Source organism: Podarcis raffonei, chromosome 14, assembly GCF_027172205.1.
Source record: "Podarcis raffonei isolate rPodRaf1 chromosome 14, rPodRaf1.pri, whole genome shotgun sequence".
Taxonomy (NCBI): domain Eukaryota; kingdom Metazoa; phylum Chordata; class Lepidosauria; order Squamata; family Lacertidae; genus Podarcis; species Podarcis raffonei.
Window position 1 is genome coordinate 31,590,755 of NC_070615.1, and position 272,842 is coordinate 31,863,596.

Here is a 272,842-nt window from a genome sequence, read left to right on the forward strand (position 1 = left end):
TATGACCACTGTTCCCAATTGGCTTACCCACACTTACATCTCGCACCAAGTCTTGGGTGCCTCTCAAGATTAGGTCTAGGGTGCCACCCCTCTGGTCAGTTCAAGCACTAACTGTTAGCTCACGCTAATAGCCTTGGAAGTTGATGGATCAACACGTGGTCAATATAAATAACTAAAATGTGCATAGATACAGAGGTTATCCCCATTTACTGCCCCTGAATTCTTTGCAGCTGTAGCATTCTTCCTTCCATGTCTACATTCTTCCTTCAGTGGTGTAGCATTTTATGTCTCCTGGGAGAAGGACTGTAGATCAGATGCATGCAGAAGGGCCCATATTCAACCCCCAACATCTCTAGATAGGGCTGGGAGAGACCCCTGCCTGAAACCCCAGAGAGATGCTTCCAGTCAGCATAGACAATACGAAGATGGACCATTGCTCTGACTTGGTATAAGGCAGCTTCCTATGTTCCAAACCCTGAGGGTGAAGACTGGGATCAGGTCTGGTGAGTTGCTGGAACAGGAAGCTGCCTGAGTCTGGTACTGAGCTGGATAGACCAAGGTTCTGACTCAGTTTCCTGTGGGGGAAGGGGGCACAGCTCAGGGGTAGAGCACCTGCTTTGCATGCAGAAGGTCCCAGGTTCAGTCCTTGGCATCTCCAGGTAAGGCTGGGAGAGACCCTTGTCTGAAATCCTGAAGAGCCACTGCCAGCCAGTGTGGACAATACTGAGCTCAATGGCTTGACACGGCATGAGGCAGCCTTCTCTTTTCCTTTGAGAGAATGATCCAGTAACATCCAAGACTATTATGGTGAGCTCATTTTGTTCACAGCTCCCATATTCATTTTTATTTGCAGGAGAAGGTTGATGGGAGAAAACAAAACATCTGCTTAATTCCTAAATAATTGCCAGCCAGGGTAGCTAATTATTTTGGTGCATTACAGCAGAATGTGCAAGGCAGCTGTTTCATACATTTTAAACAGGAGAGATTTCTGAACATGCCCACCAATAATCTTTTCTTTTCGTGTTTCTTTCGTTTTTCTCTCCCCCAGGATGAAAATGCTGCGGGACACTAGGCTTCGTCATTCTTAAGAAACCACACTGAGACAAGGAGCATGGATCCTTTGTACTTCTCCACCGCTTTCCTCAAAGAAGCCATTCCTCCAGATGATAACTTCTCCTTTTTGGCTAACACAACAAGCAACACGACTGTCGGAGGGTTTTCCATTCCTACCAGCATCCGGTCTGTGCTCATTCCAATCATTTACCTCATGGTTTGTGCCGTTGGGCTGAGCGGGAACACCTTGGTCATTTACGTGGTCCTGCGTTATGCCAAGATGAAGACCGTCACCAACATTTACATTTTAAACTTGGCAATCGCTGACGTACTCTTCATGCTTGGCTTGCCATTCCTGGCTACCCAGAATGCCATCTCCTACTGGCCATTTGGGACTTTCATGTGCAGGCTAGTGACAGCTTTTGATGGCATTAACCAATTCACCAGTATCTTCTGCTTGACAGTCATGAGTCTGGACCGCTACCTTGCCGTGGTTCACCCCATCAAGTCTACCAAGTGGCGTCACCCAAGGTTCGCCAGACTGATCAGCCTGGCAGTCTGGAGTTTCTCCTTCCTAGTGGTGCTCCCAATGATCATATTCGCTGATGTCCAGGAAACCTTTGACACCTGCAACATGAGCTGGCCTGACCCGGTGCAGATCTGGTCTGCGGTGTTCATCATTTACACCTCCGTCTTGGGGTTCTTTGGACCTCTGCTGGTGATCTGCCTCTGCTACCTGCTGATCATCATCAAAGTCAAGTCCTCAGGAATCCGAGTGGGCTCTACAAGGCGCCGAAGGTCGGAGAGGAAAGTGACCAAGATGGTGGTCATCATTGTGGTTGTTTTTGTTTTCTGTTGGCTTCCCTTCTATATTGTCAACATCATCAACCTGATCTTCATCTTGCCGGAGGAGCCTGTCTTGGTTGGCATCTTCTGTTTCGTGGTGGTTCTCTCCTACGCCAACAGCTGTGCCAACCCCATCCTGTATGGATTTCTTTCCGAAAACTTCAAGCAGAGCTTTCAGAAGGTCCTGTGCCTCCGCAAAGGAAATGGCATTGAAGACGGCGACCCAACCGAACATCGGCAAGAGAAGAGCAGCCGCCTGCAGGAGGCGATGCTACTCCAGAGAAGTGTGGAGTCCAATGGGCACATGCAGACTAGCAAGCTGTAGAAGGGACCTCCATTGCCTTCAAGAGAACTGGAACTTGCTTGGAGCACATTGTGGTGGCAAATGCCATGGGCATGATAAGAATGGACTTTGCCAAATCCTGTTTCCAGGGTGTACAAATATTTGCTTTCTTTCCGCCTTGCACAGAAATGCTCTCCTCTTCAACATTACACCACACAAGCAAGACCAGGAAACAGGGGTGGGGCTATGCAGATCAAGGGGGTGGGGCATGCAGATAGCAGGAGGCTTGATTCTCAATGGGGAACACTGTTGCTCCACCTCAACCATTGGCTTCATAAATAGGTGGAAGGGTAAGAAGACCTGGATCTCTCTACCTCACCCCAGCCCATCCAACATGGTAGATCTATCTCCATCATGCTTCATGGGCAAGGGAGACATATGCCAGTTCCCAATGTTCTACACTGTGGGCTGATGGGAGTTGTAGTCCAAGAAGCTGGAGGACACCAGGTTGACAATGGATACGCTAGTGCAATCCATAAACGGAAACCATAACAGGATTGGACAGACTTGATTCTCCGTGGCTAAGTTAAGCTGGTATAAAAGGGATGGAAATTTGTAGTATTGATACATAGAATGCATTGTAAATCCTGCCAACCCTAACACACCATGCGACACTGTCCCCAGATATTTTTCCATCTCTGTTGAGCATGCTACAATCCACCTAGCCATTCCTGGTAAAGCAAAGCATTCTCACATCTTACTTACATGCTTCTAGTGGCCTGCTGTTTTGCAGATTGCTCCCACAGGGGCAGAAGCAACACCACCCACCTCAGCAGCAAACCTGAGCAAAGCCAATATGAAGAAAAATGTTCCATTTTGTGCCCTGCTTTCCCAAGGGTTTTTGCCCTGCCATTTCCCCTAAATCTAGCAACACCCTTTATCAGCACCACTAGAAAACCATTTGAATTAGGAAGCAGACTTTAAGTGTTGCACACCAATGCTAATTGGGATAATTTGGGTGGTGATTTGGGGAGAGGAGTAAATTAATTAAAGCCAAACCAGAAATATAGAGTTGGAAGGGACCCAAGGGTCATCTAGCCTAACCCCCTGCAATGCAGGAACCTCAGCTAAAACATCTGTGATAGATGGCCACCCAACCTCTGCTTCAAAACCTATAAGGAAGGAGAGTCCAAAACCTCCCGAGGAAGTCCGTTCCACTGTTAAACAGTTCTTACTGTCAGACAGTTTTTCGGAATGCTTAGTCAGAATCTCCTTTCTTGTAACTTGAAACCATTAGTTCAAGTCCTACCCTCCAGAGCAAGAGAAAACAAGCATGCTCCCTTCTCTATGTGGCAGCCCTTAAGTTATTTGAAGATGGCTATCATAACTTCTCTCAAGTCTCCACTTTTCCAGGGTAAACATACCCAGCTCCTTCAAGGCTTAGTTTCCACAACCTTGATCATCTTGGTTGCCTCCTCTGCACACGTTCCAGCTTGTCAACATCTTTCTTAAATTGTGGTGCTCAGAATTGGACACAGTATTCCAGGTGGGGTCTGACCAAGTCTGCAGACCCATGAGTGACAGTGGGGTGCACGGAATCCGAATCAACAAGTATTGCACCAGCTCCTGCAAGTGGCAGTTAAAGCATGGACCAGCAGGGGTGCTGTCCAATAGCGTCAGCAAGTCAGCGTGGTGTAGTGGTTAAGGGCGGTAGATTCATAATCTGGTGAACCGGGTTCGCGTCTCTGCTCCTCCACATGCAGCTGCTGGGTGACCTTGGGCTAGTCACACTTCTCTGAAGTCTCTCGGCCCCACTCACCTCACAGAGTGTTTATTGTGGGGGAGGAAGGGAAAGGAGAATGTTAGCCGCTTTGAGACTCCTTCGGGTAGTGATAAAGCAGGATATCAAATCCAAGCTGTACTAATGAAGAGCCATAAACCCTACTTCTGAGCAGGAAGAAGCTGCCCTGCAGGCTGCTGGAACTGGGACCTGGTCCTTGGAGCAGGTTCCCCAGCAGCATCCTGGCCACAACTGCCTCACCTTTCCTAGCGCACGTATCAGGGACCTGATTCAGACCATAGTTGGGGTACCGATACTGAGTAAAGCTCTGACCATCGGACTGGTGCATCAATTCAAGCTTGCTGCTGCCTCTGCTTGTGAGGGCTGAGGGGTTAGCGTGGTGAGTCCATCGCTGGAAAATGTGAGTCCCTTCAATTCTGCAGGGTGGCACAAATTCCTTGCAGTATAGCCTCCGGGGTTCTGTCAGGGTGCCCAGTTTCCCACGATCCTGACTTTGTGACAGAGTTCTCTAAAGAGAATGTTTCATCTGAATCTCACTCTGGGAACTGGCAGATTCCCCTTCCCATCCTCAAAAGCACAAGAACAGGTGTAGGGAGAAGGTCTGGCAGTGGTCACATGTAAGCCATACACTTAAAATGCTATTATGCCACTTTTAACAGTCTCAGCTTCCCCCAAATAATACTGGGAGCTGTCAATCATCAAAAGTTGTTAGGTTGTTGAGAGTTGTTAGGAGACACTTATATTCCCTTCCCAGAACTACAGTTCCCAGAGTTATCTGGGCAGGGGGGTTGTTAAAACACTCTGGGAATTGTAGTTCTAGGAGGAGGAAAGGGGTCACCTAACAACTCTCTGCACCCTGAACAAACAACAATTCTGGGGGTTCTTTGGGGAAAGGCACAGCTGCTTAAAGTAATATCAAAGCACTTTAAACGTAAGGTGTGGATGTAGTCAGTGTGGCAATTTGCTCCTTTTTTACAGCTAATTCTGCATCTGCTAAGGTCTGTCCTTAACAACTTGGTACTCCGAAGCACCGAACTTTTTCTCGCTCGTGCCCAGAGTGCACAGCTAGATGTGGTCCAATGCAATCTTGCCTTGTTGACAAGAGGATTTTTAAATGCACACACCTATAATGTGTTCCTTTGCAGTGTTATCTTTTTTTAAAAAGTCATGTCATCTCTCAGCACTTGTTTTCTTGCTTCTGAAAGTGTGTGTCGTCTGCTGCTGTTTTGAAATGCCAGGAACCAGATTTGCTGTAAATAAGGGTCAGGCTGTAGCATCCCGATGTCCTTCAAAATGCTTTAAGAATAAATATACAAGGTGGTTCCAAATGAGGTGTGATGGGGGCGGGCGGCCGTGTTGTGCCACCAACCTCCATCTCTGTTCTATGTCTCCCTGGTAACATCTAGCAAAAGAAGATGGGAGATGAGATCCTCATTGCATCGAACATTTCGCTGCTTCAACTTCTCTCACTGTCTGCTGCTCTTGGAGGGGGAAGAAATGTCAAGTGTGATGGAAGTGTGTCATGCATTATATTTTTATGGAGAGTTGCGGGTAAGAGAAAGGTGACAACCACATTCCCCCCCCCCCGGCATTTTTTCCTAGGGCTGCAGTTTATATTAGGGTAATCTAATTTTTCTTTAGACTTGATTGTGTTATATATAACCCATTAAAATGAATGCATCTAAATTAGTCGTGCCCATCAATTTCAAAAGGTCTGTGCTTAAGACAAACATTGAACACTACCTATCAAAATGTAAAAGCCTTGGATCTATTCCAAAGGCACTGCACAACTGGGAAGCGCTGTGTGTGTGTGTGTGTGTGTGTGTTTCTACTGTCACCCTGAGGGCCACATTAGTTCACAAGGAACCCTCCAGGGGCCATATACTAACCTAGGCAAATGAACCATCTCCAAATTTCCCACGTCACACCTTATTTGTGAGGATCTAACTTTGCGCAGAAGTAGCCCAGGAAATCCTCTGGGCTCTTGGTTCACTCTGTACATTTCACCTTTCATATGAAGCTGTTTGTTGAATGTAACCTCACTGTTTTTACATCTGAGAATGATTGTGTTGTCCTGGCAAGGTTTTGTGAATTCATGTGCTGGTTTGCTGTCCAAAATATGGCTGAAAATTTAAATACTATTTTCAGATATTAAAATGTGAGCTAAATGATGTTCTTGCAAAGTGGTTGTGGAGTTATTTATTTTCTTCCTTCCCCCACCTTTGTACGCTTCCTTCGGTCACAGAAACCCTGCAAAATCAACATGGTATCTCTGGGCTTGTTATCCCAAAGGGAGCGGTGGGAGGACTAACAGGCATTAAGGTTGTAGCAGTGTGCAAGGGGGAAACAATGTCTAGTTACTCCATTCATTTTTGTCATTGAAACTTCCATTCATTTCCGGTGCAATTCCATGCAAACCTACTCAGAAATAAGTCCCCTTAAGTTCAATAGGACCTACACCCAGATAAGTGAGCATAGGATCACAGCCTTTGTGGTTTATTAGTTAGAACTGCATTAATCTCATTCCTGAAAGCTAGTTCATTTCATCCCATCCATTTGTGTTTGCCGTCAATTTCAATGGGAGTACCTGACAGCCTTCTACTGCCCATAACTTTGGTGTTATCTATCCTATCATACAATTTTCAAGTGTCCTCCTCCTCCTCAAAGGTATCAGACCTGCAAAAAGCATGCAATGTTTATCTATCTATATCATCTATCTATCTATCTATCTATCTATCTATCTATCTATCTATCATCTATCATCTATCATCTATCATCTATCATCTATCTATCTATCTATCATCTATCTATCATCTATCTATCTCCCTCCCTCCCTGTTGGACCAGTAACATACTGATGGGAAACAATCCTACATATTTTATTGCAAAGAAAAGATCACCAGAGACTATCCTCACCCATATTTAAACAGTCTGCTTCATTACTTATACAAATATCACACTGGCATTTACTTGTTGAATAAGGATTTAACCAATTTCCCCGTAAGGAAATACAGAAAAACCCAAGGTGGGGGAGGGAGAGTTGCAGAAGTCCTAGGCAACAAATGGTCAGAAAGAGAGAGTTATATGAGTTGTCTTCACCAAATGAGTCCGAAGGAAGCGGAGGGTGTTCTGTATCACATTTTAAGTAGAGGATGTCTTCAAATCCTGCCATACCAGAGGGGCAGGATTCGGAACTGGGGAGAGCAGGAATAGAACCTATATTTTCATATCGCTCAATTGACACTAGTTCCTTTCCCAGCATTTTGATCCTACTTATCCTTACTGAGGAGGAATCCCCCACTGACTTCATGCAGAATCAATTCACAATGAGCCTTGATTTGCAGAACGAAACCAGTTTTGCAAAAAGCACTTTTCAGGGGCAAAAAATATGTAATAGTAGATCCAGCCTGTGTGTGTGGACTACATAGAAAAAAACAAGCACACGGTCTCCGTTAACGCTAGAATAAAATGTCCTGGGTAGACAGCCTTGATAATAATAATAATAAATAGCACTTCAAAAAACAAAACAAACAAATTCACCTCCTGAACTGTTTGTGGTAAGGAAAGTGATGGGAAATGTACGGAAAGTGTGAGATAATGGTTATTCCCTGGAACCTCTGCAGAAACAATCAGAATGAATGCTCAGTAAACATAACAACCATGGAAAGTCTGTGCAAACAAATCAGGAGGAATGCTCTGGAAACAGGTTGCCTGGAGGAGCCTGGAGTCATGGTTATGGCCTCATCCGTTGATGTTGGGCGGGTTTTTTGGTTTTGCAAAATTGCTCCTCCTAGTTGGTTCTGTTAAAACAGGAGTGCGGAAGCTTTTTCAGCCCAGGGGCCACATTCCCTCCTGGAAAACCTTATGAAAACCTTATGAAAAGGAGATTAGATAATTGATGGATGAAAATTCCATCCTTAGACCTGGCATGGTTCAGGAATTCTAAAAAACAAAAAAACCCAGTGTCATTTAGAAATCAGTGGTTAAAATTAGAGCAGTTTTGAAGGGTTCAGTCTGCAATCTTGCTTCAAGATGATGTACCATGGCATCCAAACATAGGCAAATACCTGATCTCAGGAACCATTATGCAAAATTTGGTGGTGATAGCTTAAGAGGTGTCAAAATGCAGACTGAGCAAACAACTTTCTAAAATATATAGTGGAGTCTCCAGCTACAAAAACACCACCACTCCAAATAGTAGATATTGGAGACCAACAAAAAGGATTAAAAGCAGGAGGAGATTCATAGCTCAGTGGCAGAACATCTTCTTTGCATGCAGAAGGTCCACAGTTCATTCTCCTGCATCTCTAGGTAGGGCTGGTAGAGACTTCTGTCTGGAGCCCTGAAGAACCACTGCCAATCAGTGCAGAGAACACTAAGTCGGTTGGGCCAATGTTCTGCTTGTTAGATATTCCCTGTAATGAGGAGCCAGAGATGCAAAGGTGGGATGGAGGTCTAATAAGCAAACAGCTCCTGTAGGACTCAAAACATTTGGCACAAGCTCTCTATGGATTTCCCAAACAGCTTGTTAAATAGACCTAGAGCAAATCAGGTTGCAGCTCCAACAGCTGGGAGGTCTAAGACCTCAAAACAAACGGAGCCAGAAAGATCCCCAATAGACTATTCATCCTGTTATGAGAATTATAAGGCCTAAGATATAAAATAAATGTTCATAAATGTACCAGGCAAACACATACATAAATATATAAACCACATGTCTGAAACAATACAGGAAAACAGTCCTAAAGCCATTTTGACTCTTTCAGTGACCTCAAATATTCCTCTGGAGTTTGGATGGAAATCGGAAAAACCTCCCCATTCTCTCTGTGCTCAAAAATGTGCCTTAAGGGCACGTTTGTGTATGAATAGGGTGAGCCTGTGAAATAGGGTAATCCTGTAAACCCGTTAACGGGTCTCCTGCTAGACAGGATTCTGCTGTAGACCACCCCTTCTGTGATGTATGTATGATGTATTGGGGGGTGGTCTTGAGCTACAGGGCTCTATATAAGAGCTTGCACACCATTGTTCTGGGTTCCTCCTCCCTCCTGCATGTGGTGAGTGAGGACCCTGTTGCAACAGTTTAATGAAGATCATGCTTACTAGCTGCTTTGCTTCTCAATATTCTCTGGTTGGCCTCTGTTATTTTCTCCTACCGGTGAAGAACCTACAGAAGGACTCCATGCGGGCTCTTGGGTACCCCTTAAGGGAAAAGGAGCAGTTTTTTCTTATAACAATTCTGACAAGTCCCTGCTCCTTCGGCCAAGCTCAGGCCCTGCTCCTTGTCCCTCTCAGCCCTCCCAGGGTTTCAAAACGGGAGCACATCGGACACTGCACATTTAGAGCACCCCGCTGCTACCATATGATTAGCAGGCATCCTCCCACCAGCTGTTTAATTAAGAATGAAAATGACACCAACAAATAAGCAGGGAAGGAACTGTGCAAATAATTAATTGCCTAATAAAAGAATGCCCTTTGGGTAAGCAAATGTTTGTGCACTGCATTGCAAATATACACTACCTGACCTTGCAATTCAATGTCATGTGTGCCACTGGGATGAAATACCAACTTCTCCTAGACCAAAGGTGATGAACCTTTGGCCCTCCAGATGCTGTTGGACTGTTGGCCAAGCTGGATGGAGATGATGGGAGTTGGTTGGATACCATTTTGAATCAAGATGGAGGATTGCACCTTTCCAAAATTGCCCTGATTTTAACTACTGGTTTTAAAACCACACCAGTTTTGTTTGTTTGTTTCTTAGAATTCCTGAGCCACTCTGCATACGAGGATAATATTACATTAGTAAACCTGTGGAGGTAAATTACAGTTCTTTGGGATGGAGAATAATGTGCTTTAAAGGTATGGTTGCTAAACTGTTTTAATTATTTACTTATTTTTTATCCTGTATTTTATTCTGTAAACTGACCTGAGATCTTATAATGAAGGGCATATTATTATTATTATTATTATTATTATTATTATTATTATTATTATTATTATTATTTTACATGATCCAGCATCTTGATCATTTGGAAAATGGGCCTTGTATTTTCCCCCTATTGATGCTTCATCTTCTCTTTGCCCAATCCATTTTGTTGTCCAGAGACAACTCTCTGGCGCAACAGCTCTCACAATGCACAAAATCAATACACAAAATGCAGGTTGTGCGGGGTGGAGTCAGCTTATGAAAACAGCATCTGTTGTGGTTATCTTGATGGCTAAGCTTGGAGCCAAGAAGAGTCAAGTAACACAGACTCCATCAATGGCTTTTAGATAGTTGGTTTCTTATCAGATCCCATGGGCTGATTTTATTGGTTGCAGCCTGGTAATGATTAGCGAATAAATGACACAAAGAGGGAACTTTTAATGCAACAATCTGGTCTGTGAGACATAAAGATAGCCATTTTATAAAATTATGCAAGGAAAGAGGAATCATCTGAGACAGGCATTTATTCAATGCTGCTTGCAAAGATGTATGTGTGCAAACATATACAAACAGTTCATAGCATTAAAGAACCGGGAGAAATTAGGCAGCGTAGCTACAAAAGATGCATAAATTGGATCTGCTGATAGAGGCACTGACTCATGACTGAAACCATGACCTGGATCCTCATGGTACCTACCCATGTGGTGCTGACACAAAAGCCATGCTCATATATTACAGGGGGGAAATAAAAAAAAATGTTCCCCACCATGGCTGTTTCCTCCCCTCTGTCTACCCACTTCCCTTCCCCTCCACTCCCAAACTGCACATAACAAAAATGTCTCAAACTGAATGTAACTGACCTGCATGAAGGACTCTATGATTTCAAAACAGAGATACTGAATGTACTAAACTGTTACTCATGAAAATCTTTTTTAAAAAACATTTTTTTAAAAAAACTAGGAGAAGGGGTAAAACACAACTGAAAAGAGGAAAACAGTAGGAGGGAACCACATAATGTGCATAAATTAAATATATGAGGCGGAAATTAATGGAAGCCAATTGAAACAACTGCAGGCTTCTTGTTTTGCCTGGAGGCAGTTTATAGCTTCCTTTCTCCCAGACTGCTAAATGTTGGGGAAAGCTTCATTGGGTTCATCTAGGCTGATATTGTGTGTTCTGATTCACAACAGCTCCCCAGTGGTGCTGTGGCTTAGAAGCAGTGAAGAGCTTCTGTTTGACATCAACTTCAATTTGTCTCAGCCACAGGGCAGGCCTGCCCATGAGGCAGGCTGAGGCAGCTGCCTTGGGTGCAGAAGTCCAACAGGCAGCCCCCCGTGGATGAACTGAAGAAGGAGCAGGAAGGAAATAATATACGAAGAAGCACACTCTGCATGACAACAAGTATTTACTGAAGAAGGAATCTGCAAAGGAAGAACAGTTTGCCTTCCTATTGCCCCTCGCACTGGTTCAAGTAACTTATTACAAGCATTGCTGCTTGACTCCCAATAATCCTTGCTAGGCCTTTAAGAAAATAAAGTTGGTCAAGAGGCTGTGCTTACACTTAAATGGGGGCAGTGGGTCATTGTAAGAGCTGGGTAACACAATCAGATGTAAAGACAATTGGCCATTACGCAAAATGCAGCCTGTAAAGTAGTATGTAACATTACAGCTTCAGTAGGAACCATTATTCAATGTGACAAGCTAGCATCTAATAATCCTAGCAGGTCTCAGAGATGTTACAGCATCCAGATATATCGCCACCTGTTCAGTAATAGATTTATTAGACTCCTCAAGGAAGATACTCAAAAGGAGCCTCTAAGGATAGACCAAGAAACCTTCTCATAAGAGGATAAATTATGTGTTCTCTAACCCCTTTGATGAAAAGGAGAAGAAAACTTGACAGACTCTTTCAAGCTCTAAGTGGTTGCAAGGACAGCACATCTCCTTGAAGGGAACGATGTCAATTCTGCACCGAGGATCTCAGAGGGCAAACTGTTAAAAACTGCTCTTACATACTGATACGGAAGGGGGGGCATGTCTTCTTCACCTTCTTCTTCGCTACAATATATCCATTTATTTCCAATTGTCAATGTGAAAAGGGACTAGAATCTATAAAATTCATAGAAAATCAACGTGCCAATTTGCTCAATTTCTCTAGGACTCCATGACACCTTCCCTGTCCTCCATAATCCCTCAAGCAAGGTGTCAAGACCCTAATCCTGTCAAATCACTCTGCCAAGCCTTTCCTCCGGGCAATGCCAGGTGGCAGACTTTACATACTTGGACTATTGTCTTCTCATCACCGGTACTCAGGAAGTGCTTATCTGCGCATATCTCCAGCTCTGCATATTCCCCCTCCCTCCTCTGTATGTTAATCCGGTGTAACCCAACCTCTCTTTAATGTATTCATGATGTAACTGGGATGCATTTTGCACTGTATTCTGGGACATGGAGGGAAGTTTCAAAAGTTCATGTCACCCCTTTCTCGCTGTTCAATCTCGCCTTGAACCTGTTGCGCAATAAACTAGGATCTTCTGCAGCTTGCTCCTGTCTCCGGCTGAGCTTATTTTCCTCCGCAGGGACCCGCGGACTTAGTCCGACGAGCTGGGTGGCAGAGCAGCCTCGCACCCAGATTTTACCGTAACAGTACTTAGGGTAATGTTAGAAAATTTAGATATGACATATATTTGTCAGGCCCAGTGAGCTTGATAAACATGGCCCATTAGCTGAGGCATGTAACCCTTGTACATCGATATATTTTATTCTCTGTCTAACCACATATTCAGCTTGCATGAGGTAACAAAGTAGTTTCTCCCTTCTATCTCGTTTCTCCATTGCTCGGCAACATGGAGGTCTCTCTGCAAGTAGGGTGTCAGAGGGGGAGGAGAGCCAGCAGGACTGGGACTGTCCTGCTGTGTAGCAGGGGCAACCTCTGACTTCTCTCTGTCTGAGTCTGTGCTCACACTGTGACTCTCAGCCTCTAACCCTGTCCTGGAAGCTCTTCCTTCTCCTAACCCTTCTTGATCGCTCAACCCCCCCTGCTTCTAGCACCTCCCAGCTCATCCCATCCCCAGACTGCTCTTCAGTGTCATCTTCTCTGTCCTCCCTGGGTGGGCTCTTAGGTGGGCGGCTCCCACCACTCCTCCTCATCCAGCCACTCCCTGACAAACAATATACAGCTGGTCCTTATGGGGATCGAACCTGCAACCTTGGCATTGTCAGCACCATGCTCTAACCAACTGAACTATCCTATGTGCAAGGAGGGAAGAACCCTTTCTTTTCTTTTGGGAGGGTGGGAGACCACTTAGAGATGCCACCACACCTTACACCTGAAATGAAAAGGAAAAGCATTACCAATGGATTCTGCCACTCATACAGAAAATTGCCTTGTACTGAGTCATCATCATCATCATTTATGATTCGTACCCCACCCACATGACTGGGTTTCCCCAGACCATTGGTCCATCTATGTCAGGTGTGCATGTAGGAGCCAGGCCCTGTGACCAATAGGACTTTGCAGGACTGGGGCCTTCCTAAGTTTGTTCTGAAGAGGCAAGGCGTGGCCCCACAGGTGAGGCCGATTGGTAACTCACAGCACCTGGTGGCAAGAGCTGGGAAGGGCTATAAGGTCAGCATTTCCCTTTGGCTCTTTGCCACAGCAGCACGCTTCCTGAACCTTGGCTTCTTGACTCCTTGCTTCTTGATCCTCAGACTCTTAGCTTTATGACTCCTTGCTTCTTGATCCTTGGACCCTTGACTTTGTGACTCCTTGCTTCCTGACCGTTGGACCCTTGGCTTCTTGACTCTTGGCTCTCTGACCCTCAGACTCTTGGCTTCCTGACTTCTGGCTTCTGGACCCCTGTTCCTGCTCCCACCCTGCCATCTTACCCCCAGTCCTGATGTCCCCTGCCGGGACTTCAATCGCCCATGAACTGGACCATGACAATCTAGTCCAGTTTTGTCTACAAGGACTGGCAGTGTCTCTTCAGGGTTTCAGGCAGGGGATATTCCCAGCACTGCCTGGGAGTGTTGGGGATTGAACCTGGAGCCTTCTACATGCAAAGCAGGTGTCCTGCCACCAGGCTATGATCTTTGCCACCAAACTACAGGATTTCATCTTGCTGGGTCCTTCAAAGACTTCTTGGTCTGTTTGAGTACACACTTTGGATTCTCCTGCAGCTAATTGTCTGTCATCTTCAACCCCGGCACTGAAGGTGAACTGATCTTCTTGGCTGATCCATTAGTGCTCATTCAGCAGCAGATGGATTGTACTGCGTAAAAAGCATCACATTGAGGGAGGGGAGGCGTGAACACAAAGATGACTTGCGTCAACGGCATCTCCAGTCCTGGATGGCAACGTGTGCAGCATCCCTCTGAAATAACCTCCCTTGAATGATTCCTTTAATGTTGCATGCTGTAATGCTATGATCTTTACTGGGTCTGTGCCGCATAATAAAATCCATATTGCATTGTATTGTAATTCTATGCTGCTATTGTATCAGTTCATCAGCATTTCTCCTCTCCGTGTGGCACTAGCACATCCAGAGGGAGGAGACATCTTCCATCATGCCCAACACCTGCACATCTGGCAAAAAGACAGAGATGGCAAGTGATCCGTTATCGGGATGGCAGGAAGAAAAATAAAAGATTTGTCCAAAAAAGAGAGGATTAATCATATTCTTGGAGGAGAAGGTTATTAGGGACGACTAGCCACAATAGCTATGTTTTGCCTCATTGGTCAGAGGTAGCAATGCTTCTGAATACTAGTTATTGAATGCCACTTGGTGAGAGAGGGCTCTTGTGCTCAGGTGCTGCTTGCAGATTTCTCAGAGACAGCTGGTTGACCACTGTGAGGATGCAGAGCTAGATGGGCCACTGGCCTGATCAACAGCCTCTTTTTCTGTTTTTAAGTATATCCAATACTTTAAAGGTAAAGGGACCCCTGTCCATTAGGTCCAGTCGTGGCCGACTCTGGGGTTGCGGCGCTCATCTCACTTTATTGGCCGAGGGAGCCAGCTTACAGCTTCCGGGTTATGTGACCAGCATGACTAAGCCGCTTCTGACCAACCAGCGCAGCGCATGGAAACACCATTTACCTTCCCGCCAGAGCGGTACCTATTTATCTACTTGCACTTGACGTGCTTTTGAACTGCTAGGTTGGCAGGAGCAGGGACCGAGCAACAGGAGCTGACCCCGTCACGGGGATTCAAACTGCCGATCTTCTGATCAGCAAGTCCTAGGCTCTGTGGTTTAACCCACAGTGCCACCCACGTCCCTATCCAATACTTTAGGTCCACCCTAAAGCCCCACATCAAACAAAACAAGGAATGTGGGAAAGAGAGACCGGTTGAAAAATATCTCCCTTTCTTAATCTATTTGCTCATTGCTAAACTGATTTTCTTAGCCATAAGGACTAGACACTTGGAGTTTGAAAGAAAGAAAGAAAGATGATACTGAATTATGTGCTAACACTATGCCAGCAGTGGGGAACCTGTGGCCCTCCAGATGTTGCAGAACTCCAAGTCCCATCATCCCTAAGCATTGGTCATGCTGGCAGGGGCTGATGGAAGCTGGAGTCCAACAACATCTGAGAGCCACAGGTTCCCCATCTCTGTACTATGTGTTTTTGGGAAGAGGAAAAATAGAGCTGTGCCAAAAGGGATTTTAAAATAAAAAATCATCCATTCAGTGGGTGGGTAGGTGCAAAACAAGCCCCTCCCTGGTAAAAAGAAGAATATACCCCCCCAAAGGATATAATTGTTGTGTTCCTATTCAGGTGGCCAAAGTTTTGCACATATGCTCCTTGATTTAAAAAATTTTAATTTCAGAGAAATATTTGCCCCTGCCCAAGATAACAACAGAAAATTGGTCCCCATTTTTGTTAGGGAGCTAATATTTTGGGGAAAACTGTGAAGTGGGAAGGCAATGAATTTTGGTCCAGCCTTTTGGCAGAACCCTAAGAATGATGTCTCCACTGGGTGGAAGAATCCTTGATGGGCTCCCACCTGGTCATTATTCCCATATTTACTCCTGGTGTTTATTTAGAGGTCTTTATACAGCAATAAACTCTTTACTGAGCCTACTGACTCTCTGACTTCTGCATATGATGCATTTCCTTAAGGGCTGAAATATTTACACAGATCACACCTTAATAGCTCCCTACAGATTAGATACCTCCCCACCTCACCCCTAATCGACACTAATTGGCCCCGCAAGAATACATTTATGACCCTTTTCCATTTCTACCTTTTGCCAGACGCAGATGTCTCTCATCCGCCTAGACAGTATGTTCCACATACATATTGGACATGATAATCTTTATTCCAGTGTGATCAGATTCTCCCTTTTACTCTACAGTGGAAACAGGCTGGTGCATTTTATCTCAAACACTGACGCCTCCTAGTCAATATTAAATTGCCCTCACATTGCCTGAGAAGCACTGGTGTGTTTATTATGATAAAGAGAACCCCACACTTCAGTTGAAAAACACTTCATGCTCCTTCTCAATTCTTCACCTGCATACTCCTTTTTTATTCTTAAATATATATGAGGAATGGATAAGCAGACAAGGGACTGGCTTCAGGATGATAACCAAAACAGCAGGAGAGAAAAATCGTGTGAAATGCAGCCACCACAATTTGAATGGAGAACTTGCTTTATACCAAGTCAGACCACTGGTGCTTCTAGCTCTGGCTGGGTACATGCCATACATTTAAAGCACATTTAAAGCCCCCAACTTTCCCCAGAGAATCTTGAGAACTGCCATTTCTTAAGGGTATTGGGAACTGTAGCTCTGTGGTTGGTAAACTACAGTTCCCAGTATTCTTGTGGGGAGGCCATGTATGGTGTTTACATAGCCTCGGTATTATCTACATAATGTGGTGTAGTGGTTAAGACCAGTGGACTCGTAATCTGGTGAACCAGGTTTGATTCCCTGCTCCTCCACATGCGGCTGCTGGGTGACCTTGGGCTAGTCACACTTCTCTGAAGTCTCTCAGCCCCACTCACCTCACAGAGTGTTTGTTGTGGGGGAGGAAGGGAGATTGTTAGCCGCTTTGAGACTCCTTAGGGTAGTGATAAAGTCGGATATTGAATCCAAATTCTTCTTCTTCTACATCAGCTTACACAACCTTGAGCCATCCTGATGTTACTGAACTACAGTTCCCATCACCCCCGGCTATTGGCCGTGCTGCCTAGGGCTGACGGGGCTTGGAGTTTGGCAAAATCTGGAAGGCCAAAAGCCCTGCATCCTGTGTCTTACTTCCTGTGCTTTGCACAAATGCACCAAAGTTGCTGGCAGACATTGCAAATGGACCATTTTTACTTCCAAGGCCTGCCTTGTTCACATTACCGTGGTGATTATTGTGACGCACCAAATTTAATTAGGAATTTACGGAAAGCTTTCGATGCCTCAATTATGACCATAGACAAGCAGCAACCTTTTGAGAGGTTTGCTGTCTGGAGTGTATATATAAATATCTTTTTCTAACAGAAATTAGTAGGGGAGGCTGTGGGAGCTGTGGGTGTCTGTGCATGCATTCATGTGTTTTGAAATCTGAATGTTTGAGTCATAGCTCGGTTATGTATTTTTAAAAAATCCCTCTTTTTATAAGACATGGGGGGGGGCAACCCCAACTAGGCACAGAGGCCAGGATCCAGTTACTTAATCTGCCCACACAATTTTTCTCCTTTTCTTCCTTTGACCTGGAAGACCTAATGTTGTAACACAAACTGCCTTTGGAACTCTCTGAAGCATGGAAGAGGAACCTTTGTTCAGCCATGATCACAGGCCATGCTGTTTGGGGCCAGTGGGAGTTGGAGTGTGACCTATACCTAATAGTAGGACTGGCCCTGCTGGTATTCTGAAATGGTACAGTCCAGCATACCATGGCAAGACTCCAATATTTCTATCTATTGTATGTGTAGACCAGGGCAGGCAAATCTGACAATTTTTGTTTCTTTCTATTAATTGTTTTTCAACACTTGAGTTCGGTTCTCCATCAGTTTGCAAATTTTCATTTTAGAAAAACTCTGCGAAAATTCACCAACATTTTGCTACAATTTTCTCCTTAATATACACATTCCAACGTGCACATTTTTGCAAAGCAGTTTCCTCTAATGCAATACTTTTTGTATTCTTCCACCCCACAATATATTCATGCTAATGTACGCTTTGGCCGAGTATATGCATTTTTGTACACATTGCTTGTGCACAGCACTGCAAAATTCAGAGAAGTGCAAATTTTGAAGGGTGGCTGTGACGCAGGTGATGTACTGTTTTGGAAAGGGCAACTTAGACAGCATTGCCTTTACATGTGAACTGAACTGAATTTCTCCATTGTTCTGAGAACAGACGTGGACCTTGTGAAAGACCCTCTTCCTGTTCTAGGGGAGTCTGAATGACCAGGCACCATTAAGAGAGGCACAGGAGAAAGAAGAGTCACAGGCTCACATTCACCTCAACAGCCTTGGAAAGAGCTCTGCATATTAATTTGTTCTCCCTCCAGTTCTCGGTGTCATGACATCTGTGTAGTATATCCTGTTAGCATTTGCATCAAAAATCAGCCCTGTTGCTATGAGATGGGTCCTGCTTTGAACCATTCAGCCTTGTCTCCCACTCCTTCCCCCACCCTGCTTTCTCCACTCCATAAACTCAGAGCTTGATGCCACCGCCACCCACTCCCAAGCAAGCATTTAAGCCAGAAGTCCAACCTTTCGATCTAGATTTAGATAACACCCATACTTTCTTCTGCTAAACACTGTTCGTCGTCCAGATATTTGCAAGGCCGAATATTACCATTTTGCTTAAATTTGAAATCTGGTTCAACCACTGTGCCTGGCAGCTGTTTGATGAGCAATGTATTCAGGGCAAAGCGAACCATTGGTACAAAACAAAACAACAGAACAGAACAGGTCAGTCCATCACATTTGTTTTAGTTTGTTATGAGATGCAAGGCTATTCCGGGACAAGGTTGCTCTTTCTTTCGAAAGAGTCCCAAGAAAGCTAGGAGCTGGGGAGCAGGATCACAGTTTACATATAATAATGTGGTTTATGCGCAGTTCACCAATCCAGGTTGCATTTGAACATCACCACCTGCAGGAGAGGCAATTTATGCACAATTGAAGGAATTGCTCTACCCCCAAATTTCTATGGTGGGGTGGAGGGAACCTCAGGTCTGGGGAGGGGGGCATATATGGCTTCCAAGGCCTCTCTGTGTGACCCTCAGAACTCTCCCCAAGCCTGACCTTGTTTTACATAGTTAAACTATGGAACAAGATTTTTGCAATGCAGTTTCCCAAACAACCCATGTTTAGAAAAATGCATATAGGAAGGGAAAGTGTGACGATAACCTACAAAAGAAGCATTATTTTAGGGAAAACATAAATATTAGGAGAAAATCATTGTCAACGTTTGTATATTAGGTGGGGGGGAATCTGCATATTAGGAGAAATTTGCACTAAGAGGCTGATGAATTTTCACGAGGACTTAAAAAAATGGAAAGCTGTGTGCAAATGTGAAGAACAGAATTTATGATTGTGAAAATGAAACACTGAGAGAACTGAAATTGACAGATCCATCCCTACTGATGCCTTCCTAGGCCCATCACTTGACTAAGTCTGCTAAATAGTAAGGACATCAGAAGAGCCTGTTGGATGAAGCCAAAGGCCCGTCTAGTCCAGCCTCCTGTTGTCACAGGGGCCTGTGGAGGGAAGCCTGCAGGACCGAAGCACAAGAACACTCTCTTCTCCCATAGTCTCCCACATTTGGTATTCAGAAGCATGACTGCCTCCAACCATGCACATAGTGCTGGATATTAACAGAGGTTCATGGTGCATGTTGGCACTAATGACGTGGAGGGATGGAACGATGCGGTCTGTGTTGTGCATAAAGCTTAGTGGCAAGTTTCCTTCCTCTCTCTCTCTCTCTCTCTCTCTCTCTCTCTCTCTCTCTCTCTTTCCGGGCATCTCTGCCCTTTTCCTGCATCCCACTCTGTGCCACCTCTCACACCACCAGCCTCCTCCTCACACATACAGCCAGAAATACCACCTGCCAATGCGTGGATGGCTCCTGATCAAAATTAGAGCCTGTGACTCATCCCGCCCTCCTGCCTTCGGCGTCACAAACCTGGGGGGAATTCTCCCTCCACCTGTCCTCCCTGCCCAGTCCCCCTCCAATGTCCTCCAGGGGCGTGGATGCCGAATTCCTTGGCATTGGATCCAGAGGCCACTGCCAACTGCCAAAGGGAGAAAGACCAGGGTTTGGCATTAATCAAATTAACCGTCAGATTTATACCGCAGGGTTGTCTAGTCTTAAATAGGCACTTAGCAATTCAGCACAGCAGTGGATCCATAAGTGCCTGCCAGGAGGCAGAAAGCAGAATAGTAAGCGCAGGTTCTCTACAAACAACCCCAAAAAGATGGTGGCTACAGCCTGGGGAAATAAGGGATTTCCCCAAAGCTTCCCCCCCCCAAAGGGCATTGTAGAGTTAGAAAAAGTTCCGGGGGGAAACACAACAAAATAATCACAGGGACAGAGGGAAGAAAAATTGCAGAGCTTGGGACTTTTTAGTTTAGAGAACAGGCAGGTAAGAGGGGACATGAGAGAAGTGTATACATTTATTCATGGCATGGAGAAAATGGATAGAGAAAAGTTTTTCTCCCTCTCTCATAACACAAGAACTCATGGACAACCAGAGAAGCTGAATGTTGGAATGTTCAGGACAGACAAAAGAAAGTCCCTCCTCAGACACTGCGTAGTTGTGGAACTCGCCCCTGCAGGAGGCAGCTGACTTGGGTGGCTTGGTGTGATGGCCTGGGAATCTAATTCAGAGGCTGAACAGGAGGAGTCCCAGCCTGCACAGGCGTCCCCGCCTCCAGGGCCGGCTGAGCCGGGGCAGGGGCTTGAATCTGAAGGGCCCGCACCTGTGCCGGATCCTCAGGAGCAGACACCAGATGAATCCACTCTGGCTCCGGGGGTGATTGAGGACCCATTGCCTGCAGGTGCGCCTCTCTCAGCCCTGTCAGGGGAAGGTGAAGCTGCCCCTGGGTCCAGTAACCCAACAGCCTCTCCTGAGCTGCAGAGGCTCAGGGCAGAGAGGCAGAGGGAACTAAGTTCTCTCAGGAGGAGTGCTCGCCTTAAGGCCAGGAGAGGCGAGTCACCTGTGGGCCGGGACCGCCCTAGGCCTCAGAGGAGATAAAGGCCAGTCAGCCCAGTCCCAGGTTGCGGGAGCAACATCGCTGGAAACCTGTTTCTGCCAGCACCCAGATCTGTTTTTCCGGAGTTCCCGACCACGCCCGGCTTCTTGCTTTGGACCCCGCTTCGCCCTTGGTGGACAGTCTCCAGACCCTCGACCCAGGACCGGACTCTGACCATGCCTCACAGTAACCCCTCCCGGGACCAGCACACTTTAAAAGAGGATTGGGCAAATTCATGGAGGAGATTAAGGTTGTCAGTGGTTACTCACCATGATGGCTCCACAGCAGCCTCTAGGCTGTAAAATTCTCTCCCATAGAGGTGTGTCATGGAATAACAGGGATGAGAAACTGCAGGTCCAGGGGCCACATGTAGTCCTCACAAGCCTCTCCACCTGGCCCTCAGGAATCTCCCCAGGTCACACACCCTTTCCAGGCCACACACTGGTTCTGCTTCATTCTCTCCTTGAATGCTTTGGTCCAGCTAGAAGGTATACCTGAACTCTGATAATGCATCCTGTTCACCTGGATGGAGGATTGAGAGGGGGTGGGTGAGGGGGTGTTGAAACCAGGAACTGGGCTCACTTCATTGCTCTGTACATTTTCTAGACAGACTCAAAGACCCCTCTATCCTCCTGACAGACAAGCAAGAGGCATTATGGGAGTTCAAGGACACATCCCAGCCGGGCAAAAACAATCAGGGTTTGAAGTAGGTCCAGTGAGGGATGTGACATGGGAGAAGAGGACTGGCCAGAGGTGAGTTCTGAGGGCCAGATAGAGAGGATTTGGCGACCAGGAATGAGGGTTCCCACCCCTGCTCTTGAAAATCTGGCAATTTGGCTATTTATCATTTGGAGCTGTGACCACTGGCAGAGGAAGAGGAGTGAGGGGGGAGCGCACCGCCCCTGGCAGCACGATCCCAGTAGGATGCCATTGCGGCTGCCCCCCACCAGCACTGGGTGCCACGCCCCTGCAGGCGGAGTGCCCTGCCCCAGCACATGCATCACACCCCTGCAGGCAGCTCACCACGCCCGCAAGACATGTGCCACACCCCTGTGGGTGGCATGCCATGCCCCCGGGACATGTGCCAGCCCCGCCCCCACCTGCAGGGGTTAGGCGCTGCCCTGGGAACCATGTTGCAAGATTCAATCTGTTCAATTTTGCCTTGTTGACGAGATCCAAAGCAAGCCGACACAGCCTCGGCCTTACCTATGAACATAAAAGTGATGTTCCGCCATTCAGCCAAGTCTTAGGGAGATAAAAGACCCCGGCATGTGATCTTTTTCAAAAGCACACCTGCGAATTCTTCGGCAGATTCCATTTCCCAAATGCCACCTCTCAATAACAGCAACAGTAGCAGCAGCAACAAAGAAGCCCTGAACAATCCTCCTGCTCCCCAGCTCCACTTCAGTCCAATCCCAGGAACCAGACACTTTATAATATGACAATCCCTCAGCTGAAAGTGCCTTGTCAAAAGGGTTCTTGAGCACTGATTCAAAACAGGGAGAAATCAACCACAAAACCGAGAGCTGCTTCTGAAGTGATCCTGCTTTCTTTGCCCTGGTAATTGACAGAAGATGGAACAGGAGAAGAGGAACGTGTTAGAGGTTTCATATCTTAATAGGGAAACCTGCTGCAACAAAAAGAGCTTCTTCTCTTACTCTGGTGGAATAAAATGGCCAGCTGGGGGCAGAGAATAAAGCCAAACTCCTGGTGAAGGAGTTGAGGCAGCCCCACACTGGAAACCAGGGTCCATAGCCTTCAGCATATTGAGGGCAAAAGCCAGGATGCCATCTTCTGCGACACCAGCTTCCTCTTTCTTTCTCATGAGAAGACAGCAGCCATTTTGGGTGCTGCGATCTCACACAATTTCATGTCACAAACCCTCCCCCGCAAAAAAAACCACACTGTTGGGGGAACAGAAAACAAAAATGCACATTTGGGGGTGCATTGTGAAATCGCAGCCCCAGAAAAGGCACTTAAGAGGGGGGAATTGCAGGGCAAAATCATGTGAGATAATGGCACCCAAAATGGTCACTGACCTCTTGTGAGGGGGGAAAACGATGTCCCTTTTTTATGGGACACTTGTGGGGTATATGGGTCAGAACCATGAGGTGCAGCCAAAGAACAATCCAAGAATGAGAAGTGACATAGGGAGTTGCCGTATACTGAGTCAGAGCACTAGTCCATCTAGCTCAGCATTGTCAACATTATGCTGAGTCAGACCGACGTTCTATCTAGCTCAGTATTGTCTGCAATGACTGAGAGCAACTCTCCAGGGTTTTGGACAGGGAGTCTTTCCCAGCCCTCCCTAGAGATGCCAGGGGTTGAAGCTGGGATCTTGCAAAACAGATGCTGTACCCCTGAGCTACAGTTCTGCAAGGAACATGACCATTGTTTGAGCAATATCCCAGCCTTAGCAATACGTTTTCTGGCCAGGGAGAGACCTTGGCCACCTGGCCTGGAAGGGTGGAGGAAACCTTTCATTATCCAGGAAGGCAAGCACATAAGAGCCTGCTGGATCAAGCCAATGGCCCATCTGGTCCAACATCCTGGTCTCACATTTGTCAAGCAGATGCCAATATGTGAAGCAAGGCTTGAGTGCAGTGGAGGTAGAACCTGGCCATTGTGATGAGCAGGGCTGTCTTCAGCAGATGTGGCACCAGGGTGCAAATATTTGCCCAGCGCCCCCAAATTACCATGGATAGTGTTGGGGTGGCCATAGCTGTGCACTGCCAGCCATGGGGGGGGGGTGCAACTCTCCCCCATGCGGCAGAGCAATCCCTGCAGAGGCTTGGGAGTGAAGTTGTGCCCCTCCCAAGCCTCCTAGGGAGGAGAGCAATCCCTGCAGAGGCTTGGGAGGGAAGCTGTGCTCCCACCAGCCTTATGGCATAAAGCGTTTAAAAACCATATTGTCAGAAAAGCACTGTTTAATGTTTGGATAAGATATAAGGATTTGCTTGAGAATAAAACCCCAAGGTGGCTGTCACCAATGGAAGCGAAGGCTCAGAAAAAGCTCAATATGGAGGCTAAATGGCCGAAATATTGGGAAATTTTGGAACAAGAGGGAGACAGATTAAAACTGCAGAGTTTTGAAAAATTAAAAAATAGAGTGCGAGATTGGCTTCACTATTATCAGGTAATGGAGGCATATAATTTGGATAAAAAAATTGGCTTCCAGGTAGAAAAATCAAAATTGGAAACAGAACTGTTAAGACTCCAAAACTAAGAACTTGTCAAGAATGTATAACTTGCTGTTGAAATGGAATACTCAGGATGAAACGGTGAAATCTGTTATGGTTAAATGGGCACAAGATGTTGGACAGAACATTATGATGGCTGACTGGGAACAGTTATGGACCACAGGTATGAAGTTCACGGCACGTAATGCCTTAAGAGAGAATATAATGAAAATGATATACAGGTGGTACATGACACCAGTCAAGCTTGCGAAAATTTATCACTTGCCCGATAATAAATGTTGGAAATGTAAAGAGACTGAAGATACATTCTTTCACCTTTGGTGGACATGCCCAAGGATTAAGGCTTTCTGGGAGATGATCTATAACGAAATGAAAAAGGTATTTAAATATACCTTTCTGAAGAAACCAGAGGCCTTTCTCCTGGGCATGGTCGGCCAATTGGTGCCAAAGAAGGACAGAACTTTCTTTATGTATGCTACAACAGCAGCAAGAATACTTATTGCAAAGCATTGGAAGACACAAGATCTACCCACCCTGGAAGAATGGCAGATGAAGGTGATAGACTATATGGAACTGGCGGAAATGACGGGCAGAATCCGAGACCAGGGAGAAGAGTCGGTGGAGGAAGATTGGAAGAAATTTAAAGACTATTTACAGAAGTATTGTAAGATTAATGAATGTTAGAATGATGTTGGAATGAATTTATGTGATTTTAGCAAAAATGTAACAAAGATTTAAGAAAAATAGACTGTTAATTGGTGAAAGGAGGGAAAGTAAACTTATATTAATATCAAGATAAATTTTCAGGACAAAAATTTGAAGAGAGGGAAAGGATTTGCTGAAATGGATAATTGACTTAGAATACAAAAAAGGGAGGTGTGAGGAGGTCAGGGACACAAGCAAATGAAAGACAAGTTATGGGAAGGTTCGATTTGTTTTTGTTTTTAATTTTTTCTATTTTTCTGTTTTTTATTGTGATGTGTTGTCTTGTTTTTGTTTAATTTGGTGTTTTTTTCTTTTTGTAACCTTAAAACTTCAATAAATATTACTTTAAAAAATATATATGGTTGGCGGGGCACAGCTGGCAGGTGTCCAGGGAAAAGGGAGGCCGCCAGCAAAGCTGTGCAGATCCGCCACTTGCTGGGGCAACCCTAAGAGGCTGGTGCCCTGGCGCAACGCACCACTAAGCCCTATGGGAAAGACGGCTCTGGTGGTGAGTAGCCACTGACAGCCTCATTGTCAATGAATTTATTTAACCACCGATCTACAATTTCCAGAATGGTATAACCACCAATTCCCTCTTCCCAAGGAACCCTGGAAATTGTAGATCTGTTTGGGGTCTCCTAATAACTCTCAGGACCCTTAACAAACCACAGTTCCCCGGGGGGGGGGGAGCTGTGACTATTAAAGTGGTACAGGAGTGCTTTAAATGCATGGCCCCATATGTGATCAAAGTGACAGCAATGGATTTAAGAGATTGTCTATATATCCATGAACTCTTAAGAATTTTTTATTGCAACAGTGGAGGGATATATATCTTTCCATAAACGGATAAAAAGCCATATATATTAACCCATGTGATTCAGCAGCAGAATATCTGTCAGGAACTCTTAAGATGTTTTATTGCAAGGGTTGTGGAATATAAATCTTTTACTAAATAAATAAATAAATACCTTAACCCAGTGATTTAGCAGCAGTAGATACATACCAAAAACTCTCAAGTCACGAAGACACTTGCCCTGAAAGGCGGGATATAAATCTTTTAATAAAGAAATAAAAGAAATACCTTAAGCCTTGTGATTCAGCAGCCAGCCAGTTGGGAATATATCAATGGTTCCCACACTTGACTAACAGTGATTGCTCAGGCGAATCACTCCCTAGCTTGATATTTAAAAGTTTACTCATTTCTGCTGGCAACCAGTTTTTTAATTACTCATGTTGTCTATAAAGGCAATGTGATAAATTTTTGGCAAGATTTAATACCGGCAGTAATTAATATCTTTCCCGGGAGATTATAAAAGTTTCTTGGAAATGTCCCTTCTGTGTATACAAACTAGGCTAGTAATGGGCATAGATATTTCAGTGTCTCCTAACTGTTGACTTTATTACAATATTAACTTCTGTCCAGGTGGTTAGACAGGATCAACAGATTGAAATGACATCTCATCTCCCATCACTTCACAGTGGAGCCAGTTCCCACTCTGAGTCATCGGGTGCTGAGAAATCAAGAGGAATTTTGTGGCAGGATGAGCAGTCCGTCAATGGAACCTGTTGTCAGAGGAGATGTCGATTCCCCCTTGCTAAGAACATAAGAAGAGCCTCCTTGACCAAGCCAAATGTCCATCTAGTCAAGCATTCAGTGGAAAACCAGATGCTCCAATGGGAAGGCCAAAGCTGGTGGCCATCACTATCTCCTATGGGAGAAAATTCCACAGTTTTGACAAAGTACTTCCCTTTATCTCTCCCAAATCTTAAGAACATAGGAAGAGTCTGGCTGTTGGAATAGGCCCAGCATAGTCCAGCCTCCTGTTCTCACAGTGGCCATGCAGATACCACCAGGAAGCCTACCAGTAGGGCTGGGGGATATCAGGTTTTCAATATAATGATATATCACCAGCTAAATATTGTGATATACTGATATATCACACTGTCTGAAATAAGGATGGAGCTATGTCGAGACACTGGCTGGCTTCACAGTTTTTCCTGCATCATGATTTTTGCATAGGACACACACACACACATCATGATTCACAATATATTGCCAGGTCAAAAATTATGAAGCCGATATCACAGTATGGACTTCAAACCAATTTTGGACGATTTATCACCCAGCCATACCTACCAGCAGGACCTGAGTGCAGCAGAACTTTCCCCGCTTGTAATTCTCAGTGTGTGGTCTTCAGAGGCATACCATCTCCAGTGTTGGAGGTAGAGCATATTCATCATGGCTAGTGGTCTTTGTTGACCATCTTCTCCATAAGCTATGGAATTAGCTCCCACAAAAGGCAGTGATGGCCACCAGCTTGGACATCTTTCAAAACATTGGACAAATTCATGGAGGATAGGACTATCAAGAGCTGCTCCCCATGGTTGTTATGGTCTGCCTCCATGGTGGGGCACATTATGCTTCTGAATACCAGTTTCTGGAAACCACAGGAGATGAGAGTGCTGTTGCACTTGAGTCCTGCTTGTTGACTTCCCACTGGGCCATCTAGTTGACCACTGTTAGGAGAGGGTGCTGGACTAGATAGGATATTGGCCTGATCCAGCAGGTTCTTCTTGTGTTTCTGTTACCAGGGCTCAAAGAGTCAACTATTCAACCTCTGCTCTTGAAGTCCCTTGAAAATGACATTGTTCCAGTTAAGATGAGTCAAGAACACAGCCGGCTCCATCTGCAGCCACTGCTTTCATTGTTCATGTTACAAAGCCAATTGAGAGAAAAAGAGACTTGGTGAGATGAAGTCACAATGGGAAATAATTGATATTTGCCACACTTCACTGGGAAAATGAGTGGGGGAAATCTTTGAAAAGAGATATCCTCTCCAAGCTGTTAAGAAACGCTCTACCTTCATACATACTCAAGGCAAATTCCCATCTGAACAGTAAATGTGTGATTTTTGAGTCTACAAGTGAAGAGGACATTCTTCCAGCACTTTCAAAAGAATAGAACCACAAGACTGAGGGGGGCGAGAAAAAAGAGAATGGGAAACTGTGGCCCTCCCAGCAGACCCAACAAGAAGGTTATATAACACCAATCCTGTCCCAACTGCATTGGCTGACAATTTAGTTTCCAGGCCCAATTCAAAGTGCTGGTTTTGAGCCATAAAGCCTTAAACAGCTCAGGACCACAGTATCTCAAAGACCACCTCTCCTCTTATGAACCAACTTGGGCACTGCAATCATCATGTGAAGCCCTTCTTCATGTGGCAGCACAAGAACGGGCCTTTTCTGTGGTGGCTCACCGTTTGTGGAAAGCTCTCCTCAGGGAGGCTTGCCTGGCACCTTCATTACATATCTATAGGTGCCAGACCTAAACATTCCTCTTCTCCAAGGCCTTTGGCTGATTTAATAATCTATGAGCTTTGAAACTGGGGGATATTTTTCTGCTACTATGTTATGCATTTTTGTGTTTTTGTAAACCACCCTATGATCCTTGGATAAAGGGCTGTGTGTGTGTGTGTGTGTGTGTGGACAGTCCCTGTCTGCAGGCTTACAAGATAAAAGGCATGGCACAGAAGAAAATGGAATAGGGAGGGTAGAGGATGAATGCAGACTGAGGCAATAATGGAGATGGTCACAGGTCATCAACTCCCTGGGCCAGGCAGATTTGATTGCCAAAAAATTGATGCTTTTGAATTATGGTGCTGGAGGAGACTCTTGAGAGTCCCATGGACTGCAAGAAGATCAAACCTATCCATTCTGAAGGAAATCAGCCCTGAGTGCTCACCAGAAGGACAGATCCTGAAGCTGAGGCTCCAATACTTTGGCCACCTCATGAGAAGAGAAGACTCCCTGGAAAAGACCCTGATGTTGGGAAAGATTGAGGGGATGACAGAGGACAAGATGGTTGGACAGTGTTCTTGAAGCTACCCGCATGAGTTTGACCAAACTGCGGGAGGCAGTAGAAGACAGGAGTGCCTGGTGTGCTCTGGTCCATAGGGTCATGAAGAGTCGGACACGACTAAACGACTAACAGCAACAACAAGCACACTCCCAGTAAGACACAGCAAGACACAGCAACAGCCCATGAGGCAGTGAGTCACTGCTATTCTTCACCACTGTCACCATGCATGGGGAAGAGGGGGAGTGCAGGAACATAAGCTTGGAGAAACACCCTATAGCAGGGGTCCGCAAACTTTTTCAGCAGGGGGCCAGTCCACTGTCCCTCAGACCTTGTGGGGGGCTGGACTATATTTTGGGGAGAGAGAGAAAATGAACAAATTCCTATGCCCCACAAATAACCCAGAGAGGCATTTTAAATAAAAGGGCACATTCTGCTCATGTAAAAACACGCTGATTCCTGGACTGTCCACAGGCTGGATTTAGAAGGCGATTGGGCTGGATCCGGCCCCCGGGCCTTAGTTAGCCCACCCATGCCCTATAGAGCTGCAAAGCCAGTGAGAACATGAAGAGAAGCTTGGACGGAGGAGCAGAAAGAGTCATTGTTTCTAAAGTTACGTTGATACATATGAATTAACATATTTACATTTCATGCCTGTAATGGCTTTAGGGGTTGCTTGTGCATAAGTTACCGCCGCTCTGGGCTAGGTTGGCTGGTTAAACCGTTTCTCGCTGGACAGCCATCCACTCCGTGGCTGTTCAGTCGCTGGCAGAATCCGTCAGTGGGCGTTTCTTAAACCTCTTCCAGCAAAGAAGCTCTTTGACGCCAAGTCGCCGCCTACTTTCCCTGCGCGGAAGTCTTCTGCGCAGGGTGGGTGTGGGCAGCGGAGGACCTGTGCTCTCCTCACTGATCTCCTGCGAAGAGTCCTGGAGCCCCCTCTCTGCTTCCCCCATCGGCCCCCCTCTATCCCTGGTGTTGCGCTGATTTTCTTCCCCAGCCGGAGACCTGCCTCTCTCCCTGCTTGGCCCCTCTCCAGCATCGCTGTGGAGCCTCGCCTCCTCCGCTAGTTCCGATGGCAGTTCCCTGACAATGCCCATCTGCATCTCCCTTTCTCCATTTTCTGTGATGTGGAAGGAGCCACCTTAAAGGTTAATCTGCCCAGGCATAGCAACACTGAAACAAGCAGGCAGAGTTTTTCTATTGTTACTCATTCCACAAATATTGTGGAGCGAGAGACCTCAGAGTGAGAAAGAGCCTCTTTTCATGCCCAGAGAGGACGGAATCTCACCAGGGGTGCATTTGTGGCAATCTGTTCACGATAACATCAAAGATTAAGTGTGCCTTTTTACTTATCTCATGTTTCCCATGCTACTGGTTCATTAGTGTCTTGGCATCCAGCCACCTCCGCTAGGACATTTCCATGCTTCTACAGCGTGAATGGAAAGGGAGAGAATTTGTGCGCAGTGAGACACCGAAACCTGGAAACAGGAGGCACAGCTAACGTTGACATTTCTCAATAAGCAATAGATTCACTTGTTCATTCGGAGAGTGGTCTTCAATATGAGCAAGGTAACTCGCAAATAATAGTCATAATAATCCAATTTATTATCTCATTATTTATTTACTGCATTTATATCTCACTTTCTCTCCAAGAAGAAGAAGAAGTTTGGATTTGATATCCTGCTTTATCACTACCCTAAGGAGTCCCAAAGCGGCTAACATTCTCCTTTCCCTTCCTCCCCCACAACAAACACTCTGTGAGGTGAGCGGGGCTGAGAGACTTCAGAGAAGCGTGACTAGCCCAAGGTCACCCAGCAGCTGCATGTGGAGGAGCGGAGACGCGAACCCAGGTCACCAGACTACAAGACTACCGCCAAGGAGCTTAAGGTGGCATATGTAGTTCTCCCCCCGCCACTTTGTCCTCACAACAACCCTGTGAGGTAGCTTAGGGTGAGAGTAAGTGACTGGCCCAAGGTCACCCGGTGAGCTACCTTTGTTATCTTGGAGAACAAAGAATGAGAATGGTCATTCAGATCAAAGACAGAAGGTGGGCTTAATCAAAGTAAGTCTCCGAAAGCCTAGGAATGAATGGAGGCAAGAGTTGCCAACTATTCCATTAGCCCTGCTCCTCTGCCTTTGGAAACAGCTGAGCCTATCTCAATGAGGAAGAGCTCTGACTTTTATCTACCTGCTGAGGGCAGCTTTGCTTGCCTTATTTTTGCGAATCAAGCACGCAGTTCAAGGCATATCAAACTAGGCTGGGCCACAGCCTCAAACTCAAGCCCAGAGTCCTTGTCAGAAGCCAACGGTAGAAAGGATACACATTTTTTCCAACACTTAGTTGGACAGGTGTGGGCGGTTACAAAGGCTGCCAGGGAAAGTCTCCTGCTGACTTTCTAAAAGAGGTAAAGGCTGGCATCTGTCTATAGGGGAGGCGCTGGCCACTCTGCAGGCTCCCTGGCAAAAACGGACTGCCAATCTGGTAGATGCCAATAGGTAGCACGATTGTTCTCCTGCCATCCCTTCCCACTCGCTCATGGTGGGAAGAGCAGCCAAATGGTGCCAGGCAGGGCAGCTGCTCCAAAGTTGCAGATGACATTGACTCAAGATGCTGAAAGCATCTCATTCTGGCAGAATCAGTGGTGAGGATGTTGGAAGCTGCTTTCTACTGAGGTGAGATTTTCTGTCCATTTCGGACAGTTTTGTTTGCTCCAGGAGCAAACCAACATGGCACAACTTCAGATGTTGTTTGACCCTTGCCCAGGCTGGCTGGAGTTGATGTGAGTTGGGGAGTCCAACAACATCTGGAGGGCCCTATGCCCTCCCTGGAGGTGCCCAGGACTGAACAGTGGTGTTCCACCACAGAAGTATGGTTCTTCCCTTGGATCTAATGGAGCAAAGCGTCCACTTCAAGAGAATCTCTTCAGTCATGGCATCCCACAATTGCCATTCAAAATTGCAATGCAATTCTCTAGCCAGCGCCTCCCCTATGGACAGCCATTTTTAAAAGGCATATACTGTGCACAGAAATGCTTTGTGAAAAACATACATTATATCAGGCTTTGCAAGCGTGTATATTAGGCAAAATGGCATACAAACTTTTTATATTAGGAGAAATTTGCACTAAAATGCTGATGAATTTTCATCAGGATTCTTTATCTAAAATCTGTAAATTCTGGACAGCTCATTTGCCTGGACCTGTTTGACTGGGCTAATTGATTTCATTTTGTTCACAGAGGCAGATCCTTTAGTTGTTATATTTTAATAAATATAAGCTATTACCCATAATTCTGTTTCTCTCCAGTCTTCTGGTGTGATGGCTGTAAGTGACAGGTAATTACTAGGGTTCTTTCATATTAAGCTCACCGAAAGGACTGAGGTGTGAGTACATTCCTCATTTTATTCCTGGCTATACTCCATGGGAAGGTTGACACTGGTCAGAATAAAATAAAAGCTGACCTGACTTAATGGCTTTTGCTCTGTTTGCTTTTTGGACAGATGCCAAAGAAGCAGAGAGGCTAATGGCTGTTCCCCTCCCCTCAACTCACTCACTCTGCTGGGCTTATTATTTAGCTGAATGCCTTACACCAGGAGTAGGCAGAAGAAGGTATATTGGGGTCTAATGATAAATGTCTGGCTGATTTGCAGCAGATTAGCAAGTGTCTCTGACTGCCAATGGATTTCCTCCCCCACCAAAGAAAAAAATATTTATCATCTTATCATCAACAGGCACACCACATTTCTCGTAGAATTTGCAATCAGCAGCTAGTCTGACAAAGGGCAAAGTGGGAACAAATATGGGGATCTGTAATTAAGCTGTTAAAATCACAACGATAAATCATGATGCTGCTTTATAGTCAGTTTGCAGTCTCGGGAGAATCAAATTTATGATTTTTGAATGGAACTCCTTCCTTCAAGATGTAATGATGGCCGCCAACTTGGAGGGTTTTAAAAGAGGATTAGACAAATTCATAAAGGAGCATAAAGCTATTGATGACTGGTTGTAGTCACTGGGAATCACAAGTGGGGAGAATATTGTTGCACTCAAGTCTTGCTGACTGGCTTCCCACTGGGGCACCTAGTTGACGCTTGTGAGAATAGGACGTATTACTTGATGGGCCTGAGTTTGGAAGACTCTTGGGAAACTGCAGCTGGCAATGGCCAACCAATTGTTGAGAGGCTTGAAGTGAGCTTATCATATGATGTCTCTTCCTAGCACAACTACCGTTTTTTTGCTCTATAAGACTCACTTTTTCCCTCCTAAAAAGTAAGGGGAAATGTGTGTGCGTCTTATGGAGTGAATGCAGGCTGTGCAGCTATCCCAGAAGCCAGAACAGCAAGAGGGATTGCTGCTTTCACTGCGCAGCAATCACTCTTGCTGTTCTGGCTTCTGAGATTCAGAATATTTTTTTTCTTTTCCTCCTCCAAAAACTAGGTGTGTCTTGTGGTCTGGTGCGTCTTATAGAGTGAAAAACACAGTATTTGCATGCTTCTGAGTCATTTAAAAGGGCATGTTCCAAAACAATATGGCAGTCAAAACCACAAACACCATTCAAAATTTGCACATCTTCAAATTTATGATGTAGCTCCACAACCTTCCCCCCCCCAAAAATGCATGTATCAAAGGGAAGTGTGTATACAAAAATGAAAATATTACAGAAAATAACATACTTAAAGAATGCATTATATAGCATAAATGCTTGCAAAAAAATGTACAGTGGTCAAAACTGCATTAAAATTTTATTTATTAAGAGAAATCCACACTGCAGTGCTGAAGAATTTTCTTGAGGATTTGTTTGAAAACAACTTTGTGAATTGCTGAAGAAATATGGATAACTGAATTTAAGACAGGGGGGAAATGAGAAACTGAGAGAACAAAAATGGATAGATTATTCCCTATGGGAAGGGGAGAAAGCAGAAATGGACTCCTCTGTTTCTGTACGAAGTCCAGTTCTGTGCTTCTGCATGGTATAATTTCCACAGCCACATGACTCAAAGGTGCTTTCTATTTGTTTAACCACTAAGTTATTTCAATGCACTTTAAACCTTGGCGAATAAATGTATCCTGAACATCTTCATTAAGCCTCCATTCAGCTTGCCTTAAAGCCTCTCCATTAACGGGATTGGTTGCCAGGCATCCTTATCAACGGAAATTTTTATCCGCCTGTTCCTGCCCTCAGAAGAGTTTCCTTACTCGTTGAAAAAGGAAAGATAAGACTGAAGGGAAAGAAGGAGGGAGAAAGAATGGCAGAAAATTGCAATGAATTTGGAAATCCTCCCAGAAATCACGTCCAGTTCTTGTGTCTGTTTTCAGCCTAGAATGGAAATTTGCAAGCAAATATGAACGGTATTTGCTGTCGTATTTTTAAAGGCCACACCATATATTGAAAGCGGTATGATGCTACTTCAACTGTCATGGCTTCCCCGCAAAGCATCCTGGGAACTGGAATTGGTTAAGGATGCTAAGAGTTGTGAGGAGACACCTATTCCCCTCACAGCGTTTCCTGGCTTGATGGTTTAAATCATTCTGGGAACTGGACTGGACTGGTTGTAGGTAAACATAGGCAGGTAGGTGGAAGCTGGCTGAAGACCAGAGACCAGTTTCATTTTTCCTCCTTCTCACTGGTCCTCGTAACATCTCCACACAGCGCTCCAGAAAACGTTGCCAAGAGGAAGGTGTCCAGGGATGGCCAGTCCGTCAGTGTTTAACGTCTATTGAAAGAATTGGACGCACTTGGCAAACCCACTCAAGGGGTGGGAGGGGGAGGGCCTGGATACGTACGTACTTTGGCTTGGCTTTTTTTGCTGGTGTGATTTATTGATTTGTCTTCTATAAGAAGTTAATCTCACAAAGTGTTCCCAGAGCGCTGAGATACGGCGAAGTGCGTGGGCTGCCCTCGATCACCTCCCAAATTCCTTTCATTTCACCCATGTCAGTTGAAATATGCGTCACCCCCCGGTAGGAAAGAGGGAGGGAGTTGCAGCGTGAGCTGTGCAAATGTGCAAATTGCACAAAAGAGGAAGCTCTTCCCCAGTTCAAATCTCACCTTAGCCCTAACACCACAAGACCTACACTCCTAAACCCCGGGAGTAAGTGCCATTGAGTTCAATAGGGCTTACTTCTGAATAGACGAGGCTTCAATTCTAAACCCAGGGAGAAAATCCCAGGGACTATGCAGTGGATTGCCAAGGAAGTTGTCCTTAGCGAGGCATCATCATCGCAGCCCACTGCTACACTGAGCCAAATCAGCAAAACGTAATTGTGCCATATTGAATGCAAGAGCCCTGCTGAATGAGGCCAATGCAACATCCTGCTCTCACTGTGGCCAACAGCCTATGGGAAGCCCACAAGAAGGACCTGAGCACAACAGGGCTCTGCCTACTTGTGATTCCTATCAAACTACTGCCACTACCAGTGGAGACAAAACATAGCCATCAAGGCTAGTAGCCGTTGATAACACTCTTTTTCATGAATCTGTCAAATCATCTTTTAAAGCCATCCAAGTTGGTGGCCATCACTGCTTCCTATGGGACTACAACTCCCATCAGCTCCAGCCAGCATGGCCAATGGGACATATGATTGTCAGCAGGCAAAGGCTTAGCTAATCCTCTGCCTGATCCAACAGCACCATTTCTCATGTAGTTGCACCAGCCCCATAAGCTTGCATGGCGGTGGCCCAGGAGAGGGCGTGTATCTCCCATAGCTGCTGAACTCACAAGGTTGCATCTGGAGCCTTCATTATACAGCTTTGGAGAATGCTGAAGATGCACCTCTTTGGAGAATGTTAAAGGTGTACCTCTTTATCCTGGCCTTCAAAACATGAAAGGTATATTTTTAGGACCCACCCTAATGTTGTGTCTTTACGTTGTTTTAAACTGTTTTTAATGTGTTTTACATTTTCATGAACCATCATAGGTCATCTTAGGGCAATAAACCAAATCATTATTCTAACTAGTACTAATAATATTTAAACAGCTTGATCCTTTTGCATGAAGGCCTCCTGCGCCCTGCTCATTGCCATGCCAACAGCAATGTGTCAATCAGAAACCTTTCCTCTAAAAGGCTTGCTAGCTCAGGTTTCTGAAAAGGAGGCATCTCAGCTGATGTGTATGTCGATAAAGGTCAGCTTTAGACCCACTTACATAGAACATTTGACTTTGGCCAAGTGCAAACAGCTCATGGAGCCTCTTCAGTTTTATCTGTGGACACTCTGGATTTACAAGGGCTGCTGGAAGCTCCCTGATAAAAGTAGCACATTGGCAGTGCTGGGTGGTTGCTAGCTAGCAAAGCGTGCCTGGGCTTGTGTAAAAAACATCTATTAACGGGGGCTAAATGAAGTTGTCTCCAGCCAGATGATGGAAAGATGTAGCTGAGTGAGAGGGCAACTGCCTGTCAGCCCCAAATGCCTCCATCTTTCTGGATGGGTCCCTCGTCCTCAGCCCCAGGGAATCCCTGCCAGTCAGTGCAGACTACAGTGGTACCTCGGGTTAAGTACTTAATTTGTTCCAGAGTTCCGTTCTTAACCTGAAACTGTTCTTAACCTAAAGCGCCACTAATGGGGCCTCCTGCTGCTGCCATGCCACCGGAGCACGATTTCTGTTCTCATCCTGAAGCAAAGTTCTTAACCTGAAGCACTATTTCTGGGTTAGCTGAGTCTGTAACCTGAAGCGTATGTAAACCAAGGTGATGTTACGAAAAAGGAGCAATGCAGAAGCGAGCTCCAGGTGGCTGGAATGGAAAACAGGATGTTGATGTTATGGGACTGTACCGTGGGAACAAGGGACAGTGTACTGAGCACCGGATGTTAGCTCAGAGTGTCACATGACCCTGTACTGGAAGTACATGGGTGGAGTTTTCCTCTCTCTGCAGCTGGGATGAGAGAGTACAGACATGATTTCTCTGTACTGCTGAAAGACAGGAATAAAAGCATGTAAATATATTTCTGTCTGTCTCTTTCCCCCCCCCGGCGATGGGAGGGGGAGGAATGGTGTGTTCTTCTTCACGTTGGGAAGAATCGCCGATAAAGACCTTGCCTTGATCTTGCCGGGAGTCGCAGGCAGGGAGGTCAACAAGGATTCAAGCCGGGCACCTGGAGGGTGGCCAATTTCCTCTGGACTTCGCTGGCTCTGCTGGCTTGAATCAACATCTGGTAGCATTTTGCCGATGGTTATCTGATCCATGGGAATCAGCCTGAGTGGTGAGAGGTCGATGAATCGTTGCCATCCTCTGCACCTAAGAAGATAAAGGAAGCGTCTGCCTGCAGCCAGAAGCTGAACAGACAGCTGGACACCGAGAGGAGCGTCTTCCAGGCAACGGAGCCAAAAAGGTATGCTGAATTTCGGGCTAAAGAGAGTGAACGCAGAAAGATTTATTCTCTGGTTCAAAACAAAGAGCTACGTTTGAGAAAAACAGCTCTGAAAGCAAGCCTGCATACCAGGAATCCTTGTGGTAGATAAGATTCCCATCCCGAGCAGGTTGCTAGGCAACGACAGCCGGAAGGCTTGGAAAGTTGCGGGCTCAGTAAAAGAGCCTGGGAAGAGGAATTGTTTTGACTACCTATGCAGCTGTGGAAAACAGCGTGCAGCTTGCCTGCCAGTGAAGGCTGTAAACAGCCCAGGAGTGACTTTTGGATTTTACTGGCTTGAGAGTGAGAGCAAGGACTTGGATTCAGCATGAGTGCCAAGAAGGGGGGAGGGTTACCCTATCCACCTCCCCTGAGTGCCGTGGTTCTGGATGAACACAACCAGCTTGCTGCACTGGAAGTAAAGGACAGGGGGAGGGAGGAACGGAGTTCTAATTCCCCCACCGATGAGGCTACTGGAAAGGATGCTGTAGCTTTGAATGTTGTCCAATGTTACAATTGTGGACAGGCTGGGCATCTTCAGCGGAACTGTAAGAAGCCACGCCAGCCAAAAGGAGCGAAGGGCCGCTCAGCAAAGCCTGAGGCGTCAGGCAAAGGTCATACCAAGCCTATGGTGAAACCTGCAAAGGCTTTGATGGCGATAGGAACCATGCCAGATGTTGGGAACGCGTTTGTAATCGACACTGGAGCCACCGTCCATATGTCCCCACACAAAGGACTCTTTTCAACATTTAAGAAGCAAAGCTTCGCTGTGAAACAGGCCAACAGTCAGGAGCTGGAAGCGACCGGGATAGGGACTGTGTATCTTAAGAGTCTGAACTTGACTATAAACAATGTTTACTTGGTTCCTGAATTGAAGTTCAATCTGAGTGTTTCACAGATTGCAAAGAAAGGACTGAGACTGTCCTATGATGCTGAGAGCTGCAAGATCTACAAAGATGGAGAGTTATATCTTTCTGCCAGACAGAAAGATGGACTATGTTTGTTGAGTTATGCACAAAGTGATTACATGGAATGTAATTCATCTGTGTCTAACCTAGTTTCTCTTGCAGGTGTTACCAAGAAGAAGGCCGGGGTCAACAGAGCATTTCAGCGGGTGTATGCTGATGTGATTGGTCCTCTAGAACCATCTAGAGGCAATGCAAGATTTTATCTTGTGTGTGTGGATCATTTCTCTAACTTTGTCTGGATTTATGTGTTGAGAAAGCCACACGAAGCCTTGGAGAGGTTTCAGGAGTTCTGTGACAAGGTTAAAAATATGCATGATGCTAACATTGATTGTCTATTCACAGATGAGAAGCAGATTTTTCTTTTACAGGATTTCCAGAGGTTCCTGCAGAAGAAAGGGATAAGACACAAGGTTGCTGTTTCAGCGGAAGCGTGGAACAGGGGTGTCTGTGTACGAGTGAACAAAGAATTGCAAAAGGGGATGAATGCGCAATTGCTTAGTTCACATCTGCCACATGAGTACTGGGCCGAGTCGCTAATGTCGTTCTGTTATACGAAGATGAGAAAGGTTTCAAAAGAGTTGGGAAGTTCTCCTTTTGAGAAACTGTTCCATAGAAAACCTTCTGTTGCCCATTTCAAGGTTTTTGGGTCTCATGTGAGGACAGAAGCTCCAGGTGGAGTAAAGAATGCCAGAGGCATTTTTGTGGGTTATGAAAAGGGTCTCTACAGAGTAATTTTGTCTGAATCTGGTCAGGTGATTCTCACAAAATTTCTAGAGAGTGCTCCTGAACAGGAGAGAGTGATAGTTCACACATTTCCCACTGAGGACGATTCAGATGATGATGGTGATTTTACAGATTACAGTGGTACTGAGAGTGACAGTGATAGCTCGGAGAGCTCAGTTGTCACAGTCATTGAGAGGAAATCTCACACAATGGATAGGCCTTCACAGGTGAAGGATGAACCACTGTTTACTATTGGAACTGGTTCTCCGAGGAGTCCTGAGACTGAACCAGTGAGCAGAGAGGATCAGCACCTCATGCGTAGGTCTGAGAGAGTTACAAAGGGTCAACCACCCAAGAGGTACTCAAAAGAGTTTGCTAACTTAGCTGTTGCATGTGTTGCTGTTGTACACAACCGAGGACAGGTTGGAGCTGTGTCTAAGTCAGAGACAAAGACACAACAGAGAGTAGCTAGCCAAGGTAATGCAGATGCACTTATTCCTTGGAAACCAGACAACCAGAGAGGTACACTGGGGAAACCAGTGGCGGGGAGTTCCAAGGGTGGAACTGAAACAACAGGGGAATGTTATGTGTATAACAACTGTTTGTTTTCTTTTCTGGATCACGCTTTGCTTGCCGCAACACGCATTGATTCTTTTGGGGGAGGATGTTACGAAAAAGGAGCAATGCAGAAGCGAGCTCCAGGTGGCTGGAATGGAAAACAGGATGTTGATGTTATGGGACTGTACCGTGGGAACAAGGGACAGTGTACTGAGCACCGGATGTTAGCTCAGAGTGTCACATGACCCTGTACTGGAAGTACATGGGTGGAGTTTTTCTCTCTCTGCAGCTGGGATGAGAGAGTACAGACATGATTTCTCTGTACTGCTGAAAGACAGGAATAAAAGCATGTAAATATATTTCTGTCTGTCTCTTTCCCCCCCCCTGGCGATGGGAGGGGGAGGAATGGTGTGTTCTTCTTCACGTTGGGAAGAATCGCCGATAAAGACCTCGCCTTGATCTTGCCGGGAGTCGCAGGCAGGGAGGTCAACAAGGATTCAAGCCGGGCACCTGGAGGGTGGCCAATTTCCTCTGGACTTCGCTGGCTCTGCTGGCGTATAGCTAGATGGCCCAAATAGGCTCTTCCAGATTTCCTTTTTATTGCACATTCATGCTGATTTGTGTTCATGATGCTATCAGGGCAGCCATATGCAATCCTGTTCTCAAAACCCTTTGCAGCTGAGAAAGGGTTTGGGCGGTCACACTGCTTCATTTCCACTTCGTATTTCATAACTTCCTGATAAAATCCTGCAACAAATGTTCTGGTTTTTGTTTCGTTCCACTTTTGTTGCACCGTAGCCCCTTCTGGACAGTAATTATGTGGAAGAATTGGGGAAGCACCAGAGAGCAAATTAAAGCAGAACAAACCCACTGCTAATGTGTCAAGAAAAGACCTGAAGTCCCCCACCTGATCCCTGTACCCCCAAGGAGTGTCTCAATAGCTCTACTGTTCCCTAAACTTCAGTCCAGTTGTTCCTGTGGCTTCCTTCATTGCAATTCCAAAGGAGCACAGCAAATTTTGGATGTGGTAGAAGTTGGGGAATCTTTTTTCCAGCCCAAGTCACATATTCCTTTGTGGGCAACCTTCCAGGCATTGTGTGCCTGCGGCAGACAGGGCCAGAGGCAAAGTGAGAGGAACCATGGATGTGAATCTTACCTTTTATAAAGAAAAGGCTACCCTGCAGCCACACGACTGCCAGAGGTTTCTTCATACGCATCTCTCTCTGTCCTCCATGCGGGCAAGCGAGAGGGGCAAGGGTCATGGACATATCCCAGCCAGGATAAGGCCTACAAGAAGGGGGTGGGATAGGACCAGTGTGTGGTGCGGCCTGAGAAGGAGTGTGGGTTGGAGAGGGTGCCAAGGGCCAGGCAGAGAGGCCTGGAGGGCTGCATTCAGACCCCAGAACCTGAGGCTCTCCAGACCTGTCACAGAAAGACCAGTGCCAGCCTCTTACCTCACCCATCCTCTGACTTTTCCGAAACCTTTCCAAAACACTTCTCTCACCTGAGTCAGTGAAGAAGTTCAGTCAGATGCTCGCACATTGTTAATTTATTCTTAAGTGAACGTGCTTAAGCAAGCAGCCTAAACCCTAAAGTTCCCATCATAATCTCATTAAGCACATCTTAAAGGGGGAGATCCTGCAAAACACAACCTCAAATGTCATTTCCCCCACCACCACTGCATTTAAGGCCCAGAGATCCTGCCCCGGGTCTGTTTATCACAGTACTACGCCCCATCCGCATTATACATTTAAAGCAGTATCAAAGCACTTTAAACAGCCGTGTCTTCCCCCAAAGAATCATGGGTAGTGTACTTTGTTAAAGTGGCTGAAAGGTGTTGGGAAACGCCTATTTTTTAAAAAAAATAATTAAGTTTTTACATAAAGTTTAAGGTATATAAAACAAACAGAAAAATAACAACAACAAACAAGTGTGGGACAATCAAATTGAAAAGTCTGGGTGCTGTAGCTAATGGAGGGGAATAGGGGTCTCTCAACAACCACAAACTGTACTTCCCAGGATTCCTTGGGAGAAGACATGGCTGTCTCAAGTGGTATGATACTGCTTTACGGTGCAAATGAGGGCCTGGTGGAAACAGCAAGCCTCAAAGCACTTGTTCATGGGTTACCCTTCCAAATTTCTCTTGGACCCCATGTAGGTAAGCAGTTCATGGACATGCCCCCTTGAGAGAACAGGTGGGACCACTTATCCTATGTTAGACCTGGAGCCTGTTACTCGACGGCCGGCTTAATCAAATGGCCATTGAAGGTGATATAGATGTCCGACTCCTCACTGTAGATGCCGTTCTCCCTCTCCCGCTTGAACATCCGCACCCAAACCTCATCCCCTTCGAGGAGGTCGAGCATGAGGCTCTGGCTCTGCATAATGCTCCGCTCGCTGGGCTGTGAGTAGAGAATGGCCACCTCGTTGTCGTTCTTCATGATGTGGAGGTAGGTTTCCTTGTAGTTCCAGGTGTGGACATTGAGGTTGAAGAAGTAGACCCCTGGCACATAGCAGAAGAACTTCCCCGTGAACATGTTGAAGTGTTTATAGAGGTTGACAAACTCAGTGTCGAAAGTGACGTGCTGGTAGTAGTCAGAACTGTGGAGGGGTTTCCGCCGGCCCACAGAAAAGGCTACGTAATGTTGCTTGCAGGAGTTGCCTGGTAGCCCAATGTGGCCCTTTTGCCCTTTCTGGCCGCTATGACCACGAAGGCCTCGTTCACCCGCTTTGCCTTCTGGGCCAGAAATTCCTCGCTCTCCCATTTCACCTTTTTCACCTGAGGGCACAAGGAGAGGACAGGTTGTGAAAGTGCTTATCTGCCATGTAGTTGTGGGCTGGAGGGTAGGGGTATCTGGCCAGGACAAAAGTTTGATTGCATTCCTGAATTGCAGGGTGTTGAACTAAATGACCATTTGCATCCCTTCCAACTCTATGATTCTATGGAGGCCAGGCAAGAAGAGCCTGCTGGATCAGGCCAGTGGCCCATCTAGTCCAACTTCCTGTTCTCAGAGTGGACAACCAGAAGCCTGTGGGAAACCCACAAGCAGAGCCTGACCACAAGATCACGTTCCCCTCCTGTACTTCTCAGCTACTAATATTCAGAAGTGTTGAAGGCTTAGCCAAAGGAGGCAGAGTATAGCCATCATGGATAGGAGTCACTGATAACCTTCACCTCCATGAATTTGTCTAATGCTTTTTAAAAGCCATCCCAGATGGTGGCCACCACTGTCTCCTGCAGGAGTGAGTTCCATAGTTTAGCTATGCGCTGAGTGAAGAAGTACCGTATTTTTTGCTCTATAAGACTCACTTTTTCCCTCCTAAAAAGTAAGGGGAAATGTGTGCGCATCATGGAGCGAATGCAGGCTGCACAGCTATCCCAGAAGCCAGAACAGTAAGAGGGATTGCTGTGCAGAGATCCCTCTTACTGTTCTGGCTTCTGAGATTCAGAATATTTTTTTCCTTGTTTTCCTCCTCCCAAAACTAGGTGCGTCTTATAGAGCAAAAAATACGGTACCTTCTGAATCTTTTAATATCCAGGAGCCAGTTTGCAAAGCTAGAATTCAGTTTTGGCACATGTGAAGTAAGGGGTGATGCCAATAACGAATGGATTTTGAACAAGTGGTATTAAACATATCTATAGTTTATTTGAAGGGCCACCTCTACCTGTATATGTGCCCTCATGCTGATATTTGCTTCTGGAGTCCTTCTGGGTGCCCACTGCTGAGATGGCTCAAGCTGGCATGCACACACAGTAGATCTCTGCAGGCCTCGTAGTTGCGCTCTGCATATATCCCTCTTCAATGCTATCTTTTACTGAGATTGGAATCAGCCTGAGTGCTACAGAAAAGCTCCTTAAAATATTCTGGATCCAAGCCAGCGTTACTACTATATCTTGATAATTTCCCTTGCTCTTGGCTGTGTATCGCTTTGTGAGGGCAAAGCCCTAAAAAGCAACTTAAGGAAAATACTTTCAGGTAAATGCATAAACGTTGCTCAGCTGGGAGACGGAATTAAGGGATGAAGGTAAAAGTAGCTAAGTCATGAGGACGGCCCCTAGAGGAACGTCCATCCATCACCAGATTAGTCAGCACCGAATTGTTTGTAGCTGAATGTGTGAATTTGTTCCACTGAAAAAAGGGTACATTTGAAATGATGGTGAGTGCTTTTCCTTTCCAACTGGTCATTATGAGAACTCTGTAACTAAGAAACAGAGCCTGGGTTTGCTTTTTCCGCCTCCTCCCTCCAAAGCCTTTTTCCTTTTGTGATGTCTTTTCAGTTATAAGACGGAGGGCAAGGACCGTCTTATCAGTGACATTCATAAGCCTTTGGTGGGGAGATGGGGGTGTTGAAAAGCAGGTTTTTTTAAAAAAAAGTATGTTGCAAATCAATAAATAATCAATATCTATGGTTTCTGAATGCTATTCACACACGCTAGCTTCATCGCTGGATGCTGCAGACATTGAGTGATAAATGTGCCCACGTGAAGTGACTCTTGCAGGGAAGAAGGACTAACCTTGGACGGCTGCTTACCTTTCAAGATTGTGATGTTGATAGTGGGCTGGATCCTGGGCATGGCATAGAGGGAGTCGCTGGTCATCCGAGTGTAGCGGGAAGCGGTGATGGAGCTGGGCTGCTCAGCCGGACCGCAGCATCGCACACATGATGAAACCCTCCGGGCCTCTCTCTTTGGGAAGGCCTTGTCACCCAGTGGTCTTGTGGCATGCAGAGAAGAAGCCAGGAGCAGGAGAAGGGGCACCCTCATCTTGGACTAGCCAAATGAGAAGGAAGAAATGTTTTCCAGGGAGAGGGAAGGGACTCGGGGCCACCTAACTTACCCTTGCATTGCAGGCGTCTTGCTGAATCAGGGACCCCACCAAGAACAACTGGTGGTGGTGCTTTCTTTCTGGCTGTCCTGAATTTATGGCTAATTTTCTTTTCTTTTTTTATGTTGTGCTTCTCTGGCAGCCTTTTTGTATCTCCTTGTCTGCTGCTTAAAAACCGCGGGGTTATTTTGGTTGCGCTTTTCTGAAGCTTTTCCAACTCAACAAAAAACTCTTGCTTTAATTTAGTGCTTTTTTTCTTTAAAAAAAATGTTTAGGGGTACTCTCTTTTTGACTCAAGAAAATCACGATTTTATAGTTCAAATTGGGGGGAAATAAACACAGTAAATGGACAAAAGTACAAAGATTCACAAAATGTTTAGGGGTATGCATACCCCTGCGTACCCCCAGGAGAAAGCACTGCTTTAACGTATTTTCTTCCACAACACACCTGATCCTTTTTCAGCTCAGGACTTCTTTTTTTGGAAAAAAGGTTTTCTGACACCTTTGCTTCGCATGCAGCTGAAGAAGATCGGTAGGAAAAGAGAAAATGCATCAAATCTATTATTAACTATTTTGCCAGAGAAACATCCACCCCACAGTCTGATTTATCTGCTGTAGCTACCTGTATATAAAATGATGGATGAGTGCAGTGGGCCTGCGGTGTCTGAACATGGCAGAAACCGATCAAAGCCCTATTTGCTCACCATGACGGGTGCTTCAGCGATGTGGGGTAGTAAAAAGAGTGACGGGTGAAAGGAAGCATCCTGGGGTCTGAGACACACATTTTGGCTTATTAGGTTGTTGTGGAAAATAAAGACACCTTCTATTAGTCCCGAAGTCACTGTGTTTAGTTTCCCCCACTTCCTCCTTAACAGCAAAGATTTGAAGGATCACCTGCTAAGCAGTCATGGGGCATTAGCAGGAATATGCTAGACACCTGTAGTCAAAGATTTGGCTTGTGAGTTCAAATCATTATGTGGAATTATGTGTGGAGACTGGTCCATGAGGCCAAATAGGGACACTGCCCCACCAGTCTCAGCCTGTCCTCAACCAGTCCCCATCTGCCTGTTTTCTTACCCTTTTGGGGAGGGTCAATTGATGTTTGATATTGTTTCTTTCCTTGAGAAAGCAGGCCTTGCATCTGCTGAGGTTTAATTTTTGAGCTTCTGGAGCTCAAGGACATCACACCATGCGCACACCATACCAAAACAAACATTGCTTAGTACAGATAACATCTCAGCTTGCTGTGCTTTTCGGTGTCCCCGTTATATGCAGATACAAATCCTTCAGAGGTGAAGTGATCGTCATTTTTACTTGCCATGAACTCACCCAGTTTAAGCTCGTCGTTTTCCCCTGTGGCATTACTAACGATCCAAAAGCTTGGCTGTCCTTGCAGTTTTATGAGAGGGTGTCCTAGAGAAACTGAGAAAACATCATCAATTCATATTGGGAGCCTGTTAAGTCCCCCATTCAAATTTCACCTCCAGTAGAAAAAGAAGAAGAGTTTGAATTTGATATCCTGGTTTATCACTACCCGAAGGATTCTCAAAGCGGCTAACATTCTCCTTTCCCTTCCTCCCCCACAAAAAACACTCTGAGAGGTGAGTGGGGCTGAGAGACTTCAAAGAAGTGTGACTAGCCCAAGGTTACCCAGCAGCTGCATGTGGAGGAGCAGGGAAGCGAACTCAGTTCACCAGATTACGAGTCTACCGCTCTTAACCACTACACCACACTGGCTCTCTAGGTGACCTTGAACCAAGAGTCACCAACATGGCACAAGTGGTCACACTGGCACCCCAATTTCTTTTCTGGCACCCATGTTTGAGCAAAACTCACACACGGACTTCCTGCTTGAGGGTGGCTACCTTTTTCTTTCTTGAAAAGTACATAGAGGAGGAAGTTGGGAAAGTGGCCATCTTTCCCTCTCCCTCTTTCAGCTCTATGTGATTTTCATATCTCAGATAAATTATAGTGGAAGTTATAAGAGTTGTGTGGCCCCCATGGCACTTGCTCAAAAATCCAAAAGGTTGGTACCCCTTTCCCCCCGTTATATTAAAAAAATCACCCTTTTTTCAGACTCTGCTTCCCAATCTGAAATAAGGAAATATGAATACTGCACACATGCCCCACAATATTTCATAGCTGAATATAGGGACATAATTGCAACTTCATACTCTTGGGTACTTTTTTGCTATGGCAGTCCAAACAAGGCATTGTGGCTGATGTGTTGCTACCATCGGAAAGAGAAGCCCCGAATGTCCTCTTCTCTGTAGTATTTAGTAACAGAGTACATGACAGGATGTCTTTCCATTATGAGTTTTCTCACCTCCATCTCTTTTCATTGGTCTGCTATGTTCAGGGGTGGGGAAACTCAGAGTGCAATGGCATCACATCCAAGAGCTCAGTGGTATTATTATTATTATTATTATTATTATTATTATTATTATTATTATTAAATTTGTATACTGCCCTTCATCCACAGATCTCAGGGTGGTTCACAACAGAAAAATATAATACAAAAGCACAACATACATGAAAAAAACAAGAGCAAAAAACCCATAATATTGAGAAAGAGCGAGGGTCTGACTCAGTATAAGGCAGCTTCCTATGGCAAAAACTGGGGCACCTTTAGGCCTGATCCAGCAAATGAATCCTAAGGTCTCTCTCCCCTTGGCACAAGAAATAGTCAAAGAAAGGCTTGGAGAAGGAGTTAAAAAGCTAAGCTGATGGCCAGGGGCCATTTCTGCCTTCCAAAAGACAAGACCGAGATTACATTTCTCTGGGAGTATTCAAAGCTGATCATGTTATTGAGAATAAATCCTTATCTTTGAAGTGGAGGAAAAGGGAACCAGACCAATTGCTGGCTCGAAGATTATGGGAGCTTTTTCATTGCAAAGTCAGGAAACACAGTGGGGTTGTTCTAAAATCGATAGTGGTGTTAATTTGAAACTGGCAAGTACTTGTCTTTTTTCGTGGTGACTTCTGTTATTAGGAACAAAGTAATCCACTTTATGCCAAGTCAGGCCGCTGGTCCAACTTGCTCAGGATTTCCTACACTGACTGGCAACAGCTCTCCAGGGTTTCTGGCAAGGGAATACACTTCAACAGTCCCAGTTTTCCCAGGAAAGCTCCAGAATGTCTAAAGCCATCATGGCTTCTGTTTTGACCCCAAGGGCGCCCAATTTCTCCCGGCCAGTGGACAGGGGCAGAAGTGGCATTGGGAAGGAGACATGAGGGCTCCTCCCCTTTCCTCCCAACATGGTGCCCTTCCAGGACCTTCTGAACTACAACACCCATCAGCCACCCAGGTTACCTTGCTGTGGAATGGGAGATCTGAAGGTTCTTCCTTAGGACTGATGGGGAGGAAGTGACACCACCACCACCCCTCCGGAGGAAACAGAGCTGTCTCCTTCACTCCGTCTTCCTCTTGGCTTCAGAGCTTCCCATAGACTGGGGTCGCTTTCCTCTGTGCGTTTGGGCAGACTGGGGTTGGTTCTCTAGCACCATGTTGCTGTAGCCACAAAAAGGGATGGAGATTTCCGCAAGGAAGCTTTGACTTCAGAAAAGAAGTGCAGATACAACAACAATGGTCAAAGTGTTTACAGTGTTTTCTGCTGCTTCTGGGAACATCCTGCTGATATAACTCCCTCTGCCGCCAAATGTTTTGGAGACATTTTGATAGTGTTAGTAGCCAAAACAAGTGGTGGCTCAAGGATTTTGGGGGAGAGAGGGAGAGAGAGAGAGAGAGAGAGAGAGAGAGAGAGAGAGAGAGAGAGAGAGAGAGAGATACCGTACGCTGTGTTTTTCTGTGTATAAGACTAGGTTGTTGTTTTTTTATACCAAAAAATAGGTTTAAAATTGGGGCTCATCTTATACACGGGTAGTGCTGAGGGGTGTTTTCTTATTTTGGAGTCCCCCAAAATAGGGGGTGTCTTATACATGGGGGCGTCTTATAGACGAAAAAATATGTACCTTTGTGTGTGTGTGTGTGTGTGTGTGTGTGTGTGTGTGTGTGTGTATCTCCCATGCAACTATTAAGCTCACTTTTCACCTTCCCAACTGTATTTCTTCATGCTAAGCTAGGGTCGTAATGAGGCACTAGAAATCCTCCCAAAGGGGCTGCATAACGACAGCCTTGCATTTTTTGGTATATATAGGAAGGCATGGGAAAAGAGGGTATAGAAATGGAAAAGGCACAGATTTCCTGCATTATTGTGACATACATTGTAATGTATAATTATATTTATTTATTAGTCGCATTTTTGCACTCAGATGTCTCAAAGTGATTTACACAATAAAAACAGAAACAGCAGTTCTACACATGCAATGAATGGCCAGGTTTTGCCTGAGGGCCAAATTAAGATGTGGCATTAAGCATGCAAAATACTAATAATTAATAATAATAATTAGTCATCATAGTAGTATGTATTATGATTATTTTCTTATTAATTGCCTTCCACAATGCATCTCAAGGTGATGTACAATAAAAATGATAAAAAGAACACAAAAAACAACAGAAATGTGTGTGTGTGCTGCCCTTATATTCCTGCTCTTTCTCCATGCGGCTCAAGGTAGAAGACATTATTTCCTCCTCCTTATTTAATCCCCACAACACCTCTGTGAGGTAGGTTTGGCTGAGAGGCAGCAACTGGCCAAAGGTCAGCCAGTGAGCTTCATGGCCGAGTAGGGATTTGAACCCTGGTCTCTCAAATCCTAGTCTGACACTCTAATGCTAACCAATACACCACACTGACTTATATAGACAGACAGACAGATAGACAGACAGATACCAAAGGATGCCCATGGCAGAGACCCATTCGTCCTGCTAGGAAAGCTTGTCAGAACAGAATTAGTAGTAGTAGTAGTACCCTGGCCCAGCCACTCTTCAGTTGTTTCCAGAAAGCGCAGACAGTGGGTGCCTGTTGTATCCCCACAGAACGGGGCAGCCATACTGGAAGCCCTGTTGTGCAGACCCATTTTGCCATGTGAACAGACCCCCTTCATAACTATGGTTGGCAGCTGACCAGAAATCAGCCGGTGAATCTTAGCATGGCAAGAAAATGAGCATTGTCCCCTGCTAAATGTTTGTTATACGTATCTGTTCTATTCTCTGCTGGGGCAACAGTGTGAACACCCAGAAAGGAAATAGTTCCCCTTCTCAAGATAATGTAAACTTTCTCCCCTCATCATCAGGCAAGGGATCCTGCACTGTCAACAGTCATAGCACAAGTAGATATCTTCTCCTTGGGGAAAGCTTTGCCTGTTGAATGCCTGCCTGTCGTGCAGCTGTTAATAGCACAGGAGCCCTACCAGAAGGCAGGGTGGCAACCCTAGTGGGCTGTCTTGGGCTGAAACAGAGAGCTGAATCATAATCTCAACACATTAAGTTTTTTTTTTAATTTCCGTTGAGTCAGAAGCAGAGCTCTTTCCATTCCAGTTATGTTCCTGGCAAAGGGGAAACTTGGGTTTCATACCATTTCCAGCCAAAAGTATTGGCTAGCAATGATCCCTCACTTTTTGTTCTTTTCCTAGTAGGGGAAAGTGGATGCAAAGTCAGATTTAATAATTTGATGCAAAGTCAGATTTAATTAATTTAATTTTCCTCGAATGTGTGCAAAGTTGCATATATTAGAGGAACATGTGCATAAGAATGCATACATTAGTGAAAATAGTATATTGTTACAGAAGTTGGGTGCCACCCCCATTCTCTACCGAGCAGAAGCAGGGTTCCAGGGGGTTCCATCCAGGCGCTCACCCAGAGGCGGCTATCATAGCTTTAAGAAATATGGTTTATTCACCTATTTACACCTTCAGTCTGCATGGAGCGAGTCCAGATCTTACAGCATGGTCATTTCCAGCAGATCTTGTCCCCCACAACAGTGCAGCACTGGAGGCAAAGGCATCTCTCCCAGCCAGCCTTCAGCCTGCCCACCCAAGATGGATCTCTGTCTGTTCTCTCCCTTCTTCTTCCCAGCACCCTTTGCTCTAATGCATCTCTTTTCCTGACACCTCAAACACACACCACATCACCATGGCAACCTTTGTCCGCCCAGGCCCAAGAATTCCTTTCCGGTGGGCCATCAACACCTTTTGTCATGTTAATGCCTCTATCCCAAGTGAGGCCTTGGCTTGGAAAGGAAGCTTAGCCTGTATTTTTCCACTGGCTTCCAATCTTCCCTTCTATACTCCAAATAATCAAAATCCTATCATTTATTAATTTCTAGAGTTTAAGCGGGGTCCCGCCCAAATCTATAACAATATTTTTTTAAAAAATGCATTGTGTTTGGACAAATGTCCTGCAAAAATTGTATCTATTAGGCACAGTAAGATGCAAATTTTCCCCTACAATCAGACAATGCTTAAGGAACACACACACACACACACACACACACACACACAAATGCAGAGAACTGAACTGGAAAAGGGAGGTTGGAAAAAAATTGGAAAAAGGAGAACGTGAGAAACTGAAATTGACAGATTCCTCCACCTCTCCCCATTGGCAAAGACAAGGTACTCTGCATGTCCTCAGAGTGTTTTTCATATTTGCTTCATTATACTCCTTCTCTTGGCCCTATAGCATAAAGTAGGGTTGCCATATATCTGGAATTTCCCAAACATATCTGGAATAATGCAATCAGCAGCAGTGTCCTGGCAGAAACTGGCAAAATGTCCAGGAAAATCTGAACAGTGCCGTTTTTCCCGAATTTCCATTTTAAAAAATAGCTCAAAAAGCTCAGCAACTTTTCCCTCTGGATTTTCACTGCTTTGAATCAGGCAACCCTATAGCAAAAAGCCATGCATCTAGGACTAGAGGGGACAGGATATTATGACCCTCAGGTAGAAGAACTTTCCCTCCTTCTACCAGAGCGCTATACTACTCTGATATCTGCAACAACAGGTCATTGCTCCTGGCTCGGAGGGTGAGGGTGGCACCTGTGGAATCCTTGCCAACAGCAGTTCAGAAGAATTCAGCAGAGAGCCTCCCCTCCCCTCCCTGCCCAGGGCTGCTCTTTTCGTGTGACTGCATTAGCATGGCATTGATCATGAAAGTCGATATCACCACCCGGTGCAAGGAAGGCTTGCTGTGACGAGAGCCGCAGACAGACGCAACAGGAACCCGGCACCAGTCTATGCAGCTTTGATGTAATGAGGCAGGAAACCAATTCCATCAATGGTTGCTCAGCTGATCCAGACAGGCTTTCTGCTGCATGGTAGAGGGTGGGGGAAACCCGGCAGACTTCCCCCTACCTATCTAGAATGCGACCGTCCCAAATCCTTCTTGATCCAATCTTGTCTTTGGCAAAGTGGCTGATGTAGTATATAGGGATCAGCAAAAAGAGGCCCCAGGATGGAATCTGCCTTCTTCCTTCACCTCCCACCCCCATTCATGTCAGGAGTAGGGATGGGGGAAGACATTCAGTACAGTTCACATTTAAAGGCAAACCTACATAATCTGCACTCTCCAAAACTAAATGTGAATTGAAACTCAGCCATCCTTCAGAATTCACACCTTTCTCAATTTTGCAGCGCAGTTCTTCAGCCAGGCAATGTGTGCAAAAATGCACATATCGGGGAAAATTGAAAAGAAAAATTGTGATATTAGGGGATTTCATTTCATGTCTTGAAAACATGCTTAACTATTCCATATAGAAAGGAAAATATCATACCAATGTAATCTTCCATGAAGAAATCACCTGGATTATATGCCCATTTTTGCACCTCTGTCCAGATCAATCCAGGAAAGACGTCATCACTGCCACAATTACCCCACTGACAGGTCACAGGGATGAACAAATCTGTTCATTTCAGCTTCTCTTGGTTTCTCATTTTTCCAATCTTAAATTCAGTTTCCCCCCCTTTCCACAGCAGTTTGAAAAAACTCTCATGAAAATTCGTCAGCATTTGAGTGCATATTTTCCCTTAAAATACACATTTTTTCTATCCATTTTTGACCAAGGCACACTTTGTTGCAGGCAACATCCCCTACTATAATGCATTTTTGTATGTTATTTTCACCAATATATACATTTTTATGCATGCTTTCCTCTAAAATATGCATGGCTGTACACATTGTTTGACTGGACCACTACATCACAAAATTTGGATAAAAGTGCATTTCAAAGAATTATATCTTGGTTCGCATATTGGTTCAAGAAGTATGAATTAGCTAGTTTCTCATTAAATTGGGAACAGAGTCAAATTTCTCTCCCGATCCTAACAGATCAATTTCTCCCCCAATCTGTTGTAACACTTCAAACTCAAAAACTTGAGCAACCAAACTGGTGGCCTTCTCGGTTTGCCACCCCTATGAATTCCTTGGCATAAGCTTTCATTCTGTTGCATATCACTACTTCGGGTGTCACACAACTTACCTTTGTGACTCAAAAACTCCTTTCTCCTCAGCTTCCTAGCTGCCCTTTGCTCAGCCTGGAGATCTGAGTGCTCCCTTGTTCATTCAGGGATCAGACTTGTGGTTTCTCCTGCCGTTAGAAGCTCCCTTCCTGGTATCCAAACGAAACACTGGGTAGCAAGCCAACTTCTTATGAAACTCTGTGGCCTCACATGGCCAGCGGCTCTCAGGACGATTTTCTTGGAGTTGCTTGCACACACATCCAATACAATGTTGTGGGTTCAGCTTCTGCATCTTCAGGTTAAAAGAGGAGGCTGAAAACTTAACCAGACCAACGTCTTCTGCATCCAAATGGACAAGGGGGAGACACGTGGAATTCATTTTCCTTTGAGAACTAGAATCACTTAGAAGGCCACTTTTCCTCCCAAAAGAATTTATTAATGTGATAGACAGATGTTCTCGGCTTTGGCAAGGGAGTGAACTTTCCAACCATGCAACGTGTTTTGGAGTCTCGGATCAGCACTGAGCTGAGAATATACATTCTATGAACTTTAAGTGTAGGATTCAGATCAGCTGTAGCCTTTTGCCCTATGAAGACATCGCTTGCTTTCTCTTGCTCTTCCTTCAGAGCTCCTCCTGAAAACCATCTATTCCATGAAGCCTATAGCTTTACCTCTGTTCCTTACCCAGGATGCTTCTGAATGTCGGTTGCTGGAAACCACAGAAAGGGAGAGTGCTGTTGGGCTCAGGTCTTGCTTGCAGATTTCCCATCGGCCTCTAACTGGCCAAGGTGCAACAGGATGCTGGACTAGACGGGCCATTGGACTTTTCCAATAGGCTCTTCTTATGTCCTTATGTTGTAGAGCAGTGGTTCCAAACTGGTTGTCCATGCACACACGTAACCCACCCAGGGGGTCTGCAGCACCATTCACATAACAAAAACTACCATAGGGATATTAGAATTTTCAAAAGTAAAGGGGGGGTCCATGACTTCACTTTTGAAAACTACGGGCCCCGCAGTACTTATGTTATTGGGAACCACTGCTGTAGAGCATATGCTTTGAATGCAGAAGGTCCCATCTCAATCCTTAACACTTCCAATTTAAAAACAAGGATCTCAAGCATCAGGATTCCTTGAGGAACATCTGCCAGTTACATAGGATACTGGTGTAGGTCACTTCCAGTTGACCTGTTTACTGCACATTCAACCTGATTTGTCTGCAAGGAGGTTGTGTGTTGTCAAATCAGATTATTGTTACCCTACACTGGCTAATGCATTTTGCTGTCACTTTCCTTACAGCAATAAGTTGGAGGGGAGGGGGGAGGTTCAGGAGGGTTCTTGTGCAAAAGCACCAAATATGCTTTAGCGGCACAACCTGAATTTTCTGGGAGGTGATTGAATCCCACGCACAAAATAGCAAGAACCTGGAACCAGCCAAAGATGAACCAATCAATGGTCTAAGGCATGGGTAGGTAAACTAAGGCCCAGGGGCCGGATCTGGCCCAATCACCTTCTAAATCCGGCCCGCGGACGGTCCGGGAATCAGCATGTTTTTACATGAGTAGAATGTGTCCTTTTATTTAAAATGCATCTCTGGGTTACTTGTGGGGCATAGGAATTCATTCATTCCCCGCCCCCCCCAAAAAAATATAGTCTGGGCCCCCACAAGGTCTGAGGGAAGTGGACCGGCCCTCTGCTGAAAAAGTTTGCTGATCCCTGGGTCTAAGGATATTAAAAAGAGCCCGCTGCATCAGACCCCAAACTCGTATGGCCCAGGATTCTGTTCTCAAAGTGGATAACCTCTGGGGAACAACAGCCCATGTATGATTCCCAGCAACTGATATTCAGAGACTTACTGCTTCTGACTGTGGAGAGAGAGCATAGCAATCATGATTAGTAGTCATTAGTAGCCGCCTCCTGCATGAATTTGTCCAATTCTCTTTTGAAGCCATCCAAGTTGGTGGCAATGACTGCTTCCTGGGGGAGTGAGTTTAACTATGTTTAACTATGCACTGCATGAATAAGTCCTTTCTTTTGTCTGTCCCGAATCTTTCAGCATTCAGCTTCATTCGATGCTCATGAGTTCCATTGTTATGAAAGAAGGAGAAGAACTTTCCTTTCTCCACTTATGTTGTGCATAATTTTTAAACACTTTTATCATTTCTCGTCTAATTTGCCCTTTCTCAATAAAAAGAAATAGATTTATATCTTCACACAAAGACTAAGAATACATAACTGCATTTGCTCACATTTATAATGTCTGCGTCTTCCTCTGCTCTCCTTCCTCTGTTGTCCCCTCCCCTGGCAAAATTTTGTGTGAAATAATTTTTTAAGGGTAGTACAATTTATGAGTTTGCACCCATCAGGCCAAAAATCAGCAAAGTCATAACAAAGTCATGTTTTGGTATGCCAGCTCGATTCAAAATGATGCCCAGCATCCAAATATCAATGAAGATGTCCATCCCCACCTTAGAAACCCTTTGTGATATCTCCAAAGGTGGAGATGCCAAAGTCACTTTTCAGTCTGCCATCTTGATTCAAAATGGTGGTCGGCTTCCAAGCATCAACAATCACTGCTCCCTGCAGCTTGGGAACTGAAATATACTCAGAGTCGCAAAGTGATTTCATGCTCTTTATTCAGCTCATAGTGGTGAGGAGGAATGAATGAAAGTCCCCTCAAGGTATCTGCTTTATATACATTATTTACACAATGGGCTGCACATGATTGGCTAATTCCGGAATTCTACTGTAAGCCAATCAGGTTGTGGATTCACTTCTATCTGGATCATGATTGGGTGGTTCCTGCCAACCAATCATACTGCTGCATTGTTCTAGGACCAATCAGACTGCTGCATTCTGAATCCTATTGTTCTAGGACCAATCAGACTGCTGCCTTTTGGATCCTATTGTTCTAGGACCAATCAGACTGCTGCAGTTTGGATCCTATTCAACTCAGTACATAACAGGAACCATCGTACTGAACTTGGCAATGACATATAAAGAGGTGGCCAAACCTATGGAGAACAGATGGATAGACAGACCACTTTTCAACATATATAGCAGATGAAGAACATCCAGCTCTGTTTCATACAGAGCAGCTCAAAACCCAAAACAGAACTTGAAATGGAGAGAACACAGAGTGACTCAGAAGCACACTGAAAAGGGCAAATCTTGGGGTCTGGGTGAAACTGGATTCTAATAATGCCATATTTCAAACAGTGAAAATCTGGACAGAAAAGTTGTTGAGGTTTGTTGTTGTTGTTTTTTGCAAAATTGCTAGTTTTGGGGGAAATTCAGCAAAAATGGCACTGCCAACATGGGTTGCCATACGTCTGGATTTTCCAGTACATTTTACCGATTTCCGCCCAAACATTGCTGCCAGCTGCAGTGTTCCAGATATGCCCAGGAAAATCTGGATGTATGGCAACCCTATTCTAACTGCCAGAATATTCAGGTCTCACCTCCTCCCTCTCAACTGTTCCCATTCCTTTTCAACTTGGGAAGTCTAGTTCTGCTATCTGGAGCTTTTCATAGCACTTTTGAATAGAAACGGCAGGCGGGATTGCACAGTATCATGGCTACAGTGACAATTACAAGATGAGCACAATCAAGTTGAAATAGAGAGAGGCTATTTTGGGGGAGATCGTGGAGCTTTGCCATCTATTTTTTAGAGAGCGGAGAACGGAGCACTCTCTGACAGGAGAGAAATTGAAGAGGATTTGCAACGTCCAGTCTCCAGCAGCAAGAGAACAACCGTAATTTGGTGCATGCCTCCTCCATTCTTCTTCTGATTCATCTCCTCCTGCTGCCGCTACGATGTACAAGCAAATTGATCCATGCACTACATTGAGAAGTTTGCTGTGAACTTTGGAACAAAGAAATGCAGGCAGCAGAGCAAATGAAAGGCCATCCACAGGAAGTGATCTACAACACCTTCTTGGTACAGGGCACTTTGCAAACAGGTTCCACAGGCAACCAGGACCATCAAGGGGATGGAGCAATTCCCCTATGAGAAAAGGCTGCAGCCTTTGGGGCCTCTTCACTTTGAAAAAAGGTGAGAAGTAGCAGCCACTAGGCCCTTGACCACCTTTGAAAACCTTCTCCTGACAGCAGAGGTACACAGTAAAGGGATGGTATCCACAATATACAAAACACTGCTTCAAAATCCCACAAACACCCTTGACATGATCAAAGAACAATGGGAGCACAACATAGGCTATGAAATTAACCCCACCCAATGAACTAGAATGTGGTCTAAACCTCCCTTTAAGTCCATATCAGCCAAAATAAGGGAACTCACTCTGAAACTCACCTACATCTGGCACTTAACACCACAGAAACTAGCGCTTATACACCCAGGAACCTCGCCAAGATGTTGGAGAGGCTGCACCTGCAGAGGCACATACCTCCACATGTGGTGGGAATGCCCTAAAACCCAATCCTTCTGGACAGCAGTCCTACAAGATATATGCAGAATAACTAAACAGGTATTAGAACTCACTCCAGAATTGACCCTATTGAACATCTTCCAAGATCTTAATGACCACTGACATTATAGAAAGTTTATAACCCACCTCCTCTAAGCAGCCAGACACTGGAGAGACCTGCCAGGAGTAAACATGAACCAATGGTATCAAATTATAAACACTAGAACTCGTGGACATCGAATGAAGTCAATGCAATGTTGGGAGATTTTCATCTAGTCCAACATCCTGTTCTCTCAATAGCCAACCAGATGCTTGGGGGAGCCCTTCAAGCAGGACCTGAGCTCATGAGCACTCTCCCCTCTTGCGGTTCCCAGCAGCTGGTATGCAGAGTCATTACTGCCTCCACCTAATCATCAAGGCCATAGTCATTGATTGCCTTCTCCATTCATTTGTCCAGGCATCTTTCAAAGCCATCCAGCTTGGTGGCCATCCCTGCTTCCTATGGGAGAAAGTTCCATAGTTTAAATCTGTACGGTGTGAAGAAGTCATTTCTTTTATCTGTCCTGAATCTTCCAACATGCAGCTTCACTGGATGCCTATCAGTTCTGGAAACGTTTTTCCACCCACTTTCTGCTCCCCATGCACAGTTTTATAATCTTATCTCACCTCCATTTTCTCTAAACTAAAAAGTCTGAAATGCTGCAACCTCTCTTCCTAGTGGAGTCACTGCAACATGGTGCTTTTAGGGTGTTTTGCAGGACAGCCCTGCTCAGCACAAGTCAGAAGGGATGAGCGGATATTCAATTCAGTTCATATTTAAAGCCAAGTCTATCAAATTTGCACTTTCTGAAACAATGTGCAAACTGATGTTATCCTTTGAAACTTTCCCTGATCCTAATTTTGCTGTGCATTTCACCAACCAAACATTTATAAAAAAATAATAATGTATATATTAAGGGAAATTGTGCATAAAAAGAATATATTGGTGAAAATGGCAGACAAAAATGCATTGTATTAGAGGAAATTGCAAAAATGTGTACGTGAATCAAAACTGCATAGTTAAATGTGGCTATTAGGAGAAATTCACACTACAATGCTGATGAATTTTTATAAGGATTTACACACACACACACCTTGCAAATTGTTGCAAAAAGTGGAGAATGGAAGTTAAAGATTGGGAAAATAAGAACCCGAGAGAACCAAAACTGACAGATCTTTCCATTCCTAGCAGTCAGTTCCCCATCTGAGCACTACTTAGACCAGCTTCCTTAACCCATTACCCTCCACTTTGAACCACTGCTCTCATCATCCCCAGCCAGAACAGCCATGTCAGCCACGGCTAATGGGAATTGCAGTCCTAAACATCTGGAGGACTGTGTTACAAAAGGCTGGTCTAGACAAAACTCTTCATTTTTCTACCTTTTGAAACCTCTTCCTTTTACTTTTTTAAAAATAATATTTTTTCAAAAAATCTCTTGGGAGGGGGAAGTCTGTTCTAGCCACTTTTGCCATCAAGCCTTCACCTTCCAAATTAAACAGCCATGGCAGAGCCTCAGGCGTCTCAGCAAAAAACCTGCAATCATAATCGCCGCATTCAAGGAAGGGAAATGTTTTGGCCTGCACAGTAGATTTACGAGGCTTGGCTTTCCCCCGTGTTGGAAGCCTCTTGGAGGAGGGAGGCCTCAGCAAACACATACATGCTGTCTTTTTCAGCACACAGCAAATTACAAATAAAAAAATCACTTGTTTGCTTTTTTAAAAAGAACCCAAAAGGTACACAGGACTGGAACATTTGCTTTGCCAGCCTAGCCATCTTCCTCCGGAGCCAGGAGGCAAAAGAGCCTCCAAATAGGAATAATAGACTCATCAAATTGTAGAGTTCGAAGAGACCCCGACACTCATCTACTCCAATCCCCTGCAATGGAGTCCTGTTGCTGCAGGGATAGCCAGAGTGTAGTCCAGAGCCCTCCAAATGCTGTTGGACTACAACTTCTAGCACTGCAGACAGCATGGTCAATGGTCAGGGATGATGGGAGATGTGGTTCGACAGCATCAGGATGGCCCCCAAGCCCTATTGCATAAACCAGTCTTTGCCAACCTGGCACCCTCCAGCTATTTTGAACTACCCCCAACTGCTGTTGGTCTGGGGTTTTGTCCTGCTGTCAGGGGCTGGTGGGGGTAGAGTCCAAGAACATCTGGAGGGCCAAAGCTTCCTCACCCTGCCCTAACCAAGCATGTACACACAAGCACAAAGACAGACATCACCCAAGAGCATTCAAAACGGCTTTCTTCCAGGGCACAATCATTGTTGGGGTGGAAGTTTCCAACTCTCTGCCAAGGCACCAGCATCCTGCCTTGTCTTCCAAAACAGCTGACTAAGCCATCGCTGGAGGATAAATATAGACGCTAACCACAGGACCAGCTGAAATGTCTGCTTTGTGAGTTGTCAGCACCTGATCAGAGCCACACCCTAGCAGAGTGAAGGAGCGGGAAATGGAAAAACTTTGGGCAAAGTCAGCAGAGGCTCCCTGTTGACCAAGCACGGTTCCCTATTTACTGTAGCTGCCTGTCTGCTAAATGTTGGCCCTCTTTATGCCTTTGGGGGACACCTTCATCCCTGTTAAAATTTGGTTATTATGAGTTGCTACAATGATCAAGCTTCAGGGTTCATCTCCCTTCCCAGGCTCTGAAGAGGGGAGAGTGGTTGTGGCTGATGTATTTTGTGTGTGTTATAGGTAAATCCATGCACATGGACCCTAAGACATCATTTAGGATTGTTTCATGTAGTATTCTCAATAATTCAATACAAAACCATGATGTTTTTCTAAGAAATCTTTACACAGAGACCTCCAACTGTTTGAAGCAACAACGCTTCTGAATACTAGCTGATGGAAACCCAAAAGAATCGTAGAATTGCAGAGTTGGAAGGGACCCGTGAGGGTCTTCTAGTCCAGTCCCCTCAAATGCAGAAATCTTTTTGCTCAACGTGGAGCTCAAACCCACAACCCTATGATTAAGAGTCTCATGCTCCACCAGTTGGAAGAGTGCTCTAGTAATACTTTGTGATGTCGCCCAAAAAAGCTCAGCAACGTTTCTGTCCAGATTTTCACTGCTTGAAATATGGCAACCCTAGTTGATGATGGTAATTCAACAGCTCATCATGACAGCTCCCTCTATCTATGCCAAAAGGCAATCAGCTTTATTGATCCATGATTGCACACACGCCAAGGAGCAATGTTTGATTAAAGCTCCCCCTGTTTTAAAGACTAACAAGCTATTTATGTGCCTGGGTACTAAGGACAGATCTGTGTGAAATGGCCTCTTGAAACACTCCGGCTAACTCCGGCTAACTCCGGGATAGTACTAAGAAACAGAGGAAGCGCCTTTATATCGAGTCAGAGCAATGGTCCATGCAGCTCAGTATTGGCTCCAATACTTATTGGCAACAACTCTCCAAAATAAAAAGTGTCTCCCAGCCATATCTTGAGATGCTGGGTTTGAACCTGAGACCTTTTGCAGGCAAAGCAGGTGCGCCAACACTGAGCTATGGAACACAAGAAGGAACACAGGAAGTCATACCATCTAGCTCAGTATTGACGACACTGACTGGCAATGGCTCTCAGGGGTCGAGGCAGTGTAGCCTTATTGGAGTCCACCGATTGGCTCCCGGACAGGAGGAAGGAAGTCAAATGACACCGAGGGTTGGTTCAGAGAAAGAGTTCTTTATTTCTGCTCTCCGGAACAGCAGAAAGGCACCTGCGTGGTGTGTCCACAGCAAGTCCAAAGAAATGAGAAATTTCATGCAGTAAATATATCTCCAGGCACCCTCTCCCTCCTTCCCCAGGAATCCAACCACGTCAGCCTATACACTCAGGTTGACATCACATATGTTCCTGCTCCGGTATTCTTAACCATAAAAGGGTATTTCTTCCTGTACTTCTGACCATAAAAGGGTATTCCTTCCTTTACTTCTGTCCATAAAAGGGTATTCCTGTTCCTACTCTTATCTTGGAGCAAGAGGTCACCAACTCCAAGAACACACTCTGGCGCTGTTCCCGGACTAGGTCTGTGCGTCAGGACGTAAGATAAGACCTAGACATGTCATCCCTACTCCACTGAAACAGCCAAGGTCATCCTTGCTGTCATGAACTGATAAAGGAGAGGGCTCTGAGCACTTGTTTATACAGCCGGGTTTTTGTTTATACATTGACTCAGAGCTCAAGTTAATGGATTTTGGCTAAGGAAAAATAGGGATTTTGGTGCCCGTTTCAAACTGCCTGCACTGTCAGTTTTGGGTTTGGGAAACCCATTCCTTCAGCAGGAGGTTTCCCCCAGCCCTACCTCAAGATGTTGGGGATTGAACCTGGCACCTTCTGCAGGCAAACCAGATGCTCAGCCACTGAGCTGCCTTTACAGCCTGAGGAAACAAAAAGTGCATTAGGAGGATTTTTGTGGGAGAATTCAGATGCAAGCAAGGTCCTTGGCAATGAGGACGGACTTTAAATTGGCATGTATTTTGAAAAGGTTATCTGTACCTATTAGGGCTTTGTCTGAATACTAAGTGCTAGCCACTATGCCTGTTGCCTTTACCCTTTTCCATTAAATTGAGCAGGATCAAAACGTCTGTGCACCTTGCTTTCTTCTTTTATTTTTATTTTTGCATTAGAAGTCTCATTTCGGTTATTTGCACTGACCTTCTGCACACCTCTCTTGATGGGTTTGTTGTTGAGCAGCTGCTTGGTGATTCTCTAATCGCATCAAGAGCTCCTTGCCATGAAGCAGTCAAGAAGCAGAACAGTTGGGAAATGAGCAGTGCCAGGAGAGGGAGGCAATTAATAGATCCGACGACGGTTCACTTTTTCAGGTAATGCTTTCTCCCAAAAAGAGGGCCAGCCATCCAAACCAGAATGAAGCACACCGTGACTGGCAATTGCTTCATCCGCATTTGCTGGTGGCTCTCTGACAAATCCATTTGCCATGTTCAAGCAGAAAACATGAGCACTGTTTATTGGTAGCAGTAGGAGGGCATCAAGGGCCACATTCCCTTCCAGGGGCCACATGCCAGTGTTGGGTGGGGCCAGAGGCAAAAGTGGGCAGAGCAACAAATGCAATTTTCACCCCTGTCAAGTAGACTGGTTTCTGCACACACTAACACATCTCTTCGCCTTGCAGGGAAGCAAGAGGCATCCTCAGAATTTAAACACACATTACAGCCAAGGGGAAATGCTCAGGGTGCGAAACATAGCCAGTGAGGAGCGTGGCCTGAGAAGAGTTCTGAGAGCTAAATATCCAGAGGGTCACACACCCCACTGCTAATCTATAAGAGGAACACGAGAAAAGGGTTTCCTGTTCTACTTTTGAATGTGAAGCTCACTAAAAGGAATGGTGTGCAGGCAGTGACCCTACCCTGCTTCCAAAAAGAGAAGTCTCCCAGAGGTACCTAAGATGTACAGTCTAAAAAGACACGTCACGAAAGGAAAAGGTGTTAGGAGGGAAGAAGAATTAAGCAAGCTCTTTGTTACAAGTTCAGCTGGGTGGGAAAGTTCAAGCAGATGAAGAGCCAAAAGTTGCTGATTTTTTAGTGGTGCTGGCCTGCCTCCCTTCACAGACCTCTTTCTACAGCCTAATGTAAGCCAATGATTGGCAGATGAGTTAAGGATGCTCAATTAATGGACAGCTATGTCAAAGAAGCTCATTATTTACTATGACGATGGTGACTACAGTAAGAAGGTAGGGAGCCTAAATGCTATGCGAAGCCAGAGCCAATGACAGGGTGAACCAAATAATTCTAGTTTTCTTCCCATCTTCCTCCTCCCTGATGAAGTCTACAAGGAGCAACACTGAAATGGAGGGGGAGGAAGCTTCAGTGACACCCCTCAGAGTGGCTGTAAGAAGGCAAGCAGGCCGGGAGGGGGGCTGCCTGAGGGCAGACTGAGGTGGTAGGGTAGCACCCCACACTCCCTACTGGACCAGCCTCCACTACCCTTTCCAAGCAGCCGGTTGTTCTGGCAACACAAACAATAATCCCAAGTCATCCAGAAGAGAGAGTTCATCTCTCCAGCCCACAATATCGAGTGAGTCACTGCTGGCTGGTAATTAATTACATACTTGACAAGGCAACCTCTTGACTGACAAAAATCACAGCACCCTCTAGAAAGGAGCCCCTGCCATGCACAGCTTTCTGCTTTCCCCCGTCTGGATGGCGCCATAGGAAAGGATGCTCTTTCTCCGTGGCACCGTCAACAGCAAATCCCAGTGGAGAGCATCATTCATGTATTGCTATACAAATGTGTGTGTGTGTGCGTGCACACACACACACACCACACACACACACAGAGAGACTAGAGACTGCTGCCCTGGCTCACTCTGCCCACCAACCCCCTTTCCTCTACTCCTGATCAACCCCTCCTTTCTGCCCCTTCATTGCTACGTCCATGTTTGATGGAAGAGGGAGGCCTTTAAAAAAAGAAGTTTGGTAGACTGCTCTCTGAAGCAGCTCCCCACTTCATTAAACAGCTCACCTGGGCCACCTGCCACACATACTACTTGCCTGCCTTTGTGTCATCAACAGCCAGCCACGTGAATTGCAGCATGATGATAGCCAAAGATAGATAGATGATAGATAGATATAGATAGAGCTGCACCCCTGCTCGTGCCACTCGCCAACCCACCCACCTTCACCTCCCACCTAGAGCACCCCCCCTTCCCACCCCATGCAACTTGCTTTTCACCTTTCCCAACCCCATTTCTGAAGCCACTTCTCTCCTCTCTTCTGCAGCCCTGCTTTGCACATTCACACCCGTGTCCATGTCTACTCGCTGCTTTTGTGCCCACAAACCACCCCCCATGATACCCTCCTGCATCTTCCTCCTCCCACGCATTGCAACGACTAAGCATCTTTCTCACTTTCTGCCCAGCTAAGAAGCCTCCACATCCCTTCCTCTTCCTCAGACCCTTTCATGCCTCTGGTTTCATCTTCATCCCCATTCCCATGCCTCCTGTTCCCCCCTTTTTTGCAACCTCCTTTGCACCCCCATTTTCATATTCACTCCCCTTTTCTCCCTGCCCTCCTCCTTACTTTTCCTCAACTCTCCCTTGCACCCAGATCACACCCCATTCCCATGCCTCCTCCTCTTTCCTGCAATACCCCACAAGGATATCCATTACTGTATCTTTAAGGTGAATGGGCTTTTATTTTTATTTTATTTTTAATGATATTTATTAAGATTTTTCCATTATCCAAAAAAGTCAAAGAAAAACACAAGAACACAAATAAGAAAACAAAACAAAAAAAAGATTTAAAAACACATAAAATTCAAAGTCCTCACTTTCAATAACATATTTTCTTGACTTCCCCCCACCTCCCCCTCTTGTATTCCAGTTCAAATTGTTGGCTCAACAAGTTCTTGTCCCCAATTTTTAACCTTTTTACATTTCAGTCATTTTTAGAAAAACCAATTTTAACTTTTAAACTTTTAACTTATAAATTTATAACTTATAACTTATAAACATCAATAATTGCACATCTGTTCTCATACTTAAAGCCTTTTTTCTAAAGTCGACCTAAATTCCCTTCCACGATTTCCCCAATTCTCATACATAAAACAAAATAAAAACAAAACAGATTATTATTATGCCCCCTTTGGATTCCCAAACTCCACCCCCCCCTTTCCCGGTTTCAATCCCCAACAAATGTCCATCAGTCTTAGTCTACTCTCAGCCTGGGGATCTCACGTCCGAGGCTCTCAATTCTCTCTCAGTTCCTCTCTGCCGGCTTTTTGGATAATCCTTAGTATTAAACACCAAATCTCGGAGAAGCTCTAGTCCAATAAAGTCCATATTTCTTCCAGCCAGACCTCCACACTCAAAATTGGAGCCTAAGTCTTGTTTCTTACTCTTTTTAAATCCAAATGTCCCAAAAGCTCCAACTTCCATTTTAATCAGATTTGTAATCCATAGGTCTTCAGATCTCCACACAAGAAGATCTCTCCATTCTTCAGTCTCCAATTCAAACCAAATTTTCACCATCAAGTTCTTATTTTCCTTTACAGCCATCATGCCAGGCCTCTGGCTCTCCTTTGCCATCTGTAAAATTACAGCTCCTCCTTCCTCTTTCTCAGGAACACCATATATCTCTTTCTTCCCACTCTCAAAACTCTCCAGTTTCTCTTCTTGTTCAGCTGCATGAGCTTCCTGTGTCGATTTCTTGTCAGATTCAATGAATTTGTTTACTGTTAAGTCCAGAGTTGTAACATTTGTAGCCAAAACATCAATTTGGCCTTGTAACTTTCCCAAGAGAACAAAGACTCTGTCCAGTTCAGCTTGAATTTCCCCTCCTTCAGCCATTCTTGTAATGTCCCAAAACCCCCTCTAGAGGGATTTTGGTTACTTAGTATTCTTTCCAGTTCAAATCCAAAAATCAGATTAGTTTGTATCAGTTCTTCCTTGTTTTCAACAAAATATAGTCAAATTGTAACAAATATAGCCAGCAGAAGCAACAGAAACAAAGTTCTCTCTTTCCGTCTGACAGCTAATTTGACAGCTGTCAAACTCTTACAATACCTTCAGCAGGCTCTCTCGCGGATCGCTCCCAGGTCCGGGGGGGTGGCACTTCAACTCCCAGAATTAGCTCTTATCCTCCAGTAAGATTTCTTCTAGTTCCAAATCGTGAAATTAATGTCTTTTGTCAAATAATGAAAAAAATTCTCTCGACCTTAGTTAGCTGGTCCTTGCTTTAGATTATTTACAGGAGGAGGAGGCTGACTTCCTGTTTACACCTCCCCCGATCATACCTAATTCTTCAAAAAAAATTCTTTAAAAATCCAATTTCCGTACTACTCACGGGTTATTATTTTGGAGTCCAAATCACAAGAAGAAGTCAGCGCTCTCCGGCCATGGCACGCGGCTTCACTCCACAGGAGAAGCAGACGACTCACAGCACCGCGCTGCTCACCCCGTCCCCCGTTCCGGAGCCTTTAAAAAGGCTCCTTCGCGGGTCAGGGGGGCGCAAATGGTGCCCGCCGAGTCACCAGGTTCACAGGCTTCACCGCCTGTGATTTTTAAGGGTCTCCGCGTCGCCGCAGCGGTACAACCCTAATCCTGTAGAGCCGATTCCCTCCGGAGCTCAGAGGGAATCCGCCATTAGCCGTTGGCGCTAACCCGGAAGTCCTAGGGTGAATGGACTTTTAAGAGCAAGCCTGTCCATAAGCTTGCTCATTTAGAGAAGGTTTAGTCCATTTGATGGATAGTGTACATATTATCACTTCTGAATTACTACACTGGAGCTGGAACTTCATGTTGAAGACAGTGCATGGTACCAGAAGTGAAATGCATGATTATGGGAAAGTATTATGGAATATTTTCAACACAACAGAGCCTTTTCCAGCTCTTTTCTTGCGGTATTCAAACCTTGTTTTAAACTGTGACGTCCCCTGCTCAGTGACTCTTCCTACTCATTCTACTCACACCTGTGCCGTTCCTTAAATCATACTTTTTATCTCTATTTCCTTTATTTAAACCTCTGCTATTTTTTAAAAAACACCATTTAAAATCCTGCATCCTCTCTTTTGTTCCATTGCCTTGCCCCAAAATCATGACAATCCAGGATTGTGATGAGACCCTACGAATCTTCCAATGGGGGCTGTGCAATGACAACCTTACATTTATAAATATATAGGAAGATAGCTGTGGGATTAATAGAACATTGTCCCATGACCCAGTTTGTCATCCTGTATGGAACACCCTGCAAATGTGGACCCAAACCAAGCCTTTCCTAAACCCGCGCCCACACCCCTTCCTCCAACAAGACCCCTCTCCTTTCATCAATTCATAAGCCAAGATGGGCACCCATTATAGCAAATTGCGACGAAAAGGTGGGGTAGAGAAGCTAGCAGCCTAAGCGACAAAGAAAATATATGCCATTATGTGCACTGAAATAGCTCCTTGGCTCACCCTCATCATGGCTTAGTGGCTGCAATTCATCTCTAGAGCACTTTCCCTGTGTTATCCTATGCAAAAACAGCTGCATTTCTGACCTCTGTGGATGAGAGCTCATTACATCTTGTTTTGACAGGAGCCATTTCAGTCTCCTGTAAAGAACATCCATGCATCAAAATAAGGGAATATGTATAGTAGCTATTAATATATTTCTACGGCATTTGTTCGTGCAAAGATGGGGAACCTCAGACTTTGGGGGCCAAATGTGGCCCTCGGGGATCTCTCGATCTAGCCCTTGAGACTTTCTGTGGATCATGTCTCTCTGCAGGCCCTGTGGTGCTCCCTCCTCAAGTATTTTTGCCAGGCTTGAATGTCATTGAACTGCATCTTCCGTATGTTTCCATGTATTACAGCTGTCCTGCACCCCCCTCACCCAAAGCCAGGACCTGACAATGTGCTAGAAGAAATTGCAATGTGTTTCCTACATCTGTCTCAGCCATTGCCAACCTGGTACCCTCCAGATGTTTTGGATTACAACACCCATCCACCTCAGACAGTGCAGATAAAAGTTGTATCCCAAAAGATCTGAAGGGCATTGTTGGGTGTAGCTGAACTACAGCTTGATAATTCTGATCCTAATTTGTTTGATGCGCTCTCTCTCTCTCTCTCTCGCTCTCTCTCTCTCTCACACACACACACACAGAGTCTGATTTAAGGGGGAAATACTTTGAAATAAAACTGTTATTAGAACCCAATGCAAGTCCCCGTTTCCCTAAACTATTTAATCTTTTGGAAGGAAATAAATGGAGCACTCTGCTTCTGGAACAGGATTATGATCACAGAAGTCAGCAGATATGCATTGAAAAATGAGCTAATAAGTTCTATGACGTCGGCTCCCCATTCCTTTCAGATTCCCATTTCTTGACTGCTGCCAGAAGTGGCTGGGCCAGGCAGAAGAGGAGAGAAGCCGAATAAAGAAAAGTCTGTGGGAAGAACATATTCTGTCTTCTGGTCTTTAACCCATCTGTGCATTTAGATCCATGAGGATGTTGTACCATTAATGAACACAGCAAGGGAGGGAGCCTTCTGCAATTCTCCCAAGCGAAAAAGAAGAGGACTCAGTGGTACACACCACACATTGTAAGCACATTTGAGGCACACGGTAGTATACCCCTCACAGAACTGCAACTCCCAGCACCCTTAACAAACTGCAGTTCCCAGAGCTCTTTAGAAGAAGTCACGTGCTTTAAAAGTGTGGTGCATACTCAGCCATTGCTATCAGTCAGAAAACACCAGGGTAAACAGAAAGGTCTAACTCTCTGAGAAACCACACCTTTGTGGGTGCTTAACCCTACAGGGAGATCATACCATAAAATGGGAACCATAACAGAAAATATCCTCGTTCATATCCCAGGCAAACAAACATTAAGTCAGTGGTTTTCAACCAGTGTGTTGTGGCACCCCAGGGTGCCTTTAATGATAGTCAGGGATGCCACAGGCAACACTGGCCTCTGTCCCTCTTTCCTTCCCTCCCTCCTCTGATGCCCTCTTGCATCTCCACCTCCCAAAGGCTTGCACAGCTGTTTGTTGCAGCAGCAGCCCTGGCTACATGCTCCACAAGCGAATAGGGCCTCTGGGGCTGGCCAAGGGGTGCTGGTTGCCAGGAGCTGAAGCAGCTTCGGAGTAAGAAAGCAAGTGGGCAAGGGAGCCAAGCCAGCTAGTCTGCCAGCCTTTGCTGTTGGGAATGGACAGACAAGTCCCAGGCCCCTGTGGGGCAGTGTGAGAAGACACCTCTCTTTGGGGCAGGGGGGGCAGCTCAGAGACCAGGGGTGGCAGCAGTGGCTGCCCAGAGGACTCCCAGGGAGAGGAGGCTGAGGGAACACTCCACAAGGGAGGGTGTTCCAAAAAGGGTGAGAGGCTGCCAGCTCTGCAGACATGGGGTTACATAACTGATGGCTCCTGAGCCCCACAGAGGTGCCGCAGAAAGAAGGTAGTTGGTCAAGAGAGCCATGGACTCAGAAGGGTTGAAAACCTCTGCATTTAGTCAAAGAAGCCTTCCTGTGGTGTAATGGGTCACTGTGTCTAGCTGTTAAGCAGAAGGCTGGAGGTTCAAGCCCACCCAGGGACAGCTGTGGGCAGGATTCCTGCACAGCAGGGGGTTGGACTAGATGACCCTCAGGATCCCTTCCAACTCTGCAATGCTATGATTCCATGACCCACAACCACAGATTGCAGTAACCTGGGCAGTTTCAGAGACCTGCTTCCAAGCTGTTTAGGGTTTTAGAGGGCAAGACCAACACCTAAAATTTGGCTCAGTAGTTAACTGGCAGTCAGTGCTGATTCCTCTGCATCAGTAATATATTTGCATGGTAGGATTCACAACAGAGCAGCCTGGCTACAGCATTCAGCACTGGCTGCTGATTCTGGACCATCCTCCAGGGTTGCCCCAGATAGAGCATGTTACAGTAACCCAACCACGAGGTTACTTGTGCATGGACCACAGTAGCTAGGCTACCCCAGTACAAGAATGGTGGTATTTAGCACACCAGACTGAGATGGCAGCTTCTTGCCACTAAGGTTGCTCAGATGTCCAAGATTCCAACAGAAACAGAAATGGGAGTGGAAGTTGTTGTTGTTCACTTCTTCGCCCCATGTCCGGAACAAAACTCAATCCAGGAAATTGGTATTCCCTGTTGTTGCTTCTTTCAGTCCACAAACAATATGTAGTTGATAATGTACTCTCCTCTGCCCCTCATTTGCATTGTGTTTCCCGTGCATTGAAAGGAATGGGTTGGAGGAACATAATGAGCACGTAATTTATACAATTATGCAAATTATGAAAGCTGCATACCGTATTTTTCGCTCTATTTGATGCACCGGACCATAAGACGCACCTAGTTTTTAGGGGAGGAAAACAAGAAATAAGAAAGCAATGCAAAGCCTCCTTAGCGAAGAGGAAGCGCTCCTCCCTCTTCACTCAGGAGGCTTTGCGGGGCTATCCCTGAAGCCAGGAGAGCAAGCGGGATCGGTGCGCACCGATCCCTCTTGCCCTCCTGGCTTCAGCAAAGGCAAGCCTCCTGGCTTTCCCCCCACCTCCCACAAGAGCCACGCGTTCTTTAAATGGAGTGTGGCTCTTGGGGGCTTTTCAGGGAGGTGGGGGAAGGGACAGAGCCTCTGTCCCTTCCCTCACCTCCCAAAAAAGCCAGGAATAGCCACGCGAAGCCTCTGGAGGGCATGGGGATGAGGGCTCCCAGTGCCCTGTGGAGGCTTCACGCAGCTAAGGCAGAAGCTAGAACAGCGAGAGGGAGCGCTGCAGGAGACAACCATGGGGCAGAACAGAAAATGGTGCCTTCCTCCATACCTTGCCTCCAGTGACAGAGATGGTTCCAACAATGGCCCCCTAAATGACACCCATGTCCTTTCAGAGAGAGCGTAGCACCGTCTATAGTATGGAGAGAGAGAAAGGTGTGCTTGAGGAGGGGGGCGAAGAAGAGAATACTGGGGCCAATTTGAACACCCACCTTTTTAAGAGCCTCATTGGAGCTAATTCTGACCATCGAGAACCCAGCTGTCCTCAGAATGTCCTTGGTTTAGCCCAGGCAAGCTAGAAAACGTGCGTGATTCTCCATTCATTCCTCCACTCCAATGTGCTCACCTACAGTCTTGGCTCTTCAGTCCCCTCTCATTGCAATCATTCCTCCCGTAGCAAAATCTCCCGGCTCACAAGAGAGCTGTATCCTCAGTTGGTTGCCCTGTTTTGCATAATCCCTATGCAGCTCAGAGTCGGCATACCTCTCTGAGCCTGAAGGACATCCTGGTTTTGTGTTATGATTCAGCAATTAACCTTTCCACGCGAATTGCTTGATTATGATTCTTATCAGTCCTATCTGCTCCATTCTTGGATTCCTACCAGAAGACCATATCCCACTAAGGCAAAGAGTTAGGGTCAGCTTGGAATGGAGAGTTCTTGTTGTACATGAAGATGCATACTTTGTGGATCACACTAGATCGGGGTAGCCAACATGGTGCCCTCCAGACGTTGCTTGACTACAGCTCTCATCAGACCCAACCAGCATGGCCAATAGTTAAAGATCGGCACGGGTGAGTAGGGGGAATCTGTGGGATATTTACAATGCAGTCAAACCAACAATGCATATTTGCTAGATAGGCTGAAGCTCACAGAGTTTTCCTGTAAATTTTCTAGAGTGAACACCAAGAGCCACTGCCACTGTACCCTTGACATGGAGAGATCATAGACACATACAGTCTCCTCATCTGGCTGGGCACTCCCTCTTTCCTCTTTACCTTATTTCAGCAATGTAGAACATATGCTAAGATTGAGCCACAGTTCAGACTCCATTTTAAACTACACTAAAGTATGTCTTTGTAACCGGATTACTATTTCAAGTCTGCCTGAACAAAGCTGCTGTTATTTGTTACTCTTCAACAAGTATTATGAATGAGTAAATGTTATTTTTACCTTTTACAAGCCAGTTTGTATATTTATTGTTTTACAGGGGGAAAGGGGGGAAATACCAGGAGAATCCAGTCTTCCTTAAAGCATCATCGCCATCATTTTATTATTTGTACCCTGCCCATCTGACTGGGTTGCCCCAGCCACTCTGGGTGGCTTCCAGCATATACAGAAACATAATAAAACATCAAACATTAAAAACTTCCCTTTAGATGTTTTCTAAAGGTTATATAGTTACTTATCTCCTTGACACCTGATGAGCGCATATTCCACAGGGTGGGTGCCACTACCGAGAAGGCCTTCTGCCATGATGTTAAAAAATAGCTAAAGAAGCTGAAAACCAAGACCAAATAAACCAAATGAAGACAACCTAAGAGATATATATAAACCTTTTCCTCAATTTTCCTTCAGTCTGCTTTCCTTTTAATTCGCTTCTCCCTTTATTCCCGTTCTTCGAATCCTTTCTTTCCTTTTTCTTTCTTCCCTGCACTGCCCATTACTCTATTTCCTGAATTTACCCTATCTCTATATTTAATAATTGTATCCAAGTATTCTTTTGTAATTGTAAGCGTGTTTTTATATATAATTGTATCCAGGTAATTTTAAATTTTATGTAGTTCCTCCCCTTTTGTAATTGTGTCTTTACTACTTGTAAGTGTGAATTCTTACTCTGACCCTTATGCAATTGTTACATTTGGCATCTTTGCAAATGGAATCAACCCCTTTGAATACTTGAGCTTTTATCAGCATTTGTTCAACTTCTCAATGATTGCAACTACTTTCAGGAAAATAAGAATTGGAACCCATGTATTCAAATTGCATCACTTTATTGTAACCATGAAAGTACAACTGTTATTTTTAGCCTCAAACCTAATCATTTCCACTCAGCTCCCGTTCCTTCTTCCTTAAAGTGCCAGACGACCAGATCCATTTCCTTTGATCCTGGGGGAGAGGAACTCAGCTGTTAGATAAAACTCTCATCCTATTGTTATTCTAGAGAAAACAGATTACCATATCATTTGCCATCTCTCCCTGGATTTCAAAGTATTACCTTACTTATGCAGACAGGATTTGCACTCCACCTTGTATCTTGCACCCAAACCTCCTTTCTGCACCATACTCCCAGATGAGCAGGCACAAATACAAGATGGGTGACACCTGGCTTGAGAGCACTACATGTGAAAAGGATCTAGGAGTCTTGGTTGACCACAAACTAGACATGAGCCAACAGTGTGACGCGGCAGCTAAAAAAGCCAATGCAATTCTGGGCTGCATCAATAGGAGTATAGCATCTAGATCAAGGGAAGTAATAGTGCCACTGTATTCTGCTCTGGTCAGACCTCACCTGGAATTCTGTGTCCAGTTCTGGGCACCACAGTTCAAGAAGGACACTGACAAACTGGAACGTGTCCAGAGGAGGGCAACCAAAATGGTCAAAGGCCTGGAAACGATGCCTTATGAGGAACGGCTAAGGGAGCTGGGCATGTTTAGCCTGGAGAAGAGGAGGTTAAGGGGTGATATGATAGCCATGTTCAAATATATAAAAGGATGTCACATAGAGGAGGGAGAAAGGTTGTTTTCTGCTGCTCCAGAGAAGCGGACACGGAGCAATGGATCCAAACTACAAGAAAAAAGATTCCACCTAAACGTTAGGAAGAACTTCCTGACAGTAAGAGCTGTTTGACAGTGGAATTTGCTGCCAAGGAGTGTGGTGGAGTCTCCTTCTTTGGAGGTCTTTAAGCAAAGGCTTGACAACCATATGTCAGGAGTGCTCTGGTGGTGTTTCCTGCTTGGCAGGGGGTTGGACTCGATGGCCCTTGTGGTCTCTTCCAACTCTATGATTCTATGATTCTATGATATCTCCCCCTTACCTTGTAAATTGATGAACCTGTGATGAAAAAGACAACTCACAATTGTGGCTGTATAAAATTCTGAACTTACCTTTGGGCAGGTAAGTTCATACCTTTTGTCACCTTTGCATAGGGAACCCGGTTGCAACCAAATAAAGCAACTTTGCTTTTAAAACGCTTCTTGCTTCTTTCCCACCTTGGTTGGACATCATCCATTTTCCCTTTGAGGCCCTGGACCAAAATTCTAAGTGTTTTACATCAGCCTGATTCCCTGTACAGTGGTACCTCGTTTTAAGAACAGCCCTGTTCACAAACTATTCAGTATGCGAACTCCGCAAAACCAGAAGTAGTGTTCCGGTTAGTGAACTTTATCTCAGTCTATGAACGGAAGCCAAACGGTGGAAGGGCACCGGCAGCGGGAGGTGTCATTAGGGAAAGCGTGCCTTGGTTTAAGAACAACTTTGGTTTAAGAACGGGCTTCTGAAACAAATTAAGTTTGTAAACCGAGGTACCATTGAATTCCCTGTATTAAGTAATTACTTAAACTAGAAGGCTAAAACTACATGCAGTTTATTTATTGTTGTAAGTCGCTTTCAGTTACTTTCGTTTAAGGAGTGACTAATAAGTTTAATAAATAATCATCATCATTGGCAGCAAAAAGGAATAAAATGTTCTTAACTTATTAGATGGCTAGGCTTTAATTATGTTGTGGTTGTTCTTGCCTTTTTATGTTACTTTGAATATACTTATTCTACGTAAAGAATACAGATACACTTTTAAAATAACTGCAATTCTTACAACATCCAGTTAAACCCCAGTGATGGCTTGTTCAATTTGCAAATTATGAGTTTAACACAATTTGCCTGCTGGATAGGGGGTAGGTGGAGAGGAAGAAAATCTGGGGTTTGATTTGTGGTATATCAAGCTTCCGAATCCAATGTTACTAGGTATACTGCCCCAATAATGCTAATTAATGCTGGTTTGTTTTCCCGAAAATCTCATTAACTCACTGGAACGGACATATTAATTAGCAACTACATCCTGCTTCTTAAAAACAACAACAACGCACAAAACCAAATCCATAAACATTCCCTAAAAGAGTCAATTATATCATTAACATAATGGCTCTCAAAAGAGTCTAAATACAAACCCAGAAAACGAACTAATCCCCTAACAAGCCCGGGACAGATCCTGAAACCAACTTAATAAAGAAATTATATAGGCAGTGAGTAGAGATCAGTGTTCATATACCTGGTTGCTAAAGGGCAGAGATTTGGCTCTTCCTGCAGCTGGTTGAATTATCCAACTGAGGAGCTCAATGAAATCACAGGGTCAGGGAAGCAATGCCAGAGAGAGACTCTAGACAGTGGCGTAGCGTGGGGGGTGCAGGGGGTGCCGGCCACACCGGGCGCAACATCTGGGGGTTAGGGTTAGGGGGCGCAAATCCACGGGTTAGGGGGTGCAAATCCACGGGTTAGGGGGCGCAAATTACTTGCCTTGCCCCGGGTGCTGACAACCCACGCTACGTCACTGACTCTAGAATAGGCATAGGCAAACTCCAGCCCTCCAGATGTTTGGGACTACAATTCCCATCATCCCTAGCTAACAGGACCAGTGGTCAGGGATGGTGGGAATTGTAGTCCCAAACATCTGGAGGGCCGGAGTTTGCCAATGCCTGCTCTAGAAAGTTGAGAGGTCATGATGGGGCAGGGCATTGCAGGACTCATAAGAACCATAGGAGAATATAGGAACAGAAGATGATCTTGGATGCTGAATCAGGCCAGTGGTCCATCTAGTCCAGCATCCTATTCTCACATTGGCCACCCAGTCCATAACCAGGACTTGAGGCTGTCCCTTGAGTCCCCTAGATGACAACACAAGGGATCGTTGCCTTAGGAGAACAAGAAAAATTCTCAGGGATGACTCACACCCTGGCCATCACCTCTTTAATCTTCTACCCTCGGGCAGGAGATATAGAAGTATAATCAGCTGTAACAACAGGCTAAAAAATAGCTTCTATCCGTGGGCTGTTAGGCTGTTGAACAAAAAATAATATAGCGAAATTGACTTGTGATGTGGTGTATTGTTCGATAAGAGATTGAGTGTTGGGGGGGAGGCTCATTTAATTTCATTGTACACAGGTTGTACAATGACAATAAAGGTATTTTTTATTTTTTTATTTTTTTTAATTATTATTATTATTATTATTATTATTATTATTACAGCATTCTCCCCACTTGTGACTCTCAGCAATTGGGATGGGGGGGACAATTCACTAACCACTTTCTCTGCCCTGTGCACCATTTTATGCACTTCTATCACATCAGATCTTACTCACCTTTTCTCTAAACTAAAAAGCCCCAAATGCTGCTACCATTCCTCGTAGGGGAGTCTTTCCCTCCTTTGATCAACATTTGAGTCACCCTTTTCTGAGCCTTTTCCAACTCTGCAATATCCTTTGGGAAATGAGTTGACCGGAACCGTACGCCATACTCTTAACGGAGGCTTTCTTCAAAGTCAAGGGGCTTTTCAATATGTCTGACTTAGTGGAAAGACAAGAAACTAAAACTGACATTCAGCTATCCCGAATTGTCAGGAAAGGTTTCATCCTGCAAAAGTCAGAAAGGATGAGAGAAAAGCCAAGAGAGTTGTGGGTAAGCCAAACATAATCGACAGCAAAGATGATCTTGTTAGAAAGACGCTTTTAAGCGTTGCTATAGAAACAGCAGCATGCATCAACGGCCGAATGATCAAATGGAATTTACCAGTTTTACTGTGGAGAAATCATTGCCTCTTTATTCAGAGTGCTGGTTGTTGCCAAGGTTGATTGCTTGGGTTTAGCAAGAGCTGCATCAAGATGTGTCAGCTCATGAAAATTGGTTTCCTCTTCATCAACAACTTAACTATTCCAAGGTTGGTGTAAGGGTTTTTTGTTTTGCAAATGGAGTAGAATCTATGATCAACTGGTGTTTTATCACAGTCTGGCTGACGGAATGGCTGTCAGACTTAAATGAGTCTGCTGCCCCCCCCCAAAAAAAAAACCACACGCTGTAGCATTAGACCAGGGATCAGCAACCGTTTTCAGCCATGGACTGGTCCACCATCGCTCAGACCATGTGGTGGGCCGGACTATATTTGGGGGGGGGAGAAATGAACGAATTCCTATGCCCCACAAATAACCCAGAGATGCATTTTAAATAAAAGGACACATTCTACTCATGTAAAAACATGCTGATTCCCAGACCATCCGCAGGCTGGATTGAGAAGGTGATTGGGCCGCATCCGGCCCCCGGGCCTTAGGTTGCCTACTCCTGCATTAGACTAACCAAAAATATTATACCAGCTAGTGACCATGGACCATAAGCTGCCAGAAGGAAGATCTAAAAACAATTCAGTGGTGTTTCTCTGAGGCTGCATTAAGGGGGGTGGGGAGCACAAAGAAGAGCCCAGTTAATTCTGAAAGCCTTCTGATCTCCTTTTCCACATCTTTCAAAAGCCTTAATAAAATAGCTATCGAATGCCAAGGTACTCTACAGCTCATTATTTTGACAAGAAATACATGGCCGGTACAGATTTCTGGCAATATTCTTGAGCAAGTCTCCCAGATGTGTAAAATCCACTCCCGATTCTTTATTACCACCTTCATCTTGGCCGAATTGTCAAGAGCTTAGTTCTGAAGACACTGCAATGGTTTTATTAAAAAATCTAACTGTCTTTTATTACTATTACTATTATTAAATTTATATCCTACCTCCAAGGAGCTCAAGCTGGTGTACATAGTTTTCTCCCCACCATTATATAATCCATTTAATCCCCACAATAACCCGGTTAGGTAGGTTAAGCTGAGAGTCTGTGACTGGCCCAAGCTTCAGGGTTGTGTAGGGACTAGAACCCTGCTCTCCCAGGTCTTAGTCCAGAACTCTAACTACTACACCACACTGGATCTCCTTTTCATCATTCTGTCAGCAGGCCTTCTCTGTTGTGGACTCCAGACTCCAGAACACTCTTTTCTCAGAAGTCCAGTGGTGGAGACTCTGATAATTTCCCAACCATGAGCTCCTTCTTTCAACAAGCCTTCTAAGTGGGAATTTTGATTCCTATCAGTACGTATCTGAATTTGTTTCAAATTGTTTCATACATGCAGTTCTTTTTACGCAAAACTAAGCCGGGGCACTTGATGGACCTGGGTATGGTTAGTTTGGAAAAGAGGAAACTGAGAGGAGATTGTTGTTTAGTCGTATAGTTGTGTCTGACTCTTCATTACCCCATGGACCAGAACACGCCAGGCACTCCTGTCTTACACTGCCTCCCGCAGTTTGGTCAAACTCATGTTCATAGCTTCAAGAACACTGTCCAACCATCTTGTCCTCTCTCGTCCCCTTCTCCTTGTGCCCTCCATCTTCCCCAACATCAGGGTCTTTTCCAGGGAGTCTTCTCTTCTCATGAGGTGGCCAAAGTATTGGAGCCTCAGCTTCAGGATCTGTCCTTCCAGTGAGCACTCAGGACTGATTTCCTTAAGAATGGAGAGCTTTGATCTTCTTGCAGTCCATGGGACTCTCAAGAGTCTCCTGCAGCACCATAATTCAAAAGAGGAGATATGATAGCCATTTACAAATATCTTAAAGGCTGTCACATGGCAGAGAGAACAAGCTTGTTTTCTCCTCCTCTGGAGAGTAGGACTCAAACCAATGACTTCAAGTAACAAGAAAGGAGATTCCGACTAAACTTTCTGACAGTAAGAGCTACTTGAAGATGGAACAGTCTCCCTCCGGAGGTTGTGGACTCTCCTTCTTTGGAGGTTTTTAAGCAGAGATTTGATGGCCATCTGTCATGGAGATTCCTGCATTGCAGGGGGTTGGACTAGATGACCCTTGGGTCCCTTCCAACTCTGATTCTATGATTCTAATTAATTTAATTATGAAATGCCAACAGATCCAACAATGCTAGTGAAAAAGGAGAATTTTCAGAGGTGAACGCTGGACACATTAACATTGTATGGCCTCAGCCTGGAGAGCCTTTCTCAAACTTGTGTCTGCATATGTTGTTGGACTACAACTCTCATCATTCCTGCCAACTGGTCTCACTAGCTAGGGATTATGGGAGTTGTAGTCCAAAAACAGCTGGAGACCCAAGTTTGGGAAACACTGACCTAGAGGATAGTACCAGCAAATGAAGGCCTTCTGAGCACCCCATCCTCAAAGCTCTAGAATGGTCACCTTGGAAACAGCATCATTTTTTTATCAGGGCAACTGATGGAGGCAGAAGTCAAGACGCTTTAAGGATTTTTTAAAAATTCCATTTTGCTAATTACTGTAACAAATATATGGTCTTCTTAGTGATTAACTGCATCTTGCCAGGACACAGAACAAACTTGCTTCAAGTGTTGTTTGACGCTTCCATTACTATATACTGTGGTTTTTATTGTACTGTGAAATTGCTTTGATATGCTTCATGGAAAGATGCTTCACAAATGAAATAAATAATGATACTCCTGTCCTCACAGGCTTTTGCAGTAAAGTAGTAATCATTTTTGTTCGGTTTTTGTCCTAACGCTGTCGCTTGTTTTTATTAATTTGGATTGTTTTTCGTAATCATAACTATGATGCCTGTGTTTTCCCTCCACTGCCAGAGGCAGTAAATGCCTCTGTCTACCAGCTGCTACGAATACTGTTGCACTCAGGCCCTGCTTGTGAGCTCCTCATAAGGATCTGGTTGACCACTGTGAGAACAGGATGCTGGACTAGATGGGCCCCCGTTGGCATGATCTCCTCTTTTGCTTCCCCATCAGTTGCTCCAGAAGAAAAAGGAGTTGGGGACGTAAATTTCTGATCCATCATTTATTTAGCCTCTTTGCCACAGAGGCTTCTGATGTACTTCAAAGCACACACAGGACTCCCAAGTCAGTGCTCTGCATACATTACCATCCCTTAGATCAGTCCTCGGCAACTGGATACCAGTCACATGGGAATGAAGAATGGTGGGAGAGGGACAATGCACACAAGTCCTGCATATTGGCTTCCAATAGGCACTTGGCTGGCCACTCTGAGGACAGAATGCTGGACTAGATGGTCCATTGGTCTGATTCAGCTGCAGGGCTCTTCTTAGGTTCTTACTGTGTCTGTGTGTGTGTGTGTATTTGTATTTTAGTCATTGTTGGAAACCGCCCTGGGATGCGATGATGGGTTGCCTGTAAATGACATATTTTATATACAGTGACACCTCAGGTTAAGAACTTAATTCATTCTGGAGGTCTGCTCTTAACCTGAAACTGTTTTTAACCTGAAGCACCACTTTAGCTAATGGGGCCTCCCGCTGCTGCTGCACCACCGCTGCATGATTTCTGTTCTCATCCTGAAGCAAAGTTCTTAACCCGAGGTACTATTTCTGGGTTAGCGGAGTCTGTAACCTGAAGCGTCTGTAACCCAAGGTCCCACTGTAAATGATTTGCATAGGAGGGGTTTTTTAATGTTATCACACAGCCCCCAATGGAGTGCTGCATCACAGTCTCCGATTTGGATGAAGTCAGGTTTGCTTGGTCAGGGTGTGTGACGGGGAGCAAAGGAAAAGGCCGGTTTTTAAATTGCAGTTCCAAACAACAGCAGGGGTTTGAATAAAGCAGGGATGGAGCGACACAGAGGAGCTGTGAGGGAATGGAGATTTGGGTGAGGTTTAAAGGGAGGAGGGAGGGGTAGGCAGGGTTGGTGAGCAATAGGAACAGGGACAGCAGCCCCTCACGTCTCCTTATCTGATCGATAGTTACTTGTGTGTGCGGGTTTTAAATTTTGCTGAATTTCATATTCATGCACATTTCATTTCAGTTCTAGGGCACGAAAACAATGCAAGCCATGCAAACCAGACGCCATCCCATTGTGGTCCCCTTTTATAAGCTCATGTCTAGACTTGCATCCTTAGGTTTTGTTTCATTCTAGCTTTGTCCCCCCGTGGTCCTGATAACAAGCTTCACTGCTTTCTATATAGGTATGCCTCCTTGTCGCAGAATTGCAGAGTTGTTATTTTCCTTTCACTTAATCTACTGGTGCAATATTGAGGGAAAATGATAAAATGCTGAAATTCCAGGAGTAGTGATGCACATAAATAACTGCGCACCCTGAAGCGCTTGGAATCTTTAAAAAAAAAAAAAGAGTCTGTTAACAAAAGATTATGGCATGAGACAATGGAAGGGACTTCTGAATATTCAGAAGCAAGTTTTAAATAAGTAATTACTAAAGCACAGCACTGTGAAATATGCAGCACCAACCCCCTAGCAAAGGCTCTCTGGAACAGAGCCATGCATTAGCCTCTTTCCTGACAGAGAGGGGTGGGTGCCAGGGCAGACCCCCCTGGAAGAAAGCTCCATCAGGTAGGGGCCTCCACTAACTTGGCAACCTGTTCCATTTAGGCCCCACCTGCGCTACCCATTTAAAGGACTATGACACCACAGTAACCAGTCACAGCTTTCCCCCCCAAAATTCTGGGAACTATAGTTTGCTAAGGATGCTGTGAGTTGCTAAGAGACCCCTCCCAGAGCTACAGTTCCCAGAGCGCTTTAACCATCAATCCCTCTTGCCAGGGAACTCGGAGAATTGTAGTTCTATGAGGGGGAATCAGGGTCTCCCAACAACTCCCAGCACCCTTAACAAACTACAGTTCCCAGGATTCTTTGGGGGAAGTGATATAATAGTGCATAAGGGGCCTCAGAGACAGGTGGCATCACAAGGACAAAAATACTGGAAGGCCTCAGATGATGACCTAGGCAAGCCTTCCCTGACCGAGTGCCTTCAAGATGAACCAAAATTTCCATCAGCCCCAGGACACTATGGCCACATGGTCTACTCTTGGCACATCTGTGTGGGTTTTGTATTCCAAACATCTGAAGGGCTCCAGGTTGACAGAGCCTGACCTAAGCAATCAGATGCTTCTATTTGGGAAATGTGTAATTACTAGGGATTTTAAAAGAGTGCTAATTGTACTTATTTCTCTGGGTGATGATTCACAGGTAGATATTGTTGAATGTCACACTCATCTATCGTGGATCGTTAGAACTAAGGATCTACCCTGCAATTACTCCGCATTATTTATTTTTTAAGAGAAAAAATACAACAAAGTTTCATAACTGCATTAATCTCCCAGCAGGCGACTCGGCAATTAAGCCTTCAATGGCATTTCAGCATTTAACTGCCGTTGCCTTCAGATCTCGCACTGAAAATGCAAGCGCTTCCTCAGCAGCCTGGCTGCATGTTTCTATGGCATGGACCAGAACGACACAAAGGGATCGATACTTGCAAAGATGCTATTACAAGGTCTTTTAGAGCCTGTGAAAAGATCCAGAGCTCAGACACTTCTGATCGGTTCTTTTTTCAGCCGGGCCTATTGATATTAGTAGCTCATTGCCAACATTCAAACGATTCTGTGATTAACCATCTTTTGTCCAAAGATCAATCTCTCTCTAACACACACACACCCCACAACCCATCTCTCCTGCAAGCAGCAGATTCCGCTTCTCGATAATGCCTTGTTTACAAATATTTATCAAGCCTCATGCCTGAATTCAGCCTCAAAGAAAGATGGGAAGGCATGCTGTGTCCGGAAGCTGCCTTTAGGCTTCAGGGAGTGCTGAAGTCAGAACGCAGGAACGAACATAGGGAGCTGGATTAAACCATTGATCCACTGGCAGCAGTGGTTCTCTAGGGTTTCAAACAGGGAGTCTGTGTGACTCTGCAGCAGGAGACCGTGTGGTAGTACCACTCAGGCCTGTGGAAAACTGTTGCTTGTGGATGCATGCAAAGCAGATCAGGAAAACAATATAGCTCTGAAGAACAGGGCAGGGCATCTTTGGCCTCATTAGAACAAAGCAGCGGTTTTTCTTGAGTAGGCCTGGGTGATATATCAACATATCGTCCACAGTGGCGGAGCATATGTCTGTGCTGCCCAGGGTGGGCATGCTCCCGAGGGGGCTGGGGCGTGGGGCGCGCTCCCAGGGGGCAGAGCACAGAGGGTGCCCTCCCACGCACCACAGTTCAGGGTAGGAGGGGGGCAGGGAAGCTGCTACTCACTTTCCTCCTGCTCTCCGCAGCCAGGTCAGACATGACCCGGCAACGGAGCTGCTGCAGCTGGGTGCCCCTCGCCACGGCTGAGGAGGGCTATCTGCCGCTGGGCGCGAGGTGTGCCACCCACTCACCTGCCATTTTGTCACCCCCCTGTCATTACACCTGGGGCAGACCGCACCCACCTCACCCCTTCCTACACCTCTGATGGTCCAAAACCAGTTTGAAGTCCATATTGTGATACCGGTATCAGGTTTTGACCTGGCAATATGAATCATGATGTGTGTTAGGGCTGGGCGATATATTATCCCAAACCCAGTTTCAAGTCCATCTCATGATATTGGTTTCGTAATTTTTGACCTGGCAATATATTGCGAACCGTGGTGTGTGCGGTGCAAAAATCACAATGTGGTGAAAACCATGAAATCAGCCCATGCCTCTACATAGCTACATCCTTATTTCAGACATTACATCGGTATATCGTGATGTTTAGCTGGTGTTTAGGCGGCATTTTTCCATCTCCGCCAAGCTAAGCAGTTGGCTCCTTACCTCTCTCGCCCTGACCTAGCCACTGTGATCCACGCGACGGTCACCTCCAGACTGGATTATTGTAACTCGCTCTACGTGGGGCTGCCCTTAAGACTGACCCAGAAACTCCAGCGGGTGCAGAATGCTGCAGCGAGACTCCTTACGGGGTCTTCGCTGCGAGATCACATTCATCCGGTGCTATATCAACTGCACTGGCTCCCGGTGGAGTACAGGATCAGGTTTAAGGTGCTGGTTTTAACCTTTAAAGCCCTATACGGCCTAGGACCCTCGTACCTACGGGACCGCCTCTCCTGGTATGCCCCACAGAGAAACTTATGGTCTTCAAATAAAAATATCTTGAAGGTCCCAGGCCACAGAGAAGTTAGGCTGGCCTCAACTAGAGCCAGGGCTTTTTCGGCTGTGGCTCCGACCTGGTGGAACACTCTGTCACAAGAGACTAGGGCCCTGCGGGACTTGACATCTTTCCGCAGGGCCTGCAAGACAGAGCTGTTCCGCCAGGCCTTTGGCCAGGGCACAGCCTGACTCCCTCCCTCGGCAATCTTCGCGGAGCTCTGGCCCAATGGTGGCCAGTGGCTTGAATTTAATTAATTTTATAATGAATGATTTTAGAGTGTTGTTTGTGTTGTACTTTTGTATTGTTTTATTGTTGTTAGCCGCCCTGAGCCCAGCTTCGGCTGGGGAGGGCGGGATATAAATAAAATTTATTATTATTATTATTATATATGGCAATGTTGAAAACCACAGGTATCACCCGGCCCTATTCCTGAGCTCTCCCTTTCTCCAGGCCAGGAACAGACAATGAGTCAATTGCTCCCAAAATAGGTCAGCCAGGGCCCTCTCAAAGGCATTCAATTCACCCAGGTCTTCGCTGCTCCAACTGCTTCAGGTTCCTTTGTGCTTCCTCCACAGAAAGGAGGACCAGCACTCACTGGTCACCGGGTCAGTTTGTGACCAAGGTGAGATGCGAACACCAGAACATACCGGTAATAGGAAGCTGCCTTCTTGTCAGACTTCTTGGTCCATCTAGCTCAGCACTGTCCACACTGTTTGACAGCAGCTCCTCAGGGTCTCAGGCAGGCAGCTTCTCCTGCGTGGAAGTGCCAGAGACCAAAACTGGGACCTCCTGCATGCAAACAGATACTCTACCCTTCTCTTAAGGACGTAACAGCTTGCACTCTTCGCCACGACACCGTGTTTTGAGGACACCACCACCCCTCCCAACGTTGGTGTTTATAAACCACCAAGTCTCCCAGATAAAAGGCTCCAGTCTCCAGCAGACAACAGACAACAACTCCTGGCAAAAATGTCTTCATTTTATTTCAACACAAACCAAAAACTGGGGGAGGGAAGAGAAGTTCACATTGCTATGCAACTGAATTTCTCATCAGTCGAGGCAAGTGGGTCACTCTCCTCTACCGGAGGCAGCAATGGCTACTGATAGCCTGCTAGTCTAAGGATGGTAGGGTATCGCGATCGATGGGCCATGCATTTCTGCCTGTCAATAAAGATGCTGTTGGCCTTCACGGCAATCTCCTTCTCGAGATGCATCCGAGAGTCTTCGAGGTTGCGCAGAGCCTGCTCTGACTCCAGAAGCTTCTTCTTGAGAGCCTCAATGGACGCTGTCAGTTCTTCGATTTCACTGACCAGCCTGAATAGTGTGAAACAGAGCAACGGATGTCAGAGGTGCAGGGATTAATTTTCTTTTAAAGAAAAAAGTTTGGGCTGGAGGAGCGGGTGGTCCAGCCTGCCTAGAAACCACAGCATCCAACATTTATTTCACAAAATTTATATGCTGCTTGACTGCAATAAAACCAGGATGCAGTTTTCAGAAAGAGTAAAACAAAAAATTTACAGTGAAGGCATCTACCTGATGTCCATAGGCAGGGACTTCCAAAGTGAAGGCGCTGCCACACTAAAAAAAATTAAAAATCCATTTCCTACAAGTGCAGAATGAGTATTATGTGGTGCCTGTAACGGTGTCAGTTTCACAGATTGAAGCAGCTAAGTGGGCATATATGTGGATAAGGCAATCTCTTTTTCTTTTCTTTTTTCCAGATCTGTTAATAATACTTCTTTTTAAATATATATATATATTCTCTTTTGCACATCAAACAAAAAACGAAAATAACTATCCATCACCACAAAGAGAAAGAAGGGGGGGGGGAGGAAAGAAAACTTGATACATCAACAAATATTCTCCTAATATTGAAATAATAATCGTCTTTTTCTGTCGACCAGACTTTCCATCTACTCCCCACCTCAAATTCTCATTGTTTATACACTGCCAAAAGTTCTATTAAAGTTTGATCATCTTTGATCTGTCTTATCTTTTACATCATACTTAAAACTACTGCTGAAATTATTCGAAGGCTGCAACTGACCTTCAACTACAATTGTTATTTTTCAAATAAGTTTTAAAGACTTCCCAACTTGAAGTAAATACCTGTTTTGGTTTGTTTTTTTATTTTCTCTGAAAAGCTATCTAGTTCCGCATATTCGGCCAATTTTTGAGTCAATTCTTATCTCAACGGAACTTAGTCACTCTTCCAATTTGTCGCAATCTCACAGGTAAACTGACCCCAAGTTGTTAAGGGCTTTATATAGCAATAACAACAACTTGGACAGATAGTAAATGTCTGTCTCTATGCTAACGGGGTCTCACTCCTGTCAGCAATTGTGCCGCAGCATTCTAGGCTAGCGATAGTTTCTGGATCAAGCGCAAGGGAAACCCCACATAAAAGTGCATTGGAGTAATCCAATCTCACATGAAAGAGAAATCCTCTTCATCCAAAGCAGGAGCTTCAGATCTAGACTGGTCAGCAGTTCTCCTTGCCTTCATTTGCATTTGCCTCTGGACTAAAACCAGCCTATATCGTTTATGGCTCACACAAAATCAATTTAGTAAGACGGGGAATGAGAATTGTGAGTCATTTTTGCATGCCTAGCGAACATCTTCTAAGGCCTCCTTAGAGCCGTTCCATGCCCGTTTCTAATTTAGAAGACCGGCAGGTCAAAAGGCATCAAGCAATTTCAGCCTTTTCTTCTCCCTTTTTTCCGCTCTCGCGTGTTTGTTTTGTACAAACATGTTGGTGATGAGAGACATACAGTGTTGACAGTCCCCCTTCCCCACCGTCAAACATGTTTGCAAGGTGATAAATGCCCACTTTGTTACTTCTGCACTCAAGAGTTGTAGATAACCTTTCTACTGTAATGACAGGCCGCAATTAGAAGCACTGCGGTGAAAAGATCGTGTATGTGTGTAGGTTTTTAAGGGATGTATTAGTAATATATTGCAACTTAGAATCAATCTGTTCTGTACAATCCTGTACCCTAAGTACAGTGTACAGTCTGTCCCCTTGTCCCTCGAGTACCTTTCTGCAAGTGAGTCTGTTAACCAGAACTTAAGAGGAACTGTTAGAATTCTGTCTCATTCACACAAAACTACCACAAAGACAGCATCTTAAAAAGCAGATACATCACCTTGCCAACAAAGGTCCATATAGTTAAAGCTATAGTTTTCCCAGTAGTGATGTATGGAAGTGAGAGCTGGACCATAAAGAAGGCTGATCGCTGAAGAATTGATGGTTTTGAATTATGGTGCTGGAGGAGACTCTTGAGAGTCCCATGGACTGCAAGAAGATCAAACCTATCCATTCTTAAGGAAATCAGCCCTGAGTGCTCATTGGAAGGACAGATCGTGAAGCTGAGGCTCCAATACTTTGGCCACCTCATGAGAAGAAAAGACTCCCTGGAAAAGACCCTGATGTTGGGAAAGATGGAGGGCACAAGGAGAAGGGGACGACAGAGGACGAGATGGTTGGACTGTGTTCTCGAAGCTACCAGCATGAGTTTGACCAAACTGTGGGAGGCAGTGGAAGACAGGAGTGCCTGGCGTGCTCTGGTCCATGGGGTCACGAAGAGTCAGACACGACTAAACGGCTAAACAACAACAAACAGAGAGATAGGCCCACGCAGATCAGTTTCCTGGTAGCATCTATGCTGCTTATATAACCAGGTGTAGTGTGTGTGTATCAAAGACCTGTTACTATTTCTTCAGCAGGGTCCCAACAAGGTCCCCGTCTCCAATATCCTAGAACCACTCAACCAGCATGAAGATGACTTTCCCCCCTTTGTGCTGACAAGAGCCAATCAGAGTAAAGGAGGTGAGTCAGCCTCTGAGGATTGGCTCCTAGGGTCCCTCTGGAGAAGATGCGCGGGAAGAACACCAAAGAGTTCTTATTCTGTAAGCTCCAAAACTAAGTGTTTAGGAACACTGGTGACAAAAGGGACTGGTGTGCAGGTTCTGTTACGTACAATGGAACTTCAAGGAAAATTAAGTCATTCCAAAAGGATGTATTGGAGCACTCCGAATCATTTGCCCACGTATAGGCACAGAAAGTAGTAGATCTAGCTAAAGGGCAACACATGGAGATCTGAATAGAACATTGCAATGCCTTCCAAGTTCTTACCATTGTATATTTTTAATATTAATATGAATTCTGAGAAGGGCCTGTGAGGATGAGTGGCTGCGATGATCATGAAGGGATCCCATATTCTTAATTTGCCGCTACACCATTCCATGTAACATCTGAATCAAGCTGGATAGTGAGTGGCCCATCCTTGGACCTGATCTTCTTGGGCAGTTTGAGAGCCAAACTGTGCATCACTTTAGAGTTCCCCGATCGGATCTGCCGGTGCATTTTGTTCCATCAAATGACACCCAAAGTAGGCCATGGTTTGATTTAAGGTAGAGCTGCCATACATTACAGGGATTTCAAAGGCGGAATTGATATCCGGGGAGGATTTCTGAAAGGCAATGCTTTTGGGGTTTTTGTAATAAATTTAAAAAACTAAAAAAATAAATGGGGTCACCCCACTCTGCAACTCCAGCCCAGTCCTCCCCTTCAGAGCTGCTATTCGTCATGGCTGGCCAGCAAAGCAAAAGTGCTTGAAATGAAATCGAATGAATCTGTTTCTGGCCTCTTTCATATTCTTACCCACAATTCCATTCTGCCCTATATCCACAATAACCTATGAATTATTTTAAACCTATTAGCATATTTTTTGAAAAATAGTCAAAATATGTGTTAGTGTTTTTTCTCTCCAAATGAGCTTTTGCTATTCTCTCTCTAAAAGAAATGTTTTTAATGGGCTCCCCCTCCCTTGATGTATGTTTAAAGGCATTTTTTCCAGAATTCATGTTTAAATGCATATTTTCTCTGAAAATGGGACTTAAAATTCATATCTCTCCCATATACACATTTTTCTTGCAAAAAGGAATATTTAAGTTGCTGAGAATCATGTTACCACATTCAGAGAAGTACAAGATCTGCTGGGTAATTCTATTCCAACGTGCACATTAGGTTAGTGAAAATTAGGTTATTTCACAGAAAAACTAGCACAGATTTTTTTAAATAAAAAAAATCCCTCAAGCCCCCCCCCCCCCCGGCTGGAACAACACTTACCTAAACTGGGCGGCGTCTCTGCAGAGATCCACATTGGGCCTGAATGAACGGTCATAGAGCCTTGTCTGAGCTACCTTGAGTGGAGTTTCCTTGTCTTTAATAGCTTGCTTGAGAGCTTCAATGTTGTGCTCTTGATCGCCAATTTCCTTAAGAGTCTGTTTTAAAATAATTAAAATAAATAATAATAATTTTATTATTTATACACCACCCATCTGGCTGCGTTTCCCCAGCCACCCCTGGCAGCTTCCAGCGCATATGCAAAAAGGGGAGGGGGACGCTTTAGAAATACTTTGGGGCATATTTAGATTCCAAGTCTTTTACACACAAAGTACCATATTTTCCCGTGTATAACACGCCCCTGTGTATAAGATGACCCCTATTTTTTGGGACTCCAAATTAAGGAAATGGGGGGGAATTGTCAAGAATTGTTGAGCTTTCGGGGGATATTACAGACAATCGCTCACCCATCTGACTGCCGCTGCCAATCGCACGCCTGGCCGAAGCCACTATTGGCATACCCGCTTGTCGCCAGCAGCCACAAATCCCCAAAAAAATTGCCACCACAGCAGCCAACCATCAGCAGGCCACCAATCACCCGCCAAAACACCGCTGACAATCTCCTGCTCGTGGTGGACACCAATCACCCATTCCCCCCTCTGCACTATCCGTGTATAAGACGACCCCCTCATCTTAAACACGGAAAGTACGGTAAATCTGTTTGCAGTATCCTGTTATGCAAAGGGTGGTGTTGGTGATAAGTCAATGCTGGAGACAGAGTCAACACTTCAATTAGAGAAGCTGTTCTGAAAAGAAGGAGGATACCGCAACCCTTCAAATGGAAACTAATTTGCAGGTGTAAAGTGCACTGGCTGTAGCTTTGTCAGCGGCCTGGTTCTCACCTAACACTAAACCACAGGTTGCCAACATGCCCACTACCGCCCTCTATGATGCCCACTGGGGACCCCCACCTCCCAGGAGAAATTTTGCTCAACTTGCCCAAACACTTATTTTCTTCCCTCCAATCTCCCTGTGTTTCTCCTCATTTGAATCTCCCTTGAGGTGAATGCTGGATGGAGAGCAGGGGGCAAGTCAGCTCTACCAGAGAACAATATGCTCCTGGCCAGAGAGCAAGACAAAGGAGGAGGGGTGGAGAAATAAATATCAATTTTACCTTTGTACAGTAGGCTAGTTTCCACACACACACACACTCCATCCTCCATCAAAGCAAGCAAGGGGCATTATCAGAGTTCAACGACACACATTCCAGCCAAGCAAAAACACTCAAGGAGGATGTGAAGCAGGTCCAGTGAGGGCCTGTGGCCTAGGGACAGTTCTACGGGCCATATTGAGGCCTTAGGTTTCCTAGCCCTGCTTTATGACATGCCTGGCCTAGTGTCAAGGGCCAGCCTAGCCAGGTATCTGTCAAGCTGCCACTGTCAATGTCATACCCTCTAAAATGTTGAGTCCCGAAACCGGAACACACGTCTTCCTGTCTGTGCTCCCATGCAAGCTCACAGAGCCCAAAAGGACGCGCTTTTTCTAGGACTCAAAAACTCGTGTTCTTGACCCGAGATCGGGGGGCGCTAAATCGTGCGAGATCATGGCGCCCAAAATGGCTGTGCTCTCACAGGGGAAACAGGATGTCCTCGTTTTTTCCTGGGACACTTGTAGGGTATTTCTCCCCCTGAAGAAGTAGATTCCCTGAGGGAAGCCGCCTTGCTCAAGCAACCCCCCCCCCCAAACCCAGTGCTGATATTTGGAGTGGACCAATCCAGGAAGCTTCTCCCGCTCTGGGCCGTAGCAAGGGGGCAGCATACTTTCTTCAGGTGGTGCTCCAGCTTGTGCTTGGCATCCTCCAGCACCTCCAACTGCTGGGCGAAGGCGTCGTTCACCCGGTTGCACTGCATGCGGAGGTCCTCAGCCGTGTCGCGGAGGATGTTGTCGATCAGGGCACGGAGATTGATGGACGCCAGCTTCTCTCGCTCGGCCCGGTAGATGTTGTCGTGGCTGTGCTTGGCCCACGTCTCGGGCGTGGAAGCGCTGTGGCGTGGGCCCCGGGGAGGAGCATCAAGAGCAGGAGGAGATGGGAAACAAAACAGTGAGCGTCACAACGTCCGCCATCTCCAAACGGGGCTAGGGGATGTTTTGTCAGACTGAGGGCCATGTTCCCTTCTTGTGGGGAGCGGGAATGCCACATGGCAGTGGTGGGCGGGGCCCAAAGCAAACGTGGGCAGAGGAAATGATGCAAACATTGCTTATGTATAGTAGGCTAGCTTCTACACAGATGCAAACAGTGCTGTCTCTCCTCAGGTATCCTCAAGGTTCAAGGACACATTCCAGCCTGGCAAAAATCAAGGAGGCCTGAGGAGATTTCCAAGGGCCAGACAGAGAAGTTCAGAGGGTGGCATTTGGGCCCCACTCCTGGACTGCAAGTAAAAGATAAAAAAGGTAAAGGAGCCCTGGACAGTTAAGTCCAGTCAAAGGTGACTATGGGGTTGTGGCACTCATCTCGCTTTCAGGCCGAGGGAGCTGGCATTTGTCCACAGACAGCTTTCTGGGTCATGTGGCCAGCAGAACTAAACCGCTTCTGGAGCAACGGAACACCGTGACGGAAGCCAGAGCGCATAGAAATGCCATTTACCTTTTCGCCACAGCGGTACCTATTTATCTACTTGCGCTAGCATGTTTTCGAACTGCTAGGTTGGCAGGAGCTGGGACCGAGCAATGGGAGCTCACCCCACCACGGGGATTCGAACCGCCAACCTTCTGATCAGCAAGCCCAAGAGGCTCAGTGGTTTAGACCACAGCGCCACCTGAGTCCCATCTTTGGGACTGCATCTATCTGGACTGCATCTATGGGGGATTCACATTTAAAATACTATGTATGGTTCTGCTCACCTCACCAGGGATGGAGACGATGTGTTGGGTAAATTGTTGGACTTTGGGGAGACCCAGGTTCTAATCTCTACTCAAGCTGTGAAGGTCACTGGGCGGCCTTCATCCTGTAGAGGTTAGTCCATTGGGACGAGTGGGCCCAGCGACCTCAGCCTGCCTTTAGCCAGCCCCGCCCCCACCTTTCTTACTTGCAACCAGTTCAGTGGGGCAGCCCTCCCTATCAGCTTCCTCTTTAGCTTTGTACAACTCAACAGAGGGGATAGTTACAAAACAAGAATTAGTTGGCTCTGCCTGTCATCAGCTTTGGAGCCACCTGCTGTTAGTCTCCTGGCCTTCCCTCCTACCAGTGGGCTCCAGTGGCCACTGCAAGTATCTCTCAAATATACAAATGCTGACACCTAAGGGTGGATACAATGGATTCCTTACTCTGTGCCGCCTTCCTTCCCAGGTGTAGGTGATCCAGAGGTTCTCACCTGTCCTCGAACCTCGATGTGCTTGGATGGAACTGGATGTTCGTGCTCTGGTTATTGTACCTCCCACATTTCTCGTCAATGTTGTAAGTTTCCACTTTGTCAGACCAGTCCATTTCACAGATCTCCTTGTGATCTCGATTTAATCTGCAGAATCAAACACCGCAAACCTCAGAATGGAGGGGGGCCTTGAAAGCACACCCCTTCCACACCATTCACCTTTGTTTTGTGGCCAAAATGCAACCTACACACCCAATTTTAGTCAGCGCAAGAAAACCTTGTGAAGCTCAGTTCCTCAGAGATTTGTGTTTCAGAGAGCAGCCCGTCTAAATAGGTACTGAATGCCTAACAGCAGCCTTGCCCAGCCTAGCATCCCTCCAGATGTTTCGGACTACAAATCCCATCAGCCCCAGACAGTGCTGCCGTGTTTAGGGTTACAACTCCCATCAGCACCAGCCAGCATGGCTGAGCTTCCAGAATTGTATTCCCATACCCTCCAAGAACAGACCCGGAATTACGAAAGCCAATCCGATAGCTTTGATCCCCTGCCAGCACCTCCAAGCTCAGGGAGGCGGATGAGCTGGCCCTTGTCCCAAGTGGCAATGGCAGATGCAAGGGAGCATCCCGTTGTCTCTCCATGGCTGCTGCTGCTGCCACCCTCCTCCCTTGGGCAGCTTGTAGTGGTTGCTGGAGAGTAGGCGAGGAGGAGAAGAGGCTGCTGCCGCCAAGGCCCAGACCTACATGATGCGTTGGCTCTGAGGGGCAGGCAGAGGGGCAGGACCACCCTAGGTAGGAAGAAAGGTGGAGCAGAGAGCAAGGAGTCTTGATTTTATATATATATATATATATATATATATATATATATATATATATATATATACTTTGTGCATCCACATCTAATCTTGCCCCTTTCTAAAATTTATTTCTTGGCGTGTGTTCTTCTTTTTGCAATTCTACCAAAGAATAAAATAAGATAAAATGGAGATGAAGAGGTTTTCTCAGGATGGTGGGTGACATATGTGCTGTGTCCCATTGGCGTAGTGGTGCTGGTGGCCCTCATCTGTCTTCTGATAGGAAATGCTCGGGGGGGGGGGAGAGACACACAAAATGGAGGAGTTTGGATTTGATATCCCGCTTTATCACTACCCGAAGGAGTCTCAAAGCGGCTAACAATCTCCTTTCCCTTCCTCCCCCACAGCAAACACTCTGTGAGGTGAGTGGGGCTGAGAGACTTCAGAGAAGTGTGACTGGCCCAAGGTCACCCAGCAGCTGCATGTGGAGGAGCAGGGAATCGAACCCAGTTCATCAGATTACCAGTCTATTGCTCCTAACCACTACACCACACTGGCTGTTCAGTTGGGGAAGGAGTAAGAAATGCCCTTATTTTCATCTAAGGAATGTTGGAATGGATGTATTCCCCAAGGCATCTGCAAGACACCAGAATGGAGAAGGCTACCTAACAGCGTGAAAATGTTGGAGAGCCCTGAGATTTGCCTTCATACAGTACCTTATTTCAGGAGCAAATGGTTCGACACCTCAATAAAAAGACCAGTTCTAGGAAAAACCCTTCCATTTAGATCCCCATGGGAAAAGTTGCTATTCAGATAGATTTCACTGTTGGATTCGAATCCCAGTGAATATTCCAAAAAGGCCCTTTCCTTCCATCTCTCCATATGACATCTGGTGGCAGTTCCAACCGAGAAGTACGAGCCATCAGCCTTAACATTACATTATGCAATGCTGAGAACATTTCAGACTGAAACGCTCATCCAAGAGCAAAATCCATCCTTGACACACGCTCAAGTGAGTGCAATTAAAAGTAATTAGAACATAATTCGAGAAAGGCAAATCAGGTAATTCAGGGTGCACATCAAGATCTCACTTTATATAAAAATTAGAGACAGTCATATTTGCCAAGAATGTTAGAAATGTTTTTTTAAAAAGTGTCTGGGAAAATCCAGGCAGGCAGGTGCAAAATGAGGCAGAGTTTTTTTATTCTGCCAACAAGAGGAACCTGTGACCCTCCTGGTGGCTAGACTACATCTCCCATCATCCCCAGTCATTGGCCAGGCTAGCTGAGCTGATGGGAGCTATAGTCCAACAACATCAGGAGGGCCAAAGGTTCGCTGCAGACTTATTTGCAAGGCAAACCCACACATTTGTGCTATGGGACAAAGGCATTATGCAGCTTAGGAGACCAGAAACCACCAATTCTGCTTCAAGTTTCTAGTTCTTTGCATTTTTCCAGGATGCCCAAAGGGGGAGCTGTGTTCTTTCCTCCTGCAGTGCTACACACAAGCTTCATATATTTTACTGCAGTGGGAGAGGGGCACAGGCTCTGCTGTGGATGTTACAAGCAAGCGTGGGGGGCAGGAAGCTTCAATCGTGGATGATATTCTTCCCCGAAACCATCCCTTTCCATATTATCCAAAGCAGTTCTGCAGCTTGCCTGTGTGTATTCTTGTTTCTTAGTTCATAGTGCCATCTGGTGGCAACTATAAGAACACATTTTCCCTGTAAAAAGATATACAGTATTTATTATAAAGGAAATCGAACATTAGGATGGGGCAAGTTTTGACTCAGTTTGGTAGCCAGCCAAAACTATGCTCTTACCATGAACTTATCCACAGCTCCAGAAGGAGGGGGACAAGGTCATCAGGCATTATACTAAGCTGAAGACCCCGGGGGCGTAGGAACACAGCCAGCTCAGGAGGACCTGGGCTTTGTACACTTGATACCAGCATCCCTTAATTGTGAAATAACCCAGTATTTCACAGGCAGCCAAGGGGGATATGTACTCTGTACAACAGCCAGGCAGCTGCATTCTGCAACAGCTACAGCTGCAGCTACCAGGCTGCTTCCAAGGGCAGCTCCATGAAGACTAGATTGCAGCAGTCCAGATAGGAGGTTATTCATACATGAATCCCTGAGGCAAGTCTACTGTGGTTCACTAAAAAGTCTCATGCCAATGAACCATTAATCTCCTAGGACTCTGGTAACATGCAGATAGATTTGTCTTGTTATTATCATTGTTTTATCATCATAATCACAATCATTTGCAAAGCAGTTCGCACACTTATTAGTTAATTAGTTCAATTCTACGCCCACCTTGCTTCTATCATGAATTGAAAGGTGGTGTGTGGGCGTGTGGGTGTGGGTGTGAGGGTGTGTGTGTGTGTCTGTCTGCCTCCCATTTGGTCTCCCATCTAGACAGCGACCAGACTCAGAGCTGCTTAGCTTCAGAATGCTGGCCGGGCTGTGCATCACCAGGCTCTGCATAGGGGCACATGATACCAAAGTTGCAAGACATTCATTCACACATACCACCCTCTGCAGAGCACAATGCTTTGATTTTCCTCCCGATTGATCACATGTTACACCAGGACTAGGTTCAAGAGTTAGTTAGAACACCAGCAACCCGCAACAGTGGAAAGGGATCTTACTGTATCTGATTAATAGCTTGCTTCAGAGTTCGCTTCAGTAGCTCCTGGATGTTTCTGATGAGCTCAGCTTCCTAGATAAAAGCAGTAGAGAGATTAGCAGCTGGCTGGGGCTGCTGGGAGTTGTAGTCCAAATCCCCTGGAAGGCACCAGGTCGGGGGAGGCTGTCTTATAGGAACTGCCCAATCTTCTTCTCTGGGTGCCCCAAACTTCCAAAGGTTATGCAATAGCCATTCCAGTTTGGGCATTCAGTGCCCTCCTCCCAACCAGGCACCAACATGAGTGTCTTTTAGATATCATATTAAGGCTATTGTATTCTCCAAAGCTGAACCGTGCTCCTTCTGTTTTTCACTTGATTTTGTATGGAGAAATATGGTGCATTCAGCCACAGGAAATAATTGCATTAGTTTTCCTGATTACAGTGGTACCTCAGGTTAAGTACTTAATTTGTTCCGGAGGTCCGTACTTAACCTGAAACTGTTCTTAACCTGAAGCACCACTTTAGCTAATGGGGCCTGCTGCTGCCGCCGCGCTGCTGGAACACGATTTCTGTTCTCATCCTGAAGCAAAGTTCTTAACCTGAAGCACTTTTTCTGGGTTAGCAGAGTCTGTAACCTGAAGCGTATGTAACCTGAAGCGTATGTAACCTGAGGTACCACTGTATAACGCTAGCCCTTCTGTCCCATTTCCTAATGTTCCTTCCACACTGCAGTGACTGCTGTGTGGTGGAACTGTGGCTTTTTCACCAATATGCCAGCATTTTGCGCCAATTTTCATTCACACCAGTGGGCGTGGTGTGGCACAACAATAAATGTCATTGGCAAGATTGCCCCACCTTTTCTGCACATGCCTCCATCTCTCCCCGTCCCCCAGAGGACAAAAGCACTTCAGGAGTGGCAATAGGGCCTTTCCTAAACCACAACCCTTGTGACATGCCCCCCCAAGCCCTGGACCAACCTGGCAGTGGGCCAGATAACATGCGGATCTGGGAATGGGGGGGTCACTTCTCTTCCGGACACAGTGCTTCCCATAGGCAGGTTTGAAATGCATGCAAATATACACACTGGTTTCTATTTGACTGGCAGCATCTCTCTAGGGTGTCAGGCAGGGAATCTCTCCCAGCCTCACCTGGAGATGTCAAGGACTGAAGCTGGGACTTTTTAAAGCTTTGGCTGCTTCCTGTTAGGGACATGGGATATATAACCTTACATGGAGTCAGACCATCAGTCCATCTAGCTTAGTGTTGTTTCCACTGACTGGTAGCAGTTCTCCAGGGGTTCAGACAGGAAGCCTACCTTCTTGAAGATGCAAAGCAGGTGCTCTTCAACTGAGCTGTGATGCTTCCCCAAAAGAAATGAGGCCACAACAACATTGCCCCTTGAGAGCCAGTGTGGTGTAGTGCTTAGAGTGATCGCAGGGGCCAGATCAGGGGGAAGCGGTTTCATGTCCTGATGTTTTATCGGTCCAAACCAACCCCTTGTCCTGAGCCCAGAATGAATAAGGAAATGTCCTACCTTGAGCAACTCCACCTCCACCAGGTCCCTCACCAGATCGGGAGGCTGCCGGCGCTCGCGGCACTGCAGGTTGTCTGTGGCGATGCTGTACGGGATCTCAGTAGCGTCGAGGGCCCTCTCCAGGCGCAGCTTTTGGGCTGCCAGCAGGTTCGTCTCCTCCGTGAGGTCCTCAATCTCCCTCTGGAGCTCTGACTTCCAGAAGTGGATGTCCTGGAGGCGTTCGCCTACCTTAACGGTGGAGTCCTCCTGGGTGCGCTGGGCCAGCTCTGCCGTGAAGGCGGCCACGTTCTGGGACTCGAGGCGGACTCGCTCCGAGTGGTCGCGGTCAGCAAAGGCCTCATGGTACCGGGTGTAGTTGTGCTGGTGCCATTCCTCTGGCAGGTACTTGGCCGTGCGGAAGCCAGCGGTGGCCAAACCACTGGAGGAATCGGGGCCAGTGTTCAGCGCCGGCTCGTAGACCTTCATGGGCAGTTCGCAAACAGGGATGGTCTGAGGAGCCGGCTCCTTGGTCAGGAGGATACCAGGGTGAGACATGGTGCCAGTAACTCTTCAGGCCAACCACGGGTCCAAGAGAACTCCACAAAGAGGATTCCCCCAGCCAGGAAAGTCCCCAGGCTCACTGGGGATGCTCACCTACTACGAGAAAACTGCAAAGCCTTGCTGAGGCTCCGTGTTGTCCTGTTGCCCCTGGTGACGCCTGAAGCCAATGAGCCACGTGGGGAATGTTCCATTAGGCCTGACACGGCCTCTTGTCGCCTAGGGAGACTGCAGCAAGCCAATGGGGCGACAGAGCTGGGAATATCATTTGCAAAAGGAAGGATTCTGGAGCTGAGCCCCCAGTGCACTAATCAATGTGGTTACAAATTGCCCTGTTAGTAAAATCAAAAATATAGCAGCATCATAATCATTTCAGCTTTGTTTTTCCTTGTGCTGTAATTACAATGGGGCTTCCCACTGTTGTCCTCAATTGCTTTGCAATTGTTTTAGTCAATTTTTTGTTATTGCTTAATTACATCTTACAAAACCCTCCCCCTGGATTTAATTTTAATCAAAGGGCAGTATTTTAAAAAATAGATCTCGTCTCAAGGCTCTGAACTCACAGGAGATCTTAGGCAAGCAGTGGGGAAACTTTCTCAAGCTGGACCCTTCTGAGGGGCACGTGTCAGCGGCAAAAAAAAAGGTGAAGCATCGACTCATAGAATCAGAGCTGGACATCAAGTGGGCAGCAGCTGTAGCACATGATGTAACTGAGGTAGGGAAAACAAAGCTGTCATAGTTTACGGCTGTCTCAGGGCCTAGAAACATCAAGCCCAGGGTCAGATGTGTTCCTCCAGGCCCCTTTATCTGTCTCCTGGGAGGTATAGGCCACATCCCTCATGGCTTTGCCTGGCTGCACTATGCCACTGAAATGTAAGGAAACCCTTGCTTGCGTGCATTGAATGATGCATTTGAGGGAGATGGGGATGTAACATACCACACACAAAGGATAAGAGTTGCCCCCACTTTTAGCTCCAGCCACCCCCACCACTGCCATGTGGCTCCCACCACAAGGGAATGTGGATTTGGGGCTGGAAAGGGCCCCCCACCTCTATTGTAGTGTAACTGATGGAGGCACCTCTGTTCGTTTCCACTGCAGTCATTTGAAAAGTACATGAATTTACAAAACGTGTACCAATTATCTGTACAGGATCCTAGTCAACCCATAAAATTGGATTCATGGTTTTGGGGGGGAGGACATTTGAAACAGAAAATTCATCAAGTCCGATAGTGAGAACAACCTAAGCATCAAATGTCACTAAATCCAATGTTGCACAACTTTCAAAAACAGACACATCCATTAAATTGGAAACTTAGTTATTGAAGTATATTAAGTGCTTTCCTGTGCAAAGCAAAATAGTTTGTTCAGGGATCTGCTGAAAGCACAGCACTCTTCAAGCAGTCCAAGGAAAGTTTAAAAATGGAGACTTGCTGGTCTATATCAGACCAACTTTCCAGGGAACAGCTCTTCTTTGTTTTAGACCAGCATTTAGCTGGAAATGCCAGGGACTGGACAGGAGACCTGCCTGCAATGCAGGTGACTCTACCACTGATCGATGAGACCATTGCAGTCAGACCACTGGTCCAAACTCTGTGAGTTGTTCTCCAGGATTTCCAGCGGAGGTCCTTCACAGCCCTCTCTGGAGATGCCATGGGTTAAACCAGGGACCTTCTGCTTGCAAAGTAGGGACGCTACCAAGATAAGGCTCTTCTCCAGGGAACAAGTTTGGTATTTTTGTTTTAATGCAAAGGGTTTTGTTTAGTCACAACTTCCATTTCAAGCAGCAAATGAAACAACTTGTTGCACCATACCAAGTACTTCCAGCTAACATTTGTAGGATAAATGGTATCAGAAGAGCCCTAGTTAATGTATTTTGACAGCTGCCCACAAGGTGGTGCTTTAAGTACAAATCCTATCAACATAAATGGCTGCTTTTTGGAAGAAGGGTGAAGATAGTTATTTCCACCCCTACTTGGAGATGTCTGTCAAGGATTACTCATGTCAGCTTAGCTGACAACTCTTTAACCTCCCCTACGGCTTTTTGAGTTCTACAACTCTACTGGCACAATAGCTGGTTGCAACTGGAAGGATTGGAATGGATTATTACAATGTGCTCTCAGTGGAGCTGGCCTTGCAAATGATGTGAAAACTTCCGAGTGGTTCAAAAGGCAGCTGCCACAAATATAACCCATTTAAAACAGCTGCATTGCTTGTCAGCTCATTTCCGGGTCTAATTCAAGGTGTTCAGGTTAGTGTTTAAAGCCATAAAAGTCTTAAGCCTCAACTACCTGAAAGACTACCTCCTTCCCTACAGACTATTTCAGGTGTTAAGATCATCAGGGTGGGGAGCTAGTTTCACCACCCTCAGAAGCTCAGGCTGTATGGCTCCAGACAGCGCCTTCTCCGTGGCAGCCCCTAAATTGTGCAACTCCCTCCCTACATAGATGCATCTAGCAACATCACGACAGCTTTCAGCCAATGCTGACAGAAAGTCTCTTTACCTTGGCCTTTGCCACCCAAGATGTAAGTCTACCTTTATGTGACTGCGTGTTTTGTAATTGCAAATTTTTAAAGCTGTTTTTAAGGTTGTATTGCAAATGTTTGTAACCCACCCTGGGATCTTAAGAGTAAAGTGCAGGTAATAAACTAAACAGTAATAATTCCTGTTTGAATGGGCTAGCACACTGCCTGCAGCCCCAGTGGTAACAGCAGAGTGGCTCAGCACCAATGTGACTTTGTGGGTCTAATGACCCCCTCAAATGCCAGGAGAAGGGGCATCACATAGAGGGATCCCATGTCTGGCTTTGCAGGGTGGACTAAAGGGGACATGAATTCCTTTTGTGTTCTTAAGTCCGGACAGACAAATCAATTCACTTTTTTGGAGAAAAGGAGAAGGGACAGTAAGTCAGATTCCTTGGAATCTGGGAAAGGGCTCCAGCTCAAAGGTCAAGCATGAACTGTCTGCAACAGGTCCAGTCATCTCCAGGAAGCTGCTTTATACCAAGGCAGGCTATTTGTCAATCTCGCTCAGAACCATTTACACTGAGTGGTTGCAGCTCTCTAGGGTTTCAGGCAGAAGTCTTCTCTCAGCCTTACTTGGAGAAACCTGGGATTGAACCAGAGAACCTTCTGCATGCAAAGCAGATGCTCTATTACTGAGCAATGGCTCTTTGCTGCAGCTGGGAAAGCACACCCCCGCCCACACACACACAATCTCTAAAACCCTGGCAAACTGCAGTAGACTATAGAGATTATGAACCTGTGGCCCTCTGGATGCTGCACTAACTCTAAAAACCCCAGGCAGCACAGCCAACATGTCTTGGTAGTTCATCTGGATGGCTACAGATTCCCCATCACAGGTATAGACAATACTGAGCTGAATGAACCAATGGTCTGACTCCGTACGAAACAACTTCCTACACTCCTGCAAGAAAAATGGGGGTGGTGTTGATTTAGGTCATAAATGACACACAGGCAGCATAGCAGTCTAGAGTTGCTGAGCCAATTCATGGGTTTTCTCTTGCATACATTTGCACTGAACCAGTGAATGAGTGATTAAGCAGTTGCTGACCCAGAAGTATTACTTTAGGACATAATCCACACTTTGGCCAAATACAAGGCTAGTTGTATGTAATACTTGCCCGGAAACACAGAATATGTTTACTCGGCATGAACACAGGACCCCAGCAGCTGGGCTTAATCTTTAATAAAAAGTTTTTTTTAAAAAAAAGTTTCCCTTGCGAAGGCATTCTTAAAATCATGCAACCAATGGCAGCTGGTCTTGGAAACCAGAGAGGTGGCCATCCAAGTAAGTCTGGTAGGAGTATGGGGGCAGGACTAGAACACTACATGTATTCTTAGTGCAGAAATACCTTTTCTTGGTGCAGAAATATCTTCAGCATGGAGGCTACCCACTGCTGATGACTTTGCTGTAATTTGGTGGAAGGAAATGGAGGTCCGTGTGCAACTGTGTCAAGAGCGATTCTGAATTCCACACCCATGTACTATAATGCCACACGTGGCCTAGCAAAACCTGGGTTCAAATTCCTAGTCCTGAAATTCACCCAGAGGCCATGGGCATGTCAGCTCTTGCTCCAAACCTCAAAGGGTAGCTTCGAGGAAAAAGCCACCACATACACAGGCCTGGGCTCAGGGAGAAGTCTACCACTTGCTCAGAGAAGTCTACAACCAAATGTGAGAACTGTCACAATCAATTATCAAGAACAAAAGGTTACCTATTTTAGAAGGAATCCCCTCCCACACAAACACTGGATCAGATTTGACAGGGACTTGGTTTCCCCTCCATTCTGCCTATTTTATGGCTTGGGCCAATGGCACTGCCTGTACATGCAACACACAGAGGTCTCTGTTACCCAAGTTGACCTGTGTTTGTGCATCCTACAAGTGAGATGAATTCTCTATCAGGGATGGAGAATCTCCAGTCCGCACTCTGCAGGCGAATGTTGGCCCACAAGCCCGTTTCCCCCCAAACTACAACCACCTGTCAACCACCTGTCAATCAGCCATCACTAGGTGAAGCAGATCCCTCTCCGCACTCACGTGGGTGGGACTAACCATCTCACTCGCCTATCATCATTATGCCACATTACTGACAGGTGGGTAGCTCTGCACACTGGTAAAAGTTGACCTGTAGGGTGAGAACACAGATCTGGCCATCTGGGCCTGAAAGGCTTCCTTCTCCTTTAACAACAGGGACTTTTACACCTGTGCATCTCAAACTGTGCATCTCAATCGGGGACGCGGGTGGCGCTGTGGGTAAAAGCCTCAGCGCCTAGGGCTTGCTGATCAAAAGGTCGGTGGTTCGAATCCCCGCGGCGGGGTGCGCTCCTGTTGTTCCGTCCCAGCGCCTGCCAACCTAGCAGTTCGAAAGCACCCCCGGGTGCAAGTAGATAAATAGGGACCGCTTACTAGCGGGAAGGTAAACGGCGTTTCCGTGTGCGGCTCTGGCTTGCCAGAGCAGCGATGTCACGCTGGCCACGTGACCCGGAAGTGTCTCCGGACAGCGCTGGCCCCCGGCCTCTTGAGTGAGATGGGCGCACAACCCTAGAGTCTGGCAAGACTGGCCCGTACGGGCAGGGGTACCTTTACCTTTACCTTTATCTCAAACTATCTGATGTGGAAGAGTGGCACTCCCCACCAATGTGCCAGATTTTGTCCTTGAAGTGTCCCACCCAACTGCGTTGTGGTGGAGTCACTGTGGACCAGCAGCTGGTGGCTCATGGTCTGTGAACCACTGCTTCTGGGAAGAAGTTTTAGACCATCCCTTTATAGCTCACTTTCTTCTCATTCCATGAAACTTCTGCTACTTTTACCAAGCAGAGAAAGGATGCACCGTTACAAAGCAATTCAATCCAAGCCTCTGGGCAGGCAGCTTCAGGACTGCTATTATATTCACAGTCTCAGCGCACAAACACGTCTGAAAACAGGCAGTAACTGTCCTGCATAACACACACACAGTATGTTAAAACAATGGAGGCAATAATGTTCATAAAGATGTAATATAAAGTTGGATCATTTGGTCCATATAGTGTGGGGCGGGTGGAGAACATTATCCATGTTAGCATTACGGTAGCAACTAACATGGGTAATGTTAGTTAATCCAGTCCTGGAACAACTTTCCCTTATGGGCTGTCTTCCAGGAGCCACAAGCCAGTGGTGGGTGGGGACAGAGGCCAAACTTTTACCTTTGTACAATAGGCTAGTTTCTACAGACATACCTACCTTTCTTTTTCTCTTCCATCCAGCCAAGCAAAGATCATTGTCAGAATCCAAGGACACATTCTAGTCAGGTAAGCACACGGGCACTAAATAATGCCAGTGAAGATTGTGGCCTGAGCTTACAGCAAGACCCAGATGGAGAGGGCCACATTTGGTCCCTGGAGCCCCTTGATCTGATGGCAGCAACTCTCCAGCATTTTGGGCAAGAACCTTTGTTAGCCCTACCTGAAGGGCTTGAACTGGGGACCTTCTGCATGCAAAGCATATGCTCTACCAGAGTTATGGCTGTTCTCCCAATGTATGTGAACTGTATAAAAATTCTCATGTTCTACATCCAAAACAATACAAATTAGAGCTTTACATTCAGTCACAGCACAGCTAAACACACTCAGAAGTCTCCAAGACACTGAGATAACGGAACTACCGGTAATCATTTTCTTCTTCTTACAAGTAGGATTAGTCCTCCATAAATGTGAGATTTTAAACAAGCTATGTTTGACCTCGTTTGAGTTTGGAGATACTTCCCACCCTCTTTTCCGGATGCCTAGAGAAAGTGAAGTATTAAAAAACCAAACGAGCTAGGTTGGTTTATTTTGAATTTTATTAGGGTTTTAAAAAGGTATCTATTTCTCCAGCAGGGTAAGTCACATTTGAGGATTGCAGGAGTTCAGTTTCAGACAAAGGAAGAAGAAAAAAATCAGCTTTGCATTACTTCATTATAGCTCATGTGTTTTAATATTTAAATTGAACTTTTAGTAATATGCAAGCCAAGCTCAGCTTCAATGCAGGATACACTATTATGTAAAATCTGCCCCACATTCATGTTAAGTTTGGTTTACATGGGGAAAGAGATGAGACAAACGTCACTGGAAGGCATTCAAATTGAACCAGGTAAAAATGCGGAACTGCAATCGACTAATTTCCCACCACATCCCAAAGCGCTAAACATGTCTGTTTTACAATAGTCTTATTCTTCCAGAAGTCACAACCAATGGAAATAATCGACACTGGATATTTAAGTTAATTCGTTACACACCCATTTCCCAGATGAGGCCATCATGCAGTCTAGCTTTTTTGTTTGTTTTGGCAGGAGGCTGAATATTTCAACAGCAAATACAAGGGTTTCAAAAAGCAGTAAAAATAAATTTTGTCGAAAGACTTACAAGCACACACACTATTAGTGCAGCTAGATTATCAAAGCCAGCTTTTCTTTTACCAAAAAGGAAAAAAATGGCACCAAAAATATATTAAAAAAAACGCTTGACAAATTTTGTTCAGAGGAGCTAGACTGATAGCAAAGCTTCAAAGCATTAGTGAACAGAGGAATTATTATATTCTATCTGATAGGGGTTGAGGGAAGAAGAACTCCACACATCAAGATCCACATTTCAATCTTTTCAAACTCATTAAGCGATAAAACAAACGTATCGTATCCTGCTCCAACTAGCATTATGGGCTGGCCCTCACTTAACTACTTTGGAGAAAACATACCACTGATCAGAAAAACCCAGTGTTTAGTGAAGCCCTAGAAAAACCTTCCTCTACTAGTTCTGTACACCTATGAACTAAATCAATTTAGGAGTGAGGGGGTTGGGGAGCATAGCAGTGGCAGACGTTATTATGCGACGTTTGTCCATTCCAGGCTGACTGCTACCAAAAATACAAGACTCTGCCCAGTGTTCTGGGCTTCTCAATTAAACAGTCTCCTATGTTTCTGAAGTGCCACTTTTTTTTGGCAGAAAAAGCTGGTGGGTAGTCAGGTTTTTTGCACTGTGGTCTTAAGTCACTACGGCACATACCAGTGTGAATTCTCACGATGGAAGCTAGTTCTAGACCACATGCAAATTACAAATGTCACACAGAAGCCGTGGTGCACTTTTTTTAGGTCAACAATAGTGAACTAGCTGTACATACATTGGCAACCTTTAGAAAGTGTCGTCTCAGGGTTTGTTTTAAAATTCACGCATAGTATCATGAACTACAAACCTGTAGCCACAAACACCACGTAACTTTAAAAAAAAATTATTTGTTTAGCAACTCCCCCAAGCTGTTTGTATTTTAGCAATACTTAAAAGCTCTACAAAAGCAAAAAAGCAACATGCTTCTTGCAATGCATGTTCCTGGCCTCAGGAAGTTATAAGAGTATCCTGTGGTTCAAAGCAGACTTCTTCTAAATGGTGACAAAAGGGCACCTGTGCCAGGACACCTCAAGGCTGAAAAGGCAGAAAAATTCAAGAGCTACTTGTGACTCGGTACCAGCCAACTAGTCATGCTGTTGCATCCCACGATTCAACAGAGATCCCCGTAGGTATTCGAAGCATAAACAGATTCCCCCCTCCCCTGCCTCACAACAGCCATTTGCAGGGCGCTTCCAGCCAGGAAGATCCACATGCATTTTGAGCTCTCCATCCTGTTAAGTGAAATGGGGAAGTGACCATGGGGGGGTGGAGACCTGGGTTTGCATATGCATTATACGGTGTAGAGAGGGTCCTGATGCCGCCTAGCTGGTCAGGCCAAGAAGTTTAAATTGAATTACTTGAAGGCTAGGCTGCTTAAAAAAGCCCCCAGTTATGGAAGCAGAAAGTAGGCAAGACATCATTCCATTCACCACTTGATTAAGACTGGGAAGATCTCAGGAACTAGGCATGGCTGGGGCCTTCTGCAACAACTGCCTCAGTTCACACATAACAGTAGCTAAACCATGGCTTAAGTGTGAATAGTTTGAACAAGTGGTGCAAGGGTCCCTGGACTGAAAACAGCAGCCACAGCGCCCTGCCCAAGGTGCCCCGCTAGCCAGGGTTAAGCCATAGCTTGGCTTAGTGTTGCATCCAAATCAGGCCTGTGGTTTTGTCTCTCCCAAAATGAGAAACCAAGAACAAACCATGGCTACAGTTCATGGCTTGTCTGCCCACTGAAAGCCCAGGTTCGGGTGCACCACTAAGCCAACCATGCCTAACTTCACTGGGCAAAGAGAGTAACAGCTGCAATCTGGAACCAACCAGCCCACTTCCTCAGTTGCGCTAAGCCACTGTTCTGACTTACCGTTACATGCAAACTGGGTCACTGTCACCGGTTTCTTTCTCACACAGGTGGAGGAGAATAGCCCTTACATGCTGGTCCTCTTCTAAGCCTCCCTTCAGCATTCTCCAAGGTTCACTTAGCTGATCCAACACACCACATGACTGACATTGAGAAAACATGGTACAGCCAGAAACCTGCTTCACCAAGGATGCCACAGGGTGGCCAGGGTGGCAAGAACTTGGCTATTAGCTCACATTCAAGGCCAGGCCAGCTTAAACCCAAGACTTTTCTTTCAGTTTGCATCTGCTGCATATTGCACTGAAGCCACTGGAAACATTTCAGGATTATCTCCTAGAGAAATTTGTTTCATGGGACTTTGAAAACAGTCACATCTTGCCCCTGTTGGAAGACCTGCACTGGCTGACTTTGGTGATTTAAGTCATGTCTCCTTAAGCGGCTTGGAAGTCACACTCAACACAGTGGGAAAACATCCAATACCCTTTAAAAAAACAAAAACAAAAACTAGTCCCATCCATCCATTTCCTCATCATTCCACAATGATAATTTCTTCACAGGAAGCACACAATACAAGTCATGTAGTACCCAAGCCACCTGTTCGCCCGTGACAGAACATGTTCCTCTGTGGCAATTAATGAAGAATTATGCTGATTGCTTACAAGGGAATACTCAAGTAATAATGGGCAATCAGCTGAAAGACTTCCAATTAAAAGTTCTTGGGCCAGGAGGGTGTGGGAGGTGAGACTGGTGCAGCAATGTCAGAGTTCTCACACACACAAAGCAAATCCAATGAAGATCCTTTTTAGCACTGATTTAGTTTCCATTGCAGAACCATCGTAGAACCTCTTTACATTACCACACGGCCACCATCAACTGCTTTGGGAACTTAAAAAAGGGTACAGGCCAATACTTAATTATAAATTTGCACACTTAACTATATAGAAATTAATGCGCCCAGTAGAACTTTTAAGAAGAAAATATTTATATATATATATATATTCAAAAAAAGAAGCCTGCAGGTCTTACATGCCAAGTCATGTTTTTGACACTGTTGTCAAAATGGCAGTACTGTTGAAGCAAGTATTTAAACACAGCAAGAAAAAAAAGGACAGAAAAGCATTTCTATAACCAAATAAATGTCTGATATTTCCTTTTTCCCTTTAAGAGTACAAGTAAGGTCACTTTTTAGCCTTGGAACGGATGCATGTTCTGCCTGCGATGAGCTTGCTAGCTACTACACAACATTGGAAGTCCTCTGCTAAAGAAATCTAAATTTGAAGAAAGCTGTAGTTACGAGAGAAGAATCTACTGTCAGTACGTAAGCTTTCCTTTATGGCAATTATTGAATCTGTGTGACTTGGGAGGAGAGCGCCTCAGGTTTGTTTCCCCAGCAGTAGGTACGCTGCAGATCGAGTGCCTTTAAAGCAGCATGGGGAGGGGGGAAATGAGGAAGAGGGAGAGGTGGGGGTCAAAAGGTTTTGCCATTTAGATCATACGATTGCGTTTATGGGTTGGGGAGTCCGTAATGCCATCACCACACTGGGCTGAGGTACGCTTTCTAGTTCCACCATTGTCCAAGTGGAGTGCCATTTCTTCGGATATGAAAGTGTTCAAGTCAACGTCATGGAGTCCATTTCTCCTTCGACTACTGTTGGAGCCGCTGCTCACATGAGTGGGTGAGCCCGGGGTACTCGAACGAACACTTATACTAGCCATTGCACCACTAAGACCTGAAGGAAGGAAGGAGAAAGCAGAAATTAGAAGAGTCAGCATCCAAAAAAAGCCCCATCAGCCCAACTCCAAAGTTAGACAGCATTTGTCTTAAGGACCGTTCCCAACCCTCATGACCTAAAGATCAGCTCAAAATAGGAAGTCTCCTCCTGCAAAACAGCCTGCAACGTGACTGGCAGAATCAGAAACCACAAGTCACACAGAGCAATGTACAGTGTATTTCAATTTATTAACTGAGGCCTAGGGATCTTCAAGTGCTTTATGACTTTTGAGGTTCTCCAGAGAGCAGCCCAGTGGGCATAATCAAATCAGTTAGGAACATTAGAAGATTCCACATACTTTTCACATGCAAGAAATTCAGAACAAGTTGGAACAAGTTTATGTAAAGTACTTCCTGTGGCCACAAGATCAAGGTCAAAGACTGAATTGGATTTCCCCCCCCCCTTGAAATTTCTCTTATGCAGATTAGGGTAACTTACACTGGAAAATTCTCTTGTGCCCTAATTTAGTATGTTGACATAACAACAGACCTGTTGGATCAGGACAAAGTCCATCTAGGCTCAACACCCAATTCTCACAGTAGTCAACCAGATATGCCTCTGAGAAGCCTGAAAACAGGGCCCAAGTCTACTTGAATTTAACAGAGACCAAAACTGCAGAGCCTGCCAAATATTGTACTTACAATGGCCATTCATTGTTATTAATGAATGTATCAAGCAGAAAACCTTCTTCACACATAAAAAAGTAATGTAATTTTGGGGAATGGGGATTTTCTGCCCCACAACACTGATCACAACCAATGTCCTAGTCCAGCCTTGAGCCCCCAGATCTTGTTGGACTACAACTCCCATCAGCCATCTGAGGACTCAATATTAGAGAAGGCCACCCTAGCCCTCTTGAGGCTTGCACGGATGTGTTTTGCTTCAACCAGCATCTAAAGGAAGGTATCATTTCCTGGCCCCCTTTTCCCTTCCCATGTAGAGTGCCAATTCAGGCAAGACTGGGAAGAAGGCCAGGTTCTTGGTTGCCTTGGTAACCCACAATGTTATACAAGGGGTTGGGAATTCAAAACATTTTTCCAACTCTGTGTTCTGGTCACTTGCTTAAGCCACAGTACAAGAATTTCTGAATTGGGGGCAGCTGCTTGTTGTCTTTCTGTGGTACTTAGGAATCTGCACTTTTGTTACTTGTCAGAGTGTTAGCGGTAGGTTCAACAACCATATAAGGGTGATCTGGGTAGGTTTATGAGATAGTCACATTGAACTTGGGTAACACCAAAGTCAGTCATTGCAAAAGCCACAGCTTGTCTACCTAACATCTAAACCAGGCATGGCCAAACTTGGCCCTCCAGCTGTTTTGGGACTACAACTCCCATCACCCCTAGCTAACAGGATTAGTGGTCAGGGGTGATGGGAATTGTAGTCACAAAACAGCTGGAGGGCAAAGTTTGGCCATGCCAAATCATGGTTATGCTTGCTAGGTATTAATGCTGCAACATCCTCATCAGGCCATACCAATTTCTGGGGAAATATAGTTACCAACTATACTGAAAGATACACAGTTTGGGGAGGGAGGGCTGTTCTAGGCGAATATCATTTTATCTGTATATCTCCAAGAAGCATGTCAAGACTACAAGGGGAAAGAATTTCAAAATTCCATTGTCTGACAGCAGAAGGGAGCCTAAAGGACGTAGCACTATTCCCAAGCAAGTACATGACAGAATGAGATGCCCCTTTTAAGGAACTTGGAGGCAGCCTGCTAGAACAGCATGCTTTTAACTAGCTAGTGGGCTTGTTGTCCAGTCACAGCTTCTACCTAAGAACCTAAAAGCCTGCTGGTTCAGGCCAAAGGCCCATCTAGCCTAACATATCCTGTCCTCTTGTGCTATTGCTCAATCGTGCATGCATTCAGAGGCATACTACAGTAGTACAACAGCACATTTAAAGTAAAATGTTTTAGTTGGTGCTAAGTTTCAATTCACCTTGGCAGATAAGGTTTTACATGTTTATGGTATTAACAGTGTCGCGCAAAACAGGTATTTCTAGCACAGGCTTTATGGATATGGTCTGGAGTTCTCCAAATAGTCTGTTGCCCACCCAAGCCCCATCAGCCTTATAACCGTACACACAGACAGACAAGGTTGCAAAGAGGTAACATGCAGATTTATGCCTTGTAGCAGTGTGGAACAATTTTTAGGGCCAGGCTGTTAACCTACACTGGCACATAGCTCTAGTCAAGAATCTGGTTGATCGGTTGCCACAAGGTGAGTGATCAATTAGGTTTAAATTTGCATATTTCAAGACCCTTAATATAGGTGCTACCAAAACCTTAAAAGATGATGGTGGTAATACCCTGCCCCTCTGACAGGGTTGTCCCAGCCAGCATAATAAAAACACAGCAAACATCAAACATTAAAAACTTCCCTATACAGGGCTGCCTTCAGATGTCTTCTAAAGGTTGTGCAGTTATTTATCTCCATGACATCTGGTGGGAGGGCATGCTACAGGGCAGGTGTTACTACTAGGAAGGCCCTCTGCCTGGTTCCCTGTAGCTTCACATCTTGCAGTGAGGGAATCTCCAGAAGGCCCTCGGAGCTGGACCTCAGTGTCCAGGCTGAACAATGGGAGTGGAGATGCTCCTTCAGGTATACAGGGCTGAGGCTGTTTAGGGTTTTAAAGGTCAACATCAATACTTTTGAATTGTGCTTGGAAACGTACTGGGAGCCAATGTAGACTTTTAAATATATATGGTCCGGGCTCAAAATACCAGCCATTAAAAGCTACTTTCACTATTAAAGGTTTGGTTTAGTTCAGACATTATGTCTGTAGCCGTATTTTAAAGTAGCCACGGTGTGTCTTTTTTGCTTATTAATAAGCAATCAAGTCACAATGATGCTCAGAGCTACATATTTACAAAAAATAAAATACAGTACAAGAGAATGTGCTTCAGTCAGATGATAAAAAGAAGCATAAGTTACTACCAGGTCGTGTTACTCTGCTTCAAGGGTTTATACTGAAACTTTCAGCCTCAGAATGATAACTTTCTATAGCAGTTCTAAAATTCACAGAATTTATTCCTGAAGAGCACAGATTTGACAGCAATGATTTACAAAAGTCAACAGTACTCCCTGATTCAAGAGCACAAGGTTCAAATCACATCCATGTTGATACCCACTATAGACCTCTGAAATACTTGTTTCATTGAACAGTCAAACTGTTATGGCCAAATGCTTGCACAATAAAACTGAATGTGCACCGACAGTATGTAGTTTCCAAAGGCAAGCACTTGCAAACCAGCAGTCAAGAAACATACTGACAGGCCCCTGAACGATACTGGATCAGAATCCAGAAGAATAGCATCAGCCTTCTGCAACAGCAACAACAAAAACCCGTGGCACTGTTAACAGAATGTAGCAGATGCATCTGACATAGGGAATTGCCTGAAGAAGCCTTTGTTAATGAACACATTGTTGAGTAATGTGCACCAGGGTTCTTACGTTTGCATCTCCCTGCTTTCAGATCTGACAAGAAACAGTTGTCCTTACCAGTCACCAAAGAATCAGCCACATGAGAAAAACACCTTTTGCCTCACCTCCAGCCTCTGAAATATTTCCAGATGGTGTCACATGAGACAAGTGCCCTTCCCTGCAGGAAGCCTCAGAGGTGGGGCTATCTTATTTCCAATGAGCATTAGCTCCATCAATTTAATTCCTAAACCTCAACCAGTCCCAAATAAACTTTTCTTAAAAAACAAAGGGACACCTCCAAATCCAACATTCTGCTACACAGGATTCCCAGAGGAAGGAGGAAAGAATATCTGACCAAGTCACACATTCAGAAGACTAGCAAACATATATTCCTTTGAGTTTCATGAATTTACACACTAAATTGGGGAAATCTATCAACTCAATTTAATAAATAATAATAATAATAATAATAATAATAATAATAATAATATTATACAGTTAAATATATAAAAATATACTGTTTCATTTCATGGGAGGCCACGTGGTGCCCTCTAGACTCCTATCATCCCAACCTGTGGTCATTTCAGCTGGTGAATTATAATCCAGTATCTGGATAGCAAGATTTTAGACTTGATCCAAGCTTAATTCCATGTAACCTACGCAGCAATTTGAACTTGAGAACAAAGAACTTCTTATAGAAGTCGACAAATTCAGTCACTGATGGCAATCACTTCTCTGTCCTAAGCAGCAACTCTCAACCAATGTCCCTCTGTTCACTTATAGGAGGCTGTCTTACAGAGAGTCAAGATTATTGGTTCATCTAGCTCTGGAACATCTACATTGACTGGTAGTATCTTTCCAGTGTTTGGCAGAAGTCTCTCCCAGACCTATCCAGAAAAGCCATCCAACCAAACCAGTGAGTTGCTGAGAGGGACATGACACTGGGCTTTTAAGAAGTAATTTCTACTTATTCCAACATCCAATGCAAAGTGAGAAAAGTCCCCATCCTACCACCATATCCTCTACACATGGAAGACACCTGGGAGAGGAGGGGGAGAAGGTATCACTAATAATGGCTGGCAACAAAGCCAAGCCAGAAAATTGTGGACACGTCTAAAGATAGTCTGCTGCCACATTCTGACCGAAATAAATACTGTTCAGTGTAGAAAAGTTGAGGGTTCAGTCCACAACCAACAGAACCTATCTCATGAAATGTGACGACAGAGGGTCCTATACCCCTCGCTTGCTGGTTAACAGGAGTTGGTAATATGAAGTGAAGCAACTCCAAGTACACATTACTGCGCAAGTGTACCACAGCTAATGGCAAACCAAGGGGGATGAATTATCGCTTAACAAAATAGTTAACAGAATGGAAAACTGAGGCTCAAGTACCTGAAAAAGTATCTTCTCTAGTACTGCTCTACCCATCTATTAATATCTGTTCTACTTGTTAATCTGACTTCAACTTCTCTTGGGCAGGAGATGAAATGGCCCCACTCCCCCTCAAAGTACAGAATTCCTTCCCAAATGATATTTGATTGTCCCTCATGCTGGCCTCATTGAGGCACAAGTAAAAACCTTTATTTACTCAGGCCTTTGGTATGTAATTGACCCTTCTGCTGCCATTGCTCTTCTGCACACACTCTTATGATGTTAACATTTTTGTTGCTGTGACGTGTGTACAATAGTGTTATCGTTAGCCACTCTGTGCCTCCATCGGGAAGGGCAGGATATGAGTATGGGGAAATGAATTAGTATTCAAATTAACCCTACTCTTGATCTCTCCCAGCTGCCAGAATGTCACTGGAGAATAGACAGACTCCAGGCCACTCAAAGTTGCTCACAACAATATGGGAGTCAAAAGCCAGGACCTGAACTGCACAACCAGTTCTCTGTGTCTGAGCAGGTAGCCACACCAGTAGCTGCAAGCCCTTATCCTGCCAAGTAGCAAGCCACTTTGACATGGAAAAGACTTTTGAAAGCTATTTGCAAGATGGCAGGAAAGCCCCATTGTTCAGAGAGAAATACAAATAGGGAACAGGGCACATCAAGCCCATCTGGGATATGACCCAAAGTAGCTTCTCCTGCTGCAGCCAGTGTGTCAATATATTTCCACAGTGCACCAGAGAAACATCAGATGCAGGAGCCAATGGCCCTACAGGCCTCTCCATAGGTTACACACCCTGTCAAGAAACATCCTTTCTCCCTACCAGAGTCTTCAACAGTCCTGCTTCGCACCCTCCTTGGAGTGAAATGTGTTCTTGAACTCCAATAAAGCTTGTTTGGCTGCATTATACCTGAATCTGGAATGTGAGATATGGGCACAAGAACATGCATGCCATGCTCCTCTCTGAACTTTCCTGCATTGAATGGGAAAGCCTGAAGGGGCCTTCTAAGTGTGTCTGGGCAACTGGGGCTCCCAATTCTGGAATTTGCTTAGAAGTCCCTTTCAGACCTCCCTACTCAATAAAGAAAGATCAGTGAGGGCATGTGGAGAGGCCAGTGTGCACACCCACTATTTGTTTTCCGAATCCCCATTCAAGCACAATGCCTGAACAGGGCCCAATCTGCTGATGGAGTTGTTTGCAGAAAGCACAGCTTTTCTAGGCAACAGCTGTCAAAAGAGGCAAGGCAGAGATGGAATCCTCCATGTTCAGGGCAGAATTTTAGAACTGAAGTTGCTAAAGTCAATGAGAGTCTCCTAGGTAGGAAATCCGAGAAAAGGGGTCAGTAACACTAAGCTTTTCTATCTAGGTTTTTTGACCCAAGTTCAGAAGCACAACTGACAATATGTTGCCATGACTGGCCTGGTGCTTGCTGACCCCAATGACCCTGGTTGAGATTCAGACAGACATGTCCTGAAGGTTCTTGTTAGGAAAAGGTTTAGATAATCTTAACAAATAAAACAAAACAATCTGAGGGTTTAGACTATACACTTAACCGTGTTTGCCACCTAAGTAGTGTAATTTCAGATGACTGTGGGGACCTCCACTGTGTGCACAAGCTAGAAATAACCAGAGCGAAAGACCTCAAGGAAGGAAAAACCCACAGCAACCCCATGTGGACTAAACATGCTACATGGCCAGGAAATGCTACCCAAGGCAATGTAGCACAGCAGTTATGAGTACCAACCTAGGACTTGTGGGGACAGCATTCAAAAACCCCTAAGCCATTCCGCTTCACTGGGTAAGCTTGGGACAGTTATTTCTCAGTCTAACCTACTTCACAGAATTGTTGTGAGGATAAAATGGGGAGTGGGGGAACCACCGAGCTCCTTGGGAAAAGATCTGATCTAAATGTAAGAATAAGACTGTAGGGATAAAAATGGAAAGCCAGGGAAGGAATAATGGAATGTAGTATCCTACCGGGGGGGGTGGCATGATGGCACCCTAAACAGAAGCATTCCAAACTGCAATAACTTACCACAACCTGAAAGAGTTTCTATTCTAAAGCTACCAAAAAAGGACAGAGATTTCTTCAGTTCTATCTTCCAGACCCAGCATATATCCAATTAGCACCTCCATCAATGCAGAAACATGCCCTAATCCTGGTCAATGGTAGCTTTCAATTCAATACTGGAACTTCAGGTTGTTTCTGAAGTCTTATTCCCAAGCACAAAACCCCACCACGACATTACTAAGCAGCAAGGCAAACACGAAAAACCAGAAGCCAAAACAGCTCTACCTTGTTCCAGTTCATAGCACAGCTATGCCTACCTAGCGCTGCATTGTGCTCTCTGACTGGCAGCAGCTCTTCAGCATCTTGAACCCTGTTTCAGGGATCATTTAATTGGAGATGTGGGGAACTGAACCTTGTGCTGAGATATAAGTCATTTTTCTCAATCCCAGACACAGCCAAATAGATACACAAATACGTACGTAACAGAAAGCCTGAGAATGAGGCGTTCCCACACACTGGATATTTGCACTCCTACATGAGAAGGTAGAGCATATTCCTCAGCAATATTGGCCATGTTAGTAAAGAGTTATAGTTAGAGTTAGTAAAGAGTTATAGTTAGCAGGCATTTCTTGCAACTATAACTATCTTTGGTATTCATCCAGAAGGAAGCGAAAGCTTGCAATTACAGCCACAAAGGCTAGGCATCAGTTTGCAACCTAGTAACAGAAGCACTTCCCATTTCCATCTTGCTTTGAAAACATTGGAAGACCAGTGTGTTTGTGGGAGGGGGATTTCAACAAAAGGCTCTGCCAAGATACACCTGTCTCTAATTCCAGTCTAGGCCAGTGGTTTGCATAATTTGAAGATGAATAGTAACCCAACTACAATCCATGCTATTATCTCAACAACTCACTATTTATATTAGCTTACCAAATGAGGACTTGAAGCCAAGAACACCTGCACAATTACAACCCAAACCACTAATGCATGATATTTAGTCACCACTAAACAAGCATGCACTTCAGCTCTCTTATTACTATAGGATGATTAGTGGGACCTGTGGGAAATGCTATCAGTGATCCAAACAATGCTACCCACAAGTGTCCCAAGGCACACTACTGAATGTTTCCCTTAAAAATACACAGTGCTTTGCTCTATTAACATTGGGGCTCTCAAAGTATTTTCTCAGGCTGAAGGCCACATTCCCTTCTGGTCAACCTACTGGGGTTGGGATTGGAGGGTGACGCAAGAGACAACAACTTTACCTTTGTACGGTTTCTACATACACACACATGAACACACACACCCCTCCATTTTCAACCCAGGCAAGCAAGTCATTATTGGAGTTCAAGGACAATATTTCAAGAATTTAAGCCAGCCAGGCAACAACAATCAAGGAGTGTGAAGCAGGTCCAGTGAGGGGTGTTGCCTGAGCAAGGGAAAGAGGGGCCTGGAGGGCAACATTCAGAACTAGAGCCTGAAGTTTCCATTCCTGGTTATGAGTTGCACCAAAACTTTTTTTAGAAAAAAATCTTGCCTTGCTGTGTTTATCCAAATCTAGGCAACTTTTAGAAGGGCATCATAGCTTATGCCTCTAAAAATCAAAAAATCAAACATTAAAATGTGTTTCTTTCCCTCAAAACAATGCAAGTTAAATGTCACCTCTATAGTATGTGAAGTTAAGCAAGTGTGGGTCTGATCAGTGCCAGGATGGGAACCCAAATAAGCTATTCTGGAAGATCAGGTCAACTTGTTCTTCAAACATCCATTATTGAAATACCCACACCTCTGAAAGCTTACAACCCTGGCGTCTTCCATCTTCTCGAAACTGAGTCATCAGTAGTAATTTATAAGAGAGCTTGCAATCATTCTAAATCAAGCCTCCTCCCCCATACATGCAGGTGACTTCGAATGGTTTTCTATTTCAGTTGCATCAGCCTGCACTTCAATCTGAGCATGTCTGCACCACTGGGATCTTTTCATAGGCATGCACTCAAGTGGTAAGTTTAGCACTGTGAAACAAGTAGAGAATAGCATTTCAGCAGGAAGCATGTTCTTTTCTTGCAAGGATGAAGGTGTCCAAACAAGCTAGTAATGTTTTAAATTCCTCCATGCCGCAAGAAAGCTTTCAAAGTAGTAAGTACACATTCATTTGACTGCTGGCCAGCTACAGATTCCAAATTCATGTACACTTAGCCAAAAACAATCATGCATCACATTAACAAATAGAGAGCATGGATGCAAGCCTCATCTCATGATATACAAGAAGGTGTCAGCCAGTGTACCCAAGTGAAAAGTCTACAAAGCTGGAACTACTTTCACCTAAATTGCACCTTAGACTTTATGATTCTTGCTCAAGTCCCTGGGAAGACAAAATGGCTGAAAGCATGGCTTAAAGAGCCACAGGAGCAAGGCTGTCCCATGGACAAACAAAAAACCGCTTAGCAGTTTTCTATCATCAAGCAGCATATCCATTTTGTTAAATAAAAATAATCAATTAAACTCCAAAACTTAACATTTTTGAAGTGCCCCCTTTTCCCTCTGCTAGAAGAGGGAAATGAAGAAAAGTTTCTTCCTTTTCCCAACATATGTTTCTTAAGCCCTGCTCAACTATGTTCATAACAAGCAAGTGGTTTTTTAGTGTGTATGGAGCTTGCAGAGTTAAGGAACAGTGATTCAGAGCTATACAACCCTTTGATACCAACATGGAATATTCACTGGAAAGTGCACTAAGCAGTTTCCAGGGCAAGAAACAACAAATTACTCTACAGCTAGATGTGACTGCAGAAAATGCAAATGAGGTGTCAAGCTACTAAGAGCCAGTCCAACTGTGCCTTTACTCTTCATGTTAGCTGCCGTAACACCTCACGGTCATTAAAGAAGTTAAAAGAGTGTAGAGGCGTGAGCTTTAAACACCCATTCCTATGAAAAGCATTGAAAAAGCCAGAACCATTACCATGGAGAGCTATGGCTTCTCGGAAGGGCTGCAAGTCCGTCTCCACAGAGGAGCTAGTTTCTGTCGAAGTAGCTCGGTTAGGGGATACTACAGTTAGTCTTGGGGGAGCTCTAGAGTTTCGTGGAGGAGGCGCTTTCCCACACAGGAAGCTGATTAAGTCTTCTCTGCGAATAGTTCTTCTGCGCTTTTTAACCCAAGCCAACACATCCTTGTTACGACGCTGATAGCCAATATGGATTCCTACATCGAAACTCCGCTGATGGGCATCCACGCTTTCTGGAAAAAGAGACAAGAATTTTAGGAGGTGCATTAGATACACAGTTAAAATCTGCTTCTGGAGTCAAATACTGACTTCATGTGACTCACTTAAAACACTTTTGAGCCTCTTTGTGCAACCTGTGAAAAGTAGCACTAAATGTATGGTTTCTTTGCTTCCCCCTCCACCACTTCCCATGGAGTTGCACACATTTGAAACTGGTTTTTGTTTTAAAACATCTTTTTCCTGCGTGAAGTTTCTGTAAACATACAAGTGTCCTTTTAAAAGTTGTGCTCTGCTGGATGCAGCATGAAGGCAAAAACTGCTCTGGTTTGCTGAGAAGGGGGGTGAGGGGAGAAGAAGAAATGCAAGTTCAGTCAAAAGAAGCATAGAAGTTAAAGAAAAGGAGCATACAAAACAAGCTGCCAGATGTCCTGGCTTTGCTCTCTGAGAATGTTTTTTGTCCCAGGGTGAGGAGATAATAAAAATAAAGGCAAAACGGGAAGCATTTATTTCATGATTATGATCATAGTTAGAAAGATTGGTCTGTTCCCTGTATCCATCTCCTCGTTGTCTCACTCCAATGGGATTAAAATGCGATTTAATCCTATTAAACTTCTGTCTGATTAAAAAAAATCTTTTGCCAACCTGATGCCCTCCACATGTTTTGAAGAACAGCTTCCGTGAGTCCCAAATTTATGGCAAAGTTTGGCTTAAAAGGTTAAGCACATAAACCACATACCTAGTAACTGTATAGTATTGATTGTAGCAAAGTATTATTTGAATCTTTTAAGCTGACAAAATCTTTTTGGGGGCAACACTGACTAAAGTTCTTGCCACACATTCAAGAGCATTGTCTTGTGCTGCTAGAGGCATGCAATGTGGAAAAGCAGTGGCACACTCTTAGAGGGTTTCATGTGAACCCTGATGCATAGTGGTGCTCGTTCAAATTGGGACGGTGAGCACAGTAATATTTAACACAGAAAAGTGTAACCTACAGATAGTGTCAATGCTCATTAACTCAAGGGGAAGATTTGGATTGAGCATTTTTGAGCACACATGTAATTTTACCCCAGTTCTGTAATATCCCAAGGTAAACAGACTCTTGACATCAGACAGAATCATTAGGAATAAGTTTAGGAGTCAAGTACAACTTTATTAATCCTCCAAAAGGGTTACCAACATCACATCTGGCAAACTATTCATGCACACTACCTAGAACAAACTATTTCAAATTTCAAAGTGGCATGAAATTTTTGAGGAGAAATCATTTATACAGAAATACTCCTCAAGCACTGCAAACTGAACTGCTCATTTTACAAACATGAACAAACAGGAAATCATAAGACTTGCCTAGCCAACACATGGAATCCAGCAACTGATTCCAACTGTCTCAACCCAAGCCAAATGGTATCCATGGTAGATCATTCTAGCTCTTGCAACCGGCAACAGACTACAGTTTACACATTCATGCTTTCACGTTTGATGAAAGCAGCACCCAACAGTGGCCTACATGTATGATCAAGACACACTAGATCATTCTCCTATCAGTTCAGCTCAAACAGAATGTTTTTCAACCAAGTCAGTTTGCATATTCAGCAGTGAGACCATCAGGTGTTGAGTAACCATGCACAACAATGTGACCCGGCCCTTGAGCTGCAAACAGTGTAGAATATCCATTTATTCCCAGGAGAATGCCATGGGGCCTAGCCCTGCAATCTGAGTAAAGCCAGAAATGAGAACAGCCATAAGTTGTATCAAAACTACTCTGGCAGTTTGAAACTGCACGCATGCCTTAAAACTCAATTTAAAAATTGTTCCATTCTTCCAATTCAAGAGAAAACTATATATGATGAATTCTGAAATAATATCAGAACTTTTGGCATATGCAAGAGGCTTGCTTCACATAACCATTGTGCTTCACACAACTCCACCCATTCTATTACTGGATGAGTATCCATTCTTAACAAGACAATTTAAGCCATTTAGCATACTGTACCAAACCCCTTTTCACTGCTAGATGTTGGGGGGGGATCTACACCTATGAGAATGCTCTAGAACAACTATTCGATTTTCACACTATATGGCAATTGCATTTCCAAATTCATTCACAAGTCAGCCAGAGCCCACTATTCAGGATATCCACAGCTGATATCGTATCAATAGGATATCAAGATGAGTGGCTGTTCGCATGGGGTTCAGAACTGAACTACAGTCATTCTGCTGCTGACCCAGCAACTTATAATGCAGAACTATGACTACTAGGAAGAAAAAACTCCACAACCCGAAAGCATTTGTATGAGGAGAATATTATGCCTTTCAGTTTCTTTTATGAAGTCTCATTAATAACCCTTTGGTAGAGTTACAAAATGTCTTGAAGTAACTGTTTACTGCTGATTTATTGCTGTTAACCACTGCAGGAGGTGCCCCATGGCTATAGCATTTGCTCATGGCCAGTGGTAGTTTGGTGTTAAGTGATGGCTACAAGCACCAGGAATAATTTACAGGAACTACAATAAATTACAGTAATCCCTACCCTCCTGCAACCAACACAGCTTTTAAAGAATTGTGTTTATTGTATTTCATATACAGTATCACTTTTATTGTTCGACACCTTGATGCTTAGGGGAAGTAGATGTTTAAAGCAAATGAACTCAGTCAAGAGAGCCCTGAGTCACTTCCTCCTCTCTGTGTCAACTAAAGCTGCCAGGGGTCAGTAACAGACAGATGACAGCCAAAATCAAGCCAGACAAACAGATCACAGAGGAGGATAATGGGGGTAGGCAGTAAAAAGAAACAGGTGCAATCTGACAGCCACCTTTATGCTTCTTGAGAGGGAGGGTGAGGGTAAAACATCTGCTATTTAGTCCAGGCAGCACCATACTGCCACATTGTACAAGGGTTTCGATTACAGGCAACTTTTAAAGGCAGCAATTGAGGTGTGCACCACCATCAGTTATTAATCTGAAGTGCCATGGTGTTTAGGCCCATTACCACCATCTTAACTTTCATTTATGAAACTTTGTTTCAATACACTTGTCTTATTTGTATCGGTGAATTAGGAGAGTATCGGTGAATTAGGAGAGTAGACTGGGCAGTTTCATCAATTTGATCCCAATCTGAACAAAGATTGTTTCCCATGGGAAACAAGCAAGTCTAATAGTCTCCTTACATAAGTTTTTTTTATAATGGAATTGCATGCATAGAACTAATGTTAAAAGATGCTTCCACGACACAGAAATTGCCAAGGAAGCAAAAGCAAATTTCTCTATCAATATACTAATGCTAATTACATTCAAGTTATATAAAAAGCATACTGAGCTGCTTTTCAACAGTAAATACATATCTGCAAAGGTGAGACAGAGCAGTATGAGAAGTTACGCAACTCACTTAACATGTTTAAGTCCTACTTTCTATGACTGCACACTGACAACCATCTACACTTGTATCTGCCCTCTACACAGATACTTCAGCTAGCATCCAGAATAGACACACTCAAGAGTTGTATGACACTACATTCCAGAGTTGCAATGACAAGAAAAGCTTATGATCTTCATACCAGCCAAGTAGTCACATGTCATTTCAAGCTGAAGGAACTGAAAACAAGCCTTCAGCTTTGTTTTTAACAGACCTTATAGGGAGATTTCAAAACATTAGCACTACTAACAAAAAAAAAATGGTAAAACTATCATGCTTTTACTGGGCATCTTCAACCACTAGCAAACTACACAATTACTGGACCTATATATTAGAAACACTCCTAAAATTTGCTTGACTTGCAAAATCCTCAGCACAAGTTTTTACCTGCTAAAAAGTGTTGCAAGTTTGCACTTTCAATCCTATCCTTACTGAATTAGGAAATACATGCATTCCACTTTGTCCTTGGCAACTTTGTAAATTGCACTGTGATTTATCAACAGCAATATATCAGAGTGAGAACTACAGTCTTAGACTGACACTCCTTGTTTTTACACATCTTCCTATTCTGCCTGGTGCCATTACGCTTGGCATGATTGTCAACAATTTCCTTACTTGGGGTTAACAGACTGACCTCCCACTGAGCAATTAGAACTACCACATTGTATTGACTGGGTGACCAAAGCCAGTCCAGAAAGCAACTTGTTTTACCTTGAAAGGCCACCATCAGTAGGATCCAAATGAAGAAACAGTTGTTTACTTGATGTATTATGAGTAATTGAACGGTGGTGGATGGACATTTTTGAAGGACTGCTAACACATATACATGTGAAATCATGTGTGTGCACAGTGTCAAAAGGTACCTGTGTCCATTCTTGGTGTGGAAATAGCAGTACACAAGTCTGGCAGTAAATAATAAAATTGACACCTTTTTCCTAGTCAGATTCATACATTTAGAATAGTATTCCTTACTCAAGGAGCTGTTCCAGTTTTGAAAAGATTAAAGCAGATTTGCTACCTTGATTCTAAGCACCCTTTGAAGATCCAACTGGAATTAATGTTGCCATACGAGCAGAACATACACACATAGATCCAGCTACTGAGGTTGAGGTGGCAAACTCAGTAAGAACAGGGCTATGTGCAAGACAATGTGAATCCATGACAAAAGCCAAGGAGTTGCCTCTAAAAATTATCAATGTGTCAATTTGAAAGTCAATGTAGTACAGTGGTTAGCACGTTAAAGGAAGGACTGGGAAGACATGGATTCAATCCTGCACTCTGTTAAAGATCACTGGGTGACCTTGACCCAGTCACTCTGAGTCAAACCTACATCACAGTATTACTGAGAGAATAAAATGTGAAGGACAAGGGCACATGCTACCCCAGTGTAAGAAGAGGAAGAGCAGGAAGCAAACAGCATTTATATACAATTTTTGCTGTACTATATAACCCTTATAAATTACATGTACAGATAGGTCAGTACTAACTTCAGTTACAGATGGAGGGTGTAAAGAGAGAGTCATCTACACAAGACTGCCTACTGAGTCCATAGCCAATACATCTACTAGAGATTTCACAGTTCGCCTTTTTACAGTACAGGGCTGGGCGATAACTGGTTTTCAATATCACAGTAGATCACCAACTAAACATCATAATACATCGCAATATCTGAAATAAGTATGGAACTATGTAGAAGCATTGGCTAGCTTCATGGTTTCTCCCACATTGTGATTTCACAGTATATTGCCAGGTCAAAAATTATGACTCTGGTAACACAAAATGGATTTCAAACTGGTTTTGGACAATTTGTCTACCTATTTGTGTAGGGAAGAGCTGTAGCTCAGCTGAAGAGCACATGTTCTCCATGCTTAAAAGGAGCCAGTACCTGAAGCTGCGGAGAGCCACTGCTGGTTGGTGTCAACAGTGCTACTGAAGTCATGCTCACTATAAGGCAGCTTTCTGTGTTCCTATGTTCTATTCTATGTTCTTATATGTTTCTGTGTTCCTATGTTCTATTCTATGTTCTTATATGAGAAGATGGGATTTCATGAGAACCTCGGCTCAAGAACTAGTGCTGCTGCATTAGCACTGTCACAATTTCCTGCAGTATCCTGCAATTTAAGTGGGCTGGGCCACCAGACTTAGTAAACATCCTGTCCCAACTCCACCTACAGTCAACTTTCCACAGCTTTGAGCAATGCTCCTGCACTGTCCTAAGCTGCCCTGTAGTACTCAGTGCACCTGTTCCTACCCACTTTCTGCCTTGCACAACTGATGGGCAGGATGCAGTTACAAGACTAGCCTAGCACACAGGTCTTTTGACTCCACATGGCAAATTAACGCTTCACTCTTTACAACCCAATTCCATGGGTTTTTATTTTTATTTTCAACAGGTACATGCATAAGGCAAGTCACTGCTATGACACAGATGTCTTCCCTTACCAAGCAATAAACAAGCAAAATGGAAGCTGGCTGCACAAATAAGGAAAAACAGCACTGACTAATACTATCGGCTGAGTTGGCAAAGACCTCCCTTGATGACTAAGAGCTTGCCATTTTGAGTGTTGCATTCCATTCAAACCACTACACACTGGAAGCTACACCATCTAATTACACCTATTGCTCTATAGCAAGTTACTCACATGATTGCAGAAAAAGTTAAGTCTGACTAAACTATTGTTACCCCACCATATTGGGTTAAACGTATCAAAAGGGTAACCTGTGGTTTACTGAAACTGAAACCATTTTGTCAGATGGCCAGTTACTTCTTAAAGAGTCTCCTTATAGAAAATGGGAGCAACTTCAGACACAGTCAGTAGTCCTGTCTTCAGTTTTCCACCATGAGTGGATGGAAGAGAACATGTGAACCTTATGGAGGATGTACCAGTAGCTGGCAAGCTATTCTAGTCTCAGTGTGCTAAGATTCCTATGCTGGTCTGCAGTTCATAAATCAGAAAAAACCCCAACCCACAAAAACCCATAATCACATTCTTGCCCCCTTCTCATATAAGACAAAGCAAACACAAACTGATCCATTTAAGTCTAGCAGCACAGCACAGCTCACTAATTTGAGGGATGAACTGTTGCTATTTAGTTATATTCCGCTTTCCCCCACCCCATTGGTACTCAAGGCGACTTACTGTTAAAAATACAAATATGCAGATAAAACAGAAAAAGCTAAAAACATAGGAATGATAATCATTAAAAGTAAAAAGAGTAATATTAATACCCTAGCAGTCAGTATGCACGCTGTCTTCTGTGACTGCGAGAAGGAACTAGATGCTTTGTCATCTACATTCTGGATGCCAACTGATTTGCAATTCACTCAGTGTCACTAAGATTTAAGGTTTTTTAGAAGACAGTATAAATAGCACCACACTACTACTAGATCAGTTCTCTCCAATGTCAGCTACTACACAGCCAAAGTGTAGAATCACTTTGTTCCTATGGGAAACTATGCTATAATGTCAAGCTGGAAACTATTCTAGGAGTCAGCCTCCCCAATTCAAGGCTGTCTGCTTGTAACATAACTTAAGGGTAGAGATTTAACCACTTCTAGACTTCCTTGTAGACTCCAGAAATTCCTCTTCCAAGTGTGCAAATCAACTTTCTCTTGATTCCTACAAGAATGGAGGCCTTAGGGCACTGAGTCACAAAGCAACTTTTCATCCAGTAATGTGCTAGGTGACTCAAGACCCCCATTTCGAACTGTTCAGAAATTAGCCTGAACCACACCTAGGTTTCTTAGCTGAATAATACCTGTACTCCATATCCAAGGGCCAGGTGTACTACAATAGGTGAGACAGAAGCATTCTGCCACTTTACAGACAGACCAAGGTAATTCTGTCTGTGTTGTGATAATGAAGAACCTAGAAAGCTCTTAGTCATTCCTATGAGGCAGAGGGTCAGAATGAAGGGAATGAAGAAACAGATGACATCCTGGGGCACCTCAACATTCCTGTTCTAGGGATAGGAAAACTGGTGCTCTAGGTACTGTGGGACTCCCAATTTGTATCAGCACTGACCATTGGTCATACTGGCTTGGGGTGATGGGAATCCAACACCTGAAGGACCATGGGTTTCCCACCACCATTCTATTCTATCACAGTTAGGTCTCAAGGCTTACACCACCAATTCCACACTCTATAACCAAATCCACCGAGGAAAAGGTGGCTCTCAGACTGCCTTATGCACAAATGTTCAGCAATACCTAGGTGTTCTTAACTTACAAGGCTCTTTTGGTCAAAACATAGTTTGAGAAAGGCTTCTGTAATGAATGGACCTTATTATCTCAGCGCACTTGTTCCTAAAAGGCATTCGGACCCAGGTAGACCTAACAGACTGCTGGTAATGCAGGTCAAGGACAATGCAGCACAAAAATGGCTGACATTCAAGATAGGGAAAGGAATGGACAGGTAGGCTCCAAACACTGGAGCAGATAAACTGATTCATTTCTTCTTCCAAGAACTTTGGCAACTGTCACATCAGAGTACATTTGGCTCTGTCATTCTGGCCAAAGACTCCTTACAACGAAGATTTTGTCACTCACTCACAATTCACAATGCATCTCCAAGAACAGTGAAGGGCATGATTCAGTAGCTTCTATCTATACGATGGAAGCAGAAGGCACTCAATACTGAGTTATTTAGATGCAGGCACCTCAAGACATATTATAATTAACAATTATGAACACTGAAAATATCATGGCACCATACTCCAGAAGTGTTCTGTTTTCTAGAATGGAAACAGTTCTCTCTACAGTGTGCAGCAGTTTTCTGGGAAAGGGTGGAGTAGGCCTTATTCTACAACATACAGCACTGATTTCCAGACCTCAGCATTCTCAAATTTATCATTTATGAATCACTCCTCTCTTCCCAGAAGTCTATCATACATGTCTCTAGTCTGGGAAATACCCAGCTACACACTGCAAGTCACTACTTGAAGGCCACTGTTCTTCAACCTTGTAGTCCCAAGAGCACCTGGACTACTGACTCCCCAGCCAGTTTAGCCAATGGTAAGCGATAATGGGAGCAGTAGTGCAGCAGCTGGAGACTCAAAGTGCTAGACCATTTATAAAGAACTATACCCCTGTTACCCTCCTAATCAAATATGCAGCTCCGCAACATTGCATTTTTGCCAAGCTATCTGTAACCACCAGCACCCTATTTCCATATTTATTGTCACAAATATACAACTGCACTGTCCAGCAATGCTCACTAATTGTGTGGGAAGGCAAGAGGGAAAACCTGGCTGACCAGCCTAACTTTGAAAGTGGCAAGTTATTCTGCTATTTGTAACTGCAGTACCACAGTCAGGTAAAGCACAGCAAACCTTTACCAGACTGAAGAACCGTGTGGCCACAATTTGTGCAACTACCACAACAGAAACAGAGAGGGAGGGAGCAGGAAACTGCAAAACAGTCAGTGTGATGTAGCGGATAGTGTTGCGCTAGCTCCTGGGAGACCAGGTTTTAAATCCCCACTTGGCCATGAAGTTCACTAGGTAGACAGTCGCTGTCTCACAGTTTGGCCGACCTCACATGATGGCTGCAGGATAAAATGGGGAGGGAGGGTTGAACTATGTATGCCACCTTGAGCTCCTTGGAGAAAAGATGGACTATAAATGCAATAATAAAAATAAATAAACTAACTAACATTTCCTAGCAAACACATTCCTCTGGCCCTGGTGGAGCAGAAATGCCCAAGAATATGAAGTGAAGACCAGTATGCATTTATTAACAAGACTATGATTTGAAGGAGGTAAGAGATGAAGATGCACAGCATGACTGTCAAACCACACACACGCACAAAAATAACTCAGTTATTCCTCTATTGAAGTCCATTTCCTACTTGTCCTCTTCAGGCCCCATTCATCCTGCCACCCTCCCCACAACCCACTACCAACCTGAAATCTCTCACCTTTGTACAGATTGGTGACAGCAGTGGCTGCATTCTGGAATGGGACCCACAAGGAGAGGCCGGGCTGCTGACACACACGGTCTGTGCGGGGGGGGGGGGTGCCAGGAGGAGGAAGAACAAAAGAACAAAAACGAGAAAATGAAGAGAGAGAAAACCACCTAACTCGTTTTTATCTCTTTCTCAGGCTCTGCTTATGATCTGTCACTCAGACCCTCCCTCGGCCATGTTGGGCTTCGCCATTTTGTTCAGTTGCCTGGACGGAGGAGGGAGGGGGAAATGGGATACCTTTCTTGAAGGAGGGGGACAAAAAAGACTGAAAAATCAGGATATGAAGCATCCTGGAATCAACCAAGTCTTCATGGAGGGGGGAGAGACTACTGGAACCAACCACATGTGAATGGAGGGGGGGGAGTAAAACTGCTTCCCCTCACGTAGGGGGAGACTGGAAGCAGGAGGGGGAAAAGACAAACACCATTAAAAGGAAGGGGGAAAGGGAATCCTACAATAACTCGCTTTTTTCACGTCGTCTCCTCTCTCTCCTCCTGCCACAGGCCCCTCCCAACCCGAGTCTCCCTCTCGCCATTTTGTCGGTGGGAAGGGCCGACGACGGGAAGCTGAAGGGAGGGGCCGGGACGAACCCACTTGCCAACTGCGCGGGGGGGGGGGAGAAGGAGAAAAGAACGAAGGAGAAACCAACATGCCTTTCTCCCCCTCCGCCCCCCACCCTCCTTATATTTATTTCGTGAGGGGAAAGAAAATGGGGCGCGAGGCGAGAAAAGGAGGGCGGAGGGATCCGCCTCACGCCATTTTGTGTGCGCGCCCGCCGTGTCTGTGTCACGGCGGCCGACTGGAAAGGCCGTGACGGGCGGGCGAGGCCTGGGAGGAAGGAAGGCCGGCCGGCCGGAGGGCCCCCTGACAAGCGCTTCCCGCTCTCCGCCCGCGGCCACTTCCTCCCCCTGCAGGCCCCGTTCCCACGAAAGAGAGGGGGCAAAGGAAGCGAAGCAGACACGTCGCCGCCTCTGCCCCTCACACACGTATCAATGAACAGAGACCGCACGTGTGTACGTACACGCGTGAATGCCCAGATACACGAGAAGCGCGGAAGCAGGAACGCGTGAAGCACGCATACACACGCGACTGCGCACGTATGAACGTGCCGTGTATTAGCTACACGCATTAGCGCGTACACGGGCTTCTCCTTTCTCGCCCTACCCCAGGATACTCAACTGCCCCACGTAGAGGCAGAGGAAACCCCCTTCTCCTATTAAGCTGCCCATGGAGACCCGTTTGTTCTTCGACCTGCTCCAAACCCGCCAGAATCCTCGTCTTCTCTAACTGTGCCTCCTTAATAGGGGGGTCCCCCTTCCCCAGCTCCATGCCAATTGGCTTCCCCACCCCGTCTCCTTCTACGGATACCAATCTTCCTCCAAAAGCTCTTCGACCTACCCCGAGAACCTCTCCAGGGTCTCCTGAATGGGGGTCCCCCATACCCCTACATGAATAGGGGTGCCCTTCCACACACCACGCCTCTATACAAGGAGGCCCCCACTAACCACAAGCTATTCGACGTGCCTCCAAATCTCCTCCCCCATAAATGGAGGTCCCTATCTCCCTGCTCCCCCCACCCCCAACATAATTAGGGGACCCGCTTCCCCTCCCCCATGAACTGGAGATACCTCCTAAAACCTCAGCCTCTCCTCCCCCAAAAGAAACCCCTCCCCCATGGCCCTGGCACTTCCTCTATGCCTCCTCCCTCCCTCCCAGCCATCTTGAGAGGGGGCGCTCCCCGTTCCCTCCCCTCCCCCCCTTCCATCCCTCGGGGTCTCCCCCTCCCTTCCTCCTCACCCTTGTAGAGCTGCGCCACGGCCGTGGCCGAGTTCTGGAAGAGGTGCCAGAGCTTCTGCTGCTTGTGCTCGGGCTGCGGGGTGGCGGCGGCGGCAGCTGCGGCGGCGGCGGCCTCGTCGTCGTCCTGCAGCTCGGGCGGCAGCGCCCCGTCGTCCTGCTCGGCCTCCGCCAGGCACTGCCGCTCCCACTTGCTGAACCAGTGCTCGGGCCCGTGCAGCTCTTGGATCTCGGCGTCGCCTTCCTCCTTGGCCGCCTTCTCCTCCATCTTGCCTCTCCCGCTTCTGTCGTGCGCCGCCGCTCAGCTACCTAAAGCGGGCGCCTCTCGACGGGGACGGGGACGCCATTAGCGGCCCCATAACGACGACGACGACGACGACAACAACAAGGCCGAGGAGCGTCCGGCCCCTCCGTCGCCTCCGACCACACTGAGCCCGAGACGCCGCCCCGAGCGCACCAAAAGGTGTCACCCGAACATGCTGGCTGGGTGATTGGTTGGCTGCGGCCAAAAAAAAAAGGAGTGAAAAGAAAGGCTGAAAATCCCGCCTCCTCTGCCTTCGCTACGCCACTGCCGATCGTCCCTTTGGACGCCTCCGCAAGCCTATTGGGCGTCTGACGTGTCCATCAATGTCATAAAGGAGACGGAAACGAGTCGGGTCTTTTTTCTCTCTCTCGCTTTCCTTCCCCCGAAACATATTATGAGCATTAAGGTTGGTTGCGGCGACAAAATGGAAGGGAGGGAGAAAAAAATAGGAGTGGAGGGGCTAGTCTGCGCAAGCGCGGGGTGGATGTGAGGGAGTTCGGAGTTCTCTAACTCCCTCGCTCGCCCTCTGGTCTATGCTTGCGCGCAGGCGCAGCTGCTTTCTGTCTCTCTACTTAGCGTGTTGTTCTGAGTTGTGACCCTCCCCTAAGAGGAGGGTGGGGGGAGGGGCGCAGAAATGTCCAGAGAGTTCTCTTGTCATTGCAGAATAATTAATATTTTTATGATTTCTGCAGATTTATCAAAGATTGATTGCAAGTCTTCCTTCGTCCTTGATTCCACGAGGCCCACTTAATAAATGTTGATGAACCTATGGCCGCGGAGGTGTCATTTATTTTATTAGGCGTATGTATAAATTGGAACTCATTAAAAAAAAAAAGCATAAAAACTTTTATAACATTTGTGGTTTAAGATTGTGTAGATCGTCTGTGCACATCCTAACTGCCTTATGAACACAAATGTATCATAAATGTGCAATAAGAAATGGCATCTTTATTATACCTCCACCCATCGGATGGCAGTTAGGGCATTCCAAATTTAAGTAGCTATTATGAAGCAAGCCAATTTAGCCATATGGTGGAAATCATGTAATTCAATAAGAGAACCTAGTGACCAATACTGGAGGATATGGAAATTGATGGTGTTCCTATGGGGTACTAGTATTAATGAAAAATCAGCTTTGATTGTTGGGTTGGCTTCCTCTTCCCAACACATTTGTGTCATTTAGAATATAGAAAGAAATGGGCAAAAGTTTATTTCAAAATAAAAGCAGATTATATAATGTGACGCCATGGAAAGAACACAATTTATATTTGAAAGATTACTATACAAAAAGTCAACCTCTTACAGTTGCAGAGATTTAAGTACGTTTAGAAAATAACCAAATTTTATAGCTGCTGGATATCAATTGGGATCATTTCTTACAAATATACAAATTAAAAATGAAGCAACAAGAAAAGTAAGAGAATGTGAAAAGAAAGTAGTAAAATACAGCTCAATGGATAAGAGGATAGTTTACCTTTTATACAAAACTTATATTGAGAATCAATTTTGCTCTCCCCCCAAATAAAAAAAGCTGGTGGGAATTAAATTGGGATATAATACAGTGCTTTTTTCTGATGGTACCCAAGCACCTTTTTTCTAGAATAAAAGCACTGGTTAAAAGTGTGGCACTTATTGTAACAACTCTTCATGGTGAGTCCTGGCACATTTTTTCTAGTAGAAAAGCACGGGATATAAACATTGAAGAGAACAATGAAACATATTATGGGCAAAAACAGCATGTAAATTTCTGTCAGCAACTACTAGGGAACATCCACTAAAAATTGTTTATGGATGATGCAGTATTTAACACTGAGGTGCCTATCTTATATACAACCCAATAGCTCTCTCTTCTGTTGGAGAGGATGCCAAATTTAGGTACATAGCAACATATGTGGTGGGACTGTCCACAAATAGGCCAATTTTGGAGGGACATTTGTAAAGAGATATCTCAGATTACAGCTCAGACAAACGCAATAACCCCAGCATTATTAGCCTTACTTAATTTATGTACTGCAGATATGGACCAATTAAGGAGTAAGGAATTAATAACCCATTTATTAACAGCAGCTAAAACAGTAATAGCTAGAGCTTGGAAAACCTTGCAATTAATGAATATTGATCAGTGGTATAATATAGTCTGGCAAACAGCCACAATGGAAAAGCTGTCACAAAAATTGAAGGTGGCAAGGGGAAAGAAAAAAAACAAGATAATTTTTTGCACTTTATGGTGTGATTTTATTAAATATTCAAATGAAACAACACACGGATGAGAAATACCTACAAAATATATTGCAATATGGCCTAGATAAGCAGGCACTACTCTTTAGCTCACTCCTATTACTCTGTGATTTCCAAGTTGATTTATTGACAAATTCATTTTACTGGCTTACTGTAATCACCTCATTAGTCTGCCTTGTAAAATATGTTTAGTATTTTACCCTCCTATTGACCCATTTTTTGTTAGTCATGTCATGTCTGATTATTTATGTGTGTAGAACTGGTAACAATATTTATTTATTTTTAAAGATATCTAATATGAAAATGTGCTTTCCTTGTGCATTATTTTAAAAATGGCAGCAGATTCCCAATGGACCACCATCGGCAACTTATACAACCCCAAAGGCATATGGGAACTTTTCAGTCTTTTTTAGTATCCTGAGACATCCTTTTTCTAAGACATCATTTCCTCAGGGGTGCAAAAAGAAATAAACTTCACGGATGGCACAGTGTGAGAGTTGGAACAGTTTTAAGTAAGAAACGGCAATTGTGACACTAAATTTATTGCAGTGTGTGCACACCTAACACCAGCCTACCCCATCCTGAGGTGGTGGGCTGATGGGGGCTGCAGCCATCGTGCAAAATTTGGTTACGATCTCTTAATAAACATCCAAATGCATAGCAAACAGACAACGTTCTGAAATATTATTTATTAACACCATTTCTATAACGCTAATAATAATAACAAAATCTCTAAGCACTGCACAGAAAACTGAAGTAGCAACAGACAACTGACAAGATTACAAAATTACAAAAGTGCAAAAATACAGAGTTGACATATAAACATGTGGCATTGATACAGAATTACTAATAAATATCAACCAATACCAATTCTTTTGCCTTTGGACACACCCTCCCTCTCCGCCTCCTGGCTCTCACCCAGTACTCCACCCACACACCCAGGCTCTCACTCAGAGTCTTAAGCAATCTCTCAGCTCACCCACAAAAATCTCACAGCAAGAAGGGTTGTTGCTGACATCACTCTAGTCTCTCACCTTAGGGCACTGAGTGGCCACCATTTTCCAGAGCACTCCAGGGCTATACAGTGAAATAAAAATGGTGGCTTGCAGCTGCCCTTCAAACAATACCCTTCCCCTCATTGTATAGGGGGGTTGCAGTAGACAATAAACTTGGCGCTTCCCGCAGCTACATTTCCTTCAAGTGTTTTATCCAACCCTTCAACTGAAGCGTCGGCCAGTGCTAAGGCTGTCTGTGACCTCAGACTTATGATTTAAAAGATAGGACACAAAAGGAAAATGGATGAGGAGTGAGGGAAAAGCAAACTCAAGCGCTATATCTTAGCTACAAGACCAGCTGTAACAAGCCAATTTGGGAAGAGGGTAGAGCGAGCCAAGACTTCCTAGTCTTTCAGCAGAGCAGAAGGAGCAGCTCTCCATTTCCATCTCTTCCTTCTCTGGCAGCCTGATGGAAAACCTGCTGTAGTTGACAGTTGAGGGAAGATACAGTTGGAAAAAGTGCATGGCTTCTCCCAAACAAACATGGGAACTGTGGTTTGTTAAGGGTGCTGAAAATTGTGGGTCTGTGAGGAGTAAACAACAGTTCATGGGATTCTTTGGAGGAAACCATGACCGTTGTATGTTATCTTAATTCTACCAGTGTTTGATTACATTTTAATCATTGTCTTTTTATGTCTTTAGTTTGTTCTGGGGGAAAGGTGAGTAGTAGTAGTAGTAGTAGTAATAATAATAATAATAATAATAATAATAATAATAATAATAATGCACCCCTTCCGGAGAGTACCATCACTTAGTTGTAGCTATGGCAACCTAGCTCATTCTTTGAGATGCTGTTGGGAGCACTTCTATGGCCAGCTAAGGCCGTTGTCTCACAAAGAAACTTGTCTGAGCAGTTCAGCAGCCTCTTCTGCTAGATCCAGGACCAAGGATACCATCCAAACTGACCTTCCAAACTAATAATAATAATAATAATAATAATAATAACAATAATTTTATTTACTGTATTTTTCGCCCTATAGGGCGCACCGCCCCATAGGACGCACCTAGTTTTTTGGGGGGGAAATAAAGAAAAAAAATTCCCACCCCCAGGTGCGGGGCTGGCGCGGGGGAAGCCCGAGCTTCCCCCAATCCCAGCCCCAAGAACAGCCTGCTATCCGCAAGCCTAGGGAGGCCAGCGGTAAGTCGCGCCGGTCTCCCCAGGCTTCGGAATGCAAGCAGCTCTGCACAGCCATCGGGAGGTGGGCGCGAAGTGGCGCCCCGCTCCGGATGGCTGCGCAGAGCTGCGCTCGCCCCGGGACTGCAGGCAGCTCTGCGCAGCCATCGGGAGGCGGTCGCGAAGTGGCGCCGGTCTCCCGAGGGTTGCGCAGAGCTTCCTGAAGCCTGGAGAGCGAGAGGGGTCGGTGCGCACCGACCCCTCTCACTCTCCAGGCTTCAGCAAAAGCCTGCATTCGCCCCATAGGACGCACACACATTTCCCCTTCATTTTTGGAGGGGAAAAAGTGCGTCCTATTGGGCGAAAAATACGGTATATCCCGCCCTCCCCAGCTGAAGCCGGGCTCAGAGTGGCCAACAACAATAAAAGGAACACAGTTGACATAAATTCACAATCAATTGAAATGCATTCTAAAATCAATTCATTCTAAAATCAATTCAAAATCAAATTAATGGCAACCATTGGGTTAGAGTTCTGTGAGGATTAACAATATCTTTTCCCCGCAAGCCGTCACCATGTTTGTTTATTACAAACCAAGAGCACCCGCCACAACACAGTTCTCGTTTCCTCTTCCTCTGCAAGCATAGAGATACCACAGTCTCCCACAGCGGGTGAACTTCCAAACAAATTCTCCTTGGCACTCCACAAGGGAAGTCTGGCAAAAGGTTACATCTGCGCATAATAATTTCCCTTTCCACCAACAAGAGTGTTAGAAGGGACAGCACATGCACCACCTCATTGTAACCCATTACAACAACCCTGTAATGTAGATCTGCATTAATATCCCCATATTGCATTTTGGGGGGGGGAGTGGGGGGAACTGAGAAACAAGTGATTTGCCTCAAGCAACTAATGAAACCCATTGCAAGCTCTAACTCAGCACTTCCTGGGTCACACTGTGATCTCTTAGACACTGGCACCCCAGCTCCCATTGACAGCACTAATTTTTGGAGTGTGCATGGTTACATAGGAAACTGACTTATCCAGACCATTGTTCCATCAAACTCAGAACTGTCTACACTGACGGGCAGCTGCTCTTGAGGGTTGCAGCTGAGGAATGATCCTATACTTGAAGAGGGCAGGGATTGAAGCTGGGACCTTTGCATGTAAATCAGACAGGCTACTAACAGAGCTGCAGCCCTCACTTGGCTTGGGAAAGGTCCTTCAGTGGCTCCCCCTTAATCCAGAAGATGCAGGGCTTGGAACTGAGAATTCTGCTGCCCTGCCTTTGACCTCACTCGGTGCCTCTGGCAAAGTAAGAACAGAAGTGTTAAGGCAGGGGATTTGTGCATGGGTCAGCAAACCTTTTTAGCAGGGGGCCGGTCCGCTGTTCCTCAGACCTTGTGGGGGGCCGGACTATATTTTGAGGGGGAAATGAACGAATTCCTATGCCCCACAAACAACCCAGAGATGCATTTTAAACAAAAGGACACATTCTACTCATGTAAAAACATGCTGATTCCTGGACCGTCCACAGGCCAGATTTAGAAGGCGATTGGGCCTGATCCACCCCCGGGCCTTAGTTTGCCTACCCATGGTTTAGGGTGTGTTTCCACCTTCTGGATCCATACCTTGGCAGACTTACCAAGAGGTAAAGTGCAAAGTGCAAGCAAATCCTTAAAATGGAAATAGGCAAAAGGAAGAGGGAGGTTCTGCCCTATATTATCCACCAGAGGGCATCCTTATATCCCCAAGCAAAAACTGCAGTGGCAAATCACAAATTGTTAAAAATTGTTATAGGCACTGGCAGGTGGGGGGGGGTTGTGCAAAACGCATTTCATGTGTCACTCACCTTGAACACATGTGCATGCATTTGGGGGCCATAAAGTGGGAGTGCTGAGCTGCTCCTGACATCTAATGCAATTTGTGCATATAGTTACAGGTAGGTAGCCGTAGTAGAAACAAAATAAAAAAATTCCTTCCAGTAGCACCTTAGAGACCAACTAAGTTAGTTATTGGTATGGGCTTTCGTGTGCATGCACACTTCTTCAGAGGTATCTTCAGAGGTAGCTGAAGAAGTGTGCATACACACTAAAGCTCATACCAATAACTAACTCTCTAAGGTGCTACTGGAAGGATTTTTTTTATTTTGTTTGTGAATACAGGTAAGAGATTCAGTATATCATACCCTCCAACATTATTATTCCATAATAACAATATTAACAATTTTACTGTTTGTACCCTGCCCATCTGACTGGGTTGCCCCAGCAACTCAGGGTGGCTTTCAACATACATAAAAACATAATAAAACATTCAATGTTAAAAAAAAAACACCTTCCCTATAAAGGGCTGCCTTCAAATATCTTCTAAAGGTTCTTTAGTTACTTATCTCCTTGGTTCGGAGGTCACATAACCCCATACCTCCCAACATTTCTCTGATGAAAATAGGGACATCTTAAGGAGAAGCGGTACATTCCGGCATCAAATCAGAAACTGGGACGGCTTCTGTAAATCTGGGACTGTACCTGGAAAATATGGACACTTGAAGGGTCTGGTATATTCCTGGGGGCAAGGAATGTTTTTAGGCAGAGGGAAACATTCCCTGACAGGCAATTTTTTGGACTGTGTGGCAGTGGTGGGTGTGGCCAGTGGTAAAGGTGGGTGGAGCAAGAGAGGTCACTTTTACTTTAAAAAAAAAATGGGCTACATTTCAGTTGCTTAAAAGCCAGAGATTTCTACATCCACCCAATCCTCACACCCATCCAGGGAAGCAAGAGGCATTATTACAGTTAAATGACAAATTCCAGTCAGGCAAAAGCACTTGCGGAGGATGAGGAGCAGGGCTTGTGAGGGGCATGGCCTAAAAGAGTATCAGGGGCCAGATAGAGTCCGCAAGGGCCACATTCAGCCCACAAGAGCAAACAACTGTACACTCTTTATTAGAAGCGGTGGATTTCCAAATACAGAGAAAATTGTGCATATTTTTATTTCATAAAATTTATGTACGGCTTAATTGGTTTTTTTATATTTAAAAAACCCTCCAAGTGGTTAAAAAAAATAAAACAATGAGATCATCAGTTAAAAAATGGTTTTAAAAGTGAAAGATTTATACGCTCTGAAGAGAAACCAGGAGACAGAGTTGTGGGAAATCCTAAAGAAATAAGGTATCAATTCGTGAGTTTTTATAGAGAATTATATCAAGGGAAATGGGGTAATTTAGATGAAATGCAAAAATATGTAGAGGGCAGTGGACTATCTGATATACCAATAGATAAAATGACAATTTTGAATGTACCAGTGACAGCGATGGAATTACAGCAAGCAATTTCACAGGCAAAACTTTTGAAAGTACCAGGACCTGATGGCCTTTCAGCAATATAGTGTAAGAAGCTGCAGGATTATCTAATACAACCATTATGAATATGATTTTAAATACAGACAAGACAGGGATCCTGAGCAGCTAAAAAATTATCAACCTATATCTTTGTTGAACAATGATTATAAACTTTTTGCAAACATATTAGCAAATAAGTTGAAACTGGTATTAAAAGAGGTAATCTACCATGACCAGGCCAGATTTTTGCCAAGAAGACAAATGAAAGATAATATTAGAAATGTAATTGAGATATTAGAATACTTACAAGTGAGAAACCAAAAACAAGCGGCTTTAATGTTTTTAGACACTGAGAAAGCATTTGATAATGTTTCCTAGGATTTTTTATTTACAGTTTTAGAATATATGAGTTGTGGAGACACTTTTATAAAAGAAGTCAAGGCAACATATGCTGACCAGTCAGCTAAGTTGATAGTAAATAATGTCCTGGTTGAGAATTGTAAAATAACTAAAGGAACAATATATGGCTGTGCATTGTCACCTTTGTTTATAACAGTTTTAGAAGTATTGGTGCAAAGAATAATATGTAATCAAGATATTAAAGGCATATGAGTGGGACAAAGACAATATAAATTAAAAGCATTTGTAGACAACGTGGTGATAGAGTCAATTCCAAAGAACCAATAGAGTCAATTCCAAAAGTATTACAAGATACAAAAAAAATTGGTGAGGTAGCAGGTCTTAAGATTAGTAAATATAAAACCAAACTCTTGGTTAAAAATATAAATGATGAGAGTAAAAATAAATTTCAAGATGTATCTGCATTAAAGATCAAAGGAAAGGTTAAGTATTTAGCTGTATGGGTAACTACAAACAATATAAATTTGTATAAAGATAATTATTTTTAAAAAGTGGGAAGATATTAAAGGAACAGAATGAATTGACTATAAAACAGAGTATTGACTATAAAAATGAATGCATTACCAAGAATATTATTTCTGTTTAAATCAATTCCGGTGATTGGCAAGACAGATTGTTTAAACACATGGCAGGCAAAAAGATATTTCTAAATATATTTGGTTGACACGCTTATTGATGGTATGAAAAGGTAAAAGTACACAAAGGATTTACCAATCATATAATTAGGAAAAAATTGTATAGCGTATGGGATAAATAAATAAAAAAATAGAGGTAAAAACATCACTTTGGCTCTCACCGTTGGAAGCTATAGCAGTAAAGAAAAAGTATATGATAGAATGGTGAACAACTTATAGAAATTTGTTAAAACAAGAGAGAGGAGAGTATAAATTAGAAGAATTTAAGGAATTATCAGGAAAATTAACCACATGGATACAATATCATCATTTGAATGATTTAAGAAAGATAGGATATGAGGGTTTGGGGAACAAATATCACAACTGGAGAAAGACCTGCTGGAATGTGATGTAAAAGTGCTGTCTAAAATGTATAAAATATTATTGGAATCGGAGACAAAGGATGAGCAAGTTAGATCCTCAGTGATACACTGGGCAATAGATATTGGTCATAATATAGACATGGAAGCATGGGAACGATTGTGGAATATGGATATAAAATTTAAAGCATGTTATGGTCTAAGAGAAAATTACAGCATATGAAAATGATATATCGATGGTATCTAACACTGAGTAAATTAGCAAAAATGTATTAATCTAAATCAAAGAAGTGTTGGAAATGTAAAGAGAAAGAAGGTTATGTGGTGGTCTTGTAGTAAGGTTAAAGCTTACTGGGAAATGATATATAATGAATTGAAAAGGATGTTTACAATAATGTTTGTAAAAAAACCCAGAAGCTTCCCTTTTTGGAATTATAGGGACGGAAATACCCAACAGTGGTTCAACAGTGAATACCTCCTCACAGAGACTTGTGAGAACTGTAGTTCTCTGAGCAGGATGGGGGTCCCCTAACAACTCTCAGCACCCTCAGCAAAACTACAGTTCCCAAGGACTCTTTGGGGGGAGCCATGGCTGTTTATAGTGGTATGATACTGCTTTAAGCGTACAGTGCCGATGCGACCCAGGACTCAACAGCCAGTCTGGTTGGATTCCACATGCAGAATCTGGGGACGCCACCTTATCCTTCATTTCAGGCAGCAAAATGTGCTGGAGTGGCCCCATGAATGTATGTTGGACACAGGGGAAGTTTTCAGTGAATAATGGCCGGGAAATATCTAGCAAATTTTAGACTTCACAGTTTGCAAGGGAGAATTCTAAGGAGGAAGGTTTCATGAGCCATTTCTTCCTATTCTGACCCCCTGGATGCTACAGTACATGCATGCACACACACACACACACACACACATGCACATATCCACCCTATTGTCTGTTGCCATGCTCAGCATTCTGTTTACCACACTTTCCCTTTCTTAGCTGTGCCACAGCCAATGGGGAGGCAGGGCTGTGCGCTGAACATTCCGCCACATTTGTGCAGATTCCAATTTCAGAACACTGGTGGCTCACTCACCTGGGTACCTTTTCCAACTCACTTCAGCCAGCACCGAGACAGCAGTTGTAGAGGATCCTTGGCCCCACAGCCTCCCAAGTCTTTATATTCCAGGTACATGTAGACCATCAAGTCAAAGCTCTAGGGCAGGGATGGGAAACTCCAGCTCCCATCAGCCCGAGCAAGAATGGTCCATGGTCTGGGATGGTGGGAGTTGTAGTCCAACAGCGATTGGAGGCTAAGCATCCAGGAATTACACAAATTGAAATGTACAGGGCTGAGGAGCCTTTTTTTAGCATGAAGGCCACATCTTCTGAGCAGACTTCTGGGGGCCACATGCTGGTGGTGAGTAGGACCAGAGGCAAAAGCGGAAGTGGCAATGGATGTAAAATTTTACTTTTGTTCAGTAGGCTAGTTTCTATGCATTACGCATCCCTCTCTACCCTTCATCCAGTTTCAGTGGAGGCTGGCCTAATAATAATAATAATAATAATAATAATAATAATAATAATAATATATTATTTGTACTCCACCAATCTGGCTGGGCTTCCCCAGCCACTCTGGGCGGCTTCCAACAAAGATTAAAAAACATTAAAATGTCACACATTAAAAACTTCCCTGAACAGGGCTGCCTTAAGATGTCTTCTGAATGTCAGGTAGTTGTTTATCGCTTTGACATCTGATGGGAGGGCGTTCCACAGGGTGGGTGCCACTACTGAAAAGGCCCTCTGCCTGGTTCCCTGTAGCTTTGCTTCTTGCAGTGAGGGAACCGCCAGAAGGACCTCAGCGCTGGACCTCAGTGTCTGGGCAGAACGATGGGGATGGAGACGCTCCTTCAGGTACACTGGACTGAGGCCGTTTAGGGCTTTAAAGGTCAACACCAACACTTTGAATTGTGCTCGGAAATGTACTGGGAGCCAATGTAGGTCTTTCAGGACCAGTGTTATATTGTCTCGGCAGCTGCCCCTAGTCACTAGTCTAGCTGCCGCGTTCTGGACTAGTTGTAGTTTCCATGTCACCTTCAAAGGTAGCCCCACGTAGAGCGCATTGCAGTAGTCCAAGCGGGAGATAACCAGAGCATGCATTAGGGTAAACTGGGCACAGGAGGAACAGCCTGCCTTCAGTCCTCACGTTCCTTCTTGCTCGCAATTAGTCCCAGGAGTGGCTGCCTGTGTCAGCTTCCTCCTCCTTACAATCCCTCTGCACCATAAATTTAAAGCAATATTATACCACTTTAAACAGTCACAACTTTCCCCAAAGATTCCTGGGAACTGTAGTTTGGTTAGGGTACTGAGAGTCGCTAGGGGATCCCCTATTCTCTGCACAGAATTTCCAGAGTGCTTTAATTGTCAATTCCTTTCTCTCAAGGAACTCTGAGAATTGTAACTCTGTGGGTGAAATAGGGGTCTCCTAAGGCCTCTCTGCACCCCTGAAAATACTACAGTGCCTGGCATTCTTTACAAGAAGCCATGACTTACTGAAGTTGAATGATTCTGTTCTAAATGCATAGTGTAGATGAGGCCTTAGTCTCAGTGCCATCCTGATAGAATTGAGCAGGGAGGAAGATGGGGACAAAGCTAGATTTAGCTGGTCCTGCTTGCAATTGGCTCTGGGTCTACTTGCTGTTGGGTTCCTTGCCTTCGGCCCCACCAGCCGCAACTGCCAAGTTTAGCAATTTTATGCCAGAGTCCCCTTTTAAAGATGCTGTCTGATCAAAGGACAGTAGAAACAAGAGCGTATTTCTGGACATAAATACTTTTAACACCATAACACCATGTGACGTCAACCCAGAAAGATAAACTGTATCTCTGATAACACTCAACTACATATTCCATCCTCAGTGTTCTGTAACTGCCACCTTGGCTAGAATGCCCTTTGATTCACATCCACATGGCTGAATAAGGCAAAAGCCAAAACATTTTACTTTAAGACTTCAATCTCTTTCTTAATTTATTTAATTTAATCTATTTATATTACACACAAAAAATTCCTGTCAAGATGAAATTGGTTAAGATTAACCATAAAAGTCAGAGTAAAAACTCGCTTAGAATGCCTGCTGAATAATAATTACTTTTATCACAAATGAGACCAGGCGAATACTTTCCTTTCCTAAATTTTAAATGGGTCTTTGAGACTTCAAGGAAAATTGGATGGAGGCTAATTTAGATTGTTGTTGTTGTTGATGATGATGATGATGATGCGCTGGCTTTTATGTTTCTTGGATGGAATTGGATATTTTGTGTTGGGTTTATGGATTGATATTCATACATAGTTGTAAACTTTGAGGGACAACCTAAAAGCCAAAAGCAAACCAACAAAGCACTTCAAAGTTGGAGCCAGCTTGGTTACTATTCCTTCGGCCTTTTTTTTTTTTAATGGTTTCTCAAAGATGTATTAAATATAAAGTTTCAGCTTTCAAATACAGAAGACCCTAAAGATTGGCTGTAGCTTATTGGCATGCAGAAGGTCTGTGTTCTATCCCTGGAATCTCCAGGTGGGACTGGAAAAGCCTCCTGAAAGTCCATGTCAGTCTGTGTAGACCAGGAATAGGCAAACTCGGCCCTCCAGATGTTTTGGGACTACAATTCCCATCATCCCTGACAACTGGTCCTGCTAGCTAGGGATCATGGGAGTTATAGGCCAAAAACACCTGGAGGGCCGAGTTTGCCTATGCCTGGTGTAGACAATATTGAGCTAGATGGACTGACTCAGTTGAAGGTAGCTTCCCATGTATCTACTTTAGGGAATATAGCTGTGGATGCTCTGACACCTGAGGCTACTCTGATAGAAAAGTATCATTTGTTTTATATTCTGCCTTTCCTCCCAAAGGAGCCCAGGGCAGCAGTATTTGGTACTGGATTATCAGGTTTATCAAATCTGAAATATTCCACCAACATCAGAAAGGTACATTGCAAACACCACCATCTCCTCCTCCTCATGCTCTGCAAAGCATCACGGACATCAAAGGTGCTGTGTGAAGAAGACCTTCACAGTAATTCATACTGGAGGAAATTGAGAAGAAGGAACTCCATTTTAGTATATGTTCTTAATACATGTCATGCCCTGTATTTTGTTTTTAAATATTGCAGGGGAATTTGTGGAGGACAAGGTTATTACATACTCATGTTTGGGAAGTTAATCCATTCAGCCCTTTCTGCAGACGACTGGGACCTTAGGAGGCTATTCTCAAGTAAGTCATGCATGATGAAAGACTTCCACAAAGAATCCTGGGAACTGTAGTTTGATGAGGGAATTGGAGATCACTAGGCTCCCATACCAAAATAAGGAAAGAGAAGCAATGACTGTTAAACCAGTTCAGTTATTATTGTTATTGTTTATTATATAGCTTAAATCTACAAAATAGAGATATACCCTCACAGTCCAAGAAATTAAGAAAATGAAGACTGGTTACCAAGACCCAGTGCTTTTTCTTTCTAAAAAAATGTTTAGGGGTACTCTCATTTTCCTACTCATATTGAAATACTGCTCCTCAATGAGGCCAAACTTAGATTCACGAAATGTTTTGGAGTATGCGTCCCCCTGCGTCCCCCCAGAAAAAAGCACTGCCAAGACCCTTGGGGGGAAAGCAAGATTTTGAAGGTTTATAAAACATACATTCCATCCCTCTGGTTCCATTGTGTTACGATAATAAGCAAGGTGTAAATTTATTTCAGTTTAAACAATTTCATTTAAAAAACAGAATAGCAATAAACAAAAAGCCCTTGAGTACTAGATTAGCTTAGAAATATGCTATGACTAGGTTGCCCACAAAGGCAAAAAAATTCAGGCGACATATTTATGGTGACATCAAGTGAGGCAAATTGCACTTTTGGCTTCACAAGAGCTATCAGTGAAATAATGTAACATCTGCCTTTCAATCAAGTCTAATATAAACAAATCTGCATACTGACAAAACCAAAGCATAGCCAGCTTTTTAAGATACTGAGGACTGTAGAATTCAATCTACAGTTACTACATATATTTTTGGAAAGATAAATATATTAAGTACTGTATGCAATGAGACACCAGAATCAGTGCAATTTCGCTCCTTGAAACTGATCACCAGTTACTCAGTTACAGAGCAATCCTTACACGCAGTTACTTGAAAGTTACTCACATTGAACTCAGTAAAACACTTTCCAGCAATCCCAGTTAGGATCGGATTGATTAATCTACCAGTTAACACTTGCAGCCCTAATCCTCACGACAATAAAAAGCAGCAGGAATATGCTAAAGTGCTCTTTTTAAATGATATTTTCCCCATGGGTTGAAAAAAATTGTCATTAAGTAATTCAAAAACATACATTTGCCTATAGCTTGGATAATTCCAGGTTGATTTTAGGGAGAAATTTCATTGGTTTCAAAAAGTGTAAATTTTAGGTGCAAAATTATGTAAGAATTTGAGAGTCCATCTTAACAACTCATATTTCAGAAGTTGTTCCTTGCTGTGACTATTCTGTATTAATGGATTTTAATGCAACACTTCAGCATTTGTAAAATTCAAATTCTAGTGAAAAGAAAAATAATTTTGAAGGTCTTTGGGTTCTGGACAATCATTATTTTGTTGGCTGCAATGAAACTGAAATTCTGGAATAATCTACCATCTGTTTATCAATGTGAATAAGGTATTTATAACAGCATGTGACGGACGTCCTCAAAGGCTATATTTGTAGAGGGAATAACTGGGGGGAAATCACTTTAGACCAAACATTCTTTGGGGAACAGGAGGCACCAGAATCAGGAAGAAGCAGCCCCAAGCCTTGTTATTTCCAGCAAGTGGAAGGCACAAGAGGAAGACCTTATATACAGTGGCCTTCTAGACCAAACCCTAACCACAGCCTGCAGAAGTGATGGAGTTTCAGGGATTGCTTACACATCAGCTGCACAATGTGTCTAGGGGGATGGAGAATCATACTATGTTGTTGCTCTTTCGTCTGGACCCATATTTTTTGGCGCCATTGTTTTTAAGGACTGGGGCGCATGCATGTCCTTTTTTGAGAGCTCCATGGTTTGTTTAGCAGGTCTCATCTTTGAAGGCTTCTCAATAGGATCCTCAATACTAGTACCAAAGGGCACTGCTTGTTCCTCAAGTCCTTGACCTGGTGTGTGTGTGTGTGTGTGTGTGTGTGTGTGTGTCTGGTTCATCCTCTGTGGACTCCCGTGTATGGCGCGAGGTCAGGACTAGGGCATGCCAAACATCCCCATTAAACCCTTGATAAATATTTGCATTAAAACAAAAAATACCTTTGTTAAGATTATCTTCTTCCCACGGCAATGCTGAGTGCTTAATCTCAAATGATGCCTTGCTAGGAACAGTAAGACTTCAGATGCAAACAGCTAGCCAGAAGAAAGGGGTTGGATCCAGTGTTACGTCATACCCAGAGTAGACTCCTTGAAATTAGTAGATATGAATAACCTATTCCTATCAATGTCAGTGGGTTTACTTTGAGTAAAACTTAGTTGGATATGTCCTACTGGGAGTATCCAAGTAGATGCATAAAGGCCCCAATCCACTTTCTCCCCTCTGAATCTGTCAAGTGAGAGCTGTGTGTTCCCAAAATTCCGAAGTAAGGTGTGTGGCTACCACAGAATCTTTTCCAGAGAGGCATGAACTATTTAACTCTTTTCTTGGGAATATTTACTGACTCTTACATTGCTATCCTTTAGGCACCAGGAATTGTCCCCAACCAATTTCTACTCAGAGCCCATAGAAACTACTAGGCTTAAATTAGTCATGTCCATTCATTTAAATGGGTCTTCTTTGAGTAGAACTTAGCTGGAGACAACTTCATGTAAAGTCTAGAGTATCTGCATTTAAAAATAATAATTCTTGGTTCTAGGTGTTGTTTTAAGCTTGCTGCTGCTGCTGCTTGTTTTGCCTTTTGTAGTTTTTACTGTATTCTAGTTTTTATTCTGCTTTTGCTATGTAAACTGTATTGTGGGTACTTGTCAAAAACCTTGACAAATAAAGCTTGTAAATAAGAGAAGCATCAAAGCTGGAGTGCCACCACCAAGAAGGATCTCCCCAGACCTGCTGCTGATCAAGCCTCAAGGGCAAGGAAGTCTCCCTGGCTGATGCTAATGGGTGGACTTGTCTATAGCAGCGTAGGTGTCCTCTTAGGTGATCAGACCCCAAGCTGTTTAGGCTTTGTACACCAGTACAAGTACCTTGAGACGGTCCCCGATAATCACCTACCTGCAGCATTTTGTGCTAGCTGCAGCTTCCACACTTACCAATGTTGTTCAGGTGCGGGGCACCTTTGGCCCTCCAGATGTTGCTGAACCACAGCCCCCCACAGCTGCACCACACATGGCCAATGGCCAGGGGTGATTGGAGCCGTAGTTCAGCGGTATCTGGAGCTTTGTTCTAGAGAAACTTTGATTAATCCAACACAGAATGTCTTATGCAGAAGTATATACTCAGAATCACTTAATTGAGATTAGTTGACTGTTAAGAGATCCTGAGTATGCATTATTGCGTTGTAAACTGAAGACACATCAGTATGCTATGGGGATTCCAATAAAATGAGAGAACTGATTCTACAAGGCTGAAGGCACAATCTCAGTTCAAGTAGTACCCTACCACAGTCCCCAGAAGTATAGTCAATGCATAAGCAGGCTGATGCCAACTAAGATTCCTTCTCTATGGCAATGTCCCATTTATGGAATGTCCTCTCTTCTGATATATGGATGACACCAACATTTATTAGTTTCTATCGCCAGCCAAAGACCTATTAATTTGACATTCCCAATAGCTGGTTTTTCCAATTTTGTCATTGCTGTACCAGTTGCTGTTCTGTTACTGCCCTTGCTTTATGGCATTACCGTTGAATGTTGTTGTTGATAAGGTTTTAGATTGCTTTACTGTACCCCATCCTGAGAGCACTTGCATTGAAAGGCAGGTTAAAAATATCTGTAAATAAAAATAAATTCACCGAAGGCAGTAAGAAAAAAATGACGATTTGGAAATGGCTCTTGGTGTTTAACCTCAAACTGAAGTATTTTAATTCATTGGCTCATCAGTGTCTATTCCATGACCATCAAGGTTTACCGGAGCAGCTGTAAAGGTGCTGTAAATTTTAAAAAAATGAAAATGGGGAGGAGAGTATGCTGGAAGCTGTGGGGTAGAAACTGCAACTCTCTGCAGCTGTTCCTTTGCCCAAGATCATCAACGTCACCTTCTCACAAGTACTGGCTTTTTGCCATAGGGTTCTTTTAGATTTTAGCAAAGCTATCACTTTGGGGGTTTTGTGTGTGAGGGGTTGCACAACCTTTCATGACACGGAAGTCTGTGGCTGTATCTCCATCAAATCTATAGTAAAACGTATGCATGAATGCTAGGGGTCTACAAATCTTAGCTTAACTTGGTAACCAGCCAAATTTGTTTGTGCCATGATCCTACCCTCCCTTTCAAGAAGGAGAGAACGGGGGTCTTCTGGCATTCCCCTGAGCTCAAGACCCAGCACAACTGTCAATAGCAAGCTCCTTCCCTTCATTTGCAAAAAAAGAGGAGGAGGGGAATCCCCATAAGGCCAAAGCTCAGATATTAAAAGTAAAGCATGAAGTCTTCCAACAGCTCTCCAAGTAACTCTGAGATTCAATGCGGCATCAGGGTAAAGGTCCTTGCATTTCTCATTGCTTCTGAAGCAAGCCTGGTATTGCAAAGTTCTCATGTTCTTCCAGACCTAAGAGGCCAGGGGCTCTCCTTGAAGTGGGATGTGGTAGGGTTGGCCTGTGGTCTAAGGCACTGGATTTAAGCTCATCATTCTGACTGCATATGGATGGTGTTAGTGGTAGAAAACATGCTCTACACTCATTAAAGTCCCAGGTTCAATCCCTGGTGTCTCCACAGAAGGCTGGAAAAGACTCCTGTCTGAAATCCTGACAAGCTGTTGCCAGCTAGTATAGACAATAGATGGACAAATGGTCTGACTCTCTATAAAGCAGCTTCTTTTCTATTTGTGCAAAAGTTGTCCTCACCAGCAGTGACATTGCAAGTGTATTTGTGAATCCTTGCTAAAGGGTTAGGGCTATTTCTTCCCATGAGCTCTCTGGAACTACATTAGATGTTAAATTCTGTTGTGAGATTTCTGAGACCTGTTCCACAGAATTATGAAGCTGAAGATTATAAATTATCTGTGGCACTTTTATAGCGCATATCTACTCAGAAGGAAGCTGGGGCTTACCTAACAGTTAAGCCTCATTCAACCAGTGGAGGTTTCTTCTGAGTTGGAATGCAAACCATTGAATTGTTAAAATGAGCTGTCATCTCTGCTTGCTGCAATCCCTATCTATAATATCTCATTTTGTTCAACCTCTCTTTTTCCTTACTTCCCCAGTTCTCCTTACTCTTCCCTGTTCTACCTGATAAAAAAAAATAGGGGGCAGCACATGTGCTGTTTTTTCATATGTTTCTTAGTCTTGAGCACCATAAAGATCAACAAATTTATAATGACATCAGTTTCCCCATCCAGAATTCACTCCGTCCACTCTAGTCCATGCGTTTTTTGCAATAATTATTAAGAGTTCAACTTTAAGGCAGATAGAAGTCTGTGACCCTCCAAACCAAATCTTTTTCCATATCAACCTGACTTTGTTTTGACATCAGATGAGGTCTCTACATGCGATGACATACCTAGTGTGAGGGCCCAGGAGGGTTTTCAGTGGTGGCTCTTTGCATGTGGAATTCTCTTCCTATTGAGGTGCAACAAACCTCATCTCTTTATAGCTTCAGGCAAATAGTCATGATGCATCTTAGAAAGAGGAAAGGCTGCTGCTATTAGTAATTATGATTCAGTGATTTGTTGTGTTTTTTAATGCTGTTTTTATTGTTGTTATGCATTCTTATCTCCCTGGTTTTATTGCAAACTGCCGTGTGGCCGGTTCAAAGGGTGATACATAAATTATCCAAACAAATAAATAATCTCTGGAGTTGAAGGGAGTCCCACAACATCCGCAGGGAAGCAGATTCCCAATTTTAAGATGCTAGAAGCCTCTGAGATGTTTTTGCTGCAGAAGAGGGACTTGGCTTGCTCTCTGGAAACAGCACTTAAGAGCAACATCTTAGAGAAAGCACTCCCCTGCTGTGAAAGAGACTCCAAGATAAATCTCTGGTGTGACTGGGAAAGATCCATCTGAAACTCTGGAGAGCTTCTTGGAGTAATGCTCTGACTTCTTATGTTTCTCCTTCTCCACATAATAGCTTGCCACCGCAAGCCATCTCCCACTCCCGCCTCTTCAAAGAGGACCTTGGGGCTATTGTCCTGCTCTTCACATATCCCACAAAGTTTTCCTTCATTTTTATCTCTCATATAATACCCCTACCTATCTTCAGTTTCTTTCATTACAACCTCCTTAAATTTCCTGATGGTGGCGCTCTCTTCCCACCTCCCCAACACTATCCTCTCTATGCTTTTTCCCACACTAGAGTCTCATAATCCCCCTTCTTAACTCCCGAATCAACTTCCCCAGTCCCTGTTTGAACCACACCACTCCACTATTTCCTGGTACCTTCACCAGCCCCCAGCTTCCTTTTTTACAACTCCTTCCACTTGGTTCTGCTTATCAAGATTGCCCTAAGTGGGTGAAGGCCGCATTCACACCATACATTTAAAGCGCTATGATACCACTTTAAACAGTCATGGCCTTCCCCCAAAGAATTCTGGGAGCTGTGGTTTGTTAAGGGCACAGTTTCATGTGACTGATTGTTAAACCACTCTGAAAAGTGTAGCCCCATCTGGGGAATACTCACTCTCAGCACTCTTAACAAACTACAGCTCCTAGAATTCTTGGGGGGGGGGGAACAATGAGTGTTTAAAGTGGTATCATCGAGCTTTAAATGTATGGTGTGAATGTGACCTACCTCCTCCAAACCTTCCCCTTATACCTCTCCCACAACTGACTTCCCCTCCTTTCACATTCCAAACATTTCATCAGTCTCACACTGCTTCAAAAGAACCCCCACCTTACCATTCTTCTCTATCCTCTGGCATGCTTTCTGCCCTGGCCATCTTCCACATCCTTCCAGCTCCTCAGACCTGACTGTTGCCCCTTTCTTCAAGGGTCTCTCATTTTCATCTCTCTGTACTCTATTTTTCTCACATCCCCCCACCCAGCCACTTCCCATTCTTCCGCTCCCCCAGGTATGCCCCTACCAGTCCTCCCTGCTCTCCCCACCCTTACCTCCCATTTCAATTTTGCCCACCGCCAGGCACCCCTGCCCCCAACCCTCCATATAAACCCCAATTCCTTCCTGCTCTCCTTCATTCCTCCAAGACACCCACACCTCCCTCCCCATCCCCTCCCTGCTGTTCCCATTGCCATCTCCTCACCCCTCCACTAAGCACACCCCCAAGTACATCCCTAATGCCCCGTCGTAATATTTCCAGGGTCCCCTTTGTTTTCATCTTACAGCTCCCCAACTTTTCGCATCCCCTCCCCTCCTTCTCCGAATTACACCCTTCCTACTCCCCTCCCCCCGCCGTAGGACCCTCTGCCTTTCATCTCTCTCCTCTAACCCAACTTTCACATTCCCTCCATCTCCCTCCTCTTCCAGTCTCACCCACCGCCAGCACCCTCTAAGTGCACCTCTCTTCCTTCCCACCTTCCCTAGTTTACCTCTACCCCCTTGTTCCCACCCCCTCTTCCTTCCCAATCTCTGCGCCCTCCCCCATATTCTGCTCTCTCTCTTTCCTTCCGACACTCCCCCCGGGACAGCGTGTGGGTCTGTGCGTGTGTTGGGGGGGGGTGGCGTTCCGCGCCCCGGCCGGCCTTCGCCTCAGTGGCTCCTCCTCCTCTTCCCTTTCGCTGTGGCGGCGGTGGCTGCTGTTCCCGGGGCTGCCGCGGCGCTGCTCTCTCTCTCTCCCTCCCGCTTCCTTCTTTCCTTCCTTCCTTCCGTCGTCCTGAGCTCGTCCCTCGCTCCCTCCCACTCTCTCGCTCACTCTCCTCCTCCTCCTCCTCCTCCCGGCCGTTGCAGGCCGAGCTGAAGCAGGCGAGGCGGAGCATCTCGTCCTCCGCTGCTGCTGTTGCCGCCGCCGCGGCCACCTCCTCCTCCTCTTGCCCTCCCTGGCTAGCTCGCCAGCCACCCGGCCGGCCTTCTCTCTCTCCCTCCTCACGCCGCCGCGACACTCCGGCGGAGCCCCCATCCTCCATGCGGATGTGACATTTCGCGGCCGCCATTTTGAGAGGCAGCGAAGGCGGCGGAGGAGGAGCAGGCCCGACTCGCTCCCAACGCCGCCTGTCGCCGTCGAAGGAGCCCGCCCGCCTTGGCGCTGCCCGCGCCGCCGGGCCTCCCTCCTCACCGGAGCCGGCCCAGCCCGGGGGGAGGAGGAGGAGACCCAGCAGCAGCAGCAGGGCCTAGACGCCCTCCTCCTCCGCAGCCACCGCCGGACCGGGACTTTGCCTCAGCCTGCACCCGCTCTGAGGCGAGCTCGGCCCTCCATCCTCCTCCTTCCTCACTCCTCCTCCCACTCCCACCCCCGCCGCCATTGGGCGAATAGCCAGTAAATACGTGCGCGTCTCGCTGCCTCCCCCGGCGGCCGCCCGCTCCCTGCCCGCCGCCGGAGTCCAGCAGCAGCAGCAGCCCGAAGCCCAACAGCAGCAGCAGCAATTGCAGCCTCACCAGCTCCAGGCCGCGGAGCCGCCCCGCCGCCAGCCGACTCAGCCCCAGTCTCTGCCTCAGCAGCTCCTGCCTTTCCAGCGCTCATCGCCGCTCGACGCGGGGCCTCCGCAGCAGCAGCTCCTGCCGCCGCCGCCTCCTCGCCCTCCTCCCTCAGCCAAGGCCCAGGCCGCCGAGCCTGAGCTCCCGCAGCCCGACATGAACCACCACCAGCAACAGCAACAACAACAGCAGCAGAAGCCCGGGGAGCAGCAGCTGAGCGAGCCCGAGGACATGGAGATGGAAGGTAAGGGGCAGGGGGTTCTGCGCTTCGCAGATTGCAGTCTGCATTTACTCCACCTCCCACTTTCTTTCTGCGCCCCCATTTCTCCCTCCTTTCAGTATCCTCCCCCAACCCCCTCATCTCAAGTGTCTTTTGCAATCCATTCCACTCTCCTCCCTCCCCCCAGGACGGTGACTCCTCTGATTTGGTTCTGCAGTTCCTCCACAGACACATACACCCGCCCCCCTCAACATTCTGGATGGCACTGGACGGTGGTAGTCCCTCTCCCCTCCTCTTGTTTTTTAAACCTTCTTTGAAATAAATAATGAGCATACACCCCTGTTCTTCCCCTTATGATTTCTCCTTCTCCAACTATGTTCCCATCCTGGCACTTACTGCCTCCTGCACCCCTACTGCAGTCCCTCCCGCATGTTGTATCTAGCTATCTTTTGCTTTTCTTGCTGACCTTGGGGGCCTCACACTTTTTTCTCAGCTTTTGTATCTTACATTTTAAGTTTCTCTGCTTTCTTCAGCATCTCCCCCTATGCACCCTCTTCTCATACACTTAGATCCATGACCTCAGTTCCAAAGCCCCCAGATTCTGTGTTTCCCCCCATACATTCACTTTTCCCAAACACTTTCCCCCTTTTCATACCTTGACTCTCTTCCATATTTTCTTCTCCCTTGGCCCCTAATACTATGTAGGCTTTTGAGTTCCTAACTTTATAGTACCCCCTCCCACAGTTTTCCCCTTCCTGGCATTATCTCAACTTTGTGGGAACTCCAGTCACTTTATCTTTCAAGCCTGCAGCTATCTCATCACTTTACTCTGCATGTGCCTCCACAGAGTCTTAACAAGATACTCCTGCAGCACCATATCCATGTTCTTATCCATGCCATATCGGTGTAGTCATATTTTGATTCCTTTCAACTCTGTGCCTAAACTGCGCCTTCAGATCTTGCTTTCCAATTTCTCTTCCTTAGGCATATAAAAAAGCTTATACCTCTCCCTTCCAACTCAGTTGAATGCTGAAAGATACACATAATGCACTCTGTCTCATCTCTGTATTCCATAGTTCTGCACCCATTTTACCCACCAACGTTTGGATTGCCTTGACCTTTACAGGTCTCCTGGTTCTGTGCTCTCTCCATTCTCAGTAATCCCTGCAGGATCTCCCTGCACAAGGCACTGCTTGGTCGTCTGGATATACACCCTTAATTCCTCTCTATTCCTCATCCACTACAGGGACACTTATCTTAGTTCTGTGGCCAGCATCCTTTCCCTGTAGCCTTCCTTCCCCTTTAGGGCTGGGGCCTCCTTTTTGCCTCCTGCCCCACCGGCCATGCCTGCTTTTCCTTGAAGATACCGGGCAGATAAGGCTGCTGCTCCAGGTCCTATCCCACCAGCCAACTTGGAAAGACCTTTGGGAAATATAAGGGTTGGCTTTCTCCAGATCGGAGAGCCGCCTTTCATTTGACTCTTGTGTGCGCTGTGAGGCCGAAGTTGAAAAGTTTTAGGAAGCCGGTGAAGAAGTGGGGGTGGCGGCTCTGCTTGTTTTCCAGGCTGGGGAACGGGGTGCGCGCGCCTCTGTGTATGCGAGCTGGTTTGGCGCTCTTGGGGCGGGGCGCGGGGCGGTGTCCCGGAGGCTTGTAAATTGGGGGTGGGGAGAGAAAAGAGGTGTTTCCCATAAAGAGAAAAACCGGGGGGGGCAGTTTGTCCCTGACTTTAGTGGAAGTTGGGAGTTCACTTCTTGTGGAGAGCTCTGGCGTGAACATTATGAGCAAAGCATCTTTCTCTAGATGCAAAGCTTGAGAAAGCGGCGGACACTTCGGGTGCCCCAATATTGCTTCTTTGCAGGGCTCCGAGATCGGTTGACCTCGAGCAGGAGGTGCTTCTTTGCAGTGTATTTTCGGGCTTGGGGGTTGGAGAAGGAACGGTGTCGAACTGGTTCTGGCAATGGGGGGCCTCGGTGATATCCCTTTTCTTGGGACAGATCGCTGCGCTCAGGAATGCTGCTTTTCCCCCAATCTCCCCCTCCCCTTGACTGTTGATTCCGGCAGCCGCTCGGCGTTTGGGTTTTTTTCTTTCTTTCTAAAAGCTTCCAGCCCCCTTCTATTGTATCCTGCACACAGCCAGCCACGCGAGATGCTCGCCATTTTTAATTGGGCCACTGCTCTGCTCGTACTAGGGGTTATTTACAGAAAATGCATTGGGATGGGGAAGGGCTCTCGATGCGGGATGAATCCTCTCTCTGGGTAATGCTCTTAAATATGTAGTCATAGGGCACTGACCCTGCTCAGTCATCCCAGGGTGGGGGAAGGAAGAAAACACTCCCAGGGATCATGCTCCAGGTCTTAAAGGTGCAGTCCTGTGCAGGTCTACTTGGGGCTCACTCCCATGTAATTGTGTATAAGATTGTAGCCATAGTGGTTTAAAATAAGGAAGGCTGCATCATATTTAGATATAAAAACAACAAAAAAGATTTCTTTTCTTCTATGCAGAAAGTGCTGATAACTTCTTAGAAACATTATTAAAACCCACCATCTATTCTCTCTATATCTTGATCAGTAACAAGATTAAAGACTTTGGTGATCAGAAAATCAAAAGCATCCCTGCAGAAAGGTGATCAAGATGTTGCTATCCTTAAGAATAATAAAAATATTCAGACAGGCTTTGGTGTTAGCCTAAAAGGTGATTAATCCATAAAAGTGCAGGGTGATTGGTTAAAATAGAGCTTAAATGTTGTCACTTTTGCTACTTATGGTAGAATTAAGATGGAATTGCCATGGGCACTGTGATAATAGCATGCTGAATTAGATGGGCCTTTGCGCTGATCCAGCTGGGTCTTCTGATATTAATGTACATGAAAACAAATATGTGATATGATTGTGTGTGTGTGTGTGTGTGTGTGGAGATTTTTGTGTTTCATATGCAGGAACTTCTTATTACTGTATCTTGAGAGACTTCACATAATATCTGAAATGGTACAACCCACCTAGAGGTTTACCAATAGAGTGAGAACTAGTCATGTGTTACTTTGTGGCAAGTTAAGAGACATGTACAAATTTATTGTTGAAAGAGCTGTTTCTGTATCTGCTTGGTATCAAGGCACAGGCTCAGAGTATGTATTCTAGTTCCCTACATCAACCAGAGCATTAATAATAATAATAATAATTTTTTATTTATACCCCGCCCTCCCCAGCCAAGGCCGGGCTCAGAGCGGCTTACAAGCAATAATAAAAACAAGATGAATGATTACAACTTAAAAACAAAAATAAAATACAACATTAAAATAATGGAATATTAAAATGTAGCCTCATCGCAGGAGGAGAAGGAAAAGAAAAAAGAAAGAGAGGGAGTTCATTAGCTGAACTTTAATGGGTCATTCTCCTCCCCTTTCAGTGGGACTTAAGGATTGAGTATCTTGAAATGTACTGGTTAACCTTTTGCTAGCTGAAAAGTACAGAGCATCTTGCAAATTCAGGTCTGGACAGTGGTTACAATGGTCAATTTGATCTTGCTTCATGCTTGAAGGTCCTGTGTCCTCTACGTACTTAGTTTTGATATTGTTGTAAAGTAAAACACCACTTTATTCATTTATTTGCCAAATTTTTACATTGCCAACATTAAAAAAAAATCTTTGTTATTTACAACTAAGTTTGACCCCTCCCACATCAGTATGTATGAACTTAGACCTTTTTCACTTGAGCTCTATTACTGATATTTGAAAGATTTCTGATAAGTTTCCAAAGAATCCTGGAGTATTCCACCACAATGCAGTTGCTCTTATGAGCATTTTCTGTTCGTAAAAGAAAAGAGGGCTGCATCTCTTTACCACAGTCAAGCTGCAGAAGAGAAGAGGAGAAAATGCACTTGACCATATGGGGATGAAGAGAGAATGTTTTGGGTTAAAAAGGTTGAACTGCCATCCACATAAAGGTGGTGCTCAAATCCATATGAGATGATCCACACATGAGGAGCCCCAGACTCCGGAGAAGCAAAGCACAGGAAAGGACTTCCCCAAATGGGAATACTGAATGAAACTTAGAAAACTAGGAAGAGAACCAACTGAAGAAAAGAACCACAGAGAAAGGGGGTCAAACAAGAGAGGGTTTTCAACTGTAGCCAAGGCACCAGGGATGTCTTGGGAGATGAGTGCTGTGTAAAGACACCTTTGGACTTGACATGAGATCTTGGTTTCTATACCTTACTAAGGATGCTGCTCCAAGTAATAATCAGTACTGATTATATATGGGAATGGGGTCCTAGACAAAGGTTGTGAATAGATTGTCTTGGTATTTACATAAAGCTTTACTGTAAGGAAGAATGCTGACAACATTTTCTTAGAATGTTCTAAAGCTGATGCAGACCTATTCTCTTTCTCCTCTTGACTTCTGGAAATACTGCTAAATTTTTCTTAGAATTATTCAGAAGCTTTCTCTTTTATTGCAGCAAACATGTTTTTCTTTTTGTTGTTAATGCTCTTGTGTTTAGACTCTGATATTGCCTTCAAGTCATTTATAAGTCAATTCTTTTATTGCTTCCATTGTTCTTAATTACTTTCCCTTTCTCAGTAATACCCAGTTTAAAAAACTCCAATCAATGTATTGTTGATTTTGCAATTTGATTTTACAGCACTGCAAAATAGCACACCACCACAAAAGATTATCTGTATACAGAAGAAATGTGATCAAATGCTGAACTTGTAACATCAGGCAATAGCTTATAACAAAGCTTCAGATTTTTCATTTTTTACCATACCTATTTGAGGCAGAATAAAAACAGTGAATTCAGTTCACTGTGAAGAATTTAGTAAAAATAGTTGTTGTTGTGACAGGAGCAGTTTTCATCTATTAAGCAGTCTACAATACTGTAGAGTGGATGCTGTTTCTGCCTTTTGGGTTGTTATTTACCATTATCATAATTAATTAATTAATTTATTAATCAGCTTCTACACAGTTGTCTGAAGGCAATGTACAGTAATGCTGCCAGCAGCTCGGAGACATGTATGAGAGAGTCCACAGGCCTCTAATTGTACTGTGAGGGGATCAAAAACTTCTAGCTGTTTGTGAACATTAAGATATCCTAGTGCTGTTTAGGAGAAAGGAGTTTCCCCTTCTTTTCAAAGAAGCATTTCACATGACTATTTCAACTCACTTTTGGTAATTGGCTGGGTGAATGCTCCAAAATGAATCCACTGACTACCTGGATCTTGGCTTGGTGAGCCTGTATATGTCTGGGAGATGTCCAACCCTTCACAAGTCTTGTTGCCATAAAAATAGAATCCTAGTCTACCTTTGAAGCAAAATGCACTTGGTTTTGCTTGTGCTGCTGTTGCTTGTTTTAAACATGCTTTAAGCAGGATGGATTTTGATGTTGTACGCTGCTTTGATTGCCTTGTGGCAGAAATTCAGTTAACATATTTTATAAATATTTGAATATAAATTATATTTAAAGAATCAGAAACTTTTGTTTCAGACTTCTCTATAGTTTTAAGGCTTGAGAGGATGACATAGAAATGTAGGAGGACGGGGAAAGGAAGACATCCATTTATACCAAAGGGTCAATGCAAAGCTTTCTCCCTTTTCTTTCTCTTTTGAAACACTTCTTTCTGTCATTAGTGCTTCTAGTAAATGCTGGACCTATATAGCACTTGAGAATCAGAAGTGCTGTAAACTTTCAGGAGGGAGGTTGGTTGAAAGAGGTAAATGGTAAGCTGGCATCACTTTGGTCTTTGACAGACACACAATTTAATAGATAACAGCAATTTTATAGTAAATTGTATTAAAATATGATAATAAATAAATCTGATGTCAAACCAAATCAGTCTTGTTAACTAGGTATGATTCATACACACTAGTTATGATGTTGGTCATTATAGTGATGCATAAGGTTTCTAGGAGAATATATTTTGGACTAGCATAAATCTCATTTCCAAGGGGAATAGTTGTCAAGATTTCTAGTGTTATAATTGCCCCTTTGTCAGTGTGGTAAATATACATTGGATTGTATTCAAAGTTACTCATACTCAGAGTAGGCCCTCTGAAATGAACTGACATGATTACTTAGGTTCATTAATTTCAGTGGGTCTTCCCTGTGTTGAATACAACCCATTGCTTGATCTTTGAAGAATGGTGGTGTGCACTTGAGGAAACAGTAAATAAAAATATCATGTATAGTTTAGAAATGCATGCTGAAGTCCATAGGGATGTTTACCTGTTTCATGCATATTGCTAAACCAAAGTTTAGTATTCCGTAGATGCAGGAGTCTTGCGTTTATGTGCTGTTTTTTCCTGTGTGACCAGAAGGAGATTAAAAGGCTCCTCCTGCTCAACTGGTTTGCTGTGTCTGAACTTGGATAAAGTGAAGTTTGTGTTAACTATGGGTTATTGAAATTAGCTAGCTTCAAACCATTGTTAATGATCTGGAACCTAGGAGTTGTCATTGGACGTAATTATGACTTGTGAAGCCTCAGCTGTTCAGATTTGTGCTTCTTCCTTGTTCTGTCAGGAAGAGTCACTAAAGATGAGCTAGTGTCTTGCTGCATATGTAGTTCATCAGGAAGCACACAGGCTTTTCTTAGGTGATCATATACTTTCATTTGCAGAACTGAAACACTTGTTAAACATATTTCCACCAATTGTCTATTGCTAGACATATCCTGGCTGCTGTTGATTTTGCTCATGCCCAGTGGCAGTTTGATGTTAAATTGGAAGACCAAGCAGTAATTTCTTGTTGCTTCTTTGTATACACCCCCTCCCCCAAACCAGGCTACTTTGGAGCAGAATATTTGATTTTGGCCCTTCACTTTCTGTTCTCAAGTTGGCATCTTCCATAGACTTTACTAAGTATAAAGGAGTATAGGATAGCTACTAACTTTCTTAGCAAAACTGCTGAAGCTGTGTGTGTATATGTATCTACCTATCTGTTTTATCATGTTGTGTAGCACTTTGAGACTTTTTTTAAAAAAAATAAGCAAACTATAAAGGTGGTATCCCATGAAATGCTTCCACTTAGTGTAAGGACTTCTGGCTTTGTGGTGGAACTTCTCCTTCCTTTGCCTACCTGTGTCCTAAATCTATTCTGGATTTCCCCCCAACCTTCTGGAGCATATTTGAGAAGGGAGAGAGGAAGCTCCATTGCACAAGTGGAAATCCTTGCAGTAGTAGAAGCACTTCCATGAATACCACCTCCCTAAGGGATTTCTAAAAATATATATGTGTGGAGTGTGTGTGTGACGGGGGGTGGAAACCCCACACATAAGTTTGGGAAAGGCAGGACCACGGCAGAAAGTCCGAAGTTACATTCTCCTCTCATTTCACTGGAAAATATTGTGAGTGTGACTTAAACTTAGCTATATACTGTTATGACTCAGGGAGGGGGACAAAGCTGTATTTTTAAACTGCTATAACCCACCCTCGGACCTTGTAGTGAAGGGAAGATAAGAAATCATGTTATACTGAAGAATAATAACAGTGATTATAAATAAAAAAATTGTCCAGTAGCACCTTAAAAGGTAAAGGATCCCTGACAGTTAAATCCAGTTGCGAACGACTTTGGGATTGCGGCACTCATCTCGCTTTACTGGCTGAGGGAGCCGACGTTTGTCCACAGACACTTTTCCCGGGTCATGTGGTGAGCATGACTAAGCCGCTTCTGGCGAAACCAGAGCAGCACACAGAAACGCCATTTACCTTCCTGCCGGAGCGGTACCTATTTATCTACTTGCACTTTGACGTACCCAGAACAAACTTAGGTGGTCTCTAAGGTGCTACTGGACAATTATTTGATTAATTTTGACTGCATCAGACCAACATGGCCACCTACCTGAACAGTGATTATGTTGCTGTTTGGTCCAACAGGTCAGCCTGTACACAGTAGAAAATGGCACATCACGGCAAACATTCTGAAGCTGTGTTTATACTTTAAAAAAATTTAAAAGCACCAACTTTCTCCAGAGCCTTCAAGGCATCTTGAAAGAATGACAGCAAAACAGGAATTTGACTTTGTTTAATTTTTTTTGTTTAAACAGATTTTGACACTTAAGATCATGTAAGTTCATTTAAACATGAATACATTGTTCTATTTGGAAAATTAAGAAATACAATTACATAGTGTTGTGAGTTTGGTTGGGGTGCGGATGGAAGGATGTATGCCCAAGTGCCTTCCAATTCCTGGATCCAACAGGGATTCAATTCCTGTAATAGCTAGGCAAGTTTCTTTGTAATGGCCACCTAAGTATGGATAGTTAAAAGGAAGTGACTGTGTGCCAGAGGACAAATGGCTATGCCCCCTCCCTCAACTGTCTGGTAGTTAGAAATACAAAAAGCCAGAGTCAGGTGTGTTAGCTGAGGTAGCTAAGAGACAGAGCCATGCCTGATTTTAGCTGGAATACAAGACTGGCTATGGGAGAAGCAAGACCTTCCTGCTTTTGGGGTGCTAATGCTATAAGCCCCTCTATCATATGCTCAGGTTTTTGTTTGTTTGTGTGTGTGTGTGTGTGTGTGAGAGAGAGAGAGAGAGAGAGAGAGAAAATAAATCATATAACATAAAGACACCACAGTCTCTACTACCCCTCATTTTGAGAAAAGCAAACCTGGGTAAGTGCTTGGAACCCCTGGAATCTCACACTGCTGTGAGGTTGGTGTGGCATGCAACCATACTGTTTCCAAATGGTTCCTATAGTGGCTTAGTAACTTAGTTCATTTATATATTGTGTGTACCGGGAACACACATTACTTTATTGTAAAATAATGTTCTTCTTGAGACTGGCTTAACTTAGTACAGGTAATTAACTTACTCAAGTGAAATTGTGCTGTGCATCTAAACTGTAGCAGTTAAAGCAGTCTAGCCAGTACCTTAAATGACACAACAGGGTGTTTGGAATTGGCAGTGAAGGTGCAGAGGCAGGAGTAGACTGGTGATGAGCTGCAACTTGCCCCAACTCTCTCAAAGAGTTATTTATTAATATGCATTATTACTAGAAAAACTGGAACAATGACAGCACTGTTCTGAAGTCCTGCAGATTGTATGTGGATGCAAAATATGTCTTGTAGAATAGAATCGAAGGATGGAACCAAATCATCCTCTTTCCTTTTCCCCAAGGAAGATCTCTTCCCTTGTTATAACATTTGCAGATTAATTCAATTTTTTACCGAGCAGAGTTAATTCTTAACATTTGTATTTATTCTTTGTATTGTATACAGTTAACCAACTTGTGTATTTGTATCAACCTTGCAAATAAATTCACAGCAGTTGCTAACTTGCTCGTCTGCACACTGCTATGTTTGTCATTGACAGTTTTGAGGAGGAGGAAATAACTCGTATCCAGTTTATGAAAAATGTTTAATCACCTGGGGGTGACTTTTACTCAGCAAGTGGATATTTACAACCTCACATGCACACATGTAGATGAGGCTTGTATCCTGCAAGTAGAGCATATGGGGCGTCTCTTGGGTCTGGTTCAGAAACTCCAGCTGGTGCAGAATGCTGCAGCCAGGTTGCTGATGGGAGCTTCTGGTCAAAAACATGTGACGGGGTTAAAACAGCTGCACGGGCTGCCTATCTACTACTGAACCAGGTTCAAGGTTCTTGTATTGATTTACAAAGCCTTGACCAACCAGGGTCCAGGATATCCCAGTGATCACCTGAACCCTTATATTCCAGCTTGATCACTGAGATCATCTGCAGGAGTGTCTTTGTTCATTCCCCAAGTTGGTGAGGTTCCATGGACAATAATGAGAGATCATCAGTCCTGTCCTGTGGAACACCCTGCCAATAGAAATTCAGCAGCCCCCTTCTGTGCCAACCTTTAAAAGCATGCTGAAAACTTTTATTCTGCCAAGCCTATGCAGACAATTAAGAATACATCCCCCACAATGGTCTGTTGAGGTTTGTTTTTAATTTATTTTTGCTTTCAACTTGTTTTTAACTTTTTATGATGTTTGGTGTTTTCTGTGGTATTTAAATATTTTTTTCTAAATAATTATGACATATGTTTTCTTGGCTGCTACTGGAAGTCCAGTTACTCCCTCCCAAACCAAGCCTGAAAAGGCAATGACATTCCACCCCATGTACTAACACAACACCCTGTACAGTACTACTCTTTATACAGTTTGACTTGCTCTGTTATTGGACTCTGTTATGAGGTAAATTGTAAAGTGTAATTAAAAAAAAACCATCCTGTTTAAGTCATATGGTGCTCAGGATTATTATTACTGTTGTTACTAATTATCCTCCCTTCACACTAAGGTGCCGGGTGGGTTACACAGTTTAAAATACAGCATTTAAAACAGTTTTAAAACCTTCTAATTACTGTACAATAAATCCCCTGCAATCACAAAACACAGGGTGACTCCAGGGATCAAATGCATTGTGCAACTGTGATAGAATACATCTCATTGTTTTTAAGTTGGAAATTGAATTCATTCCCTCCCCCCCCCCTTTAAAAATAAACAACCTAGTTTTAAAGGAAAACTGAATTTATTGCAAACATACAATTTCTAACACTGAATTACGGTATTTTATCAAACACATTGTGTCAGAAGCTGCTTTTCTATGTGAGAGAATATATTACATCAAACTTAGAAGCTTTAAGTGTTATAAAGTCTGTTGTGTATTGCGTATTTATTATGGTAACAACATTGATGTCTATGAAGATTTTAGATAAGCAGATGATTAGAAAGGACCGTGAACAGTAAGACCCTTGCACAAGGTTGATTGTAAATGTGCTCCAAGGGCAGAGGCTGGTTGTGAATGTCCTTCATCATGACTTCCTGAATGTTCATTTGAGACCATTAATCAGCATCTTAATAATCTTTATAGAAGGGAGATGGAGCAAGATTCAGATCCAGCGCTTTACTGCTGTGTAGCAGGCTACCATGCAGTACTTTTACTCTTTATTGACCATAAAGCCAGGAGGCATGGAAGCTGGTGGGGAAATTGTGTCTTTCTGTGAGCTTGCAGCAGGTCCTGGGAGTTATGAGCTGCTATGCAGTCTGTCTGTTTCAACCAAATTCATGCTACAACACTCCCTATCCATGTGCGTAAGAAAGTGAATGTAAATGGTTCAGAGCAGATCTGACCTGGAAGCAGAGGTGGCTTCAATGTGTTACCAGCCCCTGTGTAAATTTTTGTGACAGCAAAAGTGATGACAACATCTTAAGCCAGCTGGGTTTCTTCATAAAATCTTGTTCACCATGCAAAGGGCCATGATAATTTTTGGGCTGTATCTTCCTCCTCCTGCTGCTTAATACTTAGCACAAATAGCATGTTAGCCACTGTTAATGTGATAAATTTAACACATTGTGTAGGACCATTGTGCTGTGAAGCATAAAATGTTGATTTTCATAGAATCCTGTTGATTTTTGTAAATGCTTTTCCTATAAAACAGCCTTCACCAGCCTGGTGGCCTCCAGATGTTTTGACTGCCAATGGTTGTGCTGGCCAGTGGTGGTGGGAGTTCTTGACAAAAACATCTAGCGGGTGCCAGTTTTGCAAAGGTTGCTGTTAAGTTCTTCTTACTGCTATATAGTTTTATGTGCAGTCTCACCATGTAAACTGAAATGAAGACTCTTCCGTAATAGAGATAGCAAGTAGAGAGTTGTGAAATATATTCATGATATAAAAGGCTGTATAGATATATATGTGGGTTAACTTGCTTCTTTTCTAGAAAGAGACTGTTCCAGGGCCTTACGGTCTACATACTCTAAGCAATGCACGTGTAGAAAAGAAAATATTTAAACTTCAGAATAATATACTGTGATTATTGGATCAACAGAATTACAGTGAAAATATTTATCTAATGAATTGGCCTCTTTGAAGTTTTTCTCTGCCCTCAATTTTTTTGTCAGCAAGAGATCCAGGTCTGTAAACAAACTCATTGGGAATTAATGTGGTAATCGATTAATTGGTGCAGTTAACCAGTTAAAAGTTCGATTGCCATCTTAAAATAGAACACAAATTGGAGTCATGCCTCTAGAGATTTTTCTATATCTCATTTGCAACACACTTCTTTGTGTTCTGCCTCTGCCCCCTCCCCATTTCCTTGCTACTCTGTAGGAGTCCTTGGAGTAGTTAGCAAGTGGGATCTGGGCAAGGTCATGAAAGAAATTTTGCAGAGCAATTTTCCTTTCTTTCCTGCAGGGACTTATTCCATGACAAAAGAGAAAGGAGCGGCCCTAGGTATATTATGTGGGGCATAGCTCATGTAAAATAGGGGCCTGCTAATACATTTGCAACTCAGTGAAGTATCTACACTGAAAAAGGTTGGTTTAAGTGTCATCTTGTAGTTATATGAGCATTGAAGGACAGCCATGACAGCAGTTACAGTGGCATAAAAATAATACTAATTTGTAGGTAAGGTCTGCATGTCAGTTAAGGGCATGAGCACCTCTGAGATTCCTGATCTAGTTCTAGGATCTGGGAAGGAATTTTTCCAGATCCGTAGACTGTTATGAGTGATGGCTGGGGTTCCTAGTCTCTTCACAGTAAAGCAAATATAACACAAGGGTAGCCAATGTGGTACTCTCCAATTTTCCCCCAACTACAAATCCTGTTTTTCCTGGCTGATGGGAGTTGTAGTCCAATAACATCTATAGCAGGCATATCCAACAGGTAGATCGTGATCTACCGGTAGATCACTGGATGTCTACGGTAGATCACTGGTAGATCATTGGGTCGCCTCAAAGGAGCTGAACAACTGTGGCTCCCCTAAAAAAAAGCTCAGCATTTTACCTCCTCCCTGAAAAAAACTCAACAACTTTGACCCAAACCCCAAAAAGGGGGTAGATCACTGCCAGTTTTTAACTCTGTGAGTAGATCACAATCTCTTGGGAGTTGGCTACCCCTGATCTATAGAATACCATGTTGACTATCCCTGATGTAAAGCGTTGCTTTGCTGTTCTCAAAAGTGTACAACTGGGCTTCAGACAGAGACAACGTTTTTGAGGGCGTATGTAGGGATGGACTCCTCACAGGTCCATAGATGATGGCACTTAAAGGACCTCAGAGGTTACGGGCACAAAGCAGTCTGAAATACAGCACCCCAAGTTATTGCCTGTGCACAGAATAGTGATTGTATCATATGCTGTCTTGGGCTACCTTACAGTTTGTCCTGAGGGTGGGCTGATTAGTTGGCCTGTCGGCCACTATGCTTCTGCTGCTTTACACCGAAGTCCACAGAAGCAGTATGTAATAAGAACTGCGACCTTTTACAACCCAGCTTTGTTTTTGTTGTCTTCCTTTCTACCCCTGCTTGCCACTGCTGCAAACTCAACCTTCGATCTCAGACACTAGTGTTCTCCTGCAAGTACCCTCTGCACTCTGCATCAATTGTGGATGCATGAACCGACTCTGTCTATAGTATCACCAAAGACGAACAAGCAGCTTCTTGACATTTGTAAAAAGTTTTGTCGGTTTTCAGTGTATAAACACAATTACAGAAATTCCCTCTCCATTCCAACTTGTCCCCTGCAGGACAGATCAGTCCATTAAGTTTTGCCCCAGTCCAGTTTGTAATTCCAGTGGATGCTATTCTTCAGAATTATCATTTGTCTATTTTATCAGAGGATGGCAAATTTCAGTAAAGTCATCTGCATCTCTTGTATTGTTCAATGTGTGCAGTCTCTTTGTTAATTTTTTCTGATAAAGCAATTACCCATACACTCTGTTTCCAGCAAGGTGTATGCAAATATTCCATTCCTTTCCAGTTCTGTACTACTATTATGTGTGCTGCCACCAGAAGAAAAATGGTTACTGTAATTCTTTTTAATAGAGGTCAAGCTGCTCTTCTCTTAAAATGGTTAGCAGCCCCAAACTTGGGGTACTTTCCACATGTTGACCTGCAATGTGGTTTATTTCCATAAATGGACTCTGCCAGAAGGGCTGTACGTAATCACACGACCCGACATGTGGAATGTTGTACCTATCCTGTTGCAGCCTCTCCAGCAGAGGTGGGAGTATTTTTTTTTTATATAGCTACATGCCATTGATGTAGTAATTTAAATGTTTTTTAGCCCACAGATTATTCCAGTCCACCTCCTTAATTTTGATACCTGTGTCAGATTTCCATTATTGTTGTAAAGAATTGCATCGTCCAATTGTTAACTCATTATTTTTTCTATAAAGCATAGATAGAAGGTGGGTTTTTTGCATGTCCGTTTGTGTGTAAAATTAAATTTTCAAATGGTGTCAGAGGTCTTGTGGAATGTGCATTGATTTCTGAATTTGATATAAAGTGCATTATTTGATGAACACATAGCCAATTTACATTCTGCATTCCAACTTTTTGGAAACGAGCTGCTTATGCACCATAAGGCCACTGATACTTTGAGGTTGAGGTACTTAGTCACTAAAAGTGACTAAGAGAAGCTGGTTTTGATCAGAAAGTTCAATGCTGTTGGGATTTTGTGGAATTTAAGAAGTGGGGGGGGGGTTGAGCAATAGCTTTCAGTGTGCTGTAACCTGCATTGAATCCACAGGGTAATTTCTAACTCTTTTTGATAGTATTAAGCCAGCTGGAGAATGATTGGAATTAAGGAATTTTTGTATCTTGATAACTCAAAGCATAAACAGGCCGTTAACTCCCCCCTACCTCCCGGCCTTGGATTAGTCTTCCTTATTGTATTAAATAATTCAGACACTAGACAAGGAAAAGTCAGTGCACTGTCATACCAGGTCCCCTTCACAGGACGACAAATTCTTTGATCTGAGCTGCTCATTTTTATTTTGTCAGCAATTCCTTCTCCAAGTACATTATGGCAGTGGATTTGCACTTGCCATGATCTGGGAGAGATTGCGATAAAGAGTGCTCAGCTCCCACTCTTCTCTACTTGGAAAGGATTGTGAGATCCACCTTAAAGCAAGTGCAATGGATTTTGTCAGGTGGGTGGGCATTATATATTCTTGACAGGTGGATTCTTCTACCCAGCTGTTAAAGTTAGCCTGGGAGTGGGGACAGATAAAATTTCTCCACTTATTTTAAGTTATTTCTAGCAATCCTCCTCTGGTGGGAGATTCAACATTTGCACAGTTACATTTTCAGGCTCTTCAGTATTCTGAAAGGTAGTAGCTCATGGTGTTTGTGTCCAGCATTTTTATGTTGTAACTGTATTGCCGTAGCTGGTGATGAGTGTAGTCTTTAAATATGTATATTTACTGGATACAGGCTTAAGAATAGATAGGATCTCCTTGGCCCATGTTCAGTGTTCTAACTGAATTCTCAGGACTGCTTTCAGATTGGGATGGGGATAGAACAAGCATGGATTGTATGCCATCATAAGCTCTTTGGAGGAAAGGCAAGGTACAGATATGACCAAAAAGAAAGATGGGGAAATGCCATCGACTGGAAAAGATAATCTGTAGCTTTTCTGATCAATAATGGTGTTGGATTTATAGCTGTCACTTTTCTTCCTGATGAATTATGCTGGTTTAGCATTCATTTCAGAGTATACTGTATAAAGAAGGACCATAGCTCAGTGGCAGAACATCTGTGTTGCATGCAGAGTGCCCCAAGTTCAACCCTTGGCATTTCCAGGTAAGGTTGCAAGAGATGATTGTCTGAAATCCCAGAAAGCTGCTGCCAGCCAGACTCTAAGGCAGCTTTCTAGGTTCCTATAGTTTTGACCTATTACTTTGGTGAGCAGACTAGATTTCTGTCTTCACTTGATGTTTTCAGTTGCTACATTTGGGGTGAATTCCAGAGGAATTCAGTACTTTTCAATATTTTACAGCTAAAATTAGTCTTGCTAGTCTTTAAGAGGCCACAAATGTATTTCAGGATAAACTTTCTTAGGCAGTAAGCCATTTGGTAATATGAAAGAAGTAGTCACCTGTAAGCATTTGTAACTGGATACCACAAAAACTTGTACTATAGAAAATTTACTAGACTTGAAGGTGCCATGATACAATTAAGATGAACATATATGGTCATCCAAAGCTGACTTGTGTTGAGTTAGACCTTTCATCTGTGTAGGTCAGTATGTCTTCAGTGAATCTCCAGATTTCAGACAGGAGCTTTTCACAGCCCTGCCTGCAGATACCTTCTGGTCTTTGCTCCCTAAATTCACAAAACTTCACAAAATGCAACATGTCATTTAAGTGGGGCAAGCACTCCCTAGGACAAAGATCTCAATTCACATACAGACCACAAGCATCCATCCAACAAGAAACAATTGATAGACACACTGTACCAAGCTTATATCGAAAAGGGTACCGGTCAAGTGGTCTTATATACTAGCAGCAATGCAGTGCCACCATAAATAACCTACCCCAATAACATTCCTGTACATAGGGAGAGACAAAGTGACAAGAAAAAGTTCTCCATAGGGATGATACCTTTAACCCAGCACCGCTCCCCAAACCCTATGGCAGGAACTTCCATCCAAGATGGAAGAAGTCTTCACCTAGGGTAGGGAATTGACATTTAGCCATTCCCATAAGAACCCAGCATCAAAAAACTATGCATCCTCAAGACCAAATGCCGGTGATATAGCCAGCCATACTGGAGCTGGTGCTACAGAGAGACCACCTGAGAGCTCTCATTTCTGACTTAGTAGACCTTAATATCCTCACCTGGAATTTGGCATGGTGGGACATCAAGAAAGGAGATTAAGATTTAACTACGTTCCTGCAGAATTTTGATATCATCTGCCTGCAAGAAACCTGGCTGCAAGATGCTGACCTCCCACATTTGCAGGGATACTCTCAGCATAGTCTCCCTGCAGTCAAGAGGCATCAAAAAGGACGAGGAAGTGGGGGACTGACCACCTTTACCTCACTGGATCTGGCTGAGGAAATTAGTGCTGTAGAGTCAGATCTCATTTATGAATATTTCTTGCTACTACAGTTTAGTGCAGTGACAGGAGGTCCATTTTTCTGTATTAACACTTACCTCCCACCAGCACACACCCCTAGATACCAAAGAGTAGGTTTGTATTCAGTGACCAGTTGTGAGAGCAAACAACCAAGTACAGTAGTTCACTATAATTCACCTTTCCAAGATGTAGAACTATGGTTTGGAGACAGCAACTCTATCCAAGACCTTGTACTGAAGCCATATCAAAGATGGGAATTAGAACCAAGCAGGAGCTATTGGGAAGGTGCAGCTGAATTTACCTGGCCTCCTGGCACCAGCATCACTGCACATGAGTTGGAGGGGCAAGATGGTGAGAAGGTTAGTGCAGAGCAGGCACCCTAGCAGAGCCAATTGAGCACTCCTGCCAATGTATTCTCACCATGTTGACTTCCCTGCTGCCTCACTTATCTCCCTCTTGGTAGAACGATGAAAACACAGGAAGCTGTCTTATACAGAGTCAGACTAGCTCAGTATTGTCTACACTAGTGGCTTTCTAGGGTTTTAGACAGGGGTCTCTCCCAGCCTTACCTGGAAATGCCAATGGGGATTGAACCTGGACCCTTCTGGGTACAATGCAGATGCTCTGCAACAGAGCTACAGTCCTTCACCAAGTCAGTGCTGGGAGGCCAGATGTGTGCCATAATCCCTCCTTTCCAGCTATTTCCGGAACCAAGTGTTCCCAAATAAGTTTTGTCTGTTTAGGTCAGACTGGAGCAGAGGGATTTCGAGGAGTCTTTTTCCATTATTGATTTAACCCCATCAGATCCAAAGCTACTGACCATGGATGAGTATGCTGATAACGTACTTGCTACCTTCAATGGAGATGGCATAAGAGAAAGGGAATTGCAGCCAAGAGATGACAAGCTGACAGGAAGGAGTAGGAAGTATTCATACCATACGTTTCTGGCCTTTGTAGGCTCCAATAAACAAGAGGGGAAGGCTAAAGAGCAACAGAAGCAGACCTCAGAACACTCTAAGCAGCCTTTGGAAGGCACAACCCGTAGAATGATTGCTACTCCCCAGAGGAGGAGGAGATGAGTGGTGGTGATAGCTGACTCCCTACTGAGGGGAATATAGGCAGTAGTGTGTGAAGAAAACAGGATGTCATGGGAGGTGTGCTGTCTTCCAGGTGCAACGATTCACGATGTGACGGAGAAGTTGCCAAGTCTTACAAAGCCCACTGACCACTACCCATTCTTTCTGATTCATGTGGGTGCAAATACAGTGGTACCACTGGTTACGAACGTAATTTGTTCTGGAGGTCCGTTCTTAAGCCGAAACCGCTTGTAACATGAGGCGCGATTTCACTAATGGCGCCTCCCGCTGCTGCACGACATCTGCTCGCATTCCGGGGCAAAGTTTGCAACCGGGAGCATCTACTTCCTGGTTAGCAGAGCTCAATCTGAAGCTTTCACAATGAGGATGTTATGTAACACGAGGTTCCACTGTAGCAAGGGACTATGAGACACTGGGCAGGGAGCTGAAGAGACTTGGGGCACAGGTAGTCTTTTCATCACTTCTTCCTGTTGAAGGTCGAGGCCCAAGAAGAGAGAGGAAAATACTTGAGGTAAACTACTGGCTATTGGGTGACAGAGAAAAGGCAAAACTACTCAACGTCTATTTTGCCTATTTTGCCACCCAAAAGGAAAGCGATGCCCAACCTGGTGATACCAGAGTAAATGATGTAAGGAGGAAGCTGCAGCCCAAAATAAGAAAAGAGGTAGTAATGGAACACCTAGCTACTTTAAATGAATTCAAATCTCCAGGGCCTGATGAGCTGCATCCAAGGATACTGTGATGGGATGGTGAGCTGCTTGTGCGTAAAATCCTAGTCCCTCAGAGTTTGGCTAAGTCCACAAACCTCTGTCTGTGACGGAGCTCCTTAAGCATGGCTCCATCAGTCGCTCGTTGAATCGGACAGTGGGCGTTTACGGAACTTCTTCCAGCATAAAAGCTCCTTAACGGAAACGCGTCTTCTGGACTCTCGGCGTGACAGTTTCCGGCGAGGAGTGGGTGTCCCTACAGGAGGTCCTGAAACCTCCCCACTGTTCTCGCTTGAAGTGTCTCTGAGCCCTCCCTCCGACTCACTTTCCCTTGGAACTCCACTTCTCCCCCTGCTGGTCCCCTCCTCTGCTGAATGGTCTCTCTCACCCTCCGTGAGCCCTTTCACCTCCTGCGTCTCAGATGGCAGTTCCCTGACATCCACCTCCCCTCCAGGGCCCCCTTCACCCCCTTCCCTCCCCTCCTCTGCGGGAGGCGAGGGAGCAAAACCCCTGAAGGAACCTCCCTCATCTTCCGAAGTTTCGAACACTTCCCTCCACCTCTTGCTGTTTCCGGTTTCCAAGTACTCCTCCTCATCGGAGTCTGTTCCTCCTTCCAACTCCGATTCCCTGAATCCTTCCAGTTCCTCCTCATCGTCGGTGGTGCCAAAGTACTCCCTCCGGAACCTCGCTACTGGCTGAGGTTTCCTGGGGAACCTTTGGTGGAACGTTTCGATCAAGATCTCGTCACGGACCTCCTCTGCCGTCACCCAGGTGTTTTCCGACTCCGGTTCCCCTTCCCACGCGACCAAATACTCCACCTGATTACCCTTCCACCTGGAGTCGATGATTTCCGCCACATGGTTGCTGCTTTCCCTTTCTTCTATGGCTGGCCCCCGTGTGGATACCCCTTCACCTTCCCCCCTATATGGTGACAGTAATGACCTGTGGAATACTGGGTGCAGTTTCATGTGGTTCGGTAACCGGAGTCTGAAAGCCACTGGGTTGACCTGTTGGATGACCTCAAATGGTCCCAATCTTTTGGGTCTCAATTTCTTGCAACCCCCCTTGAACGGCAACCCTTGGGTTGATAGCCAGACCTGACTCCCCACCCTAATGGTTTCACCTTCCCTTCTGCTCTTGTCTGCCTGCCTCTTATATTCTTCTTTGGCCCTTTCTAAGTTGAGTTGGAGTTGACGATGGATCGCTTCCATTTCTTCTACAAAATGTTCAGCAGCCGGGACACTCCATCTCTCCCCTCCTCCCCCTGGAAACGCCCTGGGGTGGCATCCATAATTAGCCAAAAAGGGGCTCATCCCGGTGGACACATTCTCTGCATTATTGTAAGCAAATTCCGCTAGCGCCAACTTTTCGACCCAATCGTTCTCTCTGTCATTGACATAACACCTCAGGTATTGTTGGAGGATACCGTTTGCCCTCTCCGCCTGCCCATTGGTCTCAGGGTGCCTGGCAGTCGAAAAGTTGACCTCTACGTGCAACAAGCTCATAAGTTTCCTCCAGAATCTGGACGTGAACTGTTTCCCTCTGTCGGAGACCACCCTCAAGGGGGCGCCATGCAGCCTAAAAATATGTTCTACAAACAATTTCGCTGTCTCTTCCGCCGTGACTGCATGTGAGCAAGCTACAAAGTGACCCATCTTAGTTAACAGGTCTACTACGACTAGTATGGCGGTTTCCCCCTGGGATTTAGGCAGATCCGTCATAAAATCTATCGATACCGCCTCCCACGGTCGTTCTGGTGTGGGTAACGGTTCTAATAACCCCGCTGGTGCCCGCCTTTCTCCTTTGGCTCTCTGGCATTGGTCACACCTTCTCACATACTCCCGTACATCCTCCCTCACCTTGGGCCACCAAAACTCCCTGGTCACCAACCACATGGTCTTGTGTTGCCCAAAATGCCCCGCTGTGGGATTGTCGTGCAGCTGTTTGAGTACTCTCCCCCTCAATTCCCCTTCGGGTATATATAGTGCCCCTTTGTAATACAATGCCCCGTTTCTTTCTTCAAAACCTCCGGGGTCTTCTCCCTCTCTCCTTAAACCTCTGAGCTTATCCTGGGCGTATTCATCATTTACCGTTCCCTCTACCAGTTCTCTTTGCCCCACCCAGGCCGCCCCACACACCCAGTGGTCCTCTGGGATAATATGTCTCTCTTCAGGCGCTCCCTCCCCCTCCAAATATTCAGGTTTGCGAGAGAGAGCGTCCGCTCTGATGTTTTCTGGACCTGGCACATAGCAGATTTCAAAATTGAATTTGGAGAACTCCTGGGCCCATCTCACTTGTCGTTGGTTGAGCACTCGTGCCGTTCTCCAAAACTCCAAATTCTTGTGGTCCGTACACACTTGCACCTTATGCTGTGCGCCAATTAGTAAGTGTCTCCATCTCCGGAACGCTTCGTGAATGGCGAGTAGTTCTCGGTCATATACGGTGTAGTTCCTCTCGGATTTGTTCAGCTTACGCGAAAAGAAGGCACACGGTCTCCATTCCGACTTATTGCTCCCTGGCTGAAGCAGCACCGCCCCCACCGCCCGGTCTGAGGCATCAGTTTCCACTCTCATGGGTTTTTGTAAATCCACATGCAGGAGCTGTTCTTCCGAAGCGAATGCCCTTTTCAATTCCTCAAATGCTTGCTCCGCCTCCGCCGTCCAAACGAATTTCTTCTTGCTGCTTAGACAGTCCGTGATGGGAGCCGTTAAGTGGGCAAAGTTCTTGATGAATTTACGGTAAAAGTTCCCAAACCCTAAGAACCTTTGCACATCCTTTTTCGTTTTCGGTGTCTTCCATTCCAGCACCGCCTGGACCTTGCCTGGATCCATGGCTAATCCCTTGTCTGATAAGCGGTACCCCAGGAATTCCACCTCCTTGGTGTGAAACTGACACTTCTCCAATTTCACCCACAACTGGTTTGCTTGCAGCTGGCTCAGCACTTCCCTGACATCCTTTACATGCTGCTCCTCATTCTCTGAATATATCAGCACGTCATCGAGGAAGGCCACGCAATTCTTGTAGAGCAAAGGTCCCAGGACATGGTTCATGAGCGATTGAAAACAGGCGGAGCCTGATTGCAATCCGAATGGCATAACGAGATATTCAAAAGCCCCCAAAGGGGTGAACATGGTGGTTTTCCATTCATCCCCTTTCTTTATTCGTATCAGGTTGTATGCCCCTCTCAGGTCCAGTTTCGTGAATATCTTTCCCTTCCTCACCCTGGTCAAAATGTCATCAATCCTGGGCATGGGGAAAGACACTGGTTCTGACACGGCATTTAGCCGCCGGTAGTCCACTACAAGCCTGGGTTTATCCGTGTTTTTTTTGTCCACAAAAAACACTGGGCTCCCCCCCACCGCTCTGGACTCTCTGATGAAGCCCCTCTTCAGGTTTTTATCAATAAACTCCCTTAACTCTTGCATTTCCCTGTCTGACATGGCGTACAGCTTGCCCACGGGGAGCTGGGCCCCAGGGACCAGGTTAATTTGGCAGTCAAAGTCTCTATGCGGTGGTAGTTTATCTGCTTCCCTTTCGCTGAAGACCTTGCTCAGGTCAGCGTATTGTTTGGGCACCTTCCCTTTGTCCGCCACTTCCGTCCCTGCTAGAAAGGCTTTTGCCCCTTCTGGCACCTTTCCCTCTCTGCAGTGTTCCAGGCAATGTGCTGACCCAAAGGAGACCACTCTCTGATGCCAGCCCACTAGCGGGTCATGCAACGCTAGCCAGCTCATTCCCAAAATGACGGGAGCCCCTCCCAGGGTGGCCACATTGAACGCTATCCTTTCGGTGTGCCTGGCCACCCTCATAACCATTGGGACGGTCTGTAGGCTAACTTCTCCTCCCAACAGCTCCCTCCCATCGATCGTGGTCACCTGCAGGGGGTTGCTTAAAGGGAGTGTCTGTATCTGGTGTTCAGCTGCAAACTCCTTACTCATAAAATTACAGGAGCTGCCTGAGTCCAACAGCGCCTTTGTCTTTAGTGGGTATCCGTTTGCCAGCTCTAGCAACACCTCTATTACTAGGGCTGGTCTTGGAGGTTCCGGAATGGGCACTTTTACTGCTCCTTGGCCTGGCTGCAGTGCCCTGACGGTGGCAGCCAGGCGTTGGCTTTTACTGGCTCCTGGACTCCCTCCTCCTTCCCCCCAACAGCTCCCGCCATCCCTTGCCATTCCTTTCTTTGCGGGCAGACTCTGGCAAAGTGACCTGGCTGCTGGCAGAGATAACATTTCTTGGCGCTCTTTCCCTCCTTCTTCCTCCCTTCACTGGGATTTGAAACTGCGCGCGCGCGCGCTGTTCCAACTTCCATCGGCTCTCCTGGCGGGAAACTTGGCTCTGGAATCTCTGGAATGCGGAAATCCCTCCAACGCTCTCCTTTCCCCTCCCGCTTCTCCAAGGCTCTTGCCTCCTGGCGCGCTCCAATGGTCAGCGCTGATTTGGTCAGCTGGTCCATAGACTCCGCCCTGGGCGCCCGGGAAAGTTCGTCTTTCACCGCCGAAGAAAGCCCCTCTTCAAAGAGCATTTGAATGGGTTCCGCCGATAGGTCCCATCCCAATTTATGTATCAACATTGTAAACTCAGTCCAGTACTCACGAACCGATCGGCTCCCCTGTTTGCAAGCCATCAATTGTCTGCGCACCAGTCCCTGTTCAATCTCGCTGGAAAACATCAAATCCATGGCGCGAAAAAACTTCCTCGTGTCCTTCAGCATTTCACTATTCCCTGCCATCAGGGGTCTAACCCAGTCTCTCGCCCCCCCTTCGAGATGGCCAATCACAAACGCCACTCGCGATGCCTCGTCGGGAAAGTCGTTAAACTGCAGTTCGAGAGCATACTGCATCTCTGTCCTAAAGGCTTGGTAGTTCCTGGGGTCCCCCCCAAACTTCTGCACCAATCCTGGCATCTTTCTTGCTAGTGTAGCGCCTTTTGCCTTTTCTGCATCCTGCGCCCTCCTTTCTTCTAGCCTCGCCGTTTGCAGTGCTAGCTGGACTTCCAACACCCTGTACCTTTCTTCCAGGCTTGGACCCTCTCCAGCTCCTCCTGCTCCCCCGGCTCCGGCTGGGTTGCTCATGATGCCTCTCTGCACAAGCTGCTTTCAGGGACTGTCCGATTGCTGTGATGGGATGGTGAGCTGCTTGTGCGTAAAATCCTAGTCCCTCAGAGTTTGGCTAAGTCCACAAACCTCTGTCTGTGACGGAGCTCCTTAAGCATGGCTCCATCAGTCGCTCGTTGAATCGGACAGTGGGCGTTTACGGAACTTCTTCCAGCATAAAAGCTCCTTAACGGAAACGCGTCTTCTGGACTCTCGGCGTGACAGTTTCCGGCGAGGAGTGGGTGTCCCTACAGGAGGTCCTGAAACCTCCCCACTGTTCTCGCTTGAAGTGTCTCTGAGCCCTCCCTCCGACTCACTTTCCCTTGGAACTCCACTTCTCCCCCTGCTGGTCCCCTCCTCCGCTGAATGGTCTCTCTCACCCTCCGTGAGCCCTTTCACCTCCTGCGTCTCAGATGGCAGTTCCCTGACAGATACTAAAGGAGCTTGTGGGTGTAATTTCAGAGCCTTTTTATTTTATCTTTGAGAATTCTTGGAGAACAGGTGAGGTCCCTACAGACTGGAGGTGGGCAAATGTTGTCCTCATCTTCCCCTCCTCTTCAAAAGGGGGGGGGAGGAAGACCCAGGTAACTACCAACTGGTGAGGTTGACCTCGATACCAAGGAAGGTTGTAGAACAGATCATTCAACAGTCGGTCTGTGAGCATTTAAAAAAGGATGCTGTGATTACTAAGACCCAGCATGGGTTTCTCAAAAATAAGTTATGCCAGACCTATCTGATTTCTTTTTTCTTTTTTTTTTATGGAATTACAAACTTGGTGGATCAGGGAAATGCTGTGGACATCGTATATCTTAATTTCAGAAAGGCTTTTGGGAAAGTCTCCTATGATATTCTCGCAAGGAAGCTGGTAAAATGTGGGTTGAACGAGGTAACTATTAGGTGGATTTGTAGCTGGTTGACCGACGGAACCCAAAGAGTACTCATTCATCGTCATTCTGGAAGAAAGTGACAAGTGGGGTGCCACATGATTCTGTCCTGGGCCCATTATTGTTCAACATCTTTATAAATGACTTGGATGAAGGAGTTGAGGGGATACTCATCAAACCAGCAGATGGCACCAAACTGGGAGGGGTAGCTAATGCCGCAGAAGACAGAATCAGAATTCAAAATGACCGTAACAGATTGGAGAACTGGGTGCAAGCTAAAAAAATGAATTTCAATAGGGACAAATGTAAGGTTCTGCACTTAGGCAGGAAGAACCAGATGCACAAATATAGGATGCAGGAACACCTGGCTTACTAGCAGTACATATGAAAAGTATCTAGGGGTCTTGGTGGGCCACAAGCTTCATATGAGTCAACAGTGTGATTCAGCAGCAAAAAAAAGCTAATTTTATTCTAGGCTGCATCAACAGAAGTATAATGTTCAGATCAGTGGAAGTGATAGTATCACTCTATTCTGCCTTAGACCACACTTGAAGTCCTGTGTCCAATTCTGGGCACCACAATTTAAGAAGGATGTTGACAAGCTGGAATGTGTGCAGAGGAGGGACTGAAACTGCCTTGGTCGCGCTGGTCGATGATCCCCAGCATGCTAGGGACAAAGGTGAAAGCTATTTCCTAGTTCTGTTGGATCTCTCAGTGGCCTTTGATACCATCGACCGTAACATCCTTCTGGACCGTCTAGGGGAGCTGGGGGCACTGTTATACAGTGATTCCACTCCTTCCTCCTGGGCCGTGTCCAGAAAGTGGTGTTGGGGGATGAGTGTTCAGATCCCTGGGCTCTCACTTGGGTGCCTCAGGGTTCCATCATCTCCCCCATGCTTTTTAACCTCTACATGAAGCCACTGGGAGAGATCATCAGGGTGTTTGGGCTGGGTATTCATCAGTATGCGGATGATACCCAGATCTACCTCTCTTTCAAATCAGAACCAGTGAAGGTGCTGTGTGAGTGAGATCCTGGAGGTGGTTGGAGGATAGATGGCGGCTAACGGGTTGAGGTTGAATCCTGGCAAGACAGAAGTACTGTTTTGGGGGGACAGGAGGTGGGCGGGTGTGGAGGATTCCCTGGTCCTGAATGGGGTAACTGTGCCCCTGAAGGACCAGGTGTGCAGCCTGGGAGTCATTTTGGACTCACAACTGTCCGTGGAGGTGCAGGTCAATTCTGTGTCCAGGGCAGCTGTCTACCAGCTCCATCTGGTACGCAGGCTGAGGCCCTACCTGCCCGCGGACTGTCTCGTAGGAGTAGTGCATGCTCTGGTTATCTCCCGCTTGGACTACTGCAATGCACTCAACGTGGGGCAACCTTTGAAGGTGACCTGGAAACTACAGCTAATCCAGAATGCGGCAGCTAGACTGGTGACTGGGAGCGGCCACCAAGACCACATAACACCGATCTTCACAGACCTACATTGGCTCCCAGTATGTTTCTGAGCACAATTCAAAGTGTTGGTGTTGACCTTTAAAGCCCTAAATGGCCTTGGCCCAGTGTACCCGAAGGAGCATCTCCACCCCCATTGTTCTGCCCAGACACTGAGATCCAGTGCCAAGGGCCTTCTGGCAGTTCCCTCACTGCGAGAAGCGAAGTTACAGGGAACGAGCCAGAGGGCCTTCTCGGTATTGGTACCCACCCTGTGGAACACCCTCCCATCAGATGTCAAAGAGAAAAGCAACTACCTAATGTTAGGGAAGTTTATAATGACTGATGTTTTAATGTATTTTTAATCTTTGTTGGAAGCCGCCCAGAGTGGCTGGGGAAACCCAGCCAGATGGGTGGGATATAAATAATAAATTATTATGATTATGATTATTAACCAAGATAATCAAGAGTCTGGAAACTAAGCCTTGAAGGAGCTGGGCATGTTTAGCCTGGAAAAGAGGAGATATGATCGCCATCTTCAAATATCTTAAGCGCTGTCACATGGAGGAGGGAGCATTCTTGTTTTCTTCTGCTCTGGAGGGTAGGACTCAAACCATTGGCTTCAACTACAAGAAAGGAGATTCCAATTAAACATTTGGAAGAAACTTTCTGACAGTAAGAGCTGTTCAGCAGTGGAACAGATTCCCACGAGAGGTGGTGGACTCTTCTTGCTTGGAGGGTTTTAAGCAGAGGTTGGATGGCCATCTGCCATGGATGCTTTAGCTGAGATTCCTGCATTGCAGGGAGTTGGACTAGAGGACCCTTGGGGTCACTTCCAACTCTAAGATTCTTTGATTCTATGATTCTTGTCAGGAGGAATTATGTAATAAGAGCCATAGCAGTGATGATTATGGGAGGTGCAGTGACTGTAACATATGAAAGAGGTTGGTAGGTTGTTGGTAGCATTGACAGCAGTGCTTAGAGATCACAAATTGCCACCTGTGCTACAGTGTTATTGACATTATCTCTGGGCAAAAGAGAGCACACAGAGTGCCTCTCAATTGTTGCATGCTAAGGCTGCCAGCCAATGTAATGCAGTACTGTATTTCTTTTGTCTGATTTTGAAAATTTAAACACATGTTGCAAAACCTCATTAAGGGTGGCTTTTTGAGGAGTTCACAGGAAGGCTCTCAGTCTACTTATAGTCAAATGTTAAGCAAAAGCTTTCAGTTATACTTTGAACAAGGGGTGGGAGGTTCTTGCTGTGGATGCTTATGGGCAAAGATTCATATCACCCAGGTGAGAACCTGGGTGAGGAGGACAGAGTGGGGGTGAAAGGTGTTAAATTGCTCAAAGGCCACTGAATGAGACAGTCTGTTGTCACAAATAGGGCCTGGGGCCTTCTTTTTGCAAGAAACAGAGGGAAAGTGAGTGGGCTGTCAAAGGTAAAAAATGAGATGGGAAGTGCTGCTAAGACCCATGGTGGTTTAAAGTCCTATGTTTATTTTTTACCAAAGTATTTGGTTAAATTGGAAACATTAGTTTTTGTCATTGTGGTTTTGCTTGTTTGCCTTATGACAGAATTGTTTATAGGATTTTGTAATTTCTATATATTGATGTCCCCCCAGTTTATTTTTACTAGTTTTTTTCTAAAAAAACCCTTATCCTGTTTATTAAAGAAACCAATGAGAGCAGACCAAATTCCATAAAATGAATATTTCCTTTTGTTGTCTTTATGCCCAAACTTTACTAGTTCAATTTTTTTGCCATCATAATTGTCTATACTTTATTATGCCATGCTTCTGACAATAGATGGTTCAAGTTCTTCCAGCATTTTGCAACTGTAAATGCACCCCTACAAATAATAATATTAAGATTTACCTTATCTCTGGGATGTCAACATTTTGCTCACTATTTTTTAAAAAAATCCATCTGTGTTTCCTTTTACCATAAGACTATATTGTTTTATTTTTATTTGTATTGTTTTGTTCCCCTGTGAATAAAATAAATAAGATGAAAAGCCATCTTTTAATGTTTCCTTCATCATCAATAGTAGAGAAATAATATGGAGTGTTCTGTTATTTCCTAAAACAGTAGTCTTCAGCTTTTCAAACCTGTGATCCACCTTTAACTCAAACATGCATTTGGGGAACCCATTTCTTACCATATGTTTATATGGTGGTAGTGCTGCTGTTACTATCCACCTTAGATCAGGCCTTTGACCTGGTAATAGATTCTGACCCACCAGGTGTAGACCAGTGTGCTAACACATTGGAGTTAAAATAAGTTCAAGTCCATCAATCCTGTGGAAGATCCAGGTTTAAAAGACAGAATAATGTTTATTTCAGTTATTGTGAATCAATTGATTAAATTGATTGATGCTTGTAGACTTAGATACAACTTAAGCTGCACTGAGGGGAGAGTCATTAAAAGTTCATCTTCATTAATAGTTTATATTTGTGTACTTTTAGTGTTTGAGTTTGAAGATACAGCATCTTGGTTATAACCATACTCCCAAATAGGCAGTAAGTTGTGCTGAAATTAATGAAAGTCATGTATGAATGAATGAGGGAGGGAGCGAGGGAGCGAGCTGCATCTAACTTAATTGCTCCAAAGCACCTTGAACAAAGTTCTAACTGCAAATGACAAAATTAGGAACTGCAAATGAAAGAATACAACAAATAAGTTGTTTTGTCCAGAGGCAGGACTAGGTGGGGTTGAGGCAGACTGTAAATGCATCTCTAATGTATCATAGGGTGTGTGTGCTTAAAGCAGCCATATACTTAAGCACTCACCTGGTAGCCATTGGTGGCAAGGAATCTCATCTGATAGGTGAGAGGGAGGCAGCAGTTTGGTCCCAGTGTGAAGCACAGTTTGTGTTCTCCATAATAAAGTTAGGGGAGAATGGAATTGATTATAAAAAATAGTTATTTCAGTATGATGGGTTTGTTGGTTTGTTGGTTTGTTCATTTAGATACCATGATTTCCTTTTTTTTAAAAAATAGCTTGCAACAGTTATGTATACACAATATAAACACATAATAATTAAGATTGCAAAAGGATTGCATTGGTGTTCCAAGGTTTTTGGCAGACCTTGGCTCCTTTTTTTGTTAATAGGTGTACAATTTCTCACAGCCGAATTCTGTGGTACTGGTACTATATTCAGAAAGTTCAGTTTTCTACCATTGTTACTGCCAAGAGAGCACCACATAGTGCTCCGTGTAGTGCAGAGAAATGTATTTTGAGATAGGGAGACAGGCCCCAGAAAATACAATGTGTGCTTTGGCTGATCTGTTTGCAATTATAATTTTGTATAACTTTTTGTTATTAGAACAACTTATAAGTCTGTCCATCTTTTTTTCTTAAAATTGAATTCAGACTTTTAATTCCAATTTCACTTTGCAGTAGGACTAATTTCCTCAGAATTGTCAACAAGGACAATATCATTTAATGCAGAAAATTACCCAGTGACCATGTTGTTTTGCTCACAAAAGGTTGTTAAAAGTAACCAAGTGATTTCCTTCCCTCTTCCAATATACACTTATGAATCAAGTGAGGATTCTTAGCCAGGTTAGCAATTATGAGGCGGTGTCTTAATTCTGGATTAATTATTGTGGGATATAATTTCCAGTTGTGTTGGAAGGGTGATTGGCAAAGCGTCTCATTTTGTCTCAGCCCTATTGAACCACCACCCTAGCATGCTGACTTGTATCCAAAGAATCTGCATTGGCAGGATCCAGAACTGGTTGGAGCAGCTCTGCTTCTGCCTCTGGATGAGTTTCAGTAAAATAGATGCAGGTATGAAAGCCATGATGTAGGTCACAAGCCTTTCCTGTATTCTGTATAGTACATAAAACAATGTTACTTCATGCTCACTGCCTCCCTCACAAGAAAATGTTTTTACAGGAAATCAATGTTGCTTTTGAATAAGGTGATTCCAAAGCACCTTGAGTGAATGTAGTGTGAGGTGAAAACTTCATTTCCAGGGAATTTGATAGCTATGGATTCTTCCCCTTATTGGCACCAAGTTCTGCTTGTTTTTCCCAGCAACCAAGCTAGATCATACTAGAATCTGATGTCTCTTACATTTTGACGCAATGCAAAACAGCATTTCCTTTTTTCACAATCATTGCACCATTGTAGCTGTTACTACTTTATCCAGGCTCATGAGGCAATTTCAGCACCCATAGTTCATGCAGCTCATCAAAATGTGGAATAAAGGGGAGGAAATTTGTTTTGTTTTAAGCAAGTAACAATAGTAAATATTTAGCTCATGTTTTATCTGCAGAGTGTAATTACATCTGATATATAGTTTAACAACATTGTTACATTGCTTAATAGACAGAATAGTTTCTTTTTATCAGTTTCTCTGTTCCACAGTTTCATGGATTTACTAATTTTGGCTTGGGTTGGAGTCCTATTTTTTCAGCACCAAAACAAATCCCTATTTAGGGTGGTAAAAATGGAATTTACCCCAACTCTTCAGTCTTGGAACTGAGTCTACAAGTTGGCCTCATTGCTGAAAGGTCAGCCTGAGTTTGTACTGTTCTCCCCCCTTTCTCCCCATACCCTGCTTGTGTTACATCTTGACTGATTAATAGCTCTGGAGAACTCAGAAGCTTGCCACACCTTTGTGGCATTTTGGGTGAGCTCCCATTGCTCGGTCCCTGCTCCTGCCAACCTAGCAGTTCGAAAGCACGTCAAAGAGCAAGTAGATAAATAGGTACCGCTCCGGCGGGAAGGTAAACGGCGTTTCCGTGCGCTGCTCTGGTTCGCCAGAAGCGGCTTAGTCATGCTAGCCACATGACCCGGAAGCTGTACATCAGCTCCCTCGGCCAATAAAGCAAGATGAGAGCCGGAACCCCAGAGTCGGTCACGACTGGACCTAATGGTCAGGGGTCCCTTTACCTTTAATAAAGGTATTACTCAACTTTTAGGAGCGTTTTTCTTATGGATCAATGCAGCTGCATTTGCTAGATCTTTATCTATCATCTATCTATCTATCATCTATCTATCTACTGTATTAGCAGTTGTAAGACACGTACAGAGTCAATACTCATGATCATTAACTCAGATTGGAACCTTCATTCCTTATATTCACACATTATAAAAGCTGTGGGGGGTCCACTCTGATTGTGCATACATTAAAGAGATTAGATTATTTTTATAAGAAAGTATTATATATTAAGTAAGCATAGAAACATGCATTTGTGGACATTCAGAATTTCATTCCTGCTCGGAGGTGGGGTTTGTTGGTATTTTTTTATGTGTGAAATAAATACCACTTTTTGGTGTACTAATTAGTTTGACTCCTGGATGGCAGTACTTCATTCAGCCCTTTGCTTTAATTCACCGAGTTTTCCTGTCATTCAAACTCTGTTAATTTCTCTGAGCCTTGCAGTAAAAATCTGTGCATAGCTGCTGATTTGTTAGGTTGCACTCCATCTCTCTTAAGAATGTCCTTTTTGGCTGCAATCCTATATCTTTTCCTTGGAATGATCCCTATTGAATACAGCTGAACTTCCAAGTAAACATGTATAGGATTGTGCAGCAAATGCACTGCTTCTTTGGTTTTTTCCCCATCTGGTATAGTCTGGACTTTGTATTGTGCATTTCCCTTAGAAAGTAAATGCTATGTTTAAAACACTGTTGAAGTTAGAAATATTCAGTGCTTACTCTATGAAGTTAGATGATGAGATAGTAATTCAGATTAGTTTTCCCATTAGTGTTTTGTTTCTTTGATTTGGTATGTTTTCTTACTTGTAAATTTCATTTCCATGTCTCCTGCCCTATGGGACTTTAAAATGAAAAAAGTATGTGTGGCTGGAGATAAGAGCTTTTTTGAAACTTAGCTTCCAGCCACTGGCTGAACCAGGGACAGCAACTGTCACGGAACTCTTGGGTCCAGCATTCTGACTTACCTGCTTAAGGAATAGTAGAGCAACTACCAGTTTTTTCCATTACTCTCCAGTATTCGAAAAACCAGTTGTGCTTAGCAGAGCAAGTGATTTATAAACTTTATGGTTACTGAGCCTTATCAAATCGAATTCTCCTGAACGACAATGTGCAGCCAACACCTTTGAGAAAGTGAGCCTCCCCCTGTTCCTCCATCATCAAAATTGTCTTGAGCAGCACTGGCTTGATCAAGTTGGGTGCAGTAAAACTTTGGCTATCTCCATTCATTTAGCATACTTTTCTCTCATGTTTAGTTAGTTGTTTGAATTGTTCAGAGTTTTATGGAAGCTCTCTTGCAATTATTACAGTCCCCAAATTTGGTGATTATTTTCCTAGGTGGGCAAAAAGATGCAGGCCCTGTTTCTCATAACAGCAGTAATATGCTGTTGTGTAAATGTATTGGATATAACCTCTGAGGCTCTTATAGTGGTAAAAGCATGCATTTTCTTTTAAGAGCAAAAAACAAGTGAGTCTTAACTCATCTGAGTAATACGGATTCCCCCCCCCATTAAAAAAAACCAACTCATGTTCCTTCATTTGGTTGATTCCATCTTTGTAGAAAAGCCATACAAATTAGCAGTCATCTGGTTATCTGAAGGTAGTGTTAGCTACTTCCGGGTGCTAGGAACATACCAACTGGCAGTAGAACAGCATTTGCAGCCACTTAAACAGAACAGCAGTGTTATAGAGGCTGCTTACAGGGCTTTCTTAGTTGGGCTACAGGCTACTGGCCCCTGACTAGCACAGGAGAATGAGCCAAGCATGCAGAAAATTTCATAGCACTTACCATGTTAGTGGACAGTGCAGTACAAAGTGCCTTGGATTAAAAGGGAATAGGAAATACCTTGGATTAAAAGGGGGACTGAATAGCCCCTCCTTGAAGCTTCCATAACTAGCTACAGTAGCACTCCCTGCTATACACTTTTAGAAGAGGGCACTACATTGGTTTGACCCAATTTAGCAGAGAGCTATTGGGAAGGAGTTTGTATAATTTCAGAAGCTGTTCCTGATTAGGGAACTTTATCTTGTATCTTGAGAACCACGGACGTTGTCTGGGTGGGTTAATCGCTTCTCTTGCAACTCTCTAGGTGATGTAGCTGATCATCAAGCTGGTTGGACACAATAGATAGATGTTAGGCCACTCTTTACCACTACATTTCTGCACTGGTAGGAACGATCTCCACCTGCCGTCACTTTTAAATCATCATGAGCCTACTCGAACTCTATGTCTTCAACTCAGGTGAGATCTTAATATCTGGCTTAAGCTTTGCAGGACTTTTGTTTGCAAAAGTACATAGAAAACCACATTAAGATGCTTTAGTCCTCCAATGCGATATTTGCAAACTGTGCAATTCCTGATGCCAGAGAGAATTCTGATCAATTTTTATGCAACAGATACACCCTCTCATGAGGGGGGAAATGCCCTCCCTTCTTTTGAAGTAGAGGAGCAGCAGATTTCTTTTGGAGAAACTGAAAAAAATGCAATACTACTTTTTTAGCACTCTTTTAGATGTTGAAAGCCACACTGTTACTCTAAGAATATTAAGTGCATTATGTATCACTTGGTTTACCATAAAGTTATCATGTCTGATATTTTTAAAATACAGCTTATTCAGACAGTACTTACAGATTTAATTTATTAAGGTTTTGTTACACCTGGATGTAGAAGCTGCTACACTGTAAGGAACCTAGCATCCCTTTGGTTTTGCCAGTTTATGAGGACAAGGCAAAAACAATAAGAATAGAAACCTTCAACGTTATAGTAAAACAAATTGTTGTGTCTCCTCCAGTCCTCCTGTCAAGCAGGTAGAAAGCATGCATTTCCATAAAAAGAACTGGGAGAAAGAGGGGAAGGGAAACAAAAATCAATGAACACTACATGATATTTAGTCTTTTTCTAAGCTATCACTATCAGTTTCTCTTTTCTCATATTTGTCATCATATTTATCATGGACTTTGAAAAACTGAAAATTTGCCCAGATCGAAACTAGCTTCTACCCTTTCATATGCCAGTTTATTTCTTGATTTGGTGCATTTCCAACATACATAAATTTCTTTCACATGCTGCAGAAGATGGAGGAATTTGAAGTAGGTAAGAAGCAAGAGGAGTCAGAGACCGTATTGTGCACAGGCCTAGCCACTATGTTGCAGGAGGGATGCGTTTGGCAGAATCCCAGACTGCATATGTTGGCCAAATACCTGAATATGTTCTGTATTCTGCAACATCTGACAGTACCTTTCCAATATCAAGCCCTCAGTATGCTGCTTGCTTTGTAATCCACTCAAAATGCAGAAGCAGTGCTATTATAACTTCAACTTTGAGAGTTATACTCTTATTGTACAGCTCAAGACCTACTTGTCCTCAATGTACAGGAATTGTCTTCCTGTTGCACAGTTTTGGAAATCATTTTGAGTGAGCAAATATCTGAACACCTTGTCTTAAATATTTAATAATCCAATTATTCTCAATTTATTCCAATTTTTCAGAAAAACAAAAAAGGCTTTAACAAAAATGGGAATCCCCCCCCCCCCGGCCCTCACATCTCTAGGTGAAAATGTTAATTTTAAAATGATTTGCTGTACTTCACTTGAGTATATCTCTGGAGGATATATTTTTATTCCCATGACAGACATTTAAATGTAAGTGACAAGACTTTGGCACACCATTGTGAAACTAAGATAATCCTTAAGTGTCCTAGGGGATGCAAGCACATATTTTGCTGTAGATGGGCTGCTATGGTGGGAAAGGGGTTGGTAGAAATGGATATATCGGGATGAGAGGTTTTAAGTAACTAGCCTCTAGGGAGCTCTTGGCCACCATCTGGTCCTAGTTGCATGCCTGTAGATTTTGGATGAGGGTCCTTTTGAAGACTCTTGTCCCCTCCCCCTTTCTGCCACACCAAAAGCTCAGTTGGTAATGCATTGGTCCATTTTCACCCTATTTACGTGTGGATCTGTATTGGACTGGTTGCAGGAGAAACTCCTGTGGCAACCATCATGTTTATAAAACTTATTTTTCAATAACAAGCTTTTCTTTTAGTAGGAAGACTTGTATCTCAGTACAACTAATTTCCAGCCCTGGAAATACAGTTCAGATTTCTAAATGATCTTGAGAGTCACATACAAGCAGGTGCCTGGGATTTTACTTGAATTCCAGTGCCGCCTTTCAATTACAGTGGTACCTCGGGTTAAGAACTTAATTCGTTCCGGAGGTCCGTTCTTAACCTGAGGTACCACTTTAACTAATGGGGCCTCCTGCTGCCGCTGCGCTGCCAGAGCATGATTTCTGTTCTCATCCTGAAGCCAACCCGAGGTACTATTTCTGGGTAATTGGAGTCTGTAACCTGAAGTGTCTGTGACCTGAAGCATCTGTAACCCAAGGTACCACTGTATTCCTGTTACATTGCTATCCCACCTTTTCTCCAAGGAGCTCAAAGTGGTATATACCGTATTGGCCTGAATACAAGCCTCACTTTTTTACCAAATTCAGACTGTGAAAAGTTAAAGTGCGGCTTATATTCACAACCTTACAGTATGCAGCCAGGAGCGCGGGGCACATAGTCTTCTGTGTCCCCCCCCCCCTAGTTTGGGAAGGGAGAGAACAAGGAAGGGGAAAGGTCACTGGCAATACAGTGTGGCTCCCCCCCCCCAAGTATGCAGCCAGGAGCAGCGAGGAATGGAGTGGCTTATATTTGGGTATTTTTTCCCCTCCCCCTCTCCATTTTTAAAGGTGTGGCTTATATTCTGTATTCTGATGCAGCTTATTTTCGGGCCAATATGGTACATGGATAACAAGGGGGGGATGATAGAGAAAAGACAAAGCAAATTTATATACAAGTGTTCACACAAAAAATTGTTGTTTGAGCCAGGCATAGCTTTGTTTAGCACTGAGCGTAAACATTTCTTTGACTATATATCGTTTTCCTTTGCCGTCTGAGTTTGAATCTGTTATGCAGAAGGCTTCAAAAGAAGGAAGATCAGGGACAGATCCAGACCAAACACTCAAAACATCCAATTCACGTTTAAAGCACATGACGCCTACCAAAGAATCCAGGAAACTGTGTTTTTCCACATTACAAATTCCCAGCATGCTTAACAAATTACAGTTTCCATGATCCTTGGGAAGGGTGTGGAAGTCATGTGCTTTAAATGTGCATTGGACATCCTTTAACTATATGGTGTGGATCTGCCCCGAGTTGACAATCCACATTTGCAGGCTGGCCTGGAGAATTTATCACTTCCACAGCCATAGACATTTGGTTTCAGTGTTGGTTTTATTATATTAGTATAGATTTGAGCTTAAAAAACTCATCTTTTTTGCTTTGCTCTGCAACAACTTGAATCTGCATGAAGAAAGTAGGCAGTGTCTGTGTGGTCAGAGAATGCATGTAACAGATCTACATTATTGAAATCACTTAAAGCAAATCATTGGACTTGAACAACTCACCCCCAACTCCCACTGGTGTTTTGAGGGGCATGCATCAGTCTATTGAAAGGGACACTTATTCTGGCATGCCACTGAATGCGATAGCACACACATGTTCACTACCATAATTTTGTTGCATCACACTTGGATGGTAAATACCAGTTTGGCCTTCCACTCCACTTGATTCCCATCTCTGCAAAGTGTTTTGGTCTTGCATATCGTAAAATGGCTTATTCAGAGCTCTGTGGTAGAACAATATTTGGTTTGGGTCAGGGTCAGGGGCAGGAGATGTTTTAAATGGGAAAGTGCCTCTGGGATATGTGAGCTTAACTATCCCCCACTTCTTTCCCAAGTCTTGTTATTTAGGCTTCTGTGGTCTCCTGATATTTCAGGGATTTATGGTGGATCTTTATTAAATTGTTGCTTTCAAAGAGTTTTCAAATACCTTTTTATTCTCACAGCTATGCTGTGAGAAAGGTGGAGCTGTAGACATTATTGGCCTTTTGTATAGGTTTGGATGCTGAAGCTGCTGACCCAGTTGTGATCCAGAAGCCAAGCTTTTTATGCATTGAGGCCCAGAAAACATGCTCAGTCTATGCATTTTAAACTGGTTCCATTTGCTTGGTACACAAATCAGGTGAATACCTCTAGTTATTTAACCAAGCATCAAGTTTCTAGGTGTTGTTTTACGGGGAGCACATCCTCTTAAAATGAAGGTGCATGCTAAGTCATTGCAGGGCATTAAACCTGGGTGGAAGAAGAGAGGAAAGTAATCTGTCTAATTGTGACAGCAACAATAAGTGTTCTCCCACAGGCAGGACTCAGCAACACCCATTCTGTGAGGAAATATTTCTTAAGAGTATAGATCTTGGAGTTGTGCTACCAGAGAAAAACTGACTTGAAGTGGAAACTCTTAGGAAGTAAGCTTCTAGCATTGCAGACTAACCTGGAAGCCTTTCCAGAGCAGGAAGATGCAGCAGGTGGATTGTGTAATGAGTGAGGTCTAGAGCTGGTGAAGACTTAAGTGCCAGACTACCATTCATGTTAAGCATGCATTTTTAAAAGCTGTTCACAGAAGCTGCCTTCTCTTCAGAAAAAACAGCTGGATTGGGACTGTAGCATGAGTGCAGTAGAACTTTTACCCTTTCATCCTGTGCCATTTTATCACTAAAAATAGCCATCCCAAGGACAAATCACTCTTGATGTGTTCTGGATGTAGATCAGAGGCCTCCTTGGCTGCTTTTTCCTAAAAGCCACCTATTCTAAGCATACTTAAAGGGGGAGGCAAGCACCAATGCATCTTGTGTAAAAACAACAACACTTCTCTCTTTTTTAAAAAAATAGTATTTATTAAAATTTTAAAGATTACAAAAAGAAAAAATAAATACACCATATTAAACAAAAACAAAACAACACATCACAACAAGTAATAAAAAGAAAGAAAAAGAAAAAGAAGAAAACAAAAAAATAAAGACCATTAAAAAACACAGCGAATCTTCCCATAACATATCTTTCATTTGCTTGTTTCTTTGACCTCCTCACACCTCCCTTTTTTGTATTCTAGTTCAATTAACTATTTCAGCAAATCCTTTCCATCTTTTCCAATTTTTGTCCTGTAATTTATCTTAATATTAATGTAACTTTACTTTCCTTCCTTTCACTAATTAACAGTCTGTTTTTTCCTAAACCTTTATAACATTTCTGCTAAAACCACATAACTTCATTCCAACACCCTTCTAACATTCATTAATTTTACAATATTTCTGTAAATAGTCTTTAAATTTCTTCCAATCTTCCTCCACCGACTCTTCTCCCTGGTCTCGGATTCTGCCAGTCATTTCCGCCAGTTCCATGTAGTCCATCACCTTCACCTGCCATTCTTCCCGGGTGTAAAAACAACAACACTTCTCTCTCTCATTCAGACGTACAAGTTACAACAAACAGTTCATGAAAAGGAAATGGTCACAGTCCATAATTAATACAGCCTAAAAGATTTTGGCAATCTTCACAGAACTTTAGCCTAATGGTTGCCATCAATTTGAGTTGAATTAATTTTATAATGACATGATTTTAGAATGTTGTACTATCTTATTGTTGTTAGCCGCCCTGAGCCCGGCTTCGGCTAGGGAGGGCGGGATATAATAAAAATTATTATTATTATTATTATTATTAATATTATTATTATTATTAAAATGTGTCCTTAGCACTGTGTGTATGTTGTCTCTAAGACTTCGTGAGAGTGCTGAAGTCAGCCTTCCTTTAATCTTGAAAATCTTTACTTGAACAGGCTTTCTCTTGTGTTAGCACTGAAGGCACCATCATTGTACCATAGACCAGTGTTAACTTTGTATAGCTCTGTCCTGGGTGCTGAATAGGCTTTGAAGGCTAAATGTGTAATATGAACTGGAGAAATGCAGCTTTTGAGACTTGTTTTGCATTTGTTGCTGGATTGCATTGCTGCGAGGAAGGAAGGAAATAATAAAAATGGAACTTGACTTTAACAGTTACAGATAGGTAGCCGTGTTGGTCTGCCATAGTCAAAACAAAATTTTTTTTCCCTTCCAGTAGCACCTTAAAGACCAACTAAGTTAGTTCTTGGTATGAGCTTTCGTGTGCATGCACACTTCTTCAGATACACACCTGTGTATCTGAAGAAGTGTGCATGCACACGAAAGCTCATACCAAGAACTAACTTAGTTGGTCTTTAAGGTGCTACTGGAAGGAAAAAAATTTTTTGTTTTGACTTTAACAGTGATTCTTGATAAAATATGGAAACATTTTTGCATAAAGTTAGATAACTTTTAGTAGCATAGTATAAACAAAGTAATGGAGTCAGAAGACTGCTAAAGGCTAGTTCTGACAGTGTTGTGGGCACAGAAGGTTGTATCTAAACAAGCTTTATTTAAAGTAGACCCATTGAGTTTAAGGGATTTAAATTAGTTACGTTCATTTGTTTCAGTGGGGCTACTCAGAATATGGTTCACATTTGATACAACCAAATGTGAAGAACCCAAAGTAAGATCTTAATTTATTTTAGAAGAAATATTAGCTTTTTACTATATTGCATAATTTTGCTATGTTTTAGATCTGCATACAGTGGTACCTCGGGTTAAGTACTTAATTCGTTCCGGAGATCCGTTCTTAACCTGAAGCTGTTCTTAACCTGAAGCACCACTTTAGCTAATGGGGTCTCCAGCTGCCGCTGTGCTGCCGGAGCACGATTTCTGTTCTCATCCTGAAGCAAAGTTCTTAACCCGAGGTAATATTTCTGGGTTAGCGGAGTCTGTAACCTGAAGCGTATGTAACCCAAGGTACCACTGTAATTTGTCAATACTACTGTCAAGATCCAGGTTACTGATCTACTTCTGTTTTCCTTATCCCAATAAGCTGGAGATGCTGATGATCCACCAAGAATTACTCAAAACCCAGTCATCAATGGGAATGTAGCAATGGCTGATGGTCACAACAACACAGAAGAAGACATGGAAGATGGTGAGTCATCCCTTCTACTTGCTTTGATGCGGGTGGGGAGCTCGCTTGTTTTCTGCAGTGAGTAGTATATCCATTTGATGGACCTGAAAGGCTTTTGCATCCTCATGTATGTATTTGGGAGACATGGTAGAAGTTTACAAATCAACGTGTAGTGTAGGAATAATGGATATGGAGTTTTTCCTCCCTTTCTTGTAAGACAATAACTCAGGTCATCTAATGAAACAGGACAAATGAAAGATTTTCTGCACACTGTTCATTATTTTTTATGGAACTCATTGCCACAGGATGTGCTGCTGATGGCTAGTGGGTAAGAGGGCTTTAAATTATGGCAGATTCATGGAGGAGAAAAAGGCTGTCTCTGTGGTTTTGCCTGATGATGGCTACATGGGACCCCTGAATTTAGAGGAAGCATGCTTTTGAATACCAATTTCTGGGGAGCAGCGGCAGGGGTGTGTTTCTGTGTGTGGCCTTCCTGAAGACTCAGATTGGCCAGTGTGGGAACTGGGGTGCTGGACCAAATGGACATTTGCTGTGATCCAACTCACTTTATGGCCTGTTCATTCACAAGTTGTTAAAAGTATTGCTCTTTTTGCCTAAGATAGGCAAAAGGGCTTTGCCTTCCAGTAAAGTATGGCTCACTGGGCGGGGTGGGGTGGGGTTAACTAGCCGTGGCTTATTGTCTGTTTTGTGGGCCTTAATCATGTGAGCAATACAATGCAGGAAGCCATAGCTCTGTCAATACTTTAAGCATCTGCGGGAATCTCCAGATGCCTTCCTAGATTACTTTGCAACTGCACCTATGTTTTAACTGTAACCCAGTACCATAGGAATAAGTCAGTACAGTGGTCAGACTGTCTTTTGCACCATTCAAATAAACGTATAATAACAAAGCTTCCTGTTTTCGGAAGCATTCCTTGTGGGCTGGGCCTGCCATATATGCTCTTTGTAGTCTGCATTTATTATATATATTTTGTATTAAATTTAATATTTCATTTAGCAAGACTCTGAAGTGGTTAATAGGTGGCTACATCAGTCTTGTATTAAAGCCTTTGTCTGGTAGTCATAGGTGACAAAGAATTGTATGCAGGTGAGCACACAAAATTATATGCAGGTGAGTGAGCAGGTTAGTGTAGAAACTAAGTGGGCTGCCAGAGGACAAGGCAAAGGAGCTCTCTGATCATTTTCTTCAAGTCCCCAGTGAAGTTACCAATGTATGGGCAACCATGGCATGGCTATCCTTGTCTGGCACACCAGCTGAGGTTAGTAAAGGTCACTGAGGCTTCTTGTGACAGAAGTGGATCTAGGAGTACCCCCAAACTGTCCACCAGCTCCTTCAGATGGAGTGCAACTCCATCCAGAGGTGGTTCAAAACCCAGTTCCCAGATCTGGGAATCACCCATCCATAGGGTTTCCATCTTGTGGGGATTCAGACACATTTTTAGTCCACTTTGAACTACATGCAGTGTAATTTTGGTCATTCCTGGCCATCCCACCATTCAGCTTAATTGAATGTCTCTAGGCTCTAGTTTTATGTGAGATGTTGCTTCTTCAAAGTATCAGACCTCTGCAAGGCTTTTAATGGGACCCTTCTAGGCTGCCTGGCTGAGAAAGTGGTCTTGATTATGTTGTTGCATGCCACCCCAATCCCCAAGAGGTGCAAGGTTCCAGGAGCACCTATGGTTTGTTTTATTTGTAATGAGGGACAGCAGAGACTGTGGTAGCTTTAGGATATATAATTTAATTACACATGGTATATACATGAACCAATGATGGAGGGACTCACAGCATTAACACCCCAAGAAGTTATTGCCCCCCCTCCCCTCCCCTCCCCTCCCCTCCCCTCCCCTCCCCTCCCCTCTGGCTTTTGTCTTTCTACCAGACAGTTGAGGAAGGGGGCCCACCTATTTGCCCTCTGGCACAGAGCCACTTCCTTTTGCCTTAACAACCCCTACTTAGGGGGCTATTAGCAAGAAAATTGTCTCGCTATTCCAGCAGTTGAATTCCTCTTGGATCTAGGAATTGGAAGGAACTCCAGCATACAGCCTGTCCCCTCTCCCCACAAAAAACTTGCTAAGATGATGTTTAGTTGTTCTTATTTTTTTTTATTCCAGATAGAACAATGTATTCATATTTAAATGAATTCACATAAAATTAAGTACCAAAATCTGCTTTAAAAAAACCTTATAACCAATTTAAATTCTTGCTTTATTGTCCTTCCTTCAAGTTGTCTTGAAGGCTCTATGGAGAAATTTGGTGTGGGTTTTTTTTATGATAAATGCAACTTCAGGAAGTTTGCCTCTAAAGCCCGGGCTCATTGCTTGTGGTGTACAGTTTCCTAACATGTACCAGATAGCATCATAATCATAATCATTATTATTCAGTATAACTTGATTTCTTATCTTCCCTTCACCACAATGTCCAAGGGTGGGTTACAGCAATTTTAAAATGCAATTTTAAAATCAGTTTAAAACAAATTACAGTCAACAGAATAGGAGGATTATTATTATGGGGTCAATAACATATTAAGTGGATGGGCTGTGCCCTTCCTAGAGGTCACTCTCACTGCTATGCATAGAGAATGAAAGCGAATCATATAGAGTTAAAATGATCACTAACAATCCTGCGTGAGGTATGTGCCTTTCCCCATCACTTGTGACTTGGCTTAATTTACTTGGGTCACTTGGAATGATTAGCTGCATGGGAGCTTTCAGCCGGTTCATTTCAGTTCATTCCTTGTGAAGCACATAAATAGGTTGGTCTAGACTCTAGAGCTAGTGGGACTGGGATGTATGGACTTCAACTGTTTGGCCTTCAAAATCTCCTTCTGGTTGTTATAATTTGATAACTTTTAAAATGGCTATTGCTGCTTAATCAGAGGTTAAGCCACCCTACTGAGGACAGCCATCACAAATGCCAGATGTGAATGGGCCATTACTCCCTCTGAAATAACTTATGTGAGGCTTGAGAGTACTCCTTGATCCACCACTGTGGAGGGCACTTTGCTAGTGTTGGCTGGTATACCAGCTACAACTACTCCAGTGTTGGCCACTGTGAGAACAGAATGCTGGATTAGATTCTGGGCCATTGGCCTGATCTAGCAGGCTCTTCTTATGTTCTTATATGGTTCTGGGCCAGGGTTTTATCAAAAGCCACCTCTCCCATTTCACCCTGGTCACTTTGATCTATGAATGAAGGTTGCTTGATGGTGCCACACACCTCCGTGTCAAGCCTTATGACTCAAATGCATGCTTTCAGTGTTGTGGCACCTGTTCTCTGAAGTTCTTTTCCTTAGCAGTGAAGGAAGCCCCAACAAACATTATGTTTTTGACATTAGATGAAAACATTTGTTTTTTCCCAAGCCTTCCAAGATCAGTCCATTTTAAAACTTCAGCTTTTGATTCATGTTGACTTCCAAGTTTTTTTTAAAAAAACATTGATTTATTATTTGTATTACATGTTAGAAACTGTTTTTGTGCACTGCTCAGGTATTTTTTTGAATGTAGAGCTTTTTATAGATTCTGAAATAAATTTTAAAAATTGGAATTTTGAGAGGGAGGCTTTCCGAAGACGTTCATGGTCGCATAACAGCTTTGGTTTCACAAGTAAAAATCTGGCCTGGGGGAGTAACTGTGCCTTTACTAATTGAAATTCATTTGGGAGTGTGTGTGTGTGTGTGTCTGTGTGTGCGAAAGAGAAAGAGGGAGATCCCAGAGGCAGGGAGGAAGAGCGAGATTGAAAAGCTATGTAACAAAAGCTTGTCGTTTGAAATACTTTTATTTGACTGCTTTGTTTTTCTGTGGCAAAAGACCATAATGGAATGCTGAGTTGGCTGTTGAAAATGCAAAAATGCACATTGATTTCATTTTGTGGCTGCTTATTGCATTTTTTTCAAATAACTTGAAACGAAGCTTCTTCTTTTAATGTGAAATGCCATTCAGTTCACCTCCAAACTGAACTCTGTCAAGAATGGATCAATGTTTACATTAAAAAGATAGAGCTGTGTTTATTTTATTATCAGGGGATCTGTGACTTTACATTTTGATGTTTTGAATCTGAAACTGAAGATCCCTCCCCCTGACTTTTTAGCAGCTTCTTTGTGTGAGAAGAATAAATGTTGCACAGTTTTTCATCACTGATCATACACAATACAGTGGTACCTCGGGTTACTGTATTCTCCTTGCAGGTGCTGTCAGCTACTATTAGGTACTGATTATCTAGTAACAGTAGTTATGCGGGTTCCTCTTTATGCTGTTTTTTAAAAAAATATTTTGTACCAGAGGTTTCCCCATGTCTGATTATGTCACAGTTTAAAACCTTATGCATCCTGTATTTTATGCCCCCCCTTATGCTTTGTTGCATAATTGCACTGATGATGGTTTTTTTTGTTTTGCTGAGGTTGTATACTTCTTTGCATGGGTTTTGTATATATTTCATTGGGCTATTTCAAGCCACATTTGGCTTACAGTTCAATCGTTATAAGCAAAGAAGTAGTGAAGTGTATGGGGTTTTTTTTGGTGTTTTTTTTGCAGGGGGCGTTATATGCACAGTCCAACCATAAACTAGATACGTAGACTTGTTAATATAAAGCATTCCATAGCAGGGGGAAGTTCCAGAGTCTGGGTCCCACACTACAAAGAAGTCCCTCTTTTGTATCCACTGCAACTGATGGTGGTGGGGAATTAATGATAATCTTAGTGGGCGGACAACTCACACAGGGAGGAGATGAACTTCTAGCATTTGAACTTGGAACCAGCCTGTAAGCCACTGAGATTGGCATGATAACAGAGGTGCACGATTCAAGTATCTGGCCCTGGTCAAAACTGCAGTTGGTACAAATTGCTGCAACTAAAATTTTCAGCTTTCAAAGGAAGCTGGTGGTACAGTGTACTTTTTCTACTGCTTCCTTAGAATATGATGTTGGAGAGGGGACAAAGAAAGTTAGGTGTCAACTGCATACTGGTACAGTGCTCTCCAAATCTCTGCACAATAAATTCCCTTGGTAACTAAAAATCAGAAATAAAATATACAGTCTATTAAAGACTTTATCCTTGCTCTGCAGTGTTCTTACTGTTTCTACATCTGACTTGTTCAATGCATATGGGGTGTTTTGCTTCTCAGATGAAATGCCACATGGTGAGTGGAGGCCGAGCACCTTTGGCCTTGCATGGGGACTAAAAGATCAGGCTGATTAATTTGCATTTAATTGATCTTTGGTATTTTGCAGACACAAGCTGGCGGTCGGAAGCAACTTTCCAGTTCACTGTTGAACGTTTCAACAGGCTGAATGAATCAGTCCTAAGTCCCCCCTGCTTTGTACGGAACCTGCCATGGAAGATTATGGTGATGCCACGACTCTACCCAGACAGGCCGCACCAAAAAAGTGTAGGATTCTTTCTTCAGTGCAATGCTGAGTCTGATTCCACGTAAGATATTTTATACACTATACATTTCTGTATAGCACCATCTTAACCTCTTGCATTTTCTGACTATAACTTCTGTGTCGATTGATAGGACAGCATGAGGAATGGGGCTTCGGCATTCAGGAAGGATGTATAGGGGCATGTGCTTAGATGTGGAGGAAAAAGTCAGAAAGTCGCATTAGAGAGGCCTGATCAGTCTGATTTAGTCTTCCTTGTTGTCTGCTGTATATTGAGTATAGTATGTTGAGTTTGACATAACTTAATTTGGGATGAATGCCATGTATGTTAGTTCTCAGATATATATTGACCAAATGAATAAGCTATTCAGGCTGGTATTTAATAGTTTTGAATAGTTAATAGGTTAATTACCAAATACATGAACCAGATGAGGATGCAGACTATTTGACCTTTCCCAACAAGAAGAAAGCAGCACGTGCTCAGTGAATCTATATACAGAGCTGATTTATTGAAGCATAAATTGGCTGCACTGTTGCATACTTACTGCTGCTTCCTTCTGGTGAGGTGCTGCCTGTTTGAATTCCCTCATGCATGAGCACAAAATGATCTGAGCATGTTGGAATGCTCAGTTGCTGCTATTTTGTTTTGTTTTTTTGTAAACAAAGAAAAGCTCGATGCAGAAAGGCCTCCCATAGGAAAAGACTAGAGCCTGTCAATTGATTAAAAATGGGTAAATCAGCTAATTTTAATTAATAATCTTGAATATTAACAAAGCTGCTAGGCAGGGGTCCATTTGAAAAAGTGAACACAGGTTGAGAATTGTACGTTTCTTAAAAGTTGGTTTTAACATCTAAAGCTGATGTTGGCTGACTCAGTTTACGTTGTTAAAAATCAAAGCTTACAGCCTTAACAAAACAGGGAATGGAAATAAGGTGACTACAGCAGATTTTTGTATATATGGGATTGGAGCACATCACTAAGAACTAGAAGCCACAATCTTGGCTGAGTGGGAGGCACAGTGGAGTTCATGTGTAACCTTTTGAAGGAGTCTCCTAACCCTCAAGTTGAGAATGCAAGCAAATCAACATTCCGAGAACAGTGGCATCTCCATTTGCTGTTTCTTAACCTGTAGTAGCAGAAGTCTTTTTAAAGTATTCCTACCTGCTTTAGAGGAGTTGTAGCATTCTTAGATAGCTATAGAAGAAAATGCACCGAGCTGGAAAAATTCCATGGTGAGTGAACACATAAAAACAGCTCTGTGAGAAACTGAGCCTCTACTCAAATGCTTTCCGTGATGTTAATAGTTTGTAATGGCTCTGAGAGCATTGAAGCAAAGTTTTTTTTATCCAGAGGTGGCAAGAAGTAAGGTAGGCCTGTTCAGTAAAGCACAGTTTATTAGGATCTTTTTTCTGCAGCTCAGCATGTCAACTGTTATCTCTTTAATTGTTGCAGGTCATGGTCTTGTCATGCACAAGCAGTGCTCAAGATAATAAATTACAAAGATGATGAGAAATCATTCAGTCGCCGTATCAGCCACTTGTTCTTTCATAAAGAAAATGACTGGGGCTTTTCCAACTTTATGTCATGGAGTGTAAGTAACAGCGTGCAGCAGCACAAGAGCCAGTGTGATGGTTATGAATAAGTTTTGGACTAGAAAATCCATGTTCAAATCCTCAGCCATGAGGCTCACCAAATGATTCTGAGCAAGTCTCCTTCCTCCTCCCTTTATTTCTTCCTCTTAGCCTAACCTACCTTACTGGGTTGTGAGAATAAAACAGGTTCATAGGTTGGAGAGAACTGTGAATACCTCCTTGAGACCGTTTGAGGAAGGGTGGGATAAAGAATACAACACAGTGTAATTGGCATTATGAGAAAGAAGTCCCATGTTAAGCTCTCAACTGGTGGTCCTGCTCACATAAATTGTGACGAGCAGTGATCTTCCTCTCTGAATAGCAGGAGACATTCCTGTATCATTCAGACTCACTGTTGAAAGTTAGTGTGCATTTATAGACTTCAGGTTTTAAGAAAAGAGCTTTCAAGATTGCCAGTCATCAAAGTGAAGTTAGTTTGGCCTTATATGTGATTTGATTTTTAATGTTCTTGTCAATTTTACTTTTTGTAGGAAGTTACTGATCCAGATAAAGGCTATATAGAAGATGACAAAGTAACTTTTGAAGTGTACGTTCAAGCTGATGCTCCACATGGCGTGGCGTAAGTAGCTTATGATCTTTTGACTGGAACAAGTGGTTGGATTGTGGGTCAGTAACCAAGTTTCTTAACAATCTTTGATATCCATTGTGAATTTGGTAAGTGTCTTGTGTTCAGTGTTCAATAAATCACTTCACATTACTGTCAACTGCTAAGCAGCACCTGCTCATTTTGTGGTTTAGAATTCAGTCTGCCATGCAATCTTTCTTCAGAAGGTCTTTGAAGAGCATACTCAAAAGGATAAAATTTATAAACAGATTTCTGAGTACATGGAACAAAATTCTAAATATTCCACGATGGATATATCGCCTTAATGACCAGCAAGGTTGTGTTGGTGGATACAGCTTGGTTCCACAATAGTTGTCCATTGTATTCACACACTGGAAATACATTAATTTGTGTGTGTGTGGTTCTTGTAACCCAATTCATGGTTTTTATAGGTGGGATTCCAAGAAGCATACAGGATATGTAGGACTGAAGAACCAGGGAGCAACCTGCTATATGAACAGCTTATTACAGACATTATTTTTCACAAATCAGCTACGAAAGGTAAACCAAAGTTTTTGTGACTTCCTTGTTTATATGCTGCTGAATTGCTATGGGGATAGTAGGAGCGACCCTCCATAGCTGTGCAGCCTAACATTATTGCACTGGAGATGTGCAGGATGCTATAGGCAATAATCCATGTTACGAATGCAGCTGGTAAATTATTGTGCAGTAGCTGCTTGTCCTACCCTGCATCTACAACTTGCTGCCTGAACCAGCACCCACAACCACACCAAGGAAACAGCACCACAGAGCTATTCCAGGTGCTGGGAAGCAGCCTTGGCAGCAGAGAAGACGATAGAGATGGCAGGCCAGTGGAAGGAAAAGTAGAGTAGCTTGATCTCTTAGTTGGCAGTAGTTGGCATGGAGTTCATCCTTGTGGCAGAGAAAACCTCTAAGCTAGCAAATGCCAGTTGCCGTTTTGAAGTTCGGGGCAGCCTCAACTTCAAGCATTCTCTAATTGTAAATCCATCTGGTAGGTCACCTGCATTCTGTTTCTTTGTAACTTGTGCCTTCGGACTCCTCAGTATTTATTCTACATGCCCCACCCTAGCTGATACCTATCCATCTGAACATTATTATTCTACCCAATGGTTATGTGTGCATGAGATTTTACCAAAAGGTAATAGTCACTAGCTATCTCCATTGCTGTTGCGAACAGCTGCTTCTTGTGTGCAAAACCTGCCTGAGGTACCATCGATCTTTTTGGCAATGAAGAGACACTCGAAGGGTTTTCTTCTAGAACCCCAGCAGTCCTTGAAGAAGAGGAGAAAACTTGCTGCTGCTTACTGTAGGTTATAGGAATTAAATGAAGCCATGTTCTCATTAAATGTACAGTGGAGGCCTGATGCAAGAGTGGATCAAATGCCCCATGAAATCACCAGGTTGTATACAGCTTAGTTAGTTATGCCCATTAATTTAAGTGGCTCTACTCTGAGTAGGACTAGTACTGGATACAGCTCCTTGTCTGTGCCCATTATCTCTCTTTTTCTTCCTTCTGCCTTCAAAAAAGGGCCCTGCTGGATCAGAATAAGGCCTATCTAGTCCAGTATTTTGTTCTATGGGGCCAGCCCCCCACTCTGGGGTTATGCATGCAGCTGATTCTAACAAATTTCTACTGTCTATGGTGTCTAGGAGATGAGTGGTTCATTCTGGAAGTAGCACTATCCGCTATGATCCTTCAGGAGTGTAGCGAGCATAGTGTTTGGCTTTTCGCTTGACCTGATTGCTCAATACATAGTCTTGCAATAAGCTTAATTTTTTTTAAGTAACTTCCCCACCACCCAGCTATTCAACTTCCTTGTCACAGTGTTTTAGTTGAGCAATGAATGTGCTTTTCTTAGGCTTTTATGCAAACAACCACCACCTGTCACTGCAAAGAGTGGTATCTTTTGTCTCTTCCTGTCTTTCTGGTTCTTTTATGGTCATTCCCTAAGGGAGGCTTCTCTGATATTAATACATTCCTGATTATGATTTCCTTTTAGGTTGGTCAAAGAAAAGAACTCTTGCTTTCTCACTTTTGCTTTTCCTTGCCACTCTCAATTTGTATCAGGCCCTACTTTGTGTACCCATGTTTAGGGTTCTGCAGGGTGTGAATGAATGAATCTTTATTTGCGTCAACCATCGGCCATAGCCATAAAACAACAATACGATATACAAATAATAGAAATAATTATATAAAATTATATAAAATACATTTTAGGATTTTGAATCAATAGTCAAATAATGGATCTTATTCTGATGGCCCCAGCTAAAAACCTTGCAGCCTTTGCTGTCACCTGCTCATCTTGATCTGCCAAGAGAAAGGACACTGTAGCCTTTCTCAGAATGGACAATAAAAGAGGGGTGATATTCTCATTCCTCAAGTCTTTATAAAGAGTTCAAGCCAGAAGGGCATGCACAACCGATTCAGTACTGCCATCTCCACAGGCACACAAGTGTTTTTCATGTGGAATCTGTTGGAATCATCCCTCAAGTACAGCCGAGGACAATACATTCAATCTTGCAAGAGTAAAAGCCCGTCTATATTTTAGAATTGCAAGGTTATGCAGATAGGGTGCCAGAGAGTCGAAATGGGAAGGTGGAAAATATTCATACCATGGGCAAAATGTCCTTATTGTGGCCAAGTTGTTCTGACACTCAGTATCATTTAGGCGCTGACAAATTAGACTGTTTGCTTTACTCACCCAAAGTGAGTAGCTGTTGTGGTGATAAAGCGCAAGAGTGAAGTTTTTGATAGACAGTTTTCGTCCAGGCACTCTTGTGACAATCTTGAAGCCCTAGGGGTATTAGACTGGGGGGATTTGAGTTTACGCGAAGCCAATAGTTAAGTGTCCTACGCCAGATCTGCAATTCTACCGAGGGAAGATTAGCCTCTAGGCGCAATGATGCGTTTGGGACACAGGATGGCACAGAGAAAATTTGCCTTAAAAACTTTGATTGGACAGCTTCCATAGATACAAGGTGAGTGCCTGTCCAAATCTGAGCCCCATATAATAACTCTACTAAGGGTTTAGGTTCTGCAGGGTGTGATGTTGGCCCAGTTTACTGAGGACCTCAACTCTTTTAAAAGCAAGTTTTTAACAAAGAGCTGTGTGAGGATACTGAAGCTCACCTGGCAATTTTACTCTTACCACCCAGAGACAGAATTGAGACTTTGCAAACTCAGTTCCATATGCATTCTGTGTTTTTCCCCCTGATCCGATATAAAATTGTGAATGACATACAGCCCAAGTTGCCTAGAGAAGTTGCAGATTCAGAACCTCCTTTTTTGACAACCCTGCCAAATAAATTATTTTGTTACTTTGCATTTATGCAGTGATTTCAGTTGCTTTTCTCCCCCAACCCCAAACCCTTTCTTTGTACCATGCTAAATTCAGTCACCTACTTTGTATTGTGTAGGATTTCCATTCATAATCTGCTAGTTATAGAAGCAGATTTGTTTTATCACCTAAACCAGCTCTTAAAGTTTTTCAACTCCTGTTAACTTCCCAGCTTCTCTCTACTTCAGTGGTTTAATTTCGCTATGTAGCAGGGGGTTCAGAACTACTCTTCATCTCCCTCCTCTTCCTATGGCCTCCTTTGTCTCTATTGATACCAGCCATTTTAAAAAAAACTTTCTCAACTTCCTACCATTGATGTTGTCTTGTTAGCTGGGTGTGCCCCTTCCCCCTTTTCCCAAGGGACATCAGCCTGGCATATTACTTTGCCTGCTGAAATATCAGCAGGCTTTGTACTGAGGTATTGAGATGGAACCACAGCTTAGTGGTAGAGTGTTTTGCTTGCAGATGATCCCAGGTTGAATCCTCACCATCTCTAGGTAGGACTGGGAATGTTCCCAGCATGAAATCCTGGAAAGCCACTGCCAGTAAGTGTAGACAACACATAGCTAGATATACCAGTGATCCTGGCCCATAAGTTTCCTATTTGATTCCCTTTTATTGACTGCTTGTCTTCATTCTTCAAGGGTGTATTTCTATTTTTTTTCTTTTACGTGCTTGTAATATGCCTTGCTATTCCTGTTCTTAGTCTCTCCTCATCCTAATCTTGTATTAATCCCCCAGAGTTCTACTTTCCTTTCTTGTGGTCTACTCATTTGTCACTAGCAGCCTTTAACCCAGTGTTGTTTGTTGTTCTAAGAAACCAAAGAGACTGTGCAGTTTTCGAGTCAGTGGTTAAAATCAGGATAGTATTGAAAGGTTAATTTTGCCACCTTGAGCAGCCAACCCTGCTGCTTGATCTCAGAAACCTTCATGCGAACTTTGGTTAAAATAAGCAGGGTCCAAATGCATATCAAACACACATTTCCAAAATACTTAGTAGAGTCTCTAGCCATTAAGTGTACTGTTTATTTATTGCATTTAATTCTTTCGGGATGCAGTCCTTCCAAGGGAGTTTAGCAGCATAACATGGCCCTTGTGAAGACAACATTTTCTGCACAGCCTTGGATTGCATTAGTCTCCTTTTCAGACTTTTCTACACAAGCTGCTCTCCTAATTCCCTCTCTTGTGCATTCTGTGTTTTTAGTTTTCTCCCTCACTCCTGTGTCACCAGTGAATAGTTGGAACTATTCCCCTGCTCTTCGATTAAGTCACCCACACAATGCAGCCTTTTGCCATGTCACATTTTAATCCCTTTAGGGCCCTTTGTCTAAATTCACTGGTGTTCTCAGTCCTTCCCAGTTGAATGTAATCTGAGAATTGAATTGGTGTATGTTTCCTCCCTCTTTCTGGCGATTAACAGATAAGTAAAACCCATCTGACCCCTTTCTTGCATGCTTTTAAATGGGCATACTGTCAGTCACGTAGGAAGCTGCCTCATACCAGCTCAGACCATTTAACTTAGCATGGTCAACACTAGCTGGCAGTGGCTCTCCAGGATTCCAGGCAGTTTTCCCCAGTTCTTCCTGGAGATGCCAAGGATTGAACCTGCGACCTTCTGTGTGTAAAGCAGGTGCTCCATTACTGAGCCACTGCCCTTCCCTTCAGGAACATAGGAAGCTGCCTTGTACTGAGCCAGGTGAGAATGTCTCCTCAGTGACTAGAAGATTGCGCCTGTTTTCTGCAATGTGAAAATACCTAGTCTTGAAATTTTAATTATGCATTCTCTTAGCCCTAGCTAAGAGTGATGCAGTATTATCTATGGCAAATGTTTCCCTAGATTTATACAGTCCGATATGTAGCTGAATCCTCGGGTACTTGAACCTCCATCATTGGGAGCTGGAATATTTCCCTGGTGTAGGGAAATGCCCAAGATGTTGGATCTGTGTGTTGAATTGAGACAATACAGCAATAAAAATTGTGCTGTTGTGCATAATTCCAGTTCTGCAAGGTGCTGAACATGATTTAGAGGAAACTTTACTGTGTTGTGTGTCTGGTAGCAGATTGATTAGAGTCAGGCAGGACAGGACCTAGGACAGTTCCCATTACATGCTCCCACTCTCACTGTAAATTGCTCTGATAAGGGTCTGAACTGAGATGGGTGCAAAAATAGTAAAGCCGTCCTGCCAAGTGTTGACCAAGACCAGCCTACCCTTATCTGCCCAGCTTGGTGCCTTGCACTCCAGCATCACTTGATGGTCTTCAGTTAAATTTCCTCTCCTCTCCTCAGAACTTTACAGGTGAGAGTTCACCTGTGGAGACATGATGAGGCTGTGCATTCTGGTTCCTTGTTTGAGAGGTCTGAACTCACCTCTAATTTTCAGAGGGTTAATCTGGTGCCAAGATTAATTCTTCCTGCAGATTGTTCTTCCTCAGGCTAGCTTGGGGTCCATGCCATCCCTGAGGGAGAGTTGTGCTGTATAGTGGTCACCTCTGTGTCAGAATTGCTCTCTGACACATCTGGAGTTCTGGGCATGACAAATTTCAGATATGTTTGGAAAGGATTGTGGGGGGGGGGGAGAGAAGAGAATACTAAAGGCACTCTTTTTCAGGGACACCCCCCCCTCCAAATAATCTGGTGCAATGTCATAATGGAAGGTTCATTTAAATAAGCATCAAATGCCAAGGCCCAAACAGAATGTAGGATAGCAGTTAGCTTGCTGTGATGCAGCAATAGTTTGGGCATCTTGAAAATTAAGCTGTCTGATTTGAGCAACTGTTCTACTGTAAGCAATATGATGAAACTGCTGGATATTGCAGGGCCTTCCCCTTCCCTTTAGTGTCAGCAGAGTACATGGGCAGATTATTCAAATATGTTTTACTGATGTTGGCCTGTCTGACAGATTTTTGATCACGATGAAATGGATTAATAAATACAACCATGTGAGCTATGAGACCCTTTTCTGTAGTCCTAATTAAATTGGTTTCTTTTTTAGGCTGTGTACATGATGCCCACAGAAGGAGATGACTCATCAAAAAGTGTTCCTTTAGCATTGCAGAGGGTGTTCTATGAGCTTCAGCATAGCGACAAACCAGTAGGAACTAAGAAGCTGACAAAATCCTTTGGGTAAGTGCTGCCAATATATCAGATGGCTCTTCATGGCTGGCCAGTTTCTTAACCAAAGATTCTCAGCCTACTTCTTCTCAGAAGTGGCTTTGACAATCTGTTAAATGAACCAAGACTGAGTATGTTAATTGTGGTGAAGCCGTCTGTTCCTGACAGGCTCTTGCTGAAGGGGATCCTGCCATTGTTTGCATGCCTCAACGGATCCTTTTAGTATAGCAAACCCTTCCATGTGCATTTTGCCCACCATTTTGTCAAGAATCTATGGGGAGGGATCATAGCCCAGTGGTAGAACACTGAAGCCCTCAAGTTCTGCCCTTGGCATCTGCAGTTAAAAGTATCTCAAGAGGTGGTTCATACTCTTTATATGCTGCCCAGTAACAGAAGATCTCTAGCCAACTTAGAGTTTAGGAAAACCATTGTAATTGAGAAGACTCTCTGACTGACACCCTGGAGAGATGCTCCCTGTTGGGGTGGACCAGGCAGGAGTGGGGAACTGGATCTGACTGGCATGCCAGATCCGTGAGCCTCCTCCACACCCAAGGTCAAGTTTATGATAACTGGGTGGGAACACCCACCCACCTGTCAGTCTCCTGATGTCAGGCGATAAACACCTTTTGAAGTTTGAAGTAGATTACTAGGCAGTTACAGCAACCTCCTTTGAAGGTGTGCTCCCAGTACCAGTCAGCACCAGTGTGCCTTCAAAGGGGATTGCCCCATTAGTGCAAAACAGTTTGCATTGAAACCCCTTGCTAAAATGGGTGGTGGTGGTGCAGAATGGGGAGCCCCAGTTTCAATGCATACCTCTTATGGCGCAAGCCTGTTTGGAAGTGCTCTCCCACCAACAGTCAGGTGATTTTTCACAGGGAAATCAGGATCAATTTTTCTTTGAAAGAAAACTTTGTGACAGTTGTGCTAAGCCTTTAAGCCCAAGGGCTGCATTAGCTATTAGGCAATCTCCCCACTGCAGTACTGGGCTTGCTTGAGATATATGCAGATGCACTACACACACACACACACACACACACACACACAAGCACTGAGATGCGAAGAGAGGAAACTGCACCAAGCCCAGTTCTGTAATGAGCAAGATATGGAGTGGCAGGCCATTTGAAATGGTAGGCGTGATCTAGGTCACAGGTTTTCTGCTCATGCTTCATGCACTTACGTGTCCACACATGAAGAGAATGGTTCATTCTGGGATTTCAAAGGTTGCACAGTCTTTTTTAGCTGGGCTTTTTGTTGGTGTACAGCACGAGGTATATTTTTAATAACTTCACAATTGTTTTCCAATGTGGCCATTTTATAAGTGCCTTTTCCCCCACTATTTAATAAAGATGGGAGACGTTAGACAGCTTCATGCAACATGACGTTCAGGAACTATGTCGAGTGGTATGTATTTCCCCTTTTTCTGTTCAAGATTAGCATACAGTTTTGTTGCAGTTATGCATATCATGTCACTCACAGGGTAATCCAGAGGGAGGCTGTTCCACACAAGCCCCACTGAAATGAACTGAAGTTGCAGAATATCTCCTGGTTTGATTAGACTGTGCAAAATTGCTTCTTGCTAGATTGCACCCTAAATCATCTTTTATTTATACTCCAGGTTTAGTTAGAGCCAGTGATCAAATTTAATTTAATTGTTGAAATCTCAGCCCTGGAATTTGTGTAGACATTATTAGTGTCCTGCCCTATATGTGCAGAGTTGTGTTTCCTGCACATAGAGGAGGAATATCTGACGGGGAAAACCTTAACTTTTAGAACTCCTCTAAGTAGGGTCTCTTTATATTTCTGTGTTAAGAAAGTGCCACCCTGAGGCATTCAGGACCTTTAGCTAGAATTAAAACTAAACAAATAATTTTCTGTTAAGAAAGCAGAAGTAGCTTGAAGTGTTGAGAGGGTGATCTGAAAGCACTGTAGTTTGGAGGCAGTAATGGCCTGGATGAGGACCAGTACACTGAAGTTGAAATCCCACTTGGGTAACACTGTGGATTGGTGGTTCCTCCAGTCTTGGAATTAAGTGGATAGCCTGTCTTGGGTGGGATTCTTCTCCCTTTGAAGGGACAGGTTCATAGCTTGGGGGCACTCTTGGCTCTAGATCTGCCTTTGGCTTCAGTGGCGCAGAGACCCTATATTGGGATACAGTTGTTGCTGGCTAGAACAGCTCTGGATGACGGCAGTGAGGTTTACCTAAGGCTACCATTGAAGACTGCTTGTAAGCTGCAGTTAGAGCATAATATGGCTGCCAGAATTTTGACTGGCATAGCCAGCAGGTATCTCATAATACCAATTCTAATTGGTATTTGTTGCCTGTATGCTACAGAGCACAATTCAGTGTGTTTGTATATAAAGATTTAAATGACTTAAAATCCCAAGTACCCGAAGGAACACTTTTCCCTATTGCAACTGTAGCAGAGGCCCAGCCTATCACTGGGTGAAATACAAAGTTCCAAGATGTGGCACCTCAATTACAGAACCCCTACCTTCCATAGTGCCACATATGCCAGTGCTGTTGACCTTTCAGCACCAGTTAAAGTTGTACCCAGAATTTTTAAGGATTTTGTTTTACTCCCAATTAGCTATATCTGAGTTATTAACTCGCTGCTCTGTGAACAAGTCAGTTGGATTTTAATTCATGTTTTAATTGCTATATTTGTATTATTTTTGTATGTCATGGTGTTTTTTGGTCGTGTTGTAACCCGCCCTGGGAGTCATGACCTGATGGATGGATGGAACAGAAATGGAACAAAATAAAATAAATGTTGCAGTGTTGCTGGAACTGAGGGGAGGTGGGCCAGATCTGGATGGGAGATCAATGGGAGCCCCCATGCCCCACCCAGCTTCTTTTAAAGGGTATATAAATTAAATAGATGTGTGTTTCCAATGCAAACTTTCTGCTTTATTTCAGTTGCTTGATAATGTTGAAAATAAAATGAAAGGCACCTGTGTAGAAGGCACTATCCCTAAATTATTCAGGGGGAAAATGGTGGTATGTATTTGGTTTAAAAGCTAACTTTGAGACACTGTTTGTGTGTGCTACTTTTGTTGTTGGTATGCACTGATATCTCTTTACCCTATTTTTGTTCACAGTCTTATATCCAGTGCAAACACGTAGACTATCGTTCTGAACGAATAGAGGATTATTACGACATTCAGCTAAGTATAAAGGGAAAGAAAAGCAGTAAGTATATAGTTTATAAATCCATGTGGTTTAGATAAGCCCCTTTTTCCTGAGATATTCAGTGCCTGCTATATATTGTCTTATTGAGAATCAACCCTAACCCACCCCCCAAAAGCATCAAGTTCAAAGAACCTGAGGGGCATTTCCCTTCCCTCTGGGCTTTGGCTTGGTTGAATCTATTGCCCTACAAGCACCTTTTGTGCTGGTGCACCTAGTCTCTGCTGTGAGGCATGGGACTGGACAGTGGCATCTGGGTAACTTCTAAATGTCTGATTCTCTAGAACTTTTCAACCTGACAAGCATGTTTGCTACACTCATTTTTCCTTGGGGATATGTTGACACCTGAACCAGGTTGTACCAATTCAGTTAATGCAGCCTTTCTCTTGCCCATGTTAATAGTCTCCCCACAAGAGCAGGGTATGAGTCTGCAACCAAGGCTCCTGGCTGAGATTTTTTCCAGTTACTAATGCCTGGATAGGTCTAGCTTCCACTGGCTGATTGTGGCAGATACAGAGTTGAGCAGGGCTGTTCATCCTGGATCTTAATTTTCTTTAACCTGCACTAGTGTCACCGTACAACTAGGGTCTGGGGACTGTGCTGGGTTCTTGAATGTGGTATTTCTCATGGAGCCTCTGTGTATGATTGGTAACACCTCCTTTTTTTATACCCCTTCTCTTTTTCAGTATTTGAGTCCTTCATTGATTATGTTGCCGTGGAACAGCTGGATGGGGATAATAAATACGATGCAGGAGAACATGGTTTGCAGGTATGCTACTCCTCATGGAGGTCTGTGTGATAACAAACGTTTTCAGGATAGTCCTGCATGCTAAGTGTCACGTTGGTAACCTCAGTTCTGTAAGTAAAATTATTGTTTCAGAGGGTGATGTCAATTCCACCGTTAATGCAGATGTTTCTTCCTTTAACATGCAGGAGGCAGAAAAAGGTGTAAAGTTCTTAACGCTGCCACCAGTGTTGCATCTACAGCTCATGAGGTTCATGTATGATCCCCAGACTGACCAGAACATCAAGATAAATGATAGGTAATCAATATTGTGTTGTATTAAAGCCAAAAATTAGATACCTGGAAATGCTAAATCCTTATCAGAATTCTAGCTTGCCACATTTAAAATTTATTCTGAAAAGCCAAAGAACAGCAGCAACACACAGCCCAAGGTAATGATGATTCCAGAACACTGACTTAATTTTGCAGTCTTGTTAATCATTGTTTGTAATCTAATCATTGTGTGTAAAAGGATTTATCTTCAGGAAGCATGGAGATAAATCCTTTTTGCCCAGCATTTTGTCCAAATTCCTGTTGTGTACAACACTTAGACACATGGAAATTAGTGGACATGACTAACTGAGGCCCATGAACGTAAACTGATCTACTTTGAGGAGAACTTAAATCAAGAACAATGCATAAGTACAACACATAGATGTTATATAGTGCACAGTGATATTTGCACTGATGTTATGAAACTACAGGTTTCAGATGGAATATGTCAGCTGCAATTCTGTTCATAGTTACACATACATAGATAGGTCTAGAATGATTTCACGGTTTGGCAGTATAAGAAATCTTGCTGGAGGATGAAAGAGCTAATTTTGGGAGCTGAAGTGTCACCCTCCCGGACCCGGGAGTGTTCCGAGAGAGAGCCTGTTGATGAGGTACTAAAGAGCTTGACAGCTGTCAAATTAGCTGTCAAGACAGAAAAAGAGAACTTTGTTTCTGCTGCTTCTGCTGGTTATATCTGTTACAATTTTTGTTACAATTTGATGAAAACAAGGAAGAACCGATACAAACTAACTGGATTTTTGGATTTGAACTGGAATGAACATTAAGAAACCAAAATCCCTCTAGAGGGGTTTTTGGGACATTACAAGAATGGCTGGAGGAGGGAGAGTTCAGGCTGAATTGGACAGAGTCTTTGTTCTCTTGGGAAAGTTACAAGGCCAAATTGATGTTTTGGCTATAAATGTTACAACTCTGGACTCAACTGTAAACAATATCATGGAACCTGATAAGGATTTGAATCAGGAAGTTTATCCAACTGAACAGAAAGAGAAACTTGACAACATTGAGAACTTGGAGAAGGAGACATATGTTGTCCCTGAAGAAAAGGAAGGAGGAACTGTAATTCTGCAGATGATGAAAGAGGACTTGAGGTTTGACATGATGGCAATGAAGGAAAATAAGAGCTTGATGTGGAAAATCTGGCCTGAATTGGAGATGGAAAAAAGGAGAGATCTCCTTATGTGGAGATCTGAAGACCTAAGGATTACAAATTTGCTTAAGGTGGAGGTTGGAGCCTTGGGGACATTTGGTTTTGAAAGGAGTAAGAAACAAGATTTGGGCCCCACCTTTAAGTATGGAGGACTGGTTGGAAGAAATATGGATCCTGAAGGGCCAGAGCTTTTCCGAGATTTGGTGTTTAATTTTAAGGACTATCAGAAAAACCAGCAGAGAGGAATTGAGAGAGAATTAAGAGCCTCGGATGTGAGGTCTCCAGGCTAATACTAGATTAAAACTGGTGGATATTTGTGGGGGACTGAAACCGGGAAAGGGGGGTGTGGGGCTTGGGAATCCAAAGGGTACATAATTATAATGTGTTTTTACTTTCATTTTGTTTTGGTAATGTGTATGAAATTTGGGAAATTCGTGGAAGGGAACCTGGGTCGACTTTAGAAAGAAGTTTTAAGAATGTGTATTGAGGTACAAGTGTTGATGTTGAAGTTTGGATAAGGTAAAATTGTTTTGTTTTAAGACGGACTAAATTAAAGGAAAATAAGGTTAGCAAAAATAAATTGAGGAAATGAATGAAAGAGAAAAAGTAAAATAATAATATGTTAAATTAAGCATAGAAATAGGTTAAAATTATGGATAAGGATTTGCTGAATTAACAATTTGAATTGGAATATAAGAAAGGGGGGTATGAGGAGGTCAGGGAAATATGTTATTGAAAAATAGATTTTGTGAACTTTATGTGTTTTTAATTTTTTCTGCTTTTTGTTTTTCTTTTTTTTCTTTTTGACTTTTTGTTTTTTTTGTATTGTGTTAAATTCGAAAATCTTAATAAATATATTTTTAAAAAATAAATAGCTAGGTCTAGAATGAGTTGAGGACTCCCAGTGCTGGCACAAGGTGTGTCTTGCCATCTTGTGCCCCTCCATGTTTTATGAAGAGAGATAGCTGAGTGGCAGCATACATGTTTTGCATGCTGAGGGCCCAAAGCTCAATCCTTGGCATTTCTAGGTAGGGCTGGAAAGCTCCTTTGTCTGCAACCTTAAAGAGCTGCTGCAAGTCACTATATACCAGGGTTGGGGAACCTGTGAGCCTCCAAATGTTGCTTGACTCCCAGCTCACATCATCCCTGGTCATTAGTCATGCTAGCTACAGGGAATTGGAATCCAACCTCATCTGGAGGGCCACAGCTTAGACACCCCCCCCCCAATATGTAATAGTGAACTTGATGGACTTGCTTGTTTTGGTATAAAGCATCTTCCTACACCTGTCTTTCTCACCTTTGTCAAATGGGGTAAAGATATTCAGCTTCACTCTGCATGTCTTCTACAGGCTGCTGCTTTAGCTGTTGCAACGCTAGCAGAAGCTAATACAGTAACAGCTAAAGGTTGGGACGGGGCAGAAATCAACACAAATGGACACGGAATTAGAGCCACTGTGGGGAAACATCCCTGCAGCATTATGTCTATGCATTTTTGCAACGCTGAATAAAAAGTCATTCATCTGCTCTTGGTTCTCCACTCCATCTTTGCATGCAGTTATTGGAAACAAGAGTCTAGTCTCAGAACCTACGAAACTACTCCTTGAACCATGACCTTTGGCAGCACCCCATAGGATTCTTCCTTTGATTGCAGAAAGTTTTGTGCCAGTGAAATGTAGCACCTATGAGCCTAGTCAGTGCAATTGATGTCAGAGATGATGTACTTACAATTTTTCAACCTTTTCTTGTTCCAAGAGTTGTTTGTCAGCATTCATTCACAAAAATAGTTCTTTTTAAAAATAAAAAAATAGCCACATGTAACACACTCTTTTTTTCCCCAAAAATGAAAAACAGGTTTGAGTTTCCAGATCAGCTGCCTCTTGATGAATTTTTGCAAAAAACAGACCCTAAGGATGCTGCAAACTACATACTTCATGCAGTGCTAGTTCACAGTGGAGATAACCATGGTGGACATTATGTCGTTTACTTGAACCCTAAAGGGGATGGAAAAGTAAGTAATGGAAAAACAGTCAACCTTTTAAGTATAGCTCCATGAAGATATTGTAGTATCCTTTTAAAAGCCTGCTGAAAATCCTTTAATAAAGCAACTTTGAAACCTTAGCTTAAGGTTTTTGTTACAATATAGGCTTCTAAGAAGGAGAGCCTACTCCAGAGAAAATGTACAGGCCAAGTTCCACAAATACATGGCATGGTTGGCTCACCTTTACTTCTGCTGGTGGCCCCTCCTGCCTCATAGCGTGTTACTCTGGAGGGCCCCTTATCTTTGGGCAGGGAAGTTGCGCTGTCAAAGACAGTGGGAAGCTGCAAAATCTCTGTGTATGCCTGAGCATTTTGCTTCCACACTTACCTCTCTCCAGAAAATACTGCTTACTGCGTTTTGTATTCTGGTACGGCCTATGACTAATATAGAAATAAGATTGGTCTGGAGCTTTAGGGCAGGAATGGGGAACCTATTTCTCTCCAGATACAACTGGACTCAAACTCCCATCATCCCTGATAACTGAATAGGAGTTGGAGTCCAACAACACCTGGAGCCACAAGTTCCCCCATTTCCTCTTTAAGATAACTAACTGCACATTGGTAGCATTTGATTGCAGTAAGCTGAGAGGAGGACCAGGGTTATGCTTGTTGCAATATGAAGTTAATCTTGAAGGCATATTTATGTACCAGCAAGTCAGCTAAAGGAAGCCCAGCCTAGCATTTTTTAGACTTCATATCACCCACCTGCTGTGTATCAGCTAAAGAACCACAGTGAAAGAAACGCTACTTAAATTTGTGTTTTTAGAATCTCAAGTTATATTTCTCTTCTGCTTCATTAAATTCAACTTAAAGCTATGCTTCTGGGGGTGATTTGGGGGAAATTGCAGCTTAGTGCTTTGGAGAAAACAATGATGGCTTTTGATGTAAGATGGCACATTAACTTATATTTCTCATTTAAAGAAAACTTTAACTGTTTTGGTTTTCCATTTGACCAGTTCTGTGAGGTATGCCACATTTGCCATTTTAAAAGTGGGAAACTTGAGCTAGGAAGGAGACTTTACTGTCCGACAGAAGCAAGGCCAGCTCTCTTGACTGGACCACATCACATATAAGCTGATTTCTCTTAATTAAGATTTAAGGTTGACTGAGGTTTCATGAAAGTTTTGTAATTTAAATGACTATTTGAATAGTTCATTTTTTGTACTGTCAGTTTTTTATATTGCATCCAAATCAATATCATGTTCTTCCAAGAAGATAGATATGCAATTTTTAAAGACATTTTAGGTTAAATTATACATATGATGCTTAACTCTGTCAAATCTTGTTTGTTTGTTTGTTTGTTTTCCTTTACAGTGGTGTAAATTTGATGATGACGTTGTATCTAGATGTACAAAAGAAGAAGCAATTGAGCATAACTATGGAGGCCACGATGATGACCTATCTGTACGGCACTGTACCAATGCGTATATGTTGGTTTATATCAGGGAGTCAAAATTAAGTACGTATCTTTTCTTCAGTTCTGGGTAGCACTAGGGATCATCTTTCAAAACATACAGCAGGCATTCACAATGAAACTCCCAAGTCTGTATGCATGCAAACCAGTGGGGTGCAGGAAGGATAATGTTTGCATGAATATTACATATCAAAAAATCAGGGTTTTCATCGTGCTTGCTGCTTTTGTTTGGATGACAGTATTTGAAAAGGCGCAATAATTGTCACACTTCATATGTTCTAGGTGAGGTTTTGCAAGCAGTCACTGATCATGATATTCCTCAGCAACTAGTAGAACGGCTGCAAGAAGAAAAAAGAATAGAGGCTCAAAAGAGAAAGGAGAGGCAAGAAGCCCACCTCTACATGCAAGTACAGGTAAGCTACATGCAAATACAGGATCCTTTGCCTGGAAATACATACCAGTTCATTTTGCATTATTTGTTGATAATGTTCACATTTGTATCCCACTGTATATGGATGTGAGTTAGGTTAGTCTGAACGAGAGAAGCCCAAGGTCAGCTTCATGGTGTTTAACCTTGGAGCTCTCCAGTCAAAGTCCAGCACTCAGCTACCTGGTGTCTTGTGCTGATAACCACCTAGAATCCTATTTTGGCATTAAGTGCTTTATAATTAATAAGAAACTGTGTCCAACTAAGTTATACTCAAAGAGTAGAACCATTGAAATGAATGAACCTTAGTTAGTATTGTCCATTAATTTCAGTGGCTACGCTCTGAGTAGGACTAGCAATGAATGCCACCTTCTGCTCCAAACTGACCAGTGTTGTTGGGTTTAAATTGTGGCATGGCCAAGAACTTACCCTGTTTTGTGTACTTGCCATTTACAATGACTAATTGTACATGGCACTCTTTTTCCAAGTTCCCCAAACAATGTGTATAGGTTCCCTCTCAATTCCTTGTGATAATTTTTATTAATATAAGTTAACATTATTACTCCATCTTACGCATGTGGAGCTGCAGCTGAAAGAGAATGACTTGCCTATAAGAGCTTAGATGTCAGCCAGGGACCTCTAGGTCACAGTTCATGCGTCGAACCACAGTAGTACCCCAGTTTTCACTGCAGATGTTTGTACACTAGCTTGCATTGCTGCAACTATAGGATGTCTGAAAATTTCAACAGAACTGCCTTGGCAGGGAATCCTTATGTTTGCTACAAGAAATAACCACTTTGTGGGCTGGCCTTCACTGCATACATCCATAGGATTCTTAGACTGAGCAGTATAGGAGCCCCTTGCTTGAGCCTTCTGTACCAAGCAGGTCATTGAAAGCACATGAGCACAGCTGTGATGCTGGAACCCAAACTGGGTATTAATGTTGGCACAGTGAAACCTGGTCCTTTTGTGCCACTGCTCGGATCCTCACACTGGGATTTACATGGGTTGGGGGCATGCCATGATCCTATAAGTCAGGTGTGGAGAAACTTTGGCCCTCCAAATGTTCAACTCTGTAACTCCCATCAGCCTCAGGAAGGGATGATAGGACTTGTAGCTGAGCTACATCTGGAGGGCCAAAAGGTTCCTCAACCCTGTGGTGTGGTAAGGCCTAAAGGAAAAGAGGCTAAGCTTCAATTGTGAACTGCTGCAATTGCTTGGTGATTTCAATAACAAATCATGCTTTGTAATTTCAGATAGTAACAGAGGACCAGTTCTGTGGCCATCAAGGCAACGACATGTATGATGAAGAAAAAGTGAAATACACTGTGTTCAAAGTGCTGAAAAATTCAACACTAGCAGAATTCGTTCAAAACTTGTCTCAAACAATGGTGAGCTTTCTGTGAGAGATCTTATCCAATCAGTTGTGTTACCTTTTATGGAACATTTGTAATTCTGTAATGACTGACCTCTTTCTAAATGTCACCCCCCACCATCACCTTTGTAGGGCTTTCCACAAGATCAAATACGGTTGTGGCCTATGCAAGCCCGAAGTAATGGGACAAAAAGGCCAGCCATGTTAGACAACGAAGCTGATGGCAATAAAACTGTGAGTGTGCCGTGGTAGAGGGAATATTAATTCTAAATTTTGTTGTAGCACTTATGCATTGAGCAGTAAAACATGCACCAGTGAAATAAGAGATTCTTTTTCTTAATGTAGCGCTTTAGATTAGGGCATCCATCTTGTGTATGCTTAATCACAATTGTTCATTGCACATGTCAGTGAAGTCCTGGTTGAATGTTTAATTCTTTTGTAACTCAGGTCCTCCAGAAAGTTAATAATCATTTTATAGCCTCTGGATAATAGGGCAGCGTTTCCAGAACTTCAGTAGAAGTGGGATGTAAGGAATTGTCTCATCTGGAGGTTGGCAAGATTGCTGTTCAGATGCCAGAAAGGCATGGCTTGTTTTGAAATGTTAGAACACCTATTCTTGCCTCAGTGCATTCCGATATAGGGGAGAGGGTAGAGGTGGATATGCAGCAGGATCTAAACAGAGCCAAAACATGGATCTCATTGTAGAGATGTACTTCACTAGGAAAATGCTTTATCACTGCCCCTTTAGATGGATGTAGTGAATGGCGACAACTTCTATAGCTTTAAAAGGGGATTAGATAACTTCACAGATTAAAAGTTACTAGCCACATTGACTGTGTTCTATCTCCACTGCGGGAGGCAATATGCCTGTGAATACAGGCAGGGCCTCCCCACTTGTGTGTGATCAGCACACACACTACCGCTGACAGACGCACCATCTTTAATGCCAAAAAGAGGCAGGGGCAGAACAGGGGAATCCCTACTCATGCACGTCCAGATATAGAACCTCTGCATAAATGGGGATTCCCCTGTACCAGTTGCTCGGAATGTTAGTTGGAAGAGAGTTGTGGCATGAGAAGGGGTGTGTGATTGCGCACTTCCCATAGGTATCTGTTTGGCCACTGTGAGACCAAGGTGGTAGACTAGATGGGCCATTGGCCTGATCCAGCAGCCAGGCTCTTGTTATGTTCTGTCACATCTCTATATTTCAGGGCACCTTGATCAATGACTCCAGCAACCTATATGTCCAAAAGAGATTATTATTTTCTCTTAAGCAGCTGTGGGGCTGATGTAGGCATGTTTGTTGTTTGTCATCTTTTTATCTCGCCCCTCCTCTAAGTAACCCACAGCAGTATTTCACACTTTCAAACAACCTGATGCCTCCATAACAAATATATACTGAAGAAAGCCTTTCTTCACAGTGTGACCTCTTCCCCTCCCCCACCCCAATCTGGTGTCTTTCCTTAACTTCACAGATGATTGAGCTCAGTGACAATGAAAATCCATGGACAATATTCCTAGAAACTGTAGATCCAGAAATGGCTGCTACAGGAGCAACATTACCCAAGTTTGACAAAGACCGTAAGCATACATTTAAGATGTTGACCTGATTCCTAAGATCCTTGTGGCTACCTTCCCATATATCCAAGTTATTTTTTGTGTATTTGTTATCACCGATAAAATCACTCCCCTCTCCCCGCAAAATAGCAGTTCCCTATACCACATGGCAAGCCTCTTTTAAACCTGAGGGAAGTTTCGCATGTAGTGTCCATTATGCTCTGGGAATCTTCCATTCAAGGCGAAGAAGTCAAAAATTCCACTAGGTATATCCAAGCCATTTGGATCCCAGCCATTGGAATGTACAGAAGCTTATGACTTTTGTATCCATTTTGCTTGGAAGTGGAGTGTACAAGTTTTCAGGTGACACAAAGTTGTTCTGAGAGTGAATAAATAGCTGTCACTTTGAAATTACAGCACAGACTGCAAATTTGCATTTTAGAAATCCCTTTAGGTAGATAAGAGCCTGATAATAAAAACTCTTTAATACCTAGGATAGTGTTCAATGAAGTAGTTCTATTATCTCAAGGACTTCTGGCTGTGCAACAGAACTGCCCATCCTCCCAACCCTCTCATCATCCTGTGCCTCTTTCTAAATCTGTTTTGTGGTTCTCCCCAACCCTCCAGAACAGATTTGGTAGGGCATGGAGAAAAGAAAAGGAAGAGTTCTGTTGCACTAAGGCAAGGATGTGGAGCCTTTTTTTCAGTCTGAGGACCACATTCCCTTCTGGACAACCTTCTGAGGGCCATGGTTGGCATGTGTCTGTTTCTGGAGACAACGGAGGAGTGCACCTTTGGGGGGTGAAGTCAAACTGTTGGAAGGTTACAGCGCCTGCTGTGGCTGTAGACACTGATATGGGAGAGACATGTTTTGTTGCAGCTGGGCCATGTGAAGGTGTCCGGTTGTGCTGCTGCAGAAGTACCATGGCGTTTCTTCTCTCTGCTCTCCTCCTAGTGGTCATTCCTCCTGTGGTCACTGGTACGGATGCACGAACTGTCTGTCTGTCTCCAGGCACTGTCCGCAGTCATCTCCAAGGGATTCCCACACGGCAGGGTAGATATTGCCAGCCTTCATGTCATATTTGCAGACGTCTTTGTAACGCAGAATTGGTCTGCCAGTGGGCCTGGTGCACCTGGGTGGAAGAGTGAATGTAAATTTTACCTTTGTGTACAGTAGGTTCATTTCTGCAGGTACACACCCCTATCGTCCATTCAGAGAAAAATGGTATTATCAGAGTTTAAGGACTCATTCCAACTGGGCAAACCATTTTGGCTGAAAAGCAAGACCAGTGAGGGGTGGGGCCTGAAGGACCATATTTGGCCCTTGGGCTAGAGGTTGTCCACCCCTGTGCTAATGGAACTACTTCATTGGATAACGAAGTATCCATACCATTTCCCCTCTTCTTGATTTAAATAAAGTGTTCCTTAACCTGCACAAAAGTAACTTGTCCTCAATTGGAGGCTTTCTTCTGCTACAAACTTTTGTTTCTCAAATTGTAGATGATGTAATGCTGTTCCTGAAGATGTATGATCCAAAGACACGGAGTTTGAATTATTGTGGACATATCTACACACCTATATCCTGCAAAATACGTAAGTACGCAAGGTTATAGTTGAAAAATGTTGTAGAACTACATATGTTAGTGCTACAGCCTACCTGAACTCAGCTGGTTGAGTAGCTTCATCATTTTATCTTTGTTGTGTTATAAACTTGAAGATGGGATGTTTAAAAAGCAGGAGGTTGTAAGAGATGTCTGTCCCCTCCCAAATTTGGAGTAGTAAATGGTAAATACTCTTTCTTTTCTTTTCCTTAAAGGTGACTTGCTGCCGGTTATGTGTGAAAGAGCAGGATTTCCCCAAGAATCTAATCTTATCCTCTATGAGGTTTGGATCACTTACTATTCCTTAAGCTAGGTCACAATGTTATGGTTGTTCGTTTAGAAACTTTTGCTGAAGTACTGCATATCATTACAACAAAGGAGTCTCAAAATTCCTTGATTGCAAGATAGACACAATGCAACCTGAACTAAGGAATTTTTTGAAAAATCGAATTTCTGTAAAATTACTTTCTTTAAAATGAAAAGCTTACGAAATTGTTCTCTGGTGTCAATAATGTGATTATACCCCCCCCCCTTAAAATATACCATTTGAAACATAAATTTCACCCAGCTTAAAAATACTTTGTGGAATCCAGTGTTGCTCTATTATAAACACCATTAGGTGAATGTGCTGCTCAGAGTAGACCCATTGAAATTAATGAACCTTCCTGGTTTGCTTCTTCTCTTGTGTAAAAGGGCTGTGTGTAATCAAAATGATGCTTCATGTTTTGGCTTATGAAGCTGAGATGTCATTGTCTGCACTTTGTCTTTGGAGTGTTTGGTGTGTGTACTATTGATACCTCTCCTTGTGGCTGCTGTCACAGTGCACTGTGTATGTATGAATGGAAACAACACAACATTTTAAAGTTTGGATAGGAAGGAAATTTGTTCCTCCTTGATGATAACTGTCTTGTGATATCTCTTTCCTTTCTGCCTCAGGAAGTTAAGCCGAATTTAACGGAGAGAATTCAGGACTATGATGTTTCCCTTGACAAAGCTCTTGATGAACTCATGGATGGTGACATCATTGTGTTTCAAAAGTAGGTTATCACTGAGGCTTACTACAATCATTCACCACACAAGCTTTGCAGTACTTTTTTTTTTTATTAATAGAATTGGTATAGAAGTCTGCTTGATAGCTTGAACCAGTGGTCAGGAACTACCAACCCCTCCTTGTCCCTGCACCCACCTGTCCTAGATAGGCTAAAGTGGAGAAATCTCCCAGGCAAATTTGATTATTGTTGTGTTCAGGGCAGGGGAGCGTGGCTTTGGCGGGTTTGGGGGCAGCTGGAAGAAAGATGGAAGAGAATAAAGTGGGGAGAGAAACAGGTAGCAAAAAAGGAAAATATGTGGCTCACCATCAGCTCCAGTACTACTCACTGCTGATTCTGGCCTCACTCACCCTGGTTTGTGGAATGCAATCCTTGACATAAGGTTCCCAATGCTGGTTTGAACCTATAAAGACTGTTTAGATTATGTAATTTTCACCATAAATGGTTGATTTGGAGGGATCAATGTGTCAGCCCCCTGTTTCCTAGAGAAATAGGCTCATATATGTTCATATAGATCAGTGGTTCCCAAAGTGGGCAGTTCTTTCCCCAGGCAGGCAGTGGGATTACCTGAGGGGGGCACTAAGAGTCATGGGGGGCAGCAGGGGTGTTGAAGTTGGGCCCCTCCAAGTGTGTGGATTGATTTTATGACTGACCAGTCTAGAGCCTAGAGCAAACAGCTTCCTTGCTTCATGTTTAAACCTGCTGCTCTTAATCACTTTCAAAATGATTTCCTTTGGTCATGTTTGTTTGTTTGTTTGTTTGTTTGTTTGTTTGCATTTATTATTCTGAGTTGTCACAAGTCACAAGATGGCCAATTATTGGTAATAACTATTGATATTCCTATAAATTAGTTACAGTAGGTGGAGGTTTGGTAAGAGGTTATATATAAATATTTTAAGCTAATTTTCTTCACACTTATGTTTTCATTAGTAAGAATGTGTAAAGATGCTTTTCATGCAATATCATCTCTGGATCAAGTTCATAAATTTTGTTGAATTAATTAAACTAAATCGTTTCAAACTGGATTTTTAATAAATGTGCAATTCATTGTTACGGGTTTGAATTTTATTGTGTTATTATCTTCCTTAGTGTGTTGTGCAAACAGCTATTCTGAATAATGCTTTTTTATAGGCTAAGGGACACTGGGGATAAGTTTCCTGAACCCCCAGGCAGGGCTGGGGAATGGCCCAAAAAGTTTGGGAACCACTGGTCTAGACCTGTCTGTGCTTTGTTTAGAAACTCCCTTTATGCAGCACAGATCTATTCAGCTGCTTTGGATTATTTCTGAAGGCCGTGCAAAAAGCTTCAAGGCTTTAAAAACAACCTTTGTGTAGTTAAACCAGCTGCAATCTTTTCTGTTAACAGGGATGACCCTGAGAACGATAGCAGTGAGCTACCAACAGCAAAAGAGTACTTCAGAGACCTTTACCACCGAGTTGATGTCATCTTCTGTGACAAGACCATCCCCAATGATCCCGGTTTTGTTGTCACATTATCCAACAGAATGAATTATTTTCAGGTACAGTAAGCCCTCAACTTACACAGGGGTTATCTTTGGGGAACTTGCCTAAAGCTAAAACCGTGTATAGTCAAAAAACATTGGGTTCCCTAGTGGGTGGGATTGCCAAAGCCTTTTTTCCTGGACGCCTGTCTCCTTTCTGCCTCTTTTCTGCCACACACACACACACACACTTTTTTTTTTTTGCCGAGCTCATAAAGCTGAATGTATGTAAGTGAAATGTGCGTAAGTTGCGGGTATACTGTATTAAATATACTCCCTTACATTTCCATCAATGAAATTAGGTGCAAAACCATCAGATTGGCGAACGTCTTTGAAAATAATGCCCCTTTATTCCAGATTGTAGTAGTCACATAAAATATTTCTGGAATGAGACATATGAAACTTGCCTTAAACCAGGCCAGACGGTTGCTTCATTTAGCTCAGTGTACTGTACCTGGTGGGGTATTCTGACAGTGCACCAACCTTCTCCAACTTGACATGTTATAGTCACCTCTTCCGCTTTGTTCTCTCCTGCACGTGTACTGTAACTTTGTTCTTCCTTAAAATTAAAGCAAACCATGAGCCCCTTCATGTACTAAAAGGGCTCCAATGCTCATTAGCAGCAAGTATCTTTCAGACAAAAGTGAGAAAACCTAAGCATTGTGGACTGTTCCCAGTGCAATCTCAAATTCACTGTCTTACCTTTACCAAATACTGGGCTTCTTTCTATTCTGATTTTTTAAAACATTTATTTTCCTAGGTTGCAAAGACAGTCGCCCAAAGGCTGAATACAGACCCTATGCTACTACAGTTTTTCAAGTCCCAAGGGTAAGAAGCAATCATCTGAATTAATATTTCAGCTGTAGTGCCTTTTATGCAGTTTTAGCACAGTACAGTGGTACCTCTGGGTATGAACGGGATCTGTTCTGGAGCCCCGTTCGCATCCTGAAGTAAACGTAACATGCGTCTGCGCATGCACGGGTTGCATTTCACTGCTTCCGCGCATGCACATGATGTCATTATTTGAGCATCTGTGCATGCGTGAGGGGTGAATCCCGGAAATAACGTGCTCCGTTACTTCCGGGTCGCCGTGGAGCGCAACCTGAAAATACTTAACTTGAAACTACTTCAACCCGAGGTATGACTGTAGTAGTCTTTGGGGTAAGTTGCTAATGCCCTAAATCTAAGTTATAGTTCCTGTGGTAGATGTGCCTGCTGATTACAAACATTTACACATGAGAACCCAGGTCCTAAGCATTGTCAGTGCTAGGTCTGAGAGAATTGGAGAGGTCTTAAGTCTAGGCACAGGGAACTAACTTGTGGCAGGGAATCCAATGGGATTGAAAAGCAGGCTAAAATTAACTACCTCAGGATAAATAGAGTCAAAAAGGTAACATCTGCATAACTGCTTCTGCACCGTTCCTTAGAGCAGTGTTTCCCAACTGGGGGTCCCCAGGATATTCAAAGGGGGGCACAGGTGAAAATTACGTAAATGGGGGGGCCACAGAGGGAAGTGAGAAGACAAGGGGGCGGGAATCATTTTCTAAATTAAAAAATCCTGATTGGCTGGCTATCTGCTTGGCCAATCACAAGCAGGTAAGGGGGCAACCCACTAGAGGGCAGTCTAGCACTTCTTTTTGCCACATGCATTTTCTTGGAGCTGTCCTGGTTTGTATCCAGTGTAAGAGGGCGATCGCTGAAGCTCCCGTTTTTGACCACTGCTTGTAGCTGCCTCCAGTGCTGTGCTAGTTGGCAGCCTGGGCGTGACTCCACAAGGCTCAGTCCACCCCGGTGCCTAGCAGATCAGGGCCTTTGGATGCTGCCAAGGGGTGCAGGGCCTGTCGGCAGCATCTGCCTGGCTCTACAAGGCGGGGGGTGAAATCCACCCCAGCGCCTAGCCAAGCAGGGTCGTTTGATACTGCTGACTTGTATCTAGTAAATAACTAAGTGCCTACTCAGAAGAAGGGGACGCCGGTGGCGCTGTGGGTTAAACCACAGAGCCTAGGACTTGCTGATCAGAAGGTCGACGGTTCAAATCCCCGCGATGGGGTGAGCTCCCATTGCTCGGTCCCTGCTCCTGCCAACCTAGCAGTTCGAAAGCACGTCAAAGTGCAAGTAGATAAATAGGTACCACTCCGGTGGGAAGGTAAACGGCGTTTCCGTGTGCTGCTCTGGTTCGCCAGAAGCAGCTTAGTCATGCTGGCCACATGACCCAGAAGCTGTACACCGGCTCCCTCGGCCAATAAAGCGAGATGAGCGCCGCAACCCCAGAGTCGGACACGATTGGACCTAATGGTCAGGGTTCCCTTTTTACTCAGAAGAAAGCTGCACTGCGTTCAGTGGGCCTTACTCCCAGGTAAAGGAGTCAGGGCTCCTCCAGATGACAAGATCATTTTGCACTAGGTCAGTGAGGACCACTTGCTTTTTAAAATTTTCCCATATATACAGAAATCCCTGTGCACCTTTTGCAGACCCCCCAAGTTTCTCTATTTTCAGTCCCTTTCCGGTATGATGGTGGTGGTGGAGCTCAGGAAGGAAAAAAGTTCGGAACAGGGCCATGGTTGAGAAAAGTTTGGGAAACACTGCCCTAGAGTAACCTGGTTCTGTGCCCTCTCCCTCAAATCTCCAATCTTTTGTCATATATAGAAAGAACATAATGAGAGGGAACCTTGCACAGACTAAAAGCTTGGAACAAAGCACAGTATCACAATTGCATCAATTAAAACACAAGACAGTGATGCAGCTTTTGACTCTTTCTCAAGTTTTGTAGTCAATATGACTCTCAAGTTTTATAGTCAATATGGTAAAAGTTATAGCAGCAGCACTGACAGTAATATGTCAATCTTAAGATGATGGTCCAAGAAACTCTCTGCAGATGAATATGGGCCTGCCTAAGCCCTTCGTTTCTCATTGGAAGCCCTCTTCTGGGCCTTATGGCTATCTAAAGTTTAGTGGATAGTGACTGGGGGTAGGGTAGGGGTTTTCTCAATTGTGTTGCCCAACTGTACAGATTGTGAGCACTGAACTAACTTTGTGTTTCAAAAATCTTCTTTCCTGGCTTTCTTGTTCAGTTATAGAGATGGCCCAGGTAACCCTCTTAGACATAATTATGATGGAACTTTAAGAGATCTCCTGCAGTTCTTCAAGCCTAGACAGCCCAAGAAACTTTACTATCAGCAGGTAGGAGACTTTCTTGTCCATATATGGAGGAAGATTCTTTGGTTCATCTGCATAATGACAACACTTCTTTCCCCCCTCTCTCCTCCCTAGCTTAAAATGAAAATCACAGACTTTGAAAACAGGAGAAGTTTTAAGTGCATATGGTTAAACAGCCAGTTTAGAGAAGAGGTAAGTTGTTTTTCCTTGAAAATATCGAACCTAGCCTTCCATCAAAGAAATAGGATTGGAGGATTAGTTTAAATGCATTCGCAGATTAAAATTTGCCCCACAATTGTTTCCTGTGAGGCAGTGATTGCAAAATATTGGTTAGTTACAAAATTCAAATTCTGACATCCGTTTTTCTCATAATGCAAAAATACAATGCCTTGATATTTCCAAAACTGAGAATGAGTTTTTTCTGTCTAAAGTATTGGTCTTTCATGTCATTACTCAGTGCCATAAAATTGTGGTTTCCCTGTGTGAACTTCTACCTGAGTAATTGCACAACAGGGTTCCAATTTGTCCAATTATGTGTCACATAAAGGGTGTAATTAATAGACAAGCTGTACGTGTTTTGGAGGGAAGTTGCCTATGTTGCAAGCCCCATGTTGAAAGTCATGGAAACAGATGTGCTCATTCATTTTGGTTCAGGGGAGTCCCTGGGCAGGTCTTGACCCTTGCCTGTAGCAACAAGAACTTTTTATATTTTATGCTTCATTTCCTCGTGTTTCCCATAGCATTTTATTTCTTGACTGATTCCCTTCTCTCTCCCCGCCCCTTTATTGTTTGTTTAGGAAATAACACTATATCCAGACAAGCATGGGTGTGTACGGGACTTATTAGACGAATGTAAAAAAGCTGTAGAACTTGCTGAGAGAGGTTCAGGGAAATTAAGGCAAGTACTTGTTCATTTACTTTCATATCAGTTCTTGAGAGGGCTGTGTGGGTAGCCCTTATTGCATGTCACTCTCATGAAGGTATTCCATAAAGAAGCTACACTTCTCAGCCTGCTCCAAGCAGATCACTGCACTAGTCCTGCCCTGGACACCAGTTCCCTGCTTGTGCATATAGGGAGTTCTTTGGACGAGGGGAGGGCAGGAACAGCACAGGGTTGCAATGTATGGGCTGGGTGAGAAGGCCAGCCATAATCCCTGAGAGCCAGTGTGGTGTAGTGGTTAAGAGCGGTAGTCTCACAATCTGGGGAACCGGGTTCACGTCTCCACTCCTCCACATGCAGCTGCTGGGTGACCTTGGGCCAGTCACACTTCTCTGAAGTCTCAGCCCCACTCACCTCACAGAGTGTTTGTTGTGGGGGAGGAAGGAGAAGAAGAATGTTAGCCGCTTGGAGACTCCTTAGGGTAGTGATAAAGCGGGATATCAAATCCAAACTCCTCTTCTTCTTTTCCCTTTGCGACTGCTGTACATGTAAGTAAGGCTGATGTGTGTACCTCAGTGCTTTTTTCAGGAGGGGGGGATGCAGGGGTACGCATACCGCTAAACATTTTGTGAATCGCAAGTTTGGCCTCATTGAGGGACTTTATTTCAATATGAGTAGGGAAATGAGACCACTCTTAAACATTTTTTTAAAGAAAAAAAGCACTGGTATACCTAAACATCTTTGTTTTGTTGTAAACCTGGAATGTTTTCCCATATTCTTGAATGAATTCTTCCACAGTTCACCTAATAACATTCCAAATGTCAAATAAAGTATCTCCAGCATCAGACATTAACCAAAACTCCCTAAAGAAGTGGGAAACTTTTGGTTCTCCATGTGTTGTTGGACTACAACTTCCATCGGTCTTGAGACCAAAGCTGGCAGGGGTTGATGGGAGATGTTGTTTAGCAACATCTGGAGGGCCAAAGAATTAGCTCAGCTGAACTCGATGTTTACTCCACTTAAGACATTGGGTACCATGTGCTGGGAACTGCTTTTGCACAAGCCCAGTCAGTGCAAAAGGAAATTTGCCCCATGACACTGTTGGTTTATATAGACCATTAACCCTAATACTTAGTGTTCTTACGTAATCTATTTCTCTTCCTTTGTTAAGGCTGCTAGAAATTGTAAGTTACAAAATAATTGGTGTCCATCAGGAAGATGAATTGTTAGAGTGTTTATCACCAGCAACAAGTCGAACGTTTCGAATAGAGGTCAGTGTGGTGTGGTGTGAAATGTGAATATTTGAACTGTCATAGTTAATAGCTCAAACTTTCAGTTATTGAGGCCACTGGCAGACATAATGTGTCTAGAGCAGGATTCTAGGTTAGTTTAGTTAACTTTGTCCATTTTTAAATTTCTGCTCCATTTTCTCGCTCTCTGTATGTGTTTTAATTTTTTTTTTTAATTTTAGCTGTGTTTTGTGCCCAATTTCATTATGTAAACACCATGTTTGGTTAAGCAATTTATAAATCTTTCTAAATAAAAAATCAAATATATAAAATAGCAACAATGGATAGTGGCCATTCTACCTCATTAGCATTTGCAGCAACCTTCCCCAACTAAGTTCTAGGTGGGTGGGGCTTACTTCTTCCTACCCCAATGAAGAGGAACCAGGAAGTCTCCTTATCAGGGCCCAATTCATCTCTAGACACACAGAGAATATTGAAGAAGTTGTGCTGCTGTGGCTTTCATTATTTCATGAGTTTCATTTTTTAAAAACTCCGTTTCCATTGCTGTTGTTTCTGCCTGTGTCTTCTTTTGTTTCTGGTGGTACATCTGCCTGATGCGCAACGTGTGCTGCTGTCTTTGAATGCAGGAAATCCCCCTGGACCAGGTAGATCTAGATAAGGAGAATGAGATGCTCATCACAGTGGCTCATTTCCAGAAAGAGGTTTTTGGGACATTTGGCACTCCTTTCTTGCTAAGGATACACCAGGTGAGAGTCCTGTTTCTCTTAACTATGTACTATTGCAACACAGGTGGTAGCCTTCACCAATGTTGTACCCTCCTGGTTTGCTGCAGGGCACCACATTGGAGAAGACTGGTGTTGCTAGAAGGGAAAGTTTGTTGCATTAAATCATGGATTATCCAGGAGTAGCAATAGTCACCTGCGGCCATCATTTCTTGTGTGCATATTATATTCAGCTTCTGTGATTTGGGTGGCCTTACATGAATTGGTCATCTAGTTCCTTTTGTCTGTATTTAGAGGTTCGCTGATACCCAAGTTTGGCCAAGTACATTTTACTACATGTTCAGTGGCATCTTTAGCCACATAGGTTTCAGAACTTTGGTTGGCATTAATTTTTTTGCACGGCGGGGGTTGTGCTTTTCTGCCTAGGGTGAACACTTTCGAGAGGTGATGAAGAGGATTCAGACAGTGCTGGACATCCAGGAGAAGGAATTTGAAAAGGTATTGCCTCAGCAGATCACTCAGGAAGATTTTGCTCAGCATAGCATAGCTTCTGAAGGGACCTGCGTCTTTTAGCCCTGCCAACATGTTAGCCCTGCCAACATGAATGTCTCTTATAATTCTGCAAGTGCTCCTCTTCCCCCTGCATCCCCACACAGGAAGTCGCTCTCTGCATATTTTGATGCTCTGCGATTTGAGGGTGGGATTTTAGGAAGTCCTGCCCGGTTTGGCATCAGCATCTGTGTATCGGAACCACCTTTGTGGAAGTTGTTAATGTTTGACATTTTATTATGTTTTTATATTGTGCTGGAAGCCACCCAGAGTGACTGGGGAAACCTAGCCAGATGGGCAGGGTATTATTATTATTATTATTATTATTATTATTATTATTATTATTACAGTGGTACCTCGGGTTACATACACTTCAGGTTACATACGCTTCAGGTTACAGACTCCGCTAACCCAGAAATAGTACCTCGGGTTAAGAACTTTGCTTCAGGATGAGAACAGAAATTGTGCAGTGGTGGCGCGGCAGCAGCGGGAGACCCCATTAGCTAAAGTGGTGCTTCAGGTTAAGAACAGACCAGCGGAACGAATTAAGTACTTAACCCGAGATACCACTGTATTATTACTACTACTACTACTACTACTACAGTTGTACCTTGGTTTTCAAAGAGCTTAGTTCTCAAACATTTTGGCTCCCGAACACCGCAAACCCGGAAGTGAGTGTTCCAGTTTGCGAACTGTTTTTGGAAGCCGAACGTCCAACAGGGCTTCCGATTGGTTGCAGGAGCTTACTTCAGCCAATCAGAAGCCGAGTTTGGTTTCCAAACATTTTGGAAATCAAACGGAATTCTGGAATGGATTCCATTCGTCTTCCAACGTATGACTGTAGTATCATCATCATCATCATTATTATATTTTGCATATATCAATACCTGGAAGAGCCCGGCCTCCCCACCCCCTGCCAGTCCCTGCACAGATGGTGAGAACCACTGAGCGAGCCCCCTCCAAAATTAACCCCACCAAACACTTCCCATCAGGCCTGTATCACCTCTATCTTAATTCCCCATAATTCTGCCGGGGGGGCTCGACGGCATTGTATTGCGGGACATTAAAGATAGTGAATGCCTCAATCCAAGCAGCCACTGGGCTCTGCTAGGAAACGCAGTGGCACTGCGAGGTAAGGTAAAGTGTGAGTCAGTTGACAGCCACCTCAGTCATGGTGGCACAAGGAGGGGCAACACCGGGGGCCATCTCCACTGGTGCTAGAATAGTGGGATCCTGCTTGTAATGTAATAGGAGATCAAATTTTACTGTCCTGGCAATGGGAAAGGCAAGAAGCCCAGCACAGCTGAACCCCCTGTGCCCTCCAGATGTTGTTGGATTCCAGCTGCTGTCAGCCCCAGGTGCCACCATGGCCAGTGGAGGTCGCCAGGTTGCCCACCTTGGGAATTGGCACTTGTCTACGGTGTGTGTGTGTGTGGGGGGGGTGCTGATAGTAAACAACTAAATGGGAACACTAGCTTTGGCCTGTTTCCATGCTGTTGGTTAGAATCACAGATTTCGAAGGGACTCAAGTGTTGGATTCTAGTCCAACCCCCTGCAATGCAGGAATCTCTGCTAAAGCATCCATGGCGGAGGGCCACCAACCTCTGCTTAAAAACCTCCAATGAAAGAGAGTCCACCACCTTCCAAGGGAGACTGGGTTGAGAGATGAGAGCCAAGGAAATGCAAGCACAAGACAGGGAGGCTTTGAAGTCTACGAAATTAATTTTCTTAACAATACTCCTTGAGAAATTAACATTTGAGCTCTGACGTTTTTTATTTATTTATTTGTTCTTTCTGAAGTTTAAGTTTGCCATTGTAATGATGGGTCGACACCAGTATCTAAATGAAGATGAATATGAAGTGAACTTGAAAGATTTTGAGCCCCAACCTGGTGAGTGTCCATTTATTTGTTTACTTTGCTTCTAGGAGGGGTTTGTGGGTTTTTTTGGCTCCTTGAAGATCAGTGGGGCAGACTTCCATGTGTGGCATTTATTCTCTCACCCGCTCAATGTCTTGCCCTCCAAGGTGAACACAGCCCACCAGCTCCGTATATTTGCATACGTTTTGTCATAGAAGCCTGTGTTAGAGTGACAACTTTACTCAGTGCAGCATCCAATGAAGTTGTTCCATTAGTGCTAGGACTTGGCTGTGCAACAGAACTTCCTCTCTTTCTCTTCTTCCCATGGGCCCCCTAAATCTATTTGGGGGTTCCCCCGTTGCTGGCAGAGCTGAATCAGGAAGGACACACTAAGGGAGAGAGGACAGGAAGGGGAAGTCCTTTTGCACTGACAGAACCACGTCACTGAATGCCACCCTCAGTTCTTGACATTCTAAATTTTGTACAAAACAATCTGAAAGTGTGTTCATTCTCCCTCTCCCTCTTTCTCGCTTCTTTCTTCTTCCCTTCCAGGCAACATGTCTCATCCCAGGCCATGGCTAGGGCTTGACCATTTCAACAAAGCCCCAAAGAGAAGTCGCTACACGTACCTTGAAAAAGCTATTAAAATCCATAACTGACTTACCCTCTCCAGTTTGTTCGAGGCAAAAGGGGCAACAATGTGTGTGTGTGCGTGTGTGTGTGTGCGTGTGTGTGTGTGCGCACCTTTTTAACAACTGTAGGACTTTTGGTACACGTGCACTCGATCGGAAGTCTCCAGCAAGAGGATTTGCTGCTGATTTATTAATTTTATTTTGAGGCTGTTCAGTTTGGCTTCTCTGTATCTATTATTGACTGCCCTTTCTTTTTTTTTTCTTTTTGAGCAAAAATGAAGGTGTTTTATAAAAGCTTGGGTGCCAATGAGAGTTTTTATGGGAAATGTAAACAAAGCGAGATTGTCAGCATAAGAAGGAAAGGGTTGAGTTAGAGCAGTTGACATTGGCGAAATATTGTCTGTAGTATGTTAACTGGACAGCCTTTTCTGGCTGACCTCCCCCTCCCTTGCCCTCCCCTCCTTCCTCCCCCACTTCCCAAATGCGTGGTACCTGCCATCACTGCAGCTAGTTGGCGCTATGGTTAGGCTCACGCCCAATTTATTTCCTTCAGTTATATACTTTAAATGACATTTTTGTGCATTTGTAAATGCAAAGAGAAACTCACATCATCAATAAATAGCAATCTCTACTTCATTGTGTACACTGTTGGCACTTATTCGAGGGGGGGGAGATTTTGTCTCTTCAATCAGCCTAGAATTTCTCTTTTTATTATTATAATATTATTATTATTATAAATAAATGGATTTTGAGTCAAATTTGTTTTTCTCACATCACCTTTTGCCAAGGAAGAAGTTGGGGAACCCCCCCCAAAGGAGGTGCAGTGTATTTGTATCCCTTTAGAAACGGTTTGAGAGTAAAATCCCTTGGTTGCAGTGAGATTTACAAGCATAGTACCAGCTTCCCAGAGAATTTGAAGAAGGAAAAGGCATCTGTTTTATAATTAATTTAGTTAATCTGGGAAGACATAGGAAGACAAAACAAAATAGCCTTTTAGCACTGAGGGCATGTTCACTAGCATTTAGTAAGCTGTTGACTTTGTAAAAAATGCGGGGGTGGGGCTTGGGAGGGGGAAGAAAACAAATTGTATATTTAACAGAGGAACATGTACAATTTAACATTTGGGGTTCCTTTGGGGGGGCGGCTGGGGGGCAGGGTGAGTCTGCAAGTGAATTTCACAGATGTCAATATTCATTGTGTGTAGTTTTATTTCAGTCCCCAGACTGCTTTTCCATTTTAGTTTGGAGCTGCAAGCAGCCCCATGTGTCTCTCCTAAGTTTTTGAGTGCGGTAAAAATATAGAAGCAGCAATTTACACTCCCCCGCCCAGCATTATTTCTCATTCTTTCTCTTCTTCCCCCCTCCTCCATTCCCTCCTGCCAATATTTTATTTTGTTTCTGTAGCTGCGGTGTGCAACAATTCTTCCTGTATATTGCCTTTTTTTTCTTTTTTTGCTGGAAAAAAATGTTGTATGTTGAATAAAAATTTTCTATAAAATTTTACTTCAGTGAGTGATGGCCTGGACGTTGAAGAAGATTTCCACTCTCCTTGCAAGTTTTCTGAAGATTTTGTTTAGACAGAATCTTCTATTTTTATTTTGCCCGTTAATCCACATTTGAAATCTGGCCTTAATTTAGGGATAAGGGTAAGTGTCATCCATTCATCATATTTGAACTTTGAGCAGCATCAGTTATCTAATCCTCAAAATGAAAGGCACTGCTCCAGAGGCATTGCTGTATCTGGGTTCATACTGACAGGCAATAAAATGACTATGCAGAGCTGTGTCTGTAGCACGAAAGAGATGCGGTGGTGGACTTCATAGAGGACTGTCAAACCTCTGCTGCCAAATAGTTCAAACTGCACTTGGGTAAATTCCAGAAACTCGGTGGGAACACTGGTCAGTTAACCACATTCATACTGAGAACTTAATCCTGTTGTGGTGCCATTTCCACTGATTCCACCTGCTTTCTTTGCCCTCTAAACACATTTCCATGGTGACTCATAGAATTGTACAGTTGGAAGGGACACCAAGGTCATCTAGTACAGCCCCCTGCAATGCAGGAATCACAGCTGATTGCTGATGCTGTGCCAGGCAGCACTCACAGACAGCATCAACTAGTAGACCTGCTTCCCAGTTTGAGAGGATGCCCAAGCTACCCTCCACTCTCTGGGCTTCTGTCCCCATTTCCACAAACTGGCCAGCCCTGCAGGGGTGCCCCTCTACACCTCTCTTTCTCCCCTAAACATCTGGATCAGAGGAGGCACTCCCACACTAGTTTATGCACCTGGCACTATCAACTCATAATTCCTTTTCTCAGTACCGCCTTCCTGCCAGCACACATCGAAAGGGACTTCCTTCTGCCTTGCCTTCTCTCTGCTTTGATAGTTCAATGGCTTTGGAGTGGGAGCGGCATATGGAATGCTTTCCACTGCCCAAGTCTTACAGCAGGAGTGGTGGGGAGCCTTTTTTCCACTCTAGGGGCCAGATCCTTTTGGGTCCCCACCTCTGTGAGCCAGTTTTGACAAGCAGGTGGTACAATACAGCTACCAGTCATTTTATGGCAGGTGGACTAGGTGCCTGGGATCCACAGTGCAAAGGGACTTTTCGAGCCCTGTGCTGGGGGCTTCCAGACATCAAGCATGGAACTCCGTTGGGAAACTCAGTTACACAGTCAATCCCTGCAGAAAGCAGCTTTCCCAACCCCATTCCAGATGTCACATATGACAAGCGGATGCCATATGGGGTAAACTGCATTGTGGGCCACATTGGCCAGATGTTCTCCATTTCTGCATCACTGGTTTGCGCCATTATTTATGTGGTATATTTTCTGAGCGCCTCTTTTTCTTTTGCAATTCTCCCACCCACATATGATTTATGCCATATGAAGGGCTTGACTTCTTTATCACATCTCTGTGCCCCTGGCCATGGATTTGAAAACTGGTATTTCTGGGGTGCTTTTCTTTTGTTCTGTATTTCTTTTCAAGAGGCACTCTTATTTCCCTGATCTTTTTTTAAAAAGAAGAAGAAGAAGAAAAGGAAGAATGTTCCCTCTCGGTTCTCATGTACATGTTCATGTGTATGTAACACTATGTGCAGTTCAGACCTATCCAGTCCTCTTCAGGGACAGCGGAAGGCCTGTGTCCATGCTGTGCCTCAACTGACACCACTCCCTGGGCTGTGAGAGTCTTGAAATGGTCTTGGCAGAGCAGGGGGGTGGGAAACTATTTTCCATTCACCTCTTACTGGTGGCGGATGAAGCAATAGGTTTGATTTAAACTTTGTACAGAGCCTAGGGCTTGCCGATCAGAAGGTTGGCGGTTTGAATCCCTGCGACGGGGTGAGCTCCCATTCCTCGGTCCCTGCTCCTCCCAACCTAGCAGATCGAAAGCACATCAAAGTGCAAGTAGATAAATAGGTACCACTCCCGCAGGAAGGTAAACGCCGTTTCCGTGCACTGCTCTGGTTCACCAGAAGCAGCTTAGTCATGCTGGCCACATGACCCCAAAAAACTGGACAAACGCCGGCTCCCTCGGTCAGTAAAGCGAGATGAGCGCCGCAACCCCAGAGTCGTCTGCGGCTGGACTTAACGGTTAGGGGTACCTTTACAGTAAGCTACCTTCCAGCCATGCAAAAGCCAGAGGTTTCTAACACACAAAGAGAAACTCTTCCATCTCATCCTTCCATCAAAGTAATAAAGAGCCATTATCACAGGTCAAAGCCCATTCCAGTGAGGTCTGTGACCTGGGGAGGGTGGAGCAGGGGGAGTCAAGAGAAGCTCAGAAGGCTACTTTTGGCCTGAGATGCCCCATCCTTGTAGTTAGAGTTCCAAGTGGCAAAATTTTGGAGCTTTACAAAGTTGTGTGTTTCCGCATTAGATGACGTTTAATTGTGACAAAGATATTCCAGGTATCAAAAACATCTCTGGCACAGAGGCTTTGTGGAGTTCTAGGCCCTCCTTGCAACGTTGTCCTTATGTTCATAACCAGTTGTTTAAAATTCAAGCTTCTGCAATAGAAATTTAATAGAAGTGCCTATAGGCGCACTTGTGGAAACATGTAAATTTGTATTGATTCAGAATTTAGTTATCCCAAGATAAATCAGGTTTCTAGCCCTTAAGGTTGTAAAATAGGCTTGGAAGTGTGTGTGGACAACACCTGCAAAATCTCAAAAACATCTCATAAGGAGGGGAACACCTGACCACAAGCACTGCTTAGAACATGAGTTTTGCAATATTAACATGGTCTTAATCTCAGAGTACAGGCAGCCCTGTAGGTAAACTCTGCCAACTTTTACAAGGCCTTTCTTCTTTGGTCTTTCTGTGGTTATTTCCAGAACCATAAAGAAACCCCTTGTGGTGTGTGTTAATACCCTCTTTTCATACCAGATGAAACATCCATGCTGCTTAGCAGTTTTATACTGCCCAAGATAGTTTTGTTTTTTTAATGCTCTTTTCATTTCCCAAGAATTAAAATATTTTCCCATCAGTGTTCAGTTTAGTATTTGACTCTTAGCAGGTGTGTTCCAAAGCAGTTGCGTTTAAAGAGATTTGAGCACTTTATCAAAAATCAAGATGTGCCTATATGAACTTTTCTTTGAACCCCACCCCACTTACCCCAAAAATCCAGCCAGGCAGTGCTAACCTAGGAAGAAGTATCAATTCATATTTAGAAAGGAATAATGGGATATTTCAACACAGGTGGAACAGTATACTGTATTGCTATAAGACACCCTGTTTGGGGACACTTGTTCAAAACTAGATTAGGGTGGAGGAGTGGACACTGGTGTTAAAGATTCTCTTTTATACATTGAGCCAACCAAAATGAAAAATGCAGCATGCAGAGATTTAACATGGGGTAGGATTTTTGCAACAGATAAGAACATAAGCTGAACTTTCTGAATCGGGCCAGTGGTGCATTTAATCCACGATTTAATCCATCACAGTGGCCAACTGGATGTCTCTGGGAAGCCTGCAAAGGACATGAGCACAGCAGCACTTCCTCCCCTCCTTTGGGCTGCAGCAACTGGTATTCAGAAGCATTGCTACCTCTGACTGTGGATGCAGAGCATAGCCATCATGACTAGTAGCTGTAGGTAGCCTTCCATTTCATGAATTTGTCCAATTTTCTATAAAGCAGGCTTCCTCAACCTCAGCCCTCCAGATGTTTTTGGCCTACAACTCCCATGATCCCTAGCTAGCAGGACCAGTGGTCTGGGATGATGGGAATTGTAGTCTCAAAACACCTGGAAGGCTGAGGTTGAGGAACCCGGCTTTAAAGTCATCAAGCTTGGTAGCCATCACTGCCTTTTGGGGAGAGAGTTCGATATTTTAACTGCACTGCATGAGGAAGGGCTTCCTTTTATCTGTCCTGAAGAACCACACGTGGTTGGGTGCCATTTTGAGCAGCTCATAATCCAGGCATAGGCAAACTCGGCCCTCCAGAGGTCCTGTTAGCTAGGGATGATGGGAGTTGTAGTCCCAAAACATCTGGAGGGCCGAGTTTGCCTATGCCTGTGACATCATCTCTCCCTAACTCACCCTGAACTGCAGGGTTCCACCTCTTGAGCACCTAAAATTTATCTGCTAGTAACAGACTGATGGCTGCAAAAATATAAATGTAGCAAAAAGAAAAGAAAAAGTGGGCATCTTCGGAATCGTACTCAACGAGTTACACATGCACACACAAATGAACTAGAAAAATTGAGTTAACCACAGAATCGGAATTGGAAGGGACCAAGAAGGCAATCTAGTCCAACCCTCCTGCAATACAGGAATATCTTGCTCAGTGTGGGGCTCTAACCCATGACCCTGAGTTTAAGAGTCCCATGCTCTACTAGCTGAGCCATCTCAGCTGAAACTGAATGATTTTTAAAGCATCTGATTAGAATTTAGGAAATTTCATGAATAATTTATCCCAGTCAAGATGGGCTACCTCTATTAGAATTCCTGAAATACTGGCTTTAGCTGACTGTTCAGTGATGCTTTCCCCCCCAAATTAAGCTTGCAATATTGTCAATTGTGCTGCAAAAATCCAGTACGCACTGTACTAAAAATAATGAGGTGTATTGAAAACTGAAGCCTGTGGCATTGCCACTAGATGGCGCACACTCTTGTTCAATGACGTTCAGGAAATTGGTGGGATTTGATGTCTCTCACAAAGGTACAGGAGTTGATGGTTTGGGCGTGCTAATTTATTAGCTAGCTGATGCTAAAAAGTAGTCAACTCAATCACTTGACCAAGAATCTTGCCCTAGTTTGTACCCCTGCGAATAAGGTAAGTACACCCACACCCTGTTAATCAGATCTCTGAACTATTTTCCTGTTTTTTATCATATGAGATGAACAGGTAGGGGCAAGTTGTTCTGTAGTAGACCATGCTTTGCAATGAAGAGCTGGTGTCATACTCAAAAGAGATTTGGCATGGAAAGTCTGGTTAGCTGGTTGCTCTGCTTTTTCTTTTTTTATAATGTTTCCAGTTTTGGCTCCTGCCAGACTAACAACAACAACAACATACTTTATTTTGCATGTCAAAACAAGTCCTGTTGCTATAAAGTTTTCACACAGTTTTGTTGGGAAGTGTTGTATAGTTAAAAACGCCGGCAAGTTCAGATTTATGCAAAGTTAATTTCTGCTGCTTCTAACTTTGCAGTCGTACATCGTTTTAGGCTTTTTCAAGGCATGTCATGAATGGTATCAGTAATCTGCACAACAGACCAGCAGAGCAGGTCCTGCGTAGCAATCCCTATATTCCAGGAAGGGTGAGGCATTAAGACAAAGCTGCTTTGCCTGAGTCAAGTTTGAGCTACAGAGGAAAGCTCCATTACCACCACTGATTTTAACAACATATCATTTTTTTTAATGGTTTCTTATAATTTCTGAATAATGCAAAGGCTGCACACAGGAAAATGAAGTGCCATGGAGGTACAAAAGATGATCCAGAAACATTTCTCTTTTTTTCTAAACAATGTAATATTTCTCCTGCATAAATTACACAAAGATCTAAAGCTTTGGTGTGCATCAAAGTAAGGAGCTCTATAAATAGTCACAACTTGTTATAAACTTCCTAAAACCTTTCACCATCCATTTCCAAAATGCAAACAGGCTGGGAGAGAATGAAAGAAAAGTGATTTGCTAAGCTCAGACCCTTTTCAGCCGAAGGGCCACATTCCTTCTGAGACAACCTCGTAAGGGCCACATGGCAGCAGTGGCTAGGACCAGAGGCAAAACTGGCAGATCAACAAGTGTAACCTTTGTACAGTAGTCTGTACAGTACAGTAAAAATTATAAACCCACACCCCTCTCTGATCCATTCAGGCAAATAAATATAGGATTTCAAGGACATATTCCAGCCAGGCAAAAAACAAAAACAAAAGGAATGAAGCAATGCTGGTGAAAGGTGTGGTCTGGGGAGAGTCTCAAGGGGCAGGTGGAGAGACCTGGAGGGCTGCAAAACAACTTACAGTCACAGAAATAGGTGTGTTCTAAAGGAACTTTGGGAAAACTGGAGCAAAAGGTTCTTGTGCAATTTCTGAATTGGGAGTTTGTGCATGATCAACCAGGCCACAGGCTAAGAATGGCTGTGCTTGGTTCAGGGAATAAGGCTAACAAGGATGCGAGGCAAGTATGAAATCAAGGGGTGCCTGATTCCAAAGCCCAGGCAAAAAGCCAAGAGGTTCCGTACACAAGCTGTTGACCAACCTACCAACAGCCTCTTCCTGCTTCATCCTTCTGGGGTCAGCAGGGGCAAAGAGACTGCAGCAACCCATTGCAGGCAAGCTTAACTGAAAATTTGATGTTAGCCGCTCTGAGCCCGGCTTCGGCTGGGGAGGGCAGGATATAAATAAAATTTATTATTATTAAAAGCTGGCAGGAGTGGGAAACTGCTGAGCAATTCTGCACCCGGAACAGTCCCAAGAGTCAATGCATGATTTCACCGAAGGAAAGGAGATTCTCTTCCAGCTTGATTTCCTGCGAGTTGGCCTCAAATGGCTTTTCTTCCAGGCGTCTATAGTCTCTTGTATCGGTAGATGTGGTACCTGCATTTAGGGCAGTAATGGTCTACGTCCTTGCAACAATTCGTCATGAAAGGTATGAGGCAACAGCCCATGCAGCCTCTGGGAGAGAGGGCAGAAAGTTTTAAAGAGGATTGTTTTTATTACTTCATCAAAAATTTGATTTCAGGACAGTTTGCAATCGTTTGACAGTTTTAAAAATATAACCCCAATAACACTAATAAAACACAAGAGAGAAAATCTCAGCAATAGAATGCTCTTTAAAAGACTGGGCAAATGAAAGGTGTTTGGTGCCTACAAGATAACTAGGTGGATGTCAGGCAAGACTCACTAGGATCTGAAAAGGCCCTCTTAAGAACAGAGGAAGCAGCCTTCTGAGTCAATGTATGTATGGTCAATATATGTTAATATTGTCTACACTAACTGGCAGTGGCTTTACAGAGTTTCAGGAGGTGGTGGTGGTGCGGTGTCTCCCAGCCCTACCTGGGAGATGCTTGGGATTAAACCTAAGACCTTCTGCATGCAAAGCAGGTGATTTACCTGTAGTCCTTTCCTTTAGGAAGTTAGGATGCTCTCATACAGAGACAGAAATTTTTATCTCCCCTTTTTGATATCTGCCTTGCCTTTGAAGGAGGAGGCACTCTTCTGTGTGTGTTGCATGTGCATGCATTTTGCAAGGAACGAAATCTCACAAGGCTTCAAATTCAAGCAAGATTACTTATGTTTTCCCAAATACTGCCAAATGCCAAATGTGGAGTGTATTCTTTAGCATTCAAGAGCATCCATCCATTTGGACCATGAGGAACGGCCTCTTTCCTGCTTTCAGTGGGAGAAATACCATATTTTTCGCTCTATAAGACGCACCAGACCACAAGACGCACCTAGTTTTTGGAGGAGGAGAACAAGAAACAAATATTCTGAATCTGAGAAGCCAGAACAGCAAGAGTGATCGTTGTACAGCGAAAGCAGCAATCCCTCTTGCTGTTCTGACTTCTGGGATAGCTGCGCAGCCTGCATTCGCTCCATAAGACGCACACACATTTCCCCTTACTTTTTAGGGGGGGGGAGTGAGTCTTATAGAGCAAAAAATACGGTATATATCTGCATTCCCAGACAGACCGTGCCTAGTGTCAAAAGAGCAGGGTCTTTCCAGGAGGACAACCAAGGACTCCCAGTGTGTTGCAGTTGTTTGCCCATGCCCACCCCTGTTTGCTGGCACCAGGCAAGCTTCCCTGCAGGGCAAGAGGACATTCACGTTTCATCTAGCACTGGCTTTAATTGTGGAATTACATTCTGTCTACGTACATCTCTTTGTATAGAAAAAGCACTCACCCCATCACACACACAGCACTGCAAGCTATGTATGTCAGAGTTCCTACACGATAGACGACCTCCGTCGTAATGATCTGGCGGCAGCAAGGGCAGATGGTGGACGCTGGCTTGCTTGAGAAGATTCCCGCAACCACCACCGGAGGACCAGAGTCCATTTCAACTAGGAGTTGCAAAAACAAAATTGTTCTGTCTGAGCATTTACCTTTGTTCCACTATCACTTCCCAGCTGCAGCCCATCCATCGAGAATACCTCCCCACGGCGTTTGTGATATAGCAGCCACTCTGAGTTGTTGGACTAGAAGGGTTTAATTCTTTCCTTCACATCAAGCTCACTGGGCCAGTTACTGTCTCTCAGCCAAACCTACCCCACTGGGTGGGTGTGAGGATATAATGAGGACGGTTGGGGGACAGTTTACGCTACCTTGAGTTGCTTGGAGAAAACAATAACTTAGGCTTCAAAAACCCCTTCTATTGGCACCCATGTGATGTGGATGTTTTCAAGTCTAAACGTGGTGCTGGGTAGAGGCTTTGGCAAGGGAAAGAGGTTGTGGGGTGGGTGTGGAGCCCTATATTGCCCACAGACCAGCAGTTACTCACCTCTGGGCAGAAGGTCATTAAAACAACTGGAATATAAATGTCAACACACTGGTCTGGGTAGGTTTGCCTACCCAGGTTTTAATCTGTTACTGAAAAGAGGACAGTGATGGTACCTGCCTAATGCCAATGGGCAGAGAGTTCCAGTTGCCAAAGATCAATTTCCTACAAGTGATGCTTTAAAAGGAAATCCGAGCTCCACATGTTATAATGGTTAAGTGGGCATATATGGTACAAGGTGAGCCTTCAAGTTAACTGATCTCAAGCAGTTACAGGTTTGTTTGTTTTTAAAAAATATATACTAACACCTTGAATCTGGCTCAGTAAAAAATTGGCAGCCAGTGCAGATGACTGAGCCAGGAGTGTTATATTCTGATGGGATCTTGATCTGGTCAGCAACTGTGCTGCAGCATTTTGCACTAACTGCAGTTTCCGGATCAAGCCCATGGAAATCCGCCTCCCCAGCACATCACAGTAATCCGATCTGTATAGGTTTCTAACACATACTTGGTCCTACTTGATCACAAGGGACATCTTGACATGAATATGGTGGTGGAGATGGACAGTCGTAGCCATCACCGCTTTTTCCATAGCCATAGCCACCTGCACCAAAAGAAAAATAAAAGAACCTTTAGTTGCATAGGATTTCCCAGGCAGCTTCAGCTGAGAACGTACGAAGAGCCCTGCTAAATAACTGCAATATAACCCATCTGTTGTTGTTGGCATCTGTCTCGAGAGACAATGAATGCACCTTCAGTGAAGTCACCTCCCCTGCTCAGCCTCGCTGATGTGGTCCATAGGAAAGCGGAGCAATACGTTTGGTGCCAGCTTGGCTGCTGGAGTTGCCAGAAGGAGGCGTACAAGGGAATAACCCATCTAGTGCCTGGGACAGAGTGTGGGTCATAGCTTCTGTTAGTAGTATTGAACGTGGGGCTGGCAAGTGACCAACCTTCCTAATTTAGTTTGGACTAAAGCTGCCCACTTGTGAGTGTGTTTCTGTGCATCCTATAACATTTGCCACTTGTGCATTTATGGCTGCCTACCTGATGAAGTAGAAGGTTCTGGCCAGAATGGATCTGGTGCATAGGGTTCCTGGGCGTAAGGTTCCTGGGCGTAAGGTTCCGGATTATATGATGACTGTTGTGGGTATGGTGATGAATATCCTGGTGCAAATGGTTCCGGCTGCTGTGCCAGGGGCATCATGGGGATCGAGACGGTCTTTTTTTGTTGCTCCATTTCTGGTGGTTTGTCTGCAAGTGATACAGCAAAGGTAGGTAAGGGGTGGAAGCTAATATTTCACTGAATTAGGGAGAGAGGCAACATACACATAGGTTTCTACCAAGGAGATCAGGTGCAAAATCAGGACATCACCAATGTCAGATTACCCAGTGTGAACATCTTTGAAACTATTGTGGTGGTTCCATAAAGTATTTCTGAAATGACACATAGGAAGTTGCTTTGTACCAAATGTGACCAATGGTTCATCTAGCTACAGTGACTGGCAGTGGCTGCCTCCAAGATTTCCATCTGGAGTCTGATGGGAGTTGGAGTCCAACATCTGGAGAGTCGCAGGTTTTCTATCCCTCCCCTAGAGTCCCTGGATGTTTTTGGACTACAACTCCCATCATTCATAGCAAGCAGGACCAGCGGCTGGTCTAGGGTGTGCAGCCTCAGGCATCTGACTTCCACGATGTCTGGGTACCCCATCATTATCTGTTCCAGAGCAGGGGGTCATTGTACAAAAAGCAGGCCTGCCAGTAAGGAAATGCTCTCTCTTCCTCCCACCCCCTACACCAACATACAATGTAGCAAAAAATCAAAGACTCTTGTGGCATCCTAATGACATGGTTGTTGGACGATGCAACTCATTTGCAGTGCTGATGCAACTGAGAACAAGCTGCAGCTCAAGAAGCCTGTGGTTTGGACCTTTCATCTGTCCTGAACGCACTATGTAGCCTTGCACCTGAGCTAAATCACCTGTGTGTGATGCAATTGTTTCTTCATGCCAGCAATCTCTAAGTTAATCTATGCATGCTTATGTAGCAACTTGACGATGGAGATTGTCAATACCAGGGAAGGTCCTAGGATGGAAGAAGGGACCTCCTATATGGAGAGCAGATGCTCTGCCGCAGCTACATCCAGTGCTCCATCTAGCTCAGTATTGTCAACATCACTGGTCTTCAGCATCACTGGCTATGGCATGATACAAGGTGGGTCACAACAGGAGCACTACCACAGTGCAAATATATGGTAAAGGTTTAAGAAATGTGCAGTGAAAGGATAAGCCTGGGACCTGCAGCCCTTCCTCAGTATGTAGGTTGATGAATCTAAAGCTGAATGTAAGAACATTACAAAGAGCTCTACTGGATCAGGTCAGTGGCCCATCTAGTCCAGTATGCCCTGTTCTCACAGTGGTCAAACAACATCCCAGCAGGAACCCCACAGGCAGGACCTGAGTGCCCCACATATACAGACAACCTAGTTCTCGAACACTTTGGCTCCCGAACGATCGAAACATGGAAGTGGCTGTTCTGGTTTTTGAATGTTCTTTTGGAAGCCGAACATCCGATGGGGTTTCCACAGCTTCCGATTGGCTGCAGGAACTTCCTGCAGCCAATCAGAAGCTGTGCTTTGGTTTTTGAACGCTTTGGAAGTCGAACAGATGTCTGGAACAGATTCCATTTGACTTCCAAGGTATGACTGTAGCTTGCTTTTACGTAACTGGGGCTTCTCTATAGGACTTATATATTGATCGTTTGCCAATATTGGCTTGCCCAAGGCTTACATGGAGTTAATAATAATAATAATAATAATAATAATAATAATAATAATAATAATAATATATTATTTATACCCCGCCCATCTGGCTGGTTTTCCCAAGCCACTCTGGGCGGCTTCTAACAAAGTATTAAAATACAGTTTAGATTATGAGCCTCTCCCAACATCCTTTTTATTGCACATTCGGCAAGGTTTATGCTCATGATGTTATCGCAGTGGTTGCACAAGATCATGCATTCAATACCATTTGTACCTACAAAAGTTTTGGGGCTCCCACACTACTTCGTTTGCAAAAGATGCGTGTCCTGCTAAATTCCTGTAGCTTTTCAAACCACAAATATTTGTGGGGTGGGCAAGGGCCTTTTAGATGGCAATAATGCAGGAACAGTGAGGAAGAATCACAGAACCACTAATGTGCTGTGATTAAGGCAATCATATGTTGCAGAAGGCAAGGCATTATTGAACATTCATTCTGATTTGTTTGTGGGGTGGTTATAAAACAGTAGGCGATCGCCCCAAGTTCCTCACAGGCTGTTTATGCAAGTCTTCATCTTATTCATTTTTTCAATACATTTCCCTGTCACTTTCTTAACCACAAAACTCTGTTTATTTTTAAGTGCAGATTTGTTGTGCTAGGATATGGCAGGATGTATAAATTTGGTGAATGTTTTCTTTAAATACTAAGGTTCATTATTGTTTCACAAGATGTGTATCTCTTTAAAGGCCAGAGCAAATATTATGACCTCGTTTTACAACTGTAAAGCAGTATAGCAGGTGCTGTTAAGTTGTGTTAATTAAGCTGTGTCAGCAGTTGGGTGCAGTATGTAAAGAGCAGCATGTACCTCTCTCAGTACCCTGGTGAATGGGTTGATGGATGGGTCATACTTATAGATGTAATGTAATTTAATGTAAGAGGAGTTTTTGTTTTTGTAATTAAAGCCAAGCGAAAGTTATTTTTGCTTTTCTTTGTTGTTTCCTGAACGTATGGTCTCCCCAGCACTCTTTCCGCAGTGCAAGTAATCTGCTAAATACGCAACAAATTTAGCAAAACCTAAATTTTCCTGGATATGCTTGAATTCCGCTCACAGAAATGCTGACAGTCCGGAGACAGCCCACTTAAAGAGAAATTAGTGAGTAATTATTCATTTAAGAAAAAATCCCTCCAACTAGATCAGGCTAAAAGTAGAGGGATCGGTGACCATTAGGTCCAGTTGTGGCCGACTCTGGGGTTGCGGCGCTCGCGTTATTGGCCGAGGGAGCCGGCGTACAGCTTCCGGGTCATGTGGCCAGCATGACGAAGCCGCTTCTGGTGAACCAGAGCAGCACACGGAAACGCCGTTTACCTTCCCACCAGAGCGGTACCTATTTATCTACTTGCACTTTGACGTGCTTTCGAACTGCTAGGTTGGCAGGAGCAGGGACCGAGCAACAGGAGCTCACCTCATCGAGGGGATTCGAACCGCCAACCTTCTGATCGGCAAGTCCTAGGCTCTGTGGTTTAACCCACAGCGCCACCCGCGTCCCTCTAGAACAGGCTAGTTAGAGGCTTATCTAACCCAGCATGCTCTTTCCAAAATGACCAACTGGATGGCTCTGGGAAGTACAAAAGCAAGATTGAAGGAGCATTTCCCCCACTTACGGTTCACAGCAAGCAGTATTTACAGATATACCTCCTCTGATCCTGAAGGTTCTATACAGCCACTATGGACATAAGAAGAGCCTTGTTGGGGCAAACCTATCCAGTCTGGAATCCTGCCCCCCCCCCGCCATGGCCAACCAGATGATCCTAAAGCAAAGCCAACAGGCAGGACATGCATGAAACAGTAGCTCTCCCACTTGGGATTGCCAGCAACTGGTCTTCAAAGGCACCATCATCATCATTAATACAGGGGGAAATAATTCTACATAACCTCAACGCAGAGCAAATGCATGCAGCACTGGTTCACATGCCTTTCCCCCTGCACCTGTGAGAAAACAAGCCAAGGCACTGGTCCCCACTGCCCCAAGGGCAGGCTTCCTCAACCTCAGCCCTCCAGATGTTTTTGGCCTACAACTCCCATGATCCCTAGCTAACAGGACCAGTGGTCAGGAATGATGGGAATTGTAGACTCAAAACATCTGGAGGGCTGAGGTTGAGGAAGCCTGGCTTAGGGCTACCTGCCTAGATGAAAGGGGAGGGGCAGGACAGAGAGGCAAGAGGCTCTGAGCCCGGCTTTGGCTGGGGAGGGCGGGATATAATTAAAATTTTATTATTTATTATTATATTGCCCCATGAGATCACTATGTGCAATGAAGCCAGAAATAGACTTGCCTGTCATTACAGATACCTCTCCTCCTCCAGTGGGAGGAGAACATCACTCAGGCCCCATATGCACTATGCATTAAAAGCAATATCATACCACTTTGAACCATCACTGCTTCCGCCCAATTATACCACTGTAGGTGCTGAAAGGTGTTGATGCCCATTCTCCCAGAGCTTCAGTTCCCGGAATGGTTTAGCAATCAATCCATCTGCCCAGGAAACTCTGGGAAATGGAGCTAGCTGCCTGAAGGGAACAGGAGTCCTCTAGCAACTTTCAGCATCCTAAGCAAACTACAGTTCCCAAGATTCTTTGAGGAAGCCATGGTGGTTTAAGGTGGCACAATGATGCTTTAAATGTAAGGCTCAGATGGGGCCTTAGTGGAGGGGCATGTGCTTTGCACAGGTATGAACCTTGTTCTGTCCTGTCTTCTCCAGTTAAGGAACCCCCAGCAGCAAAGAGATGGGGTGAAACCTCTGTGGGAGGTCTTGGAGAGTCATTTTCAGTTAGGGTGGACAATACTGAGCTGGATGGACCAATGGCACGACTCTGCAGAAGGCAGCTTGTGTCAATTCATTCCTGCAACTAGGGTTGGGAGGAGTAGCAGCTATTCTCATCCCATCGAGTGTTCACTGCTATCAGCACTGCTTCCGTTTCACTGCAGTTTGTTTCCGCTAAAAGTAGTTTGCTAGCCTCACAATTGGCTATGGCCAAAGCTGGCATAATTAATAACTGTGTAATCAATTTCAATGCATTTCAGTGGAATGTATTGTCAATGCAGACAACGACACACAATTATTTACATAAAATTTGTGGACTTAAAAAAGCAGCAGTAAAAAACACCACTTGTATTTGCTTGCATAATTTCCATTCCTGACCTCCAAATATGGAACCCGTAGCAATTTCTACTCCTCTTTCCGCTTCTAATGGAGTTCTCCAATAGTCTTACCTCCAAACCACCAATCAGGCTGCCCTTTCAGTTCTCTCTCTGTCTCTATTGGATGACTACCAGTTTCTAGTGTTTCCAAATGGAGAAAAATATTTCTATGTCGAATTTCTCAGATTTGATACACCTTTCTTCATGTCCTTCTTTCCTGCCTTTTTTCCAAACTGAAAAGCCCCAAACGCTGTCCAACTTTCTTCATAGGGAAGTTGCTCCAACCCCTTGATAAATTTGGTTGCCTTTTTCAGAACCTTTTCAATCTATTTTTCTCCAAGGAGCTCAAAGCGCTACATGGTTCTCCCCTTCCTCATTTAATCCCCACAGTCCTGTGAGGTAAGTTAGGCTGAGAGGCATTGACTAGCCCTAGGTCACCCACTGAGCTTCATGGCTGAGTGATGATTTGAGTCCTGGTCTCCCAGGCCTAGTCCATACCCCAGCTCAGACCTTTCCAAACTGTGTGTCTTGACACATTAGTGTGTCGGCTGCCGTGTGTAGGTGTGTTGAGCAAATGCTCCCTGTGCTCCTCCCGGGGCTGGAAAGAGATTAATTTAACCTCTGGTTTGCTAGTAAAAAGAATTACTGTGTCACAAAATGACGCATGTCTAAAAGGTGTCACCAGCATGAAAAGTTTGTAGCTCTAAACACTACAACACCACTTTTGAGGTGAGGCATCCAGCACTGTCCATCGTTATTTCAAGTGTGGCTGCACCATAGATTCATATCAGAAGTTAAAAGCCAAGTTTAAGAATTCTCATTAATCCTCCACCATCCGTTCCAGTTTTAAGTCTTTTCAGATTTGACTTTATAAGCTGGTAAAGCTGGTATCTTTTTCTTTTTTAAAGAAAGACTTAAGCTTAAGTCTTCGTGACAATTTAAGTTAGGGTTGCCATATTTCAAAAAGTGAAAATCCCCCCCATATTTCTGCCCGGACACTGTTTCTGATGGACAATGGCCAGCTATGTCCAGGAAATCTGTAATGTATGGCAACCCTAAATTAAGCCATTATGGAGCTGGTTGAATCACCATGTCTCAGCTTTGTAAGATATGAATGAATCTTTTCCCTGCACAGGCAGAATCTTCTCTCTTTGTGTGAGCCACAATTTAATCAGAAAAGCCTTTAATAAATCGTAGTTTCCAGTTTCATCCAAACTGGGAAATTCTGGTTACCAGCTTTGGAACAAGTCAGGCTATTAAACCAACTTCAACTTTTGGCTTTAACATCCTGACTTGTTCTGAAGCTGGTAACCTAAGTTTCCCAATTTGGGCAAAACGGGGGAAACTGTATTTAATTGACAACTTTCTTGGTTCTTCAAAAGGTAGGTGCACAGGGACTGCAGGCAGGCACAGAAAAGTCTTGTACATATCTTGGCTGAATAAACTGAGATATGGTCATCCAAACATAGCTTGGGAATAAAATCCCATCCTAGCAAAGTCTTGCACTGCTGCTGTTAGCCCACACGTCATAAACCAAGGATGGGGAACCATGTGTCCGTCTTCTCCCAGTATGGCCAATGCTCATGGGAGCTATAGACCAAGAGCTCCTCTTGGGAATTCCAGTGTGAACCACCTGGAGTTTCATCACAGAACATTATTCAGCCAAGATCTGAATGAGAGATTTTCTCACGCATACACCCCTATGTGGCAGGAGCAAAGAAGCCAGGAAGCTGCCAGTTTTTCCCATTTCACCCAAACTGGGAAACTATGATTGCCAGTTTCGGAACAAGCCAGGATGTAAAGCCATAAGCTGAAGTTGGTTTAATATCCTGACTTGTTCTAGATCTGTTGACCATAGTTTCCCAGTTTGGATGAAACTGCAAACTATGGCTTATTAGAGGCTTTTCTGATTCAATATAAATATATTAAAATAAACAAAACACAGCCCTAATATATACAGTTATAAAGAACTAACATTTACCCTCATCCAGCATTTAGAAGAGACTCATCAATGTTTTGCTTAGGAATCTCTGCCAAGTGGCCGATCTGTTGATGGTGTTGTATCAATTCTGACAAACCTCGCACCTTGGGGGGGATTGTATCCAATGCTAGTCCTATTCAGAGTAGACCCACTGAAGTGAATGGACAAGGTTAGCTTTGCTCCATTCCTTTCAGTGGGTCTACTCAGAGTGAAATATAGTTAACTATTGCTTTCATTGCTGCAACTTCTGTTTCATTTCCCCACCAACGCAACGGAACAGCAAACTTAAGGAAATTCCATACCTCAGTAGACTGTGAACAAGATGAGATGACCGGTTTCCCCTCCCAAAATTTCCAATCACTTTATCCTCAGGTTGGATGCTGTCGTTGTCCCAGGGAAGGGGAAGAGCATGGTGTTGCCCTTGTAGAGATGAGGATGCTGACAGATGGCTTATCCCAGTTTAAAATGACAGGAAGGGACTGTTGGCAGGTAGGTAGGCAGGTAGCATTTAATTACCCCCCCAGGTTAGCCAAGTGCTCCAGCCTCCTCCATACACTTGGCTTGTTCCAAACATCCTATTAAGGAATGTCGGGGAACGAGTTTGCTGGGAGAGCTGGGTTGTGGCTCATTCATCCCATGCCAGCTATTTGGGTTCATGCTTGACATGGAAGGTAATTGAAGATAATCCCCAGAGCATTTGCTCAAGGCTTTCTTTAAACAGAAGAACCACAACACGGAAAGGTGTTCACTATTATTAGATCAACACAGGCACAAGTCCAAGGCCTGACCCGCTTGCACTTCCACCCTCCTGGGCAAATTCCATTTCAAAGTTCACTCATGAAGAAAACATCTTCTTTAGCTTAAAGAGTGGCCATGGCTCCTCAAAACTTCAAAACAGAACACCCAGTGGAGAACGGGTTTTCTTTTTTAATGACATCTCGTGATACGACCTAAGTAAAGGTAAAGGGACCCCTGACCATTAGGTCCAGTCGTGGCCGACTCTGGGGTTGCGGTGCTCATCTCGCTTTATTGGCTGAGGGATCCGGCGTACAGCTTCCGGGTCATGTGGCCAGCATGACTAAGCCGCTTCTGGTGAACCAGAGCAGCGCACAGAAACGCCGTTTACCTTCCCGCCGGAGCGGTACCTATTTATCTACTTGCACTTTGACGTGCTTTCGAACTGCTAGGTTGGCAGGAGCAGGGTCCGAGCAACAGGAGCTCACACCATCACGGGGATTCGAACCGCTGACCTTCTGATTGGCAAGTCCTAGGCTCTGTGGTTTAACCCACAGCGCCACCCTACAAAGGTGTAAATGTGTCATTTGATTGGTTTTACAGTTTTGAAGTTAACTTTTCATGGCCCTGACACACAAATGGCTTACTTTCGAAGTCCCCATCCCCCCCCCCAAGAGATATCCCCCTCCAGTGGAAAAACTGTCAACCAATTCAGATTCTGTGCAATGGAAGCTGCTGAAATCTGCCAGGACCACAGCTATATAGAAGCATAGAACTGTAGATCTGGAAGGGACCCAAAGGGCTGTGAAGATCTTCTCTATTTGCAACTCTTTTCACTGCAAGAAAATCCAGACCCACCAAGTGTCCCTATTTTTCAGGGACAGTTCTGGATTTACAGCAGCTGTCCCAGTTTCTGATTTGATACCGGAATGTCCCGCTTTTCCTTAGGACGTCCCTATTTTCATCAGAGAAATGTTGAATGTTATGGAAAATCATGTTTTGTATGTAAGGTCGCCTTGCTGTCCTTTACAGAGGACCGTCCTCTATTTGAAGGAATCCTTTGAAGGGCTTTCTCATCACAAGGCTATTCCTCCCCTATACGTATAAAACAGGATACAATGCAGTCTTTAATGTATAGTGCAGATGCGGCACAAATCTGATTTTAAGGTTAAGAACTATAAGAAGCAAGCACCCTCAAGCTGGAGGAGTGGGGAGGGCTTGAAGTTGCCCATTGACAGTTTTAGCACCTTGACAGCTGACTGAGCAGGAATACTAGTCACCTCGGCCACATTGACAGGAAACATTTAAAACACTTTGATACCCCTTTAAACACCCATGGCTTCCCCTAATGAATTCTGGGAAATGTAGTTTGTTAAGGGTGCTTGGAGTTCTTAGGAGACCCGCTATTCCCCTCCAAGAGCTACAATTTCCAGAGTGGTTCAGCAGTCACTCCCTCTTCTCACAAAACCCTGGGAATTGTGAGAGGGGAGCAGAGGTCTCCTAACCATTCTCAGCACTCTTTAACAAACTACAGATCCCATTTTTGGAGGGGAGGGCAACTGTGACTGCTTAAAGTGGTGTTGCAGTGCATTAAATATCTTGTTCCTCACTCTGTTGAGGTGCATTATCTTTCTATTCAAATAATAGTAATTGAGATGGATCATATTGAGTCATATGCAGAAGAGACTCATTAAAATGTATGGACTTGGATGACTTAGATCTTATTCTAAGTAGAACGTAGCTGAATGCAACCTATTATTAAGGTTAGGGTTAGGATTTGGACAAAGCACAAACCAAATCATCTTGATTCAGGCGGAATGGGACTTTTGTCGAGTTGGGTCAAGAAAACTTCAGGTCAGGTCAGGCTGCTCAGAGTAATCCAAGGCTGTCAAGGGGCAGGGTCTTGGGTGTGAGGTGAGAAGAAGATGGAGCATAGAATAATAGAATTGTAAGGGACCCTGAGGGTCGTCTAGTCCAGCCCCCTGAAATGAAGGAATCTTTTTGCCGAACGTGGAGCTTGAACTCCTGACCTTGAGATTACGAGTCTCGTGCTCTACTGACTGAGCTATCCCAAATGTGCAGAAGCAGGTTGAGTCCTGCTCTCTTCAGTGAGGACATGGGGATGCAACCTCCCCTTCTTTACTCTCTCAGCCACATAGTTAATTAGACTTAAAAAAAAATATACAAATGAAACATTAGCTTCAGCCCCTGAATCAATTTGGGACTGGATCTGAGCCAAGTAAACTCCAGATTGTGTGTGCTTGTGTGTTTGGAGGGCAGGGTCGAATTTCCAAACACTTTTCAGCCACAACTGATGCTATGGGAGTCATACAAGGTTGGGGAATCCAAGCTATAATCCCCACAGAGGAGCCTGATTAAAGCTCATCTATGGGTGTAGGAGTCCAATGCGTTCAGGTGGAAGCAAAGTCCCAGGAAACCGATGAGCTTTTGTTGGGAGAGCAACTCCCAATAAAGAAACGACAGAACAAAGAAACAGGAAACCAGTGAACATCACATCCAGTCTCCCTTTCCCGTGGGAATCCTACAGTAACTGAACTGTGGAATGAAAACATAGTCCCATGACTTGCAGCTGCTGCTCAGTGAGGGAAACAGAAACCAAGATTCTCAACCGGGCTTCCAGCTCCCAAAGCAAATCCTAACTCCTGGCAAACCGTTAAAACTTCATCCTCACTGGATATGAGATAAAGAAGGGATTAAGATCTCCAGTTTCTATCTTATTAATCAATGAAAGCCAGTGTGGCTTAGTGGTTAAAGTGTCAGATTAGGGCCTGGGAAAGACCAGGGTTCAAATCCTCACTCGGCCATGAAGTTCACTGGGTGGCCTTGGCCCATTCGCTGCCTCTCAGCCTAACCTACCTCACAGGGTTGTTTTGGGGACTAAATGAGGATGGAGAAAATCGCGTACGCCATCTTGAGCTCTTTGGAGGAAAACAGTGGGCTATAAAGGCAATAAAATAAATAAATGGCCGCAAATATCATTTCTGTCAGAATGTTCATGAGCCACTGCCTGTTCATGTAAAAGCGCTAAACTGGCAATAATGGACAAACTGACAGTTGCAGCTTTGAAGAGACAGGGCTGGACTAGATGCTTCCTTGGTTCCCTTCTGTGATGAGGAAACAATATATTTTCAGGGAGATGTTTTGTGGGCTATTGGAATGAGCCATATGGAAACTAAACACTGGAGAGACTATTTAGCAAACAATTACTTCACTTTTGTTCACTACTGTATTATATGTTTTTGAGCAAATATGATTATGATTGTGATTATTTATTGAATTTATGTACCACCCTATACACAGAGGGGGATCTTTCCTCCATAATGAATCATAGACTCATAGAATCATCAAGTTTTTTTCACAGCCTGCTCACTGTGGCTTGTTGCTCACCCGCAACAACTTGCCAGGAATCTTCCAGAAAGCTTCCTCGTTCCTGACTCCTGTTGCTCAGATGTGTTTGTATCACAAATGATGGTTTTATGGGAGGTTGTATTTGCTCAAACTCACCCATCCAGAGGCAGGCTATGCCTTTACTGTAGTAGCTTGATTATATCCAGGCTTGGAAAGTTTTGGCTGTCTTTAATTAATGTGGGTTTTCTGATGGCTTTGAAAGGAACAACCTGAGTTTCACCCTCTCAGGTACATGCACCTTTGTGGGAAACCCTGTTTTGTTTTGAACTTGTTGGGAGTTTTCAACACCAAGACGTCATCTGTTATCTTTTGGCTGGGGCTCCTATCAAGAAGGGCTTGCATGGGCTTTGGTGTGGGTCCTTGCTTCTTATCTCATGGGCTGCAAAAAAATTTATTGTTCAAGCAATTAGGTGGTTGCAACACTGCTGTCTGTCCTGTTTACAGACCAATAAAAAGGCTTAAAGAAAGCTTACGCCCATTGTGGAAAAACAAAGCAGGTGGAAGCCCTCTACATCATGGATAGACAAACTAAGGCCCGGGGGCCAGATCCGGCCCAATTGCATTCTAAATCCAGCCCACAGACGGTCTGGGAATCAGCGTGTTTTTACGAGTAGAATGTGTCCTTTTATTTAAAATGCATCTCTGGGTTATTTGTGGGGCATAGGACTTTGTTCATTTCTCCCCCCTTCAAAATATAGTCTGGCCCCCCACAAGGTCTGAGGGACAGTGGACCGGCCCCCTGCTGAAAATTTTGCTGACCCCTGCCTACATGTTTAAAGGCACATCTGTGTGTACATTTAATTTTTTTTAAAAGCATTTGTTATGGTAAGTTTGGATCTTGGGACCTATGCTAATATGGCAGATTTTGTAATGGGGAAGCTCAATCATAGGACATCTGCTTTGCATGCAGAAGGTCCCTGGTTCAATCACCAACATCTCTTGGTAGAGGTGGGAAGATGCTCTGCCTGAAACTGTAGAGGGCTGCTGCCAGCCAGGGTAGACATTACTGAACTAAATGGTCTGACAGCTTTCAGTGTTTTTAACTCCAAATCCACCTCTCAGTATCCCATACTAGTCCTGTTCAGAGTAGACCCACTTAATGGACTAACTTAGGTCCATTAATTTCAATGGGGTTTCTCTGAATAGAACTTAGTTGGCTGCACCCCATCATTTATCAGGTCTGGGAAAAGCACAACTCAAAGGTCAAGTGTTGTGAAAACTATGTGGATCTTCAGATGCCATAATTCCTGGCCTTTAGCTATGCTGGCTGCCTGTATCTGGGACCCAGTGACACCTGAAGGGACACAGATGTTCTCCACTCCTGACAAAAAGCTACTTGGTTAAGAGGGCAAAGCACCCATCAATGCATAATGTCAGTCACAGTCTTCTCTTTGCTGAAGGAAGGTCAACAAAAGCCAGGCATTGCTGTTCCATTGGGCCACCTTGGGTGGGTTTATGAATCAGCTGGAAGATCACAGATTGATTTATTGTGCTTTTCCTTTCCTGGAACCATGCTTGGACTTCTTGAAAATTGTTATTGGAATTAGTTTAGACCAACCGGTCTAAAAAGAAATCAATATAAAGTTCTGAAGCAACAGCAGGTAAACAAATTGGGCTGTAATTATTGCTCATGATGGTTATTGTCCTTTTCCAATTTTATCATCCCTCTGGAATCTTTACTGCGGGTGCTTGCACAAGATGGCCATTTCACATCCACGAGAGCTCACCAGTCCGTGCCTCGTTCAAGAAGTTTTCTCAGCGCTGGTCCCTGGAATGGGAGGCAGAGACCATCTCACCTTTTGCCCCAGCCAGCAGCAAACCATGTTAGGAGAGCTTTGCTAGGGTGAGGTTCAGATCACCCTCCAAGAGTGTTGAAATTTTAAGCCCTAGAGCTGAAATTCGAGCTTCAGGTAGCTGTGCATTGTGTATTAATGTTGTGTATCTATAACATCAACAAGTTATCGGGTCATGTACGGATTATACTTCTCACAAATAGTTACTGGGGCCAACCCTACCATTTAGATGACGTGGAATGAAGTGAGCGGCAGCAACCTGGCTGTTTATTAAGGACATCAGAAGAGCATGGCTGCTGGATCAGGCCAATGGTCCATCAAGTTCACAGGTGCCCCTGTGATTAGTAGTTATTGATATGCTTCATCAAAGTGCTCTAATTCTCACTTAATGCCACGTCACTCCCTCTTGTGGTATTGAATTCCATAGTTTGGTTACGCATTGCGCAAAGGACCACACTGAAGGACCATGCAGTGCTTAGCTTCATTGGATGACCCTGTTAGGTTCCAGGCCTGTGACAGAGGGAGAAAAAACGGTGGAATGGCTCAGTCAGTAGAGCTTGAGACTCTTCATCTCATGATCATGGGTTCGAGCCCAGTGTTGGGCAAAAAAATATTCCTGCATTGCACTAGATTGTTAGATTTCTGTTATGCCACTGTGCAGGTTTTGGAGTCACAAGACTCTGTTGACATTCCAGACTGTTGGAAGCCTCACAGGAGACAGATGTTGATGTTACTGGTTTCCTGTTTCTTTGTTTCCTGTTGTTCTCTGTCTCTCACAGAGAGCAGATGCATATTCTTTTCTGTCCTGAGTAGTTAGAAATAAACGTAGCAATGTAGCACACATTTCTCACTCTTCTGCTGCTGTTCAGGTACTCTGCGGAATGGGGAGCGTGCCTGAAGCCTCATTAAGGGCTTAGGTCGTTAATCACCGTCGGAGCAGAGGTCGATGGATTCCAAAGATACGATGAGGAGGAGAGCCATTACAGCTCGGTCGTACGGAAGTATAGATGACACTCAAGATCCCTCCCAACTCTACAGTTCTATGATTCTATGATTCTAACTTCTCTCTCTCTGTCTGTCTCTCTGTCTTTCTTCACACATGTAACCACAAAAGCACGGTTTAAACATCTCCCCATTCTTTTGGAAAAGCTCTTGAGCCCCACCCAGCCATTCCCAACTGCTGGAAGATAGAGCCAATCTGGCTATTTAGCTTGTCCACCCCCCAACCCTATTCCCCCCAAAACTAGCTTTCTGTTTTGGATGCAGAGGAGGATTCTGTCCCCTTGCCAGTGTTGGAATCAGATTCATCTGCCCATCTGAATGGGGAAGGGGGACCATTTGGTTCTTCTGCTTAGGCAGAATAATGTCATAAGCCAATCCTGAAAACCTTTGATAGTTGGGAAAGAGTGACCCCACATTGGCTCTCACATGCGGCCAAAAAACCCTGTTCCTGTGCATCCTTCTTATGTGAGATCAAATGCCTCACAGGATTGTTGGCACGGTTGTAGTGGTAGCGACAGGACATTTTCCAGATTTGAGTGGGAATGCCCACTGGCAATTTTGGACTGATGTTTTTGAGGAAATATTTTTTAAAAATTAAATGCCCCATTCCAGCCTCCCCACAACTTGCCCTTTTTGAACTTACGGGATGATCAAACAGTAATTCTTTGATCTAAGGAATTTATCATTTGGATGTTGGCTGCAGCAAGATCTTCTTTGCAATAGAAAACACTGCAGAACTTAAATTTTCTGTAATACAAGAATATGTGGACTCTGGCTATTGCAGAGAAAATAACTCACCAATGATGCATTTCTAAGGTTAAGGAAGATCCAGAACATTCCTACGCCATTTGGTGGGATTTCATTTCTTACGTGTCGGATTCAGATATCCACATATCTCTTCCCCCACCAATGGATTTAATGATGAGTCTTGCTGCTTTTATTTTCCTACATAATCTGCTGTCTATTTATTTGTACGGATCCTATGTTTTGTAGCTTTGATTATGCTATTCTTGTTCGTCTCTATTTCGCAATTTACATTACTAAAAAAAGAAAAACAAACTTTAAAGAAAGTTTTACAAAATGATTACGCTTTCTCCTTCCACCACCTCTGCCTGAAATGGTGCTAATGATTACTTTCTGACAGTGTGTGGTGTGTAATGGTTGCACTTTAGGAATCTGCCACAAGAAGCAATCCCTTCCCTCCATGGAATCATGGAATTGTGGAGAAGGAAGGAACCGAAAGGGTCATGAACCCCCTGCAATGCAGGAATCACAGCATAATAAATGCCAGCCTAGCTGTAGCTGAGATTTGAAGCGGAAGCCTGCAAGCTGGAAGCTCTGAAGTATGCTTGGACCCTGGCTCCTCTCTGTTCAGAGTGTTTTCCCTGGTAATAGGATGAGTGCATCTACTTCTGAAGTCCTCGTTTTACTAGCAGATGGTGGGAAGGTCACCCTGGATGGAAATAATGGACAAATTGGTGGGTCAGATTTAATCCAGGCCTCCTCTAGACTGTCATTAATTTGTGTGAGTGATTCACGTGCGTACCGGAAAGATAGGTCTCTGCAATTGCAGTAGATTGTAGTTTGTGTTACTTTAGTGCAACAAAACCCCTCCTAAAAGGAAATGGATTTTTTGTTTGTTTGTGGTTAGGAAAATGACAGAAGAATGCACTGGAAAGTATGGGAAGATGTAGAAATCTGGGTAAATGCTCATTGTTGCATCACCTCCCCACAAACAAATCAAAATAAATGCTCAATAAATACTGGACAGAGTCTTCATCCAGATAAGTTCTGAGCGAGACAGTAAGGATGGATGGTCAATAAGCAGGGCATTTGAAAGATTCCCCAGGAAATAACCACTGTAGGGCATCTGCATTGATTGAAGGTCCTGAGACTTTTGACTTTGTATATATATATATTTAACATGAATCCTAATAAATTAATAATAATAATAAAAATAATAATACATTATTTATACCCCGCCCATCTGGCTGGGTTTACCCAGCCACTCTGGGCTTCTCCCAACAGAATATTAAAAACACAATAAAGCATCAAACATTAAAATCTTCCCTAAACAGGGCTGCCTTCAGATGTCTTCTAAATGTCAGGTAGTTGTTTATCTCTTTGACATCTGGTGGGAGGGCGTTCCACAGGGCGGGTGCCTCTACTGAGAAGGCCCTCTGCCTGGTTCCCTGTAGCCTCACTTCTCACAATCCTGAACCTCAGTGTCCAGGCTGAACGATGGGGGTCCAGCTCAGTTCAGTCACTCCAACACCCATCATCCTGCAGTGATTTTCTGTCCTGGTGACTCAAGCAGTGGATGTTGATATGCACACAGTAGCCTGCTGTGCCTGCACAGGTCCCCAAACAGGTTCAGTCATCATCACTTCTGGCTAAAATACAATTCTATGTTTGGCGTCATCTCCTTCGGGTGTTGTTGGACTCCAACTCCCATCAACCCTAGCAATCCTAGCCCAATGAGCAGGCATGATGGGAGTTGTGGTCCAGCAGACTCCCCATCCTTGCCTTGGAAGACCACCTCATTAGCATGTACTAAGTCTCAGCAAGACATCAGGAACCCGAGAAAGGATGGTGGATGTAAATACACCTGGGTGTTGGTAATATGACAGGCTGCAACCTAGCTTGCCCTGGGCTCTCCTCTGCGGAGTACTTAGCTGAATGCTTAATCTAACTTAAACACAGCTGAAGCAAACCACACATAACAACCACCTGTTTCAATTGTGACTCTCTTCAGATCTTTTAATCTTCCATCTTAGAACAACGCATCTTGTTTTCTTGGCCACTTTGCTGTATAACGCAGTTGCCAGCAACTAATTCATGCAATTATAGGTCTGCAACCACTTTGAAGACTAACTGGTCCAGATCTTTGTCTTGACGTGGTGGATGCTGCAGCTGCCAAAGTAGCCTACGTAATTATGTAGATTATTACAGACAATGTATGCTGAGAAGGTAAGTAGAGCCAAAGTCCCACCTAGTCCAGAATTCTGTTACCTAAGAAATCCCCCCTCCTGTCCTTTCCAGCAATTGGTATTTGGGGGGGGCTCAACCTGTGGAGGCAGCACAAAGCCATCAGAATTGGTAGTCACTGATAACTTTGTTCCCCATGAATTTGCCTAATCCTATTTCAAAGCCATTCAAGTTGTGTCCATCACTACTTATTGGAGCAGTGAATTCCATAGTTTAACTATGTGCTGTGCTTTTATCTGTCCTGAATCTTAAGAACTTAAGAAGGGGCAGGCTGCTGGGAGAGATGAAGCGGAGATTTTGCCAGCATTAAAACATAAGAATAGCCCTGCCAGTGGCCTCTCTTGTCCAGCATCCTGTTCTCACAGTGCTTTCACCAGATGCCCCAATGGAAAGCCCAAAAGCCAACAATTGGCATTCTGTAGCATTACTACTTCCAACCAAGGAGGCAGAGCATAGCCACTGTGGGTAGTATTGGTAGCCGCTGGTAGCCTTTGTCTCCATGAATTTGTCTAATCCTCTTTTACAGTAATTTCTCAAATCCTGGTGTCAGAGTGGCCAGCCAGTTTCCCATTGGAAGCAGGACATGATTGTAGGACTTGAGTACATTATGGCATCCTCATCATGTTAGATTTAGGATAGCACAGGCTGGGCAAAAACACACGTGTGGATACTCTTTGGTCTTTGCAAGCCACTCTTTCTCAGCCTCATCCACCCCATACATTGATCAAAGTGTTGTGGGTGCCGGCACAAAATGGCTGCCAAGGGCAGTGTCATGGACTGGCTGAACGCAGAGGAGCGGGGGAGGGGGAGCCCCCAAGGGAGGAAGACTCAGAGCCAGGGGATTGGTGGTGGGGTGATGAGGAGTCAGTCATCAGAAGGAGAAGAGGGGGTAGACTGGGGGTAGGAGGTGTCAGAAGCTGAAGAGGCACCAGGGTTTAGGGAGCAGGAAGAGGCTGGTCCAGAAGCAGAGGGGGTCAGAAGGCTGAGAGAAGGCAGTCGGCTGAAGAATCCAGCGAGTTTCCCCTTCCTGCAGCAACCAACACCCAGGGGTGTAGCAAGGGGGGTGTGGTAGTTGTGGTGCACCCGGGTGTCCCCACTGAGGGGAGTGACAAAATGGCGGGCAGCACTCACCGTGGGGCCTGCAGCGCGCCTGAGCAACTCATCTCTGGCACCAGCAGGCTCCACGCTGTCTGCCTGCTGCCTCCCCCTCAGCTGTAGGGTGGCTGAGGCCCCGTGGCATGCCCCGTCCCATCCCTATGGGTGCCATGCGCCCCATCCCATCCCTCCCTAAGGGTGCTGCCACCCCGCCCCATGGGTGCTGCGTGCCCTGTCCCTCCCTAAGGGCGCTGTTGCCCCGCCCCACCCCTATGGGCGGTTTGCCCCGCCCCTGGGCGCGCCACCCCAGGTGCCCAAGAGGCTTCCTCCACCGCTGCCAGCACTCCACGTCTCTCAGAACATGCAGAGAAATGCAAAGAGCAGAGGAGAGATTGGCTGCACACTGGTGCAGTCTCTGATTGCTTGGGAAAAATCCTGCAGAGGAGGAGGCCTTCAGTCCTTGCAACTACCTCATTGGGGCAAGATCTACTGGGATCACTGGGCCTGCACTGTTTTAGTTTCTTTGAATAAAGAGTTAACTTCACTGACACTGGTGTGTTTTTTATTGCTGACTTTCACCTGACTCTGGCTTCTGACAGGCAGCAAACAAAGCAGTGACAGCACTCCATACTGGCATAGGAAGCTGTCTTATACTGTCAGACCATTGTTCTATCTAGCTCAGTTTTGCCTACACAGACTGGCAGAGACACTCTAGACTCTTGGAGATGCCGCTGGGGATTGAACCTGGGACCTTCTGCATGTGAAGCAGCTGCTCTGCCACTGAACTACAGCCCTTCCTCCTGCAGGCAGAACTTTCCTATTCTCCCCAATAGGAAATGCTTTTGCCTTCAACAACAAGCCATCAGGCACCAAGGAATGCTGTATGCAACCTATTGCAAACCAGTCCCATCAGAAGAGGGTGGGTCCAGTCATCTAAGATGTCGTGATCACTTTATTGTTCCACCTGGAAGTGTGAATCACCTCCCAGTAGCTGTGAAGTAGTCCTTTGTGTTTCCTGATGAAACACTGCCTAGTCTGCCAGTCATCTCTGATGGAGGTGCGTGGCATTGGCTGTCACTGGGACCCTGGCCCTCTGAGCACAGCACGGGCACTTTGGCAATGTATGAATGGCTTCACCCAGTTGCATTTCCTCTCCATTCATATTTGTGATCCATCGCAGATGACAATGCGCTGAGTCATCTCTTCATCACCTCATTTCTGAATGAGAGAAGCAGCCTGCCAATATCTCTCTTTGTGTACAGGCGGGGGTGGGTGGGGGAACACATCACTACATCTTGCCAATAAAATACATGAAACTGAGTCACAGTGTTGATCCATCTAGTCCAGACTAGGGATGGGAGCATGGTGCCCTCCATATGTTGCTGGATCACAATTTGCCCATATCATTGGCCCTGCTGATTGAGGCTGCTAGGAGCCCAGTTAATTGATTGGTTAATCAATTAATCAATTAGACCCCCCAATCTCTGAGTGGTAAGAGCATGGGTAGGCAAACTAAGGCCTGGGGGCCAGATCCGGCCCAACTGCCTTCTAAATCTGGGAATCAGCATGTTTTTACATGAGTACAATTGTGCTTTTATTTAAAACGCATCTCTGGGTTGTTTGTGGGGCCTGCTTGTTTTTACATGAGTACAATTGTGCTTTTACAGTGGTACCTCAGGTTACATACGCTTCAGGTTACAGACTCCGCTAACCCAGAAATAGTACCTCGGGCTAAGAACTTTGCTTCAGGATGAGAACAGAAATCGTGCAGCAACGGCGCAGCGGGAGGCCCCATTAGCTCAAGTGGTGCTTCAGGTTAAGAACAGTTTCAGGTTAAGAACGGACCTCCGGAACAAATTAAGTACTTAACCCGAGGTACCACTGTATTTAAAATGCATCTCTGGGTTGTTTGTGGGGCATAGGAATTCGTTCATCCCCCCCCCCAAATATAGTCCGGCCCCCAACAAGGTCTGAGGGACAGTGGACTGCCCCCCTGCTGAAAAAGTTTGCTGACCCCTGGGTAAGAGATTCCAGGGGTTCCAAGTGCTCGCGCAGGGTTCAGTTTCCCCAGAATGAGGGTGACTGTGGCATCTCTAAGACATATGGTTTACTTTGGCATATATTTACACAGTATATACAACCTAAGCCTAGAGGGGCTTGGAGCATTAACACACCAACAGCCTGTGCTTTCCCCCTTAGCCACAGCCTTCAGTGGTGGAAGAAGGGGATGTGGGGAGTGCGGTGCGCTCCGGGTGTCATCACTTGGGGGGAGATGACAAAACAGTTTTTTTTAAAAAAAAAACATGGGCTCATGAAACTTTTTAGGAGTGAAATGGTGGCTTAGGTGCCTGCCAGTTCCATGCTGCCTACTGCCTCTCCCTCAGCTGCCCTACAGCTGAGGGGGAGCCAGTGGAGAGGCTCCAAGCGGCGGAGAGGCTCGCCCCGCCCCCATGGGCAGCTAGCCCCACCCCTGGCTGCAGGACACGCCCCGCACCAGGCACCTGAGTGGCTAGCTACACCGCTGCAGCCTTGGATTCCAGTCCAAATCAAGCATGGCTCTGTCTCCAGCTTTTCAACCCGCCTTCTTGCTCGACTCTCACACACCTTCCCTGCCTGTTGTCCTTCAAACTACCAGCCAGGTGAGGGGAGGGGAAGGCCGACCCATTTGTCTAGAGGGCACTGTCAGTTGTAGTGCTGATCATGGCGCTTAACTACTCAGCCAGCAGCCATTGACTAGACAAAGGGACTGATTTAGCAAGCTTAGAATCATAGAATTGTAGAGTTGGAAGGGACCTGAGAGTCATTCGGACCAGCAATGCAGGAAACTCAGCTAAAGCATCAATGACAACTAAAGGTTACTCTCATAACTTTCTACCAGGTACAGGAACCCAACAAATGGAAGGGACTCAGGCATCATGCTGACCGAGCCCCCAAAACATACAACAATACGTTTTATTTACTGATAATTATTTTATATTTATATCCTGCTGCTCCTTTGTCAAAGCAACACCGACCTTGGTCAGACCACACTTGGAGTACAGTTGTACCTCGGAAGTCGAACGGAATCTGTTCCGGAAGTTCATTCAATTTCCAAAACGTTCGGAAACCAAGGCGCGGCTTCCAATAGGCAGCAGGAAGCTCCTGCAGCCAATCAGAAGCTGTGGAAACCGCGTTGGATGTTCGGGTTCCAAAGAATGTTCACAAACCGGAACACTCACTTCCGGGTTTCCGGCGTTCAGGAGCCAAAACGTTCGACTCGCAAAGAGTTCAGGATCCAAGTTATGACTGTACTGTGTCCAGTTCTGGGCACAATTTAAGAAGCAGGCTTAGAGCTAGGGTTGGTAAGCAATACAAACAGGGGCAGCAACCCAACCCCTAGCAGAGTGCATGTAATAGAGGACGGTCGCCTTCTCATTATTATCTCTATTGAGATAGGAAAAAACTAGTGCCACAGAATTCCAGCTGCCTTTTGCAAAACACAAGAAGCTGCTAACACTCCTCTATCTCTGTGTTGACTTGCCCTCTTGGCGTGACTTTGGGTGGACCTACACACAGCTGTGTTCTGTTGGTGATCAGCCTACAGTCCATTGTCTTGCAAGTCCTGTTCTTCTTATCTTTATGACTGGAATACCCAGTATAAGTAAGAGCAGAAGTCTAGCTGTAGCTTAGTGGTAGAACATTTCCTTTGTGTGCAAAAGGTCCCAGGTTCAATCCTTGACATCTCCAGGTAAGGCTGGGAAAGACCACTTTGTAATCCTGGAAAGCTGCTGGAATTCTGATGTGGCTGCACCAAGGGTCTCATTTGGTATGAGACAACTTCCCATGTTCTCTATAAGAGCTATAAAGAAGAGAGGCAACCCCTTGCAGATCTGTCCTGGTGTTTACACCTAATTTAACCTATCTTTCTATGTGCAAGGTAAAGGTAAAGGTACCCCTGCCCGTACGGGCCAGTCTTGACAGACTCTAGGGTTGTGCGCTCATCTCACTCTAGAGGCCGGGAGCCAGCGCTGTCTGCAGACACTTCCGGGTCACGTGGCCAGCGTGACAAGCTGCATCTGGCGAGCCAGCGCAGCACACGGAACGCCGTTTACCTTCCCGCTAGCAAGCGGTCCCTATTTATCTACTTGCACCCGGGGGTGCTTTCGAACTGCTAGGTTGGCAGGCGCTGGGACCGAGCGACGGGAGCGCACCCCGCCGCGGGGATTCGAACCGCCAACCTTTCGATCGGCAAGTCCTAGGCGCTGAGGCTTTTACCCACAGCGCCACCCGCGTCCCCCCTTTCTATGTGCAAAGTCACAGCCAAAGTTTAGGAAGCTTGCTAGAATGCATAGTAGATTACAGCAGATTCCTAATATACAAGGCTAGATTAGTCTTCCCCAACTGGGTGCCCTCCAGATGCTGTTAGACTCCAAGAGCTTGTGTGAAGGGCCAGGGCAGTGTGGTGGCTAGGACCTGAGAGAGACCAGGGTTCAAGTCCTCACTTGGCCGTGAAGCTCGCTGGGTGACGTTGAACCAGTCCCTGCCTCATCCCACTCTCTTGCTTCCACTTCTGCTTCTGAGTCTGGACTGCTGTCTGCCACAGACTCTTCCTGCTCACTCAGCCCTGTTACCTCTATTTCCAACATCTCCTTCTCCCAGTCTTCTCCCCCTTCTCCTTCTGACCGGTCATCATCATCCCACCACCAATCCCCAGGCTTTGAACCTTCTCCTCCTGAGAGTTCCCGAGCTGGTTCCTACCACCATTCCTCTGCTTCCAGCCATCCAGAGGTTGTTAGACTGCAACTCCCAGCAGACAGTGAATGGGAGTTGTAGTCCAAGGACATCAGGACATCAGGTTGGCTGCCCCATAGTTTCTAGGACATCAGGTTGGCTGCCCCATAGTTTGAAGGTACACAGGAACTGATCTGTGGTGTAATTCAGAAAGTCAAGAGAGAAAGAAAGCCTGACAACCCTTTACTGAGGAAACTGAACAAAACACAAGAAGGGGAAAGGAACAGAGAGGGTTTATCTTTCTGACAGTCAGGCCTTGTACACAGCAGGGAGACATTCAAACAAACATACAAAGGGGAAAAAACTCTCTTAGAACTACACTGCTGAGAGACTTACTGATAACGGAATTAAATCTTAAGTTGCAAACTGAATGATCCCTGCTGTTGGGGCTTCCAACATTCCATGTGAGCAGTGTGAATAAAGGATTGTGTGAGGGACAGCAAAGGGGAATGAACATAGTCAAGATATTACACACAGACGCAGAATCAGGCAAACACCTCTGGCAATTTATGTGGGACTCCACCCAGATAGATTAATTGCTTTGCTACTCATCAAAGGCACAAGCACATAAATTAAACTAAAGGAGAGGAGTTGTCCCTCTGCGGCTTTGCCTCATACGGAGATATCTTGAGTAAGTGCTCATACTCTCCCACACACCCCAACACAATACAACAGGGGTGGGGAATCTTTTTCAGTCTGAGGGCCACATTCCCTTTGTGGGGAAACTTCCAGGGGCTGTATGCTGTCGGTGGGCAAGGCCAGAGACAAGAGTGGGCAGTGCAATAAACGTGGTTCTTACCTGTGTGCAGCAGCTGCTCACACACCTGTCCACACAAACCTGCACACATTGTGCACCTTTCAGCCAGGCAAAAGCGCTCAAGGAAGGTGTGAAGCAGGGCGGTGAGGGGTCAGAACCTTGAAAGAGCCTGGACAAGGAGTGGCCTGGGAAAACAACAACCAGAACAGCAATAGCAACAACAATGCCCCCTAATAATCCACATCTGGTTTACCACAATGGCCAGTTGTCTGAGGTGATTTGTATGCATCGTTCATTTAAATCAGGGGTCAGCAAACTTTTTCAGCAGGGGGCCGGTCCACTGAGGGCCAGACTACATTTTGAAAAATAATAATGAATGAATTCCTACGCCCCACAAATAACCCAGAGATGCATTTTAAATAAAAGCACACTTTCTACTCATGTAAAAACACACTGATTCCCAGATCGTCTGCGGGCCGGATTAAGAAGGCGATTGGGCCAGATCCGGCCCAAGGCCTTAGTTTGCCTACCCATGCTTTAAATCAGTGCCTGAATCAGCTAAACTGCCCAATGTTTATGAAGAGGCATCAGTCCTACTTGTTTGCTAATGGCTGGCATCTGCTCTGAGGGAAAAAAGGGGGGAGGGGACGCTCAAATAATCCTGATGATGAAGATTTCCATCCCAGGCAGTGACTCGGCCTGGATTGTCAAGTCCCCAAATGGAGATGCTGGCCTGGAGCATACCTGCGTAGCAGGTTCATCCCAAGTGCCATGACTCAGATCTGTTTGGGAAAGCTGCGAGTCACAAGATCCTTATTCACTCCCGAGCAACATGACTGGTTACCTGCTGCTTCAGAGAAGTGCTCTGCCCCAAAGAGCCTGCTGGTCGACTTTTCCACAATGTGGTGGAAATGTGGGCAGGAAGGGAGAGGTGTGAATACCAATTAGCACCCATTTACCTTCTGGACAGTTACTGAGGTCGGATGATGACCCTGATTAGTTCCTGGAATGGCTTCTGGATATCCTCTCTCCACTTCCAGGAGGTGGATCCGAGGGAGGATCCCATCAGAGACTGAAGCTCTTTCCCAACAGATGTGGAGAGGATGTCTAAGAGTGTTTTGGAGCAAGGCCAGAAAAAATGAGCATCATTTTTCTGGGCATGGTACCAATACAATGGCTGTGTGCAGGTTTGTTTTGCTGCTTTGATCTGAAGAACAGGCACCATTCTAGGTGTCATGTAATACTCATTCTGCATTTGTAAGGAATCAATCTTTCAGGGCGTCACCAGAACCTACATTTGGGAACTCCTACCTGATTTTTTTATTTTTTATTAAGGATTTTCTTGTTTTACAGAAGTGTAGTGCCTCGTATTTTTTCTTCTTCTTCCATGTAACATTTTTACAAATCCGTTTCATTTGTTGAGGCATTAGGGGGAGAAGAAAAAAGAAAGAAAAAAGAAAGGGGGGTGGAGAGAGGGAAGATGGATGGGGGTGGGGTCGGGTGGCGGTGTTTCTATTATGTTTAATGTATGTAGAGTTTGGTGTCAGCGTTGCTTGTGTTGTTCACTTGTGTTCCTTTGGTGGTGAGAGAGGTTGGGGTTGGCCTAGGGTGTGATTGTTTGCTTGTGATTGGCTGTGGTGATCTTTGTTTTCGTGTGTGAGTGAGGTGTGTGTGTGTTTTGGATCAGGTTAGCCATATTGATTTGTATGCTGTTGGTGGATTATTGTCATTGTCCTGTTGGGTTGTGTATGTGATAAAGGGGAGCCATACCGGGGTGAACGCGTCTTCTTCTGTTTGTCCCCGTGTCAATTTCAGTTTTTTAGTTAATTTTTCTAGTAGGGCTGTTTCCCATACTGTTTGGTACCATTGGTCCATGCTTACTCCTGACAGGTCTCTCCAGTGTCTGGTTATGGTGTTTCTGGCTGCTGAGAGCAGGTGGGAACTCCTACTTGTTGACACCAGACAGGTGCCTTCGCTGTTCCCTTTCTGCCACCTGCTTAAAACATTTAGGCAAGCCTGTCCAGACATGTGGAATGTGTTTTAACCTCTTTTTAGCTTACTGTAGATTTTAATTCTCTTTTGAATGATTTTGTTTTAGCTGACTTTTACTGATAATTGTAATGTTGCTGCTCTTTTTGTAAACCACTTAGAAGTTTTCTTACAATCTAGCCGGATATAAATTCTGTTGGGGGAAATAAAATAAATGCAGCCTACTTCTCACTCAGGACCGGCCCTACTAATAGACAGAGTGAGGCAGCTGCCTCAGGAGGCAAGTGCCCCACAGTGGTTGTAGTGATCTTACCCCATATTGCCTTGAGGAGTCGATGGAAACATGGCTGGAAGGTGTGACCCTGCCTGCCCGCACCCCCCAATTTGTGAATGCTTGAGCATGTTAGTAGCTTCAAGAACACTGTCCAACCATCTCGTCCTCTATCGTCCCCTTCTCCTTGTGCCCTCCATCTTTCCCAACATCAGGGTCTTTTCCAGAGAGTCTTCTCTTCTCACGAGGAGGCCAAAGTATGGAAGCCTCAGCTTCAGGATCTGTCCTTCCAGTGAGCACTCAGGGCTGATTTCCTTAAGAATGCAGTCTATGGGACTTTCAAGAGTCTCCTGCAGCACCATAATTCAAAAGCATCAATTCTTCGGCGATCAGCCTTCTTTATGGTCCAGCTCTCACTTCCATACATCACTACTGGGAAAACCATGGCTTTAACTATACGGACCTTTGTTGGCAAGGTGATGTCTCTGCTTTTTAAGATGCTGTCTAGGTTTGTCATCGCTTTTCTCCCAAGAAGTAGGTGTCTTTTAATTTCGTGACTGCTGTCACCATCTGCAGTGATCATGGAGCCCAAGAAAGTAAAATCTCTCACTGTCTCCATTTCTTCCCCTTCTATTTGCCAGGAGGTGATGGGCCCAGTGGCCATGATCTTCGTTTTTTTGATGTTGAGCTTCAGACCATATTTTGCGCTCTCCTCCTTCACCCTCATTAAGAGGTTCTTTAATTTGGGATCAGCCTACAAATAAAATCAGCAAAGCAGGTCATGTTTCTATGGGTCCATATGGGCTTGCGCAGAATTCCCAATCCTATATCAGTCTCCTAAAAAGTAATTATAATGATGGGGTTACACTATGTGGGAATACAGAGGATTTATTTTCATTTTATCTTATAGTGCAGCAGATCAATACAGCTATTGGTCTGGAAAGCAAGTTAACTAAACACGCACAAAATTGAGCCCTTCCAGACAGTCAGGTGAACATCTTATTTTCCTTCAAGCAATATAGTTGTAAGTTTTTAAAAAAACAAAAACAAAGCAAAAGCACAGCAATTTATTTTGTGGCTGGGGCAAGCAACCCAGCCAGATGGGTGGCTATAAATAATAAAATCATCATCATCATCATCATCATCATCATCATCATCATCATCATCAAATCATCATCATCAACATCATTATCATCAAATAAAACATTATCCCTTTTGATTGTTCTAAACTACATAGAAAGAAGGAAGCATTTCCTAGCATGGCATGGATAAGGTAGTTATTGGCTTGTTAATCAGTCTTGTAGAGGCCACCTCTGGTGATTCATGGGAAAGCACTCTGCACGTATTCAGAGGCCACCTTTGTACCTAGGCACTGGGAACTGGTTTGATTGCATTTCCCCATTTCAGTGGAACCGCTCTTAATTTAGGTTGTGCTACACACTTTGCTGCCACCTGGAGGTTTGGTGAGGTATTATGTTGATTGTGTGTTTTCAGCTTGTTTTCACTGGAAGGGAAAACAACAGACGGCATCCACGCAGTGGCGTAGCATGGGGGGTGCAGGGGGGGCTGGCCGCACCGGGCGCAACATCTGGGGGTTAGGGTTAGGGGGCGCAAATCCACGGGTTAGGGGTGCAAATTATTTGCCTTGCCCCGGATTCTGACAACCCACGCTACGCCGCTGCTTCCACGGCAGCCTCCCACGGAAAGAGCAAGCTCTAAACTCCACCACCACTGAAGTTCTAAGGAAATTCCAAAGTGTTCTGAGAAGGAGGCATAAGAAAAGGAAGCGCCTTCGGTAGGGAAAGGCACATTTCGCAACAGACCAAGGACCACAGAGGAAGAAGTCAGTGACGCAGGGCACAGGAGCACTCTGCCTGGAAAATAAAGACCATTAAGTCCAGGGATTAAAATAACCTGCCACATGTGAAGCTGTGTGTCTGTATATGGGTGAGGCTGGTTCGGTCTGAGCCTTTCCACCCCAGCCTCTGAGATACCTTGGCCTGGCCTTCATTCAAAATGATCCACAGCTTGTGACCATTATCTGTTGTCCACCAACCTGTTGCTTGGGGATGAGGGCTTTGTCAGCAAAACTAGCACAATGGGGGCACTGCAACGAATGGGCGAGATTTATCCCCGCTCGTAGCTTCTGCCAGTGTGTGGTGAAAGCAGAGCGGTTCTTGAATTTTGCTGACTGTCAGTTTCAGGAGGGGTTAAAAGGCCCTCATTCTCCCTGCCCTGTGTCATGAGGGGAGATTTTATTCATACTTGCTCTTTCATCTGCAGATTTTGTAAACTGCGTCTCAGGGCTGGCCCAATACATTTTGGCACCTGAGGCAAACCACAAAATGGTGTCTCTCGCCCCCCCTACTCCAAAAGAGGGAGTGAAGATCGACAACCCCAACAAATGGGGAATAAAGATCTACATTGGGATCTGCTGCCCAAGGCTTTTTTTTCTTCATCTGGAACTTGCTGGAACTCAGTTCTGGCACCTCTCAGGCAGGTGCCATTGCCATTATAAGAGACGAGGGAGGAGTTTGTGGTGAGTTCCGGCACTTCTTTTCCTAGAAAAATAGCAGTGCTGTAGATCCTGCCGCCTGAGGCAATCACCTCACCTTGTCTCATGGATGGGATGGCCCAAAGTGGTGTATCATAAGATAATATGCAAATGATTAAATGATCAGTAAAGCTAAAAGGATTATGACACCCCATAGAAATTGTGTCTTAAAGAGTTTAATTGTGATGTCCAAAGCATATTGGACTGGTAGTTTCTAAATCTGAAAGCACAAACACAGGCTTAAGCTGTGTAAACAAAGCGAAATCTGACATATTTAGGCTTAGAGAGCAGTGGGATGCAAACTTTCTGCAAGGAGGGAGGGAGCACTTTTGCTGCAAGGCAGCCTGTCTCCCATAATCAAGAATGTGTGATTAAGCATTGCCAGAAGCCATTAAGACATGAAGCTGAGCAATTTGCGTTTGGATCCTGTGAATGACAGGCGGGCATTGACTCAGAAGCTTCAGCTAGGCAGGGGCGTTGTTACTAGGGATCTATAAATCTACAAATGTAGCTTTCTCTCAGTTTTTCAGTTTCTTCTGTCTTCAGTTCTACACATTTCCACATCAGTTTGCTAAACATTTTTTTTAAGAACTCCTGAAAATTCACCAGCAGTTTAATGGAACTCATCACACACATTTTTATATGCATTTTTGCATAATATATACATTTTTGCAACATACTGCATTTGTTAAACTTATATTTACTCACATATGGAATTATAGGCACATTTTGCCCTAATGTAGGCATTTTGTATACATTACCTAGAGAACCCCACTGCACAATATCAAATTTTGAAGGAGGGCTGCATTTTGGTTTTGTTTATTGTTTCAGAAAGTGTGGATTAGGTAAATTTGCCTTTAACTGCAATGAGACTCAGAGCGGCTAAGTCTTGTGGCACAGGGCCTTGAAATGGTGGGATAACCAGTCTCATATAACCAACATGCTTAAGCCTAATTATTGTGTGAAGGGGTTAATACCATAGATCAGTGGTTTTCAACCAGTGTGCCGTGGCACCCTGGGGTAAATTGAGGAACATTCAGGGGTGCCCTCCCTCTTTTGTTAACTTGCAGCCCATTATCTTCCTGCATATGTACATATCTCCCCAGGGGCAGAATAGGGAATTTCCCACTAACAGTGTGTCCTGTAACGGAACCCCAGTGTAATGCTGTAGAAAGAATATGGTTGGCCAAGGGAGACATGGACTCAGAAAGGTTGAAAACTGCTTCCCCTCACCTTGGAAAGAACTAAAACTTGTGATTATTGTTAAACTCCCACCCCTGTCCATCTGAGCAGCTCAGCATGTGAAGAGGTTTGAGTTGGTTGCTCCAGCTCAGACCACATGGCTCTCACAAGCCACTCTTGAGTGCCTACAAGAGTGGCAAGCATAGTTCTCCCCCCCCCATTCCCATTTAATCCCCACAACAACACTGTGAGGTAGGATAAGCTCAGAGTGAGTGACAGGACCAAGGCTACCCAGTGAGCTACATAGCTGAGTGGGGATTTGAAACCTGGTCTCCTAGGTCCTAACACACTCTTTCCCCCTCGGCTACACTTTCAGAATAAAAATTTGCTCGTGCCACACCGAATATTTTTTATTGATAAGAAATACATAGGAAAACAAAAAGAAACGACTCCTATCAGTGCTTGGTTTTGAATAGATACCTATCCACATTCTGCAAAGAAAAACAATATTTGGATACTATACTGTACTGAAATATTTTCTCTGAGTATCCTTGAATCTTCCTGCCACACTTGCCATCTTTTCATGCCACACCAGTGTGGAGTGTCGCATCCTTTGAGAGCCACTGCTCTAACTGCTACATCTTCTGCTGCCTCACTTCAAAAGGTGTTTCCTGCAACACTCTGCCTAAAACCCCTCTGAACATTTCATCCTATTTTTTGTTGTTGAACAGAAGCAACACTAATTTCACGCAACCTTCTTTTTCTGCCCTGCAGACAAAAGGCACTGTGTACCACCGCAGCTCAGGACAACACTGTGTTCTGGCTCTTTCGAAAATAAAGGGCTTCTTTGTTTGGCTGGCCAGGCTTGGTGCAGGCTTTGGGTGAGCCTGGGCTTCTCCTGAAAATGGGTTCAGGGGAGGAAAAAGCCCCCTTCAGAATTCCAGGCCCCGATTTCCAAAACAGCTTATTGGAACGGAAATTCCTTCAACATGGAGGTGTACAAACAAACTAAATATATAAATACAAAATGCAAGGGGAAAACATTCCACTGCCTAATATGTTAGATAATACAGTGGTACCTCAGGTTAAGAACTTAATTTGTTCTGGAGGTCTGTTCTTAACCTGAAACTGTTCTTAACCTGAGGTACCACTTTAGCTAATGGGGCTTCCTGCTGCCGCTGCGCGATTTCTGTTCTCATCCCGAAGCAAAGTTCTTAACCCGAGGTACTATTTCTGGGTTAGTGGAGTCTGTAACCTGAAGCGTTTGTAACCTGAAGCGTCTGTAACCCGAGGTACCACTGTACATGTCATGAGAAATCTGTGTTCAGTGACCACATCTTCACCAAGTGTAGTACTGCTGCTCAAAAGATGTTTACTATTATTATTAAATCTTGTTCTTCCTCCCCAAGGAGCCTAGGGTAAATAGATACATGATTTAAAAACAAACCAGAAGCAGTTGAAACCTTCCAAAAAATAAACAAATTACAATTAAAAACAGCTAGTTCCAAACATCAATTTGCAGAAAACCCAGTCGATGTTTGCTCTGATTCAGCTGTAAAGATTGGGTTTCCTCAAAGCGAAGCATCAAGTCTGGTTGAGCCCAAAGTGCTTTTTT

At 44.3% G+C, this 272,842-nt stretch overlaps 6 protein-coding genes and 1 long non-coding RNA gene across 15 annotated transcripts in view; 3 read left to right on the forward strand and 4 right to left on the reverse strand.

The window, feature by feature from the left end:
• The window catches only part of SSTR5 (somatostatin receptor 5), a 9,950-nt gene extending 6,088 nt beyond the window's left edge, over window positions 1–3,862 (forward strand). The window contains exon 2 of the mRNA XM_053365296.1: window positions 1,049–3,862. Within this exon, the coding sequence (XP_053221271.1) occupies window positions 1,112–2,224 (1,113 nt within the window). The 5' untranslated portion in view covers window positions 1,049–1,111 and the 3' untranslated portion in view covers window positions 2,225–3,862. The remainder of the gene's footprint in view (window positions 1–1,048) is intronic.
• A 37,489-nt stretch (window positions 3,863–41,351) lies between these two features.
• On the reverse strand, window positions 41,352–47,697 carry C1QTNF8 (C1q and TNF related 8). The gene is made up of 4 exons (XM_053364936.1): window positions 47,596–47,697; window positions 45,612–45,704; window positions 43,990–44,227; window positions 41,352–42,235 (listed from the first exon to the last, which is right to left on the reverse strand). The coding sequence occupies exons 2-4, from the start codon at window positions 45,642–45,644 to the stop codon at window positions 41,688–41,690; spliced, it is 819 nt and encodes a 272-aa protein (XP_053220911.1). The 5' UTR covers window positions 45,645–45,704; window positions 47,596–47,697; the 3' UTR covers window positions 41,352–41,687.
• A 36,517-nt stretch (window positions 47,698–84,214) lies between these two features.
• TEKT4 (tektin 4) lies at window positions 84,215–98,162 on the reverse strand. The gene is made up of 6 exons (XM_053366091.1): window positions 96,698–98,162; window positions 95,187–95,257; window positions 91,747–91,890; window positions 90,196–90,418; window positions 88,379–88,533; window positions 84,215–84,561 (listed from the first exon to the last, which is right to left on the reverse strand). The coding sequence occupies exons 1-6, from the start codon at window positions 97,229–97,231 to the stop codon at window positions 84,345–84,347; spliced, it is 1,344 nt and encodes a 447-aa protein (XP_053222066.1). The 5' UTR covers window positions 97,232–98,162; the 3' UTR covers window positions 84,215–84,344.
• LOC128402149 (uncharacterized) lies at window positions 90,355–91,826 on the forward strand. The gene is made up of 3 exons (XR_008327611.1): window positions 90,355–90,476; window positions 90,689–90,826; window positions 91,722–91,826. It is a non-coding gene; the product is annotated as an uncharacterized LOC128402149 (long non-coding RNA).
• A 5,395-nt stretch (window positions 98,163–103,557) lies between the features above and the next one.
• Window positions 103,558–129,503, reverse strand: HAPSTR1 (HUWE1 associated protein modifying stress responses). 3 transcript variants are annotated; one of them, XM_053366092.1, is made up of 4 exons: window positions 129,002–129,500; window positions 127,157–127,237; window positions 117,566–117,841; window positions 103,558–107,743 (listed from the first exon to the last, which is right to left on the reverse strand). In XM_053366092.1, exons 1-4 carry the CDS (start codon window positions 129,264–129,266, stop codon window positions 107,499–107,501), a joined length of 867 nt encoding a protein of 288 aa, XP_053222067.1. In that variant the 5' UTR covers window positions 129,267–129,500; the 3' UTR covers window positions 103,558–107,498. The 3 variants fall into 3 exon arrangements, with proteins under 3 accessions (XP_053222067.1, XP_053222068.1, XP_053222069.1); XM_053366093.1 differs by lacking the exon at window positions 129,002–129,500 and adding an exon at window positions 127,660–127,870; XM_053366094.1 differs by lacking the exon at window positions 127,157–127,237 and having other exon boundaries at window positions 129,002–129,503.
• Window positions 129,504–139,543: 10,040 nt separating this feature from the next.
• USP7 (ubiquitin specific peptidase 7) lies at window positions 139,544–232,291 on the forward strand. Of its 7 annotated transcripts, none has more exons than XM_053363982.1 (33): window positions 139,544–139,638; window positions 142,614–142,714; window positions 191,196–191,300; window positions 196,525–196,723; window positions 198,131–198,269; window positions 198,801–198,889; window positions 199,327–199,435; window positions 205,248–205,378; window positions 206,713–206,767; window positions 208,284–208,364; window positions 208,466–208,556; window positions 209,240–209,322; window positions 209,487–209,596; window positions 212,633–212,789; window positions 214,133–214,277; window positions 214,515–214,645; window positions 215,916–216,050; window positions 216,167–216,268; window positions 217,510–217,615; window positions 218,547–218,645; window positions 219,092–219,184; window positions 219,408–219,475; window positions 220,129–220,229; window positions 221,607–221,760; window positions 222,503–222,570; window positions 224,814–224,922; window positions 225,013–225,090; window positions 225,696–225,796; window positions 226,950–227,049; window positions 227,655–227,774; window positions 228,177–228,248; window positions 230,100–230,190; window positions 230,710–232,291. In XM_053363982.1, the coding sequence occupies exons 2-33, from the start codon at window positions 142,648–142,650 to the stop codon at window positions 230,814–230,816; spliced, it is 3,396 nt and encodes a 1,131-aa protein (XP_053219957.1). In that variant the 5' UTR covers window positions 139,544–139,638; window positions 142,614–142,647; the 3' UTR covers window positions 230,817–232,291. The 7 variants fall into 7 exon arrangements, with proteins under 7 accessions (XP_053219957.1, XP_053219959.1, XP_053219956.1 ...); XM_053363984.1 differs by lacking the exon at window positions 139,544–139,638 and adding an exon at window positions 184,471–184,622 and having other exon boundaries at window positions 142,629–142,714; XM_053363985.1 differs by lacking the exons at window positions 139,544–139,638; window positions 142,614–142,714 and adding exons at window positions 151,321–151,427; window positions 184,471–184,622.
• A 6,368-nt stretch (window positions 232,292–238,659) lies between these two features.
• Window positions 238,660–249,115, reverse strand: LOC128401594 (lipopolysaccharide-induced tumor necrosis factor-alpha factor homolog). The gene is made up of 5 exons (XM_053364832.1): window positions 248,965–249,115; window positions 241,770–241,976; window positions 241,234–241,329; window positions 240,133–240,292; window positions 238,660–238,902 (listed from the first exon to the last, which is right to left on the reverse strand). Exons 2-5 carry the CDS (start codon window positions 241,960–241,962, stop codon window positions 238,794–238,796), a joined length of 558 nt encoding a protein of 185 aa, XP_053220807.1. The 5' UTR covers window positions 241,963–241,976; window positions 248,965–249,115; the 3' UTR covers window positions 238,660–238,793.
• Between the last annotated feature and the right edge of the window lie 23,727 nt (window positions 249,116–272,842).

Coding starts and splice junctions, on each gene's coding strand:
- LOC128401594 (XM_053364832.1), bottom strand. CDS start 241,962: ATGGAGCAACAAAAAAAGACCGTCTCGATCCCCATGATGCCCCTGGCA. Junction 241,330..241,769: donor AGAACCTTCTACTTCATCAG/GTAGGCAGCCAT, acceptor CTTTTGGTGCAG/GTGGCTATGGCTATGGAAAA. Junction 238,903..240,132: donor AGTGCTGTGTGTGTGATGGG/GTGAGTGCTTTT, acceptor CCTCTCTCCCAG/AGGCTGCATGGGCTGTTGCC.
- HAPSTR1 (XM_053366092.1), bottom strand. CDS start 129,266: ATGGAGGAGAAGGCGGCCAAGGAGGAAGGCGACGCCGAGATCCAAGAG. Junction 127,238..129,001: donor CGTGGCGCAGCTCTACAAGG/GTGAGGAGGAAG, acceptor CCCCCCGCACAG/ACCGTGTGTGTCAGCAGCCC. Junction 107,744..117,565: donor AGAAGCCATAGCTCTCCATG/GTAATGGTTCTG, acceptor TCCTTCCTTCAG/GTCTTAGTGGTGCAATGGCT.
- TEKT4 (XM_053366091.1), bottom strand. CDS start 97,231: ATGTCTCACCCTGGTATCCTCCTGACCAAGGAGCCGGCTCCTCAGACC. Junction 95,258..96,697: donor TGGAGGTGGAGTTGCTCAAG/GTAGGACATTTC, acceptor GCTTTTATCTAG/GAAGCTGAGCTCATCAGAAA. Junction 88,534..90,195: donor TGGAGCACCACCTGAAGAAA/GTATGCTGCCCC, acceptor ATTTTAAAACAG/ACTCTTAAGGAAATTGGCGA.
- USP7 (XM_053363980.1), top strand. CDS start 151,340: ATGAACCACCACCAGCAACAGCAACAACAACAGCAGCAGAAGCCCGGG. Junction 212,790..214,132: donor ACCCTAAAGGGGATGGAAAA/GTAAGTAATGGA, acceptor TTTCCTTTACAG/TGGTGTAAATTTGATGATGA. Junction 225,091..225,695: donor ACAGCCAGTTTAGAGAAGAG/GTAAGTTGTTTT, acceptor TTGTTTGTTTAG/GAAATAACACTATATCCAGA.
- C1QTNF8 (XM_053364936.1), bottom strand. CDS start 45,644: ATGCCACAGGGGAAAACGACGAGCTTAAACTGG. Junction 44,228..45,611: donor AAACGACGAGCTTAAACTGG/GTGAGTTCATGG, acceptor TCATTTGGCTAG/TCCAAGATGAGGGTGCCCCT. Junction 42,236..43,989: donor CAACATCACAATCTTGAAAG/GTAAGCAGCCGT, acceptor TTGTGCCCTCAG/GTGAAAAAGGTGAAATGGGA.